General features: G+C 42.3%; 2 protein-coding genes and 1 non-coding gene across 5 annotated transcripts; all 3 read right to left on the bottom strand.

The window, feature by feature from the left end:
• Positions 1–13,791: 13,791 nt before the first annotated feature.
• On the bottom strand, positions 13,792–55,132 carry RASSF2 (Ras association domain family member 2). Of its 3 annotated transcripts, none has more exons than XM_060078586.1 (11): positions 54,943–55,132; positions 33,718–33,807; positions 31,635–31,710; positions 29,139–29,290; positions 25,956–26,044; positions 23,704–23,864; positions 22,351–22,452; positions 20,822–20,873; positions 20,218–20,339; positions 18,890–18,987; positions 13,792–17,723 (listed from the first exon to the last, which is right to left on the bottom strand). In XM_060078586.1, the coding sequence occupies exons 2-11, from the start codon at positions 33,774–33,776 to the stop codon at positions 17,654–17,656; spliced, it is 981 nt and encodes a 326-aa protein (XP_059934569.1). In that variant the 5' UTR covers positions 33,777–33,807; positions 54,943–55,132; the 3' UTR covers positions 13,792–17,653. The 3 variants fall into 3 exon arrangements, with proteins under 3 accessions (XP_059934569.1, XP_059934571.1, XP_059934570.1); XM_060078588.1 differs by having other exon boundaries at positions 54,882–54,946; XM_060078587.1 differs by lacking the exon at positions 54,943–55,132 and adding an exon at positions 53,931–54,008.
• Positions 55,133–86,793: 31,661 nt separating this feature from the next.
• Positions 86,794–86,936, bottom strand: LOC132477192 (U4 spliceosomal RNA). The gene has a single exon (XR_009530214.1). It is a non-coding gene; the product is annotated as a U4 spliceosomal RNA (small nuclear RNA).
• A 5,564-nt stretch (positions 86,937–92,500) lies between these two features.
• On the bottom strand, positions 92,501–240,346 carry SLC23A2 (solute carrier family 23 member 2). Its single transcript, XM_060077922.1, has 16 exons — positions 240,236–240,346; positions 187,620–187,873; positions 158,595–158,693; positions 144,443–144,559; positions 141,755–141,912; positions 130,071–130,159; positions 128,981–129,051; positions 127,850–128,031; positions 111,756–111,876; positions 111,069–111,225; positions 107,370–107,517; positions 106,140–106,245; positions 100,668–100,797; positions 99,620–99,757; positions 98,670–98,765; positions 92,501–97,089 (listed from the first exon to the last, which is right to left on the bottom strand). Exons 2-16 carry the CDS (start codon positions 187,725–187,727, stop codon positions 96,857–96,859), a joined length of 1,953 nt encoding a protein of 650 aa, XP_059933905.1. The 5' UTR covers positions 187,728–187,873; positions 240,236–240,346; the 3' UTR covers positions 92,501–96,856.
• Positions 240,347–288,358: the final 48,012 nt, after the last annotated feature.

Below are 288,358 nucleotides of genomic sequence, written 5' to 3' on the forward strand. Positions count from 1 at the left end.
ATCCGCTGCTTCTGAGGCTGCTGGGAGAAATTTCCCTTTCTCTTCTTTGTTCTCACAGCTCCCGGGTCTCAGCTTTGGATTTGGCCCCGCCTCTGCGTGTAGGTCGCCGGAGGGCGTCTGTTCTTCGCTCAGTCAGGCCAGGGTTAAAGGAGCAGCCGCTTCGGGGACTCTGGCTCACTCAGGCCGGGGGGGGAGGGAGGGGCACGGGGTGCGGGGCGAGCCTGCAGCGGCAGAGGCCGGCGTGCCGTTGCACCAGCCCAAGGCGCAGCATGCGTTCTCCCAGCGAAGCCTTCCCTGGATCCGGGGACCCCGGCAATGACGGGCTGCACAGGCTCCCGGAAGGGCGGCGTGGACAGTGACCTGCGCTCGCACACAGGCCTCTTGGCGGCGGCAGCAGCAATCCCAGCGTCCCACGCCCGTCTCTGGGGTCTGTACCTTTAGCCCGGCTCGCGCCCGTCTCTGGAGCTCCTTTAAGCAGCGCTCTTAATCCCCTCTCCTCGCGCACCAGGAAACCAAGAGGGAAGAAAAAGTCTCTTGCCTCTTCAGCTGCTCCAGAGTTTTCCTGGACTCACTCCCGGCTAGCTGTGGCGCATCAGCCCCCTTCAGGCTGAGTTCTCGCCGCCAGCCCCAGTCCTCTCCCTGCGCTCTGACCGAAGCCCGAGCCTCAGCTTCCAGCGCCGCCCGCCCCAGCAGGCGAGCAGACAAGCCTCTCGGGCTGGTGAGTGCCAGTCGGCACCGATCCTCTGTGTGGGAATCTCTCCGCTTTGCCCTACCCAGGTACGTGGGGAGTTTCTTGCCTTTTGGGAGGTCTGAGGCCTTCTGCCAGCGTTCAGTAGGTGTTCTGTAGGAGTTGTTCCTGATCCTGGACTTTTGTTTGTTGGAATATTTTTAATCACAGCTTCAATTTCATTACTTGTGATTGGTCTGTTCATATTTTCTATTTCCTGCTGGTTCAGTCTTGGAAGGTTATACCTTTCTAAGAGTTTGTCCATTTCTTCCAGGTTTCCATTTTTTTGGCATAGACTTGCTTGTAGTTGTCTCTTAATGCTTTGTATTTCTGCGGTGTCTGTTGTAACTTCTCCTTTTTCGTTTCTAATTTTATTGATTTGAGTCCTCTCCCTCTTTTTTGATGAGTCTAGATAATGGTTTATCAATTTTGTTTATCTTCTCAAAGAATCAGCTTTTAGTTTTATTGATCTTTGCTACTGTTTTCTTTGTTTCTATTTCATTTATTTCTGCTCTGATCTTTATGATTTCTTTCCTTCTACTAACTTTGGGTTTTGTTTGTTCTTCTTTCTCTACTTCCTTTAGGTGTAAGGTTAGATTGTTAATTTGAGATGTTTATTGTTTCTTGAGGTAGGATTCTATTGCTCTAAACTTCCCTCTTAGAACTGCTTTTGGTGCATCCCATAGGTTTTGGGTCATTGTGTTTTTATTGTCATTTGTTTCTAGGTATTTTATGATTTCTTCAGTGATCTCTTGGTTATTTAATAACGTAGTGTTTAGCCTCCATGTGTGTGTGTCTCTTACATTTTTTTCCCTGTAATTGTTTCTAATCTCATAGCATTTTGGTCAGAAAAGATGCTTGATATGATTTCAATTTTCTTAAATGTACTGAGGCTTGATTTGTGACGCACGATGTGATGTATACTGGAGAATGTTCCATGCTCACTTGGAAGAAAGTGTAATCTGCTGTTTTTGGATGGAATGTCCTATAAATATTAATTAAATCTATCTGGTCTCTTGTGTCATTTAAAGCTGGTGTTTCCTTATTAATTTTCTGTTTGGATGATCTGTCCATTGGTGGAAATGAGGTGTTAAAATTCCCCACTATTACTGTGTTACTGTTGATTTCCTCTTTTATAGCTGTTAGCAGTTGCCTTATGTATTGAGGTGCTCCTATGTGGGTGCATATAAATTTATAATTATTGTATCTTCTTCTTGAATTGATCCCTTGATCACTATGTAGTGTCCTTCCTTGTCTCTTGTAACCTTCTTTATCTTAAAGTCTATTTTATCTGATATGAGTATTGCTACTCCAGCTTTCTTTTGATTTCCATTTGCATGGAAAATCTTTTTCCATCCCTTCAATTTCAGTCTGTATGTGTCCCTAGGTCTGAAGTGGGTCTCTTGTAGACAGCATATATATGGGTCTTGTTTTGGTATCCGTTCAGCGAACCTGTGTCTTTTGGTTGGAGCATTTATTCCATTCATGTTTAAGGTAATTATTGATATATATGTTCCTGTTACCATTTTCTTAATTGTTTTGGGTTTGTTTGTGTAGGTCCTTTTCTTCTCTTGTTTTTCCCACTTAGAGAAATTCCTTTAGCATTTGTTGTAGAGCTGTTTTGGTGGTGCTGAATTCTCTTAACTTTTGCTTGTCTATAAAGCTTTTGATTTCTCCATCGAATCTGAATGAGATCCTTGCCAGGTACAGTAATCTTGTTTGTGCGTTCTTCCCTTTCATCACTTTAAATATGTCATGCCACTCCCCTCTGGCTTGTAGATTTTCTGCTGAGAAATTAGCTGTTAACCTTATGGGAGTTCCTTTGTATGTTATTTGTCCCTTTTCCCTTGTTGCTTTCAATAATTTTTCTTTGTCTTAATTTTTGCCCATTTGATTACTATGTGCCTTGGTGTGTTCCTCCTTGGGTTTACCCTGTATGGGACTCTCTGTGCTTCCTGGACTTACGTGGCTATTTCCTTTCCCGTGTTAGGGAAGTTTTCGACTATAATCTCTTCAAATATTTTCTCGGGTCCTTCTTCTCTCTCTTCTCCTTCTGGGACCCCTGTAATGTGAATGTTGTTGCGTTTAATGTTGTCCCAGAGGTCTCTTGGGCTGTCTTCATTTCTTTTCATTCTTTTTTCTTTATTTTGTTCTGCAGCAGTGAATTCCACCATTATCTCTTCCAGGTCACTTATCCCTTCTTCTGCCTCAGTTATTCTGCTATTGATTCCTTCTAGTGTAGTTTTCATTTCAATTATTGTATTGTTCATATCTGTTTGTTTGTTCTTTAATTCTTCTAGGTCTTTGTTAAATATTTCTTGCATCTTCTCAATCTTTGACTCCATTCTTTTTCCGAGGTCCTGGATCATCTTCACTCTCATTATTCTGAATTCTTTTTCTGGAAGGTTGCCTATCTCCACTTCATTTAGTTGTTTTTCTGGGGTTTTATCTTGTTCCTTCATCCTACATAGCCCTCTGCCTTTTCATGTTGTCTATCTTTCTGTGAATGTGGTTTTTGTTCCACAGGCTGCAGCACTGTAGGTCTTCTTGCTTCTGCTGTCTGTCCTCTGGTGGATGAGGCTATGTATAATGAACTTCTTTAATGATTTCAGGGTGAAGCATCTGTCAGGATATTCTGCTTTAAAAAAACTCTAAGCCACACATCATCCAAACCTCTGAGGTTAGCATGAATGACTTTGCTTTGGGACTGCGTTTGATCACCCTAACTTTGACTCTCCAAGGTGTCCTCTCAGGCTGGGTTGGTGCAGAATGTGGAAGTGGTGAGGCAGTGTGTGAGGTAGAGCAGGGGGCTAGCAAGCAAAGCTTCATCTGCTGCTCCCCATCACTCGCATTACTGCAGGAACCAGTGCTTTCATTACTGCCTGAACCATATATCACACACACACACACAAACCCCCGACCCGGTTTCCAGGAAACCGGTCCCTGGGGACTGCTGAGGAACGAGCTCTGACAGGTCCACTCCCCCTAGGCCCAGGGACTAAGAGTGTTACTCACCTGAGGATTACCTGCATTTTGTATTCCTTTCCACCAAGGGGCGGGGCAATGCCAAATCCCAGAAAATACCCTGGGTGAGTTTGCAGCATTAGAAGTCAGGGCTTCATGCTCATGCAAATAGAAAAGACTGTTCATTAGTTCAGTGCAACAGAGAAGGATGTCTTGACCATGAGAAATACAGAAGTGAAGGAGACTGAAGAGAGCTCTGTTTTCTGGGAGCTTCTATTTTAGACAACATAAAAATAAACAAGAAATGTTCTACAGAGCTGAGTGAAGTTGATGAAACAGACAGACAACAAGGCACTGAGGAAAGGTTGTATCTTGATTTGGGATATTGCTACATGGATGTATACATTTATCAAAACTCTCTAAGCTGTACATTTAAGATAGGTACATTTCATTGTATGCAGATTTTATCTTAATAAAAAAAAAAACTTTCTTGGGCTTCCCTGGTGGCGCAGTGGTTGAGAGTCCGCCTGCCGATGCAGGGGACATGGGTTTGTGCCCCGGTCTGGGGGGATCCCACATGCCACGGAGCGGCTGGGCCCGTGAGCCATGGCCGCTGGGCCTGTGCGTCCGGAGCCTGTGCTCCACAGCGGGAGAGGCCACAACAGTGAGAGGCCCGCGTACCGCAAAAAAAAAAAAAAAAAAAAAAAAAAAAAACTCTCTTAAGGGCTTCCCTGGTGGCACAGTGGTTGAGAGTCCGCCTGCCGATGCAGGGGACGCAGGTTCGTGCCCCGGTCCGGGAAGATCCCATATGCCGTGGAGCAGCTGGGCCCGTGAGCCATGGCTGCTGAGCCTGCGCGTCCGGAGCCTGTGCTCTGCAACGGGAGAGGCCCGCGTGCTGCAAAAAAAAAAAAAAAAAAAAAACCTCTCTTAAATAATGAAAAGAGTGACTGGAGAAGGAAGACATTACTAGGGTGATCAGGATGGCCTCTTTGCAGGGGGACATCTGAGCTGAGACTTGAAAAATGAGAATGAGCTAGAATGAGAATGAGCTAGTTAGCCATGGTAACTCTGCAGCCAAGACACTTCAGGAAGAGAAACCCATGTGTTCAAATGGCCCAAGTTGAGAATGTGTTGGTGGCTTGAGAAGGAAAGTGTGAGCAAGGGGAGAAGGAGGGCAGGTGTGTGAGATGAGCTTAAGGAGGTAGCCAAGGGCTGGTGAAGAGGGCCTTAAAGACTGTGTAGGAGTTCATTGTAAGTGCAGTTGGAAGCCAGTGGGGGACAGGTTAGAGGAAAGAGAGCTCCCAAGTCTGATGGGCCCCAGGGCCATCTCCAGGCAGAGTCTACGGAAGAGGGAGGAGGAAGCAGCCAAGCCAAGAAGCTACCTGAGAACTAATGGTGGGAGTGGCCTGGACAGCAGGTAGGCAACTGGGGTCCAAGTTGTCCAGGGTGGGCATTGTGGCCACAGGTGGAAAATACAGCAGGGAACAGGTAGGACCTAGACAAGTCAGAAAGATCCAAGTTCACGTGGAGGGCTCCGAGGCCTGGAGTGTTCTACAAGTGGGCACTAATGTATGACCCCTGAAATGAGCCCCAGGAACAATTGAAAAAAGAGTCAGAAGGAAGAGAACAGGCTGAATGTCACAGCAGGAAGGGCACTGCCCAACCACTGGCCTGAGCTCCCTATATGCCCCTTCCTAGGAGTCCACAAGCCATCTTGTGGGCACAGCCTAGGATGTCCAGTGTTCCAGGAAACAGAAGCCTGGTTGGTCCCTATGGTGCATAAATTAGCCCCCGAGTCTGCACAGCAAAGGGTTTCTCTAATGTGGTCAGGTGGCAGAAAACTCAGCAGTGTGTCCCCCAAATGCCTGCAGTCATTATTTCTGTCTGGCAGATACTTTGGGGTTGTCAGCTGTGTTCTCTGAGGAGAATGAAGGAAATCACCTCAAAGTTGCCCCCAAACACCTAAATGACCTGGACTCCTTAGAGAAAGAAAACCTAAGCTGAATATCTGAGATGGGGCCATCTGTTGTCATCTGAGAATGGAGGCAACCTCACCAAGGTGAAACAAGTTGGAGCTAATTGCTTGGGCAGGAGCAAGAAAATAGAGGGGCAATTTCAGTATGTCATTCAGACTTGCAAAGAGAAGGGCTCCTCCCCTGGGACACACTGTCTTTCCAGACACACCCTCTTTCTCATCTCTCTGTGTCTGGGGTCTTAATTGATTCCAGTGTTAAATGAATGACAGAGGAAAAGAACCAAAGCTTCCTCAGTTCACTAATTGCTTTGGGAATTACCTATAATTTTATGGTGGCCTTGAGATGGCCTAGAAGAAGGGAATGAGCTTTGATAAGTGTGGGTGCTGGGAGCTGGGGGTCTGGGGTCAGCCTTGCCTTGGCCTTTTTTCTCTCATCTTTGTTTTTCATGGCTGGGCAGTGATCCAGGCTTCAAAGTTATGCATTTTCTTGTCTGCTCAACAGGGCCATACAACCGACTGTGGGCATCATTTTTGTCTAACTTCACTTTTTCCAAAGTAGTCCAGGATTTCCATAGTGTAGTAGGTTGAAAATTCCCCCCAAAATATAAGGTCCTGATCCCTGGAACCTATAAATGTTATCTTATATGGAAAAAAGGTCTTTGCAAATGTGATTAAGTTAAGGATTTTGAAAGGGGGAAATTATGGTGGAATATTTATGTGGACCCTAGATAAATTCCTGGAATGGAGGAGAAAGGCCTTTCTATTTAGGGCATACAGGAAATTTCAAGATGAAGAAATGCAGAAACAAGTTTACAAAAGTGAGGAATAGCTTAAATATTTACATCTAACAAATTGTCACTTTTTTCTTTTTTTTACCTTGAGAATAGGAAGCACGTATTTCTTTTTTTATTGGGGTATAATTGCTTTACAATGTTGTGTTAGTTTCTACTGTACAGTGAACTGAATCAGCTATATGTATTCATATATCCCTACAACAACTTCATGTAGCAGACATTGTTCATATCACCTGCTATTTCTGTGTACATACATCTGACCATTAACAGCCAGCCCCTGTGTCCCTTGGCCACCAGAGTCTGTTCTGCCTGTGTACACTGCAAGCCAGATATGCTGGGGAATTAATGGCTCCCCCCTCTACCAAGAGGAGCCCCCTACCAATGCCTGGTGAAAGTTGGTGTATAAATACCCCAGCTCTCTCACCCTTCAGTGGGAGAACTCTGAGGTGTGCTCTACCCTGGCTCCCAGAGGACTTCAGTGGGATTGAGCTGTAGTTGCCCATGATGGTAACTTAAATGATAACGCACCCTATATTGGCTTCCTTCCCTTCCCCACTCCACTTCCAGTCTTTCTTGGAATCACCTCCCAAATAAACTTCTAGTCCTCAAATCCAGGACTTAGAGTCGCCTTCTGGAGGAACACAAACTAAGACACTATTGTATATCATCTAGTGATAGTGTTAAAAGCATATATTTAAGGCCCTTCATTAATTTGAGCATGAGCCAAATGGCCCTGCTGGTCCTGATGGCAGCTCCAGATAGGCAGGAGGTAGAGCATCAACTCTGAGTATGACAAGTCAAAGCTGACCCAAGCCATTGGTTTGAAGATGCTAGAATGTGTAACCAGTATGGAGTCACTGGTGTGAAAAGGACCACATGGGCCTCTGGTCAGTCATGTAGCCAGATGCCTACAAGCATCTCTCTACAGATGCCTCTTGTAGAGAAGAGGCACTCCCCTGCTCAGGCCTCAGGAGAGAATGATGTTCTGCTTCCTCCCCACCTTCCAGGGCCCTGGGGCACCCAGTTGCCTAGCTGAGCGGGATGGGTTGTATCCTATTGGATACAACCACCACAGCTGGAATGGTGGAGATGCAGGTGCAATGATGGTGGCAATGGGATGAATCATAACTTTATTCCAGGGAGGAGCTGAGTCATTGGGACTGGGGTAATCAGAGTCGGGAGAAGCCATCCATAAAGTGTCTGTTCCATTGCCTGTTAGGGTTTAGGATTGCGGACTCATTAATGTCAAGTTTATTAGTGTTGTTAGCATTAATGTCACTGAGACTGGGAAAGTCAGGCTCATTAGATCTAGGCTCCATTGAAACTGTTTCAGGTTAATTTGGGTTTGGGATAATTTTGGATCAATTAGAATTGTTTAGGGAGTCTGGAATTCAAGTGTACTTAGGATTTCTTGGGTTTTTTATGGTCTTTTGGACTGAAAGGGTTTAGAGTCATTTAAAGCAAATTTGGATTTTTAAGGTGCTTTAGGGAGGTGTAAGGTTTAAAATCTTTTACAGTCTATTGTGATCCTTAGGGTCATGTAGAGCTGTTTGAGTTAGTTTAGGGTCACATGGGATAATCTGGGGCTTAGGATTTTAAGCATCATTTAAGAAACCTGAGGATGTTTAGTACTGCTTAGGATTTAGGGTCTAGTTTTGTTTAGGATCTTTGAGGACATTTTAGAATGTAGGGTTGTTTTAGTTTTCTTAGGATCCTTTGGGGCCATCCAGGTTTATGTGACTTCTATCCTTGTTGTTCAGAGTGTGATTTGTGAACCAGCAACAGTGGCATCCCCTGAGAGTTTGATAGTAAGGCAGGGTCTCAAGCCCCACCTCAGATCTACAGAATCAACATCTTAACAAGATTCCCCCAAGAAGGCCTCTCTTCTAGGATAGTGCAGGGTCATGTGGGACCATTTCCAGTCATTAGAGCTTTAGGGTTTTTAGACACATTAGCCATTGGGTCATTGAAATTATTGGATTCTTTGAAGTCCTTAGAATTAGGGTCATTTTCATTATTCAGGGTATTTTATGTATTTAGAGTTAGGATCATTTAGGAGTCAAAATATTGAAGGTCTTCTAGAGATTTCCAGTGTTTAGCTTCTACTTGGATTGCTTAGAGTTTTTGAAGGATGTTTTATATAATTTGGCATCATTTAAAGTCATTGACATTCACTTAGGGCTTAAGTCATTTTGAGTAATTTACGCCTCTTCAGGATCTTCAAGATTATTTGAAGTCTTAGGCCATTTCAGGTATTTAGGATCACCAAGGGTTTAGGATCATTTGCAGTAATTTATGGTCCATTTGCAGTGATTCGTGGCCCATCGGATAGTTTGGGATGATCTAAAGTCATTTTAGGGAGTTCCATAGTGGCCTAGTGGTTAGAATTCCAGGCTTTCATTGCCATGGCCGTGAGGCACAGACAAAAAAAAGAAAAGAAAAGTCATTTTAAGAGGGATTATAGTGATTGTGATAAAGAATTTGGGTCAAGACCTTGAGGTTGTTAGCCTTGGTGGCCTTCTCATTTTGAAGTCTTTGTGTTTGGGGTACATCTGGATATTCATTTGTTCATTGCACAAATATTATCAAGGTGCCTCCCAAGAGTCATGTCCTACTCTGGGTGTTGAGGTTACCCTCATAGAGTTTGGGTTCTAGCGGAGAAAATAAATAAATCAACAATGCCACCTGACGTTCAAAACCACTGGCCTGGGATTTACAAGGATCTTCAGGATCCTCGAGTTTCTCTAGGGTGGAAGATTCTAAGGGCATTTTAGGATCACTTAGGATCATTTGAGTTATTTTAGTATTATTTATTGTTGGAAGAGTGTGCATATCTTTTTAGGGTGCTGGTAGATACCTGATTAAATTTATCAATTTATTTGATAATTATCTGAGTCACTCCAGGAAGAATCTTCAATGCCACTATCCCCAGACATTATCTTCCCTAAAGCTCTTGGGAAAAGTGCTTTGTGGGAATGTAGGTCAAACCTCCTGGCTCAGACCTCCAGGTGCATGAGACAGGATTGGGAAATAGGGAGTGTCCTGTGTGCTAGAGTGGGGTGAAACACACATTTATCCAGAATCTACCATAAAAGGCTTTGATTAGCCAAGCAGGCCTTGCTTCTGGTACCCAATTCTTAATAAAGAGAACTTCAGAATGTAAGAGACTGAAAGCAGAGCAATCTGATGGTATATTCTGGCGAACCTCAGGTTTCCAGAATTCATGATAGGCATTTTTTTTTCTCCTTTTGAAAGCTTTTGCTTGTCTAGTTCCTGAAAGGAGCATTGAGAGTACAATTAGAAAGTGAGTTTGGTGTCCAGGGTGACTGAGACTAAACACAGGGAGCTCCTGAGTTTCTCACATGGAGACTCCATCCTTCAGCACAGTCAAGACATCAGAGTGGCTGGTTTTCTCAAAGACCTTAGAACTATGGATGTGATCTTTCCATTCTGGTGTCTGTATGTGTGTGTGTGTGGTGCGTGTACATTGCAGACACACACACACACATATGGTTTTGGCATATAGAGACTGCATTTCAGTTGCACGATGGGCCTCGTGTTACAACGGGATTTTGAAGTCTTGTGCTTGGAGAAAACTGACCCTGGCAGGGAGATGAGAGCCTAGCTGGCTTTAATCCTCTGGCCATTGTTTTCATTATTTTGTGTTTTTACATGTACATGTGATTTTGGACACACTAAACAGGAAATTTTAATCCAAAAGCCAATGTAGGGAATTCCCTGGCAGTCCAGTGGTTAGGACTCTGAGCTTCCACTACAGGGGGCACGTGTTCCATCCTTGGTGGGGGAACAGAGATCCCCCAAGCCATGTGCTGCCAAAAAAAAAAAAAAAAAAAGAAGCCAATGTAATAGAAACATAAAAGAATCTCACCACTCCAAGGTAACTTTTTTCATAAGCTTTTATATATAGGCCTGCAATCATACTGAACATGCAATTTTATTCACTTTATGTAATATTTTCCAATGTTTCTAAATAAATTTATAAGTATACTTTTAATGGCTGAATAATACCCATGTTTATGGTTTTTATTTTACCTGTAGCATTATCACAGAAGGAAAGAAGAAAGAAAGAAAAAGTCCTACTTGGCTTTGGGTTTTTTTTGATTGAGGTATACCTACTTGGCTTTTTATTGGGATTACTTAGTTCAATTTGAAGAGAGTTGCTATCTTTCCAATTCATAAATGAAGTATACCTTGCCATTTTTAAATTTTATTTTCTGATCTTTTATTGCTGATACATAGAAATAAAATTAATTTGTATGTAGTCACATTGTTTTAGCAACCTTTTAAAATCAATTTATTATTTCTAATAATTTCTCTCGAGATTATTATGACCACTTTAAATTCAACTTTTATTTGTTGGTTTCTTTTAATGGGTCATGGATGTTGTAGTTTGCTCTTTTTGCTTAGTTAACTTAAGGGTTTTGGCCAAACTACTTATATTAATTCTTGTGACGACTCATGTTATTGCCAAAATTTGGTGAAGGAACTTTTTAAGTTAAACAATACATTACATTTCTGTAAGTATGTCCCTTGCCTTTAAAAATCTTTCTTTGGGGTCATTTTGGATTCCAGGCTTTTTGTGGCCCCAGACATTCAATATTGGCTATGTGTGGGAGTTCTCATCAGCAGTTTGTTCCTGAAATTACACTCCAGACATCTCTGAGACATAATTATTCCCATTAGCAAGACAACCTACACTGTCCTGTTCCTTCTGATCCAAGCTTTGGCACAAGCTACCCTCCGGGAGCCCAGGTTTCTCTCAGTGGAGGATATTTTAAGAGACCCAAATCTGGGTGCTGCTGATCCCTTAGATGGTTCTGCAGACACGGGTAGTGTAACATTCAAAGTCACAAGTTAGTGCTAATGTGTCCAGTTTTAAAACTCCAAAAGAAAAATGGATTTTGCTCTAATGCAAGAACATTTAAATCAGCATTATCAAAACAGTGATATATAAAATATCCATATTATATTCTGCCTTCCACGAAAACATGGGTTTAGATTTCAGTTCTAGCCTAAAGCTTAAACTTAACATTTAAATTCCAACTTACAGCTTTTCTTTAAAATCTCACATATTAAAATTGTGATAAGCTGCTTTTTGGCCAATGCATAGAGTGACCATATATATCATCCACGATGGGACATTTTGAGAGCAAAAGGGGGTGCTCCTTTTTACATAATTACACTAGAGCAATGGACATGAATTGGAATTGTCCTGAGCAAACCAGAACTTACAGCCCCTACCAATGAGCCCATAGTTTTAAAACTTCTAAACTTATGTACTTATAAAGTATACATTTATAAGGTATTATTTCTATAAAGTTAATTTACATAGTTATTGTTATATAATTACATACTTAAATAATAAGTAATCATTTTTATTTTGTTTGGTTGGGGTTTTTTTTCTCCCCTGCATTCCCCCCACCTCTTATTTTGCTTGGTTTTAAAATGAAAAGAGCAATGTCAATTTTACCCAGGTTCAATTTTCAGTAGGTTTGCTTGCATCTAAGCATTCCAGCAAAACCTACTCAAACGTATTCAGAACTTTACAGTAAAGTCTGGTGCTCACAGCAAACTCCATTCAGTAAGAGCTTCATTACCTAAAATGGATACCAATAAATTATTTCATAAAATCTGTTTTCATAAAGCAAGACAAAAACTGCCGACTCCTATGGCAGTGGCTATTAGTATTTGTTGGGTGACTTCAGGCACTCTTAAATTTTATAAAGTTTACTGCCTGATTTGGGGTCTTGGTGGGGCCCCAAACAGACCATTTATCTTTTGTTTATGTTGCCTACATCCACATACCGTACAGTACAAAAACCTCACTGTCGGGCTTCCCTGGTGGCGCTGTGGTTGCGAGTCCGCCTGCCGATGCAGGGGACGCGGGTTCGTGCCCCAGTCTGGGAGGATCCCATGTGCCGCGGAGCGGCTGGGCCCGTGAGCCATGGCTGCTGAGCCTGCGCGTCCGGAGCCTGCGCGTCAAGAGTCTGTGCTCCGCGACGGGAGAGGCCACAGCGGTGAGAGGCCTGCGTACTGCAAAAAAAAAAAAAAAAACCTCACTGCCTTGGAAGTGTTACCTGTCTGCTCATCTATTTCACTCAGTTTAGTTAATTCAGCACCTAAAAAGCTACTGCTTGGAGTGAAAACTCTAAATGTAAGAAATCAAAACAACAGTTAAAGGGGAACCACCGTTATCCAAACTTTTCTCTCTTTTTAAGTACCTATAAGCATTGTTTGGCAGCATTGATAAAAATCTTGTCTTGGTTGCTACCTTTTTCTAGAGGCCAAATTATGTTGGTCACTCTTTACGCTCCATGGCCAGATTTCCTAGAAAGACAACTGTCAATCACATACTTAAATGTTATGAAACAGCCACACAACCTCTCTCTGTGTTAGAGTCCTCCAGAGAAACAGAACCAACAGGATGGAGAGAGATGATAGATAGATAGATAGATAAATAGATAGATAGATAGATAGATAGGGATCTACTTTAAGGAATTGGCTCATGCAATTGTGAGAGCTGGGAAGTCCAAAATCTGAAGGGGAGGCTGGCCATCTGGAGGCCCAAAGAGCCAATGTTGCAGCTGAAGTCCAAAGGCAGACTGGAGGCAGAATTCCCTCTCCCTCAGGTGAGTCAGCGTTTTTCTGTTACAGCCTTCAATTGATTGGATGAGGCCCACCCATATTATGGAGGGTAATTTGCTTTACTCAAAGTCTATTGATTTAAATGTTACTCTCATCTAAAAATACCATCACCGCAACACACAGACTAGTGTTTGACCAAATATCTGGGTACCACGACCTAGCCAAGTTGCACATAAAATTAACCATCACACTTGCCTCACACCATAGCATGGAACATGGGCCCTAGTCTAAAGGTCTTAGGCTTGGCAACCCCTGGGGGGGCTGTGCCGCCAACAGAGGCAAGCCCAGGTCCCCAAACCCTGACAGTGGCTTGGCCATTTTACAGATGAGGAAACCAAGTCCTAGAAAAAGGTTCAGTGAATTGGCCCCAACAAGCCAAGGGTAGAGTTAGGACAAAAATCCAGCCTCACTGAATAGCTGTCCCCAGCTGTTTCTATAATTCTTGGCTCCACCAGGGCCTGAACTCAAGATTCATAGGGAATATTCTCATTTCACTTCCTTTTTGGAACATTAGAACCAAGTCTGAGTGCAGTCAAACCATAAACTCTGAAAAGAAAATCAAAGCGTCTCCTGGATGCACCTTCACTTTCCCATCCCCAACCCTCCTGTAATGCAGCGGACACACACACACCTGTCCACCGGGGACTTCTCTTTGAAAGTGCTTTATTCAACAAGATCTAAGTCAGGTGCTTTAAAACATATCAAAATGTTACAGAAATTCACAGCTCCCTACTGAGGACTTGCCAAGTTACATTAAGATACCTAAACACATCAGTTTATAACTTCAGAACCAAACATTGAACGAGGTCATGTACCATTGCTCGAAAAGCAAGTTATGATTAAGAAAAAAGATACTTCACAAAGCTAAATCAAGTGAGAAAACCCTTAAGAAACACTAGCAGTAACACACCAGGAACCATCAGCCTGGGAAACAGGTCTGCAATCGCCGGGGAGACTCCACAGGAAAACTGAGGCTCTCCTTTCACAGCTTGTCCATGTCTCGTGCCTGGCTATAACACAGGGGGCGCTGTGACCTCCCATGACAGGGTAAACACTGTCAATTCCCTCTGAAAGAAGGGGTGCCACATTTGTCTTTATTTTTACCTCTCTAGGAGATCATTCTTCATCTCATCTGCCTCCAACAAGACTGTGTAAAACAATTTTCATAGAGGCTTGACTCAAGAATTTGTACTGCTGCAACAGGTGTTCAAGGAGATCTCTGCTTCCTACCTTGGCCCTCACATCATGGTTTTGTCGCTATGAGGCATTGGAATTCATTTGTTCATATAGGAATTTCTCTTGGAGATGTATCTATGGCACCACATGCTCTGTGCTACAGAGCTTTGAAATAGTATTATTTTTTGAAGAGAGTGTCTCTCTTCTTAAGAGAGCTTCCTGCCTTTCTCTGGGCCATTTCTCCTTCCAACCTCCTAACACTGAAATAACAGCCGAACTCCAAAGAAAAGAATTCTTGCCAAGACATGTTTGCATCGGAGAACAGAGTTTGTTTCTTTTGGTCTTTATACCCTAAAGTCTTATCTACAGAGATGATAAAATGTCTTTTTATCTGGAGGTCCCTAGGAGAGAGTATTGTTTTCTTTCTGGTAGAGAAGAGGGAAGGGTGAAAATATTTCTCCTTGAAGTCTCAGACCAAAACTTCAACCTCAGGGCTCAGCATTTGTCACAGGGGTAGGTGGCTAATCCGAGATCCTCCCACCTCAACCTCAACTCACAAAGTCCACAAGTCTGGAGACCAGTGTACACATTCCTTACCAGTTTGCATAGGCAAACCTATTGTTTGTGCTTTTCAATCCCTCCCCAAGGTAACCACTCCCCCTCCCCCCACAACTTAACTCCTCACATTCCCACTAATGTGATGACTAAGAATGTGACCTTGTGCTTAATTCCATCATCATCAGGGGGACCGGATCCCCTTCCCAACGATAAACTCAGGTTTTTCCTTCATTTGATCACCCTGTAACATAAGCCCCTGGAAAAAGACTCAGATGTGGCTATGCCGCTTTTCACAAGTTGAGGGAAAAACTTGTAAATTGGCCTTTTTGTTCTTCACACGATTTCAGGTTCATTGCACACAATTACATAAACCCACACACATCAGTCCAGGAGTTCAAAGCTGCAAGGCCATGTGATACCAGTGAGAAAATCCAGCTCCACATCACAGCAGAGGGTCTCTATTTCAGTTGCTGCTATTTCAAAGAACCTTTCCAAAATTCCTGACTGGGTCATTAGTACGTGAGAAATGATTTCTAAACAGGGTGAGCCAAAATGGAAAAGTGCGGCCTGCACTAAGTGGAATGTATCATGTAAGATGCGATTTCCCCTCAATTCCACCCCAACCCCCCATCTTTAAAAAGCCAAGTCTACCTTGGTATCACTTTCCGAGAAAGTGATCTGGCAAATCTGACATTTTGCAACATTCCCATATTTACCACTATCACATTGCTAGTGCAAATTAAAGAGAACTTTGATAAACCAAAAACAGCTGTCCAATAAAAGTTAGCCATTAGTAATTTGCTTTGTGGAAAATTTTTTCCCTAGCCACTCAAGGAAGATTACTGGGGCCAACAAAGGCTTTGAACATTCAAAATAAAAATAACCGGAAGAAAAGTTTTCCAAGTCATTTCTCAAATGCAAAACTCAGAAAGTATGTTTGCGTTCACAAAACTGCTCTTTCCCATCTGTAACAAAGGAAGCCTCTCCCCGGGCCCCCATTTTTTTCTGTGCATTTTGCAGAAGCCCACTGAGGTGTATGATTGCGGCTAAGCCCCTCCAGATTTCCAGTCCATCCCCCACAGGGCTGGTGGCGCTCCCCACAGAGGAGGTAAGCTTGCTAAGAGACCCTCAGCAAAATGCCAGGTAGCAGCATGCCATCCTTCTGAAAGTCAACAGTGAGACTACCGCTGTGAGACATCTAAAGAGGCCATGGGAGCCACAGGGGCAGGTAGGGGGTAAGAGTGCCTGGGCAGGAACAGCTCTGCTGCAAAGCTCCACTGTCCTTGCAGGCACGGATCAGTGGCTATTCTTTCCTCAACTGCCCAGCTCTCCAAACCTTCTTTGGAGAGGAGGTGGAGAACAGATGGGGAGCTTCCCTACCACAAGGCTCAGTGTTAGGAGCTTCTGGCCTTGCTTGGTTGACCTCCACAGCCAGGCACCTGCTCCAAGCATCTATCTGTCGCTCTTCAAACAGTATCAGTTGTACTGGAGCTGAGCTACCTGGCGATCTTACCAATGGGGGCCCAGAAGGACAGACTCTTCCTGCCCTTCCCCTACCATTGGAGTCTCTCTAAAGATCACCCAGGTGGCTGCTCAGAGAAGCTGAGAGAGAAGCTCCATCCTATCTACACACTTTCACGGGGCAGCCCAAAAGTTATCCCTTAACCCCAAACTTGGTCAGTAGCAGGACAAGTCTTCATTCTTAGAGTCCATCTCCACACACGACGTAAGGGCAACTTGCAAAAATCCAGTGGTTGTAAAGTATTAAGCCTTGACTTTGCAAACGCAAGGCCTCAGCTCCAAGTGCAAGAAGACCACTGGATATAAAAATGGGCTGGGTTTACAGGCACCTGTCATTCTGCAAGGAGCCTCCACATTTCTCTAAGGAGGGAAACTTCCCGGCCATACAAACCAGGTGCCATGTACAAACCAGTGAGGCCTGTTTCATAAGATACTTCTTTCAACTCAGGGAGGCCTCAAAGAGTTGGGGTCATCAGCTTGGCATGCTGAGACAAACATCAGGCTCCCCTATCTCCTAGAGGTAGCCAGGGAGGTGGGAGTGGAGGCAGAATCCATTCTTTACTGGCATCCACACAGATCATCACATATGTCCTTGTTATTTAAAACAACGGAAGTTTCCAGTGTAAAAACCTGTGGGCTTATTGCATCTACCCCACTGATGGTTTAGCTTTTTCTTTCCATCAGAACTGCCCCAAGGGCATGGTTTGTTAATTAATTTGTTAACTGCCAAGGATCTCACACTTGCAGATCCTTCCTAGGGATACAGGGAGAGTATCTATTAACATAAAAATACCCCAAATGGTGAGTTTGCTGGGCCCCCTTCCCCTTCTAAACACAAGCAGACATGTATGGCTGCTCCCTGGCACTTGAGGGGAGAAATCTTTTCTTCAACCTAAAACCCCTCAGATCGGTGACTCCTCTGATTTTCCTGCCCACAAGCAGAACATCTGCCAGCCTCATAGCACCTGTGCTGGCTGCTTGGAATTGAATTGCATGTGAATATATCATGTAGGCATGTGGATGTGTACCATGTGCACACACAGGTGCACACACACATTTTGGGTTCTTCTTATAATAAAAATTGAAAGTCCTCGTGAGTAAAGGAAAGGAGCAGGGAAAGAAAGGTCAGGGAGTTGTCTGCTGGCTTCTCCATGGTGGCTTGGGAGCTGGAAAGGTATGCATTTAAACGTTTCCATGGAAGGCGCCCAGCTTCCTGTGAGTCTTCTCAGGTCAACAATGCCCTCCACGGCGTCTGGATCCCCTCCCTGTGGCTCAGATTGTTGCTGGGGTCTCGGCTATCTCCTCCAGCCTCTGCCGAATCATTAGCCGGAGCACGGTGTACCTGGGGATAGAACAGCTTCAGTGGAGAGCAGAAAGCAACACACTCCTTCTCGTGACCCTCCCCCATCACTTGGGTCACAGGGTGAGCCAAGTGTCCCAACCCTTTGCTTCTCTCACTGGCCTACTCTTGAACCACTTCGTTACTTGTGTTCATTTCCACAACAGGATGAAAGGGAGTGAAGTGGCTCACTCCAAACTAATTATTTTACTATGATTAGAAAGTCTGGAGAAGAAGAATAAGAAGGTGAAATAACAAGAACAGTAATAAGGATTCCCTTTGTTGAGTGCTTACTATGCTCAAGGCACTATGCATAGAGTAGCATATAATCCTCACCTAGGCTGGACCATATGAAATTGCCATTACTTTTACCATTTTGGGGGAGCATACAAAAATGGCAACTTCATATGGTTCAATCTAATATCAGTATCTGCATTTTGCCAAAGACGCTATAGCAACTACCAGGCATGGAGGTCCATGGCTTAGTGGTGAGTATGGTTTTTTCATCCCTTCCCTGAATTATGGTAATTCAGATACTGGAGTGGGCACTGTTATGCAGGGCTAACGTGGCTTTGCACTGTACAGCAAAACTATTTTTAAAGTTTGGCACATAGTAAGTGTTCAATAAATGTTAACTGCTATCATGTTAGTTATTATCATCAACACAGAAAATGTAGCATTGACTTTAGCAGCAAAAAAATCAATTTTTCTGCCATATCTATGAAACACAGCTCTACTTTATGACTAAACATGACAAAAAAATAACAAAATCCTCCCCAGAATGAAGTTTTAGTACTGGACTTTTCAACCCAAATGCACTTTCCAGAAGAGAAATGTTAAAAAGGGAGAAAGGATCTGAGGAAGGGATTTTAGGGTTACTCTGCTCAGACAAATTTCCACTGCCGAGACAACCTTCCTGAAATACTTGGAACAATTTTATGTCCCACATCAAAATAAGAAGTTGAACGAGAAGCAGAACGACCAACACACCGACGTTTCAAGTCCCCACCTGAGATCTGAGATCTGGCATTGTCAATGAGAAGCCCCCTGAACACAGTCCCAGGCCCAGGCAGCAGCTCCTCACAGTCCCTGCAAGGCTCTTGAACAGAGACTCCTCTCACTGAGGCCTCAGGAGAAACCCAACCAGCCACCCCAGGGGCTATGCTTACTTGCGCATCAGCTTCTTTACTTCCCGATCTTCTTCCTCTTGGAGCTTCTGAATGAAGCTTTTAAGGACAGGCATCTCAAACTTTATATACTGAGCCACCTGGAGAGGAAAAAGTAAGTCCGGGGTGCAAGACCTCTCCCAGCACTATTCTAATTTTTTTGGGCATCTCTCTCATATAAGGCACAAAGCCTTGGGAAATCTATTTCTGCACTAATCCGGGATTTCCTTAAAGGCAGGAGCCAAGCCTCATTCTTCTCAAGGTTGGTATAGAGTCTATGATGAAGATCACTTCATTTACGTGATAACTTCATCTCATAACTCCTCATTTTTCATCTCATGTATCCAATCCATGAGAGGTGATGTCAAACATAGAAAAGCACTTTCTCTTGTCAGGCATTCAGAGAACACTGGAACACATAATATTCAATAAATCTCTCTGCTCTCCCCTAAGAGAAATTAAGGAACCATGGCTCAGAATGATGATTTGTGCCTCAAGGCTCAAACAGGCAGCCAAATGTGAACTGCCTCCTGAGAGGCTATAAGCGTGGGGGTGGCTCCCAGGTGAGCTGAAGTTAAGCAGCCACTCTTCCTCCCTCACCAGAACCCTCACCCTGTTCTACCAACTCTTCTCTGGGGGAGAAGTATGTTTCTCCACGTTGTTAATGGTGGGCTCAGCTATGTGACTTGCTCTGGCCAATGGAATGGGTGTGTGGATGTGACATACATTAAATCCAGGTGGGGGCTTCAAAGGAGCTTACATGGTTTCTTGCATTCCAGCCATCTGCCATGAGAAGCATACCTAGGTAGCCACTGCCTCTTGATCCTTGGTCTCTGAATAAGACATGCAATGTCTACCTGAACTGAACCCACAATCTAAAGCAGAACCTCTGCTACCAGCCTGCAGAATCCGGAGCAAGAAAGTAAATGTTTACTGTTGTAAGTGACTAAGACTGGGGGAAGTTTGTTGCTATAGCAAAAGCTATAAAATCACTGCTAACTTCTTGAAGTTGCTTGGAAAAGGTCTGCAGAAACTTTTCAGCCCTCTTAAGTACCCCAGAAAGCCTCAAGAAATTTATTCCTTCTATGGAAATCATTTTGTGCCTGAGCATTCTTCCAGTTAACTCCCACAGGGCACACCCTCAACCTAGCTTCTGCATTCATTTTCCTGGCCCCATGGTCATTACTGTTTCAAGAAAACCTGGTATTGAGAAATAGCAACAAAACAGGGCCCGGTCCTTGGCCAAAAAGCCAAGCTATACCCCGATTGTAGTTTACCCAACCAAATCCCCCACCCTCCTGGGACAGACATCTGACTGAAAAGGGACTCACATCATAGGTGACTTCCTCCACCTGGTCCTTCTCCATAAGGAACACTTTGGAGACCTGCTCACATGGGCCCTGGAGGATCCGGGCAATCAGGGGGTAATCAGTGTTCTTCAGCTTCTGTTTCTCTGGAACCACACACAGCCAGAAGCAGCCCTGAGTTGCCTGAGGCCTTTCTCACCTTAAGTGCTTGTCAACTCAAGGGCCCAAATGGACCAGGCACCTCAGGAGATGTAGCCAATCATGAGACTGATTTGTAAATGAACAATTCAACAGTTCAAAGCAACTGTTGCCGCTCCCCTACCCCTCAACAATACTTCCATGCCTCAAGCCCTCTGGAAGATGCTGCATTGGAGAATCTGGTTTTCTCTGTGCTTTGAGAAAATCCAGTTCTTTTTTTAATAGGCAGTTAGGTTTCAGGGTTAATTTACTGACCATATATGGCATTCCCCGGTGGACTCATCCAGCGAGCTCACCAGCCTTGGAGGCAAACAACATTTGAAAGTTTCCAAAACCCAAGCAACAAGCAAATGAGGCAGAGATTTTTTTTTTTAACTTGCTATTTTGAGTTAATTAAAAGTTTTAAGTATACTGTGTTCTTTATACTTACCACCACTGGTATGGACCACATACAAAGCAAACTCCTCCGCTGAGTTCTCAATCTGAATTAGGAAGGAGCAAAAGGTACTTGCTGAAAGCATATATTTACATATCCTAACTGTGGCCATTTCTTCTTCTTGAACACTGCAAAGCTAAATAAATGATAGGCTCTTTTGAGGGGACGGCTATTTATCTACAGCATCTAAAAGTGGTAAGGAAATGGGGTGGAAACATTATCAATAATAATAGGTAATAAGAGCTAACATTTACTGCACCATGCCAGGCACAGTTCTAACAAACTCTACATGTTTTAACTCATCTAATATGACAACCCAGTGAGAAATAAAATATTGCTTGCCATATCAGTAAACAAAGGATGTCACAGTCATCAGCAATTGCAGCCACCTCTGATGGTGAGCTGGTGAGCCCTGAGAGGACTCAGGAAAGAAACAAAGAATACCTGCCATCTTGCAGCCATCAGACTGCAGCCACTCCCAACGGTGAGCCCTGAGGAAACTCAGGGTGAGGAAACAGGATACTGGCCCCCAGTAGCTAAGGTGTGTTATCAAAGGAATGATCTCAGTGAGCCCACACTCTTGCATCTTTCCATATGTAGGAAAACGCTAAATTCCTTAACTTGAGATATCTGATTTTCTTTAATTAACAATAATCTTTTGACATTCAGACTACCTGCCCTTTGAGACAAAACTCCTATGTATCCTAGCTTCCCCTTCACCTCCTTGGAGCAGTTCTCTCAGGGTTACTTGAGATGCTGCCTTCTGGGATTGAAGTCCTAAGAATATTCGCTGAATAAAACATAACTCTCAACTTTTAGGTTGTGCAGTTTTTTTTCAGTTGACACCAGTAATGGGGTCCTGTTAACCTCGTTTTACAGATGGCGAGGCAGAAGCACAGGGAGCTTAAGTCACTTGTCCAACTCCTCCAACCAGCAGGTGATAGACCGAAATTCAAACCCAGAGCCTATGCTTTAAACCACTTAGGACACACTGGCTTCTGTTAGAAATAAGAATACCTGTTTTCCAAAAGACTTAGAAGGGTATTGTGGAAAACATACAGAGCAACAGGACTTCAGAAACACTCATGCACTAAAATTTTCACATCTATTGAAGGCTCATCAAAGTAGGTTCCCCAAATGCACAGAAGTTGATATGTGCATGGAGCCCTGAACCAGTCATCAGGTCCAGGGTCCTTCTCTGGAGGCCCATAAAGCACCTGAGGGCTGGTGCTTCTCAGGCTTCAGTGGCACCAGAATCCCTTTAAACCTTGTGGAACAGGTTCCCTGGCCTCATCTCCGAGTTTCCGCTTCAGTGGGTCTGATCTGGGGGAGAGGGAGGCCTGAGAACCTACTTTTCTAACAAGCTCCCAGGTGATGCTGATGTCGCGGGGTCTAAAGAACCTAAACCCTCTCCGCCCAGTGCCCCCCTTACCACACACTCTCCATAGCCCCCACCTCTACACTTCTGGGGGCCCCAAGGCACACATGCCACTGTCTGAGGCCAGCCAGCAGAGGGAACTTGCCTTAAATTTGTTGAGCAGCAACTTCAGGACCTGTGGAGTGGTCATGGTGCTGTTGATGCGGACATTGGTGATGGAGCCATAGGCCGGCGTGAACACCGACGTCTGTCAATAGAGGGGTCCAGCTGAGTGGGTGTACAGACAAGGATGGGGCACTAAAACCCAGGTGTCCTGGCCCTGTTACCTGGGGTAAAGGGACAGGGACAGTGGCACTCAACCTGTGCTCCCTGAGAGTCCTCTGTCCTTACAACGTAGACGCACTGGGCTTTGATGTCAATAAAGAGCCCTGGGCTTTGCCTAGCTCAGGAGCTCGCGCCCACCCCACCGCAGGAGGCTTGAGGGATCTGAGCTTGCCGAACGGCAGCATTGAGGAGGGAAAGAGCACCAGATAATGGAGGCACTACCTCCAAATAAAACACGCACAAAGCCCCTTCTACTACGACTTCAACATGAGGAGGTCTGTGACCACTCTTCCATGATGCACTTGTTTCTGGGGCCAGATTCAAACCAAGCAGCAGGAAGAAGGAGAGTCAGCTAGCTTGGGGTGGGGTGGGTGATCTGAGTTCTGCAGCTCTGTTTCAGGGCAGCCCTTAACTCACAGAGAAGTCAGGCCACATAGCAGCTGGAGGCACATGGTGCAGAAAGAGAGTAACACGTGGATGGGGGCGTTTCTGATGAGGGCTGTTTGTGGGGTCATGTCGCATCTCACCCACTGAGCCAGGAAGAAAGGGGGCAGGGCACAACCATTAAAAGAATGACACAGCCGTTAAGAACAGGATACCACAAAAACTGGTTAGAACCTACTAGGCCCAAGATGGCAGAAGATTTGACCTCCAGTAGATCTTCACCTCATTATACACTCATTGTGATACATTAGCATCTAAATGACACACCCACAGGTGCCACGACAGTTCCGAGGTGGACCATAAAAGACCAAAAAGTGGGTGGTGGCCCAATTCATGGAAATCCCCACCCCTTCTCCAAGATAGCTAGAATACTTCTCTCACTTATTAGCCTATGAAATTACCCAGCCCATAAAAACTAATCACCCCCACAGCCCAGGGCTGCTCTCATATTCCCTAACGACCCATTGCCTTGGGGCCACAGGACTCACCCGAGACCTGGGACATGACCATCCTCTTGCACCCCATTTTTTCCTACAACACCATCATTTAGGAGGGCTCCTGATCTGGAGCCACTTATCTCTCTCAGAGCCAGCAGAGCCTGCAGCCCACTCACGACCCAAAGACTGAGTGGCTTCCCAGGAGTCTGCAGCCCTGAGGTGGCCGCTGCCCAGGAAGGGATCTTGCCCCCACTGGAGCTGGCCCTTGCCCCCCGCCACCCTATCGCCTCTACCTTGTGGTTGTAGAAATGGCCGTTGATGGAGAAGCGGTGGCGTCTGATTCGCCGCTGGTCGCTGGGTGTCCTCACATTGCCACGACGACGTACCCCAACATCACTGCGTGTGCGCATCAGTTGTGGGGTGTCTTCCTGCAGGGACTTCAGGCCCCTGGAGTCTGAGAGAGAAGGGGAAGATGAGCTCTGTCTGCCTGGACCTGGGGTGTGGCAGTGTGCACCGAGTACCCTCTTCCTGACCAACGCTGCAGCACCTACAGCTTCCTCAAAAAGATAGTTTAGAAAAACAGTATTTCCTGCTGGGGGAAAAACATGATGCATAATTTACCAAGAAGCAATACAGTGGCAAAGTTCAGAGCACAGACTTTAGAGCCAGACTCCTAGGTTCAAACCCCAGCTCCACCACTGTCATTGTAGGGGAGCAAAACTTGCTACCCCCAAATGTCTCTGGCATGCTGAAAACAATCAAGCCCCAAAAGACTGATAAATGAAATACAGCCTGCTATATCAGTAAACAAAGGATATCACGGTCATCAGAGATTGCAACCACAGGCGATGGTGAGCTGGTTAGCTCTAAGGGGACTCAGGATGGAAAAGAATACCTGCCATCTAGCAGCCATCAGACTGCAGCCACTCCCCACGGTGACCCCTGAGGAAACTCAGGAGGTGAAAACACAGGATACTGGCCCCAGATAGCTGAGGTGCATATCAAAGTAATGATTTCAATGAGCCCAGACTCTTGCATCTTCCCATACACAGAAAAGAACTAAATTCCTTAACTTGGGGTATCTGGTTTTCTTTAATTAACAATAATCTTTTGACATTCAAACTACCTGCCCTTTGTTGCAAAACTCCTATGTATCTTAGCTCCCCCTTTGCCTCCTCAGAGCAGTTCTCTCAGGGTTACTTGAGATGCTACCTTCCAGGCTTGAAGTCCTAAGAATATTCGCCGAATAAAACATAACTCTAAACTTTTAGGTTGGGAATAATTTTTCAGTCAAAAAGACTCAGGAAGAAACTCTGTCTTTTCCCCTAACTGCCTGAAGAATTTAGATAGCGGGATTATTACTGGACTAGAGTTATCACCAGAGACATATGCAAAGAATATGGGCTAAATGTGGTGAGGGAAACTCTTAGAGATCAGAGTCTACCCTGTGTCACACTGTCTTTGCAGGCCCAGCAAACATTTGTTTACCAAACGTTTGCTTTTCCATCTCCATGTGAATTGCCTTCCTCCCCTGAAGTCCCAAACCACTACCCCCAACATCCTCTTCTGTCTTTAGCTGAAGATGGTAGTTAAGGTGAGGGCATCAGCCATTTTGGTGAGTTATTCAGTTTTTCTGGGTCTCTCCCATGTATACATGTTATTAAACTTCTGTTTGATTTTCTCCTGTTAATCTGTCTCATGTCAATTTAATTCTTAGACCAGCCAGAAGAACTTAGAAGGTAGAGAAAAATGTCTTCCTTCCCAACACCATATATCACTAACTCTCTGTGCCTCAGTTTCCTCATCCATACAATGGGGATAACAATAGCACCTACCTCACGAGATTGTTGTGAAGGTTTAATTAAATAAGTTAATTCATTTAAAGCGCTTAGAACAATGTCTGCACAGGATAAGCACGATATAAGGACTTGCAAGATAATTTCGAACTGAAAATATCTATCAAAATTGCAAATGCACATAGCCTCAGATCCAGAAATTCGATTTCAAAGAATCCTACAGACACTGACAAATGTGTGAAATGAGACGTGTATAAGGACACTGTCTACACTTTTGTTTGTCTAAAAGACTAAAGATGACTTAAATGTTTATCAATAGGGAGCAATTAAATTGTCATTTTTTTCATACAATGTAATACTGCAGAGCTGTAAAGAATGCAGAAGTTCTCCATGGGTTTGTATGGAACAATCCTCAAGACAAACTAATAGAAATGGGATGTGCAAAATGCAGCCACTTACATAAAAAGGGGAAGAAAAGAAATGACATCCAACCATTAAGCTTTGTTGGTGTGTATTTCCTTGTGTTTGCAAAGAGTATCTTGGGAAGAATGCCATCAGTTTGCTTCTAGGGAGGGAAACTCAGTGGGTGGATGAGATGGGAAACTTTCAGTTCTTTCTTTTTAATAAGTTTTGAATCTTGAACCACGTGAATTTTGTTTTCAAAACATAAGTAACAGTGTACAACATTCATCACATCAGTCTTCACACAGTCGGCCCCAAACTAGAGGATCCTCCCACCATGCATGTACCTGTGGGACTTGATGTCTGATCACTCTCAGGCAGGGCATCCACCTCTGAGATTGGAATGTTGGGCCTGGTGAGGGGCTTCAGGATGGTGCTGGTGAGCAGAAAACAAACAAAAGGTTCAGCCCCTGCAGAAGAACATCCCCAGTCCCGTCCCACCCCACTCGTACAAAGGGAGCACTTGGCCTGTGCAAGGCTGGGTACCAGCACACAGCAGGTGACAAAGGGCATGGTAGGCTGTGCTGAGTGTCTCACGAGGCTGGTCCAGCTCCTGGGCTAAGCACTGGGCAGGGAAGGGGAGTTCTGGAGGGAGAAAATGCTTGTTCCCAGTATTTGCAGCAACATGAAGTCCAGGACAGAGAACAACAAAGAACACCTGTGTGGTACCTGTGCTGAGTTTCTAAGCACGTACAAATTCTATAGCTTATTTAGAAAACCCTAATAATGGTCATTTATTTCTAGGGACAAGATTCTAGTTCAGACCCACTTCTGTTGGAGGAATAACTCAGAAATTGCTTCTGCCATCTAACAGGAATGGAAAGTAAGAGGTTGGCTGCTACAAGAGCCAGGGCAGCTTTGGAAGTGGCGCTGATGCAGTGTTCTCAGAGTTGCTGGAGGAAGGGTCACAAGCAGGCAATCTGAGTTGAGACCTGGTACTGCTATGATAGCTGGGAAATAACTCCTCAAAGCCTAATAGGACAGTGGAAGCAGCTCAGAGAAACATCGAAAATCAACAGAGGATTTGGCCAGAAAGGAGAATAGTATTTAACCAATTAGGACCATCCCATGGTGAGAAGAATGCAGGTGCCCTGGTGAAACAAAGCAGGACCCTGTGGGGGCTTCCCAGGAACAGACCCCTGTATCCCCCTCCTCTAGTTTGTAAAAAAGCTTTAGCCTCCTAGGCCTTCCCTGAGTTCCAAAGAACAAATTTAATCAGAAAAGTGAGAAAATGCACTAACTAAGGAAAACAGTCAAGCAAGACAAAATATTGATAACAGTTTAGCCAAAAAACAAAGTCAAGGACCTTTAGTTCCTCCTCAAGGGCTATAGATAGTATCCTGAGCCATGTCCATGAGTTGCTTTGCAAATACTAAAAGTATCTTCTTACACCAGGTGTAAGAAGTTAACTGCATTCTGACCACAAGCAGGTAAACCCCAAACCCCTTGGAACCAGATGATGTTGACTCCTGAAATACCACCCAATTACCTCACCAGCAATTAATCAGAAGAGCATCTACCACCCTGCGACCCTCTCCCCTCACCTTGCCTTTAAAAACTCTCCGATGAAAGCCATCGGAGAGCTCAGGTCTTTTGAGCATTAACTGCCTGGACTCCTTGCTTGGACCTGCAATAAACGCAGCACTTTCCTTCACCACAACCTGGTGTCAGTAAATTGGCTTTACTGCATGTAGATGAGTAGACCCAAGTGTGGTTTGGTAACACTGGGACTCAGCAGAGATAGGATCTTTTTTTTTTTTTTTTTTTTTTTGGTCACATCATGTGGCTTGTGGGATCTTAGTTCTGAGACCAGGGATTGAACTTGGGCCCTCTGCAATGAGAATGCAGAGTCCTAATCACTGGACACCAGGGAAATCCCAAGGGATGCTAACTTTAACAGAAGACAATTTAAAATTGAAAATCTGAAAGAACTGCCTATTGTATTATAACCAGTGGGCTTCTGAGCCCCAGAATGAAACTGAGAAGAGCCTCTCAGGAATGGTGAACATTTGGCACCCATAGCAGCCACTTCCCACTCCCTTGTCCAAAGCACCCTTTATTGCCAAAGCAGAAACTGGTCTCAGCATGCTTCTTAACACAGTGGTTCAGGCATTCACTTTATTATAGCAGGCACTGGGATAACATTATTTACCATTCCTGGAAACTCTCTCAAAGTATTTGCAGGTTTCAAGAACCAACCAAGACCAGCTTGATACCATAGGGAATGGAAAAGAAACAAGTGTACAGCGTGGAAGACCCCTTAGTAGGCCAGCCAAAGGCCACATGGTCAAGTGGAATTTTAAAAATCATCTCACTTAGGAAATGGAATGTAACACCCCAGGGCCTGGGCCGGCGCTGTGGAAAGGGTTTGGCTCCCTCGAAACCAAATACAGTGAAAGTGCTGAAAACAAAGCAGAGTATGAAACCGGCAAAGTTAGATGAAACCAGAGAACCTTGACTGGACACCCTGGCGCTGATGGGACAGGCAAAGATTTTCCTCCTTAAATTCCCTTGGAAAGAAACCAGATCAGTAACAGGCTTTGGCCACATTGTAGGTTTCTCTCAACTTTAGCAAAGAACAGATTTGGCTGTGGAGTTTAACAAAATGTTCAGTGGGGTCAACAGAAAGGGCTTGGTTCTTATTGAAAACAGAAAAAACATCACTGTGGTTTTGGCTGAGAGGTTGGCGCACACCACCCACGCTCTGGCCCCAAGGCATTCAGTATCAGCAAATTTTAGGATGGAACAAGGGATAGTCACTTGATTCTAAAAACTGAAGCCCAGAAAGACAGTAAAGAGGGTGTGCCTTACTAGAAGCATTGAACTACTCATTTGGCTACAGGGAGGAACAGGCTTAGTCTTCACAGAACTTCCAGTGGGAACCCAGGAGAGGGGACCTCTCAAGACCATCACGCCACCACCCAACTCCAGGTGTGGCCTGAAGGAAGCAGACCTTGCTTGGCTGGCTTGGACAGGACCTGACATTCTTCTTCCTCTTCCAGGTTCCCCTCAGACACAGAGAGCTTTAGACAGAAGTTCTGAGCTCTAAATGTCTCTGGGGTGGGGTCGTTCTATGAGGAGTGGTCCCAGTGGGGAGGATGCTGGGGCATCAGGTGTCCTGTTGGAAATCTTCAGACTGGGCCTGGCTGGCCACTATGATACCCCTCAGAGACTAGGGGTCTCCACGAAGGAAGGCACGCTGCTCACCCAGGCCTTAGTGCTTCTCCTCTCTGACTCAGCATCTCCCCTCCTCACTCTGACTCTCACTCAGTGACTGTGGTGACAGGCATGGAAGCCCAATAACACCAACATACACCCCTTTCTCCTCATCCCAAGTCGAAGGCAGGGGGTAGTGGGAATAGGAGCTGGGATCAAGGCTTGCTGGAAGAAGGTGGCATTTACCTGCTTAAGAATAGATGGAACCCCCAGATACCCCTGGTCACCCCCCAGTCCCATCTCTCTTCACTCACCCCTGAGCTCCTAAGTTACAGCCAGAGTGCCAAGAGGAAGAGGATGGAGGAGGGCGAATGCGTTCATTGTCATCCTGCATTTGTAGACGAATGGGCCGGCGCAGCCCCCAGGAGATGTTCAGCAGCCCCTCCACGATGAACTCATCTTCTTCCTGCCACAAAACAATTGGCAGGGTGAGCCCAGAAAAGCCCCAAGGAAGCCAGAACCATGTTGTTGGGGGTAACTGACAGCATCCTTGATGTGTCCAGCTGGGTGCACCCAAGTTACAGTCACACCCCAGCTCCAAGACACTCTCTCCACTTGTAAACTACCCCTGAGGCTCTGAAGCTGACCTCAGAGGTCAGGGCAAAGTTGCCCCAAAATTCATAGACATGTGCAAATTATAACAATGGTTTTTTGTTGTTTTTATACTAATGACTTTAAAGAAAGTTAACTACATTTTTTTTTCTTTTTTTATTTATTTTTGGCTGCGTTGGGTCTTCCTTCCTGTGTGCAGGTTTTCTCTAGTTGCGGCGAGTGGGGGCTACTCTTCATTGCGACGCGTGGGCTTCTCATTGCGGTGGCTTCTCTTGTTGTGGAGCACGGACTCTAGGCACGTAGGCTTTAGTAGATGTGGCACACAGGCTCAGTAGTTGTGGCTCACGGGCTCTAGAGCGCAGGCTCAGTAGTTGTGGCGCACGGGCTTAGTTAGTTGCTCTGCAGCATGTGGGATCTTCCCAGACTAGGGCTTGAACCTGTGTCCCCTGCATTGGCAGGCAGATTCTAAACCACTGTGCCACCAGGGAAGTCCAATTACATTTCTTAAAGTATGTGAGACTAACTCTGCTAACAGAAGCAAGAGCTAAAACCTTAAATTAGCTACTTTCCCCTCCCCTACTATGGAAAGTGATGTGTCTTTAGCTATAACATGTTATATGTTAATCTGACCCACTGGTTGAAGGAGATTTAAAGTAACATTTCCTCAAGTTTGTTCAACAGAATGCTAGCTCCTCTACCAGATCAATTGTTACCTTAAAAAGAGTATCGTGTGATTGTGAGTTGGGAGATGATGTGTTAATCAGATTTCTTAACAGCAGAACTTCCCAGGCCAATAATTAGCTAATGTGCTACCTAACAACTCTCCAAGAGGTGAATAAATCCTACAAGAATTCCAACTTTATACTCAAGTGTTGTTGACTGATAAGAATTTAAATGTGAAACCCTTCTAAAAACATTTGCATGTTTTATCTCAAAGAAGTGGATCTCACTAATCACCATAAAACCTTTTAATCACCTATAGGACACACCTCAGAAAAGCTGTTTCAGGACCAAAATCTTGCTAATGATCCAGCCACTAATTAGTAGAGGGTTTGAGGACAATGCCTAAAGGGTCAGGTTTTCTTTCTAGAGTTTCAGAAAAACCTTTCTGAACCCATGTTTTATAAGCAGGGCCAAGACCTGAGATCTGGGCTATGGCCACATCTTCAGGACAAGTCGCATGAATGAAGATGACACTTGTTCAGTGAACAACTAACCTGAGCCCCAGGATCATCCTTAGAGAGGGAGGGGGTAATAAAGAAGGCAGGAGAAGAGTGGAGCAACTTTAGGGCATTTGGGGATCTTAGGGAGAAAAGATTTAAGTACAGGTCATATATGGCCTTCTAGCTGGTCAAGGTTGGCATCATTACTTTATAGCACATGATTGTAGGGCAGAATTTAACCTAAAGTAGGACTTTGCCTAAGTGGTGTGGTTTGAGGAACATACAAAAAGCCACTACATAGTATTCCCAACCAGCCTGCCTTAGTAGCTGAAATTCTGCCATCTGGATATCCATTTGTTTCTATGAATTAAATCCCCATGGCTTGACAACCTGAAAATATGCTTAGTAGGATATTACACACACCTTCTTATCGGTCAAGAACACTTGAGTATATGTTACTCCACCATCTCTCTGAAACAGGCTTTACAGAAATGGATACAGTATGAGTAAGCTTAGATTCAGGATGGGGGCTGGGGAAAGACAGATGGATAACAAAGGACACTCCAAGAAGGCACTCGAGGAAGGCTGCTGCAGTTGTGGGGAAGGGCCAAGAGTTACCACCCAGAGCTTATGTAACTTGTCCAGGTTGCTTCAGCAATAGGACATGGGCATAGATGTGTCAACATAGAGGACTGTGTGAGGTTCCTGAATTGCCCAAAAGGAGGAAGGCTGCTTGAGAGTTAGCTGAAAGAGTCATTTCATGAAAGGGAGGGTTCTTCTTTTGAGGCTGGCGCTAGCCCAGCCACACAGCCGCAGGAATGTCTCCAGAACAGAAAAGCTCATCCTTTTTAGAACAAATTTGGGCCTGGGGTCTCCCTCCAAAGAACTCGAGGGACTCTCCATAACATCATCAGCATTGAGAGGCTCCTCACTGTGGCAGGAGAGGCAGGGACTCTCAGACCAGGAGACATGGAGACAAAGACTGGGCTGGCCACCAGGGAAGGAGCCTCACAGATCTTCCTTGGGACTCCTTACCTCACGATGTCGGAGCTGCAAATTCTGGCCTTCATAGTACAAGTTGTAGGTCTTCAGATGCAGGAGAAGTTCGTTCCTTAAGGGAAAAGTACAAGAGGTGTCACAATCTCAGGTGAAGCCACTTATGATGCAGTTGTTCCCTCTTTTTCTCACCTCTAAGCTGGCCTTCAGTCATTCCAGTCTGGGTGTTTGTCTACATGTGTACATATACACATACACACACCCAGGGTTCAAGGTCAAGGTCAAGAGTAAATACTACCTAGAACAGACTGGATGTAAAGAGCACCTCCAGAAAACCAAGGCAGGTCTGGTCTGCTGACAAAGGTTGGCATCTCTCACAACACTCCCCAAACCTAAGCTAAATATGCAGGCCTTCATAAATCACAGATTAATAGAGGCAAACACACTTCAAAAGCCCACAGACAGGATTTCTCCAGCCTCTCCACAGCCTTTCCTCCCTCACACATGCTGTGAGTGAGGAGGGGACAATCATTACAAACCTTCACAAGACTCAGAAACTCCTAGAATTTCAGAAAGTTAAAAGGGACAGGTCTGGGTCCCACTGACTTATGCTTCATTGCCATGACCTTATCATGCATTTAAAAATTTACCGACTCCCATCAAGAGTGGAACAGATGAATAAAGGCAGCTATGGTCACACAATGGAGCAGCAATGAGAATAAGAATGAACTACACATAACATGTATGAATCTCAAAGATATTACGCTGAGTGAAAGAAGCCAGGCACAAAAGAGCACATATTGTATGATTCCATTTATATGACATTCGAGGTGGGTGTTAGAATTCAGATAGTGATTCACCTTTGGGAGTGGTGACTAGAAGTGGGCATGAGGGGGCTTCTGAACCCTAGCAATGTACCCTTCCAGGTGCTTTTATCTTTTTAATCTATTCTAGGTGCTTTTAGTTTATAAAAATATATTTTAAAAACCTTACAAGGCCTCTAAATACTGGTTTCCAAGTGGCCCCCCTGGGAGCACAGCTCTACTAAATGTGAGAGGGCATGTCACACCCTTTGTGATCAGAGTGCGAGCTGTCAAACCTGAAAATGCTGTGATCAAGTTTTATCTGAAAGTGAATGAGGGGAGGCCTGGGAAGGGCTTGAGGAGGCTAAGGTGTGTTCTTTTGCCTATACTCAGGCAAGAGGTAAGGGAGTTCAGTCCCTCTAAGTCCAGCCATTCAATGGAGAGATTTGGGGCCACACAGGAGGTCAAAACTGGCTGGAAACTCCAAGAAGTTCCAGACAAGTTAAACCTAGATAAGCTGGAGTGAATTAGTAAAAAATGTGACTCCAAATAACCTAAAACAAAAGCTGTTTGATACTTTTGAACACAAAGATCTGAAACTAGGATTTAAAAGTACTGGTCAGTAGAAGCCCCGGGGGAAATCCATCAGTGAAGAGACAAGTATGATCCATAGCTCACACAACTGTGTGTCTGTGTGTGGCCAAGTGTGTCTAAAGGAATTAAAACAATTTGGTCTCAAATAAATTAAACATTTCATTAAGATAGAGAACATAAATATGTACAAATCCCTGTGCTGAATGTAAAAATATACCTGCAATCTTATAATTTTAAAAAGTCCATTTTGGCTTAGGCCCTGCCATATCAGCAAAAATCTGAGTTCAAAAGATTTTAGTGCATATAAAGCAATGAAACTGTCTCCTTCTGTTCAGGGGGCACCTGTGCCCATTTTAGCCAGAACCCCAGCAGCACAGGGACACAACCCAGCCAGGACTTCCCTGGGGTATACCACAGACAAGACAGTGAGCAGCCAGCACCAACTCCTCCTCCTGGAAGCCCTCCAGGACATCATCTCTTTTGAACCCCTAAGGGTGCCATGTCCTGAAGACCTCCTTAACTTCACTCTCTATGTCCAGGTGCTGGGGGCATGTTTTTTATCTATAGCAGCAACCTTGCTGATGCTCTCACTAGTCCACACTCAGTTGCTTTCTCCTTCTCACACACATGAGCTCCTTCATGCACAGAGGAGGCTCCTCTGCCAGTGGCTTCCACTCACATGGGACTGGCCACTGCAAACACAATACCATAGCAAAAAATCTTACTTGGAAATGTATTTATCTTGTCCACATGGGACTAGGGAAGTTTGGTGACTGTAGTCCATTCTTCCTTTCTCTTTTCATCAGACGAGAGGCCTATATTTGAAAGGTGAAGACAGAGGTTAAAGTCAGGTTGTGTCCTTAGGAACTCAGCAGACCACGTACCAGGGGCGGGGAGCACATGGCTCTCTGTCCCTGCCCCAGATCCACAGCTCGAGCAGCCCAACACTGACCCAAGGCCAGGGAAATGCCACACTGCTGGCTGCTGCCTCTGCTTGCCACAGCCTCTGAGAAAACTCCCACTTGATCACGGTGTATGATCCTTTTAATGCACTGTTGAAATTCAGTTTGCCAGTATTTTGTTGAGAATTTTTATATTTACGTTCATCTAGTATTTCAGCCTGCAGTTTTTTTTTTGTTGTTGTTGTTTTTTGTTTTTTATTGTAATGTCTTTATCTGGCTTTGGTATCTGGCATTGTAAAATGAGTTTGGGAGGGTTCCATCTTCTTCAATTTTTTGGTAAGAGTTTGAGAAGGATTAGTATTAACTCTTCTTTAAGTGTTTGGTAGAATTCACCAAGGAAACCATCAGGTCTTGGGCTTTTTGTTGGGAGGTTTTAGATTGCGGATGTTCAATATCACTAATCATCAGGGAAACGTAAATCTTGCAAACTATTATATACAGGATGGATAAACAACAACGTCCTACTGTATAGCACAGGGAACTATATTCAACATCGTGTGATAAACCATAATGGAAAAATATGAAAAAGAATACATATGTGTATAACTGAGTCACTTTGCTGTACAGCAGAAATTAAATACATTATAAATCAACTATACTTCAATAAAATTTTTTGAAAAAACCACAATGAGATATCACTTCACACCTGTTAGAATGGCTATCATCAAAAAGACATCAGACAACAAGTGTTGGTGAGGATGCAGAGAAACTGAAACACTTGTGCACTATTGGTGGGAATTTGTAAAATGATGCAGCGCTGCGGAAATCAGTATGGCAGTTTCTCAAAAACTTAAAAATAGAACTGCCATATGATCCAGCAATTCTACTTCTGGGTACATACCCAAAAGGACAGAAAGTAGGACCTTGAAGAGATATCTGTACACCCATGTTCTTCACAGCATTAATCACAGCAGCCAAAAGGTGAAAGCCACTCAAATATCCATCAGTGGATGAATGGATTAACAATGTGGGGGGTATATATATATACACACACACACACACATATATATATAATGTAATATTATTCAGCCTTAAAAAGGAAGGAAACCCTGTCACACATTACAACATGGATGAACCATGAGGACATTATGCCAAGTGAAGTAATCTAGTCACCAAAGGACAAGTACTGTATGATTTTACTTACATGAGGTACCTAGGTCAAATCCACAGAGACAAGAAAGTAGAATGGTGGTTGCCAGGGGCTGGGGAAGGTGGAATGGCAAGTTACTATTTAATGGGTATAGAGTTTCAGTTTTGCAAGATGAAAACAGTTCTGTGGCTGGATGACAGTGATAGCTGCACAACAATGTGAATGTACTTAATGCCGCTGAACTGTACACTTAAAATGGTTATAATGGCAAATTTTATGTGTGCTTTGCCACAAATTTTTTAAATGGAAAAAGCAGGCAGAAAATCAGTGTTATAGTGACACAATGTGAAAAGGATTCAACCCACTGTTGCTGGCTTTGAAGCTGGGGGAATCGGGTGTGAGCCAAGGAATGTGGGTGGCCTCTAGAAGCTGGAAAGGACAAGGAAATGGATTCTCCCCTAGATCCTCTAGAAAAGAACACAGGCCCTGCCAAAACCTTGATTCTAGTCCAGGAAGACCCATGTCAGACCTTTGACCTACAGAACCAAAAGATAATAAATTTGTATTGTTTTAAGCCACTAAGTTTTGGTAATTTGTTACAAGAACAACAGGAAACTAATACAAAGGCTCCCTAAGGAAGGAGTATAAGGGGGAGGAGGGGAGTGGAGGGCTGAGTTCCATTCAGAAAATTCATACCCAACCTGTATACCCAAAAGTGGTACCCCAAGAACACAATTGTTCTCTCTAAATTTTAATTTTTCAATTCTTCAAAAAAGGAAAAAAAATCATAAAATTTGGAGTATATATGTACTGCAAAAAAGGAAAAAGAAAGAAAGTCAGACTACTGAGAAAGTTTTTCTTTTTTTCTTAAGTGACAATTACCATAACTAGTGAGTACCCTTTTTTTTTTAATTTTTTTTTTTTTGATGTTGTAGGTAGGAGTTTTTACTAATTTATTTATTTTTGCTGTGTTGTATCTTCGCTTCTGTGCGAGGGCTTTCTCTAGTTGTGGCAAGCGGCGGCCACTCTTCATCGCAGTGCGCGGGCCTCTCACTATCACGGCCCCTCTTGTTGCAGAGCACAGGCTCCAGACACGCAGGCTCAGCAGTTGTGGCTCACGGGCCCAGTTGCTCTGTGGCATGTGGGATCCTCCCAGACCAGGGCTTGAACCCGTGTCCCCTGCATTAGGAGGCAGATTCTCAACTACTGCGCCACCAGGGAAGCCCCGAGTACCCATTTTTTAAAGCACCTCGTCTATGCATATGTAAACGTATATGTTCACTTATTGTGCGCCTAAGATGTGTCAAAGCGTTGCATTTACTGATGGCAGTTCAACAGCAAGTAAACTGGCACAGCCCTGCCTTCAAGTGTACATAGTCCAGCAGGAGGGGATATGAGGGGAAAGACAATTCTATCGAGGAGGGCAGGTGCCACAGCAGCACACAGGAAAGGCACCTGATCTGGACTTGGGTGGGGTCCCAGGAGCTTTCTGGAGGAAGTGAACTCTAAACTGAGACCTCAATGATGAGATAGAGCTGGCAAAGGTGAGGGGCAGAGTGGTCCAGGCAGGAGCATGCACCAAGATGGGGTGGTGTGTGTGCTGGACCTTGACCATGTCGAGGAGTTTGGGCTTTGAAGTACGATGGGGGATGTGGTAGGCTGAATAATGGACTCCAAAGATATCCAGGTCCTAATTCCTGGAACCTGTCAATGTCACCTTTTATGGTGACAGGGACTTTGCAGATGTGATTAAATTAAGGATCTTGAAATGGGAATACTATCCTAGATTATCTGGGTGGACCCTAAATGTAATCACAAGTGTCCTAATAAGAAAGGCAGAGGGAGATTCTACAGACAACCTCAGCAGAGAAAGATATTTGAAGATGCTACGCTGTGGATGAAAGATGGAGAAAGGGACCATGAGCCAAGGAACACAGCCAGAAAAGGCAAGCAAATGAAATTCCCCCCACAGCCTCTAGAAGGAACACAGCCCTACTGACACCTTAGTTTTGGTCCACTGAAACCAATGTCAGACTTCTGGACTCCAGAATGTAAGAGAGTATATTTTTGTTGTTTCAAACCACCAAGTCTGTGATGATTTTTTTATAGTGGCAATAGGAAAACAAGGGGAGTTATAAGGGAAGGGTGTGATCTGAGTTGAATTTTGGAACGATTATCCCACTCTGCTGTCTACTTTGAGAAAGGATTGGGGAAGAAAACAGAGGTAGAGGGACCAATTGAGAGGCCTGTCCCAGGGAAGCAGGCAGTGGGGATGGAGTAACAGAGTCTAAAGAGTTTAAAGAGATAGAGAAAAAGTCATGATCCATCAATAAAGAGATTTGGAAAGGGCCAGATTCGACATGGGGGTAAAGGCAGAGTCCAGCATGATGCCTGGCTACTGGTGAGGATAGCGATGAAGGTGGCCATGCACAGTCACAAGCACTGGTGTGAGGAACACGGGCTGAGTCTGAGGCAGGGCCATGGAACCCCGTGATGCAGATGACAAGAAGCACAGCCAGGTCTGCGGCCCAGGAGAGTGACAGTGTGGAGCCCCCGGGGAGGGAATCCTGGCTTGGCTGAAGGGAGGGAGGTCAGGAGAGTGGCAAGATTACCAGGGAGAGAGCAGGGAGGGCTGAAGGGGCGGGGCCAAGGGCGGGGATTCAAAGGACCCAGTAGGTCAGGGATTGGCAGAGAAAAAATGAGTCCCTATAAGAGGAGGGAAAACAGGAGACGCAATATCCTAGAAGCCAAGAGAACAGGGGGCCCTGAGAAGAAGGCCAAGATCAGCAGAGCCAGGAGCTGGTGGTGGGAGCCCAAGGAAGGGAAACCCAGAGGGGCCTCTAATTTACCACACAGAATCATGGGGGACCTCGGCCAGAGCCAATGCCAAAGCTTGAATGGAGTAGAAATCAGATTAGTAGTGCCTGGCCATTGACAGACCTCATCCTGAACATTCAGGTCTTTCTCCAGCCAGGGAAGTATCCTATACTTGCTTTGATTACTGCTTCTCTTCCTTCCATTCTTGGGTTTTCTTCTGCAATGTCTCTATCCCCTCTCTCCAACACTATACATACATACATACATACATACATACATACATACATACATACTTACATACATCCCTACAGTTATCCTCCAAGTCTCGAATAATTTTTACTCACAGTCTCCACCTCCTTATTTTCCCCAGAATTCTACAGCTAATTTTCTAACTCACTGATTGGATTTTCTGCAGGACTCTCATTCACTGCCTCCATAATAACCTATAATTTGGTAATTTTGTTTTGGATCTGAAAGCAATCTGTCCTGCTCCTAAGACAAATCCCTTTTGACACTACGTCCTCTTAAATCTACTGAAAATACCAATTAGAGAAATTAAGTCTTCTCTGCAGTTACTAAAACTGTTTGGTACTTTAGGAAAACAGGCAGATTAATGAAACAATATCACATACAGAAATAGACCCAAATATATTTGGGAACATAGAATGTGTACTACCTTTCTAAATAGCAGGGAAAAGATAGATTAATAAAACAAAATATTGCTGGAGAATTGACTGGCCTTTGGAAAGGGGGAGATGGGGAATCTAAATCCCTACTTTACTCCTCCACCAAAAGAAATCATAAATGAATTAAAAAATTAAACATTAAAAACATAAAATGCTAGAAGGAAATGTAGGGAAATTTGAACTGGGGAAAACTTTCTTGACCCAAAATCCAGAAGGCATGATGAAAAAAGAAAACTGGATACCAATCTGTAACAATTTTAAGCTTCTGTTTAGAAAAAAACTTTACCCTATCCTGAGTCAAAAGGCAAATGACAAATTTGGGGAAAATATTTATAATGCATATTATGAAAGGTTAATCTCCTTAATATGTAAAAGTCTTTAATAATTCAATAAGAAAAAGACTACACTCAATAGAAAATTTGTCAAAGCACATGAACAGATAGTTCACAGAAAAATAAATACAAATAGTTAATAAAGATGTTCAATCTCCCTCATCACTATTTTTTACTTACCAGGTTGATAAAAATCATCAAGTAGTCTGATGGCCCAAATGTGGGAATTCTCTAAAGCCCTCTCTGTCTACATACTGAGTGACTTCACCAAGGCCATTGTTATAAATCTGACCTATAGACTCACTTGGCCCAGTCTTTGTCTCCAGCCTGACTTCTCCGCACCTTTTTTCTTACTTTTACGTTTCTTGGGTTGGGAATGTTAGGAAAATACTTACACAGCCGACCACATTGTTGAATTGAAAATACAGGTAGCTGATTTTAGGACCCAACCCCTCCTTTGTCTATCTCAAGGACAACAACTGCATCTGTCTTCATAAACTTTCCAACCATCACCACAAATCACTGGCTACCTCCAGCCAGCTGGAGAGGAAAAAAAAGCCAGCTACATTTACATACACTTTAGGGCAAACACAGTAGCAGAGCAAACAAAAGGCCGGAAATTTAGAGTTCAGTCCAATATTGCTTAAGCAGAGTATTGTTCTCACACAAGGAAGAGTCAGAGGAAGACGGCTGATGGGGCTGGGATCCACATTCAACTGGACACTTCTGCCAAGGGTGCCTGCCAATATCTACAGTCTCGAAGAGAAGGATTTGCTCAGCTAGCTGGTTGCAATTCTTCTGCCTTCTCTGTTATTATCAAGAATTTATGAAGCCCTCCTGGACTCTACAATGCCTTGTAAGGATCATTTCCAAACATTGCTTCCACATTGCCTTGAGACTATAGAACCAATCTTCACCATCGTTTTGAAGAGAGGAAAGCAAGACAGAGAGGAAGGAGGGGGCTTCCCACATCAGCCAGCATCTCAGGCACAGAACGGAGACAGCTCACTGCTTCCCATACAGAGAAAGGAGCAGAGAGACAGAATGGGACAGGAATGAAAGGGCAGATTTGACACAAATAATCTTTGACGTGGAGTCACTCTTTAGAAGTCTAAAACATATTTAAACCTACTGAACCCCCCGTGAACATGGCCATTTAGCCCTCAAGACTTCTAGATCAGTACAACTTCTCTTTAGAAAAACTTTAAAAGATAAAATGTGTATTGAATGTCTACTAACTACAAAGCATGTCTGCTAACATGTCTGGAGATGTGAATACCGTTGGGCTTGCCAAGTCAGGACATAAGCCTTCTAGTCACCTAGTTACAGTGGAGACCTGTTGAGGCCACTAACCAGTCAGTCCTCTCTTCTGGCACCACTTCATGCCCTGGCATGTTCTGGGTTCTCCTCAGCTCCATTAAATGCCTGGGCAATGCCATGCAGCCTGTCAGCAGAACCTAGCACTTCCCATGTGAAGACCCATCCACTACTTCTTGCCTGCTCCCAGGACAACTTGAGGGCACAACCTTCCCTAAGATCCAAGAGAATGTCTTGACAAAAGGAAGGTTCCTAAGCTATTGAAGATGATGACATCCCAGCTACAAAGAACTTTCTACGCCTGTTTTTCATGCTCTGTGAGTGTGCCCATGCTTCTCAGACCCAAACAAACTTATATGTTCCCTAGACCCTGATCCAAAACTTACCTCCCCCTACAAACTGTTCTCGTTGTCCCTGGGCAGTGTTGGGGGGATAGGCACCCACACCTCAGCCTGTCCTTCATCACAGCACTTACTACCATACAGAAACCATTCATTTGGTGTTTCTTTCTCTCCTAGGCCTAGAGCTTTCTCTCTTTGGACTCCCAGCTCCCACACTGTGCCTCTCTCCTGCAAATATTCCCTTTCACATTATTAATTCTTCAGCGGAAACAGTGGATTCAACAGTCAGCCCAAAGAAAGCTAACCTGCTGTCTTGGGTTAGGGAATTCCTAGAGGCAGAGGTCAAAATGAGGATTCTTGTGCACATGAGTTATTAAGGAATTGATTTCAGGAGAAACCTGTAAGGGAGTGAGGGAAGAAGGACTGGGCAGGGGAAGGAACTGGAGCCCAGCCACAGCCTGATTCCATGGGAGCTCTAGGGCGTGAACAACTCCACGGAATTGTCCCACCCTAAGACAGGCAGGCCAGGCCTTTGTACCCCGCGCTAGTCACTCACTGGTTGACAGCCACCTCTGGAAGGAGGGGGTGAGCACCCAGGCATTATCCTGCAAGAGAAATTCTTAAGACTAGGGAGCAACTGAGACCTGTCAGCAGTCCACACCCATAACACGCAGTAGATAAAGGGGGGACTTTCCTGGTGGCACAGTGGTTAAGAATCCGCCTGCCAGTGCAGGGGACACAGGTTCAATCCCTAGCCTGGGAAGATCCCACATGCCGCGGAAGCCCGTGTGCCACAACTACTGAGCCTGCGGTCTAGAGCCCACAAGCCACAGCTACTGAAGCCCGTGCGCCTAGAGTCTGCTCTGCAACAAGAGTAGCCATGACAAGAGAAGCCCACGCACTGCAATGAAGAGTAGCTCCCACCTGCCGCAACTAGAGAAAGCCTGCACACAGCAACAAAGACCCAACGCAGCCAAAAATAGAAACAAATAAATAAATAAGTTTATTTAAAAAAAAAAAAAAGAATCCGCCTGCCAATGCAGGGGACATGGGTTCGAGCCCTGGTCCGGGAAGATCCCACATGCTGCAGAGCAGCTAGGCCCGTGAGCCACAACTACTGAGCCTGTGCTCTAGAGTCCGCGAACCATAACTACTGAAGCCCGCATGCCTAGAGCCCGTGCTCCACAATAAGAGAAGCCTGCACACATAACGAAGTGTAGCCCCCACTTGCCACAACTAGAGAAAGCCCGCATGCAGCAACGAAAACCCAATGCAGCCAAAAACAAATAAATTTATTTTTAAAAAAATAGATAAAGGGGATCTGGGTGGGTACCAGCAGCGGCCACGACACCTGCTCCACGTTAGGGCTTGAAGCTCCTGGCTCCATCACCTTCCTCTACCCACTCTCAAGCTGGGACAAAACAGCTGCCTGCACAGGATCTCCAGGTGCGGTCAGTACAAGGCTGAGCTGCAGGAATGGGGACAGACTTGCCCAAGTTCTGGACCAGTCAAAACCCTGTAGCTACCCTGTAGCTGTTGCACAAAGGATCCTTTCCTCTTTCTTTTCACAGAACCGCCCCCACCCCCTCACAGGTGTTTCCAGCCTTCCCAAGAATAAATGAGGGGCCAGCCAGGCTCTTGAAATTAACCAGCTCAGTTTCCTGTGATGAGGGCAAACATTAAGTCCTCAGGAAGCTTGAGGAGGTGGGTAAGGCATCAAAGCTCTGTCCAAAGAGAGCAGAAGCTCCTCTGTTCTTAGCTCTTGGTTCCTCCAGACTCCTGTGCCCTCACTCGCTTTCTGTCAGAGAGCCCAGAGAACACACTGAAGTTAATCTGGTCTCAGAGCATTCCCAGGAGGCCAGCTAATCCCTACTCAGTTTCTGTTCCAGCCTAGAGACCAAGTGTCTCTCATCTTATTGATCAACTGGAAAGTCCCCAGCAGGCAAATACAGAACAGAAAGGGGGGCCACCCCTGGCTGGAAAGTCCAGAGTGAGATGAAGAACCCCTGTGGTGTTTTGTTGGTTTTCTGTTTCCTAAAGGGTCTTTCTGATTGCATAACAGGAGCCAGGCCCCACCCCACTCCCACCTCAGCTCCCAGGGTAGGATGGGGGGTGCTGGAGCAACAGCGAATTTATAGGACCCAGGTAGTCCCAGTCTCTAAGAAAATATAACTAGGAGAGAGAGACTGGCTGGGAAAGGGGAGGGCTTATTCCATGAAGCATTCCCAGGGGGGCAAACCCCACAGAGCCACCCCCTAACCAGCGAGAAGGACATGCACTTGGCAAGCCTCAGCTGAAACCAAAGTGGGAAGGAGTAACAGCTGAACTCAGGACACACGACATCTCAGAGGTTCTAATTCTGGGTGCTCATTAGACTCTCTTGGAGGGGGAATGGGGTAGGGGGTTAATTTGAAATTCCTGATGTCAAGGCTGCAACTCAGACCAATTTCATCAGACCCTCCGGGAGGAGGTCCAGCCACAAGCATTTTTAAAACCTCCCCAGGTCATGACAATGTACAACCAGGGCTGAGAACCACTATGAAATCTGATGGGGATCGAGCTGTGTAAACTGAGGACACCCCCAAATGCATCTCAAGGAAGCTTTTCAAGAATGGAAGGAACAGAATTTTCTAAAATCAAACTGAGTTGAGTCTTTAGTGCCCCCCTTCCCATTACTAATATTTCAAAGGGGAGAGGGGACAGTGCAGAGCATCCCCGAGGATCAGTGTGTACAGGCACAGAGCTGATGCAAGGGGCCCCATCACCAAACCAGGGCACCACACCACAGAAGCCAGGGAGCCAGCTGCAGGCCCCAGATGCAAAGGAAACACTAGCTGGGGGCCTGCAGCTTCCCCTTTTGGGGCCTCTCCCCACCTCTTCTCTGAACCCTGGTCTGCCCTGCCCCCTGGGGACAATCTGGAGCTCTAGGGTTGGAGAAGACAGTTACCTGACACGGTGCTTCATACTATCTGTGGCTTCATACTACCCGAGGCAGTATCGAAGACTGCCTCATCAGGTCTCCTGAGGGACTCTGCTTTGTAACCAAGCAGTGGGAGAGGAGATAGTGCTGACCCCTCCGCACTTCAGCCTCCTCGTATGGGGGCAGGAAGAAGTGTTGGTGGCAAACAGGAAACCCCAGCCCTACTGCGCCACACAAGGAAGGAGACTTGAGCTGCGGCCTGGGGCCCTGCCAAGATCTAGAGATTACAAGAGATTCCACCTGAGCCTGTGCTGAACATGGGCAAAATTCGTGCTGCCTAGGAAGGAAACAGCATACTTTGCCTTCCATCTACATGCTTTCTTCAATAAAAGGCCCACTTACTGGTCAAACCCATGTGCCTCCTCCATCCCTTTCCCACCCTGTGTCCAGGCCCCCAGGGAACCACCCACATGGTTCTCAGTCACTCTGCTCAGGAAAAGAACATCAAACAGCACCAAAGGGAGAGATAAGGTCAAGTGTACTGGGTATATGTACTCTACTTCCTCAGCTTCATTGTGAATGTGAATACAAAGCTTTGCCCCTCCACACCCCAATAGGACGTTAGAGGTTAGGGAAAAGGGAGGGGAAGGTATTTGGGAAGAGATTGGCTTGTCCTGCCTGAGGAGGGAGGGCACTTAACGTGGAGGCAGGTAGCAAAGAGAACTAACAGAAGACTAGTCAAAGGAGGCCCCGGTCTCCTGTTTCCCTCACAAATAGGGAACAGAACAATCCCAACAGTATTACTATGTTAATAATAAAACAACAAGTGTGAATAATAGACAACTACCAGAAATGCAAGCTTACTACAGGCTAAATATTAACCTGCTTCGACTCATTTAATCCCCAAAACATCCCCATGAAGAAAGAAACATTAATATTCCCATTTTGTAGGTAAAGCAACTGAGGCACAAAGAAGTGAAGTAACTTGTCCAAAGACACACAGCCAGGAAGAGGCAGAGCTAGAGTTCAAACCCAGGACTGTCTGATGCAAAGCAGAACCCTTATTTAGTACAGCTTCTCTTGAGGTGAATGGGAAGAAAGAGTTTTCAGCTAAAAGTCACCCGACCTGGCCATATTCTAGAGAAGTGTATATCAGAATCCCCCAGAGGGCTCACTGAATACAGATTCCTGTCCCCCTCCTCCCAATTTCTGATTCAGTACCTCTAGAGTGGGGCCTGAGAATGTGCATTCCTAGCAAGCTGCCAAGTGATGCTGGTGCTGCTGGTGACAAGACTCTAGAAGCCTTCTCCTATTCCTTACAAGAACCCACAGGGAAGGCTTTATTTTTATCACTTTAAAGATGAGGAAACAGAAGGTCCCGGAGGTCAGGTGACTTGTCCCAGATCACAGAGTTGACATGATGAGGCCAGTGCTCCTTCTGTGGTGCCCTGGCTGGACATGAGGGTCTCCGAGTAGGACAGGCAGCTGGAGGCTGGCTTCAGCTGCTGGCCACAGCACACCTCAGAGTCCTGGGGAGGGCAGGTGAGTCAGCGACTGGCCTGGCAGACAAGCTGAAGGAAAAGCAGACCTTGCAGGAGCCCGGGATGGAGAGCCCATCCAGGGACCCAGGTATTTGCAGTGTTACAGAGCCACGAATCCCCAGACACATCTCACCCTCTGTCTAAAGAACAAGCTACCCCCTACACTCATGGGCCCCAAAAACCACCTGTCCCCCTCCTTCTGGAAAAAACCTGGGGGCCTGACTGACAACAGGTACGAGGCCCCTGCTGACAGGCAACCTCACTCCTATCTCAGGAGGCAGTCTCTGTCTGGTCCACCTGCCAGATGAGGACCTGAGATTCAGCAGGACAGGTGGCCAAGCTGGGCGCCCTCCTGCCAGCAGCAAGGTCTGCAAAGCCCCAGCTCCTTCCACCGACAGCTGGGTCCTTGACCCTTCTTGCTTAGGCCTTCCTCACACAGGCGTGAGTCCCTCAGTGTGGCTGGGGAAGATCTGAGGGAATGGTCTCGGGATGCCTGCCGGGAAGGCCTGCCTCCTACTCTCACGCCAGCGGGCAGGTGGCCAGGCAAGTGACCACGAGAGTCACAACAAACAGTCATCCCCCACCAAACAATCATTTCGTGGGCCCAGATGAGCAACTACTTGTTTATAGGGAAGTCCCGTCAAGATCCACAAGCTTTTGACTTCAGGACGGATATTTAGAAGGAAACCCAAAGACCCTTAGCCTCACTAGGGGATGAGCAGGGTGTTGGCATGGGGCCAAAAAAGGCATGAAGGAAGCAAAAACTCCAGATAGAAGCAGCAGTGTGTGTGTGAATGTGTAGGTGTGGATGTGAGTAAATGTAGATATGTACGGGAAGGTGTGTGTGTAAATGTGTCTGTATGGGTGTGAGGGAGAGAGCGTGCCAGTGCACATATGAATGTGTGGTGTGGGTGTGTGAGGGAGTGTGTGCGTGTGCAAATAACTTAGACTCCAGCTCAGAGAACCCAAAGACCCAGAAAGCGAACCCTCCAGTATCTACAGGCCCCAGGGAAGGTCCTGGCCACCTCTGCCTCCCTGATGGAAGGGAAACAGCGCCTCCGTCATCTTCAGCCAGAGGGGCCCTGCCCAGATAGCCCCTCACAGGATAAAGCTCAACAAAGTGCAAAACTCCATGTAACTGACTAGGCATGAGGAAAAAGTGGGAAGTTAGTGGAGGCATACAAGACACGTAAGACTAAGCATTTCTTCACCTGCAATTCTCAAAACCGAGGGCTATTTTATGGGGTATTTAAAGACCTGCCTTCAGAAGGGCAAATTAAGCTTCCCTCCAGCCCAATAATTGCAAGGTTTAAGTGGAGCCCTGTCCCACAGGGAGGGCCCAAGGTCTGTGTCACTCCTCATGCTCTGAGCCCCCACTCGCCATCAGCTCCAGGCACTGCCGGCTTATCCTGGCAGGTGAGGAGGCCGTCTCCAGTTCCCCACTTCCTACAAGCACAGGTTTCTTTCTGGCCACGCTTCCTGTTTACTAAGTGCTTCTCTGAAACTCATCTCTGACCTCACATCCCCTTCCTAAGGGAACCCCAGCAGTTCTTCCCTTTTTTGGTGTTATAGGCTGAGACTATGAGCTTTGTGTGCAGAGATATTAGGGTTTCCTCTCCTTGCTACCCAGGGCCAGGATTGGAAACCCAAAAGCCCAAAGCGCTGGCCTCCTCCACCGCCAGAGACAGGCAGGTTCCTTGCCCTTGGAAGCAGTAAGGAAGGCCAGCGGAGGAAGGGTCAGTGTGCGCTGAGCCCTCCCCTGGGGCAGCCACTGTGGGGCATCTCACATCCACCCTTTTTTAACCTCATTAATGCCCTACAACAGGTGTGGGGAAATTCAGCCTCTCATAGCAGATCTCAGACCCAGGAGAAACAGCTCATCCAGGGGTTTCCAGAACAGTTCCAGGAGGCTGAGGGGAAGTTTTCCACAAAACCACACTCACACCCTCCTCTGCCTGTCCTGCAACCAGGTGACTAACCCTAAAGAAAAATCAGCACCACGAAAAACCAAACTTCTCAAAATGGCCTTCAAAGGTTGTTTCCATAAAATCGTTATACTTCCCCCACTGTCTGAGATTAAAGGAGCAGCCTTCTGCTGGGCAGAGAGAAAACAGGCAGAGCCAGGTGAAGAAACGTCCAGAGAACACAGTAGGCACATCTGTCCTCCCAGACCTACATTCTTTCATCAGCTCACTGGAGGGTTGGGGCAGGCTCTTCTGGGAGATTGCTTAATGAGAAACTTTAAAACATTTTCCACAGAACAAGGCATCCCAGAGTAAAGCCACTTGACCCACTCCCATGACCCCTGAATAGAGCCACACAAGGTAGTATCCAGTTTCTGGGTACTGAAGCTTCCTGACCTCCTCTCACCTCAGACCAGACTGAAACACACATACATACCACCTCCCCTGCCCCCACCCCTCTGCACCATGTTCCCAATTATCCTGTCATATACACAACCCACCACATGCACAAGAGAGCAATCCTTGCCCCAGATATCTGTATAATCAACTGTAAGAGCCTATGTGAAGCCTTAGGAAGAGGGCACTGATTATCTGAGGCCACTACCCATCTCCCCAGAGTTCTTAGGATCTCATGGATTCCACCAGTTAAAGTCCTCCCTGCATCCCAGGCAAGCAGACCCTGCCTGTGAACAAAGCATTCAGCAGCCATACCCACAGCTGCCATTGGTGGGTATTTAGTAGGTTGAGTCGAGCCACAGGGTCAGGAATACACAAAGGATGCTTAAAATAGAAAGGCTGAGGCTCTCCTTCTCAATCTTTAAGAAAGATGGTCTCAGCAACACTACTTCCACCTGGTTTGGACCCCACTCACTGCATGACAGCTGTTAGGTTTGAGGCACAGTGAACCCCAAGCACACCCTCTCAATCCCACCACCACACACAGAAAACCCTGGGATAAGATGATTTGCCAGCAACCAGCAAGCCCCAAATGTGATTAGTTCTGAGGCCCACTGGCCATCCACCCTTGTCCTGCCAGGCTGAGATGGAGGTCAGACACTGACCCCCACCCCAGGTAATGGCGGTGGAGGCAGCAAGGATGGCCAGGACCTTGTGGCCCAGCTTGAAATGACAATACCAGAGACCGAGCACCACAATTCTCTCCCAGGTCGTTCTTGTTCCTTTCCTTTTTATTATACAAGTAAAACAGACTTTTTTAATTTTAAAAATACAGATAAGCAGGAAGATTAGGATCCACAAAAGGACAGTTACTGTGCAATTGCACTTTTATAAGAAACCTAGAATAGGGAAATTCATGAATACAGTAAGTATAATAGAGGTTACCAGGGGCTGGGGTGCGGGGAGGGAATGGGGAATTAGTGTTCAATGGGTACAGTCTCTGGGATGATGGAAAAGTTCTGGAAATGAATAACAGCGATGGTCATACAACACTGTGAATGCACTTAATGCCACTGCTATGGTCTGAATATTTGTATCCTCCCCGAATTCATATGTTGAAATCCTATGATGGTATTAGGAGGTGGGGCTTTTGGGAGGTAATTAGGTCATAAGGATGGAGCCACGAATGGGATTAAAGGAGACCCTGCCGCGCTTCCAAGCCCCTTCTGCCATGTGAGGATATAATGAGAAGTCTGCATTCTGGAAGAGGACCCTCACCTGACCATGCTCACACCCTGACGACTCCCAGCTTCCAGAACTGTGAGAAATAAATGTCTGTTGTTTGTAAGTCACTCAATCTGTGGGATTTGTTATATAGTATAGCTCAAACAGACTAAGGCAGCCACTGAATTGTATACTTAAAAATGGTTAAAAAGGTAAATTTTATATTGTGTATATTTTACCATAATAAAAATCAAAAATATTTAATGTAAAAAATTTAAGATCAAAATCTTCCAAAATTCCACCACTCAGAGACAACCACTATTAACATTTTTCCATGTATCATTCCAGAGGCAAATATAAGTGGATGATATGATATATCTTACAAAAATAGCACATTGTTTGGTAACCTACTTTTTAGAAATGTATCAGATTTTCCCATGTTAACATCTGTATCCTAAATTTTTTGTAGTCACATGGTATTTTAATGTATAAATACACCATGATTAACAATTTTACTATTTGGGGGCATTTAGTCACCATTTTCGTTGTTGTTATTATTATTGTTATAAAAAACGCTGCATGGGACATCCCTTATGCACATATTTTTCTTCATGTGTCCAATTATATCCTTAGGATAAGAATTCCTATGGGTGGAATTGCTGAGTCAGGGACTCCCTCAGGAGGATTATCAGTGCAGCATTGTGAGTAAAACCCAACTAGGAATGCTGAATTCTGTCATATAGAAGTCTCTTCCTCCACATGGACTTTTCTTGGTTTCCACTTGGGTGTCTACAACATTGCATAGTGGTTCAGGAAAGTAGGGCATATCCTTTCCATATCCTCCTTACCCACTCCTCAGGCCTCCTCTGGGGACACATCATGCCTACGTCATTAAGTGAAACTGGTACACAAGGAAGGCAAAAATTTTACTGGGATAATTCTACTGAAATCCCTTGTGCCAGCAGGAAAGACTAAAACTTTAGGATGGCCCAGTGCTGGGTGCCCCATGGTGGGCAACCTAATTGTAGACACATGAAAGGTTTTCTTTTGTTAAATGTTGTTTTGTATGGGCAGAAGGAGAATGCAATAGACTCTTCCTGAGGAGACCAAGGGCCAGAAGGGACCTGTGGAATCATCTAAGCCCTGGCCTTGGAGATGGGGAAACCAAGGCCCCCAAAGACTCAGAGCACTCACTTCAATAATCTTTAACTGAACCTCAGAAGTGTCTCATACACAGTGATTCAGCCAGTTCAGGGCACAGTTGAACATACCCTAAATTTGGCACCTAGTACAATTGGCTGCACAGAGCAGCTTGTGGGATCTTAGTTCCCTGACCAGGAATCGAACCCGCGCCTCCTGCCGTGGAAGCACTGGAAGCGTGTAGTCTTAACCACTGGACCGCCAGGGAAGCCCCCACACCTTGTACAATTCGTATCCTCCTCACCCTGTGCACAAAATCGGAAATTAAGATCACTGATCACATCCCAGCCCAGTCAAGGCCAGGTGTGTGCTAGAGCTGGCTCCTACTGGCCCTCAAGCCTCTCTCTCCAAAGTATTATAATTCTCTATGGTCCACCAAAACACCCATTCCCAAATCCATCATAGCCCCATCTGTACTACTCAAAGAGCCAGCAAATGTTTGCCTGAATGCTTGCTGTGTGCCAGGCCCCTGTCTGAGCACGTATCACAGTGAGATAGTTATCATTTCCATCATACAGCTGGGGAAACTGAGACTCAGAGACTTTATTATTTTTTCTTCTCACTTTTTATTCAGTCAACGATATTTAAGAAGAATCCAAGATATAAAAGGCATTTTGCAGGATGCTACCAAGGTGAGTCAGTCAAGGACTCTGCTCTCAAATTTTACAAGGTGAGAGATAGAGAACAATGAAACAAGGAAGAAAGGGATGGGCAAAATGTGGGATGAGAAGGCAAAAGATGGGGCTGTACTCCCATGGGGCACAGTCAGGGAACAATTCCTGGACGCAGTGACATTGGAAGTAGCTGGAAATGTGGCCTCAAGCTTTTCAGCCCTGAGTAGGTCCTGCTGGGTGGTAGGAGTGTTCTACTTGATCAGAACCAGGGTTTATCTTTTTCTTTCCATTATGGTATATTACAGGATACGGAATATAGTTCCCTGTGCTGTACAATAGGACCTTGTTGTTTATCCATTCTATGTATAATAGTTTGCATCTGCTAGACCCAAACTCCCAATCCAACCCTCCCCCTTGGCAAAGTCTATTCTCTATGGAGACTCAGACTTAAAATGACTTTTTAACTACAGACTAAAGCCTTAGGTTGGTTTCCCCTAGAAGTTGACCATAAGACAAGGATTTGAGGACTTCCCTGGTGGCACAGTGGTTAAGAATCCGCCTGCCAATGCAGGGGACACAGGTTCGATCCCTGGTCCGGGAAGATCCCACATGCCGCGGAGCAACTAAGCCCGTGTGCCACAACTACTGAGCCTGTGTGCCACAACTACTAAAGCCCGTGTGCCTAGAGCCCGTGTTCCGCAACAAGAGAAGCCACTGCAATGAGAAGCCCGCACACCGCAACGAAGAGTCATCCCCGCTCACCACAACTAGAGAAAGCACGCATGCAGCAATGAAGACCCAATGCAGCCAAAAATAAATATAAAATAATAAATAAAATTATAAAAAAACATAAGAGAAAAGTATATAAAAAAAAGACAAGGATTAGAGTGCAAGTGGCAAGGGAGTAGGAAAGTGAAAAAGGGAAGGGAAGGCAGCCAATGAAGGGAGACAGTTATTACTGTTAGCAACTGGGATATGGTCCTACAAGGCAACTCTGAAAGACAGCATGGAATATGCCTCAAAGTTACCCCAACAGAGAGGTGAGGGAGTTGGAGTATTTATACACTTTCTCCCATCACTCACTGGTTGAGGTCAAGGGAACACAGGAAGGATGCTGACAGCATCTATTACATTGCCCAATATCATGCTGCTAGAAACTCCGAATGCCATTCAAACTCCAAATCCAACAGTTCTTTCATTTCTCTATAGAAAGGAGCAGTTAATCAAACTAACACTATGGATAAAGTGTTATGCTGGTAAAAGTAAACCTATTTGCCAAATCACTTCGGATTAACATGTCCAAGGAAATATAAGGTATCTTTTTGCTAATTTTTATCAATATAAGGAATAGAAAAAGCCATTCTAAGTCACTTTGCTCATGTCACGGGAATTAACCAAATGCCCTTCCCTGCCCACTTCTTCAGTGGGAGGTTGCCTTCTCTATTTCAGTCACAGCTGCCTTAGGCAGGAGTCCTACATCCTCAAGCTGTCATCCCCGAGCAGCTGCATCAACCTCTGATTACAGGCTCCAGAGTCTACCATCCAAGGGATGATAAAAAATTGACCCCGTGGCCACCTAGCCAATGGAGTCTGGAAGATGTTCCTGTTTACTGTGCCCTGCTCCCCCACTGCCTCCTGCCCCATCCCCTCCCCCACCACATACATCCTCCATGGGAATCCACAAATAGTCAAATAAATGAAGCCTTCAGTCATGGGCCTGTGGTAGCTTACACAGCCTCAAAGATTTATTTACAATTCTTCTGGAGAGGCAGGGAGGTGTTTAAATAGCACAGTGTGTCATTGGGATACATAACTGGACCATATTGTGAAGAGTGGTGGGAGGGGCGGGGAGGTGTAGGAGGAGACCACTGCCCTAGTTTTACAAACCCAGCTGTAGCAGCTCTCCGCAACTATAGCTTGAAGACAGAGACTGTATGTCTTGTTCCATTCTATGAACACCACTGAGACCTGCCCAGTTTCTCACTCTGGGCAGAGGAAAAGGAATGTGGACAAATCCTGAGACTGCTCTTGGGATCATCCAGTCTCCCAAGTTCTCCAAGGGATTCTCTGACAATCTGGTCCCACCTCCACACCTCATCTCCCAGTGAGGACACTTCCTGCCAAAAGTATCCTAGAGAAGACTGAAGGAAATAATTAGGCCAAGGTCCTTTTGTACTTTGGTGACAGGACCCCTTTCTGGCAAGGCCCGCAGTCCAGCTCTTGGCACTCTAGCATAGGTGCCAGAATACTTGGTCCTGGACACCTCTCCAGCCAACTCTCTTGGCCATTCCTAAGGAGCTCACGCACAGAAGGCAAACAAAAAGCTTGGCTCCAGGAAAGAGACCAAGAAATCAAAGCAAAACTCGGTAACTGAGTGGTCTCAGTGCATCCAAGAGTGACGAGGAGAACTGAGGGACTGAAAACAAGGTGTAGGGTTGTCAACCATCCTGGACCAACTCCTAGGATAACACAAACTGGAGAGAGGGCCTGAACCCACAACAGAAGCCATGCAGAGATGCAGAGAAGTGGACTCTGGGGCAGAGTGGGACCGCCCTCAGGAAGGCGGGGGTGCTGCCAGCCGGAGGCACAGCAGGGGCAGAATACTGCACAGGCCCTGGCCCACTCAGCCAGGTGCAGAGGGCATATCTTCTACCTTCCCCTGGAAGAGGGTATGACTAGGGGCCCCAGATCCCCTGGCCTTCTCTCAGCCAAGCTCTCCAAAAGTATCCCTCATCATTCTAACCAGATTTCACCAGCATAAACAACTAGGCCAGAGGAACATAGGATATGCCTAGGTTGCACTCCAAAGATTATCCTATCCCCCCTGCACTCCACCTCTGCTCTCCCTTCTCCTGAAGGAGGAGCAGGATTCACCTTCCAGCTTTCTCAGCACAGGGAATCCTGAATTGAACCAGCCCAGACTCCCAGGTGCCTGGGCAGGTTGCATGCTCTGGGTCCACCTCTTTGTCCCAAGGTAAGAACTACCCTCTTTCCAAAGCTACTGTCCCTCTCTGAGCTCAGGCATCATTTGAGGTCCTCTTCTGTCCCCCTGAGGCCCACCCGACTGCAGCAGCTCCCAGGCATCAGGCTGTCCTGTTCAGAGGAGAAAGCACAGCTGGTGCCCACACTCATGGCCATACTCCAGGGTCTCTGATCCCAGATGGGCACCTTCACAGGCAGACTCCACATTCTCTGAGACACTGCATTTGGACACAAGTTTGAAAACAAAAAAACAAAACAAAACTCTCCTCAAACTACCCAATATAGCCACTGAGAAGTTTCTTTAATTCTTCAGACCACCTGCAGAAAAATTTCCAAGTAAGGAAATGTGGATTGGTGAATAAAATAAATCCAACCCCGGATTCCTCAACCAGATGCTCGGGAAAGAAGGCCCCTGGCTCTGCCTCACAGCTGTTTAAAAGAATCATTGTTTCTAATTCTTTCCTCCCATTGTACCAAGATCAACTGTGGCAGGAACTGTTATTTGTCAGCTCATTGGTTCATACATTCATTCATCACATGCAAAGTACTTACTATAAATTTGGCCAGTTCTAGACATGGCCTCTGTTCTCTGGGAGAACAAGTTTTAGGGATCCAGATTCCACACACCTGGAAATAAAGTGCATCGAAGCGTTCAGAAGCCTGGAGCTCAGCTCCTCCTGTCACTGAGGCGCAGAGGTGCAGTGGACAACCCAGGACCCACGTTGTGCCCCAGGGTAAGATGGAACCCTATATCTCCCTGTCAGGCCACCGTGCCTCTCTGCTGTCCCCAGGGATCTCCCAGCTCAGGAACTGAGTGCAGTGCAGGCACTCGAAATGCAGAAGTGGCCGGGGTCGGCCCAAGGCACTTGCCTCTCCGGCGAGAGAGGATGCAAAGCCGAGATTCCAGCGACCTCCGGCATCAGCTCCGGAGACGGGCTGCGAGCCGGCAAAGGGGAAGTGCAACGAGGACCCAGGGCCCCCGCGCATCCGGCGCCCTTCTGAAGGCCAAGGGAGGCTCGGGCGCCGGAGGTTGGAACCCGCCTCCAGGGAATCGTCGGTTGAGCCGGGAAGAACAGGACCAGATTAGGATCGGACACCCCCAAGGACACCCCCCAGGACAGCCCCCCGATTAGGGTCGGGGCCTGCCATCCCTGCACCTGCCCGCCCGGCACCTTCTAGCCAGGGAATCCCGGGGACCCCGGGGATAGGGTGGGGGCGCCTTCCTGCCGCCGCCCTTGGCGTGGAGAGAAGGAAGGACGCCCCAAGAATCGGAGGGGGAGGACGAGCCTAGAGCCACAACTTTCTCCCGCGGAAGGCGGGCAGGCTGGGGTTCCGCACCTACGCGGCCCCTGCGGAGTCCACACGCCCGGGAACCCCCAGTGTCTGGGGAAGAAGGGAGGAGAACAGGAGCTGACGCGGACTGAGGGGCTGACTCGGACGGGGCAGGGGACACTGCGGGAAAACTTTCGGCGAGGGGAGAGAGGACCGCCCAGTGCACCACACCTTGCGCCCCGCAAATCGGGCCCGGAGCCTCGCTCCCCGCGGCCCGCGCCCCGCGCCTTGCCTGCGTCCGGAGCCGGCTGCACCTCTCGCGCGCTGCGGGGACCTTGGAGTTGGAAAGTGGGGGTGTTGCGGCCGGGGACGGCTCCAGCCAGCGTCTCGGTCAGCGGTCGGCGGGCCCGGCTCCCTTACAGCCCTGCAGAGCTTGCGGCAGCCGCGCGATTGGGGGTCGGGCGCCCAGTCCCCCTCCGCCCCTCCTCGCCCTCTCTCCCGCCCCTCTGCCTTTATCTGCCCCAATCGGATCTGACCTCCTCCCTCCCCCTCTTTCTTCAGCTCTCCATCTCTCCCTCCACCCCTCTTCCCTGGCCTTTCTTCTTCCCCCTCCTCTCCCGCCCTCCCTCCCCCCCGGGGGGGCGGGGCTTCTCCCCTCCCTCCCAGACAAAGCTGTGGCTGCTCATCCCCTGCGAGTCCGGGCTCAGGCTGCCAGCGCCTCTTCCGGCCTGGGGTGGAGGGGGTAGAAGTGAGGGGGTGGGGAGGATGAGCTGGCTCACTCACCCCATTCTCCGCGGCCTTCTCCAAAAGAGATATAGTCTTGGCCCGAGCCCCTTGGTTTGCTCCGGGCGGTGACAGCCACTCCCAGAGAACAGTCACGCTGCCCCGGGGAGCCCACGTCGAGCGCCCTGGATTCCCCAGGCAGAGGATATGGGATTTTTTGATATGGGGTTTTTTTCTAACACCTGCTTATTCCAAAAAGGGTTTGAGCTGAGCAAGGCCCCTTGGACTTCGCGGGCTGGCAGACGTGACAGAAATGTGAAGGAGGCCAAGGTTCTTTGTCCTCCTCTCACCTCCCCCTCTTAGCCTTCCCTGGACCTCCAGGGCCTCTCAGTATACACGGAGCCCTAGAGCACCCCAGATTTAGGGCGCCTTATTTGTTCCCTCCCTCTTATTGCAACTGTCCCCCAACATACATACTCCAACCCTGCAGGGTCGGTCCCCGTGCCTTTCAGCGTGGAAGGGGGACTAAGGATTAATGGGTAGACAACCCTCAGGGTACAGCTGGGTCAGCTCATCCCTCCTGGAAGCGAAACATTCTTTATAAATTCATTGTTTGGATCGTGGAATGTGTTTCCCTTAGAAACAATGTTATAAATGGTGACCTGCTTCCCAGACTGGCCACAGAAGTCTTTTGAACCCAAAATGCAGCTGAAGGTTGGTGGTGAAAACTGTGTCAGCTACCCCAGAGCAAGGAGACCACTGAACAACTATAGAAGAAAAAAAAAATTATCTTCTGGTTCTTTCCAGAGCTATAAACAGAAAGGTCAATTATTAATTCCCCCTCCCCCACCCCAAACTTTGGAGTTACTACTCTGTATTAGTAAGCTTCTTTGCTTTGCAGGTAATAGGAGCACCCTCAGGGGAATGTATTATGAGGACATGGGGATTCCCCTACAACCTCAGGGTCAGAACTGCAGGGAGAGCTCGGTAAGAAGCAAACCTAGAACTTGAAAGGCTTCCAGTAACCCAGAAAGTCTTCTCTGAGGAGCCAACTTTTCTCTTTCACCATAGACGGGCATTCACTGCACCCCAGACACATGGCAAAGGGTGGCCATCACTTCCATCACTGGGGCTTAGAGCTCCCTGTTGAAGAAGGCAGCCAGGTGGAACTAGAATCCCTTAGTCTCTACTCCAGTCTCCCAGGACAGCAACTCATTGGCCCAGTTTAGGTCAGGTGACCATCCATTGTCCAAATTAGACTGCCAGGAACCCTGACCTGTTTAAAACAAAATCCATTCCTCTCCACTTAGAGTCTCCATCTTTTTTTTTTTTTTTTTTTCCAGTACGCGGGCCTCTCACTGTTGTGGGCTCTCCCGTTGTGGGGCACAGGCTCCGGACGCGCAGGCTCAGCAGCCATGGCTCACGGGCCCAGCCGCGCCGCGGCATGTGGGATCTTCCCGGACCAGGGCATGAACCCGTGTCCCCTGCATCGACAGGCGGACTCTCAACCACTGCGCCACCAGGGAGGCCCAAGTCTCCATCTTGGTGAATAAATTGATTGATTAGTTCAAGACACCAGAAAACATCTTTCTTTTCATCAATTTCCCCATACAGAAAGTACAAGAGAGAAAGGAATATGCCTTTATCCTTCAAGGCAGTGTAGGGCCAATACTTCTGTAACAGGGATAATATATTGCAAATATTAAACTGCTACATTAAAGCCTCCTTAAACCATGTTTTCTTGTAGACTTCCAGCCCCATGGACTAAACCAGGAGGCACATGGAAAAGAAGCAGCAGAAAAGTATTTCTAGAGCCATCCTCTAGTAGAAATACAATGCATGCCACAGTTGCAATTTAAAACTTTCTAGCCACATTAAAAATAATTTTAAAAAGTGAAATTAATTTTAATAATATATTTTATTTAACCCAACATAACCAAAGTATTACCATTTCAATGTGTAGACAATATAAAAAAATTATTCATGAAGTATTTTACATTCTATTTTTGTACTAAGGCTAAAATCAGGTGTGTATTTACACTTCAAAACATCTCAGTTTGGATGTTAAATTTTGAAATAAAATTTCAGAAATTTAAAAATACTTGATCTGTATTTAGGTTTTATAAAATTTTCACTTGAAAAAGTGTATTCACATATCCAAGTTGTTCCAACATGCTTAGAAGTTTCCCAATAACTGAATTATCAGTTTTTAAATTTAAGTTTTAATTAATTAAGTTTACATAAACTTAATACTCAGTTCCACTAATCACATTTCAAGTGCATAAGAGCGACATGTGGCTAGTAGCCACCATATTGGGACAGCACAAGTTTAAGAGCAAAGAGGTCACTGATGAGCTTGAGTCTCAAAGCCAACTTCCCAAAGTTCCCTGGCGGTCCAGTGGTTAAGACTCTGTGCTTCCAGTCCAGGGGGTGCCAGTTGGGGAACAAAGATTGCACATGCCAGGCGGTGCAGCCAAAGAAAAAAAAAAAGCCAACTTCCCTTTACTCTTTAGCAAAACAGTGACAGAAATATCAAGCATGGTCAGAGAAAATGATTTTCCACATTCTTTTATGTCCCCCTATAACATCTCAAGAGGCAGACTTTGCCTACCTAGATCAGAGTTCTACTTTATGCCTGGGAAGAAGCAGGAGATGCAGAGAAGTGGGGAGGCCCAAAGCCTACCCTTAAGTACCCAGGGGATTCTGGGAGAAGGGAGGAAGAAGTGGGGGACATAGTAGGAAATGCACCTTCTTCATTTGTGACTTCGACCAGAGTGAGAAGATATGTTGATGGGCTGAAGGGAGTTCTGGGGATAAAATAGAGGAGATTGCCACACTGGCCGCCTACCTCTTTCTCCCCGGTTCTCAGACACTCACCTGGGGGTGGAGGGGAGCCTCATTAAGGTCAACTTAGTGGATCGCTTATGTTACATAAAGGGAGGGCCTGGGTTTTTTTTCTCGGGTCACCCACAGTTCCTGCATGGCCTAGACTTGATGCAGAGTTCCCCCCTGCTCCCAAGGACCAGAGGCCTCAGAAGGAAGCTAAATTGTGAGCCAAAGCCCTTCTATAGGGCCTGTCTTAGTTTGAGCTCCCTCAAAAGCAGAACATGAGACAAGAACTTGGGTGCAGGTCATTTACTTAGGAGTTGATCCCAGAAAGCAAGAGAAGACAGGGAAGGAGGAGAAGCTAATAAAGGATATACAACTGGCACTCCATTCTTCTGGGGACCCTCTAAGCACCTGTGTAAAATGCCCCTCAGAACTGTTCTCTCTGAAAGTCAGGGAGCTGGGGATTTATCCGCTGACTCTCATTCCCCACCAGTTGAGGATTATTCCCAGGAGAGTTTACCTCTTCTTACTTCCTGGTTGTGTGGATATCTTTGGCTTCGAGGAAACGTCTGAGGCAGAGAAGCTGGAGCCACTGCCATTGGCACTTGAGGTGGGACGAGTTACTGTGCATGGAGCTGCCCACCACAGCTAAGCCAGGGTGAGAAGTGGGCTGAGCGGAGGCGACACAGGACACACAAATCATCTGCTCTAGGACCCAGCATGGAGAGGGCAAGTTGACCCTGGAGGCTGGCAGGACAACATGATGGGGACTCAGAGGGAGCAATTGGTGAGGGCTGAGTTAAGGTTAGGGGAGACAGGGAACACTACAGAGCTCTGAAGGAGCATGGATCACCCAAACCATGAGGTACACGGGCTGCAGGCATCAGCAGAATATGCCAGCCAAATGCTCATAAATGGGGCCACCACCCCTCAGCATGCTGCTTTCAAAGGGATGGTACAAAGCAAGCCCTCTTCAGGGGAGCCAAGAGAACTGAGGCACCAGCCTCAAATGCCACCACAAGAGAAGGTAAGACAGAATCTCCCCCAAAGATCCATCGTGGAGAGAACTGGGAAGGGAGGAAGAACTTGAGAGAGTTTTTAACCTAACGAGACCAGCAGGACTGTTTAAGTTATTATGTCATACTCCATTTTGTCCCTCTGCTATGTAGGAGGTGAGAACCTGCAAAGGAAGATCCAATGAGTTAATAGAGAAATAAGGAAGGCTAGGTGAGGTCTGTCCCTGGGACCTGAATAAACCTGGACATGTCTGGCACACTAGCATAGTGGTCTAGCTGGAAATATATTTGTCAGAGAGGTGAAAACGGGCCCCCCTTGGAGATAATTTTCATTCTAGAGAAAGAAGAAACCAAGTTCGGCCCAGTAACAAAGCTTTAGTTGAAAGAAGGGAGGTGAGAGATTGTCTCTCAGCTCTGCCTCCAACCTGAGTCCCTGGACACATAGTGAGGGGAGGGGTTGAGAAGATAGTAGAGGCTCTAAGTTATAACTTAGAGGAAAAGACTGTTTCATGAACTTCAGGGATATTATGTGGCCTAAGCAGCCATGCTTGGCGACCCTGCTGCTAAGTAACATTTAAGGGACCAACACTCAGCTTCTCTATTTCAAGGGCCTGGTATGTTGACAACATTACCCAGAAAGTGGTAGATGGACTGCCAGAATGGTTACAATTATCCCCTTCCCTGCATACACTTTGCAGTTCCTCTCACAAAGAGGTGGAGTCTACTTCCCCACCTTGAATCTGGGTTGACATCGCAGCTTGCTTTGGCCAGTACAGTAGAATGTGGCAGAAGTCATACCATGCCTTTTCAGAACCTGGGCCTCAAGAAGCCTTGCATTCTTCTACTCTTTCTATTGGAACATTGCTCTGCCATGTGAATCAGTCTGCGCTAGCCAGCTGGAGGATAGCCCAGAGCCAAGGCAGTCCAGATGTTCCATCCAAGGCCCCAGACATGTGGGAGAGTCCAAACAAGATCAGTAAAGTCCCCTACCCAACCTAGAGTTGACCACTGATGCATGGGGGAGCACAGCTGAGTGTAGCCCAAATAGCCAACCAATAAAAGCATAAGATAAATAGATGGTTGTTATTTTAAGCCACTAAATCTGGGATAGTTTGTTATGTAGCAGTAGCTAACTGTTAAAGAACTTAACAGGATTTTTAAAATGGTAACTATGTGAGGTGATAGATTTGTTAACTAACCTTATTGGCATAATTCTTTTATAATATATATGTACATCAAATCATCACCCTTAAACCTACAAAATGTTATATGTCAATTATAACTCAATAAAGCTGGAAAAAAAGAAACACAAAAAATGAAAAAAAAAAAGAACAGGATGAAGTGTCCATGGCTGACATGACTGGGCTACTGGTGAACACCAGTCTGGAGACCTCTGGATTGTTTATGAGCTTGTGAGACTTGTGAGAGAGATGCATCTGGGGAACTCTCCTCCCACATACACCCCCCACCCCTTCCCAAAGCAATATTTTGGGAAAGCAATACACTTTCAAAACTGTATTGATAAATATTTACTAGACATCAAAGGTATGCAAGGTGCTATGCTAGGCATGATAAGAAATAAGAAAAATAAGAATAATGGAGCCAAGAAAAATATTAGGCAGCATCTAGTTTAATAACATCACTTGGCAGGCTCAGAAATTGAGACTTAGATAAATCAACTCACCACATCATTTGGTTGCAAGAAACAGAAGCCATTTGAGCCAGCCTAGGTAAAGTGAGACCGTACGCGGGCCTCTCACTGTTGTGGCCTCCCCCGTTGCGGAGCACAGGCTCCGGGCACACAGGCTCAGCGGCCATGGTTCACGGGCCTAGCTGCTCCACGGCATGTGGGATTCTCCCGGACCGGGGCACGAACCCACGTCCCCTGCATCAGCAGGCGGACTCTCAACCACTGTGCCACCAGGGAAGCCCCAAGACTGTTTTCAAAGAACCAAGAGTTTCTTTCAGAACTCATGGGAAGGAAGTGAACCAGGTCCAAGATGAACTAGAACATGACCTACAGGGTTCAATCTGTGTGTGTCTCTCTGTCTGTCTCTCTGTCTCTGTCTCTGTCTCCCTCTCTTCCTCCTTGTTTCTTGTATTGCCATCTCTCCACATACGTTCTCTAACTTCTGCCCAGATGGCTGCCTTTATCCCAAAGTCTACATGCACTTAGATCCAGCAACCACCATCAACATACTCTCTCTGTGGCCAGCAGGGTAGGGCCAGGATGTGAGATGGGTCAGTGTTCTCAAAATGGGAAGGGGTGAGCAGAGAGGAAAAGTATTTAAAGTCTCTACTGAGGAGTCACATCTTCTGTTCATCTCCCACCTGTTGGCGCTTACACGTCTGGCAGCCCAGGTTCGTGGCCAGGCTTGAGCACCCCTCTCAGTGAAGGCCCCACTTACCCCATCACTTCCTCAGTGCTCTCACTGTACTGTTTCAAAATGCATCTACAAGGACCACTTTCTTGGGTCAACCAGCCCAAGAACCAAGTTGTCTTATTTATCAGTTCATCTCCTTCTCCATCTGCCAAAATACATATCTGATGAATGAAAAAAATGAATCCCATCTCCTTGTTTGCCAAGTTACAAGCATTAACTCATTTAATTCTCATATAACCCTAGGAGGAGGTACAACTTTTATCTTCATTTTATAGATGAGGAAACTGAGATAACTAGGTAACTTTCCTAAGATTACAGTCAGCAGGTGCCAGAGCTGGAATATGAACCTGGAAAATGTATCTCAAGTCCCTCTCTGAATCCTTGTGTTTTCTTCCTCCTCAGCCAAGTCCAGGCATGGAGGTGACACCCGCTGATCCTCCCCCAGATTGCTAGCCTTGATGGTGTCATAGGAGGTACAAGATTGTCTTCTCACTTTGAATGTTGCTGTGCTGAAGTTTGTAGCCAGCCTGATTTTGGGGGCTGGGAGGATAGGATGACCTTTCTGCTGGGTAACCAGAGGAAACTTTATCTTTGAAATATAATAACATTAATAGGATATGTTTGTATTAGTTGGTCTATTCCTTTAGCAATTAACTCATTGAATGTTTACAGGGGGCTCCCAGGTACCAGACATTATTTTAAACACTGGGGACATAGCAGTAAATAAAAAGGACAAAAATCCCTGTCCTTATACCTCATGGAATTTACATTTTAGTGAAATACTTAAAAGGCAAAAAAAAAAAAAAAAAAAAAAACCAAACCTATATCCATTTCTTTAGAATATAGTATGGCCTTTTAATCTACAAATTTGATTTTTTAATTTAGGAAATTTTTCTTAATTTTTATGTTTGAATGCCAATTAAAACCTGAAACCAGATGGGGAACCTGAGGCTGGCATATGTCGTGGGGTGAGGGTAGAGAGAAGGTTATTGTTTCTTTGCAATCTCTACAGTGATGGGCACTGATAGCCTTGGGAGCATCACCTTGTAGTCCCTGGAGTGAGAGTACTGTATTTCAACTATTAGGATTATGGTTACAAAACAAAACATAAATGTTATAAACCATTATGATGTAAAAACTATAAAACTAGTGAAGGTAAGAATTTAAGTATCCTGATTTGTTCATTTTATATAAAAAGGAAATGAAAAGATGTTTAAAGTAGATAGCCCAAATAATAGAGATGTAAATGAATTAAAACTGTCTGGCACTCACTAGATAGCAGTTTGCAGCCAGAGTAGGCTCTGCGTCTTTGGTGGTCCCTGAGCTTGAGCAGCACTGATATCAGTTAGTGTGCTGGGAACAAACATAATGAGCAACCTGCCAAGGGCTCAACTATCTTGCACAAAGAAGAATTGTTTCATATAAACACATTCATTCACCCTCATGGAGAAATTAAGCACTAGAAGTAATACTAGTAATAACCTATCAAAACTGAGGAAAGGGGGCTTCCCTGGTGGCGCAGTGGTTGAGAGTCCGCCTGCCGATGCAGGGGACACGGGTTCGTGCCCCGATCCCGGAAGATCCCACATGCCGCGGAGCGGCTGGGCCCGCGAGCCATGGCTGCGGAGCCTGTGTGTCCGGAGCCTGTGCTCCGCAACGGGAGAGGCCACAGCAGTGAGAGGCCCGCGTACAGCAAAAAAAAAAAAAAAAAAAAAAAAAAACTGAGGAAAGGAGAGAAAAGAGGTGGAATAAAATGGAAGCACACTGATTTCATCATCACTTGTGGAGATTCAGTTGATATTGTCCTAAGGCAGGAAGATTAAATAAATTATATAAAAATTTGAGTGCTCTTTTGTACTATTTGAATTATTTGTTCCATATGCATATATTAACTAGCCAAAAAATTAAAAGGAAAGGCAGTTGTATGGGGTGCAGGGAGGGGGGAGGGGAGAGGGGGAGCGGGGTGACCTGCTGGTTAAGCAAGTCATTTAGATGCTCGTAGAGATTGCTGAGGTGTCCGAGATGCTGCCTGCCCTCTAGGTTTATATCCAGAAAGATGGAGGTAGACAGTAAGACCCTCAGATTTCAGACCAGTCTGGGATCTGAAAGTGGAGAGGAGCTGTGCCACTTTTCATCAGGCACATGGAGTATCCTGGTACCCATGGCATGGTGGCTGCTTAAGCCATCTTCAGGAGTAGAGGGACCTAGTCAAATCCAGAAAGCATCTGGGGATTACAGGGAGTGTGGGAGGCAGCCAATATTTTCCACACCCCGGAGACGGCTGTGCAAGCCAGATGGGAGAAAACGGAGGGACAGGAGAGTATCTCACAATTGGGACAAGAGGACCCACAGAAAGGCAGTGGTCTGGTCCATGCCAGGGACCCCAAGGGAACTCAGACATCTTGTGGGAGCCAGGATGGAAAGATGCTGCACCCAAACCAGCAGTATACTCACTTAGGCTCAGATGTCGCCTCCCACCCCCAGTTGCCAAGATGTTCCATAAGCCCACCACCACAAGCAAAACTGAGATGAAACCCTAGGGAGAAAGAGAGGCATGGAGCAGGCAGGAAGGAAATTTTCAGAATTAGCTGAATTTAACCTGAAAGGACCAAGTTTATCAGAAATTAACCAACATGTTTTCTGCTATTAGTCAACTAGGAGTTCAAAGTAGAGATTAAGTTATACTTTTTAAAAAGTTTCATGTGTTTGACCAAAAAATCCAGGTGAGAGAATGAGATAAATATTTTCAATCTTTGCCTCTCCAAGTATGGTTCATGGGCCAGCAGCACTAACATCATCTAGGATTTGGTTAAAAATATAGAACCAGGCCTCAGACCATGTTCAAGTTTGACAATAAGGCCAGGTGGAGGGCTCCCCTGGCGGCACAGTGGTTAAGAATCCGCCTGCCAATGCAGGGGACACGGGTTCGAGCCCTGGTCTGGGAAGATCCCGCATGCCGCGGAGCAAATAATCCTGTGCACCACAACTACTGAGCCTGTGCTCTACAGCCCATGAGCCATAACTACTGAGCCCACATGCCACAACTACTGAAGCCTGCACACCTAGAGCCCGTGCTCTGCAACAAGAGAAGCCACTGCAATGAGAAGCCCACACACTGCAACGAAGAGTAGCCCCCGCTCGCCACAACTAGAGAAAGCCCGCATGCAGCAAAGAAGACCCAACGCAGCCAAAAATAAGATAAATAAAATAAATAAATTTAAAAACAAAACAAAAACAATAAGGCCAGGTGCTCTGTGTGCATGCTAATGGTGGACACCCCTTGCTTTAATAGTCTCGGGTGTTATACGGTAGTGCCTAGGAAGGCAGGACTACATGTGTAAAAGGAGACATTCCAGCATGGAGAAGGACATTCCAGGCAGAGCCATGAAAAGACTGGGCAGGTCAGAGAACAGTGTGTGGTCCAGTGTGGCTGGAACAGAAGGTGGGAGGTGAGAGGTATTTTAAGTTCTGCTTATGCAGCCAAGAAACAAAATTCAAGACATACCTGGTTCCTGTGGTGTTTCAGTAGCACAGCTCCCTTTTCCCTACGTGTGAATGTTCTCCAAACTGCAGGGCCGGAGGGTGAGCCAACGCCACCTCTCTCATGGAGATGTACACTGACTAGGAGGAGCTTGCTGGGGGAGGTTTCTTGGAGAACAGACATGCTGGAAAGCCAAGGAGGGGAGGGCAGGACAGCCCGGCCATCGGCCTGTGTGAGAGGCTGACCCTCTGCCCAGAGCCAGCCAAATCTCTGCAGTGGAAAGCCAACTTTCAGGGCTTTCACCATTTTGAAACATTGATTGTCACTCCTTCCCAGCCCTGGACCACCCTGCCTTCCTCAATGCACAGGGTTGCACAGAGAGCAGCATTCAGCACATCCTCTTCCACACTCTACCTAATTGCTTTGCTAGGAGACTTCCTGATCCAGCAAGGATACCCAGGCCTTGCTGTTGTGCCCCTGATGGAAACCAGGCCAGGGCTGTCCAGGCTTTCCAACAGCCTTAACCTCTTCCTCCCCAGACCCAGACCATCAGGGAAGGGGTGGGAGGAGGGTCTTGAAGGAGCTAAACGACTGGACAGAGAATGTTACTTCCGACATACAGCCAGTCGGCTCTTGTCCTGAGGGAATGTTGAAAACATTGCCCAGGCAAGCAGAGAGGAGGGTGCAGGGAGATGGGCACAAGATGAAGCAGGAGAGGCCAAGTCACGCCCTCTTGTATTGCAGGCCACAGGGAGGAGTTTGGGGTTTCGTTCATATTGCAATGTGATGCCCTTAAATAATGGATTTATTTTAGAGATTAGCCCTTACATCCTTATGGGAGAAGCTGGTGAGGTAACATCTGTAAGAAGACCACTGGAAGACTAGAAAACAGTCACAAACCAGGAACCACAAAGCAAGGGAAGTGAAGAAATCTACAAAAGGCTGTGCCTCTGTGCTCAGTGGTAAACCTAGGTGAGCCAGTGCAGGCTGAAAAGAAAAGCTGGACGCAAAGTGGAGGACAGGAAGGACAAACGGGAACCCCAAAAGTTGTACCAGAATATGTGAGGACAAACCGGAAGCTGTATTTGTCTTTCACAATCTGTGGGTGACCTGCAGAAGCTGGTACGCTAACCTCAGAGCTGCATTTGTCATTTGTTGGGACAGCTCTACTTCATGTTAAAGGACTGACTCTCTGTTCTACATTCTCTCATCTTCCAGAGACCAGTGGGCTAACCAGAGCATGTTCCTCTCCTGGTGATGGCTGAGGCACAGGAGAGCAAGCCCCACTACACAATCACACTTCAAGTCTTTGTCACGTTCCACTGGCCAAAGTAAGTCACATGGCCAAGCCCAAAGCCAAGGCATGAGAAGTACACTCCACCTCTAGTGGGAGGAACTAGAGTCACATATCAAAGGGTGCGAACTCGGGGTGGGTGAATAATTGAGAAAAGTGATATAACAACTTTTCAGTTCTACCAGTGGCAATACCAGGTAACACTAATCAGTGTGACCAGAGGTAACAGTGGATATGCAGAGAAGAAGATAGATTCAGGGGATGGTTGCAAGGCAGGACCAGTGGGGTTTGGTGAAAGATTGGATATGGGAGATGCCAGAGTAGGAGGAATCATGAGTGAGTGCAGCGGGGCTGGAGGAGAGGTGACTTTCATGGACAAACCAGTTTGAGAGGTACCCATGGTGGTGTCAAGTAAGCAGTTGGCTTTAGGGGCTGGAACTTGGAGACAAGGTCTGGGTAAAGGTTTAGAATGGCCAGTCATCAGCTTATCAAACCCACCAGAGGGCTTTGTGAAGTATTTGCTTGTGGCCATAACCTGAGACACCATGCGAGATCTGTCCTCATTTCCCCAACCCGGCTCCCTCAGATCTCATGTGACTAAGTTCAAGGGGCACCATACTGCCATGTGAGATGACAATTCTCTCTCAGGTTCAAAGAAGCTGAAAGGAGGATATAAGCTCTGCATTTAGCAGGAAAGAGGAATTTTGTTCTAGTTTGCTTGTTTGTTTTGAGAAAATTATTTGTAGAAACTTCAGAGTACTATACAACCTCCCCCTTTTCCCACCTCTAGGCAGAGGCACCTGTGAAGTTCAGTGATAGCTGTGAGACTTTGGCTTCCCTCAAACGCAGACCCCAAGGCATAGATTCAAGTGCAAGTTACTTAGACAAGAGTGGAGAGTGGGGAAGTGAAGGAGCCCAGCCTAAGGTATATGGAAATGGTTGTACCTGTGGCAGGTTCAGAGGCCCTTTTCAGAGACAAAAGACAACCTGGATATCATCAGCTCTGCAGGAAGAGTAGCCAGAAGTCTGAGCACATGCTCAGACAAGGACATGGACCCCCCAGGCACTGTGCTGTGGCCCTGCACCCCGTGGAAGCTGGGGGCACCTCAGAGTGTGGGAGCCTGCAGAGGAGCTGTGTTGAACAGATCCTAAGCAGGACCGAAAAGTCACCTACAGGAATGCCTGTACTGGAGAGGACTGATGGAAAATTTTAATGGTTTCTCAGAGTCAAGAAAAGAGCAGTTGGGCTTCCGTGGTGGCACAGTGGTTAAGAATCCACCTGCCAATGCAGGGGACATGGGTTCCAGCACTGGTCCAGGAAGATCCCATATGCCGTGGAGAAACTAGACCTGTGTGCCACAGCTACTGAGTCTGCACTCTAGAGCCCATGAACCACAAGTGCTGAAGCCTGCGTGACTAGAACCCATGGTCTGCAAGACCAAGAGAAGCCACCACAATGAGAAGCCCATGCACTGCAACAAAGAGTAGCCCTTACTCGCTGCAACTAGAGAAAGCCTACGCACAGCAACAAAGACCCAATGCAGCCCAAAATAAATAAATAAATATTTAAGAAAAGAAAAGAACAGTCACTCATAGACAAAATGTTTCATTTTTGCATATATTCAAATTGCGTGTGCAACCTTGGATGTTGATACAAGCCATGGCCATGGTGAGAGTGGGCATTCTGAAGAGAGAATAGTCCCAAGATGGGGTCTGCTAGTTGGAGGTACGAGCTTCTCCCTTAAAATCCTTTTGTAACTTCCCACACCTATAAAATTACGTCCTGAAGCCTCCTATGTCTTTATTTGGCTTCACCAAAGAGCCAACTCTGTGTATTAATTAACTACTGCTACATAACAAATGACCATAAAATAGCAATAAATGATGCTTATTTCATACAGTTACTGTGGGTCAGTGATTTGGGGGTGGCTTAGATAAACTGTTTTGGCTGTAGGTCTTTCACAGAACTATAGTCAAATATCACTAGGGGCTGCAGTCATCTGAAGGCTGGACTGAGGCTGGAGAATCCATTTCTAAGAAGGCTCACAGGCATGGCTGTTGTCAGGAGACCTTAGTTCTGCCTCACAACATGGACCTTTTTTTTTTTTTTTTTTTTTTTTGCGGTAAGCGGGCCTCTCACTGCTGTGGCCTCTCCCGTTGCGGAGCACAGGCTCCGGACACGCAGGCTCAGCAGCCATGGCTCACGGGCCCAGCCGCTCCACGGCATGTGGGATCCTCCCAGACCGGGGCACGAACCCGCATCCCCTGCATCGGCAGGCGGACTCTCAACCACTGCGCCACCAGGGAAGCCCAACATGGAACTCTTGATAAGGCTGCTAGAGTGTCCTCACAACATGGTGGCTAGCTTCCCCCAGAGTGAATGATCCAAGAGAAAAAGGTGGAAGTTGTAATGTTTTTAATGACCTAGCCTCAAAAACACACACCGTCATTACTATTGCATTGTTTAGGAATAAGTCATGAAATCCACCCACACTCAAGAGGAGGGAAATTAGCTCTACTTTTTCCCTGATTACCTATTATTTTTCTTACATCTTTATAGGAGTATAATTGCTTTACAATGTCGTGTTAGTTTCTGCTGTATAACAAAGTGAATCAACTATATGTATACATATATCCCCATATCCCCACCCTCTTGAGCCTCCCTCCCACCCTCCCTATCCCACTCTTCTAGGAGGTCACAAAGCACTGAGCTGATCTTCCTGTGCTATGCAGCTGCTTCCCACTAGCTATCTATTTTACACTTGGTAGTGTGTATATGTCAATGTTACTCTCTCACTTTGTCACAGCTTCCCTTCCCCACCTGCACCCCGTGTCCTCAGGTCCATTCTCTACGTCTGTCTCTTTATTCCAGTCCTGCCCCTACGTTCTTCAGAACCACTTTTTTTTTTTTTTTTAGATTCCATATATAGATGTTAGCATACGGTATTTGTTTTTCTCTTTCTTTTTTTTTTTTTTTTTTTTTTTGTGGTACGTGGGCCTCTCACTGTTGTGGCCTCTCCCGTTGCAGAGCACAGGCTCTGGACACGCAGGCTCAGCGGCCATGGCTCACGGACCCAGTCGCTCCACGGCACGTGGGATCCTCCCGGACCGGGGCACGAACCCGCGTCCCCTGCATCGGCAGGCAGACCCCCAACCACTGCGCCACCAGGGAAGCCCTGTTTTTCTCTTTCTGACTTACTTCACTCTGTATGACAGACTCTAGGTCCATCCACCTCACTCCAAATAACTCAGTTTTGTTTCATTTTATGGCTGAGTAATATTCCATTGTATATATGTGCCACATCTTCTTTATCCATTCATCTGTTGATGGACACTTAGGTTGCTTCCATGCCCTGGCAATTGTAAATTGTGCTGCAATGAACATTGTGGTACATGTCTCTTTTTGAATTATGGGTTTCTCAGGGAATATGCCCAGTAGTGGGATTGCTGGGTCATATGGTAGTTCTAGTTTTAGTTTTTTAAGAAACTTCCATACTGTTCTCCATAGTGGCTTTATCAATTTACATTCCCACCAACAGTGCCAGAGGGTTCCCTTTTCTCCACACCCTCTCCAACATTTATTGTTTGTACATTTCTTTTTTTTTTTTTTTTTTTTTTTTGCTGTACGCGGGCCTCTCACTGCTGTGGCCTCTCCCGTTGCGGAGCACAGGCTCCGGACACACAGGCCCTGCGGCCATGGCTCGCGGGCCCAGCCGCTCCGCGGCATGTGGGATCCTCCGGGATCGGGGCACGAACCCGTGTCCCCTGCATCGGCAGGCGGACTCTCAACCACTGCGCCACCAGGGAGGCCCTACATTTCTTGATGATGACCATTCTGACCGGTGTGAGGTGCTACCTCATTGTGGTTTTAATTTGCATTTCTCCAGTGATTAGTGATATAGAGCATCCTTTCATGTGTTTGTTGGCAATCTGTATATCTTCTTTGGAGAAATGTCTATTTAGGTCTTCTGCCCATTTTTGGATTGGGTTGTTTGTTTTTTTGATATTGAGCTCCATGAGCTGCTTGTATATTTTGGAGATTAATCCTTTGTCACTTGCTTTGTTTGCAAATATTTTCTCCCATTCTGAGGGTTGTCTTTTGGTCTTGTTTATGGTTTCCTTTGCTGTGCAAAAGCTTTGAAGTTTCATTAGGTCCCATTTGTTTATTTTTGATTTTACTTCCATTACTCTAGGAGGTGGGTCAAAAAGGACCTTGCTGTGATTTGTCATAGAGTGTTCTGCCTATGTTTTCCTCTAAGAGTTTGATAGTGTCTGGACTTACATTAAGGTCTTTAATCCATTTTGAGTTTATTTTTGTGTATGGTGTTAGGAAGTGTCCTAATTTCATTCTTTTACATGTAGCTCTCCAGTTTTCCCAACAACACTAATTGAAGAGGCTGTCTTTTCTCCATTGAATATTCTTGCCTCCTTTATCAAAGATAAGGTGACCATACGTGTGTGGGTTTATCTCTGGGCTTTCTATCTTGTTCCATTGATCTATATTTCTGTTTTTGTGCCACTACCATACTGTCTTGATGCCTGTAGTATAGTCTGAAGTCTGGGAGCCTGATTCCTCCAGCTCTGTTTTTCTTTCTCAATATTGCTTTGGCTATTCGGGGTCTTTTGTGTTTCCATGCAAATTGTGAAATTTTTTGTTCTAGTTCTCTGAAAAATACCATTGGTCGTTTGATAGGGATTGCATTGAATCTGTAGATTTCTTTGGGTAGTATAATCATTTTCACAATGTTGGTTCTTCCAATCCAAGAACATGGTGTATCTCTCCATCTGTTTGAATCATCTTTGATTTCTTTCATCAGTGTCTTATAGTTTTCTGTATACAGGTCTTTTGTCTCCTTAGGTAAGTTTATTCCTAGGTATTTTATTATTTTTGTTGCAGTGGTAAATGGGAGGGTCTCCTTAATTTCTCTTTCAGATTTTTTGTTGTTAGTGTATAGGAATGCAAGATATTTGTGTGTATTAATTTTGTATCCTGCTACTTGAACAAATTCATAGATTAGCTCTAGTAGTTTTCTGGTAGCATCTTTAGGATTCTCTATGTATAGTATCAGGTCACCTGCAAACAGTGACAGTTTTACATCTTCTTTTCTGATTTGGATTTCTTTTATTTCTTTTTCTTCTCTGATTGCTGTGGCTAAAACTTCCAAAACTATGTTGAATAATAGTGGTAAGAGTGGGCACCCTTGTCTTGTTCCTGATCTTAGAGGAAATGGTTTCATTTTTTCACCATTGAGAATGATGTTGACTGTAGGTTTGTCATATATGGCCTGTATTATGTTGAGGTTGGTTCCCTCTATGCCCACTTTCTAGAGAGGTTTTATCATAAATTGTTGTTGAATTTTGTCGAAAGCTTTTTCTGCATCTATTGAGATGACCATATGGTTTTTCTCCTTCAGTTTGTTAATATGGTGTATCACATTGATTGATTTGCATATATTGAAGAATCCTTGCATTCCTGGCTTGAACCCCACTTGATCATGGTGTATGATCCTTTTAATGTGCTGTTGGATTCTGTTTGCTAGTATTTGTTGAGGATTTTTGCATCTATGTTCATCAGAGATATTGGCCTGTAGTTTTCTTTTTTTGTGACATCTTTGTCTGGTTTTGGTATCAGGGTGATGGTGGCCTCGTAGAATGAGTTTGAGAGTGTTCCTCCCTCTGCTGTATTTTGGAAGAGTTTGAGAAGCATAGGTGTTAGCTCTTCTCTAAATGTTTGATAGAATTCGCCTGTGAAGCCATCTGGTCCTGGGCTTTTGTTTGTTGGAAGATTTTTAATCATAATTTCAACTTCAGTGCTTGTGATTTGTCTGTTCATATTTTCTATTTCTTCCTGGTTCAGTCTTGGAAGGTTGTACTTTTCTAAGAATTTGTCCATTTCTTCCAGGTTGTCCATTTTATTACCACATAGTTGCTTTCAAACAGTCTCTCATGATCCTTAGCATTTCTGCAATGTCAGTTGTTACGTCTCCTTTTTCATTTCTAATTCTATTGATTTGAGTCTTCTCTCTTTTTTTTTTTTGATGAGTCTGGCTAATGGTTTATCAATTTTGTTTATCTTCTCAAAGAAGCAGCTTTTAGTTTTATTGATCTTTGCTATCATTTCCCTCATTTCTTTTTCATTTTTTTCTGATCTAATCTTTATGATTTCTTTCCTTCTGCTAACTTTGGTGGTTTTTTTGTTCTTCCTCTGATTGCTTTAGGTGTAAATTTAGGCCATTTATTTGAGATAGTTCTTCTTTTTGAAGTAGGATTTTATTGCTATAAACTTCCCTTTTAGAACTGCTTTTGCTGCATCCCATAGGTTTTGGGTCATCATGTTTTAATTGTCAATTGTTTCCAGGTATTTTTTGATTTCCTCTTTGATTTCTTCAGTGATCTCTTGGTTATTTAGTAGCATATTATTTAGACCCCATGTGTTTATATATTTTACAGTTTTTTTTTTTTTTACTGTAATTGATATCTAGTCTCATAGCATTGTGGTCAGAAAGCATACTTAATATGATTTCGATTTTCTTGAATTTACCAAGACTTGATTAGTGACCCAAGATACGATGTATCCTGGAGAATGTTCCATGTGCACTTGAGAAGAAAGTGTATTCTGTTGTTTTGGGATGGAATGTCCTATGAATATCAATTTAGTTGATCTGCTCTAATGTGTCATTGAAGCTTGTGTTTGCTTATTTATTTTAATTTTGGATGATCCGTCCATTCGTGAAAGTGGAGTGTTAAAGTCCTCCACTATTACTGTATTACTGTTGATTTCCCCTTTTATGGCTCTTAGCATTTGCCTTATGTATTGAGGTGCTCCTATGCTGGGTGCATAAATATTTACAATTGTTATATCTTCTTCTTGGATTGATCCCTTGATCATTATGTAGTATCCTTCTTTGTCTCTTGTAATAGTCTTTATTTTAAAGTCTATTTTGTCTGATATGAGTATTGCTACTCCAGCTTACTTTTGATTTCCCTTTGCATGAAACATCTTTTTCCATCCCTGCACTTTCAGTCTGTATGTGTCCCTAGGTCTGAACTGGGTCTCTTGTAGGTAGCATATATACAGGTCTTGTTTTTGTATCCATTCAGCAAGTCTGTGTCTTTTGGTCGGACCATTTAATCCATTTACATTTAAGGTAATTACCTATATGCATGCTCCTGTTACCATTCTCTTAATTGCTTTGATTTTGTTTTTGTAGGTTTTTTCCTTCTCTTTTGTTTCCCACCTAAAGAAGTTCCTTTAGCATTTGTTGTAAAGCAGATTTTGTGGTGGTGAATTCTCTTAGCTTTTGCTTGTCTGTCAAGGTTTTAATTCCTCTGTTGAATCTGAATGAGATCCTTGCTGGGTAGAGTAATCTTGGTTGTAGGTTTTTCCCTTTCATCACTTTAAATACGTCCTGCCACTTCCTTCTGGCTTGCAGAGTTTCTGCTGAAGGATCAGCTGTTAACCTTATGGGCATTCCCTTGTATGTTATTTGTTGCTTTTCTCTTGCTGCTTTTAATAGTTTTTCCTTGTATTTAATTTTTGATAGTTTGATTAATATGTCTCTTGGCATGTTTCTCCTTGGGTTTATCCTGTATGAGACTCTCTGTGCTTCCTGGACTTGATTCACTATTTCCTTTCCCATGTTAGGGAAGTTTTCAACTATAATCTCTTCAAATATTTTCTCAGACAGTTCCTTTTTCTCTTCTTCTTCTGGGACCCCTATAATTTGAATGTTGGTGTGTTTAATGTTGTCCCAGAGGACTACGAGACTGTCCTCAATGATTTTGATTCTTTTTTCTTTATTCTGCTCTGCAGCAGTTATTTCCACTATTCTATCTTCCAGGTCACTTATCCGTTTTTCTGCCTCAGTTATTTTGCTATTGATTCCTTCTAGAGAATTATTCATTTCATTTATTGTGTTGTTCATCATTGTTTGTTTGCTCTTTAGTTCTTCTAAGTCCTTGTTAAACATTTCTTTTATTTTCTCCATTCTATTTCAGAGATTTAAATCATCTTTACTATCATTACTCTGAATTCTTTTTTAGGTAGACTGCCTATTTCCTCTTTATTTGTTTGGTCTGGTGGGTTTTTACCATGCTCCTTCATCTGCTGCATATTTCTCTGTCTTCTCATTTTGTTTAACTTATCGTGTTTGGAGTCTGCTTTTCACAGGCTGCAGTTTGGTAATTCCCATTGTTTTTGGTGTCTGCCCCCAGAGGGTAAGTTTGGTTCAGTGGATTGTGTAGGCTTCCTGGTGGTGGGGACAGTTGCCTGTGTTCTGGTGGGCAGGGCCACGTTTGGTGGTGTGTTTTGTGGTGTCTGTGAACTTAGTATGACTTTAGGCAACCTCTCTGCTAATGAGTGGGTTTGTGTTCCTGTTTTGCTAATTGTTCCGCATGGGGCATCCAGCACTGGAGTTTGCTGGCCATTGGGTGGAGCTGGGTCTTAGGCTTGAGATGGAGATCTCTGGGAGAGCTCTCACTGATTAATATTACATGGGGATGGGAGGTCTCTGGTGGTCCAACGTCCTGGACTCAGCTCTCCCACCTTGGAGGCTCAGGCCCGACACCCGGCTAGAGTACCAAGACCCTGTCAGTCTCATGGCTCAGAAGACGAGGAAGAAAAGAAAACCCAACAGAATCCCAAAACAAATGGTAAATGCAAAACTAAACAGACAAAATCACACAAAGAAACATACACACACACACTCACAAAAAGAAAAACAAACAGACAGGACCCCAAGATAAATGGCAAAAGCAAAACTAAACAGACACAATCACAGAAAGAAACATATACACACACCCTCACTAAAAGAGAGAAAAAAAAAAGGAAGAGAGAAACCAAATCAATAAACAAACCCACACATAAAAACAATCAGTAAAAACTAAACTAAGATAAACATAAAACCAAAAACAAATCAAACTCAGAAAGCAAACCCCAAGTCCACAGTTGCCCACAAAGTCCACTGCCTCAATTTTGGGAACACTTGTTGTCTATTCAGGTATTCCACACAGGCAGGGTTTACCAAGGTGGTTTTGGGGATTTAATCTGCTGCCCCTGAAGCTGCATGGAGAGATTTCCCTTTCTCTTCTTTGTTTGCACTGCTCCTGGGGTTCAGGTTTGTTTTTGTCCCCGCCTCTATGTGTAGGCAGCCCTCAGGAGTCAGTTCCCCGCCCCCAGACAGGAGGGGGTTAAAGCAGCAGCTGATTAGGGCTCTCTCGCAGACCAGGGAGAGGGAGAGGTACCGTAGTCACAATTGGAATGTGGGGCATACCTGGGGCAGCAGAGGCCGGCATGACATTGCAACAGCCTGAGGCGTGCCATGTGTTCTCCCAGGGAAGTTGTCCTTGCGTCTCAGGACGCTGGCAGTGGCAGGCTGCACAGGCTCCCGGGAGGGTGTGGGTAGTGACCTGTGCTTGCATACAGGATCTTTGGTGGCAGCCACAGCAGCAGTAGCGGTCCATGCTCGCCTCTCAGGTCTGAGATGATAGCTGTGGCTTGCGCCCATCTCTGGAGCTCGTTTAGGTGGTGCTCTGCCTTCTGTGGGAAGACAAGGAAGGAATCCCCTCTCTTTGCGCATTCCAAAACAATGGTCTCTTGCCTCTCTTGCCTCTTCTTAGGTCCAGACTTTTTCCTGGACTCCCTCCCGGCTAGCTGTGGCACACTAACCCCCTTCAGGCTGTGTTCATGCAACAAACCCCAGTCCTCTCCCTGGGATCTGACCTCCAAAGCCCGAGCCTCAGCTCCCAGCCCCCACCCGCCCCAAGAGGTAAGCAGACAAGCATTTCAGGCTGGTGAGTGCTGGTCGGCACCGATCCTCTGTGCAGGAATCTCTCTGCTTTGCCCTCTGCACCCCTGTTGCTGCGCTCTCCTCTGTGGCTCCGAAGCTCCCCACCCACTCACCTCCCGTCTCCACCAGTGAAGGGGCTTCCTAGTGTGTGGAAACTTTTCTTCCTTCACAGCTCCCTCCCAGAGGGGAAGGTCCTGTCCCTATTCTTTTGTCTTTTTTTTTTTTCTTTTTTCTTTTGCCCTACCCAGGTACGTGGGGATTTTCTTGCCTTTTTGTAAGTCTGTGGTCTTCTGCCAGCATTCAGTAAGTGTTCTGTAGGAGTTGTTACACATGTAGATGTAGTTGTGGGGAGGAAGATGATCTCCACGTCTCACTCTTCTGCCATCTTGAAGGTCTCCTGATTACCTCTTTGAACGGTTTTCTTTTTTCATGTACACATATACACTTTTGATGTGTTAACTAGAAAACCTGAAGAAAATGCCGTCCGTGTTTCTCATTATCACATCTCTAAGTCATCATGTCATCACTTTGGATGCTGCTAGCTGTCACTGTGTGTGAGAAAAATGAACTGTAGCCCATGTTAATATAAGACCATGTCCTTCCTAGCTCTACCTTTTAAGGAAGGAGTGTCAAAGAATTCTGAAATCACCACACCCTGAGAAAAGTATTTTGATGCAGGTGGTTTCTTTGGGAGGTAATCCTAGGAAGCACCAGTGAAGGAGTAGCTAAGTGGATCAAGGGAGAGAGAAAGGCCAATTAAAGGTGCAATAGTAAGCAGGCTACCTCTGTGTGTAATAGGAGCTCAATTTTACAATTTGTCTGAGAAACTGTGTGGACTATGCCTTAGGCTTATCCCATCGGATAGTGGAAGTCTAGGGCATTTCCCACCTATACCAGTCCTGCATTGGTTGAGGCTAAATCCCTGAATCCACCACTTCTGTGTACACCTGCTTTCAATTGAGCGAACTCTCATGATTTCCAAGTTTTAAGCGGAGAAAAAACAAGATGTACAGATGCTTAAGGTGGTAGGAAGCTGTCATTGTGCTGGAAAATACCTTCCTCTGCAGCTGTAGGTGAACTCAAGTGGGCTCAGTGATAGAGATGATGTTGGGGCAGCAACATATCTCCTACAGCCTACAAAGCTGCCCATTTATTAGTCCTTGCCTAAGGCTCCAATTTCATGACTTACTTCTCTCTGGCTCATACTTTATGCTCTAACAACAGTGAAGTGCTTGTCACTCCCTACATCTGCTCCCCTATTTCACACATCCTTGACTTTGCTCAGTCAGCTGTCAGACCCCAATGTGAGAAAAAAATTATTTAGAGCACCTAGAAAGATTTAAGAGCAGCACAAAAAGATTCTCTGGAAGTAAAATATTATTGAGCTTTATTATGAATATTTACATACACAAAGTAGAAAGTACCATGAATCCCCACATGCTCATCATACAGATTCAGCACATAAAGATTTTGCCACATATGCTTCAATTATCTTCTTTTCTTCTCTACTATTTTAAAGCCAGTTCCATACCCATGTTCTGTCACCCCTACGTACTTTAGTATGCATCTCTAATATGCACTTGCTCTTGTCTAACCACAATTTAACACTTATCAATCCAATTTTTTACTTCATGAAGGTATTTTAAAGTTAATTCTTTAAAAAATATGGGCATCTTACCATCTAATCACAGTTATAAATATGTGATTTTTAAATTAAAATATTCAGTAAATGAATTGAAGGATGGCCAATGTCAAGATTTGAAAGAAAGAATTTACACAGGAAAAATAATCAAAATGGCATCACACTTTTGATCTGAAACACAGGTAGCTAATAAACAGTGGAATAACATAATGATAAAAAAAACAATAAATCCAGCAACCCAAGAAACAGCTATTCAACATAAATATCACTGACATGTGAAGGTAAAAGAAAGATACTTGTGGATATGAGAGGCATCAGAATGTACTGCACCTTAGGAAAACTTTCAAGAATGGACTCTGTCCAAAAACAAATGACTCAGAACTGAGATTTCAAGTTGAGAGATGGTGCAAAAAAGAGGAAACAGTGCTGAGCAATGGACCTTTCAAAATGCACACTGTTAAATCTAACAAAATAATATACTGTATGAAATTGTGTAGTACAAATACTCAGGAAGGAATTACAGATAGCAGAGACATACTGCAAGAATACAAGTAATCAACTGGAATGAAGAGTATTAGGAGTTACAAAGTGACAGGTAGGATTTCAAAAGTAAAAGCTTTCTAAATGTCTAATCTGGGAAGGGGGAAATGAGAGTATTATGTTTGTCTCAACTTATTGAAGAGAGAGGATGGGAGTAATGAAAGGAATGATTGGTGTCTTGTTTTCATAACAGGATTATATTTGTTTAATTATAAAATCTGGGGAAAGTTTAATGAGATCCACTACCTAACTGGGCAGGGAAGGGGAAGGAATGTTGAAATTAACACAATTTTATTCAATTAACAAACTTTTTAAAGGTAAAATAGATACAAAAAAGTACGTAATAAACAAAATGAAGAACGAATAAAATTAAGAATATCAGCTAATACAATAAGTTCAAATAGAATGAATTATCCCAAGAAGGACAGAAATGTCAGAAAGAGTTAAAATGTAAAATGTGGCTATATGCTGTATAAAAATACAGTTGAAATATAATGATAAAGAATGACTAACAATAAAGGGATGGGCAAGAGATACCAAGTAGACACAAATACCCCTCTTCCTTGTATTTATTAGTGACTAATAAAAGTGTGGTAATTTTTTTTGTCTGTGTTGGGTCTTCGCTACTGCATGTGGTCTCTCTCTAGTTGTGGTGAGCTGGGGCTACTCTTCCTTGCAACGTGTAGGCTTCTCATTGCAGTGGCTCTCTTGTTGTGGAGCACGGGCTCTAGACACGTGCTTCAGTAGTTGCAGCACACAGGCTCAATAGTTGTGGCTCACGGGCTCTAGAGCATAGGCACAGTAGTTGTGGTGCATGGGCTTAGTTGCTCTGTGGCATGTGGGATCTTTCCAGACCAGGGATGGAACTCATGTCCCCTGCATTGGCAGGGGGATTCTTAACCACTGCATCACCAGGGAAGTCCCCAGAGTCTGGTAATTTTGATATTGAACAACATGAAATTTAAAATTAAAGGCACTAAATAGAATAAGGAAGATCATCATGATAAAAGTCAGACTTTCTAAAGAAGATATAACAGCTATAAACAGGTAAGCACCAAACAACATGGAAACTAAAGATATAGAACAAAAATTACTAGAAATGTGAGGAGAATTCCATTTAAAAATTATTGTAGAGATTTAAACAATTCTTTTTTATTTTGACATGTCTAATAAATGTAAATTGAAGGTGAGAGAGTAATTGTATAATACAATCAACATACTTAAATCTTTTGAGTAAAGAATAGATAATTCTTATATATCCGTGACTCATTTGTAAAGACTGATCATGTGTTTGACTACATTTTCTAATTATAATTCAATAAAATTAGAAATAATTAAGTAACCAAAAACTTTACTACTTGGTAATTAAGAAATAGATTTCTAGATATCCAAGGAAATTAATATAGGAATTAGAAACTATCTAGAAATCAATGAAGAAGAGAACAATTCATATCAAAACCTATTAGCAGCAAAAAACTGTATTCAAAGGGAAATAAAAATACACTGTGTAGCCTTAAAATTTCATTATTAAATTAGAAAGATAAAGGAATATAGTGATCAGTTTTTAAAAATTAGAAAAAGGCAAAAAATTAAAGCAAAAAAAATAGGAAGAGGAAATTAATAAAGAAAATTTGATTAATGAAGAAAGGAGATACAGAAAAGTGTAAAATAAAAATTATCAAAGAATATTTACCCAACACTAGATAAATACATTTGAAACTTAGAGAAAACAATTTTCTAGCAAAATTGACCCCCCAAAGTAGAAATTTGATTAGAAAAATTCATTATAATAAAAAAGAGTAGTGATTAAAGCTCTACCACTGAAACAAAAAGGCACCAGAACTAGATGGATTCACAGCCATGTTTATTTACCTCTAAAGAAAGAAAATCTTCAGTGTTATTTAAATTATTTTAGATCATGGACAAGTGGTTGAAAGCTTCCTAATTTCTTTTATGAAGCCACAATAACCTGAACACTCAACTCAGATATTACAGTACAAACATTAAAAAACTGTAATTAATTGCCCTTGTGAATATGGCTGTAAAAATCTTAATGATTGTTAGCAAGTAGAATCCAGCTATGTACCTGGAGTGTGACACTGTGACAGTGTGTGCTGCATTTCAGGAATTCAAATCTGGTTCAAAATAAGGAACCCTGGCAATGTAATTCCTTACAATAAATTAAAGGACAAGACCATGTAATAAATAATTAATTGGTGAAAATCCATTTGATAAAAATCAGCAGCCACTCTTAATTAAAATGCTAAATAAAATTGGAAACTAGAACAAGAAATTTCACAATTTGTATGGAAACACGAAAGTCCCCAAATGGTCAAATCAATCTTGAGAACGAAAAATGGAGCTGGAGGAATCAGGCTCCCTGACTTCAGACTATACTACAAAGCTATAGTAATCAAGACAGCATGGTATTGGCACAAAAACAGAAATACAGGTCAATGGAACAGGACAGAAAGCCCAGAGATAAACCCATGCACATATGGTCACCTTATCTTTGATAAAGGAAGCAAAAGTATACAGTGGAGAAAAGGCAGCCTCTTCATTAAGTGGTTTTGGAAAAACTGGACAGGTACATGTAAAAGTATGAGATTAGAACACTCCCTAACACCATACACAAAAATAAACTCAAAATGGATTAAAGACCTAAATGTAAGGCCAGAAACTCTCAAACTCTTAGAGGAAAACATAGGCAGAACACTCTATGACATAAATCACAGCAAGATCCTTTTTGACCCACCTCCTAGGGAAATGGAAATTAAAAAAAATTAACAAATGGGACCTAATGAAACTTCAAAGCTTTTGCACAGCAAAGGAAACCATAAACAAGACCAAAAGACAACCCTCAGAATGGGAGAAAATATTTGCAAATGAAGCAATTGACAAAGGATTAATCTCCAAAATTTACAAGCAGCTCATGCAGCTCAATAACAAAAAAACAAGCAACCCAATCCAAAAATGCGTAGAAGACCTAAATAGACATTTCTCCAAAGAAGATATACAGATTGCCAACAAACACATGAAAGAATGCTCAACATCATTAATCACTAGAGAAATGCAAATCAAAACTACAATGCGATACCATCTCACACCGGTCAGAATGGCCATCATTAAAAAATCTACAAACCATAAATGCTGGAGAGGGTGTGGAGAAAAGGGAGCCCTCATACTGTTGGTGGGAATGTAAATTGATACAGCCTCTATGGAGAACAATATGGAGGTTCCTTAAAAGACTAAAAATAGAACTACCATACGACCCAGCAATCCCACTACTGGGCATATACCCTGAGAAAACCATAATTCAAAAAGAGTCATGTACCACAATGTTCATTGCAGCTCTATTTACAATAGCCAGGACATGGAAGCAACCTAAGTGTCCATCAACAGATGAATGGATAAAGAAGATGAGGCACATATATACAATGGAATATTACTCAGCCATAAAATGAAATGAAACTGAGTTATTTGGAGTGAGGTGGATGGATCTAGAGTCTGTCATACAGAGTGAAGTAAGTCAGAAAGGGAAAAACAAATACCGTATGCTAGCACCTATATATGGAATCTAAAAGAAATGTGGTTCTGAAGAATGTAGGGGCAGGACAGGAATAAAGAGGCAGACGTAGAGAATGGACCTGAAGACATGGGGGGCAGGTGGGGAAGGAAAGCTGTGACAAAGTGAGAGAGTAGCATTGACATATATACACTACCAAGTGTAAAATAGATAGCTAGTGGGGTGGGATAGGGAGGGTGGGAGGGAGGCTCAAGAGGGAGGGGATATGGCCATATATGTATACGTATAGCTGATTCACTTTGTTATACAGCAGAAACTAACACGACATTGTAAAGCAATTATACTCCAATAAAGATGTTTTAAAAATTTCCAGAAGTGTTAAACATTTAAATATGAAAAACTAAATAATAAAAATCAAGAGTGACAGCTTTCCTCCATTGTTGAGCCCTGATGGTGTGGTGGTGAAGAAGGAAGTCTAGAAGAAGGTGGAATCAGGGAGATGCCTTTCCACCAGGAAACTAAGGGTCTTGAGAAGTCTGTTTTGCTGGAAAGTAGGCCTGTTATGGAGAACACTTGCAGCATATTTCAAAATGGTTACTTTCCTCTCTTCTGCCAGAGCTATGAGGTGTTGATTCTATGAAACCCAACTTCCACCAGATTCCTTATAAAGTTGATGGGGAAACTTCTGCATATATCTTGGAAGTGGCCCATAAAGAACTCTGACAAGAACATGTCTCTTTAATATGTTTTGAATAATTTCATCTTTTTTGGTAGGTGTACTAAGAGTCTAGCTACTTACATGTCTTTATTGGTGACACAACAATTTTAAGAAAGCAAATAAAGACTGGTATAGGAATATAAAAAAAAATATCAAGAGTGAAATCTTAGACTACACATGCAACCTAGGGGTGGGGAGATTATCATAACCAAAACAGGAACCACACTTTGCTCTGGAGATGCAGATAGATATAGTTAACTATATAAATATCAATAAGAGCTCTTTATGAATTATGGATATTTAACTTTCTATCTGTATTGCAAATTCTTTTTCCCAAATTTATTTGTCTATTGACTTTATTTCTAATATTTCTTGCCAAGAAACAGTAAGACAAATAAATTTGAAAAAAAAATTGCAATACAGATAAAGAGTTAACTATCCATAATACAAAAAGAACTCTCAAAAAATAAAAGATAAACAACCTAAAAGAAAAATGAGCAGATAATATGAACAAAGAGTTCATAGAAGGGCATATTGATATGGCTGAGAAATATAAAAAAGTTACTCAACCACATTACTGGTCAAGGAAATGCAAGTTAAAGTACAATGAGATATCATTATATTTATTAGACTGAGAAAAATTAAAAGAAAAATAATATAATTGCTGGCAGAGATGCATGGATGAGAAAGAGAGTAAGGTATGCACATACTATGCTATTGGAAATAGAATTATTATAGTTTTTGGAAAGCAATCTGGCTACATCCCTTAAAATTTAAAACACACTCTTTAGCCCAGCAATCTCACTCCTGGGAATGTATTTTATCATTTGTTAAAACCTAGGTACAAAAATGATTATTGTAGCTATGTGTGATTGCTAAAAATTGAAAATCCCAATATCCCTCAACTTTGAATAAACTACAGTGAATCCTCAGCTAGGAATATTATGAAACCATTAGGAAATAATGAATTGGAGTGATGTCAGCTGACTTAGGGATTTCTGCAAGACATTGTTGAGACAACAATGCAAGACACAGAAAATTTTGTATAAGATGATCCATTTTTTTTGTAGAGAAAAGAATGACAAAACATGAATGAGTATGTGGGGTTGATGCATGTGTGTGTGAATAGGTAGATAGAGATAGATATTTACATGGGTATATGAATACAGAGAAATGTATGAATGGTCGCTAACATGCGTGAGTAGAGCAGTGACGAAGCACAGGCAGAGGAAGAGGAGAATGGAAGAGAAGCAGCAAACAGAAAAGATGGAAAGAAGTCTGCACTAAAAAGAAATTGGTGTGTAGAAGATCTTGTTTATGTTAAATTGTATCTCAATGCATAAAATATCAGGAAAAAAGAAAAGATAGATCTGTATGGTCTCATCTGTAGGAATTCTGATACTATATTTTAAAGTGAAAAAAAGTCAGTTGTAGAGTATAGTATGCCACTATCCTATTTCAATAAAAACAAATAGGTAGGGCTTCCCTGGTGGCGCAGTGGTTGAGAGTCCGCCTGCCAATGCAGGGGACACGGGTTCGTGCTCCGGTCCGGGAAGATCCCACATGTCGCGGAGCGGCTGGGCCCGTGAGCCATGGCCGCTGAGCCTGTGCGTCCGGAGCCTGTGCTCCACAACGGGAGAGGCCACAACAGTGAGAGGCCCACGTAACGCAAAACAAAAACAAAAACAAACAAACAAACCCAAATAGGCATTGAAACTAACACAACATTGTAAATCAACTATACTCCAATATAAAATTTTTTTAAAAAGCCAAATAGGCAAGCACAATCCTTGTACAGTATACATGTATTTATGATTGTATGAGTTTGTTTAACAAGGAGAATACGTGAAAGGATACACAGGGGGTAACAATGGTTACTGCATGATGTGGGGGGATAGTTTTCACTTTTCACTTCTTTGCATTGATTGCATTGCTCCACGTGTCACAATAAGCATGTATTACTTTGATAGCTTTAAAACATCAATAAAGAAAAAAAAAACCTGAAGTAATAATGGGTTTCTTTTTCTCTCCTTCTTTGTTCCTCCCTGAACATCTGGCTTGGAACATAGCCCAGTGCCCCACAAGCCGCCCCATCCTATCCACTTCACATGCAAGCAGACATCTGAGTCCCATAGGTAGAGGGAGTTGAGGTTACCTCCCACAAAAGTCCTCAGAGGTAGTCAAATGCAGGGAATGTGTCTGGATATCTGTGAAGGTCTTTGAAAATTCTGGGCCACTTAAGAATTTGGCTGTTCTAGAGAACAGAGGAACTAAGGATGGAGCCCACGACTCTACTGCCTGACCCGCCCAAGTCTCAGCTCTGGCCTGGTCAATGCTTCCAGTTAAAGCACCTACAATATGATTACAGCTCTAAAGAAATATCTGCGTGTGCCTGCAAGGCCAGGAGAGAAATTGAGGAGGAATGAAACCTAGCTTGTTGAGGCTCTATATCTTAACTCCTATAGTCCTTTCTAATACTCTGGATGAGTATTACTTCCATTTTAAAGAGAAGAAAACAGAGGACCAGAGTTTAAGGAACATGCTAAAGCCTATATAGCTGGTCAGTTGTTAGGTTGAAGCTTATGAATTGCTAGTCTAATTCTAGATTGTCTTTTCCTGCTCTCTTTTTTTATTGTGGTAAAATAAACGTAATCATTACCGTTGTAACCATTTTTAAGTGTACACTTCAGTGGCATTAAGTACATTCATATTGTTCCATCCACCTCCAGAACCTTTTCATCTTCCCGAACTGAAACACCACCTCCATTATCACTCTTTTTAAAATATAACAGTCTTGAGATATAATTGACATACAATTCACCCATTTAAGGTATGTAATCCAACATTTTTTAGCATATTCATAGAGCTGTACAACTATGATCAGAATAAATTTTAAAACATTTCGTCACTCTCAAAAAAACCCTGTACCCATTAGCAGTCACTCCCCAGTTCCCCCAGCCCCTAATCTACTTTCTGTCTCTTTAGATTTGCCTGTTCTGGACATTTCATGCAAATGGAATGATATGATAGGTGTCCTATAATTTTAGATTGTTTTTGATCTACAAAATCTCTAATAGTTAGGATGTAGTTTTTGGCTGCTACAACAGAGGCCCAAATAATAATGGTTTAAACAAGTGTATTTCTTGCTCATGTCAATGTTTGGGCTGCTCTCTCTCATCAGTTTAGGCTCCTTCTTTCATATTCTCCTGCCCTCTCATGTGTTGTCCTTGTGTGAATGGACCAAGTCAGTTGGCCACCGCTTCTGCTTTTTAGTAATGGGAAGGAGAGGAGATGAGGGAAAACATCTACCCTTTAAGAACATAACCCTGAGGTTGCCCCTTTCAGCCTTGTTTACAGCTCACTGGCTAGAGTCTGGTCACATGATCACACTCAGCCTTACAAGCAAGGCTAGGAAGTATAGTCTTGTGCCTTTCTGAAATTCCATGACCACGGAAAAATGGGAGAATAGATCCTGGGGGAAAATTAGTGGTCCCTGCTACAGTGGGAAGAGGGCTTTCCAAAATTTGAGTGTGGATCTGTCTACCTGCAAAGCTCATCATCTTATCACTGAACCACAATAAAAATGGTTAGGATGCTACTTGAGGTGAAATATTTTTATTTTTCTCACAGTTTTCTGTTGGGCAAGCAGCTCATTCCTAGGAGGACCTCTCTGAGGGTCATTCATCCTGCTTCAAGCTCATTCCAACAATTTTCCCAAGGTCACAATGGATCACTTGCTGCCTAAGAGGTAAAACATAACAAATAAATGATATGTATGTGTGCATATATATATTACACATGCACACACATACAGGTACATTTATAAGAGGCTCTCTGCTACCTGTGCATCTCCAAAGACAGTTGCTTCATAGGTGATACAAATTGGAAGTTTGGGGGTCAGCGTCTTCATAGGTTGGAAGGTTGGGACAGCAAGGGAAGAGAAGTTTTCTTGCCCCTTAGGCCAAGCATGTGTCTGGAGATAGCACTGGCCCAATTCAGGCAAGGGCTGCCTTGGTGTGTGTGTTGCGGGGAAGGGAGTGATGAGGGGGTGGTCACTATAGACTTCTGGGCACTACTCAGTGGCAGATGCCTAAATCTCACCATCTGAGAGTCATTCCTCACCGTGGTTATTTTTCCTCCCAAGGATGGAATGTTCTGGAAGATTTCATCCAACAAGCCATGTCATTTATTAGGCAAAACCTTCCTATACAGGACAAAAGGTGTATTAGCTTCAGCACTTTCATATTTTTACTGAGATATATTTGGCTACAACTGTTATTTTAATTAGCAACAATCGCGCCTCGGATAAACCTCATTGGCTACGATACTGCCACTGAGCAAAGCTACAACTGTTATTTTAACGTTAAGTACAATTTGAGGAAGTGCAATGTTTTATATTAGTATTAGAGGAGTACAGGGACTTTCCCATTTCTTAAACTCCAATATTGCTGAATACAGTTATAATCCAATTTTCACTACTCAGCCATAAAAGGGAATTGGATGGTCTTATGCTAAGTGAAATAAGTCAGATAGAGATAGACAAATACTATATGATATGTGGAATCTAAAAAATACAACAAACTAGTGAATATAACAAAAAAAGCAGACTCACAGATATAGAGAACAAACTAGTGGTTAACCAGTGGGGAGATGGAAGGGGGGAAGGGCAAAATAGGGTTAGGGGGTTAAGAGGTACAAACTATTAGGTATAAACTAAGCTACAAGGATAAATTGTATAATAGAGAATATAGGCAATACTTATAATAACTGTAAATGGAGTATAACCTTTAAAAATTGTGAATCACTATACTGTACACCTTTAACATACAATATTGTACATCAACTATACTTCAATTAAAAATTGTAATACAATTTTCATCCTCTTTGAAAAAAGCATTTATATAAGTAATTTGTATTTAAAATAGTTAGAAAATACAGAAATAAAAAGATAGAAAAAAAGGAATAAATGTAACCTGTAACCCCACTTCCCAAAGATAATGATCAAAAGTTTTGGAGTATATTTTCATTTCTTTTAAGCACACATTCACATAAACATAAAGGTATTTGTAATAAAATTGGAATATGAGATATCTTTATTGCTGAATAAACAAGAGTCTGGTAAATGGATGCAGATGGAACCAAACTGAAGAAAAGTCCAAGGAGAGGCCAACTCAAAAGGCCTAAAGGATTTTAATTTCAACTCATGGGCTTTGGGGGGAAAAGTAACTAACCAAATCCACCGTAAGTCCTGTTGTCGAAAAAACAGAAATCTTATTATTTAGTATAAACAGTCAGGAAAAAAGAAAATCACCAAGCACATGAAAAGGTTCAATAGTCAAAAAAAGGGTCTGGGCTTCCCTGGTGGCACAGTGGTTGAGAGTCCGCCTGCGGATGCAGGGGACACGGGTTCGTGCCCCGGTCTGGGAAGATCCTACATGCCGTGGAGCGGCTGGGCCCGTGAGTCATGGCCGCTGAGCCTGCGCGTCCGGAGCCTGTGCTCTGCAACAGGAGAGGCCACAACAGTGAGAGGCCCGTGTACTGCAAAAAAAAAAAAAAAAAGTGTCTATTCTGAAAGAAACATTTCCCAGTGAAACAAACATGACATGGGAGAAAACTTTTAAGCCAAGTTCCTAAGATACATTTTCAGTGGACTTGAGAGGTTATTGCATCTATGAAAAGATCGCATCATGGAAGATTGTGTTTTAATTTAAATACAATTACAAAGCCCAAATTTAAAAAGGAATGCCCCCTAATAAACTACTGGATCTGGGAATTGAGATTTCATGGCTGTAAACATCACAAAAGGAGAGACCACATGCTGCCTGATGGAAGGACACACATCACTTATAAAGTAGTGCTTCCCCCACCCCAGGCAAAGGAATATGTTTGGGGGGAATGCACTCAGCACCTCCTGTAGGAAACTACAGGACAAATAAATTGCTCAACAAAATAAACTTCAAGGAAGGAAGAGAGAAAGAAAGAGTGAGAGAGCAAGAGAGATGTATCAATCAATATCAATGGCAACGTGTGGACATTATGTGGATCTTGTCTCTAGTATTTATAAGACAACTGGAAATTTGAACACTGACTAAAAATGTATCATATTAAATAAACCCCGCTAATTTTTAAAGATAATTGTTTGGTTTTTAAAAAACTATCTTTTAGGGACTTCCCTGGTGTTCCAGGGGTTAAGAATCTACCTTCTAATGCAGAGGACACAGGTTCGATCCCTGGTTGGGGAACTAAGATCCCCCATACCGTGGGGCAACTAAGCCTGCACACCACAATGAGAGGGCCTGCGTGCTGCAACTACAGAGCCCAGGCGCTCTGGAGCCCACGTGCCACAACTAGAGAGAAGCCTGAGCACTGAAATGAAGAGCCTGCACACCACAACGAAGAACCTGCGTGCTGCAACTAAGATCCGATGCAGCCAAAATAAACCAATAAATAAATAGGAAGGAAATTTTTTAAAAAATCTATCTTTTAGGGGTAACTACTGAAATGTTTATAAATGAAGTGAAATGTCTAGGATTTGATCAAAACAATGGGGAAGGGAAAGTTGAGGGATGGAGATGAAACAAGAGTGGCCAGCAGTTGATACCCATTAAGCTGGATGATGGGCACATGGGGGGCTATTATGCTATTCTCCCTACTTTTGTGCATGTTTGAAAGTTACTAAAACAAATTGCTCAAAAATTGCGCTAGAAACATGAGCAAGAGATTAGGTATTCCAGAAAATCAAGTCAGTGACTTAGATCATTGCACAGGAAATTCTCCCAGAACTTAGAGGAAATGGAAAAAGATAGTACGAGTGAAACTATATGAAACTTAGAGAGACGTGGGAGATGCAGTGTGAACATAAAATCAGAATTCCAGAAGAATGCACAAACAGAACCAACAGGGGACAAGCAATAAACTTCATTAAAGAACATGTCCATTATTGGTTTCTTCTCTAACCAACAAGTTATTTAGCAATATTTTATACATCCAAATACAGAGATTTTTAAATTTATTAACTTCTAACATTGTGTATAGTTATGGAACATGTTCCATATGATATCTATTTTTGAAAAAAATTTGAGGCTTGCTTTAGTGCCTAGAACACGAACAGCTTTTAGAAACATCCTTGAGTGCTTGTGACGAATGTGTACTCTCTAATTGTTGGATGCAGAATCCTAAAAATGCCCTTTGGTCACTTAACCTTGCTTAGCTTTTGTCTGCCTGACCTATCAAAGGCAAGTATTGGAACCTCCCACTGGCAGGTGGACTTAACAATTTCTTCCTGTAGTTCTATCCATTTATACTGCATAAATTTTGAGGCTATCTGATTAGGTGCATGTGCTTAATATTGACTCCTCTTTGTAAATTAAACCTTCCTATCCTTTTTTTTTTTCCCCTTTTGGTTATGCTGTGCAGCTTGCAGGATCTTACTTCCCCGACCAGGGCTTGAACCCGGGCACATGGCAGTGAAAGCACTGAGTCCTAACCACCAGGGAACTCCCAGAACCTCCCTATCCTTAACAATTTTTTTTTTTTTGTCTTAGGATTTGTCTGAAAATAATATAATAGATGGTTAGTATTTGCCCCATGTGATTTTTCCCCCATTCTTTTACTTGCAATTTTGCACATCCTTATGTAAACCAGTCTCGTGTAAACAGTGCTTCTAAACATATCTGTGGTGAAGGAGCAATTGCTTTTTGTTTTTCCCAATCCATTATAGGTTAAGACTTTTGTAAAATATACCAAAAAATAAATTTCTAGACTTAAAGACATGCAAACTACAAGCCAGATATTTTAGTATTAGATTCAACACACATAAAATGATTGTCAAATTGCTTAGAAACTTTTATAGTTTCTAAGCCACTATCAACTTCTGAACATAAGTTGCTTCAGCCTTCAACAATCACAGCCACACTTTTGAGCCCAGTGCTGTAAACAGCATATTATCAGGATTTTGTTCTGTTATCTGGCCTAACAAACTATCTTTTAATTGGCAAGTTTAGTCCATTTACAGTTGGGCTTGTTATAGTTGGTACATTTGGGCTTGTTTCTCTTATCTCTGTAAGTCTCCTCTCTTCTCCCATCACCAAGTTGATATGGCCTGGAATTATAATTTGAGCACATTATGGGTATTTTTTCTTTCCTTTGGCCTTCACTACATTTTAATGACCAGGTGTTATAGACTGTTTGTGTCCACCCAAATTCATCCGTTGAAACCTAATCCCCAGTGTGTTGGTATTAGGAGGTGGGGCCTTTGGGAGGTGATTAGGTCATGAGGTTGAAGCCCTCTCGAATGGGAGTAGTGCCCTCATAAAAGAGCCTCAAAGAGCTTGATCTTTTTGCCCATTCCACCACGTAAAGACACAGAGAGAAGATGGATATCTCCTATCTCCGAATCAGGTCCTCACCAGATACCGAATCTGCCACGCCAAGATTTCTAGCCTCCAAAACTGTAAGAAGTGTTTTTGCTTCTAAGCCACTCAGTCTATGGTTTTCTGAGAGCATCCATAAAGGGCCAAGACGCAAGTTTACCCAGATCTTTACTGCTCACCTTTCCCTCAGTTATCTCGTACAGTACTTCCTAGGTTTGTTTTTCCTCATATTTAAGTACTTCATCCAAAGTACTTAAATGGGGGCCTTTGAGTGGCTAGACATAAAAATTCTAAGTTCAAAGTTTTTTCTTCAGTCCTTAAAAATGTAACTCCACAAACAGGGCTGCTCTTGGAAAATCTGGTGTCCATGGGTTCCCAGCTTTAAAGGGCTTTGTTTTTGCTCATTCTCTCTGGAAGCTTTCAGAATTATTTTTGTCTTTGTCACTCTTAAGTTTTACTATCCAGCAGTGAAGATGAATGAACTACATCAGTTATGTACCAACATGAAAGAATCTCACAATGAGTAAAATGTGACAATACATACACCTTTTACATAATGTCCCAAAACACACAAAACTAAAACTAAACAGTAAATTGTTTAGGGATGCATATATATGGCAAAATTGTGAAGGAAAGCAAGAAAAGGATAAACCCAAATGGGGATGTACCAGGAGAGAGGCCCATGGGGTCGGGAGTGGCAGGGCCTTTAGTACTGAAATGTGCTATTGTCCCAACTGGGGGTGAGAACATGGGTATTCTTTTTTAAATACCTCACATATATTTTCCGCATGTATATAGTGTAAGGTAAGACACTATCACCTTGTAACTGGATGCCTATCAGTGGCTCATAGGTCAGGATACTGGGAACAGGAAGCAGCAGGTTGAACACCCTATGGGAGTGGCTGTGGTGGTCACTATGGCTGAAACTGCCAGAGACAAACCAGGGATAGAGATGGGGATGGAGGAGTTCTAAGTTTGTTCTAAATTAAGAAACACACCAATTAAACACTTCTGGAATTGTCTTCATACCCCACCAGGAGCCATGCCTCTGATTGAATGAGCTGTCACCAGCTGCTCTCAGGCTTGGCTCTGAGCTTTTTCTGGCACCCACACCTCAGCATTTCCTGTCCCAGCCTAAACAGTCGGCCTGAAGGGGCCAAGACTGCTCTGGAGACTTTGATTCCACTTGTGTGGACACGACAGCCTTTCTGGTCCCTAAAATGTCTCCAGCCTCCAGATGTCACTAACTTACTAAGAGACTCATAATTTCACGCCAAAGTCCAGCATGAGTGCATCCTCTAACCAAGGTCTCCCTTACCCCTTGGGCATCCTCCCAAGGAGCCCATCGTGGTTCTCTAGCTGTGGGGGCCAATTCCTCCTCTGAGTCTTCGATGTATCTAACAAAGGTGAACTTGTTGAACTAAAATTTTTACTAGTTGAGTTCCCTTCCCTAAGTGATGACTTTTAAGTAATGACAGGTTTCTTTAAAGACCAGCCAAAGAAGGTACATGAACAGCTGAACTGTGTCCAGGAGAGCTTTTATTTGTACGGAACAGTTTTAAAAATACAGAATAAAATAGCTTTATCTCTACTATTATTCACAACATCTGGTCCAAATATTACATATTTTTAAAATACTTAAACGTTTAATGAAGCCATGTTAGAAAAACAATATGAAAATTCTTTTTAAAAACTCCGTAAAAGAATTAGACATCTCAAAAAACAACCCCACCCCAAATACCCTCAGTATGCAAAATAAAAAACAAACAAAATCCCAGAAAGGTATATAGCCAAAGTCAGTCACAAAAACTTAAGGAAAATATAGGCATCCCCACTGTTTTAAGAACAGTCAGAAATTTATTAACATGTCAAACAAAGGTTGTTACGAGCAAACAAAAAGGGTATTAACTTGACTATCAGTAAGACGGCACCACTGGGAAGGGTGTCCTAAGTGTTGGGAAACACACAGAGCAATTCTAAGGAGGCTGGATGTTACTAGTGTAGAGTGAAGACGAGGCACAGTCCAGAACAGACTTAAAGGACAGGAATGTGTGGAGGCTGCTGAAAAGGGATCCTCTGCGCTAACGTGCTTCACAGGTCCATGGGCAGATGCTGAACGCGGGCAAAAACGGGCAATCTTCTTGCACTACTCCAGTTGTGACTGCGGGAGGGGTGGAGGGTGGGGGAGATCCTATTCTCTGTGTCAAAATCATAAGGGGACAGAGCACAACACGCATGGCATGTGAGGCCCCAGGTGTTTCCCTAAAGCCAACAGTGGCTCCCTGGAGAAGTGGGCCCTGTGAGAGCTCAGGCTGCCACGGTGTCCAGGGGGCACAGCTGGGTGAGCACACCAGGGGGCAGCAACAGTCACGCCAGGCCTGCTGCCTGCAGCTGAGCATCCACCCCAAGCCGTGGGGGTGAGTGTGCAGGACGCCGCCTTTCTTGGCGCCACACAGGTTCTGATGAGGCTTCCGCCACAGCGCCTTGTTCGTCTCCTATCTGGCCTGACCACTCTTGTGGCATCGATATTATGGAAGATTATAGTTGCCAACTTCAAGTCTAAGTTGCTAGTACCAATATTTCAGCAGAGACATGAATTAAAGAAATAACAACTTAGCTCATGGTCATAAAGTATATGCATGGGTAAATAAAGTATACACACATATGAAAGATTCATCAATGGAGAAATTCTATCATCACATGACATTGTCATGAAAATTATCATTCCCTCCCTGGAAAACTGTGACTATTATCCTGGGTAGAAATGTTATTTTACTATATGGAAATACTGTAATATTCATGCATAAACCAGGTTGTCATCATGAAAGTCAGTATTCTACAGTATGAAGCAAATCCTGTGTGTGAATTTGTTACCATGAAAACGGGAAACCATCAGGACCCATGGTTAAGCCACTTCCCTTGCCTTGATCAATCACAAGAAACTTACTACAATCTAACATTTGAAATCATCTTAAGAAAGATTCTGTATCAATGAATCTATGTTTACTTCCCTAGTGAGAACGAGAATGAAAATTGCCTACAAAGACTGGAGCCACTTCCCATTGTGAACCATTTAGATATTTTATCAAATCCAGTGGTGGGTTCACCCTTGCCGCCACAGTGATACTGTAGCATCTACTGTCCTATTTATAAGTTTCTACTTTCCACATCAGGATCACCAATGTAAATGTGGAAACGGTGGGTAGGTGTTCATGTGGGAATTGGAGGGTGAATGCCCTGCCCAAGGACATTCACATCCAAAATATCCTAAAACATTCTATTGGCCAAAGCATAGCGGGTATGTGGACCCAGCAATGGAAGTGGGAGGTGCACAGGCACAGACCGTACATGGCCACTGTGTCCCCCAAAACCTCGCCTTCAGGTGTGTGCTTAAACACAAGAAGCAGATGAATATATTTTTCTTTCAACTACAGACTCATTCTGTAGCATATCTGCTAGCCAGAGGACACTTCCTAATCTCCTGTCCCCTTCCCCCACCTTGGACAGAGAATCTAAGTTGGCCCCAATGGAACAAGAAGGGCAAAAACCCTCTTTTTCCAATAGGAGGTGTGGGCACAGGGCTTCTTTGCACATTTGAAGGCTTACGGAAAATATCCCCCCCAGACCAGCAGATCTGAAACCTCTCAATAAGTCCAGCCCAGGAGAGTTTTCAGAAGGGAGAGGATTCCTAGACATCTGAAGCACATGCCCTGAGTGTTACCCACTGGGAGGGAAGATTCCTGGGTCAAGTTAAGCTGAAAGGAACTTGTTCCTGAATTACCAATGGTTCAGAGGCTTTCATTTGGATATTTGGTCCTTCTGCTCATCTAGAGAGCTAGAATACTGCAGTCTCTGGGATGTTTTACAATTTCCCTCATTGTTCAGAGGAGAGAAATTGGAGATGCTGAGCAAAATACAAATAGAAGGAACTAAGCAACTAAGGGGACAACTAGGGCTGTCAGCCTCGAGGGCTTACCAAGTCAAACGGATGAAAATCATTTAACCAGTGTGCTTCTAAAGTAAATATGCACCAAATACACTTCAAAAAAACATACCATACAAATTTAAATTTAGAATCTAAGTTCTTTACTTAATCTGCAATAAGGTCTTGGCAAAACAATGCAGTGGCTCTGAAGTGTTCTTGCCAGAATAGGCCTTAAAGTCCCAAACTTTACAGGAGTCAAGGAGGCTGTAGTGACCCAACAATGCTGCCAAAGACATCCCGGTGTGGTGAGCTGAGCCAGCTGCGGGGGCCGGAAGTTCACCATGTGGACACAAGGCTGCCAAGAGCCGTGTGTTCACTGCCTGGTAAACAACCAGGTAAATACTTAAGAAGCACTACCTCAAGAAACGAGGTCACTCAGGATTTTCCTTTGATTGCAAATTTCAAGCCAAACTCAATAAAAGTCATTTTTGTCAGAAACAATTTAATATTATTAATTAGAATTCAACAGAGGGGGCCTGCCAGCTGCTCTTCTTACTACCTGCAGCAATAACTTAAACAGGAAAGGCAGCATTTGGCCAGGGGATCTAGTCTTCCCCTCTGCAAAATCAAAATCCAGTGGACATTCAACATGGCAACTCACAGAAAGTCTCCTTAAGCCTTAACTGCCAGATATGAATGGCAACAGAACTGCAGTGATTAATTTACCAGGAGGCCGCACCATTCAACATGGCGGCTGTTTGTCACCTGCCCCAGCTTCCCTTCTTCACAAAACAAATTCACGTATAACTTAACCCATGGTTTCTGGGCTCTGGTCCAGTAGTCAGTTTTGATAAATAGATTAAGCATTATGTATTTACACTTCCATGGTATCAAGCAATACAAAACACAACCACAATAATGGTTACTGGCCTTTAAGAGCCAGGAAAACAAGCTTCCCTGATGGTGTCTACAGCTTTACAAACGCTGGTTCCTTTCTTAATGGGGGATAGGAGGTGAGGGACAAGTAATAGGGATGTAAGGTAAGAGGGTCACATGGAAAAACACTGATTTCAAAAATCTATAGTCAATAACGTTAAATAGGAATAAAATCTTGTAATAATAGATACACACAACAATAACTGACATCCACATGTCAGCAGAACCAAGACCCCCATAAACACCTGCTTGGTGCCCTCATGGGCACTCTATACCCGTCACACCAGCCAGGAATGATAAATGCCAGCTAGAGTGTCTCAGCTACTAGTAAAAAAAAAAAAAGAGGCCAATATGAGATGTGCCGGCCCAGCTTGGGCCGGGGTGGCACCAAGAAAGTGTAGTTGAGCATCAGATAATGATTTCAAGGTACCTTCCCTTCCCGTCCAATCCCCCAATTTCCATTCTAATTATATTTGTACAAACTTTACCCATGCACGGATTTGGGCATAGGGTAAGCATGTCACTGTTTTCAACTGGCCAGCAGCCACCTCCTACAGGAGTATCAGGGAACACAGAATCTCACTTGACAGTGCAAGGATACTGGTGCCCCTTGACCAGAGGAGGTCTTTGCAGGTGAAGGTCCTGGTGCTTCCAAGCACAGAAAGCCCCTGGACCCTGGAGGTGGCCTGTAAGAAAGCTAGCACAGGGTGTTAGAAGGGGACTGAAAACAAGGAATCGCTGTGGGCTTCAAGCATCCACTCCCACAGGAGGACAGGAACTTCAAATTCAATGACCATGGCCAGCAATGGATGCTCTCAAGGGCAAAGGGTCAGGGGCTTAAATAAAAAGATAGGTGAGACACCATATTAGACAGGATCACAGCCCACAACAAAAAAGCTACTTGTAATCTGTCTTAGCTCCGGGGTGGACAATGTAAATGCAGATCTACAAACATATATGTTACTGCTTGTTACTCAGCAAGGAACTACAGGTTCATGCCTCACTGCGGCTGGGCCACAGGGCAAGCTACGGCTATACTGTGGCCTGTGAGTCTTCATCTGAACTCCGGCTGTTAGTGCTCTTCCTGAGGCCTTTCCATGTGTAGCCTGCAAAGGTTGGGCTGATGGGTAAGTAGCTGAAACATCTGTATTTTTTAATAATGTTCATGCCAAATGGCAAGTCGTAGGATTCCATGCCATCAAGAGACTTGCTCCCTTTGCCCACGCCCTTCTTCCATTTCCTGATTCCCCTTTCCTCTGGAGTACCTGTGGAACACACACACACAACAAAACAAAAACAGAACAACAGAATGTTTAGTTACATAGTTCTACCAAGAATTGAGATTCTCCACTGCTGCTGTCTTATAAATTGAAAGGAATGGGATGGCAGGAAGAACACTTGAGGAGTAGTTGATGCCCAGTCCAGAAATCTAAGAATCACTAATCGCTCAAAACAACCACTTCTCTCTAAAACGCCGATCTGATCTTGCAAAATGGGGCCCAGAGTCATTATTACATATCACAATGCCTTCACCACTTGGTCACTGCACACCCACCCACCACTCATCCAGACATATCACTTTTCATACCGTTTTGCTCCATTTCAGTGGGTGGGGGGTGGTGCATTTGTCACATATTCCCCACTTGTTGTGCTCCTGTGAGGATGAACTGCCACTGGCATAACACTCCTGGCAATTCTGTACCCTGACAGATGAGTCAGGGAGAAAGATCTGGACCTACAGGGTTCAGCAGCTCCTGGACTCCTTTACAAAAATCTTTCCAGTGCAGAGAGGAGCACTGGCACCTGCTTTTAGCTACATGGGAGCCCTAACAATGTACTTCTCTGCCTGAGCCTGGGTGTTGAGCTTGACTCTATGGTGCAGGGCTTAGGAACCTCTCACACATAAGCTATGCCCTCCCATGGGCATTTCAGTAATAAAACTGACTTTAATTTCCATCTGCCTGACTCCTTTGTCTCTCTCTCACTTAGTGCTGACTTAGGAGAGAAAGAGGATGTTACTGGCCTCCCACAAATCTAACACCTTCCACCTATTCATGTGTGTGATTCCTTCTGCCAGATGTGTTCACCCCTCATGCCCCTAGTAACCTCTTCTTGATTGAGGCTTTTTGGAGGTAGGTTACGGGCAAAATCTCAATAAAACCTTCAAGCTCAAGAATAAACATCATCCTTCCTTGACAGCAGATGAATCTACCAGTGCATCCATGGCAGCACTTTACAACGATACAAAGCAGCCTCCTCTAGGAAGCTGGGAAGGCCACAGGGCAGGGCTGACATCACATCCTAGTCCATCACCCAGCACTTGGCATAGAATGCACCAGCTGTGAAACAAGGGCTATGGGTGTTGGAGAGAGCTGCCTCCATACATCTCTCAGGCACTGGTCCTGGCAGTGGCCTGCCTCTGCAATGACTCATTTAAAGGACAGGCTCCACAAGGAGAAGAAGTGCTGCCCACTGGTAGCAGCTGGCTCAGGAGCGTGTGAACAAGTCAACGAAAGCCAAACTGCAGAGCTCCAGGCAAGGTTGAGCAGAGGGGCAGGCAGCTGGAGCATGCTTAAGGCATCCCGCTGCCACTTCACCATATGCAAGGAGCTCATCTGCTTTTCCTTAAATGTAATTCAGCAAGAAGGAAAGAAAAAAAACTAAGTTTATTAGCAAAAAAGTGATTCATGAAAGGTGGCTGAAAGTGTCCTCTTAACCACTTTAGAAAAGACAGTTTTAACCAGTGATTGCTTTGAACTGATTCACTCTTCCTGCTTCCCATATTTATTTGGCAAAAAAAAGTAAGTCACATATGTAATAAGCATGTTTGATATATACCACATACCTGGGATGGTGTTATCCAAAATAAAAGCCACACAGCCTCCTACAAACATAGCAGTTGTGAGAAGAACATTCAACACTTGATCGATTCCTGTTATCCCTGAAAATGACATAGCAACTGGTCACTGCCAGCCAGAATAGGCCTGCCCTTGACTTAGAAAGAAACACTGGGGTGGACACTAATTGCCAGTCCGTCAATACAGTGCATGAAAGTGTAAATTTCTGCTATGCATGTGTAGATAAATTTTTGCCAGTAACATGTTAAACTACTATGAATGCTTTCAACAATAATCAAAAGTTATCTCCATAAGGAAAATTCCTAACAATGGTTCACAGATGATAAATCTAATAGAGTGAAGTTCAACCTGTAATGAACTATGAAGACTTTGGGGGTGGAGGGGGGTGTTGTTTGCAGATTAAAAAAAAAATCAATATAAAAGATGGCTATTGTAAGGCTGAAAATTTTACAAAGTGAATAACAAGACAAAAATATTTGTGGGGTCAGCAATCAAACGAAGGGCTTCAGAATTCTGGGTTACTAATTAGTGCTTAGCTTCTTTTAATTAGGAGCAACTTTATTTCTAAAGATGTTATCACATGAATGAGATATATTAAGACAGAAGTTCACACACTTTCTGTATTTAAAAATATAATGCTCCCCAACAGAAAAATAACATGTGTTTGGTGAGAATATGGAGAAATAGAAATCACTGTGTCCCACATACCTGGTGGGAATGTAAAATGGTTCACCTGCCATGGAAAACAGGTGGTTAGGAGTGCAAAGGGCTTCCAGATAAGCTTTAGCCAAGTGGGATTTAAATGAAAAACATAGATGAACATTCATCAAAATGATTCCTGAAGTTCCAAAGTTCTCTCCAACTGGTGATGAGCTGTTTGTGAACTGCTGGCTGTGGTTCCAACTTCCCCACAAGATTCAAGGCCTGTTTTCCCTACCTGTGACGAGAGGGTTCTGTCTGAGGTAACTTGGAAGGACAAGCCCAAAGAAGATTGAAAATCCAAGCACAAAGAGGTTCCGGGAAGAATTTAAATCAATGAACTGCAGGTTAGAGAGTCCAACAGCTGTGATCATTCCTGGAGAGAAAAACATGAGATCACAAGTCCCATTATCTCACCTACGGCATGGATGACAGATAAACTGTCGAAGACAGACTCCCTACAATGTCCTTTCTCGGTCCCATCAGAAACAGGTTGGGAGACCTGCGTAGTGACAGGACAGGGACCCAAATGTGACCACCTGGGTCTCTGACCCAAATGACCCTCGGCCTAGGCACTATTTGGGCTTAAATAAGGGGCATAAACATCACACTATGCTTTTTTTAGACCAGGCAGAAAACTAAGGACATTGGTTCTCCCTCAAAAACTTGATTCAAACAATTTAAATTACATTGGGAAATGCACCCAAATATCAAGTCCCTGATTACTACAGCTGAATGGCACAGAGATCAAATAGAGTCCCATCGTAAAAATGGTCAGTTTTTTTTTTTTTTTTTGCAGTACGCGGGCCTCTCACTGTTGTGGCCTCCCCCGTTGCGGAGCACAGGCTCCGGACGTGCAGGCCCAGCGGCCATGGCTCACGGGCCCAGCTGCTCCGCGGCATGTGGGATCCTCCCGGACCGGGGCACGAACCCATGTTCCCTACATCGGCAGGAGGACTCTCAACCACTGTGCCACCAGGGAAGCCCAAAAATGGTCAGTTTTAAATGGCCCAGAGGGGAAGATAGTTTGAGTTTAAATCAATTAGAAATGGCAACTAGAGGGAATAAAATTTAATTTGATTTTTCCTAGCTCGATTATTCTACCTTTAACATCAATTCAACTCAGAAAGTGATATGTGTTTCTATGTTTTTAAGGTATATCCTTTTGTATTTTAAAAAAGAAATTTATCGTTACCTTCAATCTCACTGAAGGGATTCCTTAGCAAATGTGAAGAAAGAAAAGGAGCCTGAGAAGGAAGCCGGCTATCAAGGAAATGGAATTTTACCAAAGAGAGTACAGAAGAGGGCGCCAAGCACAGGATCCGGGAGCGAGGCGAAGAGGGCACTGAACTTTCCAATCATGCCCAATGCCAGCATGAGTGCTGCACCGTACTGTATCACCCGACGACTGCCAACCTGTGGGACACACAGAGGGCAGAGACAGGCATTCACCTCGAGGCCCTCCAGCAGCACACACAACTACTCAGGCCCCGTGGGAAAATGTGACAAAACCCACAGACAAAATCTGGATTACTCTTAAAACTTTTAGTTAAGAGGGTTCAGTCTCATTTCACAATAAGGATTGATCTCAATACTCTAAACACATAAATATTACTATAAACACAGCTAGAGTAAAAAGATTACCACCACCTTTCCTTGTTCCCATCCCATCCGGTTCTTGCCAGAAGCTGACTGTTCTGCTCTCCTTTACTACGGGGATCCTGGGGCTCAGCCTTTGCGTCTCCGAGCCCTGGGCAATGTCACCTCAGTGTGCACCTGCTCCTGCGCTCTGGTCCTAGGTTTCTAATGCTCACAGTCACTGGCCAGGATGATCTTCTAGTGTCTCAAATGCAAAAACTACACTTGGCCCCTGCTTCTCTTCTGGGTTCTGGCAAATCAGACAAAACCCCCAAACATTTCTGGAACTACTTTTCCTCCTGGTGTATTACTCATTAGAGGTGGCACAGCCTGGAGACCAAAGAGTGCAGGAGCTGCCTGGCTCCTGTCTCTGCTCCACCTCTAACTATGAGACAGGCATTAGCCTCTCTGGGTGGCAGGATCCTCATCTCTGTAACAATGAACGGTGTGCTTCTGCTTTGAGGATTAAATGAGATGCATGTAAAAGTCTGAACAGCACCTGGGAAGTGTTAGGTTATTTGACAGCCTCCCACCTGAACTTGCTGCCTCTGGCCTTTCCTCTGCTCACCTGTCCTCTCCACTATGATGGAGTGACCTCTTTAACATCGTGATTTGGGAGGTCAGTCCACTGCCTAAGTCTTGGGGTTCTCATCCCCCTTCTGGCCAGTTCTCAGACACATCCTTCAAAATACTACCCCAATGCTACCTCTTCTGCAAAGCCTTCTTTGATTCCAAGGCTTGGCTCCCCCAACTCTGGACTTCTGCAGCACCATGTAAAGCACTTCCCATGTGGTCCCAACTTTATTGGTTAAGCTTGATTTCTGCCTTCTAGAAGCGTTCGTCTAGTCCACTGTCACCCAGGCAGTGAGAGATGGAGCTAGCACTGGGCTCAAGAATCCTGCACTGTTGGCCCCTACTCTGTGCTGCCTCTCCCAGGAAATCATCCTGAGGACATAAACTGGATAAAAGAGGTTCCAGAAGTGGAATAGTGTCCACAGGGCTTTATGTATGATTTACAATGAATAGAAGATGGCTACTTAAATTTTAAGTAACTAAAATGAAATGAAATGAAATATAAAAGTCAGTCCATCAGTTGTACTAGCCACATTTCAAATGCTCAGTAGGCATGTGTGGCTGGGGGCTCCCACAGGGGATAGTGCAGGGTACAGAACATTTCCACTACTGCACTGTTCTCCTGGATGATGCTGGGATGGACCTTCCAACAGCTTCTCAATGTGCCCGAGGGTCAAGTTCAGAATAAGAATTGAATCTTTTACTGAGCTGTCCAGCTAGAATCAGTCACAGCTGACACTGGAGCCTAGCGTCCATTACTCCAATTTACAGTTCCTCCCATTATACCACCACTATATGCAGGGGAGCGGTGAAAAGGTCATGCACACTGGCAAACGGAGCAAAAATGACTTATGCTTGGCTGTAATACATGATTAGGAAGGCTTTCATTTACAAATAGCTTGTTTTTCAGCATTTTCAAGGACCTACTATGTGACCAGCACTTGGGAAACTGGGATGGGGGGCAGTGATGGATACAAAGATAAGACACAAGCTTATGATCAAATAATTGTACTGCTGCAATTGTTATGTTGCGTGGGACTCCAGTGGGAAGAGAAAACTCTGAAAAGTTGGGGAGGGTTCCCTGGAGATGGTCTTGAGGCATGAGTAAGAGAAAGAGCAACCAGACAGAGGGATCCACCTCCCAGCAGGGTCAGCCCTGTTAGGTGTGCAGGCGGGAGGGCTGAGCTGGCTCTAGGGATGCCTGAAACAATAAATCTTTTATGAAAACCATGCAAGGAAGGCTGATCTGCCTTAGATGCTGTCCAAAAAAAGCAGCAAGTTAGCCATTCTTCTGTTCAACAAACATTAACTGAGTGCCTATTATACATTTCTGTTCCAAACACCAGAGACACAGCCCTAAAATCCCTGCCCTGCTGGTGCTTACATGGAGCCTTCACATCTCCTTTCTCCACTCCCTGGAATCACCTCCCAGACTCCCTTCTGATCTCCTTCCTGAACTGTTGCTTTGCCTAGGGCCACTGAAAAATCGACACTGCATTTCTGACCTTCCAAAGTGTTCAACAGGGTGGTATGCTGCAGAGGAGAAATGACCTCCCTCTGGATACCATCAAAGAGATAGTTCAGCCAAGGAAGATGGTGTTTACTCTTCCTAGAAATAAACTTAGGGCTAAATATCATATAACAGTATCTCTATTTTGCTTATTTAACCACATGCTAAGTGCTTTACATCAAGTTATTAATTCCAAAACCTTGCAAGCTATCTTTATAGACAAGGGTATAGAAACTCAGAGAGGTGATGTAACTTGCCCGTGGTCACTTTAGTAGAATGTGATGGAGCCAGGGCTGGATCCAAAGCAGCCACCTCCCTACCATGTCATGCTGCCCTTCTCTGTGGGACAGACACTGGAACACACTCAGCAGAGAAGTCCTGCACATGGAATCCAACCCATCCAACCCTCAGAACTTCAGAACACACAATGGTGTACAGCCTCAACTCTCATCAAATAGTTAGAATGTCCATGTCTGTACATGGAACACCATAACTGGATAAAGGATAGCGAACAGTGGAGTTGCCAGGAAATGGAGGTAGATTCTCCGGAAGAGCCACAGATCACCCTCTTTCTATTTGTTCTGGAAGTCTGATACAATGGTCCAGACAGTGGTGTCTGGAAGAATTTCATACAGTGATGGAAACGTTCTGTATCTGTGCTTTCCTGTGGCCACCAGCCACATGTGGCTACTGACTACCATATTAGACAACACAGATCTAGATCTAGAATTGTCCGATTTCAGATCTGAGTTCTAATCAGAAAAATGACTGTCCCAAGTCCTTCAGCTGGACAAGAGGCAGAATACTGCCTATAACCTTGTGCTTCCCTTTTCCTGGGCAGGAATCTTCCATCAGCCACATGGCTCAGGCCACAGAGAAGTTTCTGGTGCAAGTCCTACTTCCCCACCCCAAGGCATCTGTGTAGATGGCTCAATTATATCCCCCTGTGAGTCAGGGCAATGGAAACCAATTCCAGGGCTGATATTGCTCTCAAATGGATAAGGCCTTCGCCTAGGGTGAGTGGGTCCAAAGGGATTCAGAGGTAAGATCAATTGGCTCAATTAAAAAATGCGGGCAGGGTGCCTTTTCAGAATAAGCTAGCACCATCGAAATTATAATAAAGATAATTAGTCCCCAAACTATTTCAGTCAAGTTTTAGAAGAAACCTTAATGACAGCACTACTTACTCCCTACAGTGACCTTGGTTAAATTATGTGATGATGTGTTTTAAAAAGGTGCAGAAAGGGAGCTGGCTTGTTAAACTGTTTCCCCAAGAGTCCCTCCATCTATAATAATTTTACTACTCTGTTATTTTGGATTAGTTATATGTCTACAGGTTCATGGCAGCAAACTGGCTAAAGAGTGGCTTATGCCCCATTTGGTGCCCATTTGACCCTTCCCTTAGCTCTGTGTGCTCAGCATCTGCTCTCACCATGGGCAGCAATAGGACCCAGGCATCCTGGAGGACGTGCCCATCAGGCAGCCCTCACATGTCATGTGCCAGGAACAACAGGTAGCAGGTGGGGCCACCAGCACACCCGAGGCTGAGCTCTGTGATGGCCTGGCCAACTTACAGGAAACCAACCAGCATGTCAGGCTTGCACAATGCATGCCCTGCTCCCTTTCACTTGGATTTGCAGTTACAATTAATCAAACTAAGTATTTGGTTTCTTTTTATCTGGTTATATAATCTTGCAGAGGGCTGGAGGAGGATTTCTAATTGTAAAGAGGTCAAACAGTTCTAGAAGGCTCCAGCCCACCCCCAAGTTCTCAAGTTCAGGAGGAAGACCTCTGACTCATGCAGGCCACCCTAGATGGTGAACCAGTTCTAACGGTGTCTAGCTGCGCAACATACAATGGCCAGGGCCGAGCTGCATTCCTCAACACCCTGGGCAAACAGCAAGCTTTGGCCCAAAGCAACTGGGATATAAAATTTATTTGCTAGTAAATTTGAAAGGCCAAGAAGTAGCCTCCTTTTTACTGAAGCTGGATTGTGGTGTCTGTGCTTGGAGTGGGGTGGGGAGGAGAGACAAGTGGGGAGGACTTCAGGCCCAGGCACTGCTTCAACCTGAGTGACTCGCTGTGGCTTGTTCTGCCACTAACTCCACAACCAATTTCATCTGAAAGAGAAGAATGATGCTGCTGCAGTTTGAAAACTGTGTTACTGTAAGACTGATTTATTTGTAGTGAGTAATATAATTTCTCACCTAGAACTAGTGCCATCTCCTAACTGGTCTCCTGCTTCTACCCTCTCTCCCGCCCACCATGTTCTACTTTCATCATAGCAGCCATAGTGACTCTTTAAAAAAAAAAAATCAGATGGAGTCACACCCTGCGGCCCCCACTTCCACTCGGCCCCTGGCAGCCTGTAGGGCTGCAGGACCTGGCCCTCAGCTACCCCAAGAACCTTATCTGCTCTTACCAGGCCCACTCCCACTTCCCTCTCTCCTTCCTGCCCCACTGGCCTCCTTGCTGATCTGCGGCGGCTTTGCACTGGCGGTTGCACTACTGGAATGAATGCCCCTCCCCAGGTACCTGCACAGTTCCCTCCCTCAGCTCCATCAGGTCTTTGCTCAAAGTCATCTTCTCAACGAGGCTGAGCCTGACTACCCGATTTAACACTTACCCTCCTGATCCCCCACCCTGCCCCATATTTCTGTCATACTTATGCTTACTATTTATTGCTTGTCTTCCTCTGCTAGAATCTAAACTCCACAGACAATGGGGATATTTCTCTTTTTTATTCACTGATGTATCCCAAGTGCCTAGAACAGTAGCCTGGCAAAGGGTCGGTGCTTAATAAAAATTTGTGGAATGTATGAAGGAATAGCACCGGAGTGCCTGCCTACCCAGGTCAGTCAAGGCGAAAGAGACCTCTATCAGCATTCCAAAACCCATCAATGAAAAAATAAGAGATGGGGAAGAAGATGATCTCGGAATTGGAGGCCATCCTTTTGGAACTCACAGTGGCCAGACCAATCAATGAAATGGATCAACATTTAGAGGCCCAACCATTTAATTAGAAAAATATTTGTACCTTAGTAATTCCCAAAACTCCAATGTTGGGACTGGATGAAGTAGAGCCATTCCCAGTACCAAATATGCCATCGAGAACACAGGAGAGACCCTCCACGAAAATGCCCCTAAAACGTAAAGGAATGGGGGAAAGAAAAACATTCATTCCACGGGAGAAATACGCTGAAATACACTCTAAATGGTTGTGACCCAAAGGCAGGGTCCACAGACCTGTAGCCTCCACACTCCCCAGGAGGGGTTAGCAATGCAGACTCTCAGGCCCCACCCCAGATCTGAAGACCTGCATTTTAACAGGATTCTCCATGCTCATTCAACTTTGAGAAGCACATCTCTGAACCACACATCAGACACAAATGTTTAAAAATTATTCCAAATTAAAAGATTTTAGCCAGAAATATAAAGTCATTTGTTGGAATCTAAGACAAACATGGGTCATCCATTGATTTGATTCCTTTCCTATTACTAATATAGTTTTATCAGAAAGGAAATGCTTTGTAATTTTGTAAACATTAGAACTTTTAAAAGAATCAGTATATAAATAATTTACTCATATGCAATAACTCCATTAGAGAAAAACAGAAAAACCAGGACTCTAAACCCCAACAGAACCAATGCAAGAGATGCTAAGACACCAGCCCTTTGGATCTCATCACACACAATCCCTTCTGGAAGGGCGGCAGCTGGCTGGGCAAGGCGAAATGATCTGGGCTGTTTTCTCTTCTCTGCAGCTTCCATAGGGCCCAATTTGCCCCCAGCATCCAGAAACTAAAGACCAGATGTGCTGAGAATATAAACTCCACAGCTCATAAACCTCTAGATTCTACAGACTTCATTTATTCCTGCTCTTGTCTCTCTCTATATGAATTGTAACTGTGACTAGAACTGCTGGGAAAACAAGAAATCAAAGGGGGCAATACATCCATGACCCAAACCAAGTAAAGAACAGTGGCGGTATCTGGTACTTGTTTTGGCGAGTTTAAGGTCTGCAGTGATCTCACAGAGAATGTCTTACACAATTGTTACCATGAGGAAGAAGGGTGGGAATTCTGCTCCATATTATGGATGAGGAAAATCAGGGCAAAATGGGGGCAGCGACTTATCCAAAACAAACAGCCAATAAAGAGCCCTGGTGCTTGGCTACTTCATGTTGAAACTCTTGGTTATCCAAACCAATGAGCAAAGTATGAGGCACTGGGCCCGATGAAGAGCTCGTTTTTTCTCAGGAACGCACCTGTTTATTGCATGGATGGGGGGCGGTGGGGCACAGGACAGCCTTGCACAGGCGTAGTAGTCCCCGATAGACTCGATAATACTGGCAACGACCGCACTGAGCATGCCGATGACACCAGCCGCAGAGATGGTGGGCAGTCCCCATTGAACTAAGGAAGGAAAACAAGCACGAAAGTCTCATGAACTTCCTTAGAGAGGCAGGCAAAAGTTTTCAGGACACTGAGTCATTCAGTATGTTAGAGGACTCTACAAGATCCACTCAGATTTTTGAAGCTCATGGAAACTATTTGTTTATTTTTACACCTAAGTCATCAGTGCACTAGATGCCTGGGAATAGTTTCTGAGTTGGATGAAGACAGCCATAACCAGGATTGGTCTGCTTTATTTAAAAGAAGAAATTGTTTGGCTGGAAGAGGTGGGTGCTACTCTTCCTGCTTCAAAGCCACACTCAGTGTCTGTTAAATTACAGTTCAACACAGCCTGCTTTGTTGGCATAGGAATTTGTATGAAAAGGATTTTTAGCCCTGCTGTGCAAAGCATGATACAAAATAGTGCTCCTGCCCAGGGGGTGGCGTCAAATGAAAAATCACCAGCTAAATTTAAATCCCAACAGTAAAGCATGGCACAAGGTATAGACAACCCTTCTCTAGTATAATTCCAGCACTTTTGTTTTTTTTAAGTAAACCATGTTACGGAAAATTAAAGAGTTTCCTTTGAGAAAGCAAAGCAAAGTCCCCAGGTAGCTTCATTTTGAGTATCCTATCCAGATTTAATTTTTAGTACGGTTTTTTTTTTCTTTAAAAGTATATCTATTTGGATACCGAAAACCATTGACCTTATTTAATAAAAATAGCATGAGGAACCTTCACTGTTAGAATGAATAGACTTCTTTGTAAAGTACCTAGACCTTCTTTCCCTGAACCGTTAGTTATAATAGAGCTACTAAATAGAAAGGACAGTGAAAAAAGACATGTATAAAATGTTCTCTTGTGCAGGGGCCAACAGTGTACTGAGGGATCAGAACACTAAAACATCTTGGAACCAGTGCAATGATTAGACTTCAAATGAAGGCAACCCAAACCAGGTCACAATGAGTACCAGTTAGGAAGTGAGGAATTAGCACAGTCCCTATCCAGGAAGGGCCTGGAGAGCAGGAGACAGGTGGAGAGGGCGTTCTGGGTAGGCAGCAGCCTGAGCATCAGTGGATGGACACAGCCGGGCAGGAATAGGCTAGTGCTCAGCAGAGGTGGGTGTGCAGCACGGGGCAGGGAGGTTTGGAAGGCCTTGACCAGCCCCCTGGAGGGGCTTGCCTCTGTCTCATAGGTAATGGGAGCAACCACAAGTTTGCGAAGAAAAAGATGACACGTAAAGTCAGATGTGCAGAATATGCCTGGAGTATGTGTGTACACAGAATTTTTCCTGCCTGGAGCTCACTTTACCCTGTGGGAGCTGACCAGGGGGTGCAGAGGCAGCCTGTGGTCAGGGGTTCAAGATGCAGACCCACCAGCAACCGGCTTGGTCAACATCTCATCTCTGGATTGGTTTGGAATGGATTCTTCACGTGCAGATGATTTCTTTATCAAGCAACATTTTGTGTTTTCTAAATAACCTTTTATATGGTTACCTTTGCTGATGTAGCACTGTGGTTTCATTTTAGTATCTTGATTTTGGGGGTTGGATTCTTGTTTTATTTTGCCATTTATTATTTTTCAGAAATTGCCTTTTATTTTCTGTCTTTTTACTTTTTTACTGCTTTCTTATTTTTTCCGCTTTGCCTGAAGTCCTTATTTTTAAAATCTTTATTCCATTTACTTCAACATTTAAAATTTGTAATCTTAATTTTTGATCCCTTTTCCTTCAGATTATTTATTTATTTAAATTTTAAACCTGCTGGCTTCCAGCCTTCTATTTAAGTCTGTTATTTCATCTTTCCTCTTATCTAGAAGCTTTAATTTATTTTGTTACTTTATAGCAGGGTTTCTCAACTCAGCACTGTTGACATTTTGGACCAGAAATCTGTATTTTAACAACCAATCCAGGTAATTCTTAGCATATTAAAGACTAAGAACCACTGCTCTAGATATATGAAAACTTGTCTCTGGATTAAGCCAAATCATTAGAGAGTACGTAAGACTACATCCTCTGGCTCTGGAAGTAGCTCTTTATCTCGGGGAGCTCTGGCAATAGAGAAGCTGGTGGCAGTCAAGGGCTGTTGTCAAGAGGAGCCAGACAGCACTCTCTGCAGTCATGACATTAAGGTCCTGTCCAACTTAGTTATGCCTCCTTATGCATGGGCCCCATGGTACCTGAGCAAAATCTCTCTGGTCTCTCAACACATGCACAGCTGCTTCTCCTGGATACCCCCACTCTGTGTTTCTATTTGTGCTCATCTTGGGAGCCGCATGCACAGGCAGCGAGGACCACCCCACATGTGCCGTGGGGGCTTCCTCCTACCTGCCCACCCATGCCTCCTCCTGACTCCCTCACCAATCGACTTTTAAACTCACTTTATCTCAAATTACATGTATGTTTATGAACCATGTACTGGGGGGGAATAGGGGGGACGAATTTGTGTATACATAAATACATACTTATACCATATAATCTGACGAGAATTTAGAAAGACTAAGCTTTTTACAGTGTTTGTAAATGTGTCAAGACCAGAAGGAACAACTGCCAGCATCCTTATCATTTAACATGCTTAGAACAGTTATCTTTTCTTTTTTTTTGGCCATGTCGCGCTACGTGGGATCTTAGTTCCCTGACCAGGAACTGAACCCGTGCCCCCTGCAGTGGAAGCACAAGAGTCCCAGCCACTGGACCTCCAGGGAAGTCCTTAGAACAGTTATCTCTAACCCAGTCTTAATATCCTTGGTTTTTCCTCCTTGTCATAAAATATGAAAATGTGACTGCTGGACAGGGGCATAAATTGGTACAACCCAACTAAGTTCAGGTTTCCATTCTAATAAAAACCTTAAATGCCAGGAACAGACTCTTCACAATACAACAACAAGCATGTGATCATCACTGGGTTCACACCAATCACTTTCGGGGCTAGGGTCTAGAAAATGCTACACATGAATCCAAGTGATACCTCACAGATGGGGATTGTACATCCCTGCCACCTGGCCAAGAGTTACCCAACACTGAAATTATAACTTAAGATCCATCATCCATCCATTTGTGAATGAATATTAGTTTACCTGACAGCTGTGACCAAATTAAAAAAAAATTATAGCTACCCATTAAAAGATTATACAAAGTCCATCATGCTTGAGCCGTCTGCTAATCTTCAGGCCCCTCCCACTCAAGTCTGTTCATTTCAGTGGCTTGGGTACTGTGCAGCTCTGTACTTGCCTTTCTAAGCAGCTGCCCTCAAATCCTGGCCACCAGAGCTCAAATCTGGCAAGAGACCCCTTTATGTCTGGGATTTTGCCCTAGTGGAACCAAAAGAAACAACCAGTATACCTGAGAAGGGAGCTGGTTAGTCTCTGTGTGTTAATTATGGCCCTCTGGGGACAAAGCCTCCTGTCTCCCTTTTCTGCTGTCTAATCCTCTAAGGGTCAGAATGGTAAGACTTTCAGGGCATGCTCTGGGACAAAGAAGGCCTTCCGTGTTGCAGAGCCTCCTGACAACTTCCAACTCCTCTAGGTTGGGCCCTTGTGGGCTCCTGACCCCTCTTGGCCACCAGAATACTTACATGGGTATGGGACCTTAAACCACGGGGCTACCAGAAGCACACCCTGCCTGGCATCAGTTCGAGCATAGAAGCCATACTTCATGCTATCAGGAGGGAAGACATCTGTTACTGTGAAGATGAAGCAGAGCAGCCAGGACACAAGGATGGCCAGGATGATCTGAAGTGGTCAAAGGAAAAAGCTCTGTCAGGCCAACAGAAGTGATGGTTGTTGGCAAAAGACGCCTTCCTGCAGTCGGAATATCATACCCCCGAGAGCCCATCATCATCAGTACTTTGCAGAAAAAACACATAAGGGATCTGCTTAGAACCTATTCCTTGAATGGAATCACATTTAGAGAGAGCAATTTTATGCAGTAAAGTTATTTAGCCCGAATCTGGCTAGTAAAATAAGAATAATGGACAATGGGCCTGAAAAGGTCACATGGAGTCAGACCTCCCTCAATTCCAAGGACAATCAATGTCCTCTCACATACTGCTAAAAGGGCTCCAGCATTGGAAACTTCCACTGCTTTTAAATTTTAGGTCCGTGGTGATTTGGGTGGTCATTAGTACCCTGATATCATCACACAGACATGGTCCCCCCAGGACGACCTGCTTAAAACCCCTCTTCTCATATAAACATTTTACATATGAACCAAAGGCAATACTGCCAAAAAAAAAAAAAAAAAGAAAAAGGTGACTACTCACAGGGAACATTTTGAAAAGCTGTAACTTGTATGCAGTCCATCCTTTCTTGGATTTGTAAATTGGGAGAGGAAATTTAACATTTCTGGCATATTGAGAAAACAGTAATACTAGGAAAATTGTCCTGAGGAGAGAAAGAAAATGATCTAGGTTAAAGGCTGTTATGTCTGTGTTAAAAATAATACTCAAAGCTTCAATGGCAAAATTGACCACATGTGCTCAACTCATTTCTCTAAAAGCTGCTAGTCCTCTATTATTTGGGAAATCATATTTTTTGGAAATGATTTTTGGATCTTAACATTTCTAGATATGGAAATGAAATTGCCATGTAAATGCTTTCACTAAATATTCCTTAATAGGATAAGAAAACCCAAAGAATGTACACACTGATAGGAAAATCTCACACCATGTAAGGGAACAAGACAAGATGCCAGATACAACATACTGCACAGTATAATTACAACTATAAATTAACTAAAAAGCAGCTACCACACAAGAATGCATGTACACACACATGCATGCATACAAACAGGTAAGAAGGACAGGATCCACAATGCTCACAAGGATTGGCTTCAGGTGGCAATGTGATTTGTGACCTTTTTTCCCCCACTTTTCTGTATTTTCTGATTTACTTGTAAGGAACATAAATTACTTTTAAAAAGAAAAAAGTAAAACTTCAATATTTAAGAAAGCTATATACAGTAGAATTCAATGTTAATAATAATATTCCTGAGAGGTTTCTGTGTCAGACATTACACATAGGTCTTCCTGCCCATCATCCTAGCCTTCTACAGCGGCTTCTATAACCATCCACTTTACAGAGAAACAAAGCCAGCAGTCCAAGATCATGCAGCTATGTGGGCCAGAGGTCAAGCTCTACAGCCTGGGTTCTGAACTACCTTGCCACACTGTTTGTGAGGGCAGGGAGGCCTGGGTTGACTCAAAAGTTTCTCTCTACCGAGTCCCACACTCTTGACCCAGGTACACTGAATGCTGCAGGAGGCAGGTCGGCTGGTGACCGCCCCTTGCAGCAGGACCCAACACAACCTCATCCATCTGGTGCCCCATGTGTGGCAGGTGTGGGATGGCTTCCCACTGCTGAAACGATGAAGGCGTACAACAATATGTCTCATCACCCATAGGGACTCATTCTTTCCCTTACAACCTGAGGTAGAGTTGGCAGGAAGAGTTGATTCTCAGTGAAAGTTAAGCTTAATTAATTGTTCCTCGGCACAATTCTAATTGCTGAGATGGAATTATCAGTTTCATTAAGAGCTGGTCAACTGCAGCTTCATGGTCACATTCCACCTGAGGTGTTGACTGCAGTCGGCCGCCACTCTACCATCTCCCCACCTATGCAGGCACTTTGCTGACCTGGTACCACCACAAAGTCATCAGACCAGTACCAGTTCAAGGATGAAAACATAAATGGTGCCCAAGTTATTCCAACTCCCCCAGGAAGGTGAAGTTTAACAAAAACCAATATGATAATGAGGGCTACTAAAACAGGTGTATTTTTTTTTTTTTTTTTTTTTTTTTGACATGTAACATTTTATTAGTTTCAGGTGTACAGCATAATGATTCAATAGTTGTATATTTTGTGAAATGATCACCACGATGTCTAGTTAACACCCAGCATCATACATAATTACAATTTTTCCCCTTGTGATGAGAAATTTTAAGATCTATTCTCTTAACATCTTTCAAATATACAATACTGTATTAATAATTATAGTCACCATGCTGTACTACTTTCTACTTTTTTTTTTTTTTTTTTTTTTTTTTTTTTTTTTTTTTTTTTTTTTTTTTAATTTTTTTTTAATTAGTTTCTGCTTTATAACAAAGTGAATCAGTCATACAAACAGGTGTATTTTAAACTTAGACCAACGTAAAATTTTCATGTCTTAAAAAAGTTATTGGTTTTCTTCCAAAGTATATACTAAGATCCAAAAAAGCCTGGTATCTATTATTACTGTTATCATTATTGCAGGCAACATCCCACCTGACAGTTACACCTGCATTATGGTGTTCACTTTTCAAAGCACGTTTAAAAATGGAAAGGAAACACATAACAGAATCCAAGGAAGGTCACCCAGATCTCAGGCTCAAATATGGCAACTGAAATTGAGTAAACGAACTGGGCAGGTGAACATTACTCTTCTATTTTTATCCTCAAATACACCTGTGGGACAGGTAGGGCAGGCAGCCCCACTGCAGAGAGGCAGAAGCAGAGGCTCAGTGGTGGGTGATGTGTCTGAGTTCGTAAGACTTGGCCTAGCACATAAGGGACAGGATCTGAGCCCGGATCCTCAGGCCAGGGTTCCTGTCCACCACATCTTCCATCTCATGTTACATTTTGCTTGTTTGTCTACCTTTCTTTTAAACTTACCTATATTATGCAATCAATGCATACTAAGATGTAGACAAATTATAAAAGGCAGATAAGCAAAAAGAGACAAAATCTTGAAGACTGCTCATCATCTCACATTGGGCGATAAGCATGCAGCATTCTGGTCTATCAATTCCCAGGGCTTTTTAGAGCAGAGGTCCCCAACCTTTTTGGCACCGGGGACCAGTTTTGTGGAAGACAATTTTTCCACAGACGGGGGTGGGGTGGGAGGTAGATGGTTCAGGTGGTAATGTGAGCAATGGGGAGCGGCAGGTGAAGCTTCGCTCACTCGCCCGCCACTTACCTCCTGCTGTGTGGCCCGGTACTTAACAGACTGCAGACCAGTACCGGTCTGAGGCCTGGGGGTTGGGGACCCCTGTTTTAGAGCATGTCATCGGGTCCCAGGCACTGGGATTAGAGAGGGAGACAGGACTATCTGATGTCATCCTTGCCTCTAGAGCACAAACAGGTCATCATTTGGCCCAAACTCGAATCATACTTTACATGCTGCTTCCCAACTAGCTTGCAGCCTCAGTTAACGCCCTGACCTCAAGAGATGGCAACCTGCATCAGCACCTTAGTGGCTGCTTAGTATTCCATCTAGTGGATGTACCACGTCTTGTTTAAACATGTCCCCTAAGGTACGACATTGGGAGCAACAGAAACAACTGCAATGAATCATCCTTCCCTGGCACCAGTCTGAATGTCTCCTTATAACAAGTTCCTAGGACTAGAACAGATCTGTCAAACAGTGAACACCTTATTAAAAAGTGTTTGAGGGCTTCCCTGGTGGCGCAGTGGTTGAGAGTCCGCCTGCCGATGCAGGGGACACGGGTTCGAGCCCCGGTCTGGGAAGATCCCGCATGCCGAGGAGTGGCTGGGCCCATGAGCCATGGCCGCTGAGCCTGCGCGTCCGGAGCCTGTGCTCCGCAACGGGAGAGGCCATGACAGTGAGAGGCCCGCGTACCGCAAAAAAAAAAAAAAAAAAAAAAAAAAAAGTGTTTGATACAAACTGTTAAATACATACAGAAAGGATGGGTGAATTTACAATCCCACACAGAGACCAATGTCTATCTGCTGATGTGACCAACAAGGGTTTAATTTCCAAAATATACAAACAGCTCATACAACTCAATAACAAAAAACCAAACAACCCAATCGAAAAATGGGCAGAAGACCTAAATAGACATTTCTCCAAAGAAGACACACAGATGGCCAACAGGCACATGAAAAGATGCTCAACATCACTAATTATTAGAGAAATGCAAATCAAAACTACAAATCAAAACTACGATGAGGTGTCACCTCACACCGGTCAGAATGGCCATCATTCGCAGTGGTTAAGAATCTGCCTGCCAATGCAGGGGACATGGGTTTGAGCCCTGGTCTGGGAAGGTCCCACATGCAATGGAACAACTAAGCCCATGTGCCACAACTACTGAGTCCGTGTGCTGCAACTACTGAAGTCTGAGCGCCTAGAGCCCATGCTCCGCAACAAGAGAAGCCCCTGCTCACCACAACTAGAGAAAGCCCACGTGTAGCAATGAAGACCCAATGCAGACAAAATTAATTAATTAATTAATTAATTAATTAAAAAAAAAAAAGAATGGCCATCATTATAAGGTCTATACAAAACGAATGCTGGAGAGGGTGTGGAGAGAAAGGAGCCCTCCTGCACTGCTGGTGGGAATGCAAATTGGTGCAGCCACTAGGGAGGTTCCTCAAAAAACTAAAAACAGAGTTGCCATATGATCCTGCAATCCCACTCTTGGGGATATATCTGGAGAAAACTAATTCAAAAAGATACATGCACCCCAATGTTCACTGCAGCACTATTTACAATAGCCAAGACATGGAAATAACTTAAATATCCATACATAGATAAATGGATTAAGAAGATGTGGTACAGAAACTAACACGATATTGTAAATCAACTATACTTCAATTAAAAAAAAACACCTACACTTAAAAAAAAAAGATGTGGTATATATATGCAATGGAATACTACTTAACCATAAAAAAGAACGAAATAATGCCATACGCAGCAACATGGATGGACCTAGAGATTATCATACTAAGTGAAGTAAGTCAGAAGGAGAAAGACAAATACCATATGATATCACTTATATGTGGAATCTAAAATATGACACAAATGAATTTATCTATAAAATAGAACAGACTCACAGACATAGAAAACAGACTTGTGGTTGCGAAGGGGGAGGGGGGAGGGGAGGGATGGACTGGGAGTTTGGGAGTTTGCATTAGCAGATGCAAACTATTGTATATAGAATGGATAAACAAGAAGATCCTGGGACTTCCCTGGTGGTCCAATGGTTAAGACTTCATGCTTCCACTGCAGGGGGCACGGGTTTGACCCCTGGTTGGGAAACTAAGATTCTGTATGCCGCGTGGTGCAGCCAAAAAAAACCCCAAAACCAAACAAAGAAACAAAAAAATAAAAAAACAAGGTCCTACTGTATAGCACAGGGAACAATATTCAATACCCTGTGATAAACCATGATGAAAAAGAATGTGTATATATACGTATAACTCAATCACTTTGCTGTACAGTAGAAATTAACACAACATTGTAAATCAACTATACTTCAATGAAATAAATTTTTTAAAAAAGTGTCCATTTGCTACTCACTGCAACACAGGGTCTTATACTTTTAAATCCCTACTAATTTCATCAATTTACAAAACTATATCATCATTTATTTTAATATTCATTCTTTATACATGAGAATAGGTATTTCAGCATTGTTTGCAACAGCAAATATTTTAAACAACGTGCTTGAGTATCAACTGGGGAATGGTTTAATATAGACTATTTCATACTACTTAACATTGTGCAGTTGTACAAAAAATGAAAAAGACCTAAACACATTGTCTTGGAAAGGTGACCCCGACAAATTATTGGGATGAAAAACAAATTATAAAATAATGGTAAAGCTGTATATATGTACATGTTTGTATTTCTGCATCAATAATATATAAAATATGGAAGGATAAATACTACATTTTTGTTAGTTATTCATGAGAAGATTTTTTAGAGGGATGGGGGTGTGTGGGAGGGACCATTACTTTACTTTACATGTCTCTGTTTAATTATTATTAAACCTCAAAATCCTAGAATTTCAATGAATTTGGGGGTACAGACAAAATGAGACTTTTCTTGAACATTTGGTGATGGTACATGGCAACTTATTACACTATTCTACTTTTGAATAGGTTCTAAGTTATCCACAAGAAAAGTAAACAGAAAATAAATATTCTCAGGATAAACACGGGACTTAACGCATCGTGTTAGAAACGGCAGGTACTGGTTCACCACATTTCCTCTTCCCTGAGAGTCTGTCTCTAAATGCCACATCTATTGGCTGACTCAGGAGCCCATGTTGACCCACCACCAATACCCCCACTGCTAAAGCGTTCCATGTGAATATGCAATTTGATAACCAGGGAGGGCAACCCTTTGTAAACACTAATTGGTTTATTTGTATTTCTTTTTTTCTGTTAAGTGGTTGTTCGTACCATACCCTTCATTCATTACTCCACCAGGACTCTCTCTCCTTTAAATTAATTGGTGAAACTCTATGAATTGGGAACATCAGCCTTTCATGTGGTGTTTGTTATAAATATTTCCCCAGATTCATTTAAAATTTAGTTTCATTAGTTTTTGATGTGAGTTTTAAATTCATCAGCAGTAAAATCAATCTTTCTCTTTCCATATCTGCTTTATCTAACCTGTTTTTTATGATTAAACACTTATGTAGGTTTCCTTGTAGCATTTTCATGGTTTTATTTTCTATATGTAATTGAAATGTATTTCTGATATAAACCAGAAATCTAGCTTTTTTCCAAATAATTATCTTACTACACAGTTCTCCCATTCCTCACTGATTTCGAATATGACCTGCCATCATATATTAAATATTAGTGTTTTTATTGGTTATGTTTCTAGCCTTCCTATTCTGCTCTACCAGTGTCCACCCTGTCTCAGGTCACAGTATTGTTATTAAATTCTGGAATGTGTTTTAATTATTGTTAAGGGCAAGTCATCATTCCCTTCTCCCTGACTTTCTCTGTATTGATCCATATTATTTTATTTTCTTGTCTTATGCATTGGCTACACATCCAGAACAACTCTAAATGATACTGATAATAAACATGCTTATCTCAGTTTCTGATTTCAATAGGCAGGCCTAATTTAAGTCTTTCACCATTAATGTATATGGGGCATTTAAAAATCTTATTTATCACTGCTAACAGTTTGCAGTAGGGACATAGGTTGAACTTGATCAATTTTTAAAAATTTGTCACCATGATTTTTAATAATAAAACCCACCAGAGACCTATAATGAATTTTATTAATAAATTTTCTAATATTTAATCATCCTTGAGTTCCTGAAATGATAAATACATTGCCCTTTTATTATACTATCTAGAGTGGCGTTTTCCCAAACCATGTTCCAAGGAACATTCTTTTCAGATTATGTTTATAGATGTAGCACTTCAAAAATTAAGTATGTGCAGAGCTGTATACTAAGGCTCTTTTCTGCAAGTTTTCTATACATTCGCATCTTAGAGATTGTACAGAGCCTTACAGTAGACAAAAATGCTGAGCTTTAGATGCTACTACCTGAATATATTTGCTCAGGGTTTTACACAACCCCAGGAAGGAAGAAGTTGGTCCAGGATCTCCCTTTTGCATTAGCTCTGTCAGGATTTGCCATTAGGATAGAACTGTGAAGTTTCCCTTCTTTCTCAAAGCTCCAGGAACAGTTTAAACAGTGCAGGAATTCTCTGTTCCTTGAAGATGTAATACACTCACCGCCTAACCAATGGAGCACATCCTTTAGGAATGAAAGTCCTTCCACAACATCTTTGACTTTTCTTCCCATGGTCAAGGGTGTGTTCATACCTCCAGACCCTCCCACTTCACTTATTCACAATGTTCTCACTGAATGCCTGCCCTGGGACAGATGGTGAACCAGGTGCTGGTGGTGCCATGGTGACTAGCATAGAGCTAAGGCCCTGCCCTCATACAGCTGATATCCCAAGCACAAAAGAAGAGCTCTGGAAACTAAAAAACAGGAGAGCAGAAATAAAAACCTCGATGGAAGGAGTCATAAAGCTGAGGAAAATTCCTATGAATAGAGAAAAAAGACGAAGAAATGGAAGACAGGAGAGGAAAGTTAAGAGGATGACTTTGGGAGGACCAACATTCTAGAAGTACCAGAAAGAGAGAGACAAGCAGGGATGGAGGGGAGGAGGGCATCTTTGAAGTAATTCAAGATCATTTTCCATGAACACCTGAGATTCCAAAGAGAAGAGGCCCAGAGTGCCAAGCCCGAGATGTAAACAGACCACCAAGGGGCAGCATGTGAGGTTTCAGACATCGTGATGACAAGACCTAAAAGCTTCTAGAATTCCAGCAAAAAGAGGAGACAGAAGAGGAGGCCTTGAAGAGATAATGGCCAAGCATTTTACAGGACTGAGAATGGACAGGAAGGGAACAAAAAAGGAGCTGGAGACCAGTTTGGAAGTGATGGCTGGGAGTGGTGGCAATGACAGTCCAGAGGATAGACTGGGGATTCGTTTATTCTGGAGGTAGGACAGAGTGATGGGCTGTACGTGGGGAATGAGGAAAAGTGAAGAAAGAAGGATGACTGCAGGGCTTCTGGCTTAAGCACCTGGGTGTGTGGCTGTGCCACTGAGAGGACGACAGAAGGGACTGGTTTCGGGGCAAGGTGGGAATGAAAAGTTTGGAGCTTTCTTCCTTTGAAGTTTGAAATGTCTTGTGTAACAGCAAATGGAGAGGGCAAGTCAGGAGTTCGATCTCTAAGTCTGAGTTCAGAGGCCTGGGCTCAGGTTCCTGTGGAAGCCACCAGCAAAATGCATGTCTGTTGATGCCACGGACTGGATGAGATGTCCTAGGGGAAGAGCATGTGGACAGGAGGAGGCCCAGGACCAAGTTCTGAGGAGCCCTAACATCCAGATGTCAGGGGGAGAAGGAGTCAACTTTGATTATTTATCAAATGAAACAGCTGGGAAACCACCTATTTTATTATTATTATTTTTTTAAGTTTCGGGGCAGGAACACAGATTCAACACATCCTCCCTGGAGCTGCAGTTTTATCCCTCTCTTTGTGCATGCATTCCTTTCTCACCTTAATTAGCCCTGCCAGAAGCCTATCTATAGTATATGTTTGCCATTCTCCAAAGAACCACGTTTGGGATGTATCACTTCTATTTGTTTCATGTTTTTTGTATCTTTACTAATTCTTTCCCTGCTTTCACTGTGTTCATTTTTTATCACGTTTTTCTAGTTTCTGGAGATAAGCTCTTCATGTACTTTATTTTTATTAGACTTATCTGGAGAACAACTGACTGCTCTGTGTGACCAGTGCTGTTGTCATCGTCATCATTTGCTAAATTGTCAGCACTTGGGAAGTTTTGAGTTCCTCTCTGAGTTATTTACAATGGTGTTTTTTTTTTTACAACTTTATTGGTGTATAATTGCTTCACAATGGTATATCAGCTTCTGCTTTATAACAAAGTGAATCAGTTATACATACACACCCCTTCCCATATCTCTTCCCTCTTACGTCTCCCTCCCTCCCTCCCACCCTCCCCATCCCACCCCTCCAGGCGGTCACAAAGCAGGGAGCTGACCTCCCTGTGCTATGCGGCTGCTTCCCACTAGCTATCTATTTTACGTTTGGTAGTGTATACATGTCCAAGGCTCTCTCTCGCTTTGTCACAGCTTACCCTTCCCCCTCCCCATATACTCAAGTCCATTCTCTAGTAGGTCTGTGTCTTTATTCCTGTTTTACCCCTAGGTTCTTCATGACATTTTTTTTCTTAAATTCCATATATATGTGTTAGCATACGGCATTTGTCTTTCTCTTTCTGACTTGCTTCACTCTGTATGACAGACTCTAGGTCTATCCACCTCATTACAAATAGCTCAATTTCATTTCTTTATATGGCTGAGTAATATTCCATTGTATATATGTGCCACATCTTCTTTATCCATTCATCTGATCATGGACACTTAGGTTGTTTCCATCTCTGGGCTATTGGAAATAGAGCTGCAATGAACATTTTGGTACATGACTCTTTTTGAATTATGGTTTTCTCAGGGTATATGCCAAGTAGTGGGATTGCTGGGTCATATGGTAGTTCTATTTGTAGTTTTTTAAGGAAACTCCATACTGTTCTCCATAGTGGCTGTACCAATTCACATTCCCACCAGCAGTGCAAGAGTGTTCTCTTTGCTCCACACCCTCTCCAGCATTTATTGTTTGTAGATTTTTTGATGATGGGCATTCTGACTGGTGTGAGATGATATCTCATTGTAGTTTTGATTTGCATTTCTCTAATGATTAATGACGTTGAGCATTCTTTCATGTGTTTGTTGGCAGTCTGTATATCTTCTTTGGAGAAATGTCTATTTAGGTCTTCTGCCCATTTTTGGATTGGGTTGTTTGTTTTTTGTTATTGAGCTGCTTGTAAATTTTGGAGATTAATCCTTTGTCAGTTGCTTCATTTGCAAATATTTTCTCCCGTTCTGAGGGTTGTCTTTTGGTCTTGTTTATGGTTTCCTTTCCTGTGCAAAAGCTCTGAAGTTTCATTAGGTCCCATTTCTTTATTTTTGTTTTTATTTCCATTTCTCTAGGAGGTGGGTCAAAAAGGATCTTGCTGTGATTTATGTCATAAGAGTGTTCTGCCTATGTTTTCCTCTAAGAGTTTGATAGTGTCTGGCCTTACATTTAGGTCTTTAATCCATTTTGAGCTTATTTTTGTATATGGTTTTAGGGAGTGATCTAATCTCATACTTTTACATGTCCCTGTCCAGTTTTCCCAGCACCACTTATTGAAGAGGCTGTGCTTTCTCCACTGTACATTCCTGCCTCCTTTATCAAAGATAAGGTGACCATATGTGCGTGGGTTTATGTCTGGGCTTTCTATCCTGTTCCATTGATCTATCTTTCTGTTTTTGTGCCAGTACCATACTGTCTTGATTACTGTAGCTTTGTAGTATCATCTGAAGCCAGGGAGCCTGATTCCTCCAGCTCCGTTTTTCTTTCTCAAGATTGCTTTGGCTATTCGGGGTCTTTTGTGTTTCCATACAAATTGTGAAATTTTCTGTTCTAGTTCTGTGAAAAATGCCAGTGGTGGTTTGATAGGGATTGCATTGAATCTGTAGATTGCTTTGGGTAGTAGAGTCATTTTCACAATGTTGATTCTTCCAATCCAAGAACATGGTATATATCTCCATCTATTTGTATCATCTTTAATTTCTTTCATCAGTGTCTTATAATTTTCTGCATACAGGTCTTTTGTCTCCTTAGGTAGGTTTATTCCTAGATAGTTTATTCTTTCTGTTGCAATGGTAAATGGGAGTGTTTTCTTGATTTCACTTTCAGATTTTTCATCATTAGTATATAGGAATGCCAGAGATTTCTTTGCTTTAATTTTGTATCCTGCTACTTTACCAAATTCATTGATAAGCTATAGTAGTTTTCTGGTATCATCTTTAGGATTCTCAATGTATAGTATCATGTCATCTGCAAACAGTGACAGCTTTACTTCTTCTTTTCCAATTTGGATGCCTTTTATTTCCTTTTCTTCTCTGATTGCTGTGGCTAAAACTTGCAAAACTATGTTGAATAAGAGTGGTGAGAGTGGGCAACCTTGTCTTGTTCCTCATCTTAGTGGAAATGCTTTCAGTTTTCCACCACTGAGGATGATGTTGGCTGTGGGTTTGTCATATATGGCCTTTATTATGTTGAGGAAAGTTCTCTCTATGCCTACTTTCTGCAGGGTTTTTTTTTTTATCATAAATGGGTGTTGAATTTTGTCGAAAGCTTTCTCTGCATCTATTGAGATGATCATATGGCTTTTCTTCTTCAATTTGTTAATATGGTGTATCACGTTGATTGATTTGCATATATTGAAGAATCCTTGCATTCCTGGAATAAACCCCACTTGATCATGGTGTATGATCCTTTTAATGTGCTGTTGGATTCTGTTTGCTAGTATTTTGTTGAGGATCAAAACATCTATGTTCATCAGTGATATTGGCCTGTAGTTTTCTTTCTTTGTGACATCCTTGTCTGGTTTTGGTATCAAGGTGATGGTGGCCTCGTAGAATGAGTTTGGGAGTGTTCCTCCCTCTGCTATATTTTGGAAGAGTTTGAGAAGGAGAGGTGTTAGCTCTTCTCTAAATGCTTGATAGAATTCGCCTCTGAAGCCATCTGGTCCTGGGCTTTTGTTTGTTGGAAGATTTTTTATCACAGTTTCAATTTCAGTGCTTGTGATTGATCTGTTCATATTTTCTATTTCTTCCTGATTCAGTCTTGGCAGGTTGTGCATTTCTAAGAATTTGTCCATTTCTTCCAGGTTGTCCATTTTATTGGCATAGAGTTGCTTGTAGTAATCTCTCGTGATCTTTTGTATTTCTGCAGTGTCAGTTGTTACTTCTCCTTTTTCATTTCTAATTCTATTGATTTGAGTCTTCTCCCTTTTTTTCTTGATGAGTCTGGCTAATGGTTTATCAATTTTGTTTATCTTCTCAAAGAACCAGCTTTTAGTTTTACTGATCTTTGCTATCGTTTCCTTCATTTCTTTTTCATTTATTTCTGATCTGATTTTTATGATTTCTTTCCTTCTGCTAACTTTGGGTTTTTTTGTTCTTCTTTCTCTAATTGCTTTAGGAGCAAGGTCAGGCTGTTTATGCGAGATGTTTCCTGTTTCTTAAGGTGGGATTGTATTCCTATAAACTTCCCTCTTAGAACTGCTTTTGCTGCATCCCATAGGTTTTGGGTCGTCATGTCTCCATTGTCATTTGTTTCTAGGTATTTTTTGATTTCTTCTTTGATTTCTTCAGTGATCACTTTGTTATTAAGTAGTGTATTGTTTAGCCTCCATGTGTTTGTATTTTTTACAGATCTTTGCCTGTAATTGATATCTAGTCTCATAGCGTTGTGGTCAGAAAAGATACTTGATACAATTTCAATTTTCTTAAATTTACCAAGGCTTGATTTGTGACCAAAGATATGATCCTGGAGAATGTTCCATGAGCACTTGAGAAAAATGTGTATTCTGTTGTTTTTGGATGGAATGTCCTCTAAATATCAATTAAGTCCATCTTGTTTAATGTATCATTGAAGCTTGTGTTTCCTTATTTATTTTCATTTTGGATGATCTGTCCATTGGTGAAAGTGGGGTGTTAAAGTCCCCTACTAAGAACGTGTTACTGTCGATTTCCCCTTTCATGGCTGTTAGTATTTGCCTTATGTATTGAGGTGCTCCTATGTTGGGTGCATAAATATTTACAATTGTTATATCTTCTTCTTGGATCGATCCCTTGATCATTATGTAGTGTCCTTCTTTGTCTCTTCTAATAGTCTTTATTTTCAAGTCTATTTTGTCTGATATGAGAATTGCTACTCCAGCTTTCTTTTGACTTCCATTTGCATGGAATATCTTTTTCCATCCCCTTTCTTTCAGTCTGTATGTGTCTCTAGGTCTGAAGTGGGTCTCTTGTAGACAGCATATATATGGGTCTTGTTTTTGTATCCATTCAGCCAATCTGTGTCTTTTGGTGGGAGCATTTAGTCCATTTACATTTAAGGTAATTATCGATATGTATGTTCCTATTCCCATTTTCTTAATTGGTTTGGGTTCATTATTGTAGGTCTTTTCCTTCCGTTGTGTTTCTTGCCTAGAGAAGTTGCTTTAGCATTTGTTGTAAAGCTGGTTTGGTGGTGCTGAACTCTCTCAGCTTTTGCTTGTCTGTAAAGGCTTTAATTTCTCCATCAAATCTGAATGAGATCCTTGCTGGGTAGAGTAATCTTGGCTGCAGGTTTTTCTCCTTCGTCACTTTAAGTATGTCCTGACACTCCCTTCTGGCTTGCAGAGTTTCTGCTGAAAGATCAGCTGTTTACCTTATGGGGATTCCCTTGTGTGTTATTTGTTGTTTTTCCCTTGCTGCTTTTAATGTTTTCTTTGTATTTAATTTTTGATAGTTTGATTAATATGTGTCTTGGCGTATTTCTTCTTGGATTTATTGTGAATGGAACTCTCTGTGCCTCCTGGACTTGATTAACTATTTCCTTTCCCATATTAGGGAAGTTTTCAACTATAATCTCTTCAAATATCTTCTCAGTCCCTTTCTTTTTCTCTTCTTCTTCTGGAACCCCTATAATTCGAATGTTGGTGCATTTAATGTTGTCCCAGAGGTCTCTGAGACTGTCCTCAGTTCTTTTCATTCTTTTCTCTTTATTCTGCTCTCCAGTAGTTATTTCCAGTATTTTATCTTCCATGTCACTTATCCGTTCTTCTGCCTCAGTTATTCTGCTACTGATCCCATCTAGAGCTTTTTTTTTTTTTTTTTTTTTGCAGTACGCAGGCCTCTCAGTGTTGTGGCCTCTCATGTCGCGGAGCACAGGCTCCGGACGTGCAGGCTCTGGATGCGCAGGCTCAGCAGCCATGGCCCACGGGCCCAGCTGCTCCGCGGCACGTGGGATCCTCCCGGACCGGGACACGAACCCGTGTCGCCTGCTCCGGCAGGCAGACTCCCAACCACTGCGCCACCAGGGAAGCCCCTAGAGTATTTTTAAATTCATTTAATGTGTTGTTCACCGTTGCCTGTTTCATCTTTAGTTCTTCTAGGTCCTTGTTAAATGTTTTTTGCATTTTCTCTATTCTATTTCCAAGATTTTGGATCATCTTTACTATCATTATCCTGAATTCTTTTTCAGGTAGACTGTCTATTTCTTCTTCATTTGTTAGGTCTGGTGGGTTTTTATCTTGCTCCTTCACCTGCTGTGTGTTTTTCTGTCTTCTCATTTTGCTTATCTTACTGTGTTTGGGGTCTCCTTTTTGCAGGCTGCAGGTTCGTAGTTCCCATTGTTTTTGGTGTCTGTCCCCAGTGGCTTAGCTTGGTTCAGTGGGTTGTGTAGGCTTCCTGGTGGAGGGGACTAGTGCCTGTATTCTGGTGGATGAGGCTGGATCTTGTCTTTCTGGTGGGCAGATCCACGTCTGGTGGTGTGTTTTGGGGTGTCTGTGGACTTATTATGATTTTAGGCAGCCTCTCTGCTAATGGGTGGGGTTGTGTTCCTGTCTTGCTAGTTGTTTGGCATAGGGTGTACAGCACTGTAGCTTGCTGGTCTTTGAGAGAAGCTGGGTGTCGGTGTTGAGATGGAGATCTCTGGGAGATTTTCGCCGTTTGATATTACGTGGAGCTGGGAGGTCTCTTGTGGACCCGTGTCCTGAAGTTGGCTCTCCCACCTCAGAGGCACAGCACTGACTCCTGGCTGCAGCACCAAGAGCCTTTACAATGGTGTTCTTTTGCTTGTAAGTCGTTTGGGGGTTTTGTCCACTGTTTTATTATTGGTTCCTAAAGTTTACTGCCTGACGGTAAATACAATTTCTCCTTTTTGGAACTTACTGCATTTCACTGAGTGAACATTCTTACATGCCTTCTACTCACCCATCCTGGTATGGAAATATTGACAACCTTTGGTGAAATGAGAAAATTAAGAGCAACACTGGATATTTTCCTATACCTTAATTTATAATGATACATGGATTACAATTATGAAAGGATTCACTTTATTTGTAAACCATGTTCTAACACAGAGAGGCAGAATTAAGTGTTATGGGTTAAGTTCTAGTCAGACTATTTAGGTTTTGAAAACCATCGTGGCCACTTACTAGCTGTGTGACCCTAGGCAACTAATTCTGCATCTTTGTCCCTCGATTTCTGTAGCTGTTAAACAGGGATAACACTGGTACCTACCTTAATTTATAATATATACAACCAGTGGTAATGTAACACTGATGCACAGGCTCAACAAGTACTGCTTGTTTTTTAATAATTACAGAACATTTTACAAAGCAAAACAAAAACAACTGTATTGTATTTCTATTTTCTTGTGTTGTTATTAAATTTTTAAAGCAATTTTACTGATTGGTAAAATTCTAGAGTCTTGGAACCATTTCCCTATGATATGGTCAACTCTTACATATGTTCTACAGACACACACAGAGAATGTGGGTTCTATCTGTGGTATATAGAATTCTGTGGCTCTAATAATCAATCTTATAAAGTCCTGGATGTCTTTACTGACATTACTTAAAAAGGGGTATGTGACTTCTTTAATCAACTTCAAGTACTGTGCAAAAGGACTGGCACTGACTAGCAGGACTCTGGAAGGAATAACAGCTTCCTGACAGGTGTGCAGAGCTATCTGACCGAGGAGCCACATCACCTTTGATGCCAACACACCTCCTGCAGCATCTCTGTCTCCTGCCAGTCTGGAAGTATTTTTGAGTCTCATCTAAAGGATTCAGCTTCTTGGTATTCCAACTCATGTGTATGAGACTTGGCATGACCTCAAAAGTCAAGAGCTAATGGTGTCACCATCTTACTCCCATCCCAAAGTTTAAAACCTTACAACCCTCCCTCTACATATCACTGCCAAATCTGTCTTTCGAATACCTTGGCTGCATGTTACTTCAATAATTCCCTGGCATGAAGCAAATAAAGTTTAAACTACCAGACTAATCTTAATTTAAGTGTCTCCTAAAGTTCATATAAATGTTCAAAACATTCAAACAGGCTGTCCCTCAGTGTTGGTAAGAGGGGAGATTTTTACTGTTCACTTTTGAGTGGTCTTGGAACACTTACAGCATGGCGATGCCCCAGTGCTTCCCTGCTCTCTCTCCTGCCGCCTGGAAACCAGAGAGGCCAATGAGCGCCACCGTGGGTGTGATGGTCAGGGGCCCGATGTATTTCAGCAGAGCCCCAGGCAGGCCTAGGAGGCCGATAACCACTTCTATCAATGAGGACATGATGATGGCTCCCTGGATCTGGAGCAAGAGAGGACACAGACATAAGAGCAAGCTGCTTATACATCACACACTCTAAATGTCACCTGCAACGACAACTGATAATTCTGTAAGGCACTAAGTTATTATATAACAGGCATAACATAGCTGGAAAATTCCTGGCAAACCCCAAAAGAAACCAGTGGGGGTTACTGAGATCTAGCAAACTTAAGTAACTTACCTGACTAATGTAAGAGTATTACAGAAATGGGCACTGGACACAAAGTCAGCTTGCCTATTCCACTGGTTGAGACAGACATAATTTATGATTCTCATTTAAGACACAACATTCATAACCAGCCTCAGAGGAACAATGCAGTACAAAGATTCTTGACTTTAAAAAATGAGTCCCGTAGGACATTCAGAAGATAGTGCTATTGACAAAAATTCTAAAGGAATGTTTCTACTGTGCAGAATGGCCATATCTGTGTTAATTCTGAACTAATGGTGAATGATCTTATAGGTTTTGGAAAATCTGGATAAACTGTCAGCTGTTCTTCATATCTAAGGACTCCTACTCCCTGTTCTATTCAAGTGTAATGAAGCAGACAAAGTGTCTTTAATTCCTTCCACCAATACAGGCAAACACTGAGGCCAGAATAAATAGTTTTGCAACCTATCGACTCTGTGCCTCCTTCCAAAGGGAGCTGTTATGCTGGAGGGTGTAAGCGGACAGGTCTGTGGGTACACAGGAGGAGAGGAGGAGAAAGGAGGATGGAAAAGAGGGTAAGGAACAATACTGTCTGGTCGCACAAAGCATTTCTGCATGCTTTATTTTACAGTGATGCCATCTAAATTTACTTTAACAACAGAAATGTACATGTCAGTACCTGAAACAGAAAAAGAGCAACTGCAATTTATTGGTCACGACCAACACCGAAAATGAGTAGAAACACAAAGAAGCCATAAGCAGACAATGTTTATCTTTTACCTCGCGTATCCGAGGATACCAGATGTGTTCTGTATGTAACAGCTCCGTTGTTCCATTGGCAACCGAAACATCTTAAAAACAAAAACAGAGACAAAATTTTTCTTGGAGTGACACTGATGTTTCACGGGACATATTCATTTCACTCTTTTTAAGAAGAATTTCCTCCCTGTTCTAAGTATATTTGTATAAATACTCATCCCTAAAATTCAAGTTACAACACTATGGCATATCATACTGAAAGGTGGATTCCCCCATTGCTAATTTAACCAAATTTATTCATCAACAAGAGCTCCCAGCTTCTCAAAAGCTGACTGAACTAGTGATATACATTGCTAGTCCCAGCCTAATACAAAGACCAACCTTTGCAAGCAGCTCTTTGACATGCCCAATAGCAAGGTTGCCTGATTGAGGTTTTAAAAACCTAGATAAAACAGAGGCCCTTTTCCTGTTCCTAAATCAAATCAGTGGTCACAAAGTAACTCCTAGGAGCAAGGAAGGAAAGGAGGGCTAGAAAACTTTGCTCCTAGAACCTAAAAATTTAACAATGTTTTGAGAGTACAACAGGTCTATGTGATTTCCTCAAATCCCCTATCTGATCTCTTCCTGACCTTACTGGGTTATTTAAGGATCTTTGCAATCACTATGAGGAGGATGGGAGGGGGAATGAAAGTCATTTGCAGAAAACCAAAGCAGTCAGATCCTTAAAAAGCAGAGATGTTTCAGAGAAGGGATGCTATTGCAGCAAAGAGAGTGTTTAACTGGTGGTTCAAAAAATCCACTGAAAGAAAGAGGCAGAAAAATAGCACACATATTTTTCTATTCTTTCCCCATATTTATCAATTTCATTAGCACAGAGAAATGAGGTCCTTTTCTGGTCCTTACTTGCTTTGGGGTTAGGGATGAACAAGTGGATAGAGAGAGACAGAAACACGATCCACAGATTGGAACGTTCTAAGCTGTTTGTTGGTTGTGTGTTCTGTGCCTGATTCCAGAAAGGATTTAACACTGCTGGGGGCAGCACGCCCAGGCCTCCCTTCTATCACCTGCGTTAAAGGACCCCAATGACATATGTGGAAATAACTGCAATTACCTGTGGTGTTACATTTCCATTTATCTAAAGACAGGATGGCTCGAGCAGGGGCCAGAAATGCAAAAGCACTGGCCTGAAACAGGGGTAACCTAAAAGAAACGAGACCAAAACCATGATCACGGCATCAGGAACTACCGAGGTAGTTCACTATTTGTCAGCTTAACAGTCTTTTCCATAGACAAACAGCACATGAGTAAATGCAGGCACACCTGGAAGAAAGAGCCCCAGTCTGCAAAGATGTCCTCGGCCACACAGCCAGGGATGCTGGCTTCTCCGTCCTCCCCGCCTGCTGCCCCAGGGTGGGCCCCGGGGGAGCTCTGTGGTCAGTGGCAGCACCCCAACACCAGCCCCTGCCATCACCACCTTTCCCCTTGGGGGTGGGGGATGCGGGCATTTGGATGTCTCTGTCCTGCTGAGCTTGTGAGCTCCTTACTAAACATCAGTGTACATCTTCTATTTTACCATCCTCCTCCTCTTCTTCCTCCTCCTTTTCAAATTCTTATTGGTTATCATGGAAAAAATCTATCTCCCCCTGTCGTTCCATTTTGTAAGTCAAAAACTGCCCTAAATCACTGAGGATAAGCATTAAAATCATGTGAGCTATCTATCTATTGAGGAAAAGGAAAACTGTAAGTTACAAATCAACAGTAGATATAATATTCTGCTTAATCATAAAAAATACTCAAAAATGCTCGAACCCTTATTTTTAAAGGACCCAGGAAGCTTGCAGACTCTTAAATTTCCTGCCTCCAACGTCAAACTAAACGCAGAGATCCTCAGATGCCACCATTCAGTCACATTTTAGATACTTCCTATTGACTTTATGAGCACTGGTACTACTCAAATTCAAAAGATTTTGTCATTTATTATTAGAGATGTATAATGGGCTAACATGGGAACTCAATCACTATCTGTAACATTACTTTGGGGGTAAAATATGAAACTAGCCTTTGGTTAGCAGGGTTAGGAACTCCTAGATGTCCAGATCATTCTTAAATACTCCTAAGCAGCCTTGAATCAGTGTCCTGGCCAGCAGGATAGGAACCCAGCATGCTCTCCTCTGAGCTGACAGCATACTCTGCCCTGAGTGATACAGTAACTGGACTGAGAAACAGTGGCTCTGGCTGAAGGACACGTAGCCGCTTTACAAGTCCAGAGCTGGTACACACTATTCTGAGCTATATGAGGCTTAAGATTCTTTTGTTCTCCTGGCCATTTTAATCCTGCAATGAAATCAATTGAGAGATGCTGGCTTTAAGACACAGAGGCAGGCTGCACAGTACAAACCAGATGCAATGCTAGTGGCCACTCCCATGGGCATGCCCTCCACAACCATCCATTAATAATTACCTGTTGGAGGGGCCTGGCGCATAGTACCATCAAAGTGGAAGTGAAGGTCCCCTGAAGTGGGAATGTATAGCAAAGGGAAAACGCTGCTTGATTTACACGATTTTTCAGAAGTGTACTGAAAGGGTAAAGGGAGGTCAGCATCTAATCAGGAATGGATGCTACTTCAAATGGTCCAAATAGCATCTGTTTTACTATCATTTCATATTTCAAGCAATGCAATATGGATTGCATTTAGAAATCTCATCCTTAGGACCACTGCAATCAACCCTGCATTGGTGACTCACTAGATGTGGGAAAGTGAAGACTGGCTCTGGGCTCCATTCCCGGTGACACGAGCCTCAGTTTGAACCTGACTGTTGCCTGGGCACCTTTCAGGGCGTGCATTTTATGGCTTTCACCATGACCAAAGGCCTTGAGAGCACTGCTGCAAAGGAGCCCACTCACCTTCACACAACCAGGCCCCTGGGTTCCTTTGAAAGTGGGTGCTAACAGAAAATTCTCACATGTGCTGCCCCAGACAAAGTCTCCCAAGATGACCTGGTAAAAGATGCACATGCCAGCTTATGTGTTCACTCTGCAGCTATGCACACTGCCTGCCACAAGCAGTTCTGGATGAAAGACAAGCAGCAGCCTTACAGTAAGTATCCCAGCAGTGAAGTGTGGTCTCCATAACTGGCAGCATAAATCAGTGGCTTGACTGAAATATTCTTAGGGAAAGTTGCAGCGAGAGCACACTATTTCATTAAACAAGAGCTCCCCTAAATCAAAATCAACAAAGCCTATTTTCCAAAAAAGAGATCTGAAGATGATAAAGCACTTGATATTCTCATCTGATAAAGTGGCTTTTCAGGCACTTCCCCAGCATGAAGCCGGTCAATTCCTGGGGCTCTTCACTCACACAATCACCTAAACCTCAGATCCCTGGGCTCTGCAAGCAGACAGGACTGTCTGCTATTTTATTCTCTACTGATGACTGGAAAGGAAACAAATTAAACTGTGCTTTTCTTTACATAAGAGGTTAGCAAACCGGCCAGTGAAATAAATCTGGCAAACTACCTGTTTTCATTGAGTAGAGTTTCACTGGGACACAGCCACCCTCACTCATTCACGAGTTGTCTGTGCCTGCTTTTATGCTTCAATGGTAGAGATGAATAGTTAAAACAGAGAACACAGAGCCTAAAACATTCACTGCTTATCACTCTATGGAAGAAATTTTGCCAACCTTAACTACAGGGAAAGTGTATCTTAAATATGTGAAGATACCCCAAAATGGATTTTTGCAGATGGAAGTTTTTAAAGTTAATAGTGTTGCTGGATGTCATTAAGAAAAAATCCCTGAGCACACAGTCACCTTTGTAGTGACACATTCCCATGTCAGGCTCTAGCCCCAGGACAGCAAAAGAACCTAACCAGCACCAGACAAGTTCTTACTGTGTTCAAAACCCTGCTGGAGGTGCCTCATTTCCTCCTCGGTGTCCAGGTGACCTGAACCCATTCCCCAGTCTAGTCTCTCACCGGCCACTTTACACGCCTGCACTCCAGGCAAGCGGTCTAGGATCTTGCCTCTGAGGTTTTGCTCATCTCTTATGTCATCAATTCATTTCTAATGCTCCATTTCTATTCAACATTGAAGGCACAGAGAAAATACCACTTCCTCTAGGAATTGTTCTTGGCTCCCTTTTTGTCCAATTTTTATCTCCCTCTTTTTTTTGAATATCACCATAGACACATGGATTCATTTTTTATTCAGTTTAATAATATACTTCCATGACTATTCCTTTTAGTAATTAAATTGTCTCGAACTTGCCCAAAGCAGCACAGTTCCAGAATTATACCAATGTCACTACTAACAAGACTACTAAGTTTTTTGGTTTTTTTTTTTTCTTTTTCTTTTGCGGTACGCAGGCCTCTCACTGTTGTGGCCTCTCCCGTTGCGGAGCACAGGCTCCGGACGCACAGGCCCAGCGGCCATGGCTCATGGGTCTAGCTGCTCCGCGGCATGTGGGATCCCCCCGGACCGGGGCACGAACCCGTGTCCCCTGCATCGGCAGGCGGACTCTCAACCACTGCGCCACCAGGGAAGCCCCAAGACTACTAAGTTTAAGCTTTCTCTGTATTTTTTTTTCCTTAGAATATATCCCATTCAGAGTGTGCAAAGTACTATGTTCTAAAGTCTGTGAATTAATTCTTTTCTCCATGTGGCCAGCAATTTGACATAAAGTTAGGTTCACTTGTTTCTGTTTGTATTCAATTTTAGGGTTTGTGCTTCTTCATCCTTTTAGATTTTATGTTTTGGATATGTTGAACATTTTACGGTTAAAAAAAATCAAACCATATAGAGATATACCAGGAAAATGTCACTCCTATCCCCTCCAACCCCCAAATCTGACTTATCGATCATTAACCATTTTTATTAATTTCTAACTTATTCTTGTTTCTTCAAACATATACACACTCTTTTGCAACTTGTTTTTTCAATATATCCTGGAACTTACTGTACACCAGTTCATGGAAATCTTTCTTATTCTTTCTCAGGGCTGCATAGTAATTCATTGTGTGATGTATGATAGTCTCCTACAGATGGGCATTTAAGTTGTGTTAACTATTTTCCCATTACAAATTACACAGCAATAAAAAAAAACTTTTTGTATTTATTTTGCATTTGTGGGAGTATATCTCCAGGGTAAATTTCTAGAAGTAGGTTGCTGGATCAAATGATAAATGCATATGTACTCTAGATTCGTAACATTCCTCTTCACAGGGACTGAATTATTTTCACTCCTGACAGCAATGTGTAACAATGCCTGTTCTCCCACAGCTTTGCCATCAGAGTGGCTTGTTAAAATCATTTTTTGTCAATCTGACAAAGGAGACAAATGATATCTCAGGGTAGCTTTAGTTTGTATTTCTCTTATTATAAAGTCAATTTGATCCTTTCTTATGGTGAAGGGCCATTATATAGATTTTTATAGAGCTATTCGTGTCTTCTGTCCTTTTTTTCTATACCATTTTTGGTAATTTTTAACTTTGATTTTTCAGAGTTCTTTCTATATTAGAGATATTAGAACTTATCTATATTATGAATATTTTCTCCAGTTTGTCATTTTTGTTTGTTTATGGTGTATTTTTACAATGCAAAGCTTAAAAATTTTAAAACATTTAATGTCATCAAATTTATCATCCTTTTATTGTTTCTGGAGTTTGAGTCCTAGTTTAAAAGTTTTTCCCAACTTCTAGTTATAAAGGAATTCGCCCTTGTTTTATTCCAATGGTTATATAGTATCATGTTTCTTATGTTTGGATCTCTAATCCATTTTGAGTTGATTCAAAGAAAACTCTTAACTAAAGGCAAATCTAACCTTTATCTTCAAGTCCATGATATTCTGGTCTTATATGTAAATATCAAAATTATATGAACTATCTCAGTCAACACTTCCAATTAGACACACTCCTTGGGAACCTCAGTAGGAAGCAGCCGACTGGCTCCTCTCCCACCTCCCAGCAGAAGGCTTTGTCCAGACAGAGCACAGGAATTTAGGAGGGTTGGCTGGGTACAATTTTGATAACCTTTTCAAGCATGACAGTATCAACCATTTCAGGTCAAAAGTTTGTTTTATTACTTAAAGATCTAGCCAGTCACAGAGAAGCATAAGGGAATTCTTTGGGGTGTGGCAATGCTCTATCTGTTGGTTGTGGTGGTGATTAAGTGACTGTACACATGGGTAAAAACTCATCTAACTATGCAAGTGAAAAAGGGAAATTTTTTACTGTATGTCAATTACCCCTCAATAGATATGACTTAAAAAATTATGGCTATAAAGTGTCTTTCTGGGAGGAGAAGGGGGAGGATGATAACCTGGTCCTTAGAATACTAGAGTGAGGTCAAATAGTTACAAACAACACAAAATTTTAAAAAAAAGAAGAGTTTCCCTCTGGGTATTTGACAAGAAGCTCTATCCTCTGCTCCTGTGTAGTGCTGCTCTATCCCTGTACAACTTTTGCCAGGCAGTCACCTGCCTGAAAAGGAATGATAAAAGGGAGAATCAGTGGGCCATGAGGAAGAAGATGAGCATTTTAGAACAAGTGGGGACATACGGGGCAAGTGAGATGTGACAGCCAAAGAAAAAAGATTGTGGGGAACTGAATTCATTAACCCCACATATACTAAGAGGACTTAGTCAGTCTCCTAGTCTCCTGGAGCATCAGAAATATTAGCAAACAGAGAAACAGCATGTTCACTGAAGGGGGAGACCACCCAGAAAAGCTAGAGTTGAAGGAGTTCACCTATGGCCGTGTGGCCAAGGAGCACACCCAACCCCTGCCATGTCATCAAGGACAAGCTGCTCCATTTGGCACACCAGCCTTGCCCACTGCACCCCCATCTGCCTCACCTACACCCACCCTTCCAGAGGGTCCACTAAAATAATGAGCACCAATAGGCAAGTGTGGGCGAGTGCCAGGCATTATCTTATTTGATGCTCACTAACAATTTTATTATTATTAGCATTTTATGGAGGAGCAAAGGGGACTTTGAGACTAGGTAACTTGCCCAAAGCCACAGAGCTGGTAAACAGTAGAATGGGAGTGACGCCACCTCTGAAGCCAGAGCCCCTCGACACAGCTGGTGAGGGCAAACCTTCCTCCAAGGTCACTACCTCCAGGTTCTCACTGGCCCCCATCTTTTTAATGTACTACCTATAATTCTTTAAGTTAAATAAACAGTAATTTTTTTTTTACATGGGGGCAGGAAAAACCTACAACTTGCTATTAAGAGCCTGCTTAACATGACAGGCTCACTGTCATCTACACAGTAATTTTAATGTTCACCCTGAATCAACTATGCCTTTGGCCCCATCTCCCAGTTTACAACAAATAGGGGGATTGTGGAACAAATCAAATATCACCACAAGGACACAATCGGACATATTCAGACCACGGGATGCTCAACGAGACAATTGGCCTGGACTCTTTAAGAAGAGGATGATGTGGAAGAAAAATGTAGGGACTGTTTATTACTAGACCAAAGAAACACAACAAACAAATGCACCACACGAACTTGATTGGATCCTGGTTCGGAGAGGTGGAGGGAATAGCCGTAAAAGATATTTTAGGGACAATTAGGGAAATTAAATATAGTCTGCATATTAGATGATATAACTCAGCTTTCTCAGGTGTGGTAAATGGTTACACAGGAGACCCTCATTCCTAGGAGAGTATCTGGGGGTGAGCCATCATCATGCTGCCTGAAATTCTCAAGTAATTCAAAAAACTGCACATACATCCCCACACACATATACAGGAAAAGAATGTGGGGGAAAATCCCAGTCTCCCCTACCCCAATCCAAGCACTGCATCTCTCCATTCTTCTAAATTTTATCAACAGTTAAGAGTTCAAAGCCTCAGACTTGAGACCTTATAGTATCCTGGAGCTGCCCCCTATATTGTACAGGCCCCAGAACCAAAGGAGATGGAAGACAGGGTAGCTCTCTCCTCAGGGCAGACAACTCTGTTAGAGACCAGGCTGCTGCACCGGCTACAATGACTCTCTTAGCCAAAACCCTGCCTTTTCTCAGCAAAGGAATATTCTGTGTGTCTACAGCAGGCCTGTTATGGCCAGGAGAGGCTCTCAAGAAAGGAGCCACTCCACCTGCAATTTTTTCTTTTGCTGGAGAGCTGAGAGAAAGGCCTCCAAGAGGCACCTGGAACAAAAGGCTGGATGTGGTCCCCAAACACAGCACCTGCACACCTCAGGGAAAGCTGGAGGTCAGCATGGCATGCAAGGGGGCAGGGTCTGTCCCAGAGGGCCCTCCTTCACCCCCAGCTACGCATAACACCCGAGGACAAGGGCTCTGGGAAGCTCAGAGCTGCTATCAAGGCTTGGTCTCTGATGGAAAAGACAATGGCAGCCTAGGTTACGCATGAACTGAGTCCTCCCCAAAGCCAGGGAGGCATAGCTGCTGCTGGCTGGCTAACATCTGAGTTAGGGGACTCTGAACCCTGCCCCTGCTCTTGGGATTTTAAAGGCTTTTTACTAATTCCTGGAAACAGCCCAAGGGGTAGGTTGGATTGAAATCAACCAGAATGAGGTTTGATTTCAGCAGTCTGAAACCTCACCCAAGGGCACTCGACAATAAAGACCTCGTTGAAAGCAAATTGCAGGGGATAAAAGTCAAAGGAAAGAAGGAAGAAGGAAAAGGCTGGATGGGACGAGGGTGATGGAAGAAGCAGCTGTCACAGAAACTGCCCACCCCCAACAGGTGGAGGCCTCGGGAAGCACTAAAGCCACAGAAGTCACACAACTGGGGCAGAGACATATGACCTCCATTTCAAAACAAGTCATGATCTCTGGAGGAAAGGAAAGCATCTTCATGCCAGGGGAGATGTGTAGTGAAGGAAGGAGGGTCTGCAGCACGCGTTGCATCAGACACATTTTCTGTGTCCTCAGCCAGCCCAGCCCATGGAAAATATGCCCCCAAAGGAGTATTTACAACACAGCATCTTAAAGCCGGCATTCTGAGCTTGTGTTCAGGTTTGCAAAGGCACACATCTGTTTCACCCTCACTTTTTCCATATCAATTTTGGTTATTTTTATGGAATGAAACAACTTTCCAGGAACAGCATGCCACTCTTCACCAGAGTGCCCATGTGAAACACGGAGCAGGGATGACCTGGCCACAGCCCAGAGGATGGGAATGCTTATACTTCCTTCCTCTGTTCTACACCTGCAATCATGGTCTTAGCTTCTTCACAATACAGGCCCCACCCCTCAGAGGCATGGACCATGGCTGGTCTCTAGGTCCCATGTACCCACTACATCCAGTGCAAAGAGGTACTGGGTGCTCAACAGGTGTTAGGCAAACACACAAAGAAACGGACAGAACTCAGACACACATGGCAAACCACTGAGAGTTGGAAAAGTCTGAAAATCTGTCCTAGAAATCATGAAAGCTGAACACGATTTTCCTTCTGCAGCTCTCTGCCTAAGGAAATGAGTGTGAACTGCAAACAAACACCAACAAACACGTACAGGGCATCTGCAATCCTATGGCTGTGATACTGGGAATAAACCCCACTCTTGGCACATCAGCCTTTCTTTCCCAGTGTCCCACCTTGATATTTCCTCTGCCCCAACTGCTTTATCTGTTTGTTTGATCCTGTTGTGATCAGGAAGTAAATGCACAAGTCTGTTAAGATGATAATTCACAGTCTACGATGAGGGTCTATGTTAGCAAGCAGCAGAATTAAAAGGCTTTTCACATTATCCATACTCTGTAACTTCCCAAATGTATTTTAGGAAGAGCTTATAATAATCTACAAAAACACAGTGATGGCAAGTGTCATCCACAGGACACCTTAGGAAGAGCCTCCTGTCATTTTCACAAAAGGAAACTGGGAGCTGGAGAGGTCTTCTGTCCAGAGTCATAACGCTGCATAGGTCCCTCTAACTTCTCATACTCACTCATTTCACTCCCCCGTGTGCGAATGGGGAAGAAACCATCATTTGCCATGTGGCATAAGCTAATGCTTTACTGGAAACTGTAGATTCTGACTGCCCATGGGATTACAGTTTATCATTACAATATTCAACGACTTGATTTTAACCAACACTGGCAATGTTGCTGCTCTGGCTTTGGTGGGTCCCCTGGAATAGGCCCAGGGATGCTCAACCCTGCCCCCGTCCTGAGTAAGTACTGGGCGTCTAAGTACCAGAGGTGGGTCCCCACTCTACAGAGGTCTGAGTGCCAACTTTGGTCTGCTGGAAATACTAGAGGAGTGGGATATTTGGCCACTCCTGAGATCTCTGCTCTTCTTTTACGAAACCCACAGGAAACCCAGGGGCAAGGGTGTGAGAGGTGATTCAGCTAGAAGGGGTAGCCCTGCCTCTTTGGGCACCGTGGAAGGAAGGGAAGATGGGTAAAGAGGAGTTAAGAGTTTTAACAGAAAAGGGTGAAGGACAGGGAGATGCAGAGGATGGGGGAGATGGGACACATGAATAAACAGATACAGCAAACAAACCCCAGAGATGGTGACCAACCAGGCAGGGAAGGAAATGCCTCTCACCCACCTCATCACCTGGGTTCACCTTCACACAGCAGGCCCTCAAATATATGCTGGATAAAACTAAAAGGAATGTATCAACAACAGCTTGAGGCTTTGTGGAGCTGGAAACCACGGTGCTGAGTGCCTTCTCACTGTTTCCCTACTAGATGGGAGCTGGAGGCAAGGATCCCAGGTAAGAAAAAGGTGCTGTAGCACGAAGAAGGGAATAGAGCAAAAGTTAACTGACTCCTCTTTCCCCACCTTCCCCTCCTTCCACTGTGCTCCTTCAGGGAGGGGAGGGGGTAAACTGCACTGACCCAGGCTGCTCTGTTTAGGTCTCTTGTGCCCCAACGATGGGCAAGAGGGTCCTGAACGGGTGCCCTCCCATAACTGAAAGCACACACCAAAAGTTACCCCAAACTCTCCCTACTACGTCACCATTAGGCAACTGTGCCCAGCACAGCCAGGCTCAACTGTCAGTCAGGATTAGCCTCCCTGATATGAGACCAAGGCAGAGCTGCACCTGGTACCTGCTGTACCACAGTAAACACGTCTTTCATTCCTTCTTCAAGTCAACCAACAATTCTCAACTAGAGGCACTGCCCAAATTTCCAGATGGTTTGTGCTACAAGTTCCCTGATGAGCTAGATGTTTAGAAAAAGAATATTTCCCCAGAGAACCAGTGTCCTGTGTACACTTGAGTCGGTCAATAAAAGCTTTCTAATCCTTTCTGGCTTTGAAATACAGAACCTTGAATGCTGTATCAAAAGAATGAAAGATACTGCCAGCCAAATTTAACTACCTGGGCTCTAAGAAAATGAATCAAGTCCTCTTTGGAATGCCTGAACACATCTCCTTCCCCTAAGAGGTCAATAACACCCTGACTTTCCCTCAGGGGTCCCCTAAGAAGACCCTCCCTTCTGAGGTAAGGGATCTGCTCAGCATGGTGGCTGCAGGCAGTCCTGCAGGGGCTGGGGTTTTGAGAACCCCAAGAGCTAGCCAGCCCTCACAGCCTTCCTTCCATCAGCAGAACTTCTAGGGAACTGCCGTATCCCTCCTGAGGACATTGCTTATGCCGCCAACCAGGATGCCCTAACACTGTTCTTCCCATATTCTCCTGCTCCACCCCCCCTCAAGTAAAGGTCACCCTGAGGATTCTGACTCACTGGAATACAGTCCATGATTCCCAAGCTGCCTTCTTTTCCCTCTGCCTTTGCTCCCATTTCCCTAGCAGGGAAGGCAGACTGTCTGTAATGGAGTGAGAGACAGAACTCGCACGTTTACTCTGCTGTCCTTCCCCTGAGGACAGTCCTGTCCCCACAGGCTCCACCCCTTGAGCAGCACCCTAGGGTAAAGGAAAAGGCTGCATGTGAAGAGGGTGGAAGAAGGGGACAGGAGGGGACAAAGCAAGCCTGCAGGAGGAGGTAAGACAGGACAGCTCTTTTCCTACCTATGCCAGCTCCATACCCATTTAAGCTGGGGACTGGGGATGCAAAGTGCAGTTCTGGCATCAAGGAAGGAAACACGAATCAGCAAGAAAAGACACAAACAAAAAAGGACAAAGTGGAATAAGAGCCACATTAGAAGAACATACACAAGGTGCATGTGTGGGAATTCAGAGAGAAAGGAGGCTTTGGGAAGTCAGGGATGCTTCACAGAGAGCAGAGGGGTAATCCAGGACTGGAAGGCTGCAGCAAAGCACAAGCACAGGATGGCAAGACAGCAGGGTGGGCTCGGGGAGGAACTCACCCCTGGGTGAGTGCAGGGAAGGGGACTGCAGGGCACAGGGACATGGCTGGAAGGGTGGTGGGACAGAGAACAAGGGAGAAGTCTAAAGGGTGGGCACATCTGTTTTTTTAAACAGGGAGTAGGGCTGTAGCCTGGTAACACCCAGGAAGATGCAAACATTGAAAGACGGCACTGGAATGGCACACAGAGCAGGGCAGAGGAGTAGCCCTGGAGGCAGGGAAACCAACTAGGAACCTAGTAGAACAGTCTAGGCCTGAACTTCAGGAATGGGGGCAGGGAGGGGGTACTGGAGAGAAAACTTGCCCTGCCAGCTGGTGGGATGGAAGGAGCTGAGAGTGAGTCTGTTTCCAGCCTGCACAACTAGGTGGGAAGCGGTGCCACCCACCTAGAGAAGAAACACAGTAGCGTTGGGGGGAGGCAGGGCAAATGCCATAGGACACACCTCCCTATACTCCAGTCAGTCCTTCCAAGCAGCCCTAGGTGAATGGCAGTGCTTAATGCCTCATGGGTGCTTCAGCATCCCCAATTTAGTGCCCCAATCTCACCTGCATCCAAAAGTTGTCTGCAGCAAAGTTGTGATTCCCACGCAGAAGAAAATGGTCCCGATGAGCTGGCTGGTGGCCCACTGGTCATATCCCACACACATGGCATCGGCCAGTAGAAAGGGCACTGCGATGGTGCCGCTGAAGCACGTCAGGTAATGCTACGGGTGACAGGGAGACAGAGGGGAAAAGAATAAACCCTTCTCTGTATTTTTTCTGATTTTACCCTAACTATGCCCACCCCACTGTTGTTTTTAGAAAGTTACACACATGAAGAATTTGTTTTTTTAGGTACACACTCTTATCATATGCCAAATCATCTCTGTTTTTTGCATTTCTTCTTTCCATTACATTTTCTTGTCTTATCACTAACTTGTATTATTAATTATTACTTGCATGAATCCAGACCAGCACAAAGGAAGTACTCAATACAAACACTGGTAGTGTTTTATTTATATAATTCTTACTGGGAATATTTGCTTTTTAAAAATGCTTTTCAGGGCTTCCCTGGTGGTGTAGTGGTTGAGAGTCCGCCTGCTGATGCAGGGGACACGGGTTCGTGCTCTGGTCCGGGAGGATCCCACATGCCGTGGAGCGGCTAGGCCGCTGTGAGCCATGGCCGCTGAGCTTGCGTGTCCGGAGCCTGTGCTCCGCAATGGGAGAGGCCACAACAGTGAGAGGCCCGAGTACCGCAAAAAAACAAAAAACGAAAAACAAAACAAAATGCTTTTCAGCATCAATTGCTAAAACCATAGGTCTTTCTCCTCTAATCTGTTAACATGAACCGTGTGGCACTGAACCATTCTAGTTAGTCATGCTAGATTTTTCTTCTGGGATTTGATATGCCAATATTTTATGTAGAATTTTACATCTATGTTCTTGAGATAACTCGTCCATTTTTTTTTTTTTAAATTCTTTTAAGTCTGGGGATTAAAGTTACAAGCTTAAAGATTAAAGTTACAAGCTTCATTGCACAAGGCGTTTTCCATCTTATTCTATGGTCTGGCATTGTTTAACAGCAATCAGGGAAGGGCTAGGGTCACACAGTAGCTGTGGGAATCCTCCAGAAAGAGCCCATACCACTCTTCCTTTAGGGCCCCTCCCCCATTCCTTGTGGCCCTGGCAGGACATTCCAGCCCTCACTGCTCACTTCCCTTCCTCCCAGAGGCCTGCCTGTTCAGTGCCTACTTCTGTTCTGCAAACTTCCTACATTTCTTCCAAATAGTTCCCCATCTCTGCTTATGTTTGCCCAAATGTGCTGCCTGCAGCCCATAAAGCCCAACTGTGTAACACTAATAGGTGTCTGGTGAGGGGAAGAGAACATTCTCATTCAGGACTTCCCAGAGCTGCTCACAAGTTTAAGAGTGCTATGCACTGTCAAGAAGGGCATGATGCACACAGGGTTTCCCAATCCTATCTGAACAGGGAAGACTACTTCTAGAAACATCTATAATATAAACATTTCAAAAAACGAGTTTCTTGAATCTGATTCCAGATACTCAGCCCTAGGGAAATTATTTGCCAGGACCAGTCAGCTCCTTTGGTTATGTCTTCTTTATTAGATGCCTTTCTGTCCAGGTTACCAAGTGCTTTGATATGTAAGGGAAGGGGCCTGGAAACTGGACCAAAGCATCAGCTCTCAGCAGGTACAGCTCACCTCCAAGTGAATAAACCTCTCTGGATAACGGGACTGATTTTCTCAGCATGAACTGATCATTCAAACTTAAAGAATGGAAAGTGAAACCTCAAAAGCAAGGCAAACACAGTCCAGGGGTATGTGTCTGGACAAAGAGCCTTCCATGTCATCCTCTTTCTCCTAAAGCCCCACTTCAATCGTAAGTGGGAAAAGGGAGTGGTGGTGGTGGTGGGGGGAGTGGGTATCAAAGATTCAGGAGTCCTGCATCAGCTTGTGTCACCTCTTGCCCCATCCCCCCACCCCTCCCCGGCAGCTTCCCTGCTCTGCTCCCACTGGATATTGCAGCAGACAAAGCAGACACCACCAAGGCGAAGTCTGCCTTCCTTTAAAAATAAGATTGAAGCCTCCACATTTACGCCCTGACCAACACAGCTCTTCTCAGTGTCACCCATATTTCATGGCAGAACTGACGGTGACTGTGGTTGGTTAACTAGGAATAAGAGATGAACACTAGCCCTTCTTTTCTCTATTCTTTTACCTTCTTTTTTTTTTTGCGGTACGCGGGCCTCTCACTGCTGTGGCCTCTCCCGTTGCGGAGCACAGGCTCCAGACGTGCAGGCTCAGCGGCCACGGCCCACTGGCCCAGTCGCTCCGCGGCACATGGGATCTTCCCGGACCGGGGCACGAACCCGTGTCCCCTGCATCGGCAGGCGGACTCTCAACCACTGCGCCACCAGGGAAGCCCTCTTCTACCTTTATCTTCCCTCTATTCTCCCCTTTCCACACATCTATGATCTTTTTTCCTTACTTCCATGTCATTTCTCTTGCTTATTCCCTGAACATTTTCCTTCTTTCATTCCATGATTAACCTACTCCTCCTGTTTTCTTCCTTTCACTGTTATGAAGTTCATGTTAACAATTCCCATTCATCATTCTTAAAAGAGTAATTTATATTAAAGTTGTCAATAAATAAAAAATAAAAATTGAATTTTAAATAATCCAGACAGACAATTCAAGCATCTGCTGGTGGTTATATTCCAAAGGAATCATCTTACCTGCAACCCCAGAAATATGCACAGGTACCAGGGAGGAACATCTTCTATGGTGTAAATCATGTCCGATCTCTGGGGGTCAAGACTGCCTGTGCTATCCAAGGTCTCAGCAAGAGAGCTCTGTGAACGAGAGGGAGAAAACAAGTTGTTTAATGAAAGCAAGGACTAAAGTTAACTCAGCACAGGCTACTGTTACTGAAAAACAACTTTATAAAGTGTCTGTTGCTCTCCTGTAAAATTAAGCCTTGGTCACCTCTGACACAGTGTCAAGCACAATCACTTGGTGGGACAATCTGCCCTCAGGATTTGGGGCTTCAGCATTCCTTCCATCAACTCACACCCAAGAGCACCCAACTTGCTCAGAGCTTCTCCCCAAGACTGGGCACCCACTGCATGGAGAGGGATGCTCCCAAGGTTGAGACCACAAAGTAATCCTTGGCATGAGCTGTCCTTGGGTGGTAACCCTAATGAAGCAATGTTACAAAACGCTAACCACTTTCCAACAGAGAGCACTGATCTGTCCCTCCTACCCCATTCCATCCCTGCAAGGAAAAAGACTTCTGTACCTAAACACCCTTCTTTTAAAAACACTGCTGCTCAGACATAACGGTGAGTAAAGAGAGCAAAGGTATACAGATATGATGATTCAAATTTTGTTTAAAAAAAACAGACTAAAAATGTATTTATACTTTAGGGGACTTTTTTTCTTTTCTTTTCCCCTCACCATTACTAAAGATTTTTTAAAATGTTAAGCCTTGCATCCTTTATAAGCCAGAATCTTTACAAAGACCAGACACTTTAGGTTATAGTCTAGACATTTCCAGTCAGCTTCAGCTTCAGCATCACTTCTGAACTCATCCAGTATCTGAGCCAAACTGAAAACTCGGGGGTTCCCCCATATACCCTCAATACTGCTCTAGTTTCTAAAACCCTACAAACCATTTCTTGGAATCCAAGATGTGCATTTTTTTAATAACATAAAGTGCCTAAGAGGAAATAAAATTAAAAGATGTGTCACAAGAAAGATAAAGATGATAACATTCTGAACCTTGGCCACACCTAGCCCAATTTGTACCCTCTGTCCAATGGATTTGATCCACAGAAAGATGCTGACTCCTTATGTTTATCACTCCATTTTTCATGCACAGGGATTTGGGGGCCAAATACTCTTGAACGAAAGAAGTGACACAATTCAGCCTTACCTTCTAAAGCCTAAAGGTAAATATCTGATGTAAATTGACATCTTATCTAATCCAAATGTGAATTGAATATGACCTTTCGGAAAGAACTTTTTCTTCCATTCAAACAATGGATACTGGCAGATCTGCATTACTAAATGGGTTTAAACATATTATATGTGTCGTTTAAAATCTGTTTGTAGCGGTGGTAGAGAAAGTACACATGGTGAAGAACTTGATATGTGGTGATGTACAGTAAAGGATTAACTCAACAGGTCTGGGTTGGCCAAACCCTGCACATTTCAAAGAGAAGTTTGGCCCTTGCCTGCCACGTGGAAGATAACCTCTGTGCTCTTGGAATATCCTGTCTCTTAAGAGTGTATCTGTTTACCTGAATGAAGCCTTGAGCTGCCCTTCATAGATATGCTAACAATGCAACTGATGATGGGGTCTTGGGCCACATGGTATCAGTTTGACTCCAGAGGGTGTGGCAACACTCCTTCAGTGTTGTCACACTTTGTTTCAGGGGAAATTAAGCACTGCTCACATGACTCCACGAGGAAGAGGACAACCGAAAGCTTGCTCTGTGTCTCCTAGACCTTGCCCTACATGTTTTTTTTCCATTGATCTTAATCTGAACCCTTTCTCTCAAATAAGTTGTAACCAGGAGTGTAATAGCTTTTCTGAATTCTGAGTCCTCCTAGCAAATCACTGAACCTGATTTGGGACTCCCGAATCAGTCTTGGAAATCCCTAAACTAAGCTGACCATTTGCTGATATGATGCAACTATGGATACTGGACTCACTATAAAAAGGACAATTCAACACTATCATATTACCTACAGGTGAGGAATGTTACTGCTCTCAAAGTAACAAAAAGAAATGTCTGAAAACAGAGTATAGTAACACTACAATTACTAGATTAATACAATCTGTTACAATAATGTTATATGCATTATTATTCTAATGATTCCAAAATGACTAGTTTTAACTATAAAACAGATGAACAGAAATGAAAAGACTGCATCTGTCCTCTTTCAGGCCTTGAAGGCTAAGATTAAGATGTGTATACAAACATATATATATACTGTACACACACAATTTTTCTTAGTAATGAGGGTGGTTCTACAACTCAGAAATGGAACTAATGTAAAATGTCCACAAATGGTATTAAGAAAAAGTAGGGAATTGTGTGGTCAAGGGGATCAGTGAACCCTGTCAGAAAAATGCTGCACCACCCTTCCCAGAGACAGAAGGAGTGTGTTTGGTCACTGTGGACCATGGTACCACATTCTGTTATCACTGCATGAACAATATGAACTCTCTTAAAACTGCAAAACAAAAAGCTCCAACAGCAAGGTTTCTTTAAAAGATGACTACATTAATAATTTGATGATGTCATCTTGAATAGGCTTTTCCATATTATTCTATGGTCTAAGATAATCTAAAGAAAAAGGAAATTACCTGTTCTTCAAAGATTAGTGAACTCAGAATTCAGTTCTCTTGTTGGAGACTTCTTAAAAGATCGTTAATAACCTTTCCAATCTCTCCTATGGCTATTTATCTAGTCTAGCACTTTTAAGTCACTTGTAGTCTTTTTCTCTAGGAAATAATTTCCTCTACAGCAGGAGTCAGCAAACTCTTTCAATAAAGGGCTATGTAGTAAATATTTTAGGCCTTGTGGGCCATATGGTTCTGTCACAAATACTCAACTCTGCTATTATAGTGCAAAAGAACATTAGACAATATGTAAACAAATGAGTTATAGCTGTTTTCCAATAAAACTTTATTTACAGAAACAAGTGTTGGGCCAGATTTGGTTTGCAGGATGTAGCTTGCCAACCCTGCTATAGGGTTTCAAATTGATTATCATAAAGTTGTAGTTAATATTCTCTTATACGCATTTCTTATATTTCCTTTCACATTGCTAATATGCATTAGTGCTTTCTCACCTTCTACCTTAATCAGGTCCACCAAAGATCAATGTCACTGGTCTTTTCAATAATCAGTTTTTGAGTTCTAGTAAAACACTGAGAAAGAATAAATATGACACAAATCTACAAGGACAAAGAAAACAGTAGAAAGAGAAATGAGAATAACATATTTTGGAATATGCAAAGCATTTGTATGAGCTGTGACCCATTTAGGAGAGGAAAGGAAACTAAAACATTGGTGCCTGGAGAGAGGGAAGGTATAAAGAAGCAAGTTAGTTGACCAACAGAAGCCCAGAAAGGTTCTATGCTTGGAGGCACAAGACAGAGTAGGGATGGAAAGAAGATGGGATTTAACTCTGCAAACCGACCAGACACCCTGTTGCCTACTGCTATCTTCATCCTACAAGACACAAAAATGTATTGTTTGAAGAATACAAATCAGAAACACCTCAGACTGAAGAATGCTACGTGGGGTTAAATGCAAGCATGAACAGCAGGATCCTCATCTGCTTCCAAATGCCAGAAGCCAGGTTATATACCCACAGGAGGAGACTAGAGGATTTCTTTCTAGAGGAAATGATCAGCCTCAGAGACAAGACACTGCCATCTATAGACCCTATAGTGACAAGACAGCTTTCCCTATTCAGTGGAAAGGCCCACCAGTAGACAAACTTCATCTACACACAATGACCCAGTCATATTTTTTATTGCCTCACATTCCTCCAAAACTAAGAGCCAAATAAACAGAGGAAATAGGGTCCATGTAGTAGAAAGAAAACATATTGGGGGTGGGGGGGGAAGAAACCTGTGTCTTCACAAAAATAAAAATATTTTGAAACTGGGAGAAGAACGTTGCCATTTTAAAAGTTTTAATCAGCAAATAAAAACAAACAAAAAAAAAGGAAAAGAGATCTTAGAAACTAAAAACAAAATAGGAAAAAAAAATACAACAAAAGGGTTGAAAGTCAAATATATGTGCTCAAAATAACAAAAAGACAAATACGGGGACTTCCCCGGTGGTCCAGTGGTAAAGACTCTGCCTTCCAATGCAGGGAACGTGGGTTCAATCCCTAGTCGGGGAACTAAGATCCCACATGCAGCAGGGCAACCAAGCCCGCATACCACAACTACAGAGCCCATGCACTCTGGAGCCTGCACGCCACAACTACAGAGCCCATGCACTCTGGAGCCTGTGTACCACGACTAGAGAGAGAAAACCCACATACCACAACTGGAGAGAAGCCCGCACACTGCAATGAAGAGTCCATGTGCCACAATGAAAGATCCTACATGCCGCAACTAAGACCTGATGAGGCCAAAAATAAAATAAATAAATAAATAAAAATAAATATTTAGGGGAGGGGGAGGAAAAAAAGTCATGCCAGCATGACAGAAGCAACCAGCCTCGTGATGCCCCATCCCAAATCTTTGAGCATAATAAAAAGGTTGTTTAAAAAAAAAAAAGACAAGAAATAATAACAATTTTTATGGAAAAAAACAGAATATAGGAATCAAAGAAATAAGAAAATTTCCAAGAACTAAAGGATATGCCTACAAATTAGAAAGATGCACTAAGTACTCAATAAATTAGTGAAAAAGGATTCAGATATTTTGAAAACTCAATAAAACAACTGTATTAAAAAATTTAAGAACAAAGGGAAATAAAACGTGAGTTGAAAGAATCTGGACAGAAGGGGGAAAAATAGAAAAATGAAAGTGGTAGGAGCACAAGAGGGAAGAGATAACATGAAAAAAATGTAAGAGAAAAAAAGATTAGAGAGAAGTGATAAAGAAGGCAGACAAAGGAGATCCAAAATATGCATAATTGGAGCCCCCAAATAAGGAAACCAAAAGAAGAGACTGGAACAAAAAATAAAGATATAATTCAAGACAACATTCCTGAAGTAACAGGAGCCTTGAAGCTGAATATTGAAAGTGCCAGGAAAAACTGACGTAGGTCAGCATCAAAACTTATGATATGATTATTATCATATGATGGTCATTAAAGTTACTGATTATCAAAGATAAATAAAGAATCCATAGGACAGGCAAAAAGATCAAGATACTGACTTAAAAAAAAAAAAAAACCAGCCTGAGTTCTTCATAGCCACATTAAACATCAGAAAATGGGAAAACAGCAAACTATAAGATATGATTCAATTATTTTCTTAACTTTGTATTATAGAATTTTTCAAACATATACAAAGGTAGAAGGAATATGAAATGCCTGCTCTATATCTATCCCCAGCTCCAGCTTCAAGATTTATTAGCCCTGTGTTCTTGTTCAATCTACTCCCCATACCATTCCAACTTTACTGGGGTAAGGGGATGGATTATTTTAAACTGAGTCCTCAAAATACATAAATTTGCCCATAAACACATATGTATGTCTCTTCAGCAGATAAAGACTTTTAAAACGAAGCAAAATACCATTACATACTAATCAAATTAACAATTTCTTCATATCACCTAATACCCAATGCTTTTAAAAATCTTTTCATATTGCATCAAAACTTTGTTACAGCTGATTTATTTGAGTCAGGATCCAAACAATGTCCCAAGGATTTTACATCCAGCCGAACTCTCCTTCAAGGCTAAATGCTATAGATAAATTCTCATCCAAAGCTATTCCCATGATCCAGCTCTTCTCTTGGAAACTACTATTATAGTGTTACTTCTCTAACTTCAGTGAACTTATCAAATCACATATGAATTGTATGAAAATGCAAATTCTGATTCAGTAGGTCTTGGTTGGGGCAGAGATTCTACATTTCTAACATGTAGGTAATGATGTCAACGATGTTGGTGCATGGACGACACTTTGAATATCAAGGGCCTAGAGGATGAACTTGGGTCAACCCAGAAATTATTAGGGAAACCAGCAGAAGGGTTGTCTCAAATTAACTGTAGAAATAAAACTAAAAATAGGGATTAGATGTATAAAATGGGTAACTAATAAGAACCTGCTGTACAAAAAATAAATAAAATAAAATTCAAAAATTCCAAAAAAATAAATAAAACTAAAAATAGGGATTAGATTGTCAGAATATATAACTGTCACATGCACCAAAAAGATAGTCATTACAATTAACAAAATGTGAGAGTGAAAAGGAAAAAGGCAAGCAGTAGAGTAAATTAATTGTCATCTAATATAGCTGGAAGTCAAAGGATGATACTTGAAGCTAACAAATCAATTATAATGATGGACAAAAGTAGTATTTCTGACCAAAATCAGATAGTAGAGGAGAGAAGGAGCAAAAGGAAGGAAGGAAAAACACTAATTTTGTTACTGTTCATGGTAGGAAACTAGAAGACCATGAAATAAAGGGTTAAGTATATTGTTCTATAATTATGATTACATAGGTGCCCACTAGAATAAAGTACAGAAGTTTTTAAATATCACAACTACACACAAATAAAACAAATAAAATAGATACTTGTCATTATCACTAAATGTAAATAGGCTAAACTCAACTACTGAAAGAACAAGATTTGAAGACCTTCTCAAAGCAAAACTCAATTCTATGCTGTATATAAGAGATACACCCAAGAATGAGCAAAGCTAAAGAAAAATGCAAATAAAGTCTTAATTATCTTCAAACAAGGTAGTATTCTAGCTAAAGAGCAATAACCAAGACAAATATGAGTATGTTTTAAATGATAAAAGGTACAATTCACCATAAACATGTTATAAATATCTATGTACAAATAAGAGAGTCGATAATTATAAAGCAAAATATCTCAGAAATAATATGAGAAATCTAAAAAATACCAATAATGGGAAATTAATCTCTCAATTTTTGGCAGACCAAATGGCAGGCAAAAGAAAAGATCTAATAACTAATAAAATATAACCTAAATATTTAACTCTCTTCAATTATCTAGAACACAAAAATTCACAAAAAATATTTGCAAAAATTCAACCATAAGGAACATTTCAATACATTCCAAAAAATAATACAAATAACATTTTCTGATCACAATACAATAAAAATGGAAATTAAAAAAACAGACAATCAAAAACCCTCCTCCAGGGACTTCCCTGGTGGTCCAGTGGTTAAGAATCGGCCTTGCAATGCAGGGGATGCCAGTTCAACCCTGGTGCAGGAACTAAGATCCCACATGCCACAGGGCAACTAAGCCCATATGCCGCAACTACTGAGCCCATGCGCTCTGGAGCCTGCACGTCACAACTAGAGAGAAGCCTGCGCACTGCCATGAGGAGCCTGCATGCCACAACAAAAGATCCCACATGCCGCAACTAAGACTCGACTCAGCCAAAAAAAAAAAAAAAAAAAGAAAGACCCTCCTCTATCTGGAAACTTTTAAATGCCCCCTTAAAGGGCAAAGGGGAAGAAATACGATCTAAAATAGCAAACTATTTAGAAAATAGAAAATTTATTAGAATTAAATATGAAAATCCACTGGATATAGCTAAAGCAGTGCTTAGTGGAAAATTCATAGTCTTTGCACTTAAAACAAAAAGACAAACTAAGCATATACCTCAAAAAATAATAGAAAATAATAGGAAAACCAATAAAGGAATAAAAAACGTATACATTAGAAAACAGAAAAGCATTTGCACTAAGTAAATCTAAAATTTAGTTCTTTTAAATTAAAAAAAAAGCCAACTTGCTAATCCAGGGAAATAAAAATGGAGCAATGTGGAAGGAGAAAGGACAAGCATAAAAAATCAGAAAAAAAGTGGAAATAATCACAGAAGGAATTAAAAAACATAAAAATCCATTTTGCTCAGTTCTATGTATATAACTTGAAAATTAGAATGAGTCAGATATTTAGAAAAAAATACTTTACCAAAACTGACTCCAGAATAACGTAAGTCCCAAACTGACTGATTCCTAAAGAAGAAATAGAAATTCTCAAAGGTATGTCAAAAAAAATACTAGACTCAGACGATTTTATAGGGAATGCTAACAAACTTTTAAATACACACACACTCAACATATTACATGTAATATTTATGTTTCATAAACAGACACAAATTCCCATGTTTTTTTAAGGAAAAGAACACTCCCCAAAATCTTTTTTTTTTTTTTGCCAAGCCGTGTGGCATGTGGGATCTTAGTACCCTGACCAGGGATTGAACCCGCGCCCCCTGCAGTGGAAGTGCAAAGTGTTAACCACTGGACTGCCAGGGAAGTCCCTCCCCAAAATCTTTTGTGAAGCAAATATAATACCGATATCTAAACCTCCCAGGGCTTCCCTGGTGGCGCAATGGTTGAGAGTCTGCCTGCCGATGCAGGGGACACGGGTTCGTGCCCCGGTCCGGGGGGATCCCACATGCCGTGGAGCGGCTGGGCCCGTGAGCCAGGGCCGCTGAGCCTGCGCGTCTGGAGCCTGTACTCCGCAGTGGGAGAGGCCACAACAGTGAGAGGCCTGCGTACCGCAAAAAAAAAAAAAAAAAAAACCTCCCAAAGATGACACTACGCCCCCCCAAAAAAACTTCAGATCAACCCCACTCATGAATATTAATGCTCAAATCCTAAAGAAATATTTATTAACAAAATCCAGCAACACATTAAAAATAATAATATATTGTGATCATACACATCAAGAATGCATTGATGGTTCAACACTGACAGCCTCAGTTGTTGTTGAACTATCTCTCAATAGATCATATTGAGAGATATTAGGAGGAAAATCAAATGATCATCTCTATAACACACAGAAAGCATCTGCTCAAAATTCAAAAGTTATACTTGATTTTGAAAGATTCAATAGATTAAGAATAATAATTCAATAGATTAAGAAGGATATTTCCTTCACATAGTGAAATGTATCTATTTAGGCCAAAACCACTATCATAATAGAGAAACTATAACCACCGAAGTCAAGGATGTCCACTATCACCCCCATTACTTTTACTGAAGGTACTAGCCAATGCTAGATACGTCTAGTAAAGAAAGTTCGTTTTCTTATTCTAGATAAGAAAGTAAAATTACAAGAATAAAAATTAGATAAGGCAAGGTAAACTTATCACTATTTGCAAATGACATGAATGTATACTTGGAAAATCTGAGTAATCAAATGAAAACAAGATATTCAGTAAAGTAATGGAATATAAAACCAATACACAGTCATCAACAGTTACAAGGTTTGTAGATATAATGGACAAACAAGTTTGATTACCAAAAGACATTAGAAAGATAAACTACCTATCAATAAACTTGCGAAATATGAAAGACATAAATGAAGAAAACTTCAAAACCCCTCCTAAAAGATACAAAAGAAGAACAGAACAAACAGAAAGACTTATCAGTCTTAAACATAAAGACTAAGCATCATATAGAGGCCAATTTTCTCTAAGCGAATTACTAAATCTATGCAATCCCAATAAAAACACCAATAGGTATTTTTGGGGTTGTTGGGGGATGATGAGGGTGATTAGACAAGCTGATTCTACAGCTCATAAATATGATTAGAAAAATTCTAAAAAAGAGCAACATGGAGAAACTAGCCCTAAAAGATATAAAACACCATTAGTCTACAATAAAAATATGGTACTGGTGCCTGAATAGACAGAACATCTAAACAGAAAATAAAGCCCTGAAATAGGCCTAATTACATTGGGGATTTGGTATATGCCAAAAATATTTCATATCAGTTGAGGAAAAGATGAGATTATTCAATAAATGGGGTCGGGGTACTGGGTAGCCATCTGGGAAACAAAGCTGGAGCCATATCTTCAGAGTAATTCCAAATAGATCAAGTATTTATTAAACATAAATAACCATGAAAGTACTAGCAGAAAACAAGAAGAGAATTCTCTTCTAAATTTAAAATTAAAAAAGGCCTTTCTAACCATGGCTCAAAATCCAGAATCCATAAAAGATTGACTAATTTAACTACATAATTTTTTATCAGCTCTACATGGCAAAAATCATAAGCAAAATGGTGACATCTGTAACTCCTATCAAAAAGGGCAATGCGGGCTTCCCTGGTGGCGCAGTTGTTGAGAGTCCGCCTGCCAATGCAGGGGACACGGGTTCGTGCCCCAGTCTGGGAGGATCCCACATGCCGTGGAGCGGCTAGGCCCGTGAGCCATGGCCGCTGAGCCTGTGCGTCCGGAGCCTGTGCTCCACAACGGGAGAGGCCACAAGAGTGAGAGGCCCGCGTACCGCAAAAAAAAAAAAGGGCAATGCTCTCCTAGAAATTAGTAAAAAGACCAAGAACCAACACTTAAAACTGCATAAAAGATATGAAAGAAAGTACACAGAAAAGGATATACAAGTGGCTCTTAAGCATGTGAAAAAGAGATGCAACCTCACTAATGAAAAATACAAGATAAAATTATACTATGACAACCAAATTGAGAGACATACTACAAAGTAAATTGGCCCATACTATTCAGAAATGTCAAGGTAATGAAAGACAAACAACACTATGGAACTGTTCCAGATCAAAGGAGACTAAATATACACATTAATGGGACTTCTCTGGTGGTGCAGTGGTTAAGAATCCACCTGCCAATGCAGGGGACACAGGTTCGAGCCCTGGTCCAGGAAGATCCCACATGCCACGGAGCAGCTAACCCCGTGCACCACAACTACTGAGCCTGCATGCCACAACTACTGAGCCCACATGCCACAACTACTGAAGCCCGCGCACCTAAGAGCCCGTGCTCCGCAAGAGAAACCACTGCAATGAGAAGCCCGCACACCACAACAAAGAGTAGCCCCTGCTCACCACAACTAGAGAAAGACTGCATGCAGCAATGAAGGCCCAACGCAGCCAAAAATAAATAAATAAATTAATTAATTAAAAGATACGCATTAACAATTAGATGCAGTAAGTGATATTGATTTGGATCCTGGAACTAAGCTTTATCTATTTAACTCCTTATTATTTAGTTGTAAGGGACATTACTGGAACTGAGGAAATTCAAATGAAAATTATTAAGCTTCATTTTAAAATTGAAATTAATGAAATCAACTAATGATCAATAATAATTGTATCAATGTGAATATCCTAATGTTTTTGTTTTTAGGAAATATACACTGAAGTTATTTAGGAATAAAGGAGCATTATGTCTGTAACTTACTTTCAAACAGTTCAGAAATAATAGGTGTATATAGAGAGAATGATTTTTAAAACCATGAGATTATCTATTCAAGATATTAAAATTAATTTAAAAAATAAAAAAAATTCCATATACATTTACTAACCTGGTGAGGTATACATTATGTAGGTGGGGTGGGGACTAGCAGTAGCTCACTGTCCATGGTACAACACTCTCGGATATGTGTGTAGGCGTGAGTGGAAAAGAATGTGGAATATACACACCAGACTGCCAGCTGCCAGTTATGTGGGGTAGACCAAGAATGGAGACAGCACATTTTAAACTGTTCAATACAATTTTGAACTGTTTATGTTAAACAAGTATGCTCAAGAGAACTTTGTTTTTCAAGACCAGCTAGTACTGGGATAAAAGGTAACTTAAAGAGAATCTGCAGGAATCATAAGTCAAAAAAGGTAAAAACTAAAAAACACTTTAAAAAAATACCCTCATTATGAAGTTCAAGTCCTTCAACATTCCTAATCTAAGAGTCCCAATGATACTGAGGTCCATCCTATGGACTCATGATTGATGATTTGAGGCATTATCCTTCTCATCCTTTCAGGAAAAAAAATCCCTTTAAGCAAATTCCAAGATGAGTATCTTATACCTAATACCATACTAGCCAGCATTTATCATAAGAACTTCAAGAGTTTTAATGGACATCAGAAAAGTCAAGTTTTTAATAAAATAAGTGAATACATTACAATGAATTAAGAAACCCTGTGAATATGGGGAACGCAAAGGACAGGCTCTCTTGGCTCTCAGTTCTCTTGTCTCTTCTTGAATGGTCCATTCTTATTTCACAGTCAGGTGTTAGAGAGCCTTTCAACGCCATCTGAAAAGCAAGATCCCAGAGGGCAGCATCCTCTGGTGTGAAGTTTTCTTTACACAAATTTAAGACAGCAAAGGACCTAAACATTTCATTTTCTTCACCTTTAAAACAGGGATAGTGATAGCACCTTTCTAACAGGGTTGCTATGAGGACTAAATGTGACAGGTTGCTTAAAGCATTCAGCCAAGGGTCTGGATCCTTAGCACTATTCAACACACGATAACTCTCACTATCCTTGTCATTTCATAAGACAAGGAAAAAAAAGACCAGTAAAATAGGAAGATATTCTATTTCACTAGTATTCAAGGAAATACACACCTATAAAAGTTTAGATGATGAAAAAAATGTTCACCCAAACAATAAATGTCTAGCAGAAATGTGTTAACTTTAGTGTACTAGACATTTTTCCTGCCAACAGATCAGTAAAAGGTACAGCTACAGATGTTTAAAAACCTGAAGAACTAATGCTCCCTACTATTCATTTCAAAAGACAGCCATCACAGTATAAACTACACATATACAAAGGAATATTACTCAGCCATAAAAAGGAATGAAATTGGGTCATTTGTAGAGACATGGATGGACCTAGAGACTGTCATACAGAGTGAAGTAAGTCAGAAAGAGAAAAACAAATATCGTATATTAAAAGACAGCCATCAACTCCTGGATAATGAACATCCAAACTCATGACAGCCTACAGCCTAGAAATTCTGGTGACTCTCTGATTAAGGCCCAAATAACTGAGGATTGGATGCAGCCCAACAAGTCTGTAAAAACAGAAGCACTTTGCTATAAGATGTGCCTCTTGGATGTTGAGACCCAAGCCAGACAGGCAGTGGGCCCCTCCCAGATCCTGCTCTGTGGAATGAGTCTCTGCTGCAGACCACAGCCACAACCATGGCTGCTCCAATCTGTGCTCTGAGGAGCAACTGGGAAACCAACACTGCAGGAATTTCAACATATCAGCATGAATCTAGCTTCCACAATAACAGCCATATTGGTCAAGATAGCCAAAAATGAAATTTCCATCTCCCAAACTGGAAAAGAAAGAAAAAGAAAAAGGGAGAAAGAGAAAAAGAAAGAAATCACAGACACAAAAATCTGATTATTTAAGAATTTCAATATAATTTCTTTTGTTCTTTATCATTTTCATGATTACACTGTAAACTTACTGCACTAATACCCAAGCTGGGTATTATAATTGTATATATCAACTTCTAGTGGTCTGTTACTAGAATACACAGTATACACTGTTTACAGTGCAGTACAGTGGTTCTAGAATATAATGCATCATTATATAAGTTGATGATAGTAAAAATAAAATCTGTTTTAAAAGTCTGTCAAGTGAAACTCAAATGAAATTGAGAAGTCTTAGGGCTGCAATGCAGTCTGGAAATGCCATGTTATCATACTTTTCATATGTGTTAGGCACAGTGGCAGGTACAAAGAGAAAAAGAAATCAAGGCATGTGGACCCTCTCCAGGCAGCTCTCTCCTGGCCTCTATGAACATGGTCACACATTCTACGGTCACATAGACTGACCTGTCAAGCAGAGGGGATGAGGTGGGAAAAAAGATTCTCCCACTTCAGAGTGATTTTCAAAGATCTTTGTCCAAGGCACTTTCACAGTCTACATAACCTATCTACTGGTGTCTCCTATTTACTGTACACATGGTATGTACCAGGCACAATGCTGATAACTTTATATATATTACTTCATTTAATACTCACAACAATTTTAAGACAGATGCTAATATTTTTATACCCATTTTAGAGATGAGGCAACTAATGCCCAGAAAGCTTTAGACCCCCTCAGGGTCTGAGTCATATTAGCACCCAGACCTAACACTTCCCTCTGGCATCCTGGCTGAGGTTTTAAAAATATCTAGATAAAGACCTCTACATGGTTTTCACTTTAATGTTGCCATTAAAACAATTAAAAATTAGTAACTTCTATTCCTCATCACTCCTTCTATTTCCATTGTAAAGAGAACACACACACACACACACACACACACACACACACACACTCAGGAGGGTAGAGACAAAACTCCAGATGGATATCCGCTTCCTTGTAGGGGATCTGGGACAGCAGTGGTGGGTGAGTGGCTGGGGCTGATGCAAGGGGTACCTTTTCTGCGATGCCATTTTCTGTCGTGTATATTGCCATGAGCTCGGTGTCTTCATTGTCCTGTTCACCGCTGGACGTGGCACCTCCATTGATCACCACCTGAAGGGAAACACTTCATTTAGAGGTTGTTTTCACCCTGTACACTCTGTTGTATGAAAACATTTTCCCCCAAAGAAAAAAACTGCATTTTCACTTATCAGATTAGCCAAGTTTTAAGTTTTCTTAAATGAAACTCCTGACAAATGCGCGCTGCACCAGTGATCACACGTGGTTTTGTTTTGTTTTTTTTTTTTTTTTGCGGTACGCGGGCCTCTCACTGCTGTGGCCTCTCCCGTTGCGGAGCACAGGCTCTGGATGCGCAGGCTCAGCGGCCATGGCTCACGGGCCCAGCCGCTCCGCGGCATGTAGGATCTTCCCGGACCGGGGCACGAACCCATGTCCCCTGCATCAGCAGGCGGACTCTCAACCACTGTGCCACCAGGGAAGCCCTTACACGTGTTTTTGATGGAGAGATGTACCATGTGTCCTACAGAGTGAGGCTGCATGAATGGGGGTCAGTTGAAGGAGACCAGAAATGCAACACCCAAAGGAACTACAAGGAGTAGGACCCTCAACAGCCTCCATGGACAAGGGAGGCTTGGCTGAGAGGACAAAGCTGCAGTTTCTGAGCGGGTGAGAGGCATTCTGAGCTGCCTTGGTTAAGATCCCTTCCCAGGTAACGCCTGATAACAACTTACTTCTATGTTCCTACAGGGAAGAAATGTGCCAGTTAGAGCAATTCACGCACTGCTGTTACCCTAACTTACTAACTTATATTTCTCACTGCAGTTAAATAAACTAGCCCACTGGTGTGTGCCTTTCCTTGTGGCATTGGAGGGATGTGGATGGGCAGGGGCTGTCTACGCCAACAAAGTTGAGTTTCTGGGCCCTAAAGGTATGGACTAGAAGTTATCCTGAGAATCAAAAGAAAACACCTGGGCACCCAGCAGGTCACGACCCCTCTTTATGCCTACCCTTGGTGAGATAGAGCACAGTCTCCTTAGGTCCTGGCTGACTGCAAGAACCTTAAAATATTTTTAGTCTTTAGCCTAATGATTCCATTTTTAAGAATCTATCTTGAAAAAAATAATACTGAATGTAATTATATGTATGAATAACAACACAACTACATTTTTTAAATACAGAGGAAAAAAAGAAAAACCACACAAAAAGTTTAAATTCTGGTGTTATAAAATACACTAAGGAGAAGTAAAAGATGAGTGATGGTGTAAGAGAAAACACGGTGCAACACATAACAATGATCGGTATTAGTAATTCAAAAAGAACACCTGCAAATCCGTAATACAAATAACCCAAAGGATAGGAGTCTATGATCCACAGGGAAAAAAAAAATTAAAATATTCAATGAGACACAAAAAAAGCTGTTCAACCTTACGTAAAATTATAGAAGTGACAAAATATAATTTCATTTTTTAACATAAATTAGGGGGAAATTTTAAAAGATGAATCTGGTGTTGACCAGGGTGTAGGGAGATTATGTTCTTGGTGGAATGAACTTTGTGGTGGGGAACTTAGCACTGGGATTCGAAACAGGCATTTTCTTGGAGCCAGCAATTACACTCACGGAAACTTATCCTCCAGAAATATCTATGCAATATCTATGTTCAAGGTTGATGACTGCAGCATTATTTACAATGCTGAACACTCAGAAAACCTTAAATGTTTATCAAAAAGAGAGACATCGTTAAATTATCATATATCCGTTTCAAGAATAATATTCAGCCTTTTTTTTTTTAAGTTTTTAATTTTTTGGCCCTGCCACATGGCTTGCAGGTTCCCCGACCAGGGATCAAATCTGGACCCATGGCAATGAAAGTGCCGACTCCTACCCACTGGACCACCAGGGAATTCCCAATATTCAGCCATTTAAAAGAATAAAACTGGGCTTCCCTGGTGGCGCAGTGGTTAAGAATCCTCCTGCCAATGCAGGGGACACAGGTTCAATCCCTCACATGTTGCGGAGCAACTAAGCCCGTGAGCCACAACTACTGAAGCCCGTGAGCCTAGAGCCCGTGCTCCGCAACAAGAGAAGTCACCACAATGAGAAGCTCGGGCGCCGCAATGAAGAGCAGCCCCCACTCTCCTCAACTAGAGAAAGCCTGCGTGCAGCAACGAAGACAAAACACAGACAAAAATAAATAAATTTTTTTAAACATGGGCACTTTATGTAGATTGACCCATTTAATAAAAAAAAATTTTTTTTAAGAATAAAACTGATGTACTGACAAAGAAACAAGTCCAAGAAATACTGTTTTTTTTAAAAAGCCACAAAACAGTAAGCCTAGAATTATCCCAACTATGCTAAATAAAATCAAAATTTAATATCCTCTCTACCTGTCCAAATGTTTGGTTAAGGATCCAGAAAAGTCACAAACTACTATGAAGGTTGCCCTAGGTGCAAGGAGTAATGATGGGCAGCTTTCATTTTTCATTCCCAACCCTTCTTTAGCATGTGGATCTTTTATAATCAGTATATTTGTGTGTTAGTTGATACTGCTTTTTAAAATGGCTAATAAAAAGATGTACACCAGGGACTTCCATGGTGGTCCAATGGGTAAGACTCCGTGCTCCCAATGCAGTGGGCCTGTGTTCGACCCCTGGTCAGGGAACTAGATTCTGCATGCATGCCACAACTAAGAGTTCGCATGCCACAACTAAGATCCAGAGTGCTGCAACTAAGACTTGGCGCAGATTAGATAGATAGATATTAAAAAAAAAAAAAAAAAAAGACATACACCAGTACACCAAAACAGTAACAGTGACTGTCTTTAATCAGTGGAGCCATTTTCACCCTCTTTTTCCCTTTATATATTTTGATAATTTTCTCTAATGAGGACAATTTATTTTTGTAACAGGGAAGAAATTAAAAAGACTAAAGATTCAAGCAGCATGGCTTGGACTAACTAAGGCAGTCCAGAGAGATTTCAATCCACCTATTTTTGCACTTGAGGAAATCAGGCCAAAGAACATTTTAATTTCTTATTCAAGGTCATATAGATTATATAACCCAAGTCTAAGGCTAGTTTTAAAGTATTCCAAAAATCTCAATTAACTAGTACATAATTCTTACAGGATAAAATATTTTTATTTCAAATAAAGAGTCGCTTTTAAAACTCTCTCTAAGTCATGCTATAGCTTTTTACACAGCCGACTGAGTTTGTGGCATTTGTTTGCCTATAGAACTAGCTGCCAGCAGAATACATGCTCCTAGCCAAGTTCAAGTCCACAACATAAAACTCTAACCCACTATCACAACCATGCTCCAAGTCATATCACAGCAGCACTCAACCCACTTAGAAGCCAAGAGGTACACACACTCAGGATGAACCGTCTTAAAACAACATTTAATTACTTAGTCATCCGAAAAACCCAGGTCTGATTTAAAGTCCTATCCCAGCTAAAACTAACCATCTACATTCATCAATGGTTGCCGCAGAGAACAAGACTGCTTCATGGGTATGGGGTTTTCTTTTGGGGTGATGAAAATGTTTTGGAACTAGGCAGAGGTGATGGTTGCACAATACTGTGATTGTGTTAAATGTCACTGAATTGTTCCCTTTTAAACTATTAATTTTGTTGTGTGAATTTCACCTCAATATATTTTTTTTAATCTGTATATGTGTCACCAAAGAGTAGATTCTGGCAGGAGTTAGCAACTCTCACTCCTCCCCTGACTTATGATCCAGTGTGCCACATCTGGCTTTGGATGACATGCTGACTGCAGCGGGAGAGTGGAAGGGTGGGGTGAAGTAAAGGGGATGATGACGGGAACAGAGGCAGGCAGACCCTTTATGAGGCAACTGCCGGACAAGAAGGGACAGTGGCCTGAGCCAAGGATTTAACAGTGCTCTGGGAAAGGTAGTCTGGTTCAAGAGAGAGCTAGGACATGGCCTTAATACTGCCTGGGGACTGCCCAGACAGGAGCCGTAGCACCACAGCACCGCAGCTCTGCAGGGCGAGTGCAGGCGGAGACACCACCACAGTACGACGGGCAACATCCCAGGCCTGGACTGGATTTTGGGGGCAGAGGGGTAAAGCATCTGGGCTGCTGTCCAGTTCACTCACCCAGGTGGCCGGTGGATGGAGGTGCTGGTCCCAAAGAGATTTGTGTAGGGAGAGACAGAGTGACAAACTGGTACAACAGAAGTTTGTAAGTCAATTCAAAATATGTTTGATCCATAGAAATCATCCCATAAAGAAGCTTACTTTCCCAGGCCAGTGTGGGAAGTTTATTCAACTGTAAATATTATTGACCTACGATTTCTAACATATTTCCACAAGTAAAGCCATCCCTGGGGACCTCAGAGCCCACCTTCCATCCTGGAAGTCTCATGTTCCAGAGCTGAGCCACTGCCTCTCTCCAAGCCATCCTCACCCCTAAGAGAGGAAAATGCGCCCCTTCTTCCCAGGCCCCTGCTCCAACAGCGCTCCAACTGAGGATGACAACAAACCTAGAAGGTAGGAGGTTCTGGAGCAAATGGGAGATGAAACAGGTTTTCACTCAAGGGAAAGGGGAATTCAGCACCAGAGGGAGGCCAAGGCTATAGAAGAAAGGGACCACTGACCTGCTGTGTCTCCTGTGTCTATGTGCAGGGAGTGACTAAACATCACTGAAAGTAAAACACTAGTTGTTTCACTAATATTTTCCCTTTGGCGTATTAAATTAGCCACTCTAATGGTCCATTTTCTTAAAAACATGAAATTTAATTTTAAAAATCAAATCAGTTCTTCAGGAAACACAGAGTTTTTTTTTTAAGAGAAAGAGATTAAAATGTTGCTGATATTATGAAAGCTCCATATTTTTGAACCTCTAAATATTATTTCAACTGGGAAATAAAACACGTCTTGGAAAGCTTTTTAAACTTAATAAAAATGGATTTTCTTTTGTGTTATTAATAGCATCACAGATAACAGAGGGAAATCTTGGTATCTTTCATCTCAGGGAACTGATCATGTTTTTCTTTAAAATATATATATATATCAGCAGACTATTTAAAAATTTTTCAGGAACCATGTCCTTTCTCCCCCCAGAACTATTTGAAATCAAACTTGTGGCTTTAAATTTTTTTCACCTAAACTAATATTATACACTCAATCAGTTTAGGAAAGCAGGTTCTCTCTGCCTAAATTTGTCCAGTTGGTTTTGTCTCCAACAAAAAAAAGGCTATGCTGCCTTTGGTGGGGGTATGTGTCTACTGCTCAGTAAATATGTCTTTCTTGCTTATGTGTTTTACTTCCACTAAGACAATAACGTTAAAGTATTTGTTTCTGAACAGTAACCCTGAGACGGTCAAATTGTATAGGAAGCAGGAGTGACAGGAGTCCCACACTGAGCATCATTATGTCAGCAATGCCAATTTAAACTGACAGCTGGATGAGCCTGTGTTACTCATACAGAAGGTAAAGGATGCAGGTACCAGGGAAACCCAGTACCTCTGATCAGAACGTTCAGAGCTCAACTTATCACCTATTGCAGATCTGGTGAAATTTACCCACCACTGACTGTCATGTGTCTGGTAGTCAAGTGAGCCATTTTCTACTAAAACAATCACTTTCAGAGAGGTAATAAAGGTCCCCAAATTAACTGCTTTCTATTCTTTTAATAAAAAGGTGGGAATTCCCTGGCGGTGCAGTGGTTAAGACTCGACGGTCTCACTGCCCGGGCCTTGGGTTCGATCCCTGGTTGGGAAACTAAGATCCCGCAAGCAATGTGGTATGGAGGTAACACACCTTATTCTTACCCCCCTACACACACCATTATTTCCTCTGATACGTGTATCTATACTACAATTAAAATGTGTTTTAAATAATGATGATATCAAGACTACTGCTTCACAGCCTTTAACCCAAGCCTCCTTTTAATGAACATAAAAATCTCCCACCTACCTTCAAATTATTTGAAACTTCAAGATTAACTGCCATGAAAAATAAATCAAAGTGAGTATAATACAACATATGCTAAACCTCCGGAGCTTGTCAATCTTAGGTTATGACACCCCAAAAGATCTAGCTGGTAAATCTAATTTAATAATACTGACCCTAAAGTTGGCAGAGGCAGCAAAGCCCCTAATCTTATTTCCATTGCTTCTCCAAATACAGCAGCTCCCTGTGACACACCCAGTGGCTACGTGCAAGCAAAACCATCAGAAGCAACCAATACTGCAGCCAAAAGCCCAGCCAACCCTACAAGCACAGCCTCCTTCCCTTGCACTGCCCAGCCCAGCCCAGGTCTTCTTTGGGCAGCTCTGAATTTCTTCAGCCTTCTCCAGAAAGCTCCTGGGGCCACAGCAGCCAGAGAATCCCTCCGGGTTCCAGGTGTGTCCCACCTGCCCCCCCAGCATGACTTGTCCTTCAAGAGGAGTAGAAGGTACCTCACCTCTCTCTAAAGCCAGCCCCTACCCCAAAGGGCTGGATGGGTCGATGTGCCATCACTGGCTCGTACTGCGAACGTTGTCTGTGCTCCTCCTGCTCCCACACACATCTCACAGCCGCAGTGACGGTGAAAGCTAATGTTGCTGGGCACAAATTCATGCCGAGCACTGGGCTGGGCACTTCACCAGATATCTTCAAGGCAATGTTTGCAAGAGCTTAATGAGGTATGTCCCTTGGACGCCCCCCACCCCCCATCATCAAACTGACTCCAGTAAAAATCCCAAGGGCACCCAGCAGGTTACGGCACACCACCCAAAAGGGGGCCATTGTCTTCCTTTCTTTCCAGGAGCTAACACTTTATAGATAACAAAGCTAAATTCTCTGACATGCAAATATGTAAGGGCTACAAACCAGCAAGAAAAAGGTGAACATTCCAACAGGAAAATAAGGAAATATAAATGGCTCCTGAATATTTGAAAAGATGTTCAACCTCACTCATGAGATGCAAATTAAAACTAAACTTTTTCATCTATTAAACTGGCCAAAGGCCCAGTCTGACCCACGTTCCACTGGCAAGCCTGAAGGAAAACAGGCACTCACCCTGCAAATGGAGATGAAATGACCTCAACAGAGGTCACTTAGTTGTACCCCTCAAATTACCAAGGCACACACCCTCTGCCTCAACAATCCCACTCTTAGAAATTTATCCTTCTATTACATCTGAGTGAACTGTCATACGCATGGTTATTCACTGCAGTGCAAATTGTAATAACAAAATATTAGAAACAATCTAGATGTCTATCTAGAAATAGTTAAATAAATTACGATACATCCATACCACAGAATGCTCTGGAGTTACCAAAAGAATGAGGATGTACTTTATATTCTGACGTAGGTACATACAGAACATCATCCATGACATATAAGTGGCTAAAGCAAGAGCAGAGCTATAGACATATGTAGATGCACACACGTGTGTAAAAGGGGATTTGCTTACATATTCACAAACTATTTCTTGAAAGGTAGTGTGTAGGAAGAATTGGTGCATGCAAGACCAAGCAAGGGGCTTTTCACTCAATACCCTTTGAACTCTTAAATTCTGAATTATATAAATATATCACCTAATGTTTAAAAAATAAATACTAGGGGCTTCCCTGGTGGCGCAGTGGTTGGGAGTCCGCCTGCTGATGCAGGGGACACGGGTCCATGCCCTGGTCCAGGAGGATCCCACATGCCACGGAGCGGCTGGGCCCGTGGGCCATGGCCGCTGAGCCTGTGCGTCCGGAGCCTGTGCTCTGCAACGGGAGAGGCCACAGCAGTGAGAGGCCCACGTACCCCAAAAATAAATAAATAAATAAATAAACAAATAAAAATTAAAAATAAATACTAATTTAAAACTAGAACTTCCTTTCAGGACCAATTAAAATTATGGTACATCTTCTAAGATAAACACCATGTTGTTGTTAACGAGGACGAGGCAAATCCACTTGAACTTTCTGGGAAAGAGGTCCAGGGCACCTTAGTAAGCACAGTTTAAAGCTGGTTACAGACGGTCTGCAAAAGTACCAGCCCATTTGAGCATACACACACGATGACAGGAGAATTACACACCCTGCTTCACAACCATGTATTAATGTGGAACCTCTTCCTGACCCTCACCACTGGTTCCAACATGAGAGCAGGACTCCTTCCATCTGGACTTCTTTCTTTCCTGGTTTCTAGAATATGGCCACAAGGATGAGCCTTCAAAAGGAGATGGAATGGGGCAAAAAAGATTCTCCCCCATCTTAGTGCAACTTCCAATGTTTTGGTGGAAAAACTCTGTCAAAGTATTTTGTCATTTTAGCTAAACTAACCACTAGTTTCTCCTTATTCTCTTATTTATTGCACATTTCACAAATGCCAGGTACCATGTTAATAAGTTTTCATATATTTTCTCATTTTATCCCTGTGACAACTCTGAGACAACTCTGAGATGCTATTTGCATTCCCATTTTAGGAAACTGATACCTAGAGAATTTAAGTAATTCCCTCGGGGTCTGAGTCACATTTGCAATGCAGACCTTACTCCAGACCTCAAGCTCTTTCCTTCAGGATTCTGGCCGAGGCTTTAAATAATATCTAGATAATCACTCTGCAGGTGCCCACCCTTCCATGGTCCACATACTTGTGCAGGCCTCTGAAGAAGGCTATCAGAGAAGGATTGTTTCCCAAAGCCAGTTAACGTTTGTAAAACAGTCAATGGCTTGAGTCTCCCTTCTGATCCTCCCATCTGCCTGGGTTCTGTGGTTTAAGAGGCACAGCAGAAGTGGAGAAGGGGAGTGGAACAAACATGTATTCACTGCATACTGTGTATGTGATCTGATGCTGCTATGTGTAATCTCATTTACTTTTCAAACATCCCAGGTGGCTGTGGCTTCAAGGATGAGTGAACGCACGGTTTCTCACGGGTATCAAGGGGTAAACTGAGACTTACAGTTAAGGCCCCAAAGCCACATCTTTCCACACACCAAGCTGCTCCTCCATAGATGGAACCAAATGTGATCTCCCCCTCCTACCCTGGGGCTATTGGTTGACGGCAGGCACAGCTCTGGCCAGCAGTGCTACAGGTTCTCCCTCAAACTGCTATGTGATCTAGGAATTTTCTCTGCAACTGTAACTTCTAATAGCCTTGTGTGCCACTCTGACAGCTGAGGTATTTCGGATCATCACTACAGCTCAACAGAGATAAAAGGGGAGAGGTGAAGAAGAGAGACATTCACAAAAAATATAAATGGCCAGGAACATGGAAGAAAAGTTTTCCATCTCATTAAAATTCAAAACTAAAGCAATTAGATTTCACTTATCGACTTGTTGATTTTTAAATCTAACATCTAGCATTGGCCTGTGTGCACAGTGGTGGAGTAGGGGGGTGGGTGGGGTTCTCTCACACAGCTGCTAAGAGTATAAACTGCTACAATAAGGTTAACATACACTAGTCTGTCATTTATAATAGCAAAGAATTAGAAACAACCCAAGGTCCCAATGAAGTTATAAGTTAGGTCCACGATTTGCTATCATGTCACCACTACAAATTATGTATTTCAATGACACTGATAAGCCAGGATATAATATGAAGTTAAAGGGTTTTATAAAGCAGATTGTATCTGTGTGTGTTTGTGCGTGTGTGTGTGTGTGTGTGTGTGTGTGTGTGTGTGAGAGAGAGAGAGAGAGAGAGAGAGAGAGAGAGAGAGAGAGAGAGAGAGAGAGAGAGAGAGAGAGAGGGAATTTTATAGAATACCCAAATATTTGTTTCAAGTCTCTGGAAAGAAATACACCAAAATATTAGCATGTTGTTTTTCTGGCTGATGGGACTTTAACTGATTTGGTTTCTTCCTCATCACACTGTTTTATGTTTTCTAAATTTTCTGCAGTGAACATATTTCTTTTCTAAATGAATTAAGTTATACAAATAACAAAACTGACAGAAAATAAACATATACAAGCTAGAAAAAAGGTACAGTGAAAGAACACGTTGGTTTTCTTACTACTTCCGTTTCATTGTGACAACAAGCCTGGGGAGAAATACAGATACTTTAAAACATGTAAAATGTAAAAGGGGGAGGGGGAATGACCAGGTAATTACTACCATGCAACTTCCCACAGCCTATTTTCCTCCTCAACTACTTTATTAAATCCTAACAGGAAATAAGCTTTTTCTCCAACAGAATTTTGGGCTTAGATTGTGGTAAAGAAATCAATCTGAAATATCTTACCTCTTATCATTAAAGCTCAGGAGACTGCCTACCTAGCTTGGGTGAATACAGGTAATGAAGGAATGGAGAATTCAAAGCTGGGGGTGTTCAGCAGGTGTAAACACCCAGAAGAAAAAGAACTCTTAACTAGTCTAGGAAATGCAAAAGACAGGCAGGAATGACAATGAGGGGTGGGAAAGGAAACAGACTAGGAGGCAGGGAGGCTGTCCTGGTGATCCTGGCAAGAAATAATGAGGACCCAAAGCAAGCAGTGGCAGCAGGGATGGTGCTGATGGTGGCCTTACAGCGCAGGGAAGACAGGAAGCTTAGGCTACTATGTCTGTTGCATTCTCCTCACGTCTGGTATAGCTTGGAGCACAAAGCAAGCATTGAATAAGAGCAGATGGGACAAGATGTCCTTCAAGGCCCAAATTCTATGGATCTGGCCTCACACAACACAAGTAAGAGATAATCAGCCACAATGCCAATCAACTTTGTAAACCTGCTCTAGGAGGTGACTGCAGCAACTCTTACTTTAAGATAGTTCATGCCAAACTGTAGGTGTCCCAATTATTAGATGGGCATTTTGTATTACTAACATCTCTCATTTCATTTAAAACTACCAAAACTCCATTCAAATGAAAAGCTGCAATATAAGAAACTATCTGAAACTCAAAACCAGAGCAGAAAATTTAATTTTTAAAATATCAAAAACTCTAGAAGGAAGGAAGAGGTAAGGAAAAGAATCTCTTAACATACATAAAACTCATTTGCATCCTATATTTTCAGTATTTTTATTTTAAAGCATATATTGGCATATCCCCTTTCTAAAATAAAAAAATTTTCCCACACATACATTTTTAAATAGAAAAGCCTGCTCATTTTGGCTGTTAAACTTTGACCTATCAACATTCCCTCCCCTAAATCATGGCCATTATGCAGTAGATTCAAGCTCTTATCTTACAGAAAGAGGGGAATTAAACCAATTCTCTGGGCAGGCTCCAGGAAATACACTCTCTCTTCATCCTCTTCTTAGAACGACACAATCTCAATCCCAATTTCTAATTATTAAGAGAACCTTTTCCAAAACAACTATTATTATCATCCAACTAAAACTTTCAATTTTAAGATCTAACAACTCTGAACTCTCTATTTAGGAAATGTACAAGAAGGAACTCCACAGCACCTGGTATTAAAGTCATATGAACAAGGACATGTTCCAGGCTTCCTTATTCACTCTTTTTAAAAGGACTATTTACACCAAAAAAAAATCTTCTGCCTTCTTTTCACTGCTGAGAATGAGCATGTTCAAATCTGCCATCGCAGAGTCAGGGGCCCAGGGGAATCAAAGATGAGGTCATCAAGAGGACGTGACCACCAGTTGACCCTAGAGCTGGACCTCGGCAACTGGAGGCTCCCCACCCCCGTCCTTGGAATGTACATTCTGCCCACTTCCCAGAGTGCGAGCTGTTCCAAGGACACAGCTTTGAGAGAGCACATCCAACAGGGGCCATCTGGATGGGATACATGACTGAACCCTGTTGAGGCCTCTGTATAAACTTTAAGATTCTGGAGGGGAGGTGTGGAGATCTACTCCTCTTGAGGCCACCCAAGACAAGCCTTGCCTGTAAGTTCCCTTGCTTGTTAAACCTGCCACCTACCAATCTGGAGAGTCTGCCTCTTTCTTTGGTCTCTCCCTGTCCTGCATGTTTCTGAACTAACACCATTATATGGTTTCTTCACCCACCCCTCCCCATGTCTGCCAAAGTCACTTCTCTTACAAGAAGAAAAGACAAGAGAAGTGAAGGGAAAGAAAGGGAAGAAAGGAGAGGGAAGGAAAGGAGAGGAAGTAGAGAGACCTGACAGGAAAAAGGAAAGGAAGGAGAGGACCATCTGTCTCCCTGGCTGCATCCTTACGTGGGCACAGCTCTGAGCTGCTCACCACCCCCTATAGCACACCCATCAGGCCACTGCCCTGGGGTCTCAGATCTCTTCCAGGAGGACGTCTCACCTCTTCTTTATAAAGCTGTTGGCCACCCTTCCCCCACCTTGGTGCCACCCAAACCTCTCCCTCCTGGGTTAGTGGTTCTTCATATACTTTCTTATGCCTGGACCAGGCCTCTTTCTCTGACTTCCTTCCAATCTGGCACACGTGTAAATTTACAGGAAGAAGAAAACCCATCTGTAGTAATACAAAATGGGGGAGGGAGGGGAACCAATTGTTTTCTGATCAATTCCATAACCATCCAATGCAAAAATAACCTTTATCTTCTAAATACTTTACTGTATTTTCTAAATTTCCTAACGTGAGCATGGATTACTTTTATAATCAGAGAAGGGCTTTTTTGTGTATGTCTAATAAAACATATGACTTTTTGAAAAGTTTCTCAAGAGCCAAAAATGTTTTCAGCTATTCATATGCTTACATTTGTTTGTAATTAAGCTGACCATATATCAGCCAAACCAGGACTCTTGTGAGCATAAAGGGGAACTGTAACAAGAAGTATGGACAACACGCATAAACCAGGACTGCCCAGCAAACCCAAATGTTATAATGCCTGTGTGTGTGTGTGTGTGTGCATGTGTGCGTGCGTGTGTGTGTGTGTGTGAGAGAGAGAGAGAGAGAGAGAGAGAGATCTCTTTACAATCCTCTTCCTAAGTATGAATCAGAAAGCTGTTTTCTGTGCTAGAAGATGCCAATATAAATCATGTTCAGATCTGATTTCAGATGGTCATTCTCAGCAAAAGAAGGAAGACCTGCTTCCTGGCTGCTAGAAGACAAAAGGGAAAAGATCTCAGATGCAAAGGAATCACGACTTTCCTGACTGTAAATGAATACAAAGCATCATGAAAGAATACAGAATTAAAGATTCTGCTCTATCAGTTCATTACTTCCCCAAAACAACTTAAAAACAAACAAAAAAAGTACCCTCTGTTCTGTTTGTGTGTCTCTTTTTTCACGGATGGGTGCCACCATACACCTAGGTGCCCTACCCCAACCCCTTCAGGTCATTCCCGACTTCCTGTTGTACCCACATCCAACCCAGCACCAAATCTGGTCACATCTACCTCTTCAGCACCTTTCAAAGCTGCCTTTTCCTCATCCACCTATCTTTCCTCTTAGATGCCCCCAAGGACCCCAATTCCCAGTTTCTTGACCTCAGCGGGACTGCCAAACCCTTTACCCAAATGCCTTTTCAACATCTTGAGCCCCAGAGCCCCTGCATCAGCCTTAATTCCCTCCTCACCCTACCTAGGGACCATGGCACATCACTGCAAGCCCTCACTGTCCTCTTTGGTGCTCACCTGGCTAAATCGAGCAATCCATCCTTACTGCTCATCCACCTGGCTTTCACAGCGCTTTCCTCACTGACTGCAAACACACGCAAGAAGGATGCCATTCTCCTGCTCAAACAATGACCTCTCTTGAGGTCTCCCTCCCACCTCAGCCACCACTCCTTACCTGTCCCTCTTGCTGGCCCTCCTCAGCCTCCATACCTCCAAACACTGCATCTCCTCAGTGCAGGGCCCTCAGACCCCCTTTCTCTCTTAGGGGCATCTACCCCCAGGAGATGCCATCTAATTCCTTGGCTTTAAATACCAGCTCCACACTGCTAACCTCCAGTGAATAGCTCCAGCCCACACTGCTTCCCTTACCAGCTTTCTATCCAGTGTCTCCACGGCCAACACCAAACTCATGACAACTCCCTCTGCCTTGCTCCATGTCAGTACTTGGCCAGTTCATCTCCAAGATGCTCCGGGGAAACCTGAAACCATCCTTGCCTTCTCTCTCTTGCCCCTACCGTCGTCTAGTCCAGCAGCATCCAGGTCAGCTCTCCTCCAGTGCCTGACCACTGGTCACCACCCCCACACCGCTGGCACCCTGGCTGGAGCCTTGTCAGCTCACCTGCTCTATGGCAGTCACCTCCTGAATGCTCCTCTGCTCCCCTCCTTCAGCTGGCTGCCCATTCAGCAGCCACAGGGATCCTTTAAAACTAGGCAGAGCATGTCACACCTCCGCTCAAAGGCCACCAACAGCTTTTCATCTAGCTCAAGAAAAGCCAAAATCTTTACCAGGGCCAGTGAGGCCTACACAGTCTGTGGACCCCGCCCTACCCTCTGTCCAGCAGCACCACCTACTCCGGGTTCCTCAGATATACCAAGTGCCTCTTGCCTCAGTGCCTTTGCACTTGCTGCTCACACGACCATGACGGGCTTCCCTCAACTCCTTCAGGCCTTTACTCAAATGCCATCTTCTAGTGCAGCCTTTCCTGGCCACCTGAAAGTTCAACACACCACCCCTAGCAGTTTCTATCCCTCTTCCTGGTTTTATTTTTTCCTTGGTACTTATCAATATCTAACACCTACACATTTGACTTATTTTTTGTGTACATTACCTGTCTCCCCTGCCAGAAGGAAAGCTCTGTGAGGTCAGGGTTTTTTGCTGTTTAATTCACTGCTGTTCCCTAGGCCCCTGAACCTGAGGGAAATACTGAGTGCATTTTTTAAGGGATAAATTAATCAATAGTCTGCAAGTCCTGAATCACCCTTGACTTTATGTTCTATTCCTCACTATCCCCCTCCCTTGATTTATTTTCTTCACAGAATTTGTCACCAGCCACTACATGATCCTTCTGCTTAGTTGTTTATTTTTTGTCTCCTCTCACCACCACCAGGAGATCAATTTCACGGCAGTAGGAACCCGTGTTCCCAGAGCCTCACATGGAGCGTCTGGGAAGGAAAGAATTCCTTTCCTTCCTACTCTCCCAGATCAGGTCACGATCAGTTCCCACCTGAACTGCTCTAATACCCTAACTCTCCTTCCAATCTCCAGACCCTTCCACTCCCAGCGCCCACAGCAGGAATTCTCTACCCTAAAACTTGAATGCAACTGATTTTGCTACAACCGTTCATGAGCACCCCCATTGCCCAACCCAACTCCGCTGTACTGTTTACACTGAACTTGTGCCCAGAGTGAGCATGGTTCCACTGTTCCCCCAGCCGAAAGGCCCGCGTTCGCCCTCCCCTGGACCTGCTACACCCAGACATTTTCAGGACTCTGATGTCATCTCCTCTGTGGCTGGGCAGGGGTCCCTCGTGGGCACGCTCACAGCACCCTTACTGAATTCAAACCCTAACACTATGGTTTGTTTGTCAACCTGCCATACCTCCTGCTATATTAGAAAAACCCAGTTTGGTCTACCTCCTGCATCTTTCTTTCCTGTGTATCTCCTTTACTACTCACACAGAATACTTCACTTCTGACACTCCTGCTACCAAATGTGTAGGGATTTTTCTCCACAGCAAGCAATTCTCAGTGACACCAGCTAGGTGTTCTATTGGGTTGGCCAAAAAGTGCTTTTGGTTTTTAAGTAAAAATGAAAGATACATCTTTCATTTTCACTAAGAACTTTATTAAACAATGTATTCAAACTTTTGTCCCACTACCTTCTGCCACTTTTCAGGCAACTTCATAATTCCATTCTTCCAAAACTTTTTATCTTTTTGAGCAAAGTACTGTTCCAGGTGCCTTTTACAGTCTTCCAGGGAATTGAAATTTTTTCCATTAAGAGAATTTTGTAAAGATCTAAATAAATGGAAATCCAAAGGTGCAATGTCTGGTGAATATGGTGGATGAATCAGAACTTTCCAGCCAAGCTGTAATAGTTTTTGCCTGGTTGTCAAAGAAACATGCAGTCTTGCGTTATCCTGATGGAAGATTATGCATTTTCTGTTGACTAATTCCGGACGCTTTTTGTCGAGTGCTGCTTTCAGTTGGTCTAATTGGGAACAGCACTTGTTGGAATTAATTGTTTGGTTTTCCGGAAGGAGCTCATAATAGTGGACTCCCTTCCGATCCCACCATATACACATCACCTTCTTTGGATGAAGACTGGCCTCTGGTGTGGTTGGTGGTGGTTCATTTCGCTTGCCCCACGATCTCTTCCATTCCACATTACTGTACAATATCCACTTTTCATTGCCCATCACAATTTGTTTTTAAAACGGAACGTTTTCATTACGTTTCAGTAGAGAATTGCATGCGGAAATATGGTCAAGAAGGTTTTTTCCACTTAACTTACGTGGAACCCACACATCAAAGCAATTCACATAGCCAAGCTGGTGCAAATGATTTTCAGCACTTGATTTGGATATTTTGAGTATGTCGGCTATCTCCCGTGTGGTATATAACATTGACTCTTCTCAATTAATATCTCGATTTGATCACTATCAACTTCAACTAATCTACCCAATCATGGAGTATCATCTAGCAAGAAATCTCCAGCATGAAACTGCACAACCTACTTTTGACACATTCGATCAGTCACAGCACCCCCTCCATACACTGCAAAAATCCTTTTTTTTTTCATTTCTGTTGAGTTTTTACCTTCCTTGAAATAATAAAGCATAATATGCCAAAAATGTTGCTTTTTTTCTTCCATCTTCAATATTAAAATGGCTACACAAAAATTCACCAATTTTGATGTCTTTTTAAAAATGCACGCTGATATGACAGCTGTCACAATATAATCTAACAAAATAGTTTGGAATGAAGTTAAAGACAACTAAGTGCTACTAGAGCCATCTTATGGAAAAAAACGAATGAACCTTTTGGCCAACCCAATACAATTTAACTCAACTCTGATACTGTCTACCTAGATGGAGTGTCAGAGCCCACAGGTTAAGGGCTCAGTCCCACATGACTAGTGCCCCTGCTACTTCTGATACCAATCTCAAGTAGTAACCCCAGCCTTACCCACAACTTCTGTCCAATTTGTCTACAAATTGGAGGTTCCCACAACCCCCTCCCCAGGTTTGATTAATTTTCTAGAGCTCACAGAACTCAGGGAAACACTTATGTTTTACCAGTTTATTAAAGGATATAATAAAGGATACAGATGAACAGCCAGATGAAGAGATACAGAGAGTGAGGTCTAGGAGGGGCCTGAGCACAGGAGCTTCTGCCCCTGTGGAGCTGTGGTGCATCACCCTCCTGGTGTGAATGTTTTCACCAGCCTAGGAGTTCTCCAAACCCTCTACTATTGGCTTGTGTGGAGGCTTCCTCAAGTAGGCATGATCAATCATTAACTCCATTTCTAGCCCCTCTCCCTCTCTAGAGGATGAGATATGAGGCTGAAAATGCCAAGCTTCAAATCATGGTTTGATCTTTTTGGTGACCAGTCACCATCCAGAAGCCCACACAGAGTCATCTTGTTAGAACATGATGCTCCTAGTGTTCTTTTCACTTAGGAAATTACAAGGAGTTCAGGAGTTCAGAAATTCAGGGGTTCTGTGCCAGGAACCAGGGACAAAGACTAACTTATATATTTTCTATTACTTCATACCCCAACTGGGCTGTAAGTAGCTTATTACCAGGTTTGTGTGGTACCCACCATGTTGGGGGCATTATGGGTTCCTAACATTATATGGCTCTGAAGAAAATACACTAGGGAAATCTGAAACAAATAGTGGATTTGTATGAACACTGATGAGTATTTCTCCCATTCTTTGATAAAATTGAACCTAATAAAGTTAATCCTCTGTCCATAATATCTCCAGACGGAATGATCCACCTCTTGGCACCCAAGAGAGGAGACTCAAATATTCTCACAGAGCCTATTAGAAGGAGAGAAAATAAAAACTTAAGACACCCTAAGCACTTCACCCAGCCCAGAACTGGGTGGTGGAAACATCAGACTGTATTATAGGTGGGCCTTTGCCAACAGTAAGTTTAAGGTATTTATTTGGTTTTCCCTGGATGCCCTTCCAGGTTCAGAAGATACAGGAGCTACCAACACAGGAGGACTGCAGAGGCAACACATGACTTTGTCCTGGCTGTGCTTCCCCGGCTGGTGTCCTTAGGGTATGGCAGTTCTTCGAGACTCTTTGTTTTTCTGGTTCTAATTTCTTGCCAGGCTGCGTTCACCCCTTACACATTTCCTAGCTGCCTTTAAAAGCACACAAACTTGCCTAACAAGATTCCCATGGGATAAGGAGAAGATCTTTTGCTATCCTTCTACTTAATATCAACACTGATCATATGATCTAATTTCTATCAACCTTGGGGCTTTGCATGTCTCTTGTTCTTAATGTGATCTATTCATTATTCTTCCTCTATTTATGGACTTTTTCTTTTTCTCTTTATTTTCACGGGGTCTTTCTTTTATTTTGTTTAAAGACATTGTGATTTCCTCCCATAGGAGTTTTTTAAAAATCAGAACTTGTAACATTTGAGGAAGCAGTTATCTAACACAGGATGCCCAAGTGAGACCCTGAACACACACCCCACCAGCAACCCACTCGAGAGACCTTCCCCAAACCTGGTTCTGAGGAACAGCCAGCTTTGGTTCCCACTGCCCCACGTCCCTGCACTCCAGCACACCAGTCTCTAAATATCTTAACAGCCAACCTGAGGCCCAGCTTCAGACTCCAAAGCAAACAAGGAAATAAGAGCCTGCATTTTAGAGTCTAGGAAGGCCCTTACCAGCAAGTTTTTAGAAAAGCTGACTAGTGCAACCGAGGAACTGGATTTTAGATTTTATTTAATTTTAATTAACTTACATTTAAACAGCCAGATGTGGCTAGTAGCTGGTAGCACAAGAACTAGAAAACCTAGGGGTGGCACAGATCTAGAGAAAAAAACGAATACAGAGCTGCCCTATTGGTCACTCTTCAGTGTTTATGTTTTGGAAAGCCAGGAAGAAGTAAGGCCCTAGCAGGCAGTGATGCCCTGGTGTCAATGCTCTGAGACACCCACATGTGGGCATCTCCAGCAGTGAGGTCCTCAACTCTCCTTTCTTCCTATTTCAGCTCTCTCCCTGGTAGCAATATCCACCTCTTCAGATTCAGCCACCAGCCATCTTAGCCCCAAGTCTTTTTAAAAATTTATTATTATTATTATTATTATTATTATTATTGCACTCCTGCTCTCTCTCTGCTCCAGGTTCCACACCCCCAATTCCTAGAGGATCTAGGAGTTTCATCAGCATTTCAAATCCACAATTTCTCAAATGAAACCCATTATCTTCCATCTTCCCCATCCTTCAAACCTATGATTTTCCCTGGACTCCTTATTTTCTGCAAGGGTACCATCACACAACCAGTTTCCTTTATATAAATCTTAATATCACCTTTAACTCTCAGCCCTCAAAATCTCCTTGGCATCTCTTCTGTCAGCCTCACCTCCACTCCTACTGCACTTACCCATGCCTAAGACTTTGGTATCTCTCCCTGTCCTAACCTGTCCTCACCCCAATGAGTCATCCCAAAAAGAGTCTGGAGGCCTTCCAGTGGGCTCCTGTTGCACGCTATAGGAATCCCTACTGCAGTGCTCACTCTACTGTGCTGCAATTGTCTACTCACTGCTCTGGCTCACTCACTACTTGAGGGAAAAGAGTAAGTTGTAAGGTTTTATGCATAGATATGGGCCAACTCTTATACAGAATGTGTTCAATAAATACTTGCTAAATGATTACTGCAACAGATACCTGTTATGGACTGAATATTTTGTCCCCCTGTCCAGATTCATATGTTGAAGCCTTAACTCCCAACATAATTAGAAGGAAGGGCCTTTGGAAGGTAATAAGATCATAAGGGTAGAACCCTCATAATAGACTTAGTATTCTGATAAGAGGGAAAAGAGACACCAGAGCTTCTTCTCTCAGCCTTGTCAGGATCCAGTGAGAAGGCAGCTATCTACAAGCCAAGAAGAGAGCCCTCACCAAGAATCAAATCTGCTGGTACCTTGATCTTGTTCTTCCCTGACTCCAAAACTGTGAGAAATAAATGTTTGTGGCTTAAGTCACCCAGTCTATGGTAAATTGTTATAGCAGCCAGAGGTGACTAAAACAACACTTTTCTTTCTTCGTCTAATCGTGCCCTACTCCAGTTTGTTCTCAAGCACAACCTTTTGGGTTATTCCCCTGGTCAAAACTCTTGGAGAGCTTTTTATTGATAGACTAGAAACTTCCAAACCTCTTAGCAAATCATTCAGGAATCACCCGGAATCTAGGCTTCCAGCCTAATGGCTCTAACACCATTCCTCCACACCTTTCCTCTTCTATCCCTGACTTGGCTCAGGCTGATCCCTTCCTCTGCACTATCCCAACATGTTCCAACATTGCCTCCTTTCACTTCAAGGTCCATTTCAGCTGCCCCTGCGTCCAGGGCCCAACACAGCCAGGGTCCTCTCCCCACCTCAACACCTCCTGCCTCTTACCCACACCTCTCTTTGTCTAATGCAATATTTTCCATGGGAGATGTGTTTTAAAGTCAGCCAAAAAATCACCTATATTTGAAACTACCCTAGAGATTCTCTTAGGAGGACCAACCCTATAATCCAAAATACCATTTCTCAAATGCACTGAGGGGCCACATTATAGGGAAAAGAAAACAAAAACACAACCAGAACCATGAAGTCAGTCAGATGCTCACATGGACAAGTAGCTGGAAGAAACAAGACTGAGCCTCATTTTTCACCACTGTCCCACTGGAGCATCAGCTACAGCAGTTAAATCACCACCACTCCCAACTCTTTATTTCGAAGACCGTCCCCAAGAACATCTGTGAAACTCAGAAGATCAATACCCTGTACCTGCTGTTAGTGCTGCTAATGTGCAGCTCCTGCCTTGCTCACTGGCTGTGAACTCCTTGGGGACAAGAGCCTATGTGATCCAACTGATATAAACTTTACTTAATTAACACATCATGTGAGCTAGATGCTTTGGGCAAATCCCTACATCTCACCTTCCCAAAGAACCACTTGGAAAGTTCTAAAGCCACTTTCACCTCTAAGGCTATCAGAGTCTATGAAATTAGTGTGTAGACCTGTGGTCCCTGAATGAGGAATAACAAGAGACAGACACACTTCCTAAGAGCAGAGAGGCAGCAACCAAAATAATCCTACCAGTTGGGCAGCGAAAAGGGACCAGCTCTAACCTAGCCTCCTACCTCTGTCTTATCAACAAGCAAATCATTCAAAATGGTCTTCTATCTTATTTTCTAAGTTTTCTTAGGGTAACAATTTCACTAGTGATTAAATATGGGCACTACTGTTCCTCTTTTTATTGTATTAGAAAATACTTTCTAACAAAACTTTCTACAACCCCAAATTCCAACAAATGAACTATTTCTTTATAAAAATTTTTGGATAGGCTTTTGTTTTCATCTGTTTTCCTTCTTTTATTTCACCTTCCATTTTCTCATAAGCTCGAGGGAGCCCACGTTAACACACTTCTTGGCATCCCTGTTCTAAGTCATCCTGATGATTCATGTGCTGACCTTAACAGCTTATCCCCTTGATATTTCGTTCTCCTCCCACTAGCTCAATCCCATGATTCCAACTCTATTACTCCTCTTTTTCTTCTACCTTTTTAATGCCTACTTTTATAGCCCAAGACTAGAGTAAAAATTCCATAACACCCCTATATGAAACTGCTCTAGTGTTAAATTAACTTTATATTCACATTATATTTATGTCTAACTACATATTATATCCACATTCCCAGCTCCCATGTACTTGTAATCCTCGTGAAGATGGATCTGGAAATTAATGCTTTGAGGAATACTCCTTCCCAACCCCACCCCTAAATAACAATGGAGTTGGGAAAGCCCCAAAATAGGCAAGGCTAAAAACAGACAAGCCTTTTAGAATACAAGAAACATAAAGCAATGAATGGGCGGACACTGGGACCCACGAGACTCTGAGCCTGGAGGACCTCAGTCAGGCAGCTCCCATGGGAAAACAGGGACTTAAGGGTCTCCACACAAGGGGAGGACCAGAACCAGGTTCAGTGCTCAGGGGCCAGCGGGTCTCCTCACTCCTTCATGTTATGGTCTGTACCACTGGGGGAAGACAAGAAGACCTCCACCGTAAGACCAGGTTCTGGACTGGATCCAGGAAAGGAAAAGGCAAAACTATAAAGAAAAAAGTGGGGAGTGGCAGAGAGAGAGAAGAAAATCTCAAAAGAAACAAGGATTTCACACCAGATGAAAGTAGAACAATTGGAAAAATACGTTAGTACATTAGGGTCCTCAATAATTTAAATGTACAAACATTTTAAAACAAATACATACATACAAGAAATTTAGAACAAAAATAGGCAGATATAAACCAAATAGTAATTTTAGAAATAAGAAAATAATCACTGCAATAAAACTTCAACATAAACACATGACTGTACACAAAGAATAAATAAATTGTAAAATAACACTAGGGAATCCAGCCCAAAGGAAGCACTAGAAAAAGATATAAAAACCATGAGAAAGCAGTTAAAGAGAAATGGAGACAGAATGGGAGGCTCTAGTGTATAATTAATAGAAGTCCATTCAAGAATTGAGTGCAAAATACAGTTATTTTCAGATGTGCAAAGACAAAGGCAGTGACCATTCACAGTCCCTTGGTGTAGTTTAAAAGAAAAGTGAACAAAGAGGGAAGAAGAGTGCTACAAGAAACAACAGTGAACATGAAAACTGATAACATATGTTGGTGAATTTAACTGCTAACTGTGCAATATCACAATCTGAATGCTAAAATAAGCCTAAAACTCTAGGCCATAATGACAAGGCAAGTGGGTGGCTAAGGTGTACTCAAGTTTTTGTCTCTCAAGTGGAGAAGGGTGAGGGTGAATGGTCTGCTGGGCAAATGCTGCAGGAGAGACAAGTCAATACTCAGGCATGAACTTTCCTTTTCACTTTTCAAAGATGCTCTAATTTAAACTTGGAAACCTGACTTATCTCTTCCTCTAAATAATCTGTGTTGACCTTAAGTCTTCAGTATAACAGAAAATCTAGTTTCAAAATTTCACTTTACAGAAAGAAGGAAAACAAGTAACACCAGTTGTAAAATCAGTGGAACATCTCTCTGAATTCACAGAGTAAAATTCAAAATATAACTGTAAATCAGGGCAACCAATGTACTTAAAGATGCCATGTTCACATCTTTCTTACTGGGTAATGCTTCAGTGAGGCAAATTCTAGGACCATGTTTTAAGGAATCCTAGAATGGTATTCTTGACATTAACCTAATTTCCTATATTAAGGGAAAAACACCTGAAGCAAGTTCCCTCTAAAGAGCTTTTTTCTTTTTTAAACCAACACTTTAGGTAACTTTATACACATCAAGTCATAATCTTACATCTGAAAAAATATTAGCACTGAATATAATGAATGTGTGTAATCAACCTTCTCTGACTGATATAACTTGTCCAGGTAAAATACCTCTATCTTGGATGCTACTGCCATAATACAAGTCATGGACACTTGGGTTCCAAATAATGAATGTCATTCATTCATTCTTCGACCTTGAAATACAAGTCTGAAGTCGGGTCACAGGTTATTCCACAAAAACACATTTTTGGAGATAAAATTAAGCCTTCAACATCCTCCAGTACACAGTAAGCACTGGGCCAGTTTTACAATATTCACAGCAAGGCATGCTTCCTTCTTTGAGTTAATCCCATCAGGTGACTCTAGGCAGAGCCAAAACCACTGTCAGCCAACAGGGTTCCCAAAGCCTCTCTCCCGTGACAAGCATTTGGTTTTCAAATGCCTTAACCTTTGCTGAAAACAGGAGTATTAAAGCTAATCCTAGACTGAGCTCTGCCCACCAGAGCAACAGTCAGCTCTACCCACCACCAGTCCCTCCCATCAGGAAACTTACACAAACTTCTTAGATAGCCTCATCCACCAGAGGGCAGAGAGCAGAAGCAAGAAGAACTACCATCCTGCAGCCTGTGGAACAAAAACCACATTCACAGAAAGATAGACAACATGAAAAGGCAGAGGGCTATGTACCAGATGAAGGAACAAGATAAAACCCCAGAAAAACAACTAAATGAAGTGGAGATAGGCAACCTTCCAGAAAAAGAATTCAGAATAATGATAGTGAAGATGATCCAGGACCTTGGAAAAAGAATGGAGGAAAAGATCGAGAAGATGCAAGAAATATTTAACAAAGACCTAGAAGAACTAAAGAACAAACACACAGAGATGAACAATACAATAACTGAAATGAAAACTACACTAGAAGGAATAAAGGGCAGAATAACTGAGGCAGAAGAACGGATAAGTGACCTGGAAGACAGAGTGGAGGAATTCACTGCTGCAGAACAGAATAAAGAAAAAAGAATGAAAAGAAATAAAGACAGCCTAAGAGAGCTCTGGGACAACATTAAATGCAACAATATTCACATTGTAAGGGTCCCAGAAGGAGAAGAGAGAGAGAAAGGACCAGAGAAAATATCTGAAGAGATTATAGACGAAAACTTCCCTGACATGGGAAAGGAAATAGCCACCCAAGTCCAGGAAGCTCAGTGAGTCCCATACAGGATAAACCCAAGGAGAAACACACCGAGACACATAGTAATCAAATTGGCAAAAATTAAAGACAAAGAAAAATTATTAAAAGCAGCAAGGGAAAAATGACAAATAACATACAAGGGAACTCCCATAAGGTTAACAGCTGATTTCTCAGCACAAACTCTACAAGCCAGAAGGGAGTGGCATGATATACTTAAAGTGATGAAAGGGAAGAACCTACAACCAAGATTACTCTACCCGGCAAGGATCTCATTCAGATTCGATGGAGAAATCAAAAGCTTTACAGACAAGCAAAAGCTAAGAGAATTCAACACCACCAAACCAGCTCTACAACAAATGCTAAAGGAACTTCTCTAAGTGGGAAACACAAGAGAAGAAAAGCACCTACAAAAACAAACCCAAAACAATTAAGAAAATGGTCATAGGAACATACATATTGATAATTACCATAAACGTGATTAAATGCTCCAACCAAAAGAAACAGGCTTGCTGAATGGATACAAAAACAAGACCCATCTATATGCTGTCTACAAAAGACCCACTTCAGACCTAGGGATACTTACAGACTGAAAGTGAGGCGATGGAAAAAGATATTCAATGCAAATGGAAAGCAAAAGAAAGCTGGAGTAGCAAAACTCATATCAGATAAAACAGACTTTAAAATAAAGAATTTTACAAGAGACAAGGAAGGTCACTATATAATGATCAAGGGATCAATCCAAGGAGAAGATACAACAATTATAAATTTATATGCACCCAACATAGCAGCACCTCAATACATAAGGCAACTGCTAACAGCTATAAAAGAGGAAATCAACAGTAACACAGTAATAGTGGGGAACTTTAACACCTCACTTCCACCAATGGACAGATCATCCAAACAGAAAATTAATAAGGAAACACCAGCTTTAAATGACACAAAAGACCAGATAGATTTAATTAATATTTATAGGACATTCCATCCAAAAACAGCAGATTACACTTTCTTCTCAAGTGCGCATGGAACATTCTCCAGGATACATCACATCCTGGGTCACAAATCAAGCCTCAGTAAATTTAAGAAAATTGAAATCATATCAAGCATCTTTTCTGACCACAACACTATGAGATTAGAAATCAATTACAGGGAAAAAAACGTAAAAAGCACAAACACATGGAGGCTAAACAATACGTTATTAAATAACCAAGAGATCACTGAAGAAATCAAAGAGGAAATCAAAAAATACCTAGAAACAAATGACAATAAAAACATGATGATCCAAAACCTATGGGATGCACCAAAAGCAGTTCTAACAGGGAAGTTTATAGCTATACAAGCCTACCTCAAGAAACAAGAAAAATCTCAAATAAACAATCTAACATTACACCTAAATGAACTAGAGAAAGAAGAACAAACAAAATCCAAAGTTAGCAGAAGGAAAGGAATCATAAAGATCAGAGCAGAAATAAATGAAATAGAAACAAAGAAAACAATAGCAAAGATCAATAAAACTAAAAGCTGGTTCTTTGAGAAGATCAACAAAATTGATAAACCATTAGCCAAGCTCATCAAGAAAAAGAGGGAGAGGACTCAAATCAATAAAATTAGAAATGAAAAAGGAGAAGTTACAACAGACACCGCAGAAATACAAAGCATAATAAGAGACGACTACAACCAACTCTATGCCAATAAAATGGACACCCTGGAAGAAATGGACAAATTCGTAGAAAAGTATAACCTTCCAAGACTGAACCAGGAAGAAACAGAAAATATGAACAGACCAATCACAAGTAATGAAATTGAAACTGTGATTAAAAATCTTCCAACAAACAAATTCCAGGACCAGATGGCTTCAGAGGTGAATTCTATCAAACATTTAGAGAAGAGCTAACACCCATCCTTCTAAAACTCTTCCAAAAAATTGCAGAGGAAGGAACACTCCCGAACTCATTCTATGAGGCCACCATCACCCTGATACCCAAACCAGACAAAGATACTACAAAAAAAATTACAGACTAATATCACTGATGAACATAGATGCAAAAATCCTCAACAAAATACTAGTAAACAGAATTCAACAACACATTAAAAGGATCATACACCATGATCACGTGGGATTTATCCCAGGAATGCAAGGATACTTCAATATACACAAGTCTATCAATGTGATACACCATATTAACAAATTGAAGAATAAAAACCATAAGATCATCTCAATAGAGGCAGAAAAATCTTTTGACAAAATTCAACACCATTTATGATAAAAACTCTCCAGAAAGTGGGCATAGAGGGAACCTACCTCAACATAATAAAGGCCATATATGAAAAACCCATGGCAAACATCATTCTCAATGGTGAAAAACTGAAAGCATTTCCTCTAAGATCAGGAAGGAGACAAGGATGTCCACTCTCACCACTATTATTCAACATAGTTTTGGAAGTCCCAGCCACGGCAATCAGAGAAGAAAAAGAAATAAAAGGAATACAAACTGGAAAAGAAGAAGTAAAACTGTCACTGTTTGCAGATGACATGATACTATATATAGAGAATCCTAAAAATGCCACCAGAAAACTACTAGAGCTAATCAATGAATTTGGTAAAGTTGCAGGATACAAAATTAATGCACAGAAATCTCTTGCATTCCTGTACACTAATTTTGAGAAATCTGAAAGAGAAATTGAGGAAACACTCACATTTACCATTGCAACAAGAAGAATAAAATACCTAGGAATAAACCTACCTAGGGAGACAAAAGGCCTGCATGCAGAAAACTATAAGACACTGATGAAAGAAATTAAAGATAATACCAACAGATGGAGAGATACACCATGTTCTTGGATTGGAAGAATCAATATTGTGAAAATGACTATACTACCCAAAGCAATCTACAGATTCAATGCAATCCCTATCAAATTACCAATGGCATTTTTTCAGAACTAGAACAAATAACCTTAAATTTTGTATGGAGGCAAAAAAGAGCCTGAATAGCCAAAGCAGTCTTGAGGGAAAAAAACGGAGCTGGAGGAATCAGACTCCCTGACTTCAGACTATACTACAAAGCTACAGTAATCAAGACAATATGGTACTGGCACAAAAACAGAAACACAGATCAATGGAACAAGATAGAAAGCCCAGAGATAAACCCACGCACCTATGGTCAACGAATCTATGACAAAGGAGGCAAAGATAAACAATGGAGAAAAGACAGTCTCTTCAATAAGTGGTGCTGGGAAACTGGACAGCTACATGTCAAAGAATGAAATTAGAACACTAACACCATACACAAAAGTAAACTCAAAATGGATTCAAGACCTAAATGTAAGACCGGACACTATAAAACTCTTAGAGGAAAACATAGGAAGAACACTCTTTGACATAAATCATAGCAAGATCTTTTATGATCCACCTCCTAGAGTAATGGAAATAAAAACAAAAATAACAAATGGGACCTAATGAAACTTAAAAGCTTTTGCAAAGCAAAGGAAACCATAAACAAGATGAAAAGACAAGCCTCAGAATGGGAGAAAATATTTGCAAATGAATCAACAGACAAAGGATTAATCTCCAAAATATATAAACAGCTCATGCAGCTCAATATTAAAGAAACAAACAACCCAATCCAAAAATGGCCAGAAGACCTAAATAGACATTTCTCCCAAGAAGACATAGAGATAGCCAAGAAGCACATGAAAAGCTGCTCAACATCACTAATTATTAGAGAAATGCAAATCAAAACTACAATGAGGTATCACCTCACACCAGTCAGAATTGGCATCATCAGAAAATCTACAGACAACAAATGCTGGAGAGGGTGTGGAGCAAAGGGAACACTCTTGCACTGTTGGTGGGAATGTAAATTGATACAGCCACTATGGAGAACAGTATGGAGGTTCCTTAAAAAACTAAAAATAGAATTAGCATATGATCCAGCAATCCCTCTCCTGGGCATATACCCAGGGAAAACCATAATTCAAAAAGACACATGCACCCAAATGTTCATTGCAGCACTATCTACAATAGCCAGGTCATGGAAGCAACCTAAATGCCCATGGACAGACGAATGGATAAAGAAGTTGTGGTACATATATACAATGGAATATTACTCAGTCATAAAAAGGAACGAAATTGAGTCATTAGTTGAGACGTGGATGGATCTAGAGACTGTCATACAGAGTGAAGTAAGTCAGAAAGAGAAAAACAAATATCGTATGTTAACACAGGTATGTGGAACCCAGAAAAATGGTACAGATGAGCCAGTTTGCAGGGCAGAAGTTGAGACACAAATGTAGAGAACAAACGTATGTACACCAAGGGGGGAAAGCTGCGGTGGGGTGGGGATGATGTGCTGAATTGGTCGATTGGGATTGACATGTATATACTGATGTGTATAAAACTGATGACTAATAAGAACCTGCTATATAAAACAAAACAAAACAAAACAAAAAAGGAAACTAATACTAAACTTTCTTTGGGTTAAAAAAAAAAAAAAGCTAATCCTAGTCAAGCAGAAACTACTTTAGAGTGACTTAAGAAGAAAGGAAGACAGGAAATGCTGTTACCGGAAGAGTAAAGAAAGCCGGGTGCTTCGCTTCATCTTCATATTTGCCTTCAGTTGAACTTCCAGCCTCCATGGATTTGGATGTAGTGTTCTTACCAATACCCATCATTAAGAGAAAACACGTAGCTTGGCCTTTGGACTGAAGTGGCTGGAAGTTAAGGCCTGTTCACACAAGGAGCCCAGGATCAGAGTCAGCTCTTCCAGTGCCGATTCTCAGGCAGAGATGAGCCCCACAAGTGCCATCTCTCAGCACACCTAGAAAAAGAGAAAGCAGCCAAATCACATCAAGCACACAAACAGCACAGGACACATGGACACTGTGTTTCCTGCATGGGAAAAGTCGAAGTACAAATTATATCCAAACACCAAAAAAACTTATTACACTTTTCAAGTCCCCATCCACCATCATTTATAGTCACTCAGATTCTGAATCACCTTTTGGAGGGGGGGGGGGACCACCAAACTGAACCACCAAAAATATTAGAATATTAGGGAGAAAAAATAGCAGAGGGATTTTTTTGACATGCATTATGGTATCTATCTTATAGCCCAGCACTATCCAATAGAACTTTCTGCAATGATGGAAATGTTCTACATCTGCCTTGTCCAATACAATCATCACTAGTCACTGGCTACTGAGCACTTGAAATGTGACTAGTGCAATAGAGAAACTGAACCTTTAAACTGTATCAAATTTAAGTTTAAATAGCCACTTGTGGCTGGTGGCAATCGTACTAGACAGTTCAGTTATAGCCAATTTACTACGATTGTATGGATATTAAAATAATTCTGAATTTCCTACAGGTGCCCAATTAAAGGCTGGGAAGACACTGAAAAGCACAAAAAAGAGGAGACAAAACCAACCTAGGATTAAATGGCCATACAGAATTCCAGGAAGGTGGCAAGGTGAGCTTCAATGGGCTAGAATGCCATACAAAAAACAGAACCGAAACATTCAATATCAAATCAAATGACAACATAAACCTAAAAAAGTAATCCAACCCCCAAAAAGGGGGTTGGGGAAGTAAAGTGGCAAGAGATAAGAAAGGGGGAGGAGAATCAAGACCCAAGGTGGATCTGACATGCTCGGAGAATCTTAGAGAATCTGGACAACACTCCAAACTACGAGAAAATCCAAGTAAAAGTCAAAGGCAGGAAGCTACTGAAACAATCCCACGCAGCTAAGTTTCACTGAAGCAGAAAATATTAAAAACTCAATTTCAAACAACAGAAGTATGACTTGAACAATAAAAGAGATCCACCAAAAGATTAAAAAGCATTTGGAGAATTTGGGTTAAAAAAAGAGAGGGCACAGGGACTTCCCTGGTGATGCAGTGGTTGGGAGTCCGCCTGCCAATGCCTGGGACACAGGTTCAAGTCCTGGTCCGGGAAGATCCCACATGCCACGGAGCAACTAAACCCATGAGCCACAGCTACCGAGCCTGCGCTCTGGAGTCCATGAGCCACAACTACTGAAGCCCGCATGCCACAGCTGCTGAGGCCCATGCACCCAGAGCCCATGCTCCCAATGGGAGAAACCACCACAATGAGAAGCCCGCGCACCGCAGCGAGGAGTAGCCCCTGCACGCAGCAACAAAGACCCAACACAGCCAAAAATAAATAAATAAATTTATTTATTTTAAAAAAAGAGAGAGGGCACAAAAGATCCCTTCCAGGATTGGCACACGTACAATCAAACATGCCTAGGTGTTTCTACTTTTTTTGGGGGGGGGGCCTGCAGCACAGCTTGCGGGATCTTAGTTCCCTGACCAGGAATTTAACCTGCACCCTTGGCAGTGAAAGCACACAGTCTTAGCCACGGGACTGCCAGGGAATTCCCTAAGATAAAGAAAAAAATACCACAAGCATGTACGGGTGAGAAGGGACAGAAAACGTTCACTGGCACTCAGATTAGAACAATGTTAGACCTTAGCACCAATTAATTTCCCACAAGGAATGAATAACCCAGACAAGCTGTCCTGCAAATGTGAAGGCAAACCTACAAGAAGTTTGGAAAGACAAGTAGGAAAACTTCTGTTCAAGGAATTCTCTTATGGACACTTCATTCAACAAATACTTTAGATGAGCCAGGGGAAAAACTGAGATAGAAACAAATAAAAAAAGAGAAAGAATTAACAAAATTTGAAAATTCAATAGTTAGAGGGCAAAAAGGAAAAAGTAAAAGAAATAGTTGCCAGAATATCAAGTTGCCTCTATAGAATCGAGCTAGGTGCACACACCAAAATTTTTTGAGGTGGCTCTTTTGGTTTAAATGTTCATGCACATTTTGCATTCTTGTTCACATTATATACATGTCTCTTTAAAGTAGCAGCTCTCAACGAGGAGTGATTTTTTTCCTCCAGGGGACATTTGGCAATGTCTGGAGGCATTTTTGGTCGTCACAACTCGGGGGAGAGCTGCTAGTGTCTAATAAGTGGAGGCCAGGAGTGCTGCTAAACATACACACGACAGACAGCAATTTTTTGTTATATTTGATGCAAATATCTTATCCCAGCTCTCTGTCTACTCATGAATTTTGTGAATTATCTTTTAAAACTGTTTTTATTTTTATGTAATCAAATCCATTAATCTTCTACATTGTGATTTAGCCACTGCCATCCATCAGCTTCCCAAGATCTGAAAAAGAAAAAAGATACAGTGTGACAGCAAACATACCTAAATATAAAATCTGCCTGAAGTAGCCCTGACATTTTTACCTTGACCAAGAGCTTGTGTTTTCCAGAAGACAGGAAAAGCAAAGAGGATGGTGAAATTGTTAGATCTTTACAAGACCACTTGCCTTACAGTCACATTCAGAGGGACCAATAAGGTCTTTGCTATACATCCAGCCCCACTGCCATTAGGATGCCAGCAGACCCACGTTAACTTTAGGGAAAATGACAGGACTTTAATGTAGACTACATTTATTCTACTAGGTTAATTTTATCTTCATGTTTGTTTCAGATGTGTACATCTATTGCAGTAGCCAACCCTCCCCACTGCTCCCCATCACCAGGAACAGAGGGGGACCAATTCCATCCTGACAAGACCACTTTTCGTCAAGTACTCTGTACTCCATTTCCCTACCAAATGTTTAACCGACCCTCACAAACTATACTAAGGGGGCCCATCCACTCCCTTTGCCTGTCTCTTACCGAACAGCAGCCTTCAGAGACTCCTGAAGATACAGACCCAAATGAGCATGAAAGGTTTTGGGGCCAAAGAAAGTACAGGGCAGGAAGTTTTGAGAAAGGCTTTGGGGCAGAGGGCTGCAAAGCCTGGGAAGGGTGGACAAATGGAGGGAAGAAGAAGAGGAAGAAAGGGAGAAGATAGTGAACGCTGAAAACAAAAACGTATCCTTTTAAGTTCCAAAATGACAGAGTATTCAACAGCCAAGTACTCAAGACTGATGAAGACAGCCTGAAGGCCAGAAACCACGCATCAACCTGAGATCAGAGTGTCTTATGCACAGACCTGAACTTTTGTGTGGGGAAATGCCAAGGCCCAAAGGCAAGCACAGCAAAAGATTTTAAAAGGTGGAGTTTAGGGTCTGTGTTAGAATTTGTGGTAAAACAAAAGGCAAAATCTCCCAGGGAACCTGACACCAGGGGAAGTTTGTCCTCCCACAGTGCCCAGTGACGCCACTTCCTACTCCTTGCAAAAGAAAGAGAATAAGCAAAGCCACTGCTATCTTGCCCCTGACCACATGACAAGGGGGAAGGAGGCGCTGGGGGATAAAAGATCAGATTCACAAATAACGAAAACAATAATAATGACAGCAGTTTTCCAGCTAAGCACCTATGTATGCCAGACACATCTCTTACATCTCATTATATAAATGGCAATTATTTCTCCCTAGTAAGCATAGTATTATTACTTGATAGGCACACTAACTCCACAAAAGTGGAAACTGAGCTTCACAGAAGTTAAGTAACTTGCCAAAGGACACACAGCTATAAGCAGTGCAGCAGCAGGATTCAAACTTAAATCAGTATTCCTGTCCTAACAATGTCTGTACAAACAAGACATAAAACTATCCTCAGTTTACAGCCAACCTCCCTGAGTGAATAAGGTCCAGGCCAGCTGGCCTTAAACATTGTCTTCAGGATACTTTCTGTCCTCCTTGTGATTTCTGAGGGAGGTCCGAGGGGCAGAAATGGCCAAGCTCCTTCTCCAGGGCTAAAGCCTGCTCCCCTCAGACCAGGAACCCCCGAATCTGCGCACTTCTGGCCACTCCATGGCATGAGCCATCATCTCAACAGCACAACAGCCTCGTCTCAGTTTCTTGTTCCATCTTGATAGCTCTACTGCAGCGGGCACGGCCATGCTACAGAAACTACCATACCCTTTGATGGTATCCTAATTAGCCAGAGAATGACACCCAAATTCCTTAACAAGGCTGCAGGTCCACTGTGAAGCCTATGGTGAAATTTGCCCTCGCTGTGCTGTAGTTTCCATCTTTCAGTTCCTTGAAGGTTTTGGGTTCTCCTCTAGCCCTCAGGCCGTTGCACATGCTGTCCCTCCAAAATAGGCACCGTTCATCTCGCCTCTTTCCCTTGGGGTAACTCCCATCAGTGCTGCCTCTGATCACCACACCTCATCATGGCGTCTGGGAACCATAAAGATGGTTATGATACAACAAGATAATGTCTACCTGCTCAGCCAGACAGGTGCAGAACAAGAGGCATTATCCCCAGTGCCTAACTTGTCACCTGTATTAAAGGCTCCCCAAAATATGTAGAACGAATAAATGATGCTTAAAAATATAATAATAAAGGTACTTCATATAATGTAACAGTCATTCTTGCTTAATACTCTTTCTTAATCTTGGAAAAGGAAAGTAACAGCCAATATCAAACTTATCTGTGATACAACAGATACATTAATGTCAAGGACAAGCCAGGTTGTCGACATCACTGCTATCATTCAACTAACAGAGAAAGATGAGGAGAAATATTTGAAAGGAAAAGAGTGAATCATAGCCATATTAAGAGATATGAAAACTGTAGAGAATCTTTGCATAGATGGCTAGACACAAACACATGAGCAAGGCTCCTTCAGTGCTGACTGATTCTAACATTTCCCAGTTGCCAGCAATAAGCATCTAGATCAGAAGCTAGCAAATCATTGCCTGGCCTGGTTTGGTGTGGTCCCCAGCTATGAATGATTTTTACATTTTTAAAAGGTTGTAAACAACACCAAGGAAGAAGAACGTATGACAGAGGCCATCTGGCCCACGAAACCTAAGATATTTACAGAAAAGTCTGCTGACTCCAAAGGTAAGAGGATGAAGGAATCCTGTTTAGAATGGTAATAACAGCATTAAATACTTAATAAATTTAACAAAAATGAGCATGACCTTTACAAATAAAGCTATAAACTATTATTAAGAGCCATAAAATAACCAGAAAAACAGACAATATTCTTGGATAAGAGAGCTACTATAAGGGTATACATTCTCCTACAAACATAAAGTATATAAATTTAATAAAAATCAATTAATACCTTAAAGGGGGAGAAAAGGGGGCTTGCTAAAATTCCTGCGGAAGAATAAGCAAAAGTAGCCACAAATATTTGAAAAAAGAATAGGAAGAACATGTTCTATCAGAAAGGGACCCTAAAGTTGTAGTAAACAGAGGAGTTCAACTTAGGTATAAAAAGAGACAAATAGGTCACACAACAGAAAACCCACAAAGTGACAAATATATGATGTGGGAAGCATTTAAATCTTAAAACAAAGTATGGATTTTTCAATACAACATGCCAAGACAACTGGTTCACTATTAATAAAATCCAGAAAAGTAATAAAGCCACTAAATGACTATATAATGTTAGGGTGGGGGACTCCTTTTTTAGTATATCATTAAAGATGAAAAAGAGATGGGGGCTGATAGATTTTTACAATATAAATTTTTTTAGATTTCTGTATGGACAAAAATCCAACAAAATCAAAAGGCAAAATATAATACAGGTAAGATAATGTGTTGATATCTTTACTATCTGAAGAGCTCTTGCAAACCAATAAACAGAAAACAAAAATCCTTACTATAAAAATGGGCAAGACACATAAGCTTCTAATCCTCAGTCTCCCACAAAAACAAATAGAAAAATAAATGTTCGATCCTTGTTTAAAATCAAAAGTACATTGAAATGAGGTATACTTTTTTTAACCTACATCAGTTATTTATAATACCCTTATTGTACAGTGTTAGAGAAATAGACGAACACTCCTAATGAAATATAAATTTGCTAATAAGAAGGTAATTTGGTTATATGTATCAAGAATTATAAATATTCATATTCACTTCTAATATGTCCTGAGGAAATGCTACTTCTAGGAATGTATTTTAAGGTAATAATTAGGACATATAAAGATTTAGCTACAAAATTGTGCATGTTAACATTGTTAATAAGACCAAAAATGAAGAAAAATCTAATATCCAACACTAGGGAATTGAATGGTAAAACTACGGTATGTTCATACAAAGGAATGCCATTGCAGCCATTAAAAAGATGGCACACGGACTTCCCTGGTGGTGCAGTGATTAAGAATCCGCCTGCCAATGCAGGGGACACGGGTTTGAGCCCTGGTCCGGGAAGGTCCCACGTGCCGTGGAGCAACTAAGCCCGTGAGCCACAAGTACTGAGCCGGCGCACCCTAGAGCCCGTGCTACACAACAAGAGAAGCCACCAGAAGGAGAAGCCCATGCACGGTAACAAAGAGTAGCCCCCACTCGCAGCAATAAGAGAAAGCCCACGTACAGCAACAAAGACCCAGCGCAGCCAAAAATAAATAAATAAATAAATAAATAAATAAATAAATAAATAATTTTTTTAAAAAGATGGCACAGAAATATTTATTGACGTGGGAAAATGTTGGCCCTATGTTATATAAGGAAACAGGTGTTTTTTTTTTCTAAAGTATAATATTATACTAAAGGAAATAAGCCAGTCACAGAAGGACAAACACGACATGATTCCACTTATGTGAGGTATCTGGAACAGTCACTCATAGAAGCAGAAAGTAGAATGGTGGTTGCCAGGGGCTGGCAGGGAGGGGGAAGTGGGGAGTTGCTTTTCAGCAGGTATAAAGTTTATTAAGCAAGATGAGTAAGTTCTAGAGATCTGCTGTACAACATCATGCCTATAGTTAACAATACTGTATTGTTCACTTAAAAGTTTGTTAAGGGCTTCCCTGGTGGCACAGTGGCTGAGAGTCTGCCTGCCGATGCAGGGGACACGGGTTCGTGCCCCGGTCCGGGAAGATCCCACATGCCGCGGAGCGGCTGGGCCCGTGAGCCATGGCCGCTGAGCCTGCGCATCCAGAGCCTGTGCTCCGCAACGGGAGAGGCCACAACAGTGAGAGGCCCGCGTACCGCAAAAAAAAAAAAAAAAAAAAAGTTTGTTAAGAGGGTAGATCTCAGTAATAATAAATAATAATAATAAAAGATATCAATTTTCTAAAATAATGCAGTGAAAAGAATTAAAGGAAATTTATACAATGAAAAAAGCACTATGTACAGCAATAACCCACTGTGTATGGATAAGTGTGCCACACACATATACACACCAAAATGTTAACCAAAATGTTGACTGGTGGGACAGCAAAGGACTTATCTTTTTCCTTTTATTCCTCTATTTTTCCTGAAGTTATTTACCCAACAATGAACGCTATGCTCTCTTTCTCCCCCAAGAGCCACATCAGCACCCAGATCAAATCCAGACAAGTGATCAGTTCGCCTTAACAAGGGGATACAAAGCCATTCAGTCCTTTCTGTTGAGAGATCAGGACACAACTCTATAATTGCAAAGTGGTGTGGAGTAAACTTCTCATGTTTAAAGTTGTAAAGTAATTTTTGTTGTCAGAGAATGGAGAAAAGCCAAGGCTTTGTAAATTATACTTAGCAAGGAGGGAACTAACAATGAAAGAGGCGTATCAATAGCCAAGGCTGCCCCAAGAAGTGATCCTCAACTTTGACTCTACGTTGGAACCACCTAAGAACTTTAAAAATACTCTCTACCCACCCAGAAAGTCTACTGAATTGGACTGTATAGCCTGAGCATTTAGATTTTATAAAACTCTCCTGCAGCCAGAGTTAAAACTCCCTACCTTAGAGCAAGGAAGAAATCACTGAAGATTCAAAAAATAATAAATCAACCTCAATAAATGTAAGCCTCACAGGGTGGGAAAATAGCAATTTGGGAAATTCTGCTATGAGCAAATAGAAAAGGAAAATATTCAGGTCTTTAACAAATCTTTCAGTTCCCTAAAGATTGAGCCACCAGCTCTCTAGCCACCGATAATCATGCACAAATGCAGAATAACAATTCTTAATCAGTGTTTGTTTCATCAGCTATTCAGCCAGAGATCCATTTCTTTCTCTTTTTTTAAAATAAATTTATTTATTTATTCACTTATTTAATTTTTGGCTGCATTGGGTCTTCGCTGCTGCACGCGGGTTTTCTCTAGCTGCTAAGAGCAGGGGCTACTCTTTGTTGTGGTGTGCAGGCCTCCCATTGTAGTGGCCTCTCCCATTGCAGAGCACGGGCTCCAGGCACACAGGCCTCAGCAGTTGTGGCACACGGGCTTCAGCAGTTGTGGCTCGTGGGCTCCAGAGCGCCGCAGGCTCCATAGTTGTGGCACATGGGCCTAGCTGCTCTGCGGCATGCGGGATCTTCCCGGACCAGGGATCGAACCCGTGTCCCCTGCATTGGCAGGCGGATTCTTAACATCTGCACCACCAGGGAAGCCCCAGTGATCATTTCTTTTGCATTGAATTTTTTTATCTGACCATTTTTCCCCTGTCAGCGTCAACTCTTTCAACTGTGGCTTACCATGGCCACGTGACTTGAAAGTATGATGGTACTACCCAAACAGTGGACTTAAAGGCCAAACTGCTCCTGGAATATAATACCAACATCTTTTGTGTTTCTTGGAAGCACAACCAAATGCTAAGAAAACGTGTCTTCCCAGCATCAGCACCTAGTAGTCCCTAGTACACAACATACAAAACACTCTATGGCTGAATGAATTAATCACTAAGAGTCCTCTGAAGGATAGAATCCCCCTGTGTACACTTCATCTTTATATTCCAGTTCATAAAACAGAACTCAACAAATGCTGATGAGATCCACATTTACCCCAAATAGACAGCACTGAATGAATACTACATTGAAAATATAACTGCAAAGCAAATCCATCATTTGATCTGGATACAAAAACCTACAGTTCTCCAAAATGATAAAGAATAAGAAAAAAAAGAATAGAGAAGGACTTCCCTGGTGGCACAGTGGTTAAGACTCCGTGCTCCCAATGTAGGGGACCTGGGTTCAATCCCTGGTCAGGGAACTAGATCCCACATGCATGCCACAACTAAGGAGCAGTGAGCCACAACTAAGACCCAGCACAACCAAGTAAATTAAAAAATTTAAAAAGGAATAGAGAGAATAAGAATCAATGGTTCATGTACCTAAGACTTAACTGGGAATCTTATTCAACATGCAGATTTCTTCCACACATATAGTGGCAGAAAAATATTCAAAGCTGTTTTTATTATAACAGTCCCAAACTCAAGACACAGAAACATCCATCAACAGGCAAATGGATAAACAAAACATGGTGGGTCCATACAAAGGGATACTAAGCAATTAAAAGGAAGCAACTACTGATACACCTAATAACATGGAGAAATTGCACAGACACAACGTTGAGTGAAAGAAGCCAGACACAAGACATGCTGCCTGAATCCCTATAGACAAAACTAATCTTCGGTGGCAGGAAACAGTTAGTGGTGACCTACAACAGCAAAGATGGGAAGGAGGGACTCCAGAGGCAGAGGAAGGAACCTATGGAGTGACAGAAATGTTCCATAACTTAGCTATGATTCTGGTGGCTCCATTTGTATGTATATTTATTTACTGTATGTAAACTATGGCTCAGTAAAGTTAATTTTCGAAGAAAAAGATTTTTAACTCCCATAATCCCACCAGCTTTAAAAAATGTCTCCTCCCCCAAATTCTGATTCCACAGACCTACATCGAAATCTGGGACTTACATTTTTAACAAATGCACAAATGTTCTGATGCCAGTGGTCCTCAGATCAACACCTCTGGATGGGCAACCTGGGGTGGGATAAAGCTATTTTCCCCACTTGCAGAAATCTATCTAGACAGGTGAGAGTATATGACCACGAAAGAAAACTCTGGGATAAGGAAACTCAAAACCTCAACTTGCCAAGTGGTAGTCTGGTCCTTCCCAAGATACAAACAAGAACTTTCAGAGCTGGCCAGGTTCAATGATAAAGCACATTTTAAAAGTCAATTTGTAGCTCTCTGCTTAAATCCGATCATTAGGGGATTACAGTTGAACTGTGGCTGCTCCATTAAATTCTGTTAAGTGTTAACATTTGACCTAAATGCTTTTAATTCAAGCCAAAAGAAAGATTACTGGAACAAATATCCTCAACTTGTACGTGATCAAACTTCCTTTAAATATAATGACTTAAATCATTGCCTAACATACAGTCTTGCTTTAGGGGGTTCAGAATTCTGACATTGACCCTGGCTAGCTATCATTATTCCATTTAAACAGTAATGAAATGAACCTGTAAGAAGTGGTTATCATTTGACCTTGTGATTACAGTTATGGTGTAACTGGGGTGGGGGTGGGGGAATCATACTACAGCCTTTTCCAAAACACTCTTAGAACCCTTGCTCTTATTCTTCAAACTGCAAGTCACCACCCACTAGTGGGCCATGAAACCAACTGGATCTCAACCAGAATTTGCAGAACAATGAAATTTATCAGAATAAAGAAAATTCAGAGCACATCTCACAAGGTAAGGGTAACCCAGAGTTTCAAGGTAAAAACTGTGGGTCAGTCAAAAAGAGCCTAAAAGTCACTGATATAAACTAAAGTTCTGCCCAGTGACACAAAAGGCGTATTTCAAGCGCCCAATTTAAATCAGGTTATTTGCTGAACTTTAACATACAGAAATAATGTGCCAAAGTGGTACAAGATGATGACACTGATTAACAAAATATCATAACATCCCCTTGCCACAAGGATGGAGAGAGCACCCAGAATCATGGCCCTTTCTTTAAAAATCTATCAGAGCCCTAAACCAAACCACCTCAGTGACTGCAATCAAGACAGGCTCTGTTGCACCCCAATGAGCTATGTAAGCTTCTGTCACTGTCTTGGTTTGTCAATTTGTTCCCTTAAGAAGAAGGGACTTTTAAAAAGTTAGATAAAACCTGATTTCTGAATGGGAGTCAGGGTTGGTTGTCAGGTTTTATCTCAGAAACCACCTGCTGAGAACCTCAGGAGCCCCTGGGCCTATGAGGCGCCCAGGGCACAATCCCACAGGCAAAGCGGAAGGGAAAAGGCCCCAGGATGAATGCTGCTCAAATACTTAGGAATCACCTAAAAATATAGTCAGGGTCCTCAACAGTGGGCCAGGGAGGATGCAGAGCCACTGGATAGACACGGCAAATATTCCTGGAACATCCGTGGGGTGAGGTGAGCAGGGAAGATCATTCCTAATTGAAAGCAAATAGTTTTGGAGCATAAGATGACATACCTAACTGATAAAATGATGGAAGATGTTAAAGAATATGTTCTGCCTGCAGAAGACACCTTCAGTCTCTTCCGGAGACTTGGCCTGGGAAGCCCTTGGTACAGAATAAGCTCTAGTCCCAAATAGACTCTAAATCCTAAAGAAGCTTAGCTACAGCCCAAGACAGGTTGTTTTGCTGATGTCAGTTTACACACAGCCTGAGCCATGAACATTGGTGGTGGTGCTATCTAGAGGAGAAAACAATGACTCATTGACTGCTCAATTAGGGGAAAGATGGAGTCAAGTTTACAGTAAAAGGTCAAAGCAGCTGATGTTTTGTTAGTTTGGTGGCTTTAAAATACAAAGTCATCAGTGATCTCTGTTTTTCTGACCTAATGTTATAGGTCGTAGGTATCAGATGCTGTGGCTAGTACCATCCAACAGAAATCTCTTCCCCAAACTTTATTCAAAATTATGACAAGACCTTAACACTCATCATCCTCACTGTGCCTCTCCTGCCCCAGGTACTATCCATATGAACCATGTTGACCTGCAGAGTTACCAGGTCTTAGCTCAAAAAGTCTCCTCCTGGGCTTTCCTGGTGGCGCAGTGGTTGAGTGTCCACCTGCTGATGCAGGGGACACGGGTTCGTGCCCCGGTCCGAGAGGATCCCACGTGCCGGGGAGCGGCTGGGCCCGTGAGCCATGGCTGCTGGGCCTGCGCGTCCGGAGCCTGTGCTCCGCAGAGGGAGAGACTGCGGCGGTGAGAGGCCCACGTACCACAAAAAAAAAAAAAAAAAGTCTCCTATAGGAAGCATTCTTGGGTTAGCTGTCCCTCTACTTTCATGTTTCAGTAGCACACAGCTTGTTGGTCCAGCTTCCCATCCAGGCAGGGATGGGGCAGGGACACAGTGTTCATCACATAAAAGGCATTCAAATATATGAAGAAAAGAGAATTCTTCCATGGGCCAGTTAGCCATACAACCAAAACAAAACCTAATCCCTGCCCTCCAGTTTCACTCAAGGAAACCGTGTGGCTGGGATAAGAGAGAGGGTGAGGGAGAGGCAGTGGAGCAAAAGGTATAGCCTCTGGGCTAGAATTAAAATATAAACAGATATTTGAGAAAACTCAAGCAGAATCAAGATGGATTTTATTGCATTTATTTCCACTGTGTGATTTAACATATCACTTTTTGTACAAATGATGTATTTTTATGGAAACACAATGTATTAATACTATTTTTAATGTACAGGGGCCACTGAAAAGCTAATTTTATATGGAATTTTAATGACAAGATAAAACATGTGCAAAATTGACTAGCTATTATATCCAAGATACAAACATGATATCACTTAACTGTATAAAAATTCTAGGAGGGGTTGTTACTATCCCCACAGTTTAAAACTGAGGCACAGAGAAGGTGATATACCCTTGGACAAAAGCCAAGGGCAAGTGACAGACAAAGCAATCACTGAGAGTATGAAAACTGCTCCTATTCCCTTACAGACTGACTAACAGAACAAGGCTCTAAAGATGAACAGCCAGAAAAGGCCTGAGATGTTATGTCTGAAGGTCGTTTTGGAGGAAGCTGAGGAAAGCCAGTTACTGTCAGGGAATAAAAAGAAAAACACTTTTCTCCTCTTCCACTCCTCCAAGTAACCTTTGTCATTTGATGTCTCCCCCCACCTTTCCAGTACAACAACAGACTTGGGTGCTTAAGTAACCTCCAGGGGATGGCTCTGCCCTGCTAACCCTGTGCCACCTCAGTACCACCCCAGCTCCTGCTTCATCCTCCCTTTCTAGCACACAGATGACTCATCTGTCACCTCTAGTTACTGTTGCCACTGCTACCACCGCTGGAGAAGAGAAGGCACTGCCTATGTGCTGGGAGAAGCATTTCCATGCCTCAAGCTTAAATGGACTAATCAGCTCTCTCCCTGAACTACCCTTCAGATCACACCATTCCTCTTTGGAATGTTCTCACCTTTCCTGTGCCCCAACTGCCAAAACCAAATTTCCTTCTCTCACCTGCACAGAGAGGTCAAGCCCCACCTTTCCTTAATTTCCTGACTACCCATTATACCTGCTCTGTTTTGCTGGACTTTGGCACGGTTACTTAGTTCTCTCAACCACCTGCTCTCTTCCTATAGTCAGGAAGAAATCTTATTTGCAAATCTCTTCTGCAATATTTTTTTTCTCCCCTCCAAGCCCTCCTGCCCCCTATTCCAGTTTACTAAGAGTTCTGTCTCCTCCTCCCCACAGACTCTCCCAAGATAAGGAAAGGGGCACTCTGAAATCTCACCTACCCTGATGGATTAACTGATGGCTAAATAGTGGGTTTGACTACACTGCACTGCAATTACCTGGGGCTGGGACACTATAATTCTTCTCTAGACTAAAACCAAGTACACAGTGATTGAAATAAATTTTCCCTGACCTTCATTAAATGGGAGCCTTTTTCCAGACCTTTAATAAACATCCCATGCCTGTGAGTATGTTATATATATATTTTTTTTCTGCAGAGGAGCATGTTCCTCCTAATACATTAAAAAAAAAAAACCCACATCCATTCAATACAGAGACTACAATTACTTAGAATCCTATGGCACAGATGTATTGCTTTTTTTGGTGTCAAACCTTGACATTTTTACAACCCCAAAACCTTAAAAGGAGTAAAAATAGGTGTATTCAGCTATAAAAGAGGCTCCAGCTCTCTCTGAGGTTTGTTTAATCTATGTTCCTTGTTGCCTGTGTACTTACTTTTCCTCAAACCCCTAAAATTCTGTATAAAAGAAAACATAAGAGAGCACAGAGGGCCTTGGAAGTCCCAGGACTGGACCTCACTCAGAAAATAAGGTAAATGAGCACCTGAAAAACACTGAATCTAACATTTTAATTGCTGCAGATCAGGTTTTTATTGTCACTCTCACATATTTAATGAAGGGCATCGCCTTCTAAGAGCTGCATAAATCTTAATGTTATTAATATTCAAATAATGTCTGACAGCACCAAGAAAGACTGTGGAGATTTTCTGGTAACCCAGCTCAGGAAACCTGAGCCATAGGCTCCTCACCCACCTACACAGACATACACACACAGCCATATATTCGCAGGAAAAAAAACAAAAAAACAGACAGTCTCATAGACAGGAGCACACATAGTCACAGATGCATGTGCATGGAAACAGACACCCATGAACCCAGATGCACAGATATAGGCACATACAGATCCAGACACTAATTCCCCAAAGCAAAGCTTTTGTACCGAGAAATGGTCTTACCTGAAGAGCAAAATCTTACCGTATCCCCCCACAATATTTTGTATTCAGTGCCCTACCCACCAATTCTGTGCTGGGATCTGTGTGAGGCTCGGATCCTTCTGTTGCCCAGCATGAGACTCTTCAGGTGCTGAAGGAATTTTGGCTTTTATAACCTACACAGGCTCACCAAAATTGTATAACACCACCACCTAGTCAGAAATGCTATCTACTTTGTACTACACAATAGCCACCCCCTGGTTACAAACGGTTACTGCAGGCCTCTAGTATGGTTTGTTTACTATCAATCTGTAGCAGGTTTCTACGCGGCAGGCTGGATATTCTATTGTGGAAACCAAGCAGCTGCTGGGATTACATTTCTCAAACCCACAGAAATAAGGAAAATTAAAACCTATCTTTCCAAATCCTTCCGTTCAGATGTACAGGTCCACCCACACTGCTTTCAGCTCAGTGAAAAGGGAGATTAATTTTACTCCCTGGTAATTTTTCATTTCCCCAATCAGGGGCCCAAAGACAACTATTTTCAAAGCTCAAAGACTTTCAGAGATTAAAAATAGATCTGGGGGGCTTCCCTGGTGGCGCAGTGGTTGAGAGTCCGCCTGCCGATGCAGGGGACACGGGTTCGTGCCCCAGTCCGGGAAGATCCCACATGCCGCGGAGCGGCTGGGCCCGTGAGCCACCGCCGCTGAGCCTGCACGTCCGGAGCTTGCGCTCCGCAACGGGAGAGGCCACAACAGTGAGAGGCCCGCGTACCGCAAAAAAAAAAAAAAAAAAAAAAATTGGTCTGGGGAGTCCGCCTGAAGATGCAGGGGACACTGGTTCGTGCCCTGGTCGGGGAGGATCCCATATGCCGCGGAGCGGCTGGGCCGGTGAGCCATGGCCGCTGAGCCTGCACGTCTGGAGCCTGTGCTCCGCAGCGGGAGAAGCCGCAGCGGTGAGAGGCCCGCGTACAGCAAAAAAAAAAAAAAGATCTTAAGGTATGATTTCTTCATTAGATTACAGGCAGAGCCAACAATAACCATAACATTGAGAGCTAACTGCTGGAGCCCCGCTGGATGTGGCACCTGGTGTACACTCCCAGCTGCAGAGGCCCCACTGGACAGTGAAAGTGCCATGAAGACAGAAAAAGGCAGACATACACTGACAATCTGGTACCAGTGAGAAGGCAGAAGCCGCACCTGCAGTCAGACTTTGTCCCTTCCAGTCCTGACTCCAGGCAAGGGCCTACCAAAACCTGGGCAATGGTCACCTCACCTCTGCTGTGAGAGGGCAAATACTTGCCCCCATCTCCCCAACACCACTGCACTTCCCAAATCCAGACAGAAAACCATGAAACTCAGATGAGAAACAGCCAGGCAGAAGATGCATCTTGGAAGATGGGATTCCTGAGATAAAGGCAGAAGAAGAACAAGGACAACTCCTGGAGAGAAAAGTAGCTCTAAGTGTTACTTATTCATGAATAATCTTAAGGAAATCAGCAGTGAGCATAAGAGGAAGATGCCACTTGACTAGGGGAGATGGTTGAAAGGCAAGCACTTCAACTGTTCAGGGGCAAGAGATTCACAACCACAAGTGCCCAGAACACAGGTCACACGTGACACACCCAACCCCATCAGGTCAACATACCCAGGTAGTCCCTTGCTCCAAGGTGAGCTAACCCAGTGTGTGGCCTATGGGAAAAATACTCCAGTTTCTGTATCCTGAATACAAGAACTACAATCAGGATGTTCTGTGAAGACTCAAACTTCAAAAAGGTTCTACTGTAGAAACCAAAAGAAAATTTCAATTTGGAAAAAAGGAGAAAAGAATAAAAAACAAAGACAGTTGTGTATCAATAAAGGAAACAGGATCGGACAATTATATGAAGAAAATGGACTAAGAACAAGAGACAACAACTGGGGTGGGGAAGAATTGAGAGGAAACAAAAAGCACAAAATTAGCTTAGAAGCATTAAAGAGAAGTGAAACTGCAGAAAACAGCAGAAAACTGAAAGGTGGAGGACAAGCTTGAGAAACTCCTAGACAAGGAAAAGTCCAGAAAGGCAACAACAGTTCAGAGATGAGTACCATGGAGGGAAAAAAGCAAAGAGCAAAGCCAAGACATGAACAATCCAGTGCTTATTAAATGGACTTAAAAAACAAAGAAGCCAGTCATGCTGTAGGATTCCATTTTATACGAAATGTCCAGAATAGGCAAATCTATAGAGACAGAAAGATTGCCTGGGGCTGGGGTAGAAATGGGGGGACAGGAATGGAGAGTGACCGTTAACAGGTTTGGGATTTCTCTATGGGATGAAGAAAATTTCTAAAATTTGATTGTGGTGATGGTGGCACAAGTATGATTTACTAGAAGCCATTGAACTGTACATTTTAAATGGGAGAACTTTAAGGTATGTGATTTACATCTCAATAAAACTTTTTAAAAAAAGAACAGTGAAACAGACTTAAAGATACAACAGATATAGAAAAAACCACAACTAATTCTGAGATTAAGAAAAATCTGAGTATAGAAATGGGCACACCAGAGTCATTCAAAATTAGAGAAGAAACTTAACTTGAACATATCCGGGCAAAATATTTTAACTACAGGATGAAAAAGTCATAGAAACACCCAGGGAGATGGAGAAAATGTTTGGTTTACTTGAACAGTAGCAATAATTAAGATTAGCCCCAGGATTTTCCAAGGCAGTATTAAACACCAGAAGTCAATAGAAAGTATAGATCTACAGAGAACTGGAGAAAAGGGTTTCCCCAAGAATTTTATAATCAAACAAGTTGCCCTTCATGTGTTAAAGCCAAAAACTGCAATTTCAGATATGCATGGGCTGAGAAAGAAAAAAAGCAAAGCCTGAGGCTATATTCCAGCCACATAAGAGGTAAAATTCAGAGTGGTCACTAATAAACAGGGTTGCTAACAATGTATACCAGCCAAAACCATCAAGATCAGGACATAAACCCAGTTATAAAATTGACTGCATATATCAAATTATTCTCTAAGTATATGCTATGCAATGTTAAAAACATAACTAAAAGCAAAGCAGATTGAACAAGAGTAGGTTAAAGACCGAACGCAGGAAATGAGAAGATGCTGAAAGCCCTTCTCCCAAACAGACAGGAACGGGAAAATACCATTAGATTTTAGCTATGACAACTGAAGAAAGTTGTTTTTGTTTTTTTTTAGAGAAACTACTATTAGAATTTGAAACAGACTATAGACTAAAACTAAACCTATAAATTAGTTAAATTCATTCCATTAAAAATATTCCCAGGTTTGTCAAAAACTAAATGCCTGGATTTCCTTGGTAGCGCAGTGGTTAAGAATCCACCTGCCAATGCAGGGGACACAGGTTCGAGCCCTCGTCCAGGAAGATCCCATATGCCGGGGAGCAACTAAGCCCGTGTGCCAAAACTACGGAGCCTGCGCTCTAGAGCCTGCGAGGCACAACTACTGAGCCCATGTGCCACAACTATGGAAGCCTGTACACCTAGAGCCTGTGCTCCACAACAAGAGAAGCCACTGCAACGAGAAGCCTGCGTACCGCAATGAGAAGCCCGCGCACCGCAACGAAGAGTAGGCCCCCTCTCGCCGCAACTAGAGAAAGCCTGCGCATAGTAACAAAGACCCAACACAGCCAAAAATAAATAAATAAATTTATTAATAAATAAATGCCTAAGATAGACCTTAAAAATGAAACAAAAATAAAGCAACATTAATGCTGCTTTATCGTTATTTTTAAATGTCAGACACAATGGAATTCATGCCAGAAAGTATTAGAAAGGGAAAAAGAGGGTCATTTTACATTGCTATATTATAAAATTCATATGTTAATTTTTATGTTCTGAACATTATTTCACTGAAATAAGATCCATAATGGTTAGCAATACAGAAGAATGACCGACACTATAAACATACCTATCTGCCTCCAAGAAGATAGGGGGCAAGAGGGTGGAGGGGTAATGAGCACAGGCTTGATCTCCATGTTAATTTTATTTTGCATCAATTAGAGAATCTGACTAATATAATGAATAAGGCTAACATAATAAGTATCAAACTTTCCATGACATAAAAAGTAGAGCTTTATTTTCAACAGCTAAAGATCATTAGTGGAAACTGACCACCATACCAAATGAAAATTTCAGCCCCCACAAAAAAGGAACACTTCTCAGTGCCCGATCATAATGTCAAAACACATAAAAAATAATTATCAACAAAGAAAGTTTAACAACTTCAAAACTTTTAGCCTTTCTCCCAAATAACCATTAGGTCAAAGGTGAAATTGAGACTGTTAAAAATACCCTTACAAAAAAAGAATAAGCAGCAAAATACTCTAAAGAAACTTAAAAAAAAAAATTAAAGAGAGGAAGAGGAAAAATTAGCTAGGAGATAAGCAACAGAACTGATAAATTTGATAAATACATCCAAGAGGGCTCTTAAGCCTCTTAAGGCCAAGGCAGATAGAGACTTTCCATTCAAAAACACACTGGGCCCAGGTGGTTTCCCAGGCAAACGTCTCCAAACATTAAGGAAGTTACTCCTTATGCTACTTAGACAGCTCCAAAGCACTGGAAAAGGATGAAAAGGTTGTCAATCATTTTAGAAACCTAAGCATAACCCTGATTCCAAACTTGACAAAACACAAGAAAAGGAATAAAGCTAGTACTACAACTCATATCAACAGGCAGAAGGAAGAAAAACCATTAAGATCCAAAAAGAAAACCAGAAACCAAAAAGGCATTTGATAAAACTCAAAATCAATTTTTGAATGAAATTCTTCATGCGTTCCAATACAGAAGAAAAATGTCCTCAAAAAGAATCCCTATCTCATGCCAAAAGCCAATGAGATACTTACTCTGAAAAACCCAGAAAGGGCATATTAAAGCCAAAAACAGAAGGGAGTGTGATGGCCTCCATTACAGAAGACTGTTCTGGAAGTTCTAAATAATACAGTAAGAAAAAGATTTTTAAAGTTCAAATAATAGAAAAGGGAAGACAAAAGAATTATTCACAGGTAATGGATCTGTCTACAAAGAAAATGAGTTGGTGGGGTGGGGGGGGGGCACTAGAATAAGATACTTCAGAACGGTAGCCATTTACAAATGAACACAGAAAAAAACATCCTATGCACTAGCATTAACTCATATGATGACCCTCTTTTAAAGTACTATATACAGAGCTTCCCTGGTGGTGCAGCGGGTGAGAGTCTGCCTGCCAATGCAGGGGACACTGGTTCGTGCCCTGGTCCGGGAAGATTCCACATGCCATGGAGAGGCTGGGCCCGTGAGCCATGGCCGCTGAGCCTGCGCGTCCAGAGCCTGTGCTCCGCAACGGGAGAGGCCACAACAGTGAGAGGTCCGCGTACCACACACACACACACAAGAAAGTACTGTACACATGCACGTGCAAGTGTGCTAAGAAAGCAAAAGGTGATGCACCAAGCTGCTTATACTGGTTACCTCTGTAAAGTGGGATTATAATTGTTTTTACTTTGTGGAAAAGTTTTAAGTCTTAATTTTGTCCCTCCCAATGTATTAGGAGGCAAAATTAGCAGTAGTTCAATACTTGGCACCTATATAAGGTTAGTAAATTTAGGACCAAAAATTAGGCAGAACAACCAAAAGGCTAAACTTGGCCAAATACTGAAAAAAATGTTATTTCTTCAGAAATAATTATGTATTTGAAAATATCTAATTTGATTAATGTAATCTCTGATTTATCTTTTCCCTTTAAGAACAAATTTAAACTATTTTTTTAAAACCTTACACATTTGGTGATTATTATTTCTGCCTTTCCAAATAAATGTTACATACTGACATTTCAGTGTCCCTACTGTTGTAAAACTGAGTAAAACAACAAAGGAGATTTAGAGTTAGCAACTGGACGAAACTACTCTGATCCTGTAATAAGATAACCTGGGGGGAGGTGGGGAAGGAATTCTGTAAACACTAAAAGCAAATATATTAATAGCACCCTCTAGTGTTACAATATTTAAATGGCACTTCATTAAGATAAATTATAAAATATAAAACTATTTTTTAAATATTTTGTAAAATTTCACACAGAAAAGTAGACAGAACTGAAATATTTTAACTTCATATCCAACTTATTTCTATGTATTGTTTTCATTCACGTGGCAAATTCTCTACTTAATTGTCAGAGACCGCCAGGTGTGAGTCCTCTGTCATTCAATTAATAACTAAACTAATAAAAAGCCTTGATTTTAAGTTGAGCACACAACCAACTAAATTCAGGCAACATTTCCCAGCCTCCCTTGCAGCTAGATGTGGCCGTGTGACTATGTTTTGGCCAATGGGATGTGAGTTGGAGTAAACATGCTCTCTCCTTTCCCTCTTCCCACTGGCTGAAGGAAACATCTTGAGCCATGTAAATGAATCAATACTCTAGGAATGGTGAAACTATAAGAAAAAAAAAGGAGCCAGATTATGTGAAAAAGAAGCTATTTCATATTTGGGTATAATAGAACAGCCAAAACTATTACCCTCCTCCAAAAAAAAAAAAAAAAAACCCACACATGTAGAAAGAAAATCTGGCAAGACAACACATTTGGAATAAACCCAGTTACTAAATTTTCAACAGGAAATAAATCAGTACATATTTCAAACCTGGTTAAATTTTATTTTCCTTCAGAGGAACCAAATGGAAGGATCACAATAAAGGATACACATTTGTGTGAGGTGAATAAATTCACTGTTCCCCTTGACTATCAAAGACATTAAGTTGGCTTCTCCGGCAGACACTTAAAGGCTGGCCTTTCATTCATAATCTCAAAGCACAACTTGGAATATGTGCTGACAGCACATGCCAGAATTCAGCAATAAAAGTAAAAGTAAGTGTATTCAATTCTGAAAGTAAATCCACTGTGAAGACTACATCCTTCAAACTAAAGATTCACATTACAGTGTGTTCTGGTTGGTATCTTGAAGTCAAATACAAGGGGTAGTGGGAAAACAGAACTCACTGAAAATCCAGAAGCCCATGGTTGTGCAGACCATGCACGATGGTGTAAGTGCAGGAAAGTCATTATCCAGTGGGCCTCAGATGTCTTGCTCTGTAAAATAAGGGTGCTGGCCCATATCTGTGGTTTTTGCATGTTTGCTTTCAGTAATGAAACAAGCATCCTCAAATTGAATCTTATTCAAAGCTGGGAGGGGGGCAGTCTACATAAGTAGGTGGATGATGTCATTAAAATGGGGACTCAAAACTCTTCACTATAAAGTTTTAATACACATTTTCCAGAAATAAAACCAAATTTTAAAAAAGCCCAACCAGTAAATCAAAGATTCCATAACCATATGAACTTTGCTGAGAGCAGCAAAAAAATACATTTACCAAGCTTTCTAGCAGCAGCCTGCAAATGTTAGGCTGCACTATACCATCTCTTTATCATTATTTGGTTACCCTAACACAATGCTGATTTTGAATTAAAGGGGGAAAAAAAGAACATGTAAGACCAAGAAAGGCAAATATCAATTATTTTAAATCATTTAAAAATATAATCCATTTTAAAATTTAATTCTTTGGGTTAAAAAAAAGACATTCCTATTAGAATGGCTAAAACAAAAAGAAACTGCTAAGATAATACCAAATGCTAATAAGGACACAGAGCAAATGGAACTCTCATACACTCGTGATGGGTTTGTTACAATGGCAAACCACTTTAGAAAACAGTTTGGCCATTTCTTATAAAGTTAAAACATACACTTACTCTAAGACCCAGCAATATACTCCTGGGTATCTACCCAGAGAAATGACAACTTTGGCTCAAACAAAAATCTGTACATAAATGTTTACAGTGGTTTACAATAGCCCAAGCCTGGAAACAACATTCACCTTTAACTAGTGAATGGATAAACAAACCATGGAATATGCCTATTAAAATGTGGTATCATTTCACACCTATCAGATAATGCAGGAATAAAAGAGTTTAATAATACCAAGTGTTGGAAAGGCTGTGGATAAACAGGAATTTTCCCACTGTTGCCAGAAACGTAAATTGGTTCAAATACTTGGGAGAACAATTTGGTTACATCCAGCAGGTTGAAGATGTGTGTGCCCTATGATTCAGCAATGCCACTTCTCAGCATACTCCACCCCATTTTAACAGTATACAACCAACACATCAATAGGAGAATATAAAAATAAGTTCTGGTATGTTTAAACAGTGGAATAAAACAGAGCAGTTAAAACAAGTGAACTCTAGCCACTTGGACCAACATGGCTTGAAAACATACCTGAATGAGCAAGTAGGCTGCAGAACACATACCACATGAGATCTTTTATTATGGGTTTTAAATCAGTCAATATTGTATGTGGGCTTATGGATACGGAAACATATAATACAAAAGTAAAAATGTGGACTGCAAACTTACCTCTAGGAGAGAGAGAGGGAGATGATATTAGCAAAGGATACAAAAAGGACAGTTAAAATGTTTTATTTTCTTATTAAAAAAAAAAAACCCTAAAGCAAAGACAATGTGTTTAGACTTATTAGATCTGGGTATCTGACATATGAGGGTTCATTCTTTCAATTTCTTTATATTTGACATTTCCCAATTAAAAACAAAATTCTAACCAAGAAACTCCAGAAGTACACACAAAACACATGCAAAAACTGGTAAAAGCAGTTGCCTCCAGAGAGGGAAACTGGGAGCAGACAGAAGGGAGACTTACTTTCCATATCTGTCTTCATGTACTTTCTGAATTTTGTTCCATGTATATCCACTACCTTTTTTTTTTTTGCGGTATGTGGGCCTCTCACTGTTGTGGCCTCTCCCGTTGCGGAGCACAGGCTCCGGACACGCAGGCTCAGTGGCCATGGCTCACGGGCCCAGCCGCTCCACGGCATGTGGGATCTTCCCAGACCGCGGCATGAACCCGTGTCCTCTGCATCGGCAGGTGGACTCTCAACCACTGCGCCACCAGGGAAGCCCTCCACTACCTTTTTTATTTTTAAGTACAAATAAATCTGATGTACTCTTCACCTCAATCCGACCCCCCTCCAAGGGGGGAAAAATAAACTAAAGTATTTTTATTTTGGATAAGGAAAGGCTACTAATGGAGATTCCAGCCCAGACTGTGCCACGAATGAGCTCTGTCACCTTGGGAGGTGATTTAATCCACCCCTCTCCAAGGGCTGTGTCACTTCTAAAATCCTATTTTCTGTGAAAACACAAACATCTCTCCATAAACTGAAGATCAGAAGTTCTAAGTATACCAATAAGGAGCAATAAGCAGTTTTCCTGTAATCCTGGGTGGAAAACTTTCAGAATCTGTAACAACAGGTCCACACAGACGGTCTGTAGTGACTGCCTCATGTCCTCTGTGGAATAAAGTGGGTAGAGATGTATAGAGATAGTCACTATTACTCAATGAGACAGGAAGTTGAGGGAGCACTTATCTGATGACTTATTTTCTTAATGAACTAAAAAGTGGAGGTCATGGTGGAGAAGGAGGCCAAGGATGAGATATGGGAAAGGAATGAGTAAAATTACTGACGAAGGAAAAAAAAAAGTCAAGGATCTAGCTGAGCCCAAAACTTATAAATACGTAAAGGAGAAAGTCACCTTGTTAACTGATTTCTCTCCAGCAGAGTGCAATTAACAAAAAAAGACAGAAAAATTAAACAAGTAGGACTGTGCCACTGACGAAGGTTGGCAAGTTATGGGGCCAGTTCAGAGAATGAGAAAACCAAGGTGTTGGTGAGATGACAGTCATGAGACTCCCTGGAGTCCACAGCAGGTAAGAAGGGTTGGGAAGGCAAGAGGAAGCCAGAGAACACCGAAGTGCCCAAGGAAGAAGGACCGCTGGAGGAGAATAAATGAGAGCTAGGAAGGACAGGATGTGTGCAGAGGGGAGATTCTCCAAGCTCAAGGTTCCCAAAGTATCATCTGGGAGATAACAAGGCCCAACAAAGCTGAAGCGAACTGGATGCAAAACTCCCTGGAAAAGATAATGTAAAGGGAGGGTGAGGTTTGAAGGCTGGATAAGCCAACAACTTAGAGACCATGCTAGAAGACACAGTGGAAAGAAACATAGCAAGCCAGGAGCCAACATCCAAGGCACATAAATGGCCAAGAAGCTGGTAGATGATGGCAAAAAGTAAAGAGAGGATATGGTATCACAGACTGATGTGAACTTCAAAACTGACAGGCATCAAGGCTGGAGAACACAGCCTGCTATTCTCACTACCTGGAATGCTATAACATCTGGAGAATTCCTATTCATACTTCAGATCTCTGTTTAAATGATCAATTCCTCAGTAAATCCCTTACAGACCCCTCAAAATCCAAGTCAAACTGCTCACCTTCCTTCACTGTTCCCTCCAAAGCAATGACACAATTCATACCAAGTATCCTTCTTTATCCAAATTTATGCTCTTCTTGAGTTCATGCAGTGAGGAATCCACATTTTCCTGAATCTATCTGGTTCCTAAGTTTGGACTAGCAAAATAAAAGATTTCAGAGAGAGAAGGGTATACTCCAAAATTTATCCAGAGCCACCAGGTCAGGAAGGCAGGTTCTCTGATGAATTGGATTTAGGACACCTTAGCCACACACACTTAAAAGCACTCCACTTGGATGTAAGAATTCCTAACACATCAAGATTCCTTTTTTATTTTAATGTGATTCTCACTATATCGCTGATGGGAATATAATCATGTGTAAGCTTTCTTGTGAAAAATGTGAGAAATCCAAAAGAGCATAAATAAAATGTATTACTTATAAGTCACTCAGCAAATCATAAAATTACTAATTTTTAATGTCCCTTAAGCAGGAAAGCACTTTGGATATACTGCTAGTGGGAGTAATTATTGGCTTTAACATTTCTAGATGGCCATTTAACAACACTAATCGAAAGCTCTAAAAATACACCTAACCTTTGACGCAACAATTCTATTCTTAAAGAATTTATCATAACAAAATAATTAAAATAGGCTCAAATTTTTCAAAATGAGAATGTTCACTAAATAGTACTTAGAATAATCTAAAACTGGAAGGTAAATTATTAATGTCTAAAAATAGAAAACTGGTTGGCTAAATCGTGGGTTAATTCTTATAATAATATATTATGGGGATTAAAAAATTGGTAATAACATTTCACTGACATGGAAATGTGTTGACTGTGTCACTGAGTAGAGGAAAAGGCAGGTTACAAAACATACATGACAATCCTATTAAAGTTGTAGCCACACACACTTAAGCACACACATGCACACACACACACACACAAACATAAGGAAAAACAGATTCTCCAAATGACAGGATTAAAACTGATTTTTTTCCTCTTATTTTTCTAGAATGTATATGTATCACTTTCAAATTTTTTAAACCTTAAATCACTGCATAAGGTCAATACTGAAATAAATATGAACGCAACACAAACTAGAAAAAAGAAGCTAAGGCACTCAAAACCAATGCTGAAGAAACACACCCAACTGATGTAGTCAATGTGCTCGCTCCCCAAACAGCAGGGGACAGATGGGTCTCCCTGTAACAAAATGCCTAAGTTCCTCATTTCTGTGATTTGCTGAGAGCACCTAAGTAACTAAGGGAACCAAAGGTGTGGTTAAGAAGGTAGGCGTTCTTAATGTGCTGCAAACCTACTGGGTTCAAAGGTTCCTGATTTTCCTGTATTTCCTCATATCCTTTTATTCTCTGATTTCAACTCTTCCAAAGCCCATTTTTATCTAACAATAGTACTGTACTTCTTACTTTAAAAACAATTATATATATATATATATATATATATATATATATATATATATACACATATATAAAAATTTTAAATGCTATGTTAAGAATTTTTTTTTCTACTTCTCAAGCGAGGGAATAAACGGATTAACATCTAGAAATACTGCCTATCAATCAATCTAATTGTGAAATTGGTTCAGAAACATTTTTCAGGCAATAGGAAACCTCTCCATTTGACAGCAAAAAAATGAGAAAGGGGTGATAGAAATATCACTCAACTATGAGTATATTTTATTAGGCAGTCCTTAAATTGAAGTGGCTTACATTATGAAATACCCCAGAATCCAAAAGCTTACAACTTGACAACTCAGTAGATAAAGCAATGTGGTCTTGAGCTGTGCCACCCAATGTCACCAGCCCCATATGACTACTGAGCACTTGAAACGTGGTCAGTCCAACTGAGATATGTAAAATACACACCAGACTTCAAAGAGTTACCATGAAAAAAAAAAGTAAAATCTCATTAATTTTTATATTGATTACATGAAGTAATAATGTTTTTTATACATTAGGTTATAAAATGTATTACTAAAATAAATTTTACCTGTTTTTAACTTTATTCACCATAGCTACTAGAAAATTACATATGTAACTCCCACTGTTAATTGTATTGGACAGCACCAGTCTAAGAAAATGGATATCAGGAAAAAAAAGTAAATGCTATTTCATAGTAGATAACCATGGTAATCAGACTCCATTCAAAGAGTGTGTTCTGATATCTTTTTACAAATACACATATACACAACAAAGGCATGGCCATATATCTTAGTCCAAATATCAAAGCAAACCCTATATCATATCCTACGTAATCAACTTTGCAGCCTGCACTATGATGGAGGGGAACAAGTGCCATAACCTAATTTCTCACTCACAGCACTGGGAGGAGGGAGGGAGTCAGATGTGAAAAAGGTCAAAGCAGAAATCCACGTGGTAACAAGCACAAGCTTAAAGGCCAAAAGGGGAGTCAGAGGCTCTTTTTGAGAAGCTCAGAACCAGCATAAGAAATCTAAATAAAACACAGGGTCCATCCAAGGGTAAACACTACTCAAATCCAAAAGGGCTTTATAATTACTAAATTGCAGGTTCTGGTTTTACATGGCAACCCTAAAACAAAATACCTGTTTTTAAAACAAATTATCATCAGAGGGAATGGGACAAATTTATTGATGAGGTTTTTCCATACCAAACAGAAAGTCAGCAAACAACTTAGACAATTTATAGACAGTTGGTCTTAATCCAACACTAACATGTTGATGTTAAAATATATCCAACTGAAAAGGCCAGAGTTGTTTTAATATGCTTTGAATCTCTTTCATATAACCATTACAATCTTCCTTCCTTACCTTCTTATGCAAGCTCTGTAATCATCATCAGTGTTTATATAGTTTTGCAAAACTACCCAATTTCTCTGGTAAATATTTCTCTTGTTGCTACAGTTCAAACTATAAACAACACAGCATTTTCATATAACATGTTTAGTAACGAGAAAGTAGGACACTGACGTCAACGGCATGAAGAATCTGTAAACCAAAAACACCAGAACTACCAGACACAGTGAGGCCTCTCAGAAATCAGCCTCCAATAAAATAGAAATTTCCTTTCCCTGCTCAGTTTTTGATCCAGTTTATATCCAAGTCCCTCCATGTCTGTGGCAGTTCAATCAACTTCTAAAATGCGCCTGAATCGGCACCCAGTCTGTAGGCTCCATGGGTTGGGCAGAGCTGTTGCTCTCAGCTATGAACGCCCAGGCAGTGAACTCTCACCTGTATGCTCTTTTTTAAAAAAAAATATTTATTTACTTATCTATTTGGCTGCTCAGGGTCTTAGTAGCAGCACACAGGATCTTTGTTGTCACGTGTGGCTTCTTCGTTGTCGCGTGTGGGCTCTTTTAGTTGCGGCATACAGGTTCTTGTTGCAGCATACGGGATCTAGTTCCCTGACCACGGATCGAACTCGGACCCCCTGCACTGGGAGCACGGAGTCTTATCCACTGGCCCACCAGGGAAGTCCCTATATGCTCCTGTTAACAATGATGAAAGGTACTATCAAGCCTTCTCTTTTTCTCAGTTTAGTAAGAGGTCAGTATTTTAGCATCTGTACTGATAGTCTCAAAGAAAATGGAATAAACCAACTGTTTGGCTAGCTTCCTGAACTGCCACAACTTTCTAATCACTGAAATGGAAATGGGAGTACATGTGAAGCAATATACCTGGACAGACTGGAACAACTAGTGAATTAAAGAAACACTGCCTAATTATCAAACAGTGCATGAGAGCTCAGAAAAGCAGGAATTCAACAGGGCTTGAAACTGTCAGAAATGACGTTTGGGAACTGGGACTGGGCACCAGCCTTGAAAGATGGAGAGTCCTGAGCAGGAGGCCACCATGGAGTCAGTCCAGAGGCAGGCATGAAAACAGGCTAACCAGGGCACACTGCAGGAGATGAAGGAAGGAAACCCCTCACAGGGTCTTCAGAGTCTCCAGAGTCCAATGTGAATGCAACACAGCCTTAGGACACATGAGCTTCTGGACAGGTGATAAGAGTAGCAAGAGTCCACCGCTGGATACTCAAGATAGGAGATTAAGAAGCTACTGCATTAATCCAACTATACAGATCTTGGCAAGTGGGACGATGGAAACAACAAGGAGAAAAGGGGATGGATAGTGGGAGTGATTTCTAAAAAAAGAAAAATCTAAGACTTGGTGTCAAAGATGACCTCTGGGAGAACAAGAATGTTCCCCCTTCAGAAATAAGTAAATGGATTTGACAGGCAAGTAATGAATGAAGTTTGGACATGTTGAATGTGAGCTGGTGGTGGCATCTACATCTGACAAGTGTCCAACAAAGACCACCAGAAATTGAGAGAAGTTCTATGAAAGAACAGAGCAGAGAAAGAGATTTGTGAATTGAAATATAAAAATGGTAACTGAAACTCTGGGATTGGGAGACCATTTATTTTGCAGATATCCCCAAACACAGCTGCCTTCCCCTCACCTCCCTTATCTTTAGCCATTATTACTTTTAAGAATGCAAAACATACAATTTAATGATGATGGCTTAAGGAAAAAAAAATACCCATAGAAAACAAAAAAATGAAAGAAATACACAAAAATATTCACAGTGATGTCATTAAGTAGAGGATCAAGGATATTTTCTTCTTCCTAATTTTTGTAATTTCCCAAGTTTTATTTATTTTTTAAAATAGCAAGCATAGCTTCTATTAGAAAATAAAAAATATGTTTTAAAAAGGAATGATTCCCTCTAAGCATTTTTGAAAGTTCTTATAACTGTACACCTAGTGAATTTATTTCACTGTATGTAAATTAAAATTCAACAGACAAAAATATCATTGATGTAGTATTTGACATTCACCATACTGAATAAATTTCGTCTTGACAAGACAAAATGAGAGAATGTTTATCAGTAGGAATATAAATTCTTGCAGCTTCTCAATCCTCAATTTGGCAATGTCTATCAAAATTTTAAAAACTGGAAAATCTTATCACTGTGCCCAAAAATTTTACGGCCAGAAATTTACTTCTGGGTAGTCTCTCCAAAGTATGTACAAGAAATTTCACTACATTATTATTTATAATAGCAAAAATTTTTAAATAACCAAAATGTCCATCAAACTTTAGGATGAGGGAGATGGTAGAAGGAAAGGAGAGGAAAAAAAGGAATGTTCCTTAGTAATGTATTTGTGCTTAGTCTCACTACTTAAATTGCTGAATACCTGAATAAGAGCGAGGGAACAGGTCTTCAATTTCTTTACCCCCAGGCTTCACACCTGTTACCCTGACCAAGAACCCCAACAGCAACAGGCACTCAAATGTTAGTGGATTAAAAAAAAGTCAAAAGCACGTAAATGAAAATGAAAATATTTACCTCCTACCTTGTAATTAGTATAAGTGGCAAGACCATGCCTGTTTGTTTTCTAGTTTAATCTACTTATGTGGAATTTGGCCTTAAAAAGTATTACCTTATCATTAGCATTAACCTACCAATTATTCCCAGGATTGCATTTAGACCTTTGCTGACACGTGCAAAGGGCAAAGTCAAGCACAAAAGTACCGCCAGCACAACTCTGTCACAAAATGCAGAACAAGAAAGATCGTGTTTCAGGTGCAGACCTGTCGTTACGCTTTCCATTACAAGCTGCTGAGCTACATTTCCTTGTGCTGCTGAAGCCCAAGCTCAAAACAGCATGTGGAGTCCCGGTTAGTGGAGTTAAGACCTAGCCAGAGAAAAACAAATGGTAAATCAAAATGAAAAGTAATAATAAACCTGGCAGGAGGTTTATGCAGTCTACTTTTCAATGGGCCATGCTCAATCCTAGAACTCGCTCTATTACTTCTTCCCTCTAAAGGAACATCTCCAAGGCCCTAATGCATCCCTGGGCAGGATTACAAATTTTTCAGTGCCTTAAAAATTAACTCTCCATTTGCACAAAATATTTTGAAAGACAGTATTTTAGAGCACCAGAAAAGTCAATTTTGTTACCCAGTGGGCTTTCTTGATAATTGTTTTAATTCCATATTCCCTAGCACAGGGCCTCAATTTTTAAAAACTTTTTAAAGATTTTAGTTCTCACTATGTGCCAGGCATTGTACTATATATCGTATGTGTGAAATTCCATCTTCACAACAACCCTTGGGAAAAACTGGGCCCACACTTTATAAGTAAGAAAACCCAGAAGGGGTGAGGTCTCCTGGTCAAGGTCCTGGAGCTTATAGGAGACGTGACAAGACAGGGGACAGAGCCCATCAGGACTGTGACAGCAGAACCCTCACCTTTCATTATGACTCTACATTGCCTTCAATGCCACCACTAGAATAAACTGCAGGTACTGTATTTGTGGGAAAACAGAAGACTTAATTACTCAAAAATCACTTTCTTTTAAAGCTTCTTAAAAATGCATCAGTACGTTGGGGGGTGGGGTGTGCTTCCAAAAAAGCTGGGTCACGTTCTGTTTTTTTAAGCTTGGTAGACAGATATTCATCTTATCGTTTATTAAATGAATGTGTTTTATACATGCTTGTACCTATGCATGCATTTCACAATAAAAACCCATAGCCTGACTCAGTCAGCGTCTCTGGAACAGTCAGTGCAACACCAGTTATGAGCCTGACCCTCCATTATAAAGAAAAACGTATGAGATGACTATAGTTTAGCCAGATACCAACAAGTTCTTCTCTGGAAAATATTTAGGCTGTGAATCTTTCAACTTCACTGTTCTAGGGCAACTTAGCATTGCCACTCACAGATGACTCTAGGTAAATAAGCACACAAATGCCATCAGAGTTATACCCGTTCCAGGATTCAACGAGCCTCCAGTGACCCTGTATTTTTTTTTTTTTTTAAATTTCAGCAACTAAACATTGGTCTTTTGCTGTTTGGGACAAAAAATACTAGTCATTTTGAATGATTAGAATATGAATAGAGAAATTATGGTTTTCTCCTGCCAAAAAAAGGGGGGGGGGTAATTTACTTTCCAAAATAAAATCTTCATAACCATAAATCAATTTTAAGTTATGTTTATTAAAAATTTACAGAGTCAAAAGGGAGGTATCCATCAGTGAAGATTAGTTAAGAAGAGGAATAGTGGAAAGAACATGGAAAAAAGTAACAAGAAAAGCTTTAAAAGAATATCTTATTTTTAGTGAAACGAATTATATACTTTGTACTTTGAAAAATGCAAGTTGCACAACATGTATAGTATAATCTGACTTTTATTAAAAGTATAATTACATAGAACATATTTGTGGACACAGGAATGGGTTGGGATGGCTAAAACATCAAGCTGCCTTGAGTGTAGGGGGCATAAGAGTCTATATGACTTTCAAAATTTGCTTTATCCAATTCTGACAGAATTATTTTCCAACATGCACATGCTTCTTTTTTTTTTTTTTTTTTTTTTGCTGTACGCGGGCCTCTCACTGCTGTGGCCTCTCCCGTTGCGGAGCACAGGCTCCGGACACACAGGCTCCGCGGCCATGGCTCGCGGGCCCAGCCGCTCCGCGGCATGTGGGATCCTCCGGGATCGGGGCACGAACCCGTGTCCCCTGCATCGGCAGGCGGACTCTCAACCACTGCGCCACCAGGGAGGCCCGCACATGCTTCTTTTATAAATCATTTAAAAAGCTAAAAAATATTGTTTTAAAAAAAGGTTCCATGATGGCAAAGTTGCAATTAACAAAATATCATTTAGACAAATCACAGAAAAAATTTTGAAAGTGAAAGTACTATGACTCTATGAATACTTATTTTTGGAAAGTATTTTTTTAAGCTGATTGGTAAGATGAATGTTTGGAAAAACTCACTTTCTACGCTACTGAACGTAGCGTAGACCAAAACACAGAATTGGGTCAGAGGTTCTTTCAGTAATATTGAGGAAATGCAAACATACTTTGAAGAAAGGAATCTTGAGAAAGGAATTAAGCAGGAGGAGCCACTCAACAAAAACAAGACTGAGTTATCAAGTGAGCATCCTTGAACTTCTGTCATGTGGCCCTGTAACACCTCTCCCCTTCATAGGCTCCACTGTACTCTGGAAACATGAAAACCTGCCCTTTGCACACAAGGCTACCCGGCTGACATCATAGCCCAGGCCCTTGAGAGCATTGCAGAGGAAACGTCACGTGGAGGGAGAACAATGACGTGCCACCCGACTTTCCCCCCAAAAAGGCCACTCCGCACTCACAGGAAACTGTTCACAGTGCTTCTCTTCTTTTTTTTTTTTTTTAATAAATTAATTAATTTATTTATTTTTTGGCTGCATTGGGTCTTCATTGCTGCAAGTGGCCTTTCTCTAGTTGCGGTGAGCGGGGGCTACTCTTCATTGTGGTGCGCGGGCTTCTCATTGCGGTGGCTTCTTTTGTTGCAGAGCACAGGCTCTAGGCGCATGGGCTTCAGTAGTTGTGGAACGTGGGCTCGGTAGTTGTGGCTCACATGCTCTAGAGCGCAGGCTCAGTAGTTGTGGCACACAGGCTTAGCTGCTCCACAGCATGTGGGATCTTCCCAGACCAGGGCTCGAACCGGTGTCCCCTGCATTGGCAGGTAGATTCTTAACCACTGAGCCACCAGGGAAGTCCTCTCTTGTTTCTTAATTGGGGTGTGCAAAAGTGCTACATGCTGGGGTTTCCAGACTTTGATTTCCTAGAGAAAAAAAAGTCACCAAAAAAATGTGGTAGGAATAATACAGAATTGTCATTTTTGCATCTTACCATTTCCTTAAAAAGGGATGTTAACACTTCAGAAGCAGGAAAGAGATAACCCCAGGGCCAATACCATTCACAGCCCAGAAACTTTGAGCAGCTAAATCATTATATCAATTCAGTAGATGCCAAACAGGCTGACAAAACACCTACTCCTGATTTAACAAACAAAAACAAAACCTCTTCAATTAAAATTATAATGATACTTGCTGATTATAACAAAGAATATCTTCTGAAAACAAGGACAAACACAAAAATACTATATACTCTTCATGCTTTTACATTTAGTGTGTATATTTTAAAGGACTTATAAAAGAAGCACATGTGTATGTACCTGAAAATCTAGATGAAATGAGCAATTTTTTTAGGAAAACTGTTTTTTGAAATCCTGAATAAGTAACAATAAACAAATAGAGAAAAGTACGAAAGCAAACAATTATTCACAAGAAAGGTGCGAGGGACTTCCCTGGTGGTGCAGTGGTTGGGAATCCACCTGCCAATGCAGGGGACACGGGTTCAAGCCCTGGTCCGGGAAGATCCCACATGCCGCAGAGCAACTGAGACCGTGTGCCACAACTACTGGGCCTGCACTCTAGAGCCTGCGTGCCACAACTACTGAGCCTGCATGCCACAACTACTGCAGCCCGCGTGCCTAAAGCCTGTGCTCGGCAACAAAGGGAAGCCACCGCAATGAGAAGCCCGCACACCACTACAAAGAGTAGCCCCCGCTCGCCGCAACTAGAGAAAGCCCGCGCACAGCAACGAAGACCCAACGCAGCCAATAAAAATAAATAAATTTATTGAAAAAAAAAAAAAAAGGTGCCAGACTCAGACAACTTCACAGGCCAGTTATTTCCTAATCTTCCTGGTAAGAAATGGGAAATTGGTAACCTTCCCAATTTCTTCTGGAAAAACTGACAAGCTAACAAAGAAAGCACAAGAGAAGAAAACTGTATGTTAACCTCACTTGCCATTCCTAGATTTTTTTTTTAACTTTTGCAAATATGACATGCAAAGAATGACATCTGGTTTTAATCCTGATTTCTTTGATCCATATGACTACAGTTCTCTTATGAACTGTGCCTTTTGCCCATTTTTTTCAATAGGTTTTTTTTTTTCTTATTCATCTGTAAGAGCTCCTTATAAATTAAGCATATTAACTCTTTGTTGGGTTGCAAAATTATCCCCAGAAAGAGCAAAAGACTGCTTTTTCCATTTTGTTTATACCACCTGAAATGAAGGATTTTTAAAATTAATTTCTCTTAAGTCAAATCTAGTATCTTTTTGCAATTTCTTCTATCACTTTCATGCTTAGAAAGTCCCTTTCCATTCCAAGATCAGAGAAACAGTCACCATTATTTTCAGCCAGATGTTTTTGCTCAAAATCATTTTAATATATGTAACATCCATCTCTAAAAAATGCATATCTAATAAAATCACTGTTCTAGAAAATAACTAGATGAGTATAATTATATTAACTTTAGTTGTAGAACAAGTCTAAGTAAATTATGACAGTAAAGTACTTTATGATAAAATACTACAAAGCCATTCTATAGTACACTATCTGATGACATGGGGAAATAGTCATGAACTGCTACTAAGTGGGGGGAAAAAAGGCAGAACATCATTTTTATATAAAAACTACACTTATTTGAAAAGCCAGGCAGGACAGACACTTACCTAAACATTAACAGTGATCCTCCCTGGCTGTCAGATTCCAGGTGATGTTATTTCTTTATGCCTTTTTGTTTTATACATTACTTATGAATGTGTATTATATTTGTGATTAGAAAAAAAGTTTAAAATTCATAAATACATATGCAAAAAAAGTCACTAAAAATTTTTGCCCACATGCTTAAGTTGCAACTGTCTTTCGAAAAAAATAAGATGCCTTCCTTCACTTATTTAATCCCATATTACAAATGAGATAATAAAAACTTAGTTCAAGAAAGATGGGGGGTCTTGCCAATCTACCTGATTTATATTCTTGGCAAAATAACCAAGTTAATATCACAAGCCAATGGCAATGATCAGTGGTGATAGTAACCCAAACTCGGCTAACACAAATGGTTCCATTTTCCCTAGGAGACTGTGCCTCAGTGTGTGAATGAGCACTGCCCAGCTCAATCAAGCTGAAAAGCCTGTTTTATGTACACTAACCCAAAAACTCCTTGGATGCAAGTAGAGATTATCATACTAAGTGAAGTAAGTCAGAAAGAGAAAGACAAATACCATATGATATCACTTATATGTGGAATCTAAAATATGGCACAAATGAACCTACCTACAAAACAGAAACAGACTCACAGACATAGAGATCAGACTTGTGGTTGTCAAGGGGGAGGGAGAGAGGGAAAGATTGGGAATTTGGGGTTGGTAAATGCAAACTATTACATTTAGAATGGATAATCAACAAGGTTCCCTGTATGGCACAGAGAACTATATCCAATCTCCTGGGATAAATCATAATGGAAAATAATATAAAAAAAAAGAATGTCTGTATGTGTAAAACTGAGTCACTTTGCTGTACAGCGGAGATTGGCACAACACTGTAAATCAACTATACCTCAATTAAAAAAAAAAAACAACCTCTTAAAACCTTTCCAAAATGTCTAGGAGTGATCACAATTAGATAATGATCAGATTAAAAGGCCGGGAGTCAAAATTTTGAACTCAAAACCAGAGAAGACCTGGAGATGGTCATGCCAGAGTCCCAGACAGGCTGCTTTTCCCGAACTGTGCCCCAGTGCCTGACCCAGCACTCTGCCCAAAGATGGTGCTCAACAAAGGAGGGTGGGAGAATGAACACAAAGGGTTTAGAAATCCCACAGCAGAGACTCACACCCAGTAGAGGCAGCAAGATAACGAGAACCCAGACCAGACTCATTTCTCCTGAGAAGCTACGGAGAGGAAAACAGTGCCAGGATGGCAGAGGGCTCTTCGTGCCTACTCCATGCCGCTGCTACATTAAGTTCCCCGCCCACAACCTCGAGGAGTTAGCCCTAAAATGGAGTTAGGATGAGTGTTTCTAGAGACCTGGAATACAAGGGGAAGCCCGTTTTTTGAAAAAAGCCTAAAGGATATCATCAGAGTCACATAAGGCTATTATCAAAGTATGATGCAAAAGTCTCAAATTTTATTTTTTAATAGTACTGGAGCAAAAGTAAGGAATTAAGGCACAAGAGCTCCATCAACCCAAAATAGACATCATATGTGCCCAAAGGGACAAGCACTAAACACCAAAAGTACCGAAATTTAAAACTTGAGTGGAAAGTTTATAAATGACACCTAGCCTCACTTTCTGGCTGCTTAGAATAAGAGCACCCAACTTTCAGACCATACCACTTAAAGTTCCCATTTATTGGGACCAAGATGTTGAAAAATCTTCAAGTTCAAATTTTATTTTTTAATTCAGCTGATTATCCTAAGCATATTTTTTTTTTTTTTTTTTTTTTTTTTTTTTTTTTTGGTGGTACGCGGGCCTCTCACTGTTGTGGCCTCTCCCGTTGCAGAGCACAGGCTCTGGACACCCAGGCTCAGCAGCCATGGCTCACGGGCCCAGCCGCTCCGCGGCATGTGGGATCTTCCCGGACCGGGGCACGAACCCATGTCCCCTGCATCGGCAGGCGGACTCTCAACCACTGCGCCACCAGGGAAGCCCCATCCCAAGCATATTTTAACAGACAAGCAAATTTGAAATCTAAAAAATATTTTAAACAAAATCATGTTCTGATTATTCATCTTTAAGAAAAATATTTCCTTTGAAAAAAGATTAGATTTTTATTTTGAAAACTAAACCCCAAGAAAAATGAACTACAAATAAAAAATGTATGTCTTGGGCTTCCCTGGTGGCACAGTGGTTGAGAGTCCACCTGCAAATGCAGGGGACACGGGTTCGTGCCCCGGTCCGGGAAGATCCCACATGCTGCGGAGCAGCTAGGCCCATGAGCCATGGCCACTGAGCCTGCGCGTCTGGAGCCTGTGCTCCGCAATGGGAGAGGCCACAAGTGAGAGGCCTGTGTACCGCAAAAAAAAAAAAAAAAAAAGTATGTCTTGAATACATCATGAAATAAAATTATAAGGCAAAATGGGCAAAATATCTGTACCATTTATTAAAGTGCTAATATCCTGGATATGAAAAGAACTGCTGGGCTTCCCTGGTGGCACAGTGGTTAAGAATCCGCCTGCCAATGCAGGGGACACAGGTTCGAGCCCTCGTCCAGGAAGATCCCACATGCCGCGGAGCAACTGAGCTCCTGTGCCACAGCTACTGAGCCTGCACTCTAGAGCTCATGACTACTGAGCCCACGAGCCACAACTACTGAAGCCCATGTGCCTAGAGCCCATGCTCCGCAACAAGAGAAGCCACAGTAATGAGAAGCCTGCATACTGCAACAAAGAGTAGCCCCCACTCACTGCAACTAGAGAAAGCCCACACGCAGCAACGAAGACCCAACGCAGCCAAAAATAAATAAAGTAAATAAATTAAAAAAAGAGAACTGCTATAAATCACCAGGAAAAAGATGAACACAAGAGTAGAAAAATTGGTGAAAGAAATGAGTAAGCCAAACAAAATACAAATGGCAAAAAAAACTCATTAAAAAGTGTTCAAACTCACTAGTTATCAAAGAAAAGCAAAAGAAACATGGTTCTATCCTTCAGCCAAATTGTTTAAAAAAATTTTTTTAAGTTTAAATAATAACAGTAATTCCCTAACCTGGATGCAGAAGTATCTGGCATGTATGTTACATATGTATCAAAGCCTTAAAAATGTAAATGATATCCCCTCCAAAAATGTAGTCTGAAGAAAAATCAGAAAGATGCATATAGATTTCCGTACAAGGCTGTTCACCACTGTATTATGTTCACCACAGCAAAAAACAAAAAAAGCCGCTGTATGATCTCTATTTTGAAACACACACAAATAAACATATATGTATGCATGCATATACACACAGACATTTTACTTTCAAATAAATCAGAAAAAAAGGATCATCAATGAGTAAACGAAACTATTTTGTGTATGAGTTTTCACCACAATCCTAATATTCCTTAATATCTCTAAGACAGGACACCAGTCCCACTTCCAGATCTTTTTCCAGTAATTCTTATCTTAATTCTGACCAATTGCTTCATATACTTTAAGAGCGATTCTAGCCAACAGCTTCTGTGTTCTCCATATCATAATCCCTAAAATCACTGTGAATTTCCTGCATATTCTTCTCAAATCACCCCATTTCCTAGAGCGATAAGAAAAAGAACACTAAAATTCCTGAGAAATAACAGATACTCTCCAGGGACTCCACTCTATCCCTGCTCTCTGTACAGACTAGGGACAACTACACATACCTGGGAGGAAGTCAAAAGCAAAATCATTTCTTGGGAGAATAACATCAGTGATCATACTAAATTAAGAGAAAGTGCATAGACCTCTCTAATACATTCTTCACCAAAGTGACCTAATGATCCACACATGAGGATCTCACAGTATGTTTAGTCAACTATGCAAAGTCTTTAAAAGCGGTAAATATCTGCATTTTAGTTCATTTATAGCAAGGGTTTTCAAAACCTGGCTGCACACCGGAATCACCTGGGAGATTTTTTAAAACCTCTATGCTTATGCTGTATTCTGATCAACTGCACCCTAGTTGATTCCAATTTGCTGTCAAGGTTAAGGACCACTGACTTGAAGCATGTTTTTCAAACATCAGATAATGACTCACCAGAGTGAGCAGAGAAATCAGTGCAGTGGGCTGGGGCCAGCAACTTTTTTAATTAAAAAATAAATAAAAGAATGGAACAGACTAGAAGAAAATATCAGAATGTATTGCTCCTAGTGCAGATATGTATATTCTCAAGAAATTTTTCAATTAAAAATATATAATTCTTGCTAACACATATATATGGAATCTAAAAAAAAAAAATGGTCATGAAGAACCTAGGGGCAAGAGGGGAATAGAGACGCAGACCTACTAGAGAATGGACTTGAGGATATGGGGAAGGGGAAGTGTAAGCTGGGACAAAGTGAGAGAGTGGCACGGACATATTTACACTACCGAACGCAACATAGATAGCTAGTGGGAAGCAGCCGCATAGCACAGGGAGATCAGCTCGGTGCTTTGTGACCACCTAGAGGGGTGGGATAGGGAGGCTGGGAGGGAGGGAGACGCAAGAGGGAAGAGATATGGGGATATATGTATATGTATAACTGATTCACTTCGTTATAAAGCAGAAACTAACACACCATTGTAAAGCAATTATACTCCAATAAAGATGTTTAAAAATATATATATAATTCTTGACAATACTACCCAGATTGATCTACAGATTCAGTGTAATCACTATCAAAAATTCCATCTGCCTTTTTGGCAAAAATTGACAAACTGATCCTAAAATTCAAATGGAAATGCAAAGGACACAGAATAGCCAAAACAATCTAGAAAAAGAACAAAATGGAGGACTCACGCTTTCCAATTTCAAAACTTAATACAAAGCTGTGGTAATTAAGACAGTATAGTACCAGTATACAGATAAACATATAAATCAACAGAATAAAATTGAGAATTCAGAAATAAATTTTAACATTTGTCAGGTGATTTTTGACAAGGGTTCCAGGACAATTCAATGGGGGAAAGAATAGCCTTTTCAAAAAATGTTGCTGAGATGACTGGAAATCCACACATAAAGGAATGAAGTTGGACCCCTACCTCATGCCATATTCAAACAGGATCAAAGACCCAAATCTATGAGATAAACTATAAAACTCTTCAAAGAAAACACAGGGGTAAATCTTCTTAGATATGACAACAAAAGTACAAGCAACAAAAAAAGAGAAATGGGACTTTAACAAAATTAAAAACCAGAAGTTTTTAATTAAAATTTCAGAAAGTTTAATTTAAAGCTCAAAGTTTCAAAGGACACCAGCAAGAAAGTAAAAACACATAAAATGGTAAAAGTTATTTGTAAAGTATATATCAGATAAGGGACTCATATGTCAAATGTATTAAGAAAGTTTACAACTCAACAATAAAAAGACAATCCAATTTACAAATGGGCAAAGGAGTTGATAGACATTTCTCCAAAGAAGACATACAATGGGCCAACAAGCACATGAAAAGATGCTCCACACCATTAGGAAAATGCAAATAAAAACCTCAAGACACACTTCACACCCACTGAGATGGCTATACCCAAAGACAGACAATAATGCATGTGGAGAAATTGGAACCATCATAAATTGCTGATGCACCCACTTTGCAAAAGTTTGGCAGTTCCTCAAAATTTTAAACACAGAATTACCATAAAATCCAGTAATTCCACTCCTTGATATTTACCAAAGAAAATTAAAAACATGATCACACAAAAACATGTACATGAATGTACACAGCAGCATTATTCATAATAGCTGAAATCTAGAAACATCCCAAATGTCCATCAACTCATTAATGGATAAACAAAATGTGGCACTGATTCTTGCCACAAGGTGGATAAACCATAAAAGCATTATGCTAAGTAAAAAGCCAATCACAAAAGACCACATATTGCACGATTCCATTTATATGAAATGTCCAGATAAGGCAAATTCACAGAAATAGAGTATAGATTAGTGGTTGCCAAGGCCTGGTAGTGGGAGGGAAGAAAGGGGAATGACTGCTAACAGGTATGGGGTTTCTCTTTGGGGTGAAAAAAAATGTTCTGAAATTAGATAGTGGTGATGGTTACACAAATCTAAAAACAACTGAAGCGTACCTTTTAAATGGTAGACTTTATGGTGTGTGAATTATATCTCAATAATGCTTTTTTTTAAGGCTAACCGGTCAAGTGCCCCTTCCCTGTCATTCCCACAGAACCTCATGTGGTTCCTTTACCATACTATAAAAAGGTTATTTATGCGTACTAACTCAAAGGCCTTACTTCCAAGCCTTATATTTCATGACCAGATCACAAAATCGCTTTGGGTGACACAACTAATTTTTTTAGTTAGTGAAATAGAAATAGAAAATATCAGAATACACAGCATATAATGTTTTTGTGACACTTGTTTTTGAGATACACACACACAGACACACAGACATATATATGTTGATGAAAAATGAGTCAGTCAAAACAAAGTCTAGAAAATATATTTTAGGAGTTGACTGACACCTATTCAAGAAACAAAACAAGGGACTTCCTTAGTGGTCCAGTAGTTAAGACTCTGCGCTTCAAATGCAGGCGGACTCAGGTTCGATGCCTGGTCGGCGAACAAGGATCCCACAAGCCGCTTGGTGTGCCCCCCCGCCAAAAAAGAAACAAAACAATAAGTACAAGATCTCAGAGTCAAAAACAAATTGAAAGAAAATTGAAACCACTGTGGAGCATCACCCTAGGCAATGAACTAAACATTAGAAAAAGTGAACTGGGGACTTCCCTGGTGGCACAATGGTTAAGAATCCACCTGCCAATGCAGGGGACACGGGTTCAAGGCCTGGTCTGGGAAGATCCCACATGCTGCGGCGCAACTAAGCCCATGCGCCACAACTACTGAGCCTCCACTCTAGAGCCCAAGAGCCACAACTACCAAGCCTGCGTGCCACAACTACTGAAGCCCGCGCACCTAGAACCCAGGCTCTGCAACAAGAGAAGCCACCACAATGAGAAGCCCACGCACCACAACGAAGAGTAGCCCCCGCTCTCCACAACTACAGAAAGCCTGCACGCAGCAGCAAAGACCTAACACAGCCAAAATATAAATTAATTTTTAAAAAAAGAAAAAGTGAATTGGACCCCATGTCTGTTTTTATTGATCTAGTGAAGTAATAAAAGATTCCCTACCCCATTTACCTACCAGGACCTCTGCGTGGGTTCAGAGGAGCCTCCTGCTCCTAGGATGTTCAGGATCCCTGCTGGAAATGCAGGGCCCCAGCTTACACTGGGTGTCAAAAAGCAGGTACAAAAAGGAGAACAGAAAGGGAAAAATCGATATTGCTAGTATATTGTTTATCTTCACAGGGATGAAAAAATAACGAGAAACAAGAACCCACAAAACTTCTCTGAGGGAGAGAACATTTTCAAAGACTGAAGGTCAGAATCCCTGACACAAAAGATGCAAACAGCACAGAATATCTGAACCTGAAGGAAAGACATAACTTGTATAATTCCTTCCAGAAAGAAATTTGAGGTCATCCTTAAATCAGCATGGAAACTGAATTTGGAGAATTACCACAAAAACAGGGACAGACTCTACCAAGAATTTTTTTTATGGTACATAAAATTCCAGGGTCAACGTCAAGGTGACAAACTTTGTTCATTCAAAACACTATGTATATTGTAATTTAGTGAAAAAGACATTGAAAATAGGACACTTTACTATGATTAAAGATTATATACAATAATGCATTCCAATAAATATTGAAAATAAGAAGGACCACTACCACATTTAAACCTGTTCTGTAAGTACTCTGCAGTTTATATTAAGAAAAGTAAGTATTTAAGAAGAAAAAAAAAATGATGGTTTGCAGCTATTATGACTGCCTATCTAAGAAACTAAAGAGAATCAACTGAAAAGAATAACAGTTTGGTTAGGTAGTACACCAGGCACAGTGCTATTTCATTTTCCTTGTTGACACACAAAATGACTCTGTTTCCCAGCTCCCTTTCATCTAGGATAGGGCCAAGAGACTGTGGAAGAAAATACTACTAACTCCAAGCTTGACCCATAAAAAAAATCTTCCATACACAAAATTTGCCAAAGTCTGGCAAACTTAGAGGCCAGATTTTGAAGTCAATTGTGTTATAAGATGGAAGGAGTCTAAATCCCCAACTCACCAGTTAGGGGAGAACCACCTAGAAAAATGTGAGCAAGAAATAACTTTTTATTTTGTTAAGTGTACAGATTTTGTCTAGCATTAACTAAGCTGAACAACATAGGAGGTCAGTTAGAAGAGAAGACTGCATGCAGTATACTTGCTTTATACCAATTAGGAAATAGTGTATATGTAAGGGAGAAGGAGGAAAATCACCTTATTCTAAATAGCAAGTATTTCAATAAAGAGCAATCAATAAGTGATCTGTAGACCATACATTAGGAAGAATCTAAAAAATGAGACCTATGAAAGATCTGTATGAATCAAAAGATTTGTTTATGGACAGAACAATTCAATATTATAAAGATGAAAAGTCTCCCCAAATTAACATACATTCAATGAAACTGCCCATTAAAAGCTATTTTGAAACCCTAAACTGAAACACACTGGGAAAAAAATTGAGCGTAGGCACTATTACATAGTAAAGCCTACTATAAAGTGATTATTATGATGAAAATAGCAAGGTCATGGCTAAGGAATACACAGATAAATGGAATAACACAATAAGTCCCATGACAGATATAAGGATTCAGCATATGATTATGGTTAACAAGTTAATAAGAAAAGAATGAATTAATGAATAAATGGTGTTGGAATTAATGTAGAGAAAAAAAATTCTTACTTCATACCATACTCTAATACAAATACTAATTATAGCTGAATATTAAAAAAAGAACTAAGAGAAAATATACGTGCATATTTATAAAATCTTGGGATAGAGAAGGCATGGGAAAGATAAACAACTGACAGATTTGAATTCAAAGCACAGAGCATATATTCGCAACTTATGACCAAAAAATGCAAATATTTTTTAATTTATTTTTTTATTGAAGTATAGTTGATTTACAATGTTGTGTTAATTTCTGCTGTACAGCAAAGTGACTCAGTTATACACATATACACATTCTTTATATTCTTTTCCATTACGGTTTATCCCAGGATATTGAATATAGTTCCCTGTGCTATACAGTAGAACCTTGTTTTTTATCCATTCTATATGTAATAGTTTGCATTTACTAACCCCAAACTCCCACTCCATTCCTCCTCTACCCCCTCCTCCCCCTTGGCAACCATAAGTCTGTTCTCTATGTCTATGAGACTGTTTCTGTTTCATAGATAAGTTCATTTGTGCCATATTTTAGATTCCACATACAAGTGATAAATGTCTTTCTCTTTCTGACTTACTTCACTTAGCATGATAATCTCTAGGTGCATCCATGTTGATGCAAATGGCATTATTTTGTTCTTTTTACGGCTGAGTAGTATTCCATTGTATATATGTACCACATCTTCTTTATCCATTCATCTGTCAATGGACATTTAGGTTCCTTCCATGTCTTTGCTACTGTGAACAGTGCTGCTATGAACACAGGAGTACATGTATCTTTTTTTTTAATTTTAAAAATTATTTATTTACTTATTTGTTTATCCATGTTGGGTCTTAGTTGCAGCACACGGGATCTTCACTGCAGCACGTGGGGTCTTTTGTTGCAGTGCATGGGCTTCTTTCTAATTGTGGTGCAGGGGCTCCAGAACATGCAGGCTCAGAAGTTGCGGCACACCGGCTCTCTAGTTGCGGCACACAGGCTCTCTAGTTGTGGCACGCGGGCTCTCTAGTTGTGGCACACGGGCTCCAGAGCACGTGGGCTCAGTAGTTGCGGAGCATGGGCATAGCTGTGGAGCGTGGGCATAGCTGTCCCTCAGTATATGGATCTTAGTTCCCTGACCAGGGATCGAATCCGTGTCCCCTGCATTGCAAGGCAGATTCTTAACCACTGGACCACCAGGGAAGTCCCTGTATCTTTTTGAATTATAGTTTTATCAAGATATATGCCCAGGAATGGGATTGCTGGATCGTATAGTAATTCTATTTTTAGTTTTCTGAGGAACCTCCATACTGTTCTCCATAGTGGCTGCACCAACTTACATTCCCACCAACAGTGTAGGAGGGCTCCCTTTTCTCCACACCCCCTCTAGCATTTGTTTAAAAAATGCAAATCTTAATAGCATATTTCTCAAACAAAGTGAAAGCAGGATCAAATGTAACACGTCTAGCAGCATCAACTTTACTCAAAGATTAGGGAGGAAAAGTGTTTCATGTTAAACCAAGCACTGATGTTTCTGGAATAGAATATAAACTTTACATTAATTTTAGATAAAAAGACTTAAAAGTGTCATGCTTTTTATACTCCCTAACACTTCAAAATATGCAATATTCCCCCATACCATACTTCTGTGGAATAATTTGTGAAGCAATGTCTTAATATAGAAAGAGCTTCTGAGGGACTTCCCTGGTGGTCCAGTGGGTAAGACTCCGCACTCCCAATGCAAAGGGGGCTGGGGTTCGACCCCTGGTCGGGGAACTAGATCCTGCATGCATGCAGCAACTAAGAGTTCGTGTGCCACAACTAAGGAATCTGCATGCCGCAACTAAGAGTCCACGTGCCTCAAGAGCTCACGCAGCCAAAATAAATAAATAAATATTTTTTTAAAAAAGAAAGAAAAAGGAGGAGCTCTTGATAATAAAATATGAACTCAAAGTTTTTTGGCTTTTGGCTGCACCACACGGCATGTGGGATCTTAGTTCCCCGACCAGGGATGGAACCCATGCCCCCTGCATTGGCAGTGTAGAGTCTTAACCACTAGACCACAAGGGAAGTCCTGAACTCAAACTTTTCAGCACTGACCACATAAGTATTACTATGAAGCAGGGATAAGCAAACTTTCTACAAGAGCCAGATAGCGAATATTTTAGGCTTGCAGGTCATATGGTCTCTTGAATGGGCATGACTATGTCCCAGTGAAACCTGATTTACAAAAACAGGTGCTGGTGGTTCCCCAATCAGCAGCATCCTCATCATCTGGGAACTGGTTAGAAATGCAGACCAGGCCCCATCCCAGACCTTCTGAATGAGAAACTCTCAAGTTTAAGATCTATCATGTTAGACAAGGAAGAGGTTGTACCCCCAACCAGGTGATACGCCTTTGGAGATAGCGAAGAATTTAAGCCAGCACTGCAGAGGGGACAAGAAAGCCACACCGAATTGCAGACTGAAATCCCAACTACAGAGGAATTGTGAGAAACAGCGTTTCAAGCAGTGCTTTTCATCAGAAGCGGGGGAGAAGACCATCCAGAGTCATTACACCAAGACCTCTGTCATGAAGCCTTGGTCCAGAATGGCAAAGTTAATGCAGGTTTAATTAACGCTGGGTCATGTATGTCTTCACTTGAACAAAGCGAAGCCATCTCAGAGGAAGCCTGTATAAAAGAAATGTGCATGTGTTGGGGTAGGGGGTTGTGCGAGGATCCTACAGGAATAAATGAGGGAAAGGAAGGAACAAAGAACCCAAGCTGGGGTGCAGAGAAGAAAACACTGAGCCTGGAATGAACAACAGGATGGATAAGAGGAGGCAGAAGAAAGTGAGGACAATCTGTTCTCCTTCAGCCTCAGCATGTACCCTCCACACTGCCCCAGAGTTTCCTACAATGCACATCTCTACAAGTCACTCCCCTTCTGGGAATTTCTTGGTGGTCTTCCAGACAAAATTCAAGCTCCATAATATAGTATCAAAAGGACCTTTAAGCTCTGTACACCCTTTCCACCTACCTCAGCCTCAGCCTCCCTCCAACCATCCTGACACATTCAACCCCTCTCCCAAGCCTCTCCACTTTTATTCATGCCATCCCCACCTCCCCCTCCCCCACACCCACCCAGTGGAGCATGGCAATCAGACCAGCCCTGGGTCAAATTCTGACTCAGCTACTATGACCTTGGGCAAGGAGCTGCCCACCACCAACTTCAGCATCCTCAGATGTAACATGGGAATAGTAATACCTATTACCATAGGGCTGCTGTGATTAAATGCCATTAGTAAACACAGGAAGTGCTAGGCAAAGCACCTGTTGACCAACTGACACTAGTTTCCCTGCTCTCTACTATGCCAACAGGAGCTAAGAAACACAGACCTTCAGGCAAGACTTGGGAATAGCATTCTATCATCGAGGGTCCCAAGGTTTATCGGAGCATTAAGAGCAGAATTCAAGACCCAAGAGTTAAGTTAGAAAAGTTTATCAAGCTCCAGTTCCTTCACTGATAAGATGCAGACCAGAACCACATTGGCTGCCAGCTGCTGAAACCAACAATAGTGACCTCAAGTGTTCAGCACACAGCCAATAACCATTGGCACCATCATTACTGCACTGGCCCTATCACATGGGGCTCACTGTCTAGTCTTTCTTGGGTCCCCTCTACTGCTTACAGAGGCTCCTGGAGAGAAGAGTTTTAAACTGCTCTTGAGTTCAACTTAGAAGATGGGAAGATTCAACTCAGTAAGAGTCACATGCACATAAATGAGAGAGAGGTGGCCACCCAGATGGGTGAACCTCCACCAGGCATTCACTGAGATGCCCCAGGGCAACTGACACAAGGAGACTGAAAGATCAGCTGCTTTGGGAAAAACCTGTGGAAAGAACCCGTGAATAAAGAAGGCTTTCTGGACCACAGACCATAAAAAGCCATGGTTTGTGGCAACCAGGCAACATGAGGCCCAGTGCAACCCTGACCCCCTCACTGAAGGAGGAAACTGAAGAACTCATCAAGGCTACAGAGGAACAATGATGAAGGAAAAACTGGAGTCAAGACCATGGCCAACAGGAAGAGGCTGTGAGCTGCACTCTTAAGTTGCTGAAAAGTTCACAGGCAGTGAGACTACTTGATTGAAGTCCTAAGTATGATCCTCCATGAGCCTATGCAGTATCCACTACTGTACCCATTACACTTGAATACTTAGATATTTCTGTATATAGTGTATATGCAAATCATGTCTACCACACTTCCTAAGATGTAGGGACTTGCCAGAGGCCATTTTTGATGAATCCGAATTTTTGCTTTTTGTGCTACCTTTATAGATTTTAGGCCTGCATAACAACAACAACAACAACAAAATGAAGTAATGCAAGAGATGGTTATGAAAAAACGAGTAGATGGCACTTTCCTTCCTGGGGTAAATTTTCAAGGAGGGTCTTAGAGGCCACCTAGACCTGAGGTGAGGGACTTACCTGCCTGAGGTAAGAAGAGTTACATTTCCATGGAAGAAGACCTCCCCCAAAACATCCACCCTCTCCTTACCACTGCATTTAGTTGCATCAGGTTGGCACGGCAACCTAACATATCATGCAGCATGTGGCTCCTGGGGCAGCCACTTTCCTTCTAGGTGCTTAGGCCAGAAACCCTGCCATTGCCCTCAACTCTCTCTCTCACCCCCCACAGATGGTCCATCAGCAATCTCCTCAGCCCCACCTGACAATCCGACACTTCTCACCACCACCCCACCGGCACCCACCTCCACTCAATCACCATCTTCAGCCCTGTACTAGCTGCCTGCCCCGCAGCCCTACCCTGCTCACCCTGACTTCATTCTATTCTCACACATCAACAACCAGCATGTCTCTATCCGTCCTCTATTCAAAACTCTCCAATGGCTCCTAAGTAAAATCTACAGGCCTTCCTAGGTGCCACGCAGCCTTAAATGATTCAACTCCCATTGTCTTTCTGACCTCAGTCATTCTCTTTCTCCTGCCTCAGGGCCTTTGCATCTGCAGTTTCCTCCACGGGAATGCTCTTCCCCCAGATATCCATATGACTCACTTCCTTCACTTCTTCACTCAAAGATGACTCAGAGCTTCCCGTTCTACATTTCCTACAATTTCAGCTCGCTCGGCAACACTTAATACCCCCAATCCTGCCAGATTCTTCTTCAGAGCACAAAGTCTCAATGTCTGCCTCCACACTAGAGTGTGAGCTCTGTGTGGGGAAGAAATCTCTATGCAGCATCTAGAGCACCAAGATCGTTACCTGGCACACAGTCGGCAGTCAATACATGTATTAAATGTGGGGAGGCCTGTGAAAAGCATAAGTTGCAAGCAGACCTCAATTCTTAGAGAGACGACAATCTAGAACCGGTGACAAAACAACAGGCCAGAAATAGCAAAGCCAGGGAGAAAATGAAGAGAGTGCCATAAGGAGCACAAAGGACCAGTTTAAACCGCTTAGTAGTAGCTCACAGCTCAACCTGAAGCAGGAGTGCTCCCCAGCAAAAGAAAGAAAGAAAGCCCAGACTCAGGCCCTCTGAGGAAAGAATAACTAGAAAAACAGCAGGGAATGAAAATGAATTAATGAGGTTACCTGGCACTGGGAACAGACTAGCGTGTTGGGAGTTTTTTAGGCAAGGCCTGGAAACAGGTCAGGGAAGGACTGCAAAATGTTTAAGTTAAAATAGCATGAGGGGGCCTCCCTGGTGGCGCAGTGGTTGAGAGTCCGCCTGCCGATGCAGGGGACGCGGGTTCGTGCCCCGATCCCGGAGAATCCCACGTGCCGCGGAGCGGCTGGGCCCGCGAGCCATGGCCGCGGGGCCTGTGTGTCCGGAGCCTGTGCTCCGCAACGGGAGAGGCCACAGCAGTGAGAGGCCCGCGTACAGCAAAAAAAAAAAAAAAAAAAAATAGCATGAGGGACTTCCCTGGTGGCGCAGTGGTTAAGAATCCGCCTGCTAATTCAGGGGACATGGGTTCGAGACCTGGTCCGGGAAGATCCTACATGCCGCAGAGCAACTAAACCCGTGGGCCACAACTACTGAGCCTGCACTCGAGAGCCTGTGAGCCACAACTACTGAAGCCCGCGCGCCTAGAGCCTGCGCTCCAAAACAAGAGAAGCCACCCCAATGAGAAGCAAGAGCGCGGCGACAAAGAGTAGCCCCCGCTCGCCGCAACTAGAGAAAGCCCACGCGCAGCAACAAAGACCCAACACAGCCATAAATAAATAAATAAATAAATAAAACAGCATAAGAGGATTAAATAAAGTTTTTTAAAAGCTTTCATTTACAAGTACAAAGCACTATATAATTGCAAATTATGACTGCTGACTTTTAATTCCCTTAACCATAATGGGAAAAACCCTTAAGTCACCAGTGATGCCAGAAATGAGTAACCAAATGGATCCCAGGTTTGTCTCTGGAGACACTGAAGATGGTGGCAATAACCAACTCAGGATTTCCAGTATCCAACACACTAGACCTTAGGCTACTTGAAGGCAAAAGATTGGGTTTTAGTCAATAATATTTGGATTAACAGCACTTGTCACCAAATTAGCTGATGTACATCTAACTCATTTCTGCAATGATATTATAAATCCACTAGCCTTTGCTACACAAACCAGATAGGCAGTGTGGCATGAAACCTAGCAAAACCCCATCCAATATTCTACACAGGTACTTTCATAAGCATTTTTGAAACATCCTAACAGACATTAAAACTCGGCTTGACTGTGCCACAGTCAGAAAACACAACTGCCACACAACCATCTTTGGGAGCGGGAGGGAACTACTACGAAAAGTTATTGAAATACCTAGTTTCTTTAAAAAAAAAAAAAAAATCACTCCCCACTCCAAGCAAAGAAACCGAAAGAGAAATGCCCTGGTATTCAAAGAAAGAAGCTGGTCACCATTTTGGCAACGATATAGTCTAGAAAGCAGATAGCTCATGTTCAGGTTGCCAGGTGAAACAGGTTGTCAGCTGGACACATCTACTCACTCCCTTTTAACTAACAGGTGTGTCACGAGGGCTTACACTGTGCACACCCACTGCTGGGCTTCTAAAAGGCAGGTGCCCCAAAGCTATTAAATTTTGGATGAGTGAAAAGAGACCAGTAGTGATAGGTTCACAAGTGACCCTGATAGAGTCCATGACCCTGTAGAGAATTCAGAATTTCTGAGCCAAAAGGCCCTTTTTATAAATCTCACCAGACTCACCTTCAGGGGCCAAGTGGGCCAAGTCATATGCAAAGGTGAAAAGGCAGGTCTAGACAACTTGGAAGGGCGAGGCCCCAATCCAACAGCATTCAAATGCAAAAATATAAAAATTAAATGTTCCAACCATCCGTGATTCTAACCTCTGGCTTCAGAGAGGAAGAAACTGGGTGAGGGAGATCACATGCCAATTAATGACAGCTCAAATCAGACTGTGCACGTCCTCACACTGCCCAGCCTTCTCTGCACACAGACGTCCAAATATCAGCAGGGACAGCATCTTCCCCCTCCTCTCTCCCATCACTGCACGACTAAAAGTAGTCAGCAACTGCTAATGCCTCAGACCCAGAAATCCCTTATAAGTGACTTTCTTCCACCCGCAGTTGCCCTCACCTACCCTTTGGATTGACAATCATGAATTTCCCATCAGTCATGCTTAAAACCCCCAGCCTGTAGGCCGAATCCCTATCAGCTGCCCATCAAAGGGACATCTAGAGTCATAGGAAGGAGAAAATTCTGCGCCCATAAACTAGTCACACTCGAAAATGACAATTTCTCTTTCCAGCAAGGTGGCAACAAGGGGGACGGCGACCCCCGGGGAACTGGCCAGACAGAAAGGTCCTGGGGTCGGAGCGAGAGCTCCTAAAATTACTCGGCGCAGCCATTGTAGGGGAGAAAGAAGGCAAAAATGTAAAATGCACCCCCCTCCGCTGCCCCTCTTGATGGCCCTGCATTACTGGGGGCACGGAGATGCCCGCGCGTACCGCCTGTGGAGGGCCGACCGGAGAGCGACCCCAGGCCGCGCGGCCGAGGGCCGGGGAGGAGGCGGCGGCGGCGACCGGGTCCCGGGGGTACCCCACTCGCCTCCCCGCGGCGCGGCCTGAGGGCCCGAGCGCACGGCGGCTCCGGCCGCAGGCAGGGGTGAGCGCCCGGGGGTCCGGCGGGGCTGCGGGTCGCCGGGCATCGCAGGGCCCCGCGGTCAGGGTGGCCGGGGGACCCCGGAAACGGGCCGGGGTGTGGGGGCGCAGGCCGCGCCGCTGACAGCGCGCGGGGGCCGTGCCTGGCCGGCCTCGTGGGCGCGGCGGGCCCCTCGCGGCCAGGCCCGGCAGGTGCGGCCTGTGGGCCGGGCGGGGGGCGCGGCGGCCCGGCTCTCACCTGGCTGCAGATCGCCGGGCTCCCGTCCTGCCGCCGCGCCTCGGCTCCGCAGTAACCGCCGCAGTCTACGGTCCCGCAACAGCCGCCTGCAAAATGGCGCCGCGGAGGGGCGGGCCAGGGGCGGGGAGCCGCAGAGCCGCCCGCCCCCGCGCCGGCCCGGACCCACCTCCCTCTCTGTGCCCGACCCCCGCCCTCTGGCCTCCCCCAAGGGAGGGGCTCCCCCTCAGCGCCTGCCAAGCTAAGCGAGCCGCTTGGCCTCCCAGGCACCCCCGACCTCGTCGTCCTCTGCGTCCGCCACGTTCATTTTATTTCCCGCCCCCCTGCGTGGAAATCGCCCCCCTTCTCCTGCCTTCCAGTCACACCTGCTTCTGGGGACCCACCTGAAACACGGAGTGCTCGCCCGGAGTCTCCTCCTCCTCGTACCCCCTTTCTACCCAGCCTGACACCGAGCCCTGTCATTTCTCAATGAAGATAAGCAATCTGCGGCGCCTTGGGCTCAATGGGTTGGATGTCAAGGCACTTTCACCGTTTCTCCAGTTAGGCTGTCAGGTTTTTTAACTTACTGGGGAAGAGATCCTCATTACATTATACAAAAACGGTAATATAGACCGAGGCTTCTCAGACTCCCTTGGGGGTCGTGTTTAAGTGCAGGTTTCGATTCCGTGGGTGAGGGTGCAGCCCGAGATTCTGCATTTCTAAAAAGCCCCCAGGTGATGCCGCTGGGTAAGGGCGGCTGAGCGGAAAGGCCTCAGGTAAATCCGTGGCCCTCAATCTTTAGCGCGTCCCAACTTCACCTTAACTGCCTCAAGATGCACGTGGCTGGGCCCCACCCCACCAGGGCTTCTGAGGCCAGAGGTGTGGAGTAAGGCTCCAGATTTTGCATTTCTGGCAAGTTCCCAGGTGATGATAATGCTGTTCTCTGGGGTTCACCCTTTGCGAGCCACTACTGAAGAGTATCTGAACACATGGCCAAACAAAAGAACAAACAAAAACCTAATAATTAGCACTCTCATAGCACCTTCCATCTTGAGGCCGCAGTCTAGTTGCTATTACAACCGAGTAATAACCGACTAGTGCCGCAAGCAACTCGAGAGAGCTAAAGAACTGTGGACGGTGTCTGACCTTACATGGGGAGGAGCAGATTTTATCATCAGAGTTTTCTGCCTGTTTTACACAGTTTGGGGGACTCGATGTTATAGATATCACAGATATCGATGGGGGGGCGGGGGAGTGACCATCAACTGTGGGAATTTTATAAAATAGAGAGATGTGGTCCAAGTCTTTGAGAATCAATAATGTCATCCTATTTACTTCTCTAATAACTTGTATTTTTAAAATACAAGAGTTGGCTTGTAAAATTCAGTACACCCTGGAAGACCAGGTGTTTTGATCCACATTGAAGACGGAGAAAATAAGGGACAAAAATTCTGTGACCAGCACCTAGAGAAAAATTCACACTGCCCTGTCCATCTAACATCTCTACCATCCTCCTATACCAGAGAGAGCCTTTTCCAGCCAACCTTTTTTTTTGGCTGGGAGGGAGTGGCAGGGGGGTGGGGGTGCTGGTGTGGAGCCGAGAAGGAGGTACTAAGTGTTTTATTCAGCCAGGGATGAGAGATCTCAGATAAAAGAAGGGGAGTTAATGGGACTTCCCTGGTGGTGCAGTGGTTAAGAATCCACCTGCCAATGCAGGGGACACGGGTTGGAGCCCTGGTCCGGGAAGATCCCACATGCCAGGGAGCAGCCAAGCCCGTGAGCCACAACTACTGAGTCTGTGCTCTAGAGCCCGCGAGCCACAACTACAGAAGCCTGCACGCCTAGAGCCTGTGCTCTGCAACAAGAGAAGCCAACGCAGTGAGAAACCTGAGCACCGCAAGGAAGAGTAGACCCTGCTCGCCGCAACTAGAGAAAGCCTGAGCACAGAAACGGGAGAGCTAACTGTTGCATCCTCAGGGTCTCCCTCTCCCTCACTTACAGATTTTTCTCTATCCTAAAAAAACTTCCTCTGTCCTGGCCTCTCCCACCTTCCTGCCTGTCTTCCTTCCTGTCCTCCCCATCACTCCTCAGGTGCTGTCACTCTCTGCTTTCTTTGATGTTACCAGTGACCTTAGAGTTGCCAAATCCAGTTGCCTGTTTGCAGTCCTTTTCTTCCTTGATGGCTCTGTAACATTCCATTGACTTCTCCCTCTTTCTCAAAACTCTTCTCTAGCAATAATACCACTGGGTCTTGCAATTTTTCCTACCCCCCCACCACTTCCCTCTCAGTGATGTAAGAGTTACCTATGCTCACCTCTAAAAATGTTTGTTTTCCTTAATATCTCCTTTCTCTCCATCTTTTCCCCTGCCCTGTCCTTCTCCAAAGATCAGCCATCTCCTCATGACTCCCAAATCTCTCTCCAGACCAGACAGACATCTTTCTGAACTTCTAGGCACACATTTCCAATTGTCCTCCAGATCACCTCTCCTTGATATTATCCAGGAATTTTTTTTTTAGAATTTTTCTTTTAAATATTTATTTATTTTGGCTGCGCCGGGTTTTCGTTGAGGCACGCGGGATCTTCATTGTGGCATGCGGACTTCTTAGTAGCAGCATGCAAACTCTTAGTTGTGGCATGCGGGATCTAGTTCCCCAACCAGGGATCTAACCCGGCCCGTGGAGTTTTCTCACCAGGGAAGTCCCCAAGAATTTTAAATATGGCACCTCCACCGCTGAACTCATTATCCTCCTCTCACAAACTTGCTTCTATCTGGGGTTTCTCATTTTGCCACCAGAAACTTTGAAATCAACTTTGACTGCTTGACTTTGACTGTCACCTATGGTCAGCTGGAGTGGAGAAGTGTGTCTGGAATTCTCTTCTCTGTGTCCACCATCCCAAACCCTTACTTGTTCTTCCTCAGACTGTTGGAAAAGCTTCTCTCTGGCCTCTTGGCCTCAATCAAGAGTTATCTCCCAAAGCCATCCTTGTAATCATCTCAAAGCACAGAACTGACCACCTCAAACCCCTCCTAGAAATTCTTCAGGGCTTCCTGGTCTACAGAAAAACCGAGTAAAAAGAAACAGAATATAAACAGGACAGCATTCAAGATCCATCTCTGTCATCTCCAGCTGCTTTTCTTTTTTGCTGTACAAAGTACTACTTTTTACTGCTGGCAGACTGGAGTTGATGTCAGAGGCTGACCCTGACTTCAACATTGCCAGGGTTTTTGTGAGGATTAAAATGCTTTTTTAGTGCTTGAATACATCCATATTTATATATAATTATTTTTATCATCAATTAACTATTAATTCAAAAAATACATGAATATTTTCCTATTCATTGCCTTTTATTTCCTATTCATTTTCCTTTCCTATTAGAGTTGGTACAAGCAGGGTTTTTTCCTCCCCCCCTCCATCCTCTCAACTAAATCAGCAGAATTTATCAAGAACATTTTGTGACCTGGATAATTTGATTGAAATTTCTGTCATTTCCAGGCTGTTTTATTTTTGAGAGGTAATTGTAGCTCGGGGCTATCTTTACAATATTTATTTCCAATATCTCTCTGGAGTCTGGAACTGAGGTCAGCAAACCAAGAATACCAGCATCCAGGTGGTGAGCAGGCAGGAAAGAGCTAGCCTGAGGCCTGGAGGGACATGTGCTTAGTGGTTGATCACTACAGAACACAACCCAGTCCCTCTCTGAGGACTGGGGCCTCTATTCCCCAAAAAGGAACAAAAATTTAGTCATCATTGCATCACTTTCCACCTATCAGATTGACAAAGATTAATAACATCCAAGGTTGGTTATGGCAAAGGGAATTGAATCCTCTCAAAATCTGTGGGAGGGAGTCTAAATTGGTCTGCCCTTTCTGGAATAGGATTTAGAGGTATCTGTCTGTTTAAATGCACATATATCTGTTAAAATATCTGTTCAAATGCATGCACCCTTAACCCAGAATACAAGTTCAGGGAATTTACCTGACACAAACACACTGGAGAGCACAGGGATTTATGGCTGAGGAAGCTCAAGAAGACATGTCCCCTGCCCCTTCAGCCTCCTCCATGTCCCCCTTTGCTTAGCAGCCCCTCCTGACCTCAGATCCCTCCCTCCTCAGCCCCTCTCACCCCTACACCCAGCGCAGCTGAAGCCCAGCCCTGTCAGCCACAAAGACACTGGTATTCTCTCCACCAAGCCCAGCCCTCTTGCCAAGGCAGCCTTAGCCTCTAATCTGCTGACTCCTTGCAGATTTCTCACCTGCACTCCCAGCCTCTCCTTGTACCTTGAGGACACTGTTACCTGACTGCTGGTACCCACAGCTGTCTCTCTTGGTGGTCAACCTGGTGGTGAAGATGCCATCTTATGGTATATCTATACATAGAATATTTTTTGACCTTAAAAAGGAATGGAATTCTAATATGTGCTACAACCAGGATGATTCTTGAAGACATTAGGCTAAGTGAAAGAAGTCAGATACAAAAGGACAAAGACCACCCTTTATAAGTCCCTCCCAGGTGAACTTTCTTACCCATCCCCACCCCCATCAACCTCAAATTCCCTATCTGTCCATACCCCCTACTTGCTTCCTCCTCCCAGGAGACCATTCATGAGCAGTGTGTTCCCTCTTCTTATCCACAACCCGATGTGCCCTGGGGGGCCCCTCTTCCCAGCCTCTGGACTAAAGAGCCCTCTGAGGCCTCCCTCCCTCAACTGTCCTCCTGCCCTGCATTCCGGCACTGACCACTCCTTTCTAAAACCTGCCTCCTTCCCAGTTCATGTACCTCTCTCTCCCTCTCAGCTCAGCTTCTGGAAAGAGCTGCCTCCAGTTCCTGACTCCTCATCCTGACATCCCTCCTCTCTTCACCTTCTGGCAATCTGGTTCTGTCACTATTTTCCTCTGAAACTGCCCAGGTAGATTAGCCATTTCCTCCAAACTGCACAATCCAAGGCATCTTTTCTGTACACATGTTACTAGAACTTTCTGGAGGCGTTTGGCATAGCTAGTGCTATGTTCCCTCATGAAAAGCTCTCTTTCCTTGGCTTCGTGGCTGCATTCCCTACTGGTTCTTCTACATCTCTGACCATTTTTTTTCTGTCTCCTTCTCAGATTCCTTTTCCTCCTGCTTGCTTCAAACACTAGGGGTGGGGGTGGGGGGAGTGTGGTTGTGTCTGTTTCTGTTTTCCCCTCAAAAGCCCTTCAGGGGCTTAGCTGTTCCTTCTGCTTGGACATCTTACTCTTTCTTCTGGATCATTCTTGCTCATCCTTTAAGTCTCACCTTGGCCTCTCCTAGAAACCTCTCTTGAGCCCCTCAGCTGGTGTAAGTGTAGCCTGGGGTACTTCCTAGTATTTAGAATGGACTTATATTGAAATGATTTGTTTTTCTGTCTCACTTCCCTCCCTCACTAACTGTCAGTTCCTCCAGGACAGAGATCTTGATCTATATAACTCTGCATGCAGCTAAAATAGTGCCTGCCACACAGTAGATGCTCAGTAAGTACTTAATGATCTCAGAGGTTGGACTGAACCAATGGGGTCTGGCCACTGATGGAAGGTGAGATGTGAAGGGAGAGAAAGACTCAGGATTAACTCCTAGGTTCCTGGAGAACTGGAAGCTAAGAGAGAAACACAAATTAGAGGTAAAACACAAAAGGCCTCAAATGCTGGGTAAAAATAAAATAGAACTTTATTCAATAAGGGAGTCATTTGAACCTAGACCCTCATGGAGACACTTAGTCTTTGGGGAAAAAAATGGAAAAAGAATAAAACTCCATCAGTAATTATATAAAGTAGAAAAGAAGCAAAACTAATCCAAGCTGTTGGAATTCAGGATGCTGTTGCCCTGTTGGGGGTAATGATTGAAGAGAAGACCATAGGGTCTTCCAAGGAGCTGGCCACGTTCTTTGCTTTGATCTGGGTGCTAGGCATATGAGCATATTCACTTTGTGAGATTTCATTAAGCTGCACACTGTGATACGTGCATTTTTCTGTATGTATACTACAAAAAGTCTTTATTAAGTAAATGTAACAACTAGACTTAGAAAAAAATCCAGTTAACAGATTTATATCCAATAAATTGGGTATTCCCCATTTTAAATAACATGGTCTATCTCCAAAAGAAAGTGGCAATGAAGCCCCAGTCTAGAGTGGGTTCTGGGGCAAAAGGTCAGGCCCAAGAAGGTGAACTGATACAAGTTATTGTCTCCAGGAATGTGCACTTTAGGAAACAGGGGTGTGTGTATATATACTGTAGGATGTGAAGGTTTAATTTGGAATATTATTTAGTCCTAGGATAAATGTGACATACTATTCCTGCAGCCTTAGAGAAAAGGCACAGGGTCCCTGCCCCATCTCTGCCTTGCTGAATGACCTTGGGGAAACCATTTAACCAAGCTACACGTAGGTGACCTATTATGCAAACTCAAGACAATTCTGTCTACTCTATCTACCACCTAAGTGGGTATAAGGATTAAATGATATAATTACTGTGAACATGTTTTCTGCAAATGTTTTTCATAGCCCTTTACAAATACAAAATACCTATTAGTATAAGAGGCCTAGTCTAGCTGTAGAACTGAGCCCACAATTTGTTTTGAGCCATAATATCACACACTCATTCTTTCCATGGGCTATGTTTACACTCCATCCATATTAAATTTCATTCTCTTTGTTTTTGATAACGTCTCCAGTTATATAAGGTCACTTGGATTTCGGGTCCTTTGTGCCCAGATTGTTGGCTGCACCACTTACATCTGATATAAGTTAGTATAGCCACTCTTCACTGGTCACATGTTACCTGGCAGGCACTGGGCTAGACATCATCGACAAAACTCACCTCACCTGCCCCAGTGAGCCTAGATACTGGTAAGTATGGAAGGTCAAAAGAGAAATAATTTTATACCCAATGTCTGGCTCGGCTTCTGGCACCCAGTAGACTTGTGTTCTAAGACATGAAATGGCAACCAGCAAGTAAATAATATTTGTGTCTGTGGTAAGTGCTAAAAAGGAACAATAAAAGGGGCTGACTGTAATCCAGTTTGGGGGGTCATCTTAGGTAAAGTGGTAAAGAAGGACTAAAGAGGGGACATTATTGCCAAGACTCAAGGAAGCCAGTTATGCAGAGCTGGGAAAAGACCATTCTAGAAAGAGGAATAGCAAGTATAAATGTCCTGAGACAGGAAAGAGCATGTCATGTTTGAGAAATTGAAAAGCAGTTGGTGTGACTGGGACATGGAAGGTAGGAGGGAGAATGTGATGAAATGAGATTGAGGAAGAGGTCATGAGGGGCCCAGATGGAACAGGGTTTCTAAGTATAATAGGAAGTCATTAGAGGGTACGAGCAGGGGAATAACATGATCTCATTTCTGTTTTAAGATGATCACTCTGTTGCCATGTGGATAATGTATTGGAGGAGTCAAGGGTAAAGCAAACAGAACAGGGAGGAGTTACAGTAGTTCAGATGGAAGATGGTGGCTTGGCCTGGGGTGAGAGCAGTAGAAATGGAGATAAGGAGGCCAATTCAAAATATCCTTGGAAGATAAAATGACAGGGATTGTTAGCAGGCTATATATATGGAGCATAAAGGAAAGGGAGAAATCAAGGAAGGCTTTTGGGTTTGGAGCTTGGGAAGCCAGGTAGGTGAGGGGCCACTCCATAGATGGGAAGAATGGAGGAGGGTTGGGATGAAGGACAGTCTGGGAGACTTCTATCTGTGACATCTCAAGAGGGAACAATTGGATAGCTTCATCCAGATTCATTTACATGGGTTCAGGGAGGAGGACTGGGCTGGAGTTACACACTTGGGAGTCATCAGTGCTATGTAATATTTAAAGCCAATGGAGGGACTTCGCTGGTGGTGCAGTGGTTAAGACTCTGTGCTCCCAATGCAGGGGGCCTGGGTTCGATCCCTGGTCAGGGAACTAGATCCCACATGCATGCCACAAGTAAGAGATCACATGCCACAGCTAAGGAGCCAGCAAGCCTCAACTAAGGAGCCGGCAAGCCTCAACTAAGGAGCCCGCCTGCCATAACTAAGAGCATGCCAGCCACAACTAAGACCTGGCGTGACCAAATAAAATAAATAAATAAATAAAATATTTTTAAAAATAAATAAAGCCAATGGATCCAATAGGATCATCTAGGAGGAGAGAGTGTAGTTGGAGAGGAGTGAAGCCCCAGAGATGAGCCTGAGGGGGCTCCTCCAGCACAGGAGACTGTATAATACCCAGTGTTGGTGAAGATATGAAGAAATGAAAACTTTCCCACACTCTTGGTGGGAGTTAAATTAGTACAACCTTTCTGGAAACCTTAGTAATATATATTGTAAGACTTTAAAAAGTGCTTACCTTTTAATCTTACAAGTCTACCCATAGAAGTTTATCCTATGGAAATAATTATGAATGTGTGCAAAGACTTATGGACATGGATGTCTATCATAGCATGATTTGTAATAATAAAAATGGGAAATCTAAATATCTAATAAGAAGGATTTTTTTTTTTTTTTTTTTTTTTTTGCTGAGCCACACAGCATGAGGGATCTTAGTTCCCCTACCAGGGATCAAACCCATGCCCCCTGCAGTGGAAAAGTGGAGTCCTAACCACTGGACCACCAGGGAATTCTCAAGAGGGATTGTTAAATACATTTCAACACAAGTGTTATGCAACCATTTTGTTTGATGATGTAGAAAAATATCAAATGACAGGAAAAAGTGTTCATGAAATCTAAGCCAAAAGCAGTTTGAAATGCATATAAATTAGATTACCTTTGGCTGAAAATAGCAAAGAATGCTGAGTCCTATTTATGTGTAAGGAATAAAGAATATAAGTGCGTAAGGAAAATGTATTCTCTCTGCTAACAAGAAGCCCAGAGGTAAGGATGGGTTTAGGTTTAATTAGTAGCTTAATGACATCTTCGAGGACCCAAATTCTTTCCATCTTTCCATCCCATCTCTTTAACATATCAGCTTAGCTCTCCTCATGGTTGCAACATGGTTCCAGGCGTAGCATGCATTCACAGTAATGCCCAACTGAAGAAGAGGGACTATATTGCCTATGCAGCTTTTTAAGAGCAAGGAACTCTTTTCCAGTGGCCATCATTAGAACTTCATGTCTCAGCTCAGCTGATCAGAAAGGTGTCTATGTGCCCACCCTGAAGCAATCACTGGCAAGGTATGCTTGTGCTTTGAGTGGTTTACACGTAGGTCAAGATATTGGTTCCCAAAGCCCCCAGGTAGGTTGAGTGGACCTGAAGCCTGTCACCTCCTAAGCAGCAACATTAGTTTATCTAGATGGGGCAGGGTGTGAAAAAAGTTAGGAAACAGTGGCTTAGAGATGGTTCTCAAAGGGTAATACTTAAGCCACCAGCATCAACTGGGAATTTTTTTAAAAGACAATTCCTTGGGTTCCATCCCAGACTTTCTAACTCATAAATTCTGGAAGTGCAGCCCAGCAATCAACGTTTTAACAAACCCTCCATGTAATTATAATGTTTGAAAACCACTGACTTAGATAGACTATTCAGGATTTACCTTTGAATTGGGAATACCTGAAAATGTGACTTTGGCACATGACTAGGGAGAGGCTGATGGACAGTCATGGTTGCTACTGGGATTGGTTTTCCAACATATTTTCCTGTACTGAGAAGGCTAAAACTCCCACCCATCAAAACTTCCACCCATCAAAATGCTCATGTGAGCTTATGGATGAAAGCTGAATCATATGAAGGAGAGGCAACACACAGAGAAGTCTGACTTGCTGGTGTGAACATGGCACAGGGGTTAGGATTCTGGATGTGGCAGCAGTTTCCTCACTTGCAACATCCTGACTGTGGCATGGGCAGTAGGGCTTTTGGCATTCCAGTTCTCAGTGTGGTTTGGGGAGTCATTCTCTGACTACTTTTTTAAATTGTGGTAAAAAATAACACCATCTTTATCATTTTTAAGTGTACAGTTCAGCAGTGTTAAGTATATTTACATATACAACAGATCTCTAGGACCTTTTCTTCTTGCAAAACTGAAACTCTACCCATTAAACATGAATTCCCACCCCCATCCCCCAGCCCTTGGCAACCAACTTTTTACCTGTTTCTATGATGTAGAAAAAAGTGGGCGGTGGCCCAATTCCTGGAAATCCCTGCCCCTTCTCGAAATAGTTGGAATACTCCTCCCACTCATTAGCCTATGAAATTACCCACCCCTATAAAAACTGACAACCCCATACCCTGGGGCCGCTCTTGCCTTCTGAGGTGGCCCACTTTTTGATCCTTATGGTTGGCCTTGAAACTGTCATGGCACCTGTGGGTGTGTCATTTAGCTTTCCAATGTGTTTCGATAAGCGTATACTGAGGCTCTAGGTCTAGTGGAAGTCGACTTGTCTGCCACCTTGGACCTATTTGGTTCTACTCAGTCTATGTCATGTCCTCGGGCTATGTCATTCTTTCAAAGGTTGTGCCCTGCCCTCTTCCCTCCTATTTCAGTATGAAGATACTGTTAATGGATATTTGGAATTATTTTTCTAATTTTTGGCTCTTATGACTAAGACTACTATGAACACTCATGTACAAGCTGTTTTACAGATAAATATATCTTCCATTCGTGTGGATAAATACCAAGAGTGGAATTGCTGGTTATGGGGTAGATGTACATTTTACTATACTAGAAACTGCCAGTCAGATTTCTAAAGTGATTGCACCATTTTACACTCCTGCCAGAAGTGTATGAGGGTTTCAGTTGCTGCATGTACCCTCTAATACTAGGTATTGTCAATTTTAAAAATTTTAATCATTCTGGTATGTGTAAAGAGGTATCTTGAGGTAATTTTAACTTATGTTTTCTTGATGACAGTGATCAACAGCATATTGTCATGTGCTTATTGGCCATTGAAATATATTCTTTTGGGAAATGTTCAAGACTTTTGCCCGTTTTTAAAAATTATTTGTCTCTTATTACTAATTTCTGAGTTCTTCCACAATATTGAGGAACATTGTAAACATGCTAAGTGAAAGAAGCAAGTCACAAAAGACCACATATTGTATGATTCCACTTATACAAAATGTCCAAAATAGGCAAATCCATAAAGACAGAAGTAGATTAGTGGTAGCCTAGGGCTGGGGGAATTGGAGCGAAATGGAGAATGGTTGCTAATGGAGTGGTGAAAACGATCAAATCTTGATTGTGCTCATGAATGCACACACTCTGTAAAATACACTCAATTTTAAATTGCACACTCAATAAAGGTATTTTTTTAATATAAAATGACCAACAGGAGGGGGGACCTTCAAGATGACAGAGGTGTAAGACGTGGAGAAGAGATCACCTTCCTCTCCACAAATACATCAAAAATACATCTACTTGTGGAACAACTCCTACAGAACACCTACTGAACGCTGGCAGAAGACCTCAGACTTCCCAAAAGTCAAGAAAACCCTCACATACTTGGGTAGGGCAAAAGAAAAAAGAAAAAACAGAGACAAAAGAATAGGGACAGAACATGCACCTCTGGGAGGGAGCTGTGAAGAAGGAAAAGTTTCCACACACTAGGAAGCCCCTTCACTGGTGGAGATGGGGGCTGGGTGGGGGGGCGTGGGGAAGATTTGGAGCCACAGAGGAGAGCGCAGCAACAGGGCTGCAGAGGGCACAGTGGAGAGATTCCTGCACAGAGGATCGGTGCTGACCAGCACTCACCAGCCTGAGAGGCTTGTCTGCTCACCCGCCAGGGTGGATGGGGGCTGGGGACTGAGGCTCAGGCTTTGGAGGTCGGATCCCAGGGAGAGGACTGGGGTTGGCTGCATGAACTCAACCGGAAGGGGGCTAGAGCACCACAGCTAGGTGGGAGGGAGTCTGGGGAAAGGTCTGGAACTGCATAAGAGGCAAAAGGCCATTCTTTCAGGGTGCACAAGGAGAGGGGATTCCTTCCCTGTCTGCCCACAGAAGGCAGAGCACTGCCTAAACAAGCTCCAGAGATGGGCACGAGCCACGGCTATCAGCTCAGACACCAGAGGAGGGCAAGAAATGCTAAGGCTACTGCTGCAGCCACCAAGAAGCCTGTGTGCAAGCAGAGATCACTATCCACACCTCCCCTCCTGGGGACCTGTGCAGCCCACCACTGCCAGGGTCCCATGATCCAGGAACAACTTCCCTGGGAGAACACATGGTGCACCTCAGGCTGTTGCAACATCATGCTAGCCTCTGCCACCACAGGCGAGCCCTGCATTCCGTACCCCTCCCTCCCCCTGGCCTGAGTGAGCCAAAGCCCCCTAAGAAGCCGTTGCTTTAACCCTGGCCTGTCTGGGCTAGAACAGAAGCCTAAGGGCAATCTACACGCAGAAGTGGGGCCAAAACCAAAGCTGAACCTCAGGAGCTGTGCGAACAAAGAAGAGAAAGGGAAATTTCTCCCAGCAGCCTCACAATCAACTTGAGGTACTCTGCATCCCTGGAATACCTGAATAGACAATGAATCAACCCTACCCACCAGAAAGACAAGATCCAGCCTCACCCACCAGAACACAGGCACCAGTCCCCACCACCAGGAAGCCTACACAACCCACTGAGCCAACCTTATCCACTGGGGGCAGACACTAAAAACAATGGGAACTATGAACCTGCAGCCTGTAAAAAGTAGACCCCAAACACAGTAAGTTAAGCAAGTTGAGAAGACACAGAAATATGCAGTTGATGAAGGAGCCAGGTAAAAACCCCCCAGACCAAACAAATGAAGAGGAAATAGGCAGTCTACCTGAAAAAGAATTCAGAGTAATGATAGTAAAGATGATCCAAAAGCTCAGAAATAGAATGGAGAAAATACAAGAAATGTTTAACAAGGACCTAGAAGAACTAAAGAGCAAACAAACAATGATGAACAACACAATAAATGAAATGAAAATTCTCTAGAAGGAATCAATAGCAGAATAACTGAGGCAGAAGAACAGATAAGTGACCTGGGAGATAAAATAGTGGAAATAACTACCATAAAGCAGAATAAAGAAGAAAGAATGAAAAGAATTGAGGACGGTCTCAGAGACCTCTGGGACAACATTAAACACACCAACATTCAAATTATAGGGGTCCCAGAAGAAGAAGAGAAAAAGAAAGGGACTGAGAAAATATTTGAAGAGATTATAGTTGAAAACTTCCCTAACATGGGAAAGGAAATAGTCATTCAAGTCCAGGAAGTGCAGAGTCCCATAGAAGATAAATCCAAGGAGAAACACCAAGACACATATTAATCAAACTATCAAAAATTAAATACAAAGAAAAAATATTAAAAACAGCAAGGGAAAAGCAACAAAGAGCATACAAGGGAATCCCAATAACGTTAATAGTGATCTTTCAGCAGAAACTCTGCAAGCCAGAAGGGAGTGGCAGGACATATTTAAAGTGATGAAAGGGAAAAACCTACAACCAAGATTACTCTACCCAGCAAGGATCTCATTCAGATTCGACAGAGAAATTAAAACCTTTACAGACAAGCAAAAGCTAAGAGAATTCAGCACCACCAAACCAGCTTTACAACAAATGCTAAAGGAACTTCTCAAGGCAGGAAATACAAGAGAAGGAAAAGACCTACAAAAACAAACCCAAAACAATTAAGAAAATGATAGTAGGAACATACATATCGATAATTACCTTAAATGTAAATGGAATAAATGCTCCAACCAAAAGACATAGACTGGCTGAATGGATATAAAAACAAGACCTGTATATATGCTGTTTACAAGAGACCCACTACAGACTGAAAGTGAGGGGATGGAAAAAGATATTCCATGCAAATGGAAATCAAAAGAAAGCTGGAGTAGCAATTCTCATATCAGACAAAATAGACTCTAAAATAAAGATCATTACAAGAGACAAAGAAGGATGCTACATAATGATCAAGGGATCAATCCAAGAAGAAGATATAACAATTGTAAATACTTATGCACCCAACATAGGAGAACCTCAATACATAAGGCAAATGCTAGCAGCTATTAAAGGGGAAATTGACAGTAACACAGTAATAGTAGGAGGGGACTTCCCTGGTGGCGCAGTGGTTAAGAATCAGCTTGCCAATGCAGGGGACATGGGTTCGAGTCCTGGTCTGGGAAGATCCCACATACCGTGAAGCAACTAAGCGCATGTGTCAAAACTACTGAGCCTGCGCTCTAGAGCCCGTGAGCCACAACTACTGAGCCCACATGCCACACTACTGAAACCCACATGCCTAGAACCCATGCTCCACGACAAAGAAAAGCCACAGTGAGAAACCCGTACACCTCAACAAAGAGTAACCCCTGCTCGCAGCAACTAGAGAAAGCCCACATGCAGCAACGGAGACCCGATGCAGACAAAAATAAATAAATCAACTAATAATTTTTTTAATTAAAAAATATAATAGTAGGGGACTTTAACACCCCACTTTCACGAATGGACACATCATCCAAAATGAAAATAAATAAGGAAACACAAGCTTTAAATGGCACAATAGACCACATAGATTTAATTGATATTTATACGACATTCCATCCAAAACAAAACACAATTTGTCTCAAGTGCTCATGAAACATTCTCCAGGATAGATCATATCTTGGGTCACAAATCAAGCCTTGGTAAATTTAAGAAAATTGAAATCATATCAGTATCTTTTCCAACCACATCACTATGAGACTAGATATCAATTACAGGAAAAAAAACTAAAAAATACAAACACATGAAGGGTCAACAATACACTACTAAATAACCAAGAGATCACTGAGGAAATCAAAGACGAAATTTAAAAATACCTAGAAACAAATAACAATGAAAACACGAGGACCCAAAACCTATGGGATGCAGAAAAACACTTCTAAGAGGGAAGTTTACAGCAATAAAATCCTACCTCAAAAAACCAGAAAAATCTAAAAAAAACAACCTAACTTTACACTTAAAGCAATTAGAGAAAGAAGAACAAAAAAAGCCCCAAAGTTAGCAGAAGGAAAGAAATCATAAAGATCAGATGAGAAATAAATGAAAAAGAAATGAAAGAAACAATAGCAAAGATCAATAAAACTAGAAGCTGTTTCTTTGAGAAGATAAACAAAATCAATAAACCACTAGCCAGACTCATCAAGAAAGAAAGAGAACACTCAACTCAACAGAATTAGAAAAGAAAAAGGAGAAGTAACAACTGACCCTGCAGAAATGCAAAGAATCATGAGGGATTACTACAAGCAACTATATGCCAATAAAGTGGACAACCTGGAAGAAATGGAAAAATTCTTAGAAAAGCACAACCTTCCAAGACTGAACCAGGAAGATATAGAAAATATAAACAGGCCAATCACAAGCACTGAAATTGAAACTGTGCTTTAAAAATCTTCCAACAGGGACTTCCCTGGTAGTGCAGTGGTTAAGAACCTGCCTGCCAATGCAGGGGACACTGGTTCGATCCCTGGTCTGGGAGGATGCCATATGCTGTGGAGCAACTAAGCCCATGTGTCATAACTACTGAGCCTGTGCTCTAGAGACTGCGAGCCACAACTATTGAGCCCACGAGCCACAACTGCTGAAGCCTGTGCACCTACAGCCTGTGCTCTGCAACAAGTGAAGCCACCGCAGTGAGAAGACCATGCACTGCAATGAAGAGTAGCCCCCACTTGCCGCAACTAGAGAAAGCCCACGACCAGCAAGAAGGCACCAATACAGCCAAAAAAAAAAAAAAAAAGAAACAAAAAATTTCCAACAAACAAAAGCCCAGGACCAGATGGCTTCACAAGTGAATTCTATCAAACATTTAGAGAAGAGCTAACACATATGCTTCTCAAACTCTTCCAAAATATAACAGAGGGAGGAACACTCCCAAACTCATTCTATGAGGCCACCATCACCCTGATACCAAAACCAGACAAAGATGTCACAAAAAAAGAAAATTACAGACCAATATCACTGATGAACATAGATGCAAAAATTCTCAACAAAATACTAGCAAACAGAATCCAACAGCACATTAAAAGGATCATACACCATGATAAAATGGGGTTTATCCCAGGAATGCAAGGATTCCTCAATATACGCAAATTAATCAATGTGATACACCATATTAACAAATTGAAGGATAAAAAACGTATGATCATCTCAATAGATGCAGAAAAAGCTTTCAACAAAATTCAACACCATTTATGATAAAAACTCTCTAGAAAGTAGGCATAGAGGGAACTTACCTCAACATAATAAAGGCCATATATGACAAGCCCACAGTCAACATTGTTCTCAATGGTGAAAAACTGAAATCATTTCCTCGAAAATCAGGAGCAAGACAAGAATGCCCACTCTCACTACTATTATTCAACATAGTTTTGGAAGTTTTAGCCACAGCAATCAGAGAAGAAAAAGAAATAAAAGGAATCCAAATCAGAAAAGAAAAGGTAAGCGGCACTGTTTGCAGATGACATGATACTATACATAGAGAATCCTAAGGATGCTACCAGAAAACCACTAGAGCTAATCAATGAATTTGGTAAAGTAGCAGGATACAAAATTAATGCACAGAAATCTCTTGCATTCCTATACACTAATGATGAAAAATCTGAAAGAGAAATTGAAGGAACACTCACATTTACCACTGCAACAAAAAGAATAAAATACCTAGCAATAAACCTACCTAAGCAGACAAAAGACCTGTATGCAGAAAACTATAAGACACTGATGAAAGAAATTAAAGATGATACAAACAGATGGAGAGATATACCATGTTCTTGGACTGGAAGAATCAACATTGTGAAAATGACTCTACTACCCAAAGCAATCTACAGATTCAATGCAATCCCTATCAAACTACCATTGGCATTTTTCACAGAACTAGAAAGAAAAATCACACAATTTGTATGGAAACACAAGAGACCCCGAATAGCCAAAGCAATCTTAAGAACAAAAAACGGAGGTGGAAGAATCAGACTCCCTGACTTCAAACTACACTACAAAGCTACAGTAATCAAGACACTATGATACTGGAACAAAAACAGAAATATAGATCAATGAAACAGGATAGAAAGCCCAGAGATAAATGCACACACATATGGTTACCTTACCTTAGATAAAGGAGACAAGAATATAAAATGGAGAAAAGACAGCCTCTTCAATAAGTGGTGCTGGGAAAACTGGACAGCTACCTGTGAAAGAATGAAATTAGAACACTTCCTGACACGATACACAAAAATAAACTCAAAATGCATTAAAGACCTAAATGTAAGACCAGACACTATAAAACTCTTAGAGGAAATCATAGGAAGAACACTCTTTGACATAAATCACAGCAATATCCTTTTTGACCCACCTCCTAGAGAAATGGAAATAAAAATAAACAAATGGGACCTAATGAAACTTAAAAGCTTTCGCAAAGCAAAGGAAACTACAAACAAGATGAAAATACAACTCAGAATGGGAGAAAATATTTGCAAAAGAATCAACGGACAAAGATTAATCTCCAAAATATTATAAACAACTCATACAGCTCAATATTAAATAAACAAACAGGGACTTCCCTGATGGCCCAATGGCTAAGAATCCACCTGCCAATGTAGGGGCCACGGCTTCTAGACCTGTTCCAGGAAGATCCCACATGCTGCGGAGCAACTAAGCAACTAAGACCGTGGGCCACAACCACTGAGTCCACGTGCCACAACTACTGAAGCACATGCACCTACAGCCCATGCTCCACAAGAAGAGAAGCCACCACAATGAGAAGCCCGCTACCGCAACAAAGAGTAGCCCCTGTTCGCCATAACTAGAGAAAGCCTGCGTGCAGCAACAAAGACCCAAAGCAGCCAAAAATAAATTTATTTATTTATTTATTTATTTAAATAAAATAAAAATTAAAAAATAAATAAACAAACAACCCAATCCATAAATAGGCAGAAGATCTAAATAGACATTTCTCCAAAGAAGATATACAGGGCCTCCCTGGTGGCGCAGTGGTTGAGAGTCCGCCTGCTGATGCAGGGGATACGGGTTCGTGCCCCGGTCTGGGAGGATCCCATATGCCGCGGAGCGGCTGGGCCCGTGAGCCATGGCCGCTGGGCCTGCGCATCCGGAGCCTGTGCTCCGCAACGGGGGAGGCCACAACAGTGAGAGACCCGCATACCACACACACACACACACAAAAAATAAATAAATAAAATAAATCACCTAATCCAAAAAAAAAAAAAAAAAAAGAAGATATACAGATTGCCAACAAATACATGAAAGGATGGTCAACATCACTAATCAATAGAGAAATGCAAATCAAAACTACAGTGAGGGGCTTCCCTGGTGGCGCAGTGGTTGAGAGTCTGCCTGGTGATGCAGGGGGCGCAGGTTCGTGCCCCGGTCTGGGAGGATCCCACATGCCACGGAGCAGCTGGGCCCATGAGCCATGGCCACTGGGCCTGCGCGTCTGGAGCCTATGCTCCGCAGCGGGAGAGGGCACAGCAGTGAGAGGCCCGCATACTGCAAAACAAAACAAAACAAAACAAAAAACTACAATGAGGTTTCACCTCACACCAGTCAGAATGGCCATCATCAAAAATCTACAAACAATAAATGCTGGAGAGGGTGTGGAGAAAAGGGAACCCTCTTGCACTGTTGGTGGGAATGTAAATTGATACAGCCATTATGGAGAACAGTATGGAAGTTCCTTAAAAAACTAAAATTAGAACTACCATATGACCAGCAATCCCACTGCTGGGTATATACCCTGAGAAAACCATAATTCAAAAAGAGTCATGCACCACAATGTTCATTGCAGCTCTATTTACCATAGCCAGGACATGGAAGCTACCTAAATGTCCATTGACAGATGAATGGATAAAGAAGATGTGGTATATATATACAATGGAATATTACTCAGGCATAAAAAGAAATGAAACTGAGTTATTTGTAGTGAGGTGGATGGACTTAGAGTCTGTCATACAGAGTGAAGTAAGTCAAAAAGAAAAAAACCAATACTGTGTGCTAACACATATATATGGAATCTGAAAAATAAAAAAAAATGGAACTGATGAACCTAGTGGCAGGGCAGGAATAAAGACGTAGATATAGAGAATGAACTTGAGGATGTGGTGGGCAGGGGTAAGCTGGGACGAAGTGAGAGAGTAGCACTGACATATATACACTACCAAGTGTAAAATAGAGAGCTAGTGGGAAGCAGCCGCATAGCACAGGGAGGTCAGCTAGGTGCTTTGTGACCACCTGGGGGGGGATAGGGAGGGTGGGAGGGAGACACAAGAGGGAGGGTGGAAGGGAGACACAAGAGGGAGGGGATATGGGGATATATGTATTCATATAGCTGATTCACTTTGTTACGCAGTAGAAACTAACACAACATTGTAAAGCAATTATACTCCAATAAAGATGTTAAATAAATAAATAAAATGACCAACTGGTAACCTAAGATATGGAAATTTGTGCTTTGTGCCTATATAGACAATTAGTAAGAGGTTTTAAATGGTAATAAATAGCATTTCATTATGGTTTAAAAAAAAGTTCTTCATATATTCTGGACACTGGTTATCTGAGTTTTTCACATACATGTACATGTATTGCAAGAGCTGGCCTCAGACAGGGAGATCAGCTCGGTGCTTTGTGACTGCCTGGAGGGGTGGGATGGGGAGGGTGGGAGGGAGGGAGATGCATGAGGGAAGGGATGTGGGAACAGATGTATATGTATGACTGATTCACTTTGTTATAAAGCAGAAACTAATAAAAAAAATTATTAAAAAAAAAAGAGCTGGCCTCAGGCAAAATTGTGAAACTGAAGTTCACATTGACATTTTTTTCTTCCAACAAAAGGTCTTACATATTTATTACCAAGCCAAAGCACTAGTGTAGAAACACTGACACAAAGAGAAAAATCATTTTCCCAATAAAATACATCCAGCTGTTCAGATAGTGATGTTCTCAGGGTGATATGGTAAGATGTAAGTGACTTTGACAAAGCATAAATATGTTTGCCTCCTCATGTGTGGGGCTGCTTATAGACCCAGCTTGGTTCTGCTCCAATGTCTTCTCTCCAAATTTTAACTGTTCTATTATCAGTTTTCATTCTAATACGTTGGGGAATGGGACAATACTGCTTTTGCTTCTTGGCCAGGAATCACTTGATCCTGAAAGTCTCGTTAGAAGACATGGCGAGGAGCAAATTCAACCGCACATAAGATGGTGGAGAAGAGAGTGCCACATTAATATTTATGTGTATCTACCAGATACCAGGTGCTCCTTGCACCATATTTTTCTCACCCTCACACTGCAGGGAGGCATTATTTTTTCTGTTTTCACTCTGAGATATCAGAGCCCAGAAAGGTTCAGTAACTTGCTCAATGCTGCAGTGTTTAAGGTGAAGAGCTAGGATTCAAAGAAATCTGTCTAAATTCTGTCCCTTGAAGAAAGCACACTTAAATTGATGCCTCCCACTTCTCTTTCTCTTCTTTTTTTTTTTTTTTTTTTTTTTTTTTTTGCATTACACGGGCCTCTCACTGTTGTGGCCTCTCCCGTTGCGGAGAACAGGCTTCGGACACGCAGGCTCAGCGGCCATGGCTCACGGGCCCAGCCACTCCGCGGCATGTGGTATCTTCCCGGACCGGGGCACGAACTCGTGTCCCCTGCTTTGGCAGGCGGACTCCCAGCCACTGTGCCACCAGGGAAGCCCTCTCTTCATTTTTTAAAAAAATTATTTATTTATTTATTTTTGGCTGTGTTGTGTCTTTGTTGCTGTGCACGGGCTTTCTCTAGTTGCGGTGAGTGAGGGCTACTATTTGTTGCGGTGTGCAGGCTTCTCATTGCGTGCCTTCTCCTGTTGCGGAGCACGGGCTCTAGGCATGTGAGCTTCAGTAGTTGTGGCACATGGACTCAGTAGTTGTGGCTCACGGGCTCTAGAACACAGGCTCTGTAGTTGTGGCACTCAGGCTTAGTTGCTCCTCGACATGTGGGATCTTCCTGGACCAGGGCTCAAACCTGTGTCTCCTGCACTGGCAGGCGGATTCTTAACCACTGTGCCACCAGAGAAGCCCTCTCTTCATTTTTAACAACCTCATCTCCTGTAACCCTCAGCTAGCTTGTCTTACTCCCCAACTTGCTGGTTACTTTCCCCTGGGGAGCCTTTTCCGCTGCCCAGCTCACCAGCTCAGGTTATGGGGCCTTTCCAAATCACTTGTCACACCATTTCCCCATCTGTCCTCAAGACTGGACTCTGGGCTCTGTGAGGTAGAGGGACCACATCATTCTTGTCCGTTTTTATACCCCAGGAGTAGATGCTCAGCACCTACTTGTTTAATGAATTAATATGAGTTTATTGGGAGAGTAAGGTAATGTCTCTGTTAGGCACTGCAATAGGGGTGGCAGAGATGTTTTTGAGCAGGGAAGCCCAGCCAAGCATCAGGACTGGGAATCATACATTTGTACCTCTTTCCTTGACTCTACATCCTTGCCCATCGCTCCACGAGCACAGCCCATCTCAGTGCCACATCTTTGGCTTCTGACTCACTACCTGCTGACTCCACTGCAGCAGCAGATAAGTCTGGCCTTTCTGCTCACCTCTGCTAGAAAACCCAGAGGTGAGGTGCCTGCCCTCTGGGCACATTTGTAAATCCACAATAGTTTGCACCTATGGGCACAGCTCCTTTTTAACCCCAAATTTTATTTTTATTTTGTTTTTAATCCACGAATTTGTATTTTGAAAATTTTCAAACCCTCAGGAAAAGTCACAAGAAAGATATAATAAACACTCATAAATCCTTCACCTAGGTTCTCCAATTGTACCTATTCTCTCATTTTTTCCCCTGGCTGAAACATTTGGGAGTTACTGCAGACATCATGGCATTTCACCTCTAAACACTTCACCGTAAATTTCCTACGAACAAAAACATTCTACACAACCACAATATCACTCTCAGGAAATTTAACATTGTTATTGTACTGATCTCTAATATTCAGTCTATATTAAAATTTCCCTAATTGTCCCAGTAATGTCCTTTGTATATATTTTTCTTTTTGGTCCTAAATCCAATTAAGGATCCCATGTTGCATTTAGCTGTCATGCCTCTTTAATCTTTTAATCTGCAGGAGTTTCTTTGCTTTTATTTATTTATTTGTTTGTTTGTTTATTTTTTTGGCTGTGCTGGGTCTTCGTTGCTGTGTGTGGGCTTTCTCTAGTTGCGGGAGCAGGGCCTACTCTTCATTGCGGTGCGTGGGTTTCTCATTGCAGTGCCGTCTCTTGCGGAGCACAGGCTCTAGGTGCATGGGCTTCAGTAGTTACAGCACTTGGGCTCAGTAGTTGTGGCACTCAGGCCCTAGAGCACGTGGGCTTCAGTAGTTGTGGCGCATTGGCTTAGTAGTTGCATCACGCAGGCTTAGTTGCTCTGCGGCATGTGGGATCTTCCAGACCAGGGATCAAACCCGTGTCCCTTGCATTGGTAGGCGGAGTCTTAATCACTGGAGCACCAGGGAAGTTCCTCTTTGCTTTTTTTTTTTTTTTTTGTCTTTCATGATGTAGATGTGTTTGAAGAGTTTGGGTCACTTATCTTGCAGAATGCTCCTTAATTTGGATTTGCTGATTTCCCTCATGATTAGATTTGGGTTAAACATTTTTGGCAAGAATCACAAATGTGACGTTGTATCCTTCTCAGTGCATGACATCTGGAAACATTGTTGTTTTGTCCCATTATTGATGATGTAGGGAAATCTTTTTTTTTTGATAAAACATCATTTTGTCCATGATGTCCATCAACAGACACCTTGGGTTGCTTCCATTTTTTGGCTATTGTGAATAACGCCGCTATAAACACCAATTTCATAAAGATTTTCCTTGTGTTTTCTTCTAAGTGTTTTATAGTTTTAGCTCTCATGTTTAGGTCTTTGAGCCATCTTGAGTAATTTTTTTGTATATGGTTGTAAGGTAGGGGTCCAACTTTTATTCTTTTGCATGTGGAAATACAGTTTTCTCAACACCATCTGTTGAAAACACTATCCTTTCTCCATCAAATTGTCTTGACATCTGTAACAAAAATCAATTGACCATAGACTCGAGGATTTATTTTTGGGGTTTCTATTCTATTCTGTTGATCTATATATCTATCTTTATGCCAGTATCACACTGTTTTGATTACTGTAGCTTTGTAGTAATTTTTGAAATCAGCAGGTATAAGTCCTTCAACTTTGTTCTTTTTCAACATTGTGTTGGCTATTCATGGAGGGCAGTTACTTTTTAAACAGGACTCCTGGAGACTCCATTTGATATTAAAGAAGAGATGATTGGGATTTTCCTGGCAGTCCAGTGGTAAGGACTCAGCTCTTTCACTGCTGGGCCCAGGTTCAATCCTTAGTCAGGGAACTAAGATCCCACAAGCCAGGCTGTGTGGCCAAAAAAAAAAAGGAAGAGATGATCCATAACAGTCCACGCTTACACACTTTAGGAAGAATGTTGGTGACTGTGTTTGGCTGCCTTCAAAACCCATCTCATGGTTTGGTGACCCTAATGTTTGTACCAAGAAGTAGAATGCATGGCCTGGTAAAGATAAAAGTATTAAATCCCATTTAGTTAAGTGCTACACAAAATTTAATATACTAAAATATATAAAGTAGCATGGAATCAGAAATCTGAGCTGCCTAGTCACTGTACACACCCATCACTTCAGCCCCTCTGAACACCTGTCTTTCCTTTAAGTGTGCTCTACTTCTCCTCACCCACCACCTACCTCCTTTTTCCTGAATTCAGATGCCACATGCAAGTCATTTTGTAATCTATTTTTATTATTTTCTCTTCTTGCAGGACACTTTTAAAACTCTATGCTTTAATTGTGCTGATTAAAAATAAGTAATACATTCACCAGGTTCAAAATTCAAAAGATAGGGTGCTTCCCTGGTGGCACAGTGGTTGAGAGTCCGCCCGCCGATGCAGGGCACACGGATTCGTGCCCCGGTCTGGGAAGATCCTACATGCTGAAGAGCGGCTGGGCCTGTGAGCCATGGCTGCTGAGCCTGCACGTCCAGAGCCTGTGCTCCGCAACCGGAGCGGGGGGTGGGGGCACAACAGTGAGAGGCCCATGTACCACAAAAAAAAAAAAAAAAAAATTCAAAAGGTAAAATGATCTATGATTAAAGCCTCCCTGACATCCCTTTCCCTTCTCTCCAATTATCCTCCCCAGCAGCAACCATTCTTATTGTTTTCTGGTATTTTCATATCCATACACTACAGGTAAGTAAAAAGAACTTCCTCACGCAAACAGCTGCATAGCAGATGCTGTCAGTACTCTGCTGCATCCTTTGGACCTTCTCTTTTCAGTGTGCTCCTACACACTCACTTACCAAGAGTGTAGTTTTGTGCCTGAAGGCTTGACGGAAGCTGGGAAGACTATTTTAAGTACTAACAGCAGGCCGTGTGTAGGGGGGAATTACTCCTACCCAGGAACAACTCCATCCAAGAAGCTCAGGAAGTGGTATCTTAACATGCCAATTCACCACTTATCATTCTGGTGGGATAACTGGGGGTGCAAGTTCTACGCCGGTTCCGAGAGCTTCTCAGCAGCATTGGGCTCCAGTTTCCCATAGCAGTAATTTGTTGAATAAGCCACTCATTATAGGCTGCTTCCCCTTCCTTGTTTCACTTCTTCACTCCCCTCAAGCTCACTTCCCAAATGAACTACTTGCACTCAAATCCTGGTCTCAGAGTTTACCTTGGGGGAAACCCAAACCAAGACACATAGTATACTATATACACTGTTTCATACCCTGCTTGGTTTGCCACCCCCCAACCCTGGGTTAAAAGAAAACAAGTTTGTTTTATTCTTCTCTTTTCAGTTTTTTTTTTCTCAAAATTAGGCACAATTTAAAAAATTGGTTGTCAAGGTTAAAAAGTCAGGAGATTAAACATTGGAATCTGGATTTCATGCTTCTCTTGAAAAATCAAAATTCCTAGCAATACCTCTGTTTTGGTATGACCACCATCTTCGAGGCTGGATCTGAGGGTCCTTCCCCCCTGGGGGTGAGGAGTGGGGTCTCTCTGCCATTCATGAGTCTCGCACAGTGGGCTCCTCATTCATTTATTGGACCTCCCTGGTCCTGAAACAGAGGGAAGGGGGCAGGGCACAACCTTTGAAAGAATGACATAGACCAAGGACATGACATAAACTGAGTAGAACCAAATAAGTCCAAGATGGCAGACAAGTCGACTTCCACCACACCTGGAGGCTCAGTATATGTTCATTGTAACACATCACCAAGCTAAATGATATACCCACAGGTACCATGATAGTTCCAAGGCCAACCATAAAGGTCAAAAATTGGGTGGTGCCTCAATTCCTGGAAATCCTCGCAACTTCCCGAAATAGCTGGAATACCCCTCCCACTCATTAGCCTATGAAATTACCCACCCCTATAAAAACTGACAACCCCATACCCTGGGACCGCTCTTGCCTTCTCAGATGGCCCACACTCTTTCTGTGGAGTGTGTTTCTCCCAAGACCTTTCACCTTCTGAGATGGCCCACATTCTGTGGAATGTGTTTCTCTCTAAATAAATCCACTTCTTACCTATCACTTTATCTCTCACTGAATTCTTTCTGTGACATCAATAATCTGAGCTTCATTAAGTCCTGAAAGCAGGTGTGTGATCTCGGTTAAAAGGCCGTGGGTTCAAGTCCGAATGTGGGTTTTGGCTGGGTTCGAGTCCCGGCATGTGGGTTCAAGTCCCAATCTGAGTTACATGGTTTCAGTCCTAGCAGGTCACTAAATCTGAAGCCCCTTGTTTGGGCCCGCATTAACAGAGGCTTGAAGTATTTCTAAATCATCTAAAGTCAATGTAAATTCTGATTCAGTTTTTCTGAGTCAGGGCACAAGATCCTGCCTTTTTTACAAGCTTTCAGGTGATGCTGATGTTCCTGGTCCACAGACCACTCCTTGAGAACCAAGGTTCTAATTTCTCCCTTCTCTAATCCATTTTGCATATCATTGTGCATTTATTTTTCTAGAACGCTATGTTTCATCATTTTAAAAATCCCAGTGGTTGTTGAATATCCATGGCAGTTCCTCTTTACTATTTTAATTTTTAAACCACAGAATCTTTTGGTTTCCCAAACAACACTATTGCTCTGATCTCCGGTGCACAAATGAGATAGAATACGGGTGCTACTAAGGTTGAAGACGCAGCCTTGGGAAATATGCCCTGAAGTTTCCACCCACTCCACTGATCCTCAGATCCCCGTGGCCAAACCACATGAATTTAAAATTGCATGGAACTCAGTTGAAAGTCAGAGACCTTATTCTGGTATTCCAAGGCTTTGGGAGTTAAGTAACTTGCCCGAGGTCACACAGCTGCAAAGCACTGGATTTCCCAAACCCCTTGTGCATTCTTGTCCCAAGGTTACATTCACACCCTTTCCTCCCAACACCCAGGTCAAATTCTCCCACTTGATTACAGGCTTTTCCCACCCTGGTCGCACCTAAGACTTAGCTGCTCTGGGGGTGCTACCTCTACGGATCCAGCCTCTCCCTTATCTCTTTATCCTTATCTCCCTTTCACCACCAAGTTATGTTAAAATAGGGCTTAAAAGTACTAAGAAGGACTTCTTGACTGCAACTCTACAGAAACACATATTTAGGGCTACCCTGGTGGCGCAGTGGTTAAGAATCATCCACCTGCTGGGCTTCCTTGGTGTCGCAGTGGTTTGGAGTCCGCCTGCCAATGCAGGGGACATGGGTTCGTGCCCCGGTCCGGGAGGATCCGGCATGTCGCGGAGTGGCTGGGCCCGTGGGCCGTGGCTGCTGGGCCTGTGCGTCCGGAGCCTGTGCTCTGCAATGGGAGAGGGCCACAACAGTGAGAGGCCCGCATACCGCAAAAAAAAAAAAAAAAAAAAAAAAACAGAATGCACCTGCTAATGCAGGGGACACGGGTTCGATCCCCGGTCGGGGAAGATCCCACATGCCACGGAGCAACTGGGCCCGTGCACCACAACTACTGAGCCTGAGCGCTGGAGCCCGCGTGCCGCAACTGCTGAAGCCCGCATGCCTGGAGCCTGTGCTCCACAACAGGACAGGCCACCGAAATGAGAGGCCCGTGCACTGTAACGAAGAGTAACCCCTGCTTGCCACAACTAGAGAAAGCCCATCTGCAGCAACGAAGACCCAATGCAGCCAAAAAAAAAAAGTACTAAGAAAAAGTCTGTGTCACTCCTCTCTTACCCTGCAGTTCTCTTCAAAATGGTGCATTTGGCAAAAGGTGGGAGACCAGGTAACTATGGGATAAAGTTCTACCTCCTTGATTTGTCCTCCAGGTCTCCATCATGTGGCTGTGGCCTCGGTGCCAAGTAAACATTTTGCCTTATCATCCTGCCAAGAAAACCTCCTCTCTGCCCAGTTGGTGCTCACCTTCACCTAAAGTCACCTTTGGTGCCTCTGCCTAGCCTATGGGCCCTTGTTCACCCTATCCCCTACACACTCAGAATGTGTTAGTGAGTTTTTTAAAAATTACAATGAAAAGTCTTTAACGAATATAACTAAGAGTGTCTGAGAAATTAACAGCTCCTCCTACATGTCTTTTTGAGGCTCATCTCAGAGATGAACAAAAATATCTTTTTTCTTTGCCACCTTTCTGTGTCTGCCCAGCCCTGCAAGGGAGGAGAGATGAGCAGCTCTCCTAAAACTCTGAGCTCTGTATGTTAAACTATGCATCTGAAAAATGAGATATAGTGGACAATTCTGGAAAAATATCATTTACCAAAAATTATTCAGGGAATAGAAAACTTGAATAGATTTATACATTAAAGAAATTGAATCCAAATAAAAAATTCTAGGCACAAAAATACTTCACCAAGCCTAGATGTCCTCATAGGCACTTTTGTCACCTTCAAGGAACAGAAAACCTCCATCTTACCCAAACTCAGAAACAAGATTCAGCAATTTATATGAGGCTAGTCATTGACCACTGCTAGTGTAACCCTGACACCAAATCAGAAAGGACAGTGAAATTGATAGTTCAGTTTAACTTTACAGATATAACAATTATAAATAAACCACTAGCTATCCAAAATGCAGCAATGTAGGAAATATCTCAGGAAGAAAAGGATGTCATTTAACCAGTAGAGAATAGCAATATAATTTACCCAGCTACAGATCAAGAAACAAAAATCATCTCAATAGATTCAGAAAAAAAAAATCCCAGATGATAAATTCAACAACCATTGTATGAAAACAGTCTTCTTTTGGGTTCCGCAAAAGCAGACCCTCACAATGACCCCACCAGAGGGGTGAGGGAGCTAGGGGATTTGAAGTCCAATTCCTAAGAGAAAGTCATTGCTTGAGTACTGCTCCTGGAGCTGTGATTCCACAGCAAGTCTAGGCTTCTCTTCACTGGGGCAGAGCAGCCTTCCTAAGTTTTGGGGGAAATCAGTGGAGGCCTCAGGCTGAGAGAGGCTGATTCTGGTATTTGAATGTGGACCTAGGCACCCGGAAGCTCTAAGATATGGAAGGAGCCACACTCAGCACACTAGAAACAGAAGAGAATTACTTAATTACTTTAACCTGTCTTTTGTTGTTAAGAATTTTACTGAAAAAAACAAAAACAAAACAAACAAAAAAAACTAAAACAAAACACCTCATGCTCAGTGATGAAATGTTAGAAGTATTACCTTTAAAGATAGAAACAAGGATGGCCTCTGTCAGTACATTTGTTCACAATAAAGAAAGATTGAAAAAGAAAAAGATGAAAAGTGAAAGTATTGGAAAGAAAACAAATAACAAACAAACAAAAAACCTGCCATTATCTGCAGATAATATAATTGTCTTTAGGGAAAATCCTGAAGAATTTCACATATATGGAATTGGTATGTGTATCAGTTAGGTAATGCGGTATAACAAGTTATCCCATATTTTAGCAGCTTAAAACAACAAACATTTTTTATCACGCACTTTCTGAGGATTAGGAGTCCAGGAGTGGCACAGTAGTTCTGGCTCAGGGTCTCTCATGTGGTTGTAGGCAAGTTTTTGGCCAGAGTTGCAGTTTTATGAAGGGAAGAAAATCCACTTCCAAGCTCATTAACACAAGAGGCTCTTCTTCTTCACTATATGGGTCAATCCATAGAGAGGGCTTCTCACACAACATGGCAGTTGACTTCCCCCAGAATGAGTGGAGAAAGAAAACTCAAGATGGAAGCCACACCTTATAATAATCTAATCTCAAAAGTGACATACCCTCACTGATGTGTATTCCATTTTTTCAAAATGAGTCACTATGTCCAGCTCACACTCAAGGGGAGAGGACTACATAAGAACCTGAGTACTAAGAGGCAGGATCATTGGGGATCATATTAGGGTTTACCCACCATAGTACATAAGAGTGATGTAGTTACAAATGTGCAGGAAAAGGAGTGGACTTTGCAATAAATGTGACTGGGACATTTGGTTATGCAGGTAGAAAAAAACACCAACCTGATCCCTAGCTTATTCCACACTCAAAATAAATTCCAAGTGGGTTAAAGGCTTAAATATTAAAATTAATTATTTAATTAATTAAAATGAAATATTAAAAGTAAAACTTTCAGAAGAATATATTGGAAGAGTACGTTTATGCCTTCTGGATAGGGAAGAATTCTTTTTTAAAAAATTTATTTTTATTTTTGGCTACATTGGGTCTTCGTTGCTGCGCGCAGGCTTTCTCTACTTGTGGCGAGTGGGGGCTACTCTTTGTTGTGGTGCACGGGTTTCTCATTGCAGTGGCTTCTCTTGTTGCGGAGCACGGGCTCTAGGTGTGTGGGCTTCAATAGTTGTGGCACGCGGGTTCAGTAGTTGTGGTGCCAGGGCTTAGTTGCTCTGCGGCATGTGGGATCTTCCCAGACCAGAGCTCGAACCCATGTCCCCTGCACTGGCAGGTGGATTCTTAACCACTGGGCCACTGGGGAAGTCCTTTTTTTTTTTTTTTTAATCTATTTATTTATTTGTCTGAGCCAGGTCTGAGCTGCAGCGTGCAAGAACTTCGTTGCGGCCTGTGAGGTTGTGGCATACAGGATCTTTAGTTGCAGCAAGCAAGATCTTTTAGCTGTGGCATGTGGGATCTAGTTCCCTGATTAGGGATTGAACCCGGGCCCCCTACGTTGGGAGCACAGAGTCTTAGCCACTGGACCACCAGGGAAGACCCAAGAATTCTTAACAAGATTCAATACTGTCAAATTACACTACATTGAAATTTAAGACTTTTTTACAGACACATGTCAGGGAAAGCCATAAACAAAGTGAAAAAGAAAAGCTACAATGATGGATGCTAGCTGAGCTTATTGTGATAATCATTTCACAATGTATGTAAATCAAGCCATCATGCTGTACCCTTTAAACTTATACAGTGATGAATGTCAATTATTTCTCAATAAAACTGGGGGAAATAAAAGAAAAGCTACAGATTGGAAGATGATATTTGTAATGCATATAATTGAGAAAGGATTGGTATCCAAAATATTTTTTTAAACCTACAATTAATGAGGAAAGGACAAACAACCCAAAAGGAAAATGGGCAAAGGGTGATTTCTATGACCAATAAACACATGAAACATATAGAAAGAAGCTCAACTTCTTCCATAAGCAGGGAAATGCATCTTAAAACATGATGAGATGCTATTTACATCCTTCAGACTGGCAAAAATTAGCAAGCCTGGCTATATTTATCAGGAATGCATTAGACTACAAATAAAAGAAGACCTAAGGACACTTGGCTGCAGATGGAATGATTGGTTGAATCTGCAAATGCAGAACCAGCTGATGCAGAGGGCTGTGAGCACCACACCACTATATACAAGGGACTTGAAATCCGCAGATTTTGCTATCCAAGGGGATCTTGGAACCAATTCCTCCTGCAGATACGGAAGGAGACTGTAGCAGTGACTGACAAATGGGAGATTCTTTTTCTCACATAACAAGAAGTCTGGAGGTAAGCAACTCTGGACATCAGTTCAGTAGCTCAGCTACCTGATTTCAAGGTAGCTGGTGTGCCTTCAGGGATTTCACCCAGTTTTAAAGACAGAATCAGGGAAGAGAGAGCAAGGCTAATGAACCCATCCTCTTTGCCAGAAAAGGAAAAACTTTAAAATTCTTCCAGTCGACTTTTGCTTCACACAACAGAAAAAAACAGGGAATGATATAACTCAAGACTTATGTGCCTACAATCAATTCTTAACAAATGTTGATATTTTTCAAATTTTACTTATTTTTTTCTCTAATAAAACATAAGAGATACAGTGTACAGAACTATGTTTCATGGCCTCCCCAGAGGAAAGGGAGAAGGGAATATATTTAGTTTTCCAATATCTATAACAGAGGTATTCCAGGCAAAAGGGATTAGACCAGGGTATTTGGTTAGCCAGCCCACAGTGTCTAAAACGCCAACACAATCAAGTGAGGGTGAGGGTTTGAATGTAGAAAAACTTGCACTTGGTTGGCAGGAGTAAGTTGGCTCAATCACTTTGGAAAGCAATTTGGCAATATCCAGTAAATATAAAGGTATAGATATGGGGCAACCCAGAAAACCCTCTTCTAGGTGTTTGCATTTGTGAAACTCTCACGTGTGCATATAGATAAGCAAATATTCATTTCAGCATTTCTTTTCTGGTTTTGTTTTTTGTAATAGCAAAAGATTGGAAACAGCCCAACTGTTACTCAAGAGAAGAACTAATAAATACATTTCACAATATTAAACCAAAGGAATACTATACAGCTATTAAAATGAGTGAACTCAGCCTCTATATGTTAAACCAAACAAACATTTAAGACTCAATGCTGGATGTGGGATGTATATGTATGACTGATTCACTTTGTTATAAAGCAGAAACTAATAAAAAAATTAAATTTAATTAAAAAAAAAAGACTCAATGCTGGACTTCCCTGGTGGTCCAGTGGTTAAGAGTCTGTGCTTCTGCAGTAGGGGGTATGGGTAAAAAAACAAAAAGACTCAGTGCTGAGTTAAAGAGGCAAGTTGCAGAAAGGTACATAGGGTATGATAATATTTATGTAAAATGAAATGCACACAAAATTCTGTGTTTATTCTATCATTTACAATAAAGGTGTAAATAAACTTCAGGAAAGAAAACATACCAACTTCATATTAGCAGGTATCTCAAGGGAAGGAAAGAGAACTAAGGGAGAGAGGGAGTGGATGTGGGAAGAAACTATGCCTCTAATTTTTAAAAAATATTTTTTATTGTGGTAAATGTCACATAATATAAAACATACTATTTTAACTATATTTAACTGTACAGTTCAGTGGCACTAAGTACATTCATGTTGTTGTGCAACTCTCACCATCATCCATCTCCCAAATTTTTCACCTTCCTAAGCTGAAACTTTGTCCCCTTTAAACACTAATGCCCTGTTCCACCTCCCCACTCCCCCCACTGCCCCCTTTTGGCCCCTGGAATCTACCAATGTACTTTCTGACTCTATGAATTTGACTATTCTAGGTACCTCCTATAAGTGGAATCAAACAGCATTTGTCTGCACCTAACGTATTGATATATTGGAATGCATTTTTTTTTTTTTTTTTTTGCGGTACGTGGGCCTCTCTCTGTTGTGGCCTCTCCCGTTGCGGAGCACAGGCTGCGGACACGCAGGCTCAGCGGCCATGGCTCATAGGCCTAGCTGCTCTGTAGCATGTGGGATCTTCCTGGACCGGGGCACGAACCCGTGTCGCCTCCATCGGCAGGCGGACTCTCAACCACTGCGCCACCAGGGAAGCCCTGGAATGCATTTTTAAGGTTAACTTAAGTCCTGCAAACATACTGTACCCTCTTTATTTTTTTCCCTGGGCTATACAGTTGGCACTCACCAGCCATCTACTTCATAAATAGTAGTATACATATGTCAATCCCAATCTCCCAATCCACCCCATACCCCACTTGGTGTCCATACATTTGTTCTCTACGTCTGTGTCTCTATTTCTGCTTTGCCAACCCTCTGAGTGGGAGAAAATATTTGCAAATGAAACAACTGACAAGGGGTTAATCTCCAAAATATACAAACTGCTCACACAGCTCAATATCAAAAAAACAAACAACCCAATCCAAAAATGGGCAGAAGACCAAAACAGACTTTTCTCCAAAGAAGATATACAGATGGCCAAGAGGCACACGAAAAGATGCTCAACATCACTAATTATTAGAGAAATGCAGATCAAAACTACAGTGAGGTACCACCTCACATGGGTCAAAATGGCCATCATCAAAAAATCTACAAACAATAAATACTGGAGAGGGTGCAGAGAAAAGGGAACCTTCTTACACTGTTGGTGGGAATGTAAATTGATACAGCCACTACGGAGAACAGTATGGAGCCTCCTTAAAAAACTAAAAATAGAACTACCAGCAATCCCAATCCTGGGCATATACCCTGAGAAAACCATAATTCCAAAAGATACATGCACCCCAATGTTCATTGCAGCACTATTTACAATAACCAGGACATAGAAGCAACCTAAATATCCATCAACAGAGGAATGGATATCTCTGATATTTTATTAAGGAAAAAAGGTAGATCTGAAGCAAATTTGTTAAAATGTTAACTTTTGCTGTATCTCAGTTGTAAGTTGCTGAGTCAGTGGGCGTAAGACTCTGCATTCCAATCAAACTCTGGTGATGAGATATTGCTGGTTCAAAGACCCCACTTTGAGAAGTAATGTTCTAGAAAACTCTGCCCTAAGCCTCCTGAGGTGGCAGTGAGGGGCCCAGCCTAGTGGACTGCGTTCGAGCCACAGACAGGGAGGCTGCAGATGCGGAGGGTGCCTGAGGCTTTCCTGTCTGTTTTCGGACAGGGGAGGAGCTTCAAGTGTCCTAAAAACCCTCTTCCAGTCTCTCAGCTGCCTCAAGCAAGATTTTCGTACCCTCTACTATATCCTTTTTAACCTTCTCACTGATTATCTTTTTATGCATGGGTTTTGTTTCAGTTCGTTTGATAGCTTTGTAAACCTTTCCATTCGTTTCAGCTTTGTGCTTCTCCCTTGATTGTTCTTTCCAAAACTCTTAATCTTTCTTTGCAGAATTTTAAGCTATAGTCTTATTCTGCTTTTTCTTCTTGCCTTCTATAACTTCCATTTTGAACCATCACCATTTTACTGATCTACTTTCTCCCTTTCTTTTCATTGGTTTTCTCTCACCAAGCCCCTGCTTTTTTCCCCCCTGCACTATTTTTGTTTCCCTTATCTTCTTTCTCACCCTTTTGATTTAATCCTCATTGTTTTACTGCTCACCAATTCAATGCCCACTGAGGCAGTGGTGTATCCTGTGTGACAGGAATACTCTGGCACCAGGTCATCTGAGTTCAAGTTCTGCCTCCATACCTGCTAGCTGTGGAGTCTGGGGCCATTAACTGAACTTCTTTGTGCCTCAGTTTTCTCATATGTAAAATAACAATATTTACCTAATAGGGCTATAGGGAGAATTAAATGTATTAATGTGTTAGGACACTGCCTTGCTCAAAATAAGCACTACAGTCATGTTAGCTCATATTTTTATCTATGTGGTATGGTATTCAGTCTCCAAGGTGGTCCCCAGTGATCCCCGCCTCCAGCCCCTGTGCAATCCCCTCCCACCTTGAACGGGGTTGTGGGGCTGCAGTTAGTGACCTGTGTAATGAATAAGACATTGCAGAAATGAAGGCGGATGGCTTCTACAGCTTGTCTGTGTCACGTTGTATCATTCACCCTGGAGGAAGTCAGCTGCAGTGTCTGAGGAAACTGAGGTCTTGTGCCAATAGCCACCCATATATGGTCAAATGATTTTTGACAAGGGTGCCAAGACTGTTCAATGGGGGAAATGACAGTCTTTTCAGTAAGTGGTTGTTGGGAAACCTGGATATACAAATGCAAAAAAAAAAAAAAAAATGAAGTTGGACCCTTACCTAACCCTTGAGAAATGGAATATTTCCTGATGTATCAGTAAACAAAGGATGTCACGGTCATCAGTAGTTGCAGCCCTCCAACGTGAGCCCTGAGGAAACTCAGGATGTGAAAATTCAGGATATTGGTCCCAGATAGCTGAGTTGCATATCAAAAGAATGAGTTCAGTGAGCCCAGACTCCTGTGGTTTTTTTTGTTTTTTTTAAGACAATTAAATTTTATTTTTATTTATTTATTTATTTAACATCGTTATTGGAGTATAATTGCTTTACAGTGGTCTGCTAGTTTCTGCTTTATAACAAAGTGAATCAGTTATACATATACATAAGTTCCCATATCTCTTCCTTCTTGTGTCTCCCTCCTTCCCACCCTCCCATCCCACCCTTCTAGGTGGTCACAAACCATGGAGCTGATCTCCCTGTGCTATGCGGCTGCTTCCCACTAGCTATCTACCTTACGTTTGGTAGTGTATATATGTCCATGCCTCTCTCTCACTTTGTCACAGCTTCCCCTTCCCCCTCCCCATATCCTCAAGCCCATTCTCTAGTAGGTCTGAGTCTTTATTCCCGTCTTACCCCTAGGTTCTTCATGACCATTTTTTTTTTCTTAGATTCCATATATATGTGTTAGCATACGGTATTTGTCTTTCTCTTTCTGACTTACTTCACTCTGTATGACAGACTCTAGGTCCATCCACCTCATTACAAATAGCTCAGTTTCGTTTCTTTTTATGGCTGAGTAATATTCCATTGTATATATGTGCCACATCTTCTTTATCCATTCATCTGTTAATGGACACTTAGGTTACTTCCATGTCCTGGCTATTGTAAATAGAGCTGCAATGAACATTTTGGTACATGACTCTTTTTGAATTATGGTTCTCTCAGGGTATATGCCCAGTAGTGGGATTGCTGGGTCATATGGTAGTTCTATTTGTAGTTTTTTTTTTTTTTTTCTTTTTTGCGGTATGCGGGCCTCTCACTGTTGTGGCCTCTCCCGTTGCGGAGCACAGGCTCCGGATGCGCAGGCCCATCGGCCATGGCTCACGGGCCCAGCCGCTCCGTGGCATATGGGATCCTCCCAGACCGGGGCACGAACCCGTATCCCCTGCATCGGCAGGCGGACTCTTAACCACTGCGCCACCAGGGAGGCCCTATTTGTAGTTTTTAAAGGAAACTCCATACTGTTCTCCATAGTGGCTGTATCAATTTACATTCCCACCAACAGTGCAAGAGTGTTCCCTTTTCTCCACACCCTCTCCAGCATTTATTGTTTCTAGATTTTTTGATGATGGCCATTCTGACCGGTGTGAGATGATATCTCATTGTAGTTTTGATTTGCATTTCTCTAATGATTAATGATGTTGAGTATTCTTTCATGTGTTTGTTGGCAATCTGTATATCTTCTTTGGAGAAATGTCTATTAGGTCTTCTGCCCATTTTGGGGTTGGGTTGTTTGTTTTTTTGTTATTGAGCTGCATGAGCTGCTTGTAAATCTTGGAGATTAATCCCTTGTCAGTTGCTTCATTTGCAAATATTTTCTCCCTTTCTGAGGGTTGTCTTTTGGTCTTGTTTATGGTTTCTTTTGATGTGCAAAAGCTTTCAAGTTTCATTAGGTCCCATTTGTTTATTTTTGTTTTTATTTCCATTTCTCTAGGAGGTGGGTCAAAAAGGATCTTGCTGTGATTTATGTCATAGAGTATATTCCCCTACATAGAAAAGAGCTAAATTCCTTAACTTGGGATATCTGGTTTTCTTTAATTAACAATAATCTTTTGATGTTCTTGACTACTTGCCCTTTGTTGCAAAACGTCTATATAACCTGGCTCCCTCCCAGCCTTCTCGGAGTATTTTTCTCAGGGTTATTTGAGATGCTGCCTCCCAGGCTTGAAGTCCTAAAAATTCCCACTGAATTAAACAAAACTCTCAACTTTTAGGTTGTGAATAATTTTTTAAGTCCACACACCATATACAAAAATCAACTCAAAATGGATGAAAGACCTAAATGTAAGAGCTAAAACTATAAAACTCTTCATAGAAAACATAGGGGAAAAGCTTCATGACATTGGATTCAGCAATGTTTTCTTGGATATGACACCAAAGGCACAGGCAACACAAGAAAAAATAGAAAAATTTGGACTCCATCAAAGTTAAAAATTTTTGTGCATCAAAAGACACAATCAACAGAAGGAAAAGGCAACCCACAGAATGGGAAAAATGTTTGCAAACCACATATCTGATAAGGATTAATATCCAGAATATATAGGGAACTCATACAACTCAGCAACAAAAAATTCTGTTTGAAAATGGGCAAAGGACTTGAATAGACATTTCTCCAAACAGCTATTAAAGCACATGAAAAGATGCTTAACATCACTAGTCATTAGGGAAATGAAAATCAAAACACGATGAGGTACTACTTCACATCCGTTAGGATGGCTATAATTTAAACAAAAACAAAAACAGATAATAACAAGTGTTGGTGAGGATGTGGAGAAATTTGAACCCTTTTGCATTGCTGGTGGAAATGTAAAATGGTGCAGCCACAATGAAAAATATTATGGCAGTTCCCCTCAAAAATTAAAAATAGAATTACTATGGGATCCAGCAATTCCACTTCTGGGTATATAACCAAAAGAATTGAAAGCAGGATCTTGAAGAGATATCACACCCATGTTCAAGGCAGCATTATTTGTTTTGTTTGTTTTCTGGGTTTTTTTTTTTTTTTTTTTTTTTTTTTTTTTTTTGCTGCACTGAGTGGCTTGTAGGATCTTATTTCACCAACCAGGGATAGAACCGAGGCCCACAACAGTGAAAGCATGGAGTCCTAACCACTGGACTGCCAGGGAATTCCCATGGCAGCATTGTTTGTAATCGCCAAAATGTAGAAGCAACTCGAGTATCCATGGGTGGATGAATGAATAAGGAAAATATGTTATATACATACAATGGAATATTATTCAGCCTTAAAAATCAAGATAATTCTGGCCCATGCTACACCATACATAAATCTTGAGGATATTATGCTAAGTGAAGTAATCCAATCACAAAAAGGCAGATACCATATACTTACACTTTTTTGAGGTACCTACAGTCATCAAACTCATCAAGAGAAAAAGTAGAATGCTGGTTGCCAGGGGTAGAGGGGAGGAGGGAATGGGGACATGTTAAATGAGTATAGGTTTTCCAAAATGAAAGAGTCTTGGAGATTAGATACACAAAAATGTGAATGTATTTAGTACTAATAAACTATACACTTTAAAATGGTAAAGATGGTTAATTTTATATTATGTGTATTTTTCCACAATTAAAATTTTTTGTTAGGGGCTTCCCTGGTGGCGCAGTGGTTGAGAGTCCACCTGCCGATGCAGGGGACATGGGTTCGTGCCCCAGTCCGGGAAGATCCCACGTGCTGCGGAGCGGCTGGGCCCATGAGCCATGGCCGCTGAGCCTGAGCGTCCGGAGCCTGTGCCCCACAACGGGAGAGGCCACAACAGTGAGAGGCCCGTGTACCACAAAAAAAAAAAAAATTTTTTTTTTGTTAAAAAAGCTGAAAAAAATCAGCCTTAGAGAAAGCATATAATATACTGTAAATTGATTTTTGGTGAATTATGTGAAAGAAGAAATTAAGTATCTTCCTCCCCAATTACTAATCAGTTATCCTAATATGATTTATTGAATGACCTCTCCCTGTTCTTTTGTGTGATTTGTTGAACATGCTATTCCTATCAAACTTTTCTTAATTCTTCTCTCAATCTGTGAATTCTTTTCTAATTCCCCAAAGTTCTTTAAACCCTTTAATCCCTAAAATCTTGGATATGATCACTCCTAATGATACACTTGCTAGACACTTGTCCATTGTATCAATCTTTCCAAATAATTTGTTTTTTAAGTTTGTTGGACTTCCCTAGTGGCACAGTGGTTAAGAATCTGCCTGCCAATGCAGGGGACATGGGTTCTATCCCTGGTCCAGGAAGATCCCACATGCCGCAGAGCAACTAAACCCATACACCACAACTACTGGGCCCAAGTGCCACAACTACTGAAGCCCATGTGCCTAGAGCCCATGCTCTGCAAGAGAAGCCACAGCAATGAGAATCCGGAGCATCACATTGAAGAGTAGCCCTTGCTCGCTGCAGCTAGAGAAAGCCTGCATGCAGCAATGAAGACCCAATACAGCCCAAAATAAATAAATAAATAATTTTTTAAAAGTTTGCTTAATAAATGTTCATGATTTATATTTTTTTAATAAAAAGTTTCTATGGCTTCAACAAAGTCACAAGTATGATAATCAGATAATCTAGGTGAGTTTATGTCGTATCATTCCTGACAGAATCCCTGAAAAGTTATGATACTGTCATGATAAATATTATTCAATAGTGGCAAAGTTTGATCTTTCTTTAAAAATTAATATAAATATAAATAAAAAGTATATTTAGTATCCTAATTTATTAGTTGATACCTGTAACTGATTGATTTCTTTTATTTATGTTCCCTAGTTTTACCTCATTGCTATTTTCTCAACTTCTTGAATTATACTAGTTAATGTATTTTCATTATTTCTTACTAACTTTGAAAACTTTAAAAGACATGAATTTTCCTCTGAATACAGTTTTGGTCCTATTGCACAAATTTTGATGTATATTTTTATTTTCTAAACAGTTGTGGTTTGATTTTTCTTTCTTCTTTCCCTTAAATGTTATTTAGGAGGGTGATTTAAAATTTTTTTCCAAGGAGTTAATTTTTATTTTTTTAATTTAAACTTTTAATTTTCGCCTATAGCTTTTACTGCAATATGCTCAGAGAAAGTGGCCTGGATGTTTTCTGCTTCTGCAAACATACTGTGTTTTTTTTAAATTTATTTATGTTACTTTATTTTATTTATTTATTTTTTTTGGCTGCGTTGGGTCTTCGTTGATACACGTGGGCTTTCTCTAGCTGTGGCGAGCAGGGAGCTGCTCTTCATTGTGATGCATGGGTTTCTCATTGCGGTGGCTTCTCTTGTTGCAGAGCACAGGCTCTAGATGCACAGACTTCAGTAGCTGTAGCGTGTGGGCTCAGTAGTTATGGTGCACGTGCTTATTGCTCTGCAGCATGTGGGATCTTCCTTGACCAGGGCTAGAACCCATGTTCCCTGCATTGGCAGACGGATTCTTAACCACTGAGCCACCAGGGAAGCCCCATACTGTGTTTTTTTGGGGATTTGATTTTGTTTTTTAGTCTAGTAAATAGTGTATGTTTCCAGTATCCCTTGGGTGCTGATTATAATCACATATTCTATGCTTCTAGGGGATAGGTTTTGATTTTTAATTCATAAATCATTTTTATTAAGTATGGTATTCAGATCCTCTAGAGTGTTATTTATTGCTAGTCCTCATTGATAGGTTAATACTGAGAGTGAGTTAAATCTCTATAATGATTACCTTTTATTTACTTCCTCTTAAGATTGCAAACAATTTTTATTTCAAATATTTTAATGCATAATTGTAAAATTGTGAATTTTATCAATGTAACAAGACCACATTGAATCTTACCTGTTAATGTCAATTTACTACCTTGCTTTCTTTTTTGGTATTTCCATGATAGAATTTTTTTAATTTTTGAATTTTATTTAATTTATTTTTTTATACAGCAGGTTCTTATTAGTTATCCATTTTATACATATTAGTGTATATATGTCAATCCCAATCTCTCAATTCAGCACACCATCCCCCTGCCCCTGTCGCTTTCCCCCCTTGGTGTCCATACGTTTGTTCTCTACATCTGTGTCTCAATTTCTGCCCTGCAACCTGGTTTGTCTGTACCATTTTTCTAGGCTCCACATATGTGCATTAATATGCAGTATTTGTTTTTCTCTTTCTGACATACTTCACTCTGTATAACAGTCTCTAGATTCATCCACGTCTCTACAAATGACCCAATTTCGTTCCTTTTTAAGGCTGAGTAATATTCCATTGAATATATGTACCACATCTTCTTTATCTATTCATCTATCAATGGGTATTTAGGTTGCTTCCATGACCTAGCTATTTTAAATAGTGTTGCAATGAACATTGGGGTGCATGTGTCTTTTTGAATTATGGTTTTCTCTTGGTATATGCCCAGTAGTGGGATTGCTGGGTCATATGATAATTCTATTTTTAGTTTTTTAAGGGACCTCCATACTGTTCTCCATAGTGGCTATATCAATTTACATTCCACCAACAGTGCAAGAGGGTTCCCTTTTCTCCACACTCTCTCCAGCATTTGTTGTTTGTAGATTTTGTAGATGATGCCAATTCTTACTGGTGTGAAGTGATACCTCATTGTAGTTTTGATTTGCATTTCTCTAAAAATTACTGATGCTGAGCAGTTTTTCATGTGCTTCTTGGCCATCTGTATGTCTTCTTTGGAGAAATGTCTATTTAGGTCTTCTGCCCATTTTTTCACTGGCTTGTTTGGTTTTTTAATATTGAGCTGCATGAGCTGTTTATATATTTTGGAGTTTAATCCTTTGTCTGTTGATTCGTTTGCAAATATATTCTCCCATTCTGAAGGTTGTCTTTTCGTCTTGTGTGTAGTTTCCTTTGCTTTGCAAAAGGTTTTAAGTTTCATTAGGTCCCATTTGTTTATTTTTGTTTTTATTCCCATTACTCTAGGAGGTGGATCAGAAAAGATCTTTCTGTGATTTATGTCAAAGAGTGCTCTTCCTATGTTTTCCTCTAAGAGTTTTATAGTGTCCAGTCTTACATTTAGGTCTCTAATTCATTTTATTTTTGTGTATGGTGTTAGATAGTGTTCTAATTTCATTCTTTTAAATGTAGCTGCCTAGTTTTCCCATAATCATTTATTGAAGAGACTGTCTTTTCTCCACTGTATATCCTTGCCTCCTTTGACATAGATTAGTTGACCATAGGTACGAGTGTTTATCTCTCAGCTTTCTATCCTGTTCCATTGATCTGTATTTCTGTTTATGTGCCAGTACAATACTGTCTTGATTACTGTAGCTTTGTAGTATAGTCTGAAGTCAGGGAGTCTTATTCCTCCAGCTCCGTTTTTTTCCCTCAAGACTGCTTTGGCTATTCGGGGTCTTTTCTATTTCCATACAACTTTTAAGATTTTTTGTTCTAGTTCTGTAAAAAATGCCATTCGTAATTTCATAGGGAAAGCAATCGGTAGATTTCTTTGGGTAGTATAATCATTTTCACAATATTGATTCTTCCAATCCAAGAGCATAGTATATCTCTACATCTCTTGGTATTATCTTTAATTTCTTTCATCAGTCTTATAGTTTTCTGCATACAAGTCTTTTGTCTCCCTAGGTAGGTTTATTCCTAGTTTTTTTTTTTTTTTTTTTGCAGTACATGGGCCTCTCACTGTTGTGGCCTCTCCCATTGCAGAGCACAGGCTCCAGATGCGCAGACTCAGTGGCCATGGCTCACGGGCCCAGCACTCTGCGGAATGTGGGATCTTCCCGGACCAGGGCACAAACCCATGTCCCCTGCATCGGCAAGTGGACTGTCAACCACTGCGCCACCAGGGAAGCCCTTTCCTGGATATTTTATTCTTTTTTTTTGCAGTAGTAAATGGGAGTGTTCCCTTAATTTCTCTTTCAGATTTTTCATCACTAGTGTATAGGAATGCGAGAAATTTCTGTGCATTAATTTTGTATCCTGAAAACCTTACCAAATTCATTGATTAGCCCTAGTAGTTTTCTGGTGGCATCTTTAGGATTCTCTATGTATAGTATCACGTCATCTGCAAACAGTGACAGTTTTACTTCTTCTTTTACAATTTGTGTTCCTTTTATTTCTTTTTCTTCTCTGATTGCCATGGCTAGGACTTCCAAAATTATGTTGATTAATAGTGGTGAGAGTGGACGTACTTGTCTTCTTCCTGATCTTAGAGGAAATGCTTTCAGTTTTTCACCACTGAGAATGATGTGTGCTGTGGTTTGTCATATATGGCCTTTATTATGTTGAGGTAAGTTCCCTCTATGCCCACTTTCTGTAGAGTTTTTATCATAAATTGGTGTTGAATTTTGTCAAAAGCTTTTTATGCATCTATTAAGATGATTGTATGGTTTTTCTTCTTCAGTTTGTTAATATGGTGTATCACATTGATTTGTGTATATTGAAGAATCCTTGCATCCCTGGGGTAAATCCCACTTGATCATGGCGTATGATCCTTTTAATGTGTTGTTGGATTCTGTTTGTTAGTATTTTGTTGAGGATTTTTGCATCCATGTTCATCAGTGATATTGGCCTGTAATTTTCTTTTTTTGTAGTATCTCTGTCTGCTTTTGGTATCAGGGTGGTGGTAGCCTTGTAGAATGAATTTGGAAGTATTCCTTCCTCTGCAAGTTTTTGGAAGAGTTTTAGAAGGATGGGTGTTAGCTATTCTCTAAATGTTTGATAGAATTCACCTGTGAAGCCATCTGGTCCTGGACTTTTGTTTGTTGGAAGATTTTAAATCACAGTTTCAATTTCATTACTTGTGATTTGTCTGTTCACATATTCTATTTCTTCCTGGTTCAGTCTTGGAAGGTTATACCTTTCTAAGAATTTGTCCATTTCTTCCAGGTTGTCCATTTTATTGGCATAGAGTTGCTTATAGTAGTCTCTTCGGATACTTTGTATTTCTGTGGTGTCTGTTGTAACTTCTCCTTTTTCATTTCTAATTTTATTAATTTGAGTCCTCTCTTTTTCTCGATGAGTCTGCTTAATGGTTTATCAATTTCGTTTATCTTCTCAAAGAACCAGCTTTTAGTTTTATTGATGTTTGCTATTGTTTTCTTTGTTTCTATTTCATTTATTTCTGCTCTGATCTTTATGATTTCTTTCCTTCTACTAACTTTCGGTTGTGTTTGTTCTTCTTTCTCTAGTTTCTTTAGGTGTAAGGTTACATTGCTTATTTGAGATTTTTCTTGTTTCTTGAGGTAGTCTTGTATTGCTATAAACTTCCCTCTTATAACGGCTTATGCTGCATCCCATAGGTTTTGGATCATTGTGTTTTTCTTGTAATTTCTTTCTAGGTATTTTTTTATTTCCTCTTTGGTTTCTTCAGTGATCTCTTGGCTATTTAGTAATGTATTTTTAGCCTCCACGTGTTTGTGTTTTTTACGTTTTTTTCCCTGTAATTGATTTCTAATCTCATAGCATTGTGGTCAGAAAAGATGTTTGATATGATTTCAATTTTCATAAATTTACTGAGGCTTGATTTGTGACCCAAGATATGATCTACCCTGGAGAATGTTCTGTGTGCACTTGAGAAGAAAGTGCAATCTGCTGTTTTTGGATGGAATGTTCTATAAATATCAATTAAATCTTTCTGGTCAATTGTGTCATTTAAAGCTTGTGTTTCCTTATTAACTTTCTGTTTGGATGATCTGTCCATTGGTGTAAGAGAGGTGTTAAAGTCCTGCACTATTACTGTGTTACTGTTGATTTCCTCTTTTATAGCTGTTAGCAGTTGCCTTATGTATTGAGGTGCTCCTATGTTGGGTGCATATATATTTATAATTGTTATATCTTCTTCTTGGATTGATCCCTTGATCATTATGTAGTGTCCTTCCTTGTCTCTTGTAACATTCTTTATTTTAAAGTCTATTTTATCTGATATGAGTATTACTACTCCAGCTTTCTTTTGATTTCCATTTGCATGGAATATCTTTTTCCATCCCCTCACTTTCAATCTCTATGTGTCCCCAGGTCTGAAGTGGGTCTCTTGTAGACAGCATATAGATGGGTCTTGTTTTTGTATTAATTTAGCAAGCTTGTTTCTTTTGGTTGGAGCATTTAATCCATTCATGTTTAAGGTAATTATCGATACGTATGTTCCTATTACCATTTTCTTAATTGTTATGGTTTTGTTTTTTGTAGGTCTTTTTCTTCTTTTGTGTTTCCCACTTAGAGAAGTTCCTTTAGCATTTGTTGTAGAGTTGGTTTGGTGGTGCTGAATTCTCTTAGCTTTTGCTTGTCTGTAAAGCTTTTGATTTCTCCATCGAATCTGAATGAGATCCTTGCTGGGTTGAGTAACCTTGTTTGTAGGTTCTTCCCTTTCATCACTTTAAATATATGGTGCCACTCCCTTCTGGCTTGTAGAGTTTCTTCTGAGAAATCAGCTGTTAACCTTATGGGAGTTCCCTTGTATGTTATTTTTTGTTTTTCCCTTGTTGCTTTCAATAGTTTTTCTTTGTCTTTAATTTTTGTCAATTTGATTACTATGTGTCTTGCCTGTTTCTCCTTGCGTTTATCTTGCCTGGGACTCTCTGTGCTTCCTGGACTTGGATGGCTATCTCCTTTCCCGAGTTAGGGAATTTTTCGACTATAATCTCTTCACATATTTTCTCAGGTCCTTTCTCTCTCTCTTCTCCTTCTGGGACCCCTATAATGAGAATGTTGTTGCGTTTAATGTTGTCACAGAGGTCTCTTAGGCTGTCTTCATTTCTTTTCATTCTTTTTTCTTTATTCTGTTCCACAGCAGTGAATTCCACCATTCTGTCTTCCAGGTCACTTATCCATTCTTTTGCCTCAGTTATTCTGCTATTGATTCTTCCTAGTGTATATTTCATTTCAGTTATTGTATTGTGCATCTCTGTTTGTTTGTTCTTTAATTTTTCTAGGTGTTTGTTCTTTAATTCTACTAGGTCTTTGTAAACATTTCTTGCATCTTCTCAATCTTTGCCTCCATTCTTTTTCCAAGGTCCTGGATCATCTTCACTATCATTATTCTGAATTCTTTTTCTGGAAGGTTGCCTATCTCCACTTCATTTAGTTGTTTTTCTGGGGTTTTATCTTGTTCCTTTTTCTGGTAAAAAGTCCTCTGCCTTTTCATTTTGTGTATCTTTCTGTGAATGTGGTTTTCCTTCCACGGCTGCAGAATTGTAGTTCTTCTTGCCTCTGCTGTCTGCCCTCTGGTGGATGAAGCTATCTAAGAGGTTTGTGCAAGTTTCCTGGTGGGAGGCACTGGTGGGTGGTAGAGCTGTGTTTTGCTCTGGTGGGCAGAGCTCAGTAAAACTTTAATCCGCTTGTCTGCTGATAGTTGTTTGGCCTGAAATGACCCAACACTGGAGACTACCTGGCTCTTTGGTGGGGCTAATGGTGGACTCTGGGAGGACTCATGCCAAGGAGTACTTCACAGAACTTCTGCTTCCACTGTCCTTGTCCCCATGGTGAGCCACATCCACCCCCTGCCTCTGCAGGAGACCCTCCAACACTAGCAGGTAGCTCTGGTTCAGTCTCCTATGGGGTCACTGCTCCTTCTCCTGGGTCCTGATGCACACACTACTTTGTGTGTGACCTCCAAGAGTGGAGTCTCTGTCTCCCCCAGTCCTGTCAAAGTCCTACAATCAAATCCCGCTAGCCTTCAAAGTCTGTTTCTCTAGGAATTCCTCCTCCCATTGCTGGACGCCCAGGTTGGGAAACCTGACATGGGGCTCAGAACCTTCACTCCAGTGGGTGTACTTCTGTGGTATAAGTGTTCTCCAGTGTGTGAGTTACCCACCCAGCAGTTATGGGATTTGATTTTTTTGTGATTGCGCCCCTCGTACCATCTCATCATGGCTTCTCCTTTGTCTTTTGATGTGGGGTATCTTTTTTGGTGGTTCCTGTGTCTTCCTGTCGATGATTCTTTGGCAGTTAGGTGCGATTCCAGTGCTCCCGCAAGAGGGAGTGAACGCATGTCCTTTTACTCTGCCATCTTCCCCCCTCCCTGATAGAATTTTTACTTGTATTCCACTGTATACTTTTTTGGTTACTTCATTATAAATGTGGCTTGTAAACCAACATATGGTTATGGTTTTGTGTCCCAATCTGCAAATCATTGTTTTTAATAATATACCTTGGGACTCCCCTGGTGGCATAGTGGTTAAGAATCTGCCTGCCAATGCAGGAGACACGAGTTTGAGCCCTGGTCTGGGAAGATTGCACATGCTGAGGAGCAACAAAGCCCCTGTGCCACAACTACTGCGCCTGTGCTCTAGAGCCCACGAGCCACAACTAGTGAAGTCTGCATGTCTAGAGCCCGTGCTTTGCAACAAGGGAAGCCACCACAAGGAGAAACCCTTGCACCACAACAAAGAATAGCCCCACTCGCCACAACTAGAGAAAGCCTGTGCACAGCAAAGAAGAGCCAACACAACCAAAAAAAAAAAAAAATAGTGAAATACAATAAAGAATGCATGGCTTAAAATTTATAAATAATAAAATATACAATACTGTTTATTGCAAATTCCACTTAGCCAATTGATTCTAACAGAAAACTTTCATTGATTTTTGCTGAACCCTTGTATTTGTATCAAAATTATAGTTGCAATTGATGAGTGAGTATAGCTCCAACATGAATGTTTATGAACATGAATTTTCATTTATGTTACCAAGGAAGGCAAAAGTAAAACAAAAAAAAGTATTTCAAAATTTTACAAAAAAATCTTTATATATTTATCAGTGACATTGAGGACTTCTTTGCTGAAAAATATGATGGCTTTTGAACACTGGGAGAATATTTCCTCGAATTTTTGTGCTATTCCCAATGCAAAGGCTACATATATAAAATATGTAAATTGTATACTATTTTGGAGTTCAAAATACACTATTTTAAGTTTAATTTTTTAATAATATTTATTATTATTATTTTTTGGCTGCATCAGGTCTTAGTTGCAGCATGTGGGATCTTTCGTTGCAGCACACAGGCTCTTTGTTGTGGTGTGTGGGTTTCTCTCTAGTTGTGGCACGCAGGTTCCAGAGCACATGGGCTCTGTAGTTGCGGCATGTGGGCTTAGTTTCCCCGCAGCATGTGGGACCTTAGTTCCCCGACCAGGGATCAAACCTGTGTCCCTTGCATTGCGAGACATGTGGACCTCTGGACCACCACAGAATTCGCATTAAGTTTAATTTTTGAATGGGTAATACTTTCACATGGTCTACTCTGCATTATTAACATTTTACTATTACTTTCTTAAGTTTTGACAATCAACAAAACAATGAATCAAGTCTTGATGATAATTTTTGCCAGTTTCTGTGGTGTAAATATTCCTATCATGGCCAATTTCAAGCTACAGACATGAAGATAAACCAAATGCAGACTTGGAAATAGATGCACAATGCTATACCATTATATCATATTCCCAACATACAGATAAAATAGACGCAAATAGTTTCCAGAGCATAGACAATAGAAAATGTAGTAAAATACATAATTAGGAATTGATGGCTTTCAAGTATTTATTACTTTCAGTTTTAATAAAATGTATGTATTTTTAAATTGTATAATTTAATTTTTAAATTTTATTTATTTATTTATTTATTTTGGCTGCATTGGGTCTTTGTTGC

This window comes from Mesoplodon densirostris, chromosome 16, assembly GCF_025265405.1.
Source record: "Mesoplodon densirostris isolate mMesDen1 chromosome 16, mMesDen1 primary haplotype, whole genome shotgun sequence".
Classification (NCBI taxonomy): domain Eukaryota; kingdom Metazoa; phylum Chordata; class Mammalia; order Artiodactyla; family Ziphiidae; genus Mesoplodon; species Mesoplodon densirostris.

Coding starts and splice junctions, on each gene's coding strand:
- RASSF2 (XM_060078586.1), bottom strand. CDS start 33,776: ATGGACTACAGTCACCAAACTTCCCTAGTCCCATGTGGACAAGATAAA. Junction 22,453..23,703: donor GCCATTTCTACAACCACAAG/GTAGAGGCGATA, acceptor CTCTATTGACAG/ACGTCGGTGTTCACGCCGGC. Junction 18,988..20,217: donor TGGAGGAAGTCACCTATGAT/GTGAGTCCCTTT, acceptor TTTCCTCTCCAG/GTGGCTCAGTATATAAAGTT.
- SLC23A2 (XM_060077922.1), bottom strand. CDS start 187,727: ATGATGGGTATTGGTAAGAACACTACATCCAAATCCATGGAGGCTGGA. Junction 111,226..111,755: donor AGCTTTTCAAAATGTTCCCT/GTGAGTAGTCAC, acceptor TGACCACTTCAG/ATCATCCTGGCCATCCTTGT. Junction 99,758..100,667: donor CCTCTTCTGTACTCTCTTTG/GTAAAATTCCAT, acceptor TTTTCTCTCCAG/GAATGATCACAGCTGTTGGA.